Raw genomic sequence first — 272,383 nt, 5'->3', positions numbered from 1 at the left:
GCTTTCATAACCAACACAATAAGAGACAGTGTTGAAGTAGAGTAATACCGCGGCAGACAGGCTAGTGAAGAGTATCATTAAGTGGTTTGGACGTGGTAGGCGCACTAGTTAATGAACATATAACTTAATCGTTTACCACGAGGCTTCATAAAATACATTGGCAAAAATGATGTCTAGTAGTAGTGTTGCATGTATTGCCTCTAAATATCATGTATGGGATCTGCTTTCGATGGACCGATTTTTGTCTCTGTCTTTTCAGGTAATGTTAGGAAGTGTTGGCTGAAGTGATTTCATATCATGCTTTTCACTGATACTGTGCTCTGAGACTTCGGTATCATTTGACTTGCCGCGTATATTTTCTTCATGCCTAGTAACAATCCAAATTGACATTGCCTTCTTTTTGGAAAAAAAATTTGTGGTAAGATCTTACTGCTGAAGTCATCGGTCCCTAAGTTTATACACCGCTTAATCTAACTTACAAGAATATAATAATTCCAATCCTAAAGAAAGCAGGAGTTGACAAATGTGAAAATTACCGAATTATCAGTTTAATAAGCCACGGCTGCAAAATACTAACGTGAATTCTTTACAGACGAATAGAAATACTGGTAGAAGCCGACCTCGGAGAAGATCAATTTGGATTCCGTAGAAATGTTGGAACACGTGAGGCGATATTGACCCTACGACTTATCTTAGAAAATAGATTAAGGATAGGAAAACCGACGTTCCTAGCACTTGTAGACTTAGAGAAAGCTTTTGATAATGTTGACTGGAATACTCTCTTTCAAATTCTGAAGGTGGCAGGGGTAAAATACAGGGAGTGAAAGGCTATTTACAATTTGTACAGAAACCAGTTGGCAGTTACAAGAGTCGAGAAGCATGAAAGGGAAGCAGTGGTTGGGAAGGGAGTGAGACAGGGTTCTAGTCTCTCCCCGATGCTATTCAATCTGTATATAGAGCAAGCAGTAAAGAAACAAAAGAAAAATTCGGAGTAGGAATTAAAAACCATGGAGAAGAAATAAAAATTTTGAGGTTCGCCGATGACATTGTAATTCTGTCAGAGACAGCAAAGGACCTGGAAGAGCAGTTGAGCGGAATGGACAGTGTCTTGAAAGAAGGATATAAGATGAACATCAACAAAAGCAAAATGAGGATAATGGAATGTAGTCGAATTAAATCGGGCGATGCTGCGGGAATTAGATTAGGAAATGAGTTTTGCTATTTGGGGAGCAAAGTAACTGATGACTGTCGAAGTAGAGAGGATATAAAATGCAGACTGGCAATGGCAAGGAAAGCGTTTCTGAAGAAGAGAAATTTGTTAACATCGAGTATAGATTTAAGTGTCAGGAATACAGAAATACAAGTCTTTTCTGAAAGTATTTGTATGGAGTCTAGCCATGTATGGAAGTGAAACGTGGACGATAAATAGTTTAGATAAAAAGAGAATAGAAGCTTTCGAAATGTGGGGCTACAGAAGAACGCTGAAGATTAGATGGGTAGATCACATAACTAGTGAGGAGGTACTGAATAGAATTGGGGATCAGAGAAATTTGTGGCACAACTTGACCAGAAGAAGGGATCGGTTGATAGGACATGTTCTGAGGCATCAAGGGATCACCAATTTAGTATTGGAGGGCAGCGTGGAGGGTAAAAATCGTAGAGGAAGACCAAGAGATGAATACACGAAACAGATTCAGAAGGATGTAGGTTGCAGTACGTACTGGGAGATGAAGAAGCTTACACAGGATAGAGGAGCATGGACAGTTGCATCAAACCAGTCTCTGGACTGAAGACCACAACAACAACAATCTAACTTAAAGTAACTTACGCTAAGGACAACACACATACACATGCCCGAGGGAGGACTCGAACCTTCCGGCATAAGAAGTCAGCCTCATTCTGCCAACGGCCTTGTCAAAGAGGGCGTAGGAGCGGATAGTGGTTCAGGGCACTCTCTTGTCCTAGGGGTGGGAAATTGCCCCTAAAGGCGGAAGAATCAGCAATGATCAACGACATGAGGATGCAGAAGGAAACGGAAACCACTGCATTGAAGACACGTAACGTGTATCCACAGGACATGTGGCCTGTAATTGAAGAAGTGTCATGATGATCTCTCCACTGGCAAAAGGTTCCGGAATAGTCCCCCATTCGGATCTCCGGGAGGGGACTGCCAAGGGGGAGGTTACGATGAGAAAAAGATTGAATAATCAACGAAAGGATAACGTTCTACGAGTCGGGGCGTGGAATGTCAGAAGCTTGAACGTGGTAGGGAAACGAGAAAATCTGAAAAGGGAAATGCAAAGGCTCAATCTAGATATAGTAGGGGTCAGTGAAGTGAAGTGGAAGGAAGACAAGGATTTCTGGTCAGATGAGTATCGGGTAATATCAACAGCAGCAGAAAATGGTCTAACAGGTGTAGGATTCGTTATGAATAGGAAGGTAGGGCAGAGGGCGTGTTACTGTGAACAGTTCAATGACCGGGTTGTTCTAATCAGAATCGACAGCAGACCAACACCGACAACGATAGTTCAGGTATACATGCCGACGTCGCAAGCTGAAGATGAGCAGATAGAGAAAGTGTATGAGGATATTGAAAGGGTAATGCAGTATGTAAAGGGGGACGAAAATCTAATAGTCATGGGCGACTGGAATGCAGTTGTAGGGAAAGGAGTAGAAGAAAAGGTTACAGGAGAATATGGGCTTGGGACGAGGAATGAAAGAGGAGAAAGATTAATTGAGTTCTGTAACGAGTTTCAGCTAGTAACAGCGAATACTCTGTTCAAGAATCACAAGAGGAGGAGGTATACTTGGAAAAGTCCGGGAGATACGGGAAGATTTCAATTAGATTACATCATGGTCAGACAGAGATTCCGAAATCAGATACTGGATCGTAAGGCGTACCCAGGAGCAGATATAGACTCAGATCACAATATATTAGTGATGAAGAGTAGGCTGAAGTTCAAGGCATTAGTCAGGAAGAATCAATACGCAAAGAAGTGGGATACGGAAGTATTAAGGAATGACGAGATACGTTTGAAGTTCTCTAACGCTATATATACAGCAATAAGGAATAGCGCAGTAGGCAGTACAGTTGAAGAGGAATGTACATCTCTAAAAAGGGCCATCACAGATGTTGGGAAGGAAAACATAGGTACAAAGAAGGTAGCTGCGAAGAAACCATGGGTAACAGAAGAAATACTTCAGTTGATTGATGAAAGGAGAAAGTACAAACATGTTCCGGGAAAATCAGGAATACAGAAATACAAGTCGCTGAGGAATGAAATAAATAGGAAGTGCAGGGGAGCTAAGACGAAATGGCTGCAGGAAAAATGTGAAGACATCGAAAAAGATATGATTGTCGGAAGGACAGACTCAGCATACAGGAAAATCAAAACAACCTTTGGTGACATTAAAAGCAACGGTGGTAACATTAAGAGTGCAACGGGAATTCCACTGTTAAATGCAGAGGAGAGAGCAGATAGGTGGAAAGAATACATTGAAAGCCTCTATGAGGGTGAAGATTTGTCTGATGTGATAGAAGAAAAAACAGGAGTCGATTTAGAAGAGATAGGAGATCCCGTATTAGAATCGGAATTTAAAAGAGCTTTGGAGGACTTACGGTCAAATAAGGCAGAAGGGATAGATAACATTCCATCAGAATTTCTAAAATCATTGGGGGAAGTGGCGACAAAACGACTATTCACGTTGGTGTGTAGAATATATGAGTCCGGCGACATACCATCTGACTTTCGGAAAAGCATCATCCACACAATTCCGAAGACGGCAAGAGCTGACAAGAGCGAGAATTATCGCACAATCAGCTTAACAGCTCATGCATCGAAGCTGCTTACAAGAATAATATACAGAAGAATGGGAAAGAAAATTGAGAATGCGCTAGATGACGATCAGTTTGGCTTTAGGAAAAGTAAAGGGACGAGAGATGCAATTCTGACGTTACAGCTAATAATGGAAGCAAGGCTAGAGGAAAATCAAGACACTTTCATAGGATTTGTCGACCTGGAAAAAGCGTTCGACAATATAAAATGGTGCAAGCTGTTCGAGATTCTGAAAAAAGTAAGGGTAAGCTATAGGGAGAGACGGGTCATGTACAATATGTACAACATCCAAGAGGAAATAATAAGAGTGGACGATCAAGAACGAAGTGCTCGTATTAAGAGGGGTGCAAGACAAGGCTGTAGCCTTTCGCCGCTACTCTTCAATCTGTACATCGAGGAAGCAATGATGGAAATAAAAGAAAGGTTCAGGAGTGGAATAAAAATATAAGGTGAAAGGATATCAATGATACGATTCGCTGATGACATTGCTATCCTGAGTGAAAGTGAAGAAGAATTAAATGATCTGCTGAACGGAATGAACAGTCTAATGAGTACACAGTATGGTTTGAGAGTAAATCGGAGAAAGACGAAGGTAATGAGAAGTAGTAGAAATGAGAACAGCGAGAAACTTAACATCAGGATTGATGGTCACGAAGTCAATGAAGTTAAGGAATTCTGCTACCTAGGTAGTAAAATAACCAATGACGGACGGAGCAAGGAGGACATCAAAAGCAGACTCGGTATGGCAAAAAAGGCATTTCTGGCCAAGGGAAGTCTACTAATATCAAATACCGGCCTTAATTTGAGGAAGAAATTTCTGAGGATGTACGTCTGGAGTACAGCATTGTATGGTAGTGAAACATGGACTGTGGGAAAACCGGAACAGAAGAGAATCGAAGCATTTGAGATGTGGTGCTATAGACGAATGTTGAAAATTAGGTGGACTGATAAGGTAAGGAATGAGGAGGTTCTACGCAGAATCGGAGAGGAAAGAAATATGTGGAAAACACTGATAAGGTGAAGGGACAGGATGATAGGACATCTGCTAAGACATGAGGGAATGACTTCCATGGTACTAGAGGGAGCTGTAGAGGGCAAAAACTGTAGAGGAAGACAGAGATTGGAATACGTCAAGCAAATAATTGAGGACGTAGGTTGCAAGTGCTACTCTGAGTTGAAGAGGTTAGCGCAGGAAAGGAATTCGTGGCGGGCCGCATCAAATCAGCCAGTAGACTGATGACTAAAAAAAAAAAAAATTATGTTCGAGTATAATGACTTTTCTGGAGACTAGAAATCTACTCTATAGGAATCAGCATGGGTTTCGAAAAAGACGATCGTGTGAAACCCAGCTCGCGCTATTCGTTCACGCCACTCGGCCATTGACACGGATTCCCAGGTAGATGCTGCGTTTCTCGACTCCCACAAGGCGTTCGATAGAGTTCCCCACAGTCGTTTAATGAACAAAGTAAGTGCATGTGGACTATCAGACCAATTGTGTGATTGGATTGAAGAGTTCCTGGATAACAGAACGCAGCATGTCATTCTCAATGGAGAGAATTCTTCCAAAGTGAGAGTGATGTCGAGTGTGCCGCAGGGGAGTGTCGTAGGACCGTTGCTATTCACAATATACGTAAATGACCTTGTGCATAACATCGGAAGTTCACTGAGGCTTTTTGCGGATGATTCTGTGGTATATCGAGAGGTTGTAACAATGGAAAATTGTACTGAAATGCTGGAGGAATTGCAGCGAATTGACGCATGGTGCAGGGAATGACAATTGAATCTAAATGTAGACAAGTGTAATGTGCTGCGAATACATAGAAAGAAAGTTCCCTTATCATTTAGCTACAATATAGCAGGTCTGCAGCTGGAAGCAGTTAATTCCATAAATCATCTGGGAGTAGGCATTAGGAGTGATTTAAAATGGAATGATCATATAAAGTTGATCGTCGGTAAAGCAGATGCCAGACTGAGATTCATTGGAAGAATCCTAAGGAAATGCAATCCGAAAACGAAGGAAGTAGGTTACAGTACACTTGTTTGCCCACTGCTTGAATATTGCTTACCAGTGTGGAATCCGTACCAGATAGGGCTAATAGAAGAGATAGAGAAGATCCAGCGGAGAGCAGCACGGTTCGTTACAGGATCATTTAGTAATCGCGAAAGCGTTACGGAGATAACAGATAAACTCCAGTGGAATACTCTGCAGGAGAGATGCTCAGTAGCTCGTTACGCGCTTTTTTTGAAGTTTCGAGAACATACCTTCACCAAAGTCTCAAGCAGTATATTGCTCCCTCCTACGTATATCTCGCGAAAAGACCATGAGGATAAAATCGGAGAGATTATTGCCCACACAGAGGCATACCTACAATCTTTCTTTCCACGAACTATACCAGACTGGAATAGAAAGGAGAACCGATAGACGTACTCAAAGAACCCTCCGCCACACACCTTCAGGTGGCTTGCGGAGTATGGATGTAGATGTAGATGTAGACGGTTGAGTCCTTACATGCCGTCATCCACGAGAATGGCTGCATTAAATACGAACAGTGGTGCAGGTGCAGGCCGGTGAGGGCAGAATTTTGCTATGGGCTACATTGAATTGGGCTTCTATGGGACCTATGGCAGTACTCGAAGACGCTATGACAGCAGTGAACTACGTGGACATTTTTGCATCCCTTGGTGGTTGAAGTGTCCTCCGAAGGCGATGACATCTTTCAGCAGTATAACTCTCCGCTACACAAGGCAATAATCATGGTGCAGTGATTTGAGGAACATGATAGTGAACTCAAATTGATGTCTGAGCCAGTAATGACCCTGATCTGTACCCACTGGAACACACATCGGGCGCCAGCTGCGTGCCCACAAACAATCGATCTGTAATTTACGGGAATTTAGTGACCTGTGAGTAGCCGTCTGGTCCCACATAGTTCTGGATACCTATCAAGGACTCCTAGAATCCATGACAAGCAGATTCGCTGCTGTACTGTGTTTTGAAAGTGGACCAACACGCTGTTAAACAGGTGGTTATAATGTTTTGGCTCATCGGTGTAATTTTTGTAACTCAAATGAAGTAGCATGTTTGCTCATTCACTATATCGTAGCCTAATTTATTACTGCCTACGTACTTTACAACATCTTTATCGTATCACGTAGTAATAGGCTTATCTCAAAAAGAAAGTGATGACTTTATGAATGCAGTAATATTTTTCAGCGATAGTTTCGTTTTTATCATGTTATACCCACCATTAATTTTGTTTTTGCTTTTGTGGTTCAAATGGCTCTGAGCACTATGGGACTTAACATATGAGATCATCAGTTCCCCTAGAACTTAGAACTACTTAAACCTAAGTAACCTAGGGACATCACACACATCCATGCCCCAGGCAGGATTCTAACCTGCGACCGTAGCGGTCGCGCGGTTCCAGACTGAAGCACCTAGAACCGCTCGGCCACAACGGCCGGCTTTGCTTTTGTGCTATTGACTAAGCGCTTCTCACAGCTTTGAGCCATCTTATGTATGCTCTGCCCAAAGAATGTGACTTCCCATGACGATAATCGTCCCTCCAGTACTCTTCAGCCTCCTTAAAACAGTACCGAGAAACTCCTTCAGCCCCAGGAAGAGATGAAAGTCACTTGGTACCAAGTCAGTGTTTCGTTTCTTTTTGGCTATGTGTGGCCAAGTACCGTTATCTTGACCTCTCTACCTTCATTCAACTTTCCTACCCACTTCGAGGCCATTACATCATTCATTACACAACGTTCGTAGACCTCACACACTTGGGGATTACTTTCTTCTCGTTTCACGTCGCTTGCATTCAGGAATCGAATATCAGAAAGAGTCTCAGAGCTTGCAGTTGTTAGTATAATTTGATTGGTCAAGTTTATTGATCATATAAAATCATAGTAACAACGTGAAACTTTCACTGAATGAAGAAAGCGACTTGCAACGCGCAGTGTTACTGCAACGGAACAGATTCGTTATTTAATATTTGTGGATGTATCCCATTTTCTCGCCAAGCACTTTTCACGCTCTTGAAATCCTAGATTAATTTTTTTTGTTCCACTGTTCTAAAGTTGAGTATACAATGAAAGTGCCTCTTTTTTGGAAGTCAAGCTAGCCATTTTCATTTGTGTCTTCTCTTGCATTTACTTTTCATCTTGATTCATGTGTGATGATAGTTAAAAAAACTTTTAGCATTCCAGTTTCCTTATTGTCATTCGCAGTTTCAAGTCCTCTGTTAGTAATAGCTGCATGTACGTTCTGTATTGTGATTAATACCGGGCTCAGCATCCAAAATGTTTTATCTTCTATTGCAACCACGCACTAAATGAAAAAAAAAGCGAATCACTGAGAGACGTTTACAATATCCTTTTTTTGCTAAATGTAGACTTTGCTGTTGTATTACAAGTGAGAATGTTGTCCCAGGTGCAGTGATACCAACGTTGTGTCTGCTTCCGGGAAAGAGAGAGATGAAGATAAAATATACGCAGGGTGTGATGGGTATAAGTGCAGATCATTCTACTGGTGGCTTAGGACGGTGTATTGAACAACGTTACATCCGTGTTTACATTAGTAGTTTAATATTTATAGCTGTAGCAAATCGTATGTTTCTTCTGGGTTGGGTAGTACCTCCAAGTACATGTGGCACGAGCAAGTTATGAATGCAGATTTTCCCTAGGTAGCAAAAAAATGGTTCAAATGGCTCTGAGCACTATGGACTTAACTACTGAGGTCATCAGTCCCCTAGAACTTAGAACTACTTAAACCTAACTAACCTAAGGACATCACGCACATCAGTGCCCGAGGCAGGATTCTAACCTGCGACCGTAGCGGTCACTCGGTTCCAGACTGTAGCGCCTAGAACCGCTCGGCCTCTCCGGCCGGCCCCCTAGGTAGCAGATCAGGTGTTTAAGTGTGGACACGTTTACACAAAACGGTTAGTTTATACTGACAGGCATAATCCACTTAGTGGTGCTATTATGAGACGTGAATGAAACATCACGTAGTAAATTATATGACGTGTTTATGGGAAGATTGTTATACACAGAGAAGAAACAAGTAATACACTAAAGTGGCATACTAAAGTACCGCATATGAAAATATCTGCACTTATATGCATTACACCATGTATATAGGTACACTCCGGTATCGTTATAACTGGAGAACTGTCATGCATTACAGTACTAAGTCACGACATTAGTGGCTGTCAAACTGTAGTGAATATGTCTGCCTATACACTCGCGCGTAATGTACCAAGCATTGCAGAACTTCATGAAACAAATGTCACGCACAGCAGCTCTGCAAGAAAGGGGAAAACAATGTCAATAGACCACAAAAGGAATCATTACAAGAGAATATTTTCCAATGGGTCACCAAAGACGAGCAGTCAGATGACCGATATCACCTAATTTCACAGCGATGTTCAACTAACACGGAAAATTGAAGTTTTGCTGCTGAAATGTGACAAACCCTTTTGGTCCCTCCACTCTCGTTGGAAGGCCCATCAGGTCCTTTCCCATTCGTTTTTTTGTTTTGTTTTCTTCTTTTAGTTGCGCAAAATGCAAATAGGTCGTAATTCACATGTTGTCACGTTATTTCTGTTATGGAATACGAGGCACGAGTCGGTGATTGAGGTCACAGGACCTGCATGTCTGGCGAATTTCGTCGGTGAGGGGACGGGTTTCTTTTCTTAATGTTACGTTTCGCCCGCTGTAAGTGGCGGCTGCATTCGGCAGAGTTAGGGTGGCCAGGGGTCACATAACGTGGCGAGTCCGGGACCCTCCCGGAAGAAAGCAAGGACGATACCTGAAAGCGGCGAAGGTCCTCACAGTTACATTCGTTTTTTTAAGTTACCGCTCTCTGCGTTGCTAGAAGTCGTGTTTTGTTGCAACATGGCAGACTGCAGGCCTGCAGTGCCCACACTGCTTGGTATGTTAGAATACGCTGAAATTGCCCTATTGCTCTACGGGACGCCCGCCGGAGAGACAGCGCAAGTAGATTTACATAGTCTGTCATTGCACGCCAAGCTTTAGTTATCCCGCGCGACTACATGACGAGGCCTGTGATTGGTGGGCGGTCTGTGACGTCTGCCTACGTTTAACGTCGCTTTTTGGTTTTAACGGGACGCTTTGAGATTGGCGCAGGGCATTTTTCTGTTTTTGTAGTGGGAGCATAGGGTGTCTCTGTCAGGGCCAGTATTTTTGTTTTGCCAGGATTGGTAATTTTAGAGAGCAACGGGGTTCGGTGTCCGTGTAGTGGTGTCCACGGAGTGATCTGCACAGACTTGTGCTCGTCCGGACATCCGGGCGAAAATTAACTTTTCACTCTGCCTCGAATTAATCGTGCTCCACTCCGGAGTGGAGCAGAAGGGAGGACGCTGGGCTGTTGACTCTTGCAGCTTCGGCAGCGCACCATACACCTGTGTGCTTCACGTCATACGACTGCGGTTTTGGTAAAATGGCGCAGCACCGGCAGGTAGGGAATGTTGAGCTACATTACCATCACTTACTACCTTGTTGTCATCTGCAGTATCCGCAGTCAGCGCCTCTCTGTTTGCATGCAAAACCACGGCTTTTCTATGTGTAGTAAATCGCTGTTTCGGTTAGGCATGTTCTGTGTTAGTATGAACGGCCCTCCACTCACAGTAGAGTCGACAGCACGTTTGCTGTAGTCAAACTAGGAACACAGGCATCTATTGTTAGCAAACAAACAGCAAATCTTCTTCATCTTAGTGATTTTTGTACAACTTGCCGCTCTAATTTCTGTGTCGAGATCCAAGTTTTAATTTTATCCTTACCCATATAAATCTATAGCTTAGCACGAAGTCCTCCTGGTTCGTGGTCGTAACTTCCTTTAATAGCTCACGCTTTTAGGAGGGCTTACCACATAATTTCTGTAGCAACTGTATTTGTGAAAATTTAGCCACCTCATTAGTACACGTATGAGAGCCAAAGTTAATTAGCGTTCAATAACCCTTGCGCCACGGTATCAGTGTGCATCCTCTTGATGGTGGTGGATGTTAAAATTCTTCCCTTTTTGATACTGACGAATATAAATCAGTTAGCCCTAAATAGGACCCACTGCAGGCATTTTACCACTACTATCGATTCAGAATAACCAACGAGCCATGTGTCCATGTACTGAACGTAATCAACTGTGGACCACATGTTAGTGGAATTCAGCAGCTTGGACAGGCAGAGAAACATACTACTGGTAAGTTTAATAATCGAGTTTCAAAATGTTTGAATTTCAGTCACCGCTACCAAACAAATCTCTGTACTAGTTTAAGGCAGTAACCAATGTAAGAAAAATTATGTAATATTTAAATATCTTTTTGTCATAATTAAGTAAACCTACAGACGTAATATTACTCTGTAGTGCAGGCCGGGGTGGCCGAGCTGTTCTAGGCGCTACAGTCTGGAACCGCGCAACCGCTACGGTCGCAGGTTCGAATCCTGCCTCGGGCATGGATGTGTGTGATGTCCTTAGGTTAGTTAGGTTTAAGTAGTTCTAAGTTCTAGGTGACTGATGACCTCAGAAGTTAAGTTCCATAGTGCTCAGAGCCATTTGAACCATTACTCTGTATAATGGAACATGTTAATAAAATGGTACTAATTTCGATGACTGTTAACTTTCCTACGCGCTGGTTGATGTTACTGTATGTTCTGTTTTATCTTCCACAAAACATGTTTCGCTGTAGGTTTAGTTTCTACTTTTAAAGGAACACAAGACGCCTTGTTACCAATATCATTGGTTAGAAGATTAGAAATAAATTTCTTAATTATGGAGGAGGTGCATCAGTTAAACTCTGCTGTGGACTATAGTTTGTGAATAACATAGTGCGTGATCGTTTTTCCAATATGTGCTCAATATAAAGTGGTTCCATGTAAAGAAAACACTAACCGTGTGACCGCAGATGCTCCGTTTATCCATGAAACTATGTCCCCCTATTATTGCTTGACAATTCTTAGGATAAACTCCTTCCATGTTTCCAAACCTTCAGTGTTCACAGTCTCGGGGAAATAGCTGCCTCATAGCACGTTTAAAATGTTCACACCATGTATCCCGTGGTATTCCTGAGCTGTCGACGACGCATCGTCTTTACTGATGTGCCTGTTCTCGCTTCTACTCTTATTGGTGCTATAGCTATGTTATTTAGCAAGTTTTGTGTATCTGACGAATCAATTTGGAGCTGGGTTGTTGTAAATGGAGCATGTTCTCAGTATGTCGACGAGACTGGTGTGTAATTATTATATTTGTCGGAGAGCTGAGAATCTGAGGACGCAGCAAGCTACAGTCGAAACTGGTCGTGAAAGAAACTATTTCACATCAAGCGATCTTCGCCTCTAATATTATAAATTACAACATCAGATCACTCCTACAACATGTGTAAAATATTTATCTATGCTGTTGGCCCACGTTGTATCTATGAAAATTCGCGAAAATCTGTGTCACAAATTTTTCTGACATTCATTTCTGTATGGACCAAAAGTACAAAGCATAATACCTCGCCGCTGAGTGCCTTAAGCACCACCATAAAGCATAATATTATTGCTCAGCACTCCTCAGTTGTTATCTAGGGTTTCCAAGCTAATTGTCTATATCATGTATGTAGTAGTAATAGTACTTCGTAATCGGAGGTATATAGACAGTTTCATCGAAACCTGAGGCCACTGAATTTGCTTAGTGAAAATGGTGATACTCGGATCAAGATGTGTTACTATAGGTCGTTATTGTGTGTGGTGCTTTGATATCTGTTTTCTGTGTTAAGATTCTAGTTTCTTATTAATTGCAAACTTTACAACTGTCACAACACACTATTGTCAATAGTCATACACGGGAAATATTGTGGATTAACGTTAGCAATAAATATAAAACTAAAAATTACTTCATTTTCATGACGTAAAGTTGGTACATTATTTTTTATAGAAAATATAGGGTGGTGAGACTTGGTTAAAAAACAAGTCAGACCTATGGGCCTGATGGTTTGGCTACAAATTCGATACTCACTAAAATCCATTTTTCTCAGAACTTTGTTCTGTGCCTTGGGCCATGATGGTTCTCAGTGTTTTAATTTATTTATCATCAAAAGAACGGCTCGATTTTACAAGGCTATGTGTTGGGTACTTTTTAAAATTACGTGTGTGATTCAAATTCTCATTTATGTGTTTTCTTCTTTCTTTTTTGGCTTCTTTCCTCCGCAGTTTCACATATACAAGTCGTATAGGATAATTGCCACTGTCCTCTCATCATTTTACGTAAAAACGAGAAAAATGATGAGAGGACAGTGGACAGAAGTATAAATGTGTTAAGTACATTGAAACTGCTGTGTGAAAATGCAAATATTCAACACACACACAAATTTAGCATTGGAGGGCAGCTTGGAGGGTAAAAATCGTAGAGGGAGACCAAGAGATCAATACACTAAGCAGATTCAGAAGGATGTAGGTTGCAGTAGCTACTGGGAGATGAAGAAGCTTGCACAGGATAGAGTAGCATGGAGAGCTGCATCAAACCAGTCTCAGGACTGAAGACCACAACAACAACAACACGTGGAAGACGAAGAAGAATGGAATAAATAACAAAAGAAGACTGACCACTGAAAATGCTTTAAAATAAAGAGAAACGCGTCTGTTCTTATTAAGACTTTTATTGCATTTGCTAAAGACGACGAGTAACTTATATAACTTCTAATCTATCTGTCACAATTGGTCAATGTCCACTCCACAGCATACACGACCGAAGTCCGCATGATCGGCTGCTGCTACGCAGTGTCGCAGTTCGTTCACAGTTGTTGATGGGGGGAAGAACATGACTGAGTCTTTCAGGAACCCTTACAAAGAATAGCATACTTTGAGATGAGGCGACACTGAAGGTGAATGTTATAATGCGAAATCTGTAGGCCCCTTACGGCTGACACATCGTTGAAGCAGCTCGCTGCTGAGAAATGCTCTTACATGTATGTGCGTATGCCTTGGTGCTCTGTCCCCTCGGAAAATGAAACTGTGGAAAAAGCCAAAGCGCCAACACATCCAGACACGTGTTTCATGCAGCCGAGTGAGCGAACTAGCTGCAACAGCGACAGTCCTACCGACAACAACTTCGACTGGCAGCTCACAACTGGTGCCGAGTTAAACTTTTAGTTGTTATGCGTAAGTTAAAATCTTCACCCAGTTTCTTTGGATTGGATTAGATTGGTTTGTTTGGGAGGGGAGGAGACCAGACAGCGAGGTCATCGGTCTCATCGGATTAGGGAGGGACGGGGAAGGAAATAGCCGTGCCCTTTCAAAGGAACCATCACGGCATTTGCCTGTTGCGATTTAGGGAAATCACGGAAAACCTAAATCAGGATGGCCGGACGCGGGATTGAACCGTCCTCCTCCCGAATGCGAGTCCAGTGTCCAGTTTCTTTCAGACATGTGTAATTTATAGTCTTGTGAAATTGGGTGAATCTTTTTGAAATACTTAGCTTTATGTCTCAACTTAAGTTAATAGGTTTTTCATTTCATGTTAACTTCTTAATGATTTTGCAACAGTAATCCGGCGTTTATCTCAACGTATGAAAGAGATTCTTAGAAACGACGAAAAAGATTATTAACACCGGGATAACTGGAATTGACTGTCACTAGTAAATCGTAACATGAAGGATGTGGCCACTGATGCGTTACATTACTAATCCGCACAAGTCACAGGTCTCTTCTAAAACATACTTAAAATTTTTTTGTGTGTCATCAGCCTTCAGACTGGTTTGATGCGGCCCGCCACGAATTCCTATCCCGTGTAAACCTCTTCATTTTAGAGCAAGACTTACACCTTACATCCTCAATTATCTGTTGGATGTATACAAATTTATGTCTTCCCCTATGGTTTTTACCCTCTACAGCTTCCTCTAGTACCATGGAGGTTATAACCTGATGTCCTAACGCATGTCCCATAGTCCTGTCCGTTCTTCTTGTCAGAGTTTTCCATATATTTCTTTCCTCGCTGATTTCATGGAGTACCTCCTCATTCCTTACCTTATCAGTCCACTTAATGTTTTACATTCCTCTGTAGCACCACATCTCAATTGTTGCTTTTCTTTTCTGTTCAGATTTTCCAACAGTCCATGTTTCACTGCCGTGCAATGCTGTGATGCATACATACATATGCATAAATTTCTTTCTCATATTAAATCCTGTGTTCGATTCCAGTACACTTGTCATGGCCAGGAATTCCCTCTTTTCTTGTGCTAGTATACTTCCCCCCCCCCCCCCCCCCCCCCCCCATGAACCATGGCTCTTGCCGTTGGTGGGGAGGCTTGAATGCCTCAACGATACAGATAGCCGTACCGTAGGTGCAACCACAACGGAGGGCTGTCTGTTGAGAGGCCAGACAAACGTGTGGTTCCTGAAGAGGGGCAGCAGCCTTTTCAGTAGTTGCAGGGGCAACAGTCTGGATGATTGACTGATCTGGCCCGGTAACACTAACCAAAACGGCCTTGCTGTTTTGGTACTGCGAACGGCTGAAAGCAAGGGGAAACTACAGCCGTAATTTTTCCCGAGCGCATGCAGCTTTACTGTATGGTTAAATGATGATGGCGTCCTCTTGGATAAGATATTCCGGAGGTAAAATAGTCCCCCATTTGGATCTCCGGGCGGGGACTACTCAAGAGGACATCGTTATCAGGAGAAAGAAAACTGGCATTCTACGGATCAGAGCGTGGAATGTCAGATCCCTTAATCTGGCAGGTAGGTTAGAAAATTTAAAAAGGGAAATGGATAGGTTTAAGTTAAATGGCTCTGAGCACTATGGGACTTAACATCTTAGGTCATCAGTCCCCTAGAACTTAGAACTACTTAAACCTAACTAACCTAAGGACATCACACACATCCATGCCCGACGCAGAATTCGAACCTGCGACCGTAGCAGTCCCAAGGATCCAGACTGCAGCGCCTAGAACCGCACGGCCACCGCGGCCGGCAGGTTTAAGTTAGATATAGTGGGTATTAGTGAAGTTCGGTGGCAGGAGGAACAAGACTTTTGGTCAGGTGAATACAGGATTATAAATACAAAATCAAATAGGGGTAATGCAGGAGTAGGTTTAATAATGAATAAAAAAAATAGGACTGCGGGTAGGCTACTACAAACAGCATAGTGAACGCATTATTGTGGCCAAGATAGACACGAAGCCCACACCTACTACAGTAGTACAAGTTTATATGCCAACTAGCTCTGCAGATGACGAAGAAATTGATGAAATGTATGTTGAGATAAAAGAAATTAATTCAGGTAGTTAAGGGAGTCGAAAATTTAGTAGTCATGGGTGACTAGAATTCGAGAGTAGGAAAAGGGAGAGAAGGAAACATAGTAGGTGAATATGGACTGGGGCTAAGAAATGAAAGAGGAAGCGGCCTGGTAGAATTTTGCACAGAGCATAACTTAATCATAGCTAACACTTGGTTCAAGAATCATGAAAGAAGGTTGTATACATGGAAGAACCCTGGAGATACTAAAAGGTTTCAGAAGGATTATATAATGGTAAGACAGAGATTTAGGAACCAGGTTTTAAATTGTAAGACATTTCCAGGGGCAGATGTGGACTCTGACCACAATCTATTGGTTATGAACTGTAGATTAAAACTGAAGAAACTGCAAAAAGGTGGGAATTTAATGAGATGGGACCTGGACAAACTGAAAGAAACAGAGGTTGTACAGGGTTTCAGGGAGAGCATTAGGGAACAATTGCCAGGAATGGGGGAAAGAAATACAGTAGAAGAAGAATGGGTAGCTCTGAGGGATGAAATAGTGAAGGCAGCAGAGTATCAAGTAGGTAAAAAGACGAGGGCTAGTAGAAATCCTTGGGTAACAGAAGAGATACTGAATTTAATTGATGAAAGGAGAAAATACAAAAATGCAGCAAGTGAAGCAGGCAAAAAGGAATACAAACCTCTCAAAAATGAGATCGACAGGAAGTGCAAAATGACTAAGAGGGATGGCTAGAGGACAAATGTAAGGATGTAGAGGCTTATCTCATGAGGGGTAAGATAGATACTGCCTACAGGAAAATTAAAGAGACTTTTGGAGAAAAGAGATCCACTTGCATGAATATCAAGAGCTCAGATCGAAACCCAGTTCTAAGCAAAGAAGGGAAAGCAGGAAGGTGGAAGGAGTATATAGAGGGTCTATACAGGGACGATGTTCTTGAGGACAATATTATGGAATTGGAAGAGGAGGTAGATGAAGATGAAATAGGAGATATGACACTGCGTGAAGAGTTTGACAGAGCACTGAAAGACCTAAGTCGAAACAAGGCCCCAGGAGTAGACAACATTCCATTAGAACTACTGACAGCCTTGGGAGAGCCAGTCCTGACAAAACTCTACCATCTGGAGAGCAAGATGTATGAAACAGGCGAAATTCCCTCAGACTTCAAGAAGAATATAATAATTCCAATCCCAAAGAAAGCAGGTGTTGACAAATGTGAAAATTACCGAACTATCAGTTTAATAAGTCACAGCTGCAAAATACTAACGCGAATTCTTTACAGACGAATGGAAAAACTGGTAGAAGCCGACCTCGGGGAGGATCAGTTTGGATCCCATAGAAATGTTGGAACACGTGATCCAATACTGACCCTACTACTTATCTTAGAAAAAAGATTAAGGAAAGGCAAACCTACGTTTCTAGTATTTCTAGGCTTAGAGAAAGCTTTTGACAATGTTGACTGGAATACTCTCTTTCAAATTCTGAAGGTGGCAGGGGTAAAATATAGGGAGCGAAAGGCTATTTACAATTTGTACAGAAAGCAGATGGCAGTTATAAGAGTCGAGGGACATGAAAGGGAAGCAGTGGTTGGGAAGGGAGTGAGACAGGGTTGTAGCCTCTCCCCGATGCTATTCAATCTGTATATTGAGCAAGCAGTAAAGGAACCGAAAGAAAAATTCGGAGTAGGTATTAAATTCCATGGAGATGAAATAAAAACTTTGAGGTTTGCCATTGACATTTTAATTCTGTCAGAGACAGCAATGGACTTGGAAGAGCAGTTGAACGGAATGGACAGTGTCTGGAAAGGAGGGTATAAGATGAACATCAACAAAAGCAAAACGAGGATAATGGAATGTAGTCGAATTAACTTAGGTGATGCTGAGGGAATTAGATTAGGAAATGAGACACTTAAAGTAGTAAAGGAGTTTTGCTATTTGGGGAGCAAAATAACTGATGATGGTCGAAGTGGAGAGGATATAAAATGTAGACTGGCAATGGCAAGGAAAGCGTTTCTGAAGAAGAGAAATTTGTTAACATCGAGTATAGATTTAAGTGTCAGGAAGTCGTTTCTGAAAGTATTTGTATGGAGTGTAGTCATGTATGCAAGTGAAACATGGACGATAAATAGTTTAGACAAGAAGAGAATAGAAGCTTTCGAAATGTGGTGCTACAGAAGAATGCTGAAGATTAGATGGGTATATCATATAACTAATGAGGACGTATTGAATAGAATTGGGGAGAAGAGGAGTTTGTGGCACAACGTGACTAGAAGAAGGGATCGGTTGGTAGGACGTGTTCTGAGGCATCAAGAGATCACCAATTTAGTACTGGAGGACAGCGTAGAGGGTAAAAATCGTAGAGGGAGACCAAGAGATGAATACACTAAACAGATTCAGAAGGATGTAGGTTGCAGTAGGTACTGGGAGATGAAGAGGCTTGCACAGGATAGAGTAGCATGGAGAGCTGCATCAAACCAGTCTCAGGACTGAAGACGACAACAACATTAGTCTGCTTTTTATGTGCTCCTTGCTTCGCCCACCAGGGGCTATTTTGCTTCCAAGGTAGCAGAATTCCTTAACTTCGTCTACTTCGTGATCACCAATTTGGATGTCAAGTTTCTCGCTGTTCTCATATCTTCCATGTGTCCATCTTTCTTCGATTTACTCTCAAACCATGTTCTGTATACATTAGATTCTTCATTGCATTCAAAACACGCTGTAATTATTCTTCATTTTCATTACGTATAGCAGTGTAATTAGCGAATCTTATCATTGATATCCTCTGACCTTGAATTCTAATGCCACTCTTGAACCTTTCTTTTAATTTTCGTCATTTATTCTTCGATGTGTAGTGAAACACTGCACCCTGTCTTACACCATTTTCAATCCGAGTACTTCATTCTAGGCCTTCCAGTATTATTGTTCCCTCTTGGTTCTTGTACATAGTGAATATTAGCCGCCTTTACCTCCAGCTTACAACTGTTTTTCTCAGGATTTCGAACATCTTGCACCATTTTACATTGTCGAACGCTTTTTCTACGTCGACGAATCCTATGTGCGTCTGTTGGTTTTTCTCAATCCTTACTTTTGGTATCGAGCGCAATGTCGGAACTGCCACCCTGATGGCTTTGTCTTTCCGAAAACCAAAATGATCTGCATCTGAGAGATTTTCAACATAAAACATCGGTTTCGAACGTGCTAAACGTATTACTAATCAGTATAGTATCTCTGTTCTGCGAGGGCTGCCCAGAAAGTAATGTAGCGTATCTTTTATCTTCAACAGTTATTTATTGAAAATAATGAGACGTATACACACGAAAGAATAGTATTTTATCCACCCATCCTATTTTTACACATACTTTCCATCCCGTTCTATGGCATTCCTCCAGTGCGAAACAAGGATAGGTATGCCCTGTCGGTACCAATCATCGTCCTGGTGGCGGAACCAGTGCTTCGTTGTGTGAACCACCTCCTCATCTTCCTCAAAATATCTTCCACAAATGACATCCTTTAATGGCGAATGACAACATCAGCTCTCTGCAACATGTCAGGTGTGACAGCCGTGGATCGTCTCACAGACCGCTGCAAACCCCGGCCAATAAATGATATACAATCATTTCATTTCATCGTGCCCAGCGACTAATTGTACTTCAGTAGACAGATGATGCTCCATAGACTTTGCACTTTCCCCACGGTTCCCCTCTCTGGAGTGAGAAATTCAATGACGGCATGTTGCTTGTACCGTACATCACCTACGGTCGCGATTTTGAAGCTGTCCTGCAGCTACGCAATGTGTTGGAAGTGCCGGAAACTTGGCGCACTCAGTCAGAAGACTTCAAATAATACATACGTAACGTTTCGCATTCATAGCTATGTTTCCGGCTGAGAAAAAAAAAAAAAAAGGTGCATTACTTTCTGGGCATCCCTCGAAGATCTGTAGGTCTAGACCTGATCTTTGAAGTTTTAATATACATTCTCTGAGAAATATTAACAGTGATATAGTAAAAATCAGTAAGTTGCATTCTAAAGAAAAGAAAAGAGAGGAAAAAAATATGTCAACTTAATTTTACTGAATTTTTTGAATAACTGTTTATTCGTGGTAGTAGTTTGGTAGCACCGAGAGTGCGCCGATTGCGATTGTTGGGAACGGAAATTACACATTGGAAAATGTAGGAAACGTACGTGATTTCACGAAGGGCATCTACTTCTACTTAACATTCAGAATCTTATCAGTACAAGCAGTTCATTTGCAATGTTCTCGTAATATGGAACACTGACACCATCTGTGATTTGCTGGAATCTATTTTGATGGTGATAATGATTTATCATATATAATTTATAGCTAGTACAACGGTTACATTAAAAAATAAGATATTTTCGTGCTAGGATAAGAAAAAAGCCATTAGAATATGTTAGTGGCAAGATACAAATGTTTTACGAACGAATGTTTCGACTTTGTTTTTGCGTATATGAGGATCACTACGTAAATTACTAGCCTTTTCCGAGACATTGAGCCGGAAACACGCGTTGAATTACTTTCCTCAGAGATACGCCACGCAATGAGGGGGGGGGGGGGGGGGGCGGGGGATGAACGGTTTCACGGTAAACGCCGAATGGCCTAGACCGCGATAGCTGGCGGTACGCATTGAGGCGGGAACTAGGCGCTATCTGAGACCGCTGACCCACTCGCTGTTGCTCTCTTGGATCGCTCGCCGCGATGCACGCATCCGGGTCAGCTGATGTTTTGGTTTCCCCAGAGCCCCGGCGCCAACATAGGCCCACCGGTGTGTGATTAAGGCCGCTCGGAGAAACCGGCGAGCTTTCGTCGAGGGGACATCACAGTGATGGTCAGGACCGATTATGCGTAATTAATACCGAGGAGTGGAAAATGTAGGGCGCCGGTGAGCGCTCCGAGCTACGTGCCAGTTCGCAGAAGTGCAGCCGATCGTTCATAGATTCGGCTTAGCTTTCCCAGTACACCTTTGCAACCGTCGTGCCGTCCCACCACCACGCACGTCTTTCATCTCAGCAGCGTGTGGATACTCATCTGGCTCAGAATGCGATCTCTGTGTCGTAATGTATTGCTGGTTGGGTATCCGCCTGACGAATGCATCTATTCCATCCCCGTCCAGCACTTCCCGATTGTGGCGTTCCACCACTTTTTCGGGACACCCCGTACCTATCGACACTATTCGAGATCAGTTAGCGCTGTACCGCACCACAGACATAGAAATGTAATCGTAATGACATCGGTAGAAGCATTCCTTTAGATTTTCACCGATTGAGGTGGCGAACTAGTTTCGTCACCCGTTTCCCAATCGAGGAAACGGCGATTCAAGCCCGTGTACGGCTAATCAGATTTAAGTTTTACTTGTTTTTTTTTTTCTAAATCGTGGAAATCAAATGGTGGGTGCTTCCCTTGAAAGGGACGCGTCCGATTCGCTTCCCCGCCCTCGACCACACCGAGCTCGTCCTGATACAATGGTATCGTCATGGACGGGACGCTAAACCCTGTTTGCTGCGAGCTGTGAAGACAAATTGTACGGTGAACACAGAAAAAATTCTTTTAATCGGTAATAACGCGTTTCTGCCTTGTGTCACGTCTAAGTATGTGTAAGTGCACTGTGTCTGAAGACTCCCGTTCCGCTGCCATTATGAAACGACAGTTGTACTGACAAGCGCCAGCCGGAGTGGCCGAGCTGTTCTAGGCGCTACAGTCTGGAACCGCGCGACCGCTACGGTCGCAGGTTCGAATCCTGCCTCGGGCATGGATGTGTGTGATGTCCTTAGGTTAGTTAGGTTTAAGTAGTTCTAAGTTCTAGGGGACTGATGACCTCAGAAGTTAAGTACCATAGTGCTCAGAGCCATTTGAACCATTTGAACTGACAAGCCCTGCACTGTCTAGAATAAGCCATGAACCATGCCACGTGTGAAAATATCCGGTGCTGCATAGAAAATTATGCAACAGTACTGCAGAAATGATGTACATTCTGCGTCTGCAGTGGCTCCTATCACAGTACTACACTCCTGGAAATTGAAATAACAACACCGTGAATTCATTGTCCCAGGAAGGGGAAACTTTATTGACACATTCCTGAGGTCAGATACATCACATGATCACACTGACAGAACCACAGGCACATAGACACAGGCAACAGAGCATGCACAATGTCGGCACTAGTACAGTGTATATCCACCTTTCGCAGCAATGCAGGCTGCTATTCTCCCATGGAGACGATCGTAGAGATGCTGGATGTAGTCCTGTGGAACGGCTTGCCATGCCATTTCCACCTGGCGCCTCAGTTGGACCAGCGTTCGTGCTGGACGTGCAGACCGCGTGAGACGACGCTTCATCCAGTCCCAAACATGCTCAATGGGGGACAGATCCGGAGATCTTGCTGGCCAGGGTAGTTGACTTACACCTTCTAGAGCACGTTGGGTGGCACGGGATACATGCGGACGTGCATTGTCCTGTTGGAACAGCAAGTTCCCTTGCCGGTCTAGGAATGGTAGAACGATGGGTTCGATGACGGTTTGGATGTACCGTGCACTATTCAGTGTCCCCTCGACGATCACCAGTGGTGTACGGCCAGTGTAGGAGATCACTCCCCACACCATGATGCCGGGTGTTGGCCCTGTGTGCCTCGGTCGTATGCAGTCCTGATTGTGGCGCTCACCTGCACGGCGCCAAACACGCATACGACCATCATTGGCACCAAGGCAGAAGCGACTCTCATCGCTGAAGACGACACGTCTCCATTCGTCCCTCCATTCACGCCTGTCGCTACACCACTGGAGGCGGGCTGCACGATGTTGGGGCGTGAGCGGAAGACGGCCTAACGGTGTGCGGGACCGTAGCCCAGCTTCATGGAGACGGTTGCGAATGGTCCTCGCCGATACCCCAGGAGCAACAGTGTCCCTAATTTGCTGGGAAGTGGCGGTGCGGTCCCCTACGGCACTGCGTAGGATCCTACGGTCTTGGCGTGCATCCGTGCGTCGCTGCGGTCCGGTCCCAGGTCGACGGGCACGTGCACCTTCCGCCGACCACTGGCGACAACATCGATGTACTGTGGAGACCTCACGCCCCACGTGTTGAGCAATTCGGCGGTACGTCCACCCGGCCTCCCGCATGCCCACTATACGCCCTCGCTCAAAGTCCGTCAACTGCACATACGGTTCACGTCCACGCTGTCGCGGCATGCTACCAGTGTTAAAGACTGCGATGGAGCTCCGTATGCCACGGCAAACTGGCTGACACTGACGGCGGCGGTGCACAAATGCCGCGCAGCTAGCGCCATTCGACGGCCAACACCGCGGTTTCTGGTGTGTCCGCTGTGCCGTGCGTGTGATCTTTGCTTGTACAGCCCTCTCGCAGTGTCCGGAGCAAGTATGGTGGGTCTGACACACCGGTGTCAATGTGTTATTTTTTCCATTTCCAGGAGTGTAGTTTCTGAGATGTAGACGAGGTGAGGAAGTTTCCGTTCGCAGGCCGTACACTCTAGAACCAGTGTGACAATCAGGCAAAATCGCCGTGAGCATTCAGGCAATCGTCTTACCGACGCACCAGGTTCAAGACATCCGTTTGTGTCCGCTGCGTGAAGAATTCCGTAACTACCTGTTGCGTGTCCTCGTCCGGCAGGAACTGTCGATCACTCAAAACACTTTTTGCTGCACCTAACGTGTGATGATTGTATACGGAGAGTGTTCTCACCTGAGTTGCGTAACTTCTGCGTTACGACATTCGCAATAAGGGGAAGTGCGTTATCATGAAGCAGTAGCACCATCCTACTCATACAATTGTACGCCATTCTCCCGAATGCGAGTTAGGTGCGCCACCTCGCTCGGTCCACTAAACGCGAACAAAGCTAATGCACTTTCGTGGCCGTGCTACCTGACAGAGAGAATTGTAACTCTAGTCACTTGGATAATCACCGACAGTGTGTACGTGTACGGAGCTACATTGATATCCGGCCGCATCTTCTGGCTCCCCCACTATTTTTGCCATGCAGTGTGTACGGATGGCGTCCGCCGGAAGACCTCAGTTTCTGCCCCTTCAGTCCATCAGCGGAGTTCACGCTTACGGCTGACCCACTTTCTGGTCGTTTTAGCGGTAAGATTCAATACTAAAGAGTGCGTTTTATATAACACTGTTCTTCTCTTTTTCATTGGTTATAGAATTCTGTTAAAAGCATAAATCGTTTCACTAGAAAAATAAGTTGAGACCTTTCAATATCTTGATAGATAAAACAGTTACCAATGTTAGCAATACAGTAAAATACTTCATCTTTCGTGTACTGATACTTACAGAAAACAGCGAGTCTTTCACGTAATGTTTGGACCTACCTATTTCATTAATCATTAAAAGTCGATAAAACAGAAATAATATCTTTTTATAACACCGGATCTGCGACGGAGCGTATACTGCTATGGAATTCACTCAGTGATCAAAATTGTGTGTACGGCGGACAGTAACCCGTTCCTCAATGTTTGCTCTTCGCGGGCAAAGCTCTTTTCAACTTAGCACACAATTTGAACGTGTCAGTAAGTCACTTCGTCATTCATCAGGTGCCAACTTCGCACATTTATTATTTCATAAATGAGCGGTAAATATGCAGGGTTCCGGCAGCAATATTATATATAATCTTGATACTGTGTGCGCACAGAATTCTTGAACTGTAGGTAAAGGGTGACATCGGATGTAGTAGTTTTTTAATGTTCTGTTGTATGTCGCGCCAGGAACTGGCTCAAATGGCTCTCAGCACTATGGGACTTAACATCTGAGGTCATCAGTCCCCTAGAACTAACCTAAGGACATCACACACATCCATGCCCGCGGCAGGATTCGAACCTGCGACCGTAGCGGTCGCGCGGTTCCATTCTGAAACGCCTAGAACCGCTCGGCCACACAGGCCGGCGTGGCAGGAACTATGCGAACGTCACCTTTGCCTAGTAGGCCATAAAAAAGGAAGAACGGTTGACGGTACGAACCGTGTCACATACACGTTTCACAGTCCAATAGTAAGAAAATGAGGTCGAAAATATATTATGCAGTTATTTATTAAAGATCGTACGTGAGAGTGGAATTGTCCGCAAAGGACAAACTAGCGGAATTTCAAAGGTTGTGCTACGAAACACTGTTAAATTACATTAAATGTATTCGCAGCTGTATAATGGAACGACAGCAATGAAAATTTGTGCTCGACTGGGACTCGAATCCGCGTTTCCCGTTTATCGCGAGCTATTGCCTTACCAACGGGCTACCCAAGCACGACTCACGGCCACATCCAAACTTTCATATCTGGACAACCATGTGTCTACAACTTGTACATCCATTATGTATTTTCCCGTACAGGGGGGACATTTTACGTGAAAGTCACTTGCTCGGTGTCGGCGGATAAACACGATATTACAGTGTCTGTGTTACTTCAGATCCCGATTCAAAGTTTCAGCGGACATGAATGCAAGTCTGAAGGAACTTTGCATCTTAATTCGGAATACCACAGGCACTGCAATATCGTCGCTGTTAAATTTGTTGTACAGATATTACGGTTCGTGCAACTGGTGAAAACTGAAAAAGATGAGACTCAGGGAGTTTGAAATGTAATGTCAGTCAGTGGCATTACGAGAGAAATAATTGGACAGATGAAATGGAATCAAGAGATTTTAGTTAGGCTACGCAAAAAGAAGAGATAGGTTGAATGAAAATGATGAGGCATCAAGCAACGTTTCTCGATCACGGAAACAACAAACTGGGAACATTACATAATTCTACAAATAAATGTGGCAACGCTGAGGATGTTCTGTTACGTAGATACGAGAATACAGTCACAGGACAGAATGGAAATGAGGACGACTGAAAGCTGGACTTGTTGATGTTTTTGGTCGACCAGACCTTTTGCTTATGCACATCCTGAGCAGTGCCGGCTGCTTCAGATTTATGCGAAACCGATAAATTACTGTACATCTTGGTGGCTAAGTCCCGTACACATTACGCCACTGCCGTTGCATCTCCATTATGTTTTCGTACTTTTAGTGCCACTATAATACGGCCTTGCGTTTCTGAAACGACAGTCTTACTTCATTCATAGCTCCATTGTCATCTGCTGGAAAACGTGCGCCAAGATGCACTTCGTTACCGCGCAACATGGCAACGATATGTCATTTTGTTCCAAAGATATTAACTACCAAAGAGTCTACATTTTTCTGGTCCCTTCGAATCGAATCCGAACCGCTTCGTGGCGACTTAAGTGGTCGTGAGTACGATTGAGCAGATGGGAGGGAGAAGAGGGGCATGAAGTTCTTAAGCATCATAATAACCGTGTATTGTTCATCATCAGACAATTGTGGCATCATTATGGAGCGATGAGACGGAGCATTGTCTTTCTGAAAATTCAGGTCGTCCGTCGGCTGCTCTAGGACAACAAACGGATGCTTATGGTCGTAGAGTTGATTCGTTGGTCATTCGAAGGCGAGATATGATGATAGACTTATCAAGGCCTAAATTCATCGCATGTAAATATCATTTTGGCACGTGAGTGCCTCCCACATCACCCTGGACTGTGAACTGTTTTGACAAGCAAGTTTCATTGTTCATTTGTGGTTTTCGACGTACCCGTATCTCGCCATAGGCGTGTACTAACGTGCCATGTCAGTTGAGTCTGGCGTCGCTGGTTTTTGCCGATCGAGGTACTCACAGTTCATCCTTGGCATAGTGCTACGTGGGAAGCTCAACTTTGGCATCCATGATCTGATCATGATCATATGCACTGAGGTGTTATAGAAACTTTTCACTTAATACACTTACCAAGTAGCGAGTGTGTGTCTGTGCATTAATAAACGTCTCTGACTGGGGCGACTGCAGTGGAGTAAATGTAGGATTACACAGTGTATGCAGACGAAATGGAATGAACTTGGTCGCTGGAGAGGAGTCTCAGGACAGTAAGGGTGTAGATCAAATACTGCAACAAAAGATTTTTTTATACGTCAAGTGTGGACTAAGCTGTTCAAATGGTTCAAATGGCTCTGAGCACTATGGGACTCAACTGCTGAGGTCATTAGTCCCCTAGAACTTAGAACTAGTTAAACCTAACTAACCTAAGGACATCACAAACATCCATGCCCGAGGCAGGATTCGAACCTGCGACCGTAGCGGTCTTGCGGTTCCAGACTGCAGCGCCTTTAACCGCACGGCCACTTCGGCCGGCGACTAGGCTGTAACATAAGAGAAGTGAAAAGCTTTCTTGACGTGAATGAGATTATCTCTTCCGGAAACGATCTCATATCCTGACGAAAGGTACGTAACTTGACTGTGCGTTGCTGTACGACGAGCGAATGAATGTCTTTCCTCTCGGGTGCTAATTGCGTGGGGACATTGAGGTCCTGCATGGCGCTGAGCATGTCTCTCCTGACCTGTATGGCTCTCTTGAACCAACAGGTCGAATATTCGCATGACAGTCGTCGGATTCTGACCCGTGCGAGCGTTGGTGTCATAGAACGATAAACACAAATCTTGTTGGGCCACGATTGGCTACGATTTTTTAATGTGGTAAATATCAATAAGTAACATATAATGCCAGCGCATAATAAATGTAAGTCTTGTTATAATATTAAATTGTCAGAGACAATTTCGCGAAAAGTCATCAGCAGTAACCTGTACTATTACAATATCATTCGCTGGTATTCAGGTTAGCATGGAACCACCACTAGACGCTTGTATACTATGAATTCCGATTCGTAACGTTGAGTTTTAAACATTTAAACGTGGAATCTTATTCTTAGGATGAAACGAAATTGTCGATTAACTCTTAAGTTGCTTTCAAAACATAAGGAAATTATTCAGACAGACAAACCAGTGCCATTCATCTTCAGATTTAAATTCGCAGCAGTGTTATCACTCGTAGCAGTCAAAACCTACTCAACTATTTTCATTTTAAATATGATAAACTATTTATTTGCGTCAACATACTCGGCGTGAAACGTAGGCTAACTATTGTTTATTTTGATAATTAACTAATACAGACAATGATATAACGATGATGCAGTACGCTTGTGGTACCAAACGCCATCGTAAAAAGAACATGGAGAATGTCGTTTCAGTCGATCTTCGTATGGTTTCTGATAACCTCGACGTTTAGCGCCCATAACCCACAAACACAAAGACAAGTAAAAAATGAAAATTATGAGGCTTTAAATCATTGTTAAAAACAATTCTGAAAGTTCACATCGCATTCGAAGTGACGTCGTGTTCTATGATGCTATGTAATACTCAATGAAATGTTTCAGTAAATGAGGTTTGCAAGCTTTCCACGAAGCTAGATATTAATGAACCGGGAGGAAGTCCTACAACTGAAAAGACTAGTACTTTTCCGTGTCTTGCGGATTAGTAAATAGCTTTTGTTGAGTACTCCTTTAATTAGAAGGAGGTTTAACTGCATTGCATTGTGACCTGCAAGGGTTCTACAGTCGTTACATGACGTAGAAAAGAGAAAGATAGTTACTGGCTTGCTGTAGAAAAGGTAGCTGAAATGGTAAGTGATGCAATGGTTTTGAAGCGTTGACACGCTGGCTGTTTGTTTTATTTCTTTATCATAAGTGAAAAAAAGGAATTAAATGACATGAGATAGTAATTTCTCTGCTCTTTATAAATACGTGAATAGCAAAAACTATCAAAAACACATAACTGATTTAAAGTACAGACATTCAGTCACTTTATTTGCTATACATAAAAAATATTGCATTTACTTTTCCGTGTCTTGCGGATTAGTAAATAGCTTTTGTTGAGTAGAAGGAGGTTTAACTGCAATACATTGTAACCTCCAAGGGTTCTACAGTCGTTACATGACGTAGAAAAGAGAAAGATAGTTACTAGCTTGCTGTAGAAAAGGTAGCTGAAATGGTAAGTGATGCAATGGTTTTGAAGCGTTGACAAGCTGGCTGTTTGTTTTATTTCTTTATCATAAGTGAAAAAAAAAGGAATTAAGTGATGTGACAGTGATTTCTCTGCTCTTTATATATACGTGAATAGCAAAAACTATCAAAAACTCATAGCTGATTTAAAGTACAGACATTCAGTCACTTTATTTGCTATACATAAAAAATATTGCATTTACATAAAATAATGTCCCATACAGTTTACAGTGTGCAGTTCAGTAACTTAAGCACCTAAGCAATAATAAATAAAATAACTGTGCGTAGTCTTACATTTATACGATTGCATGACTCGAATCATATACGTTCAAGTGGCTATTTGATAGTTCAGAGTTACAGGAAAGTATTATTGACATATGTAAAATCATTCGAACAGGGCTACAGCAACTCTATTCACAATTAGGGATATGATGACCATTTATTTGACTGGTTTATGTAACGCAATGATAAAGTCTGATACGTGTTGGTTTGTAGGATTCAGTAAATGCAAATAAAATCATTTAAAATGAAAGACACTTCGTTTCAACTACTTCAGTTGTCACAGCAGATTGGAGAACATGGGACGTATGCAGAATTGGTGTAATATGTAGTAAGGAATTCTGACAGGTTAAAACTGTGCAGCGAGAAACAAACACTGAACATTGTCCTTCACAATAGAGCGTGCAGATCTCAGAATCTCCCTCATTCTTCCTCCTCCCTCTGTCTTCCTGAGTCTTTACAGGTAGCTCAACTGGCAAGAAAATTGCCTGCGATAGGCGAGGATCAGAATTCGACTCCCTAAATGGCCCACAGTTTTAATTAGAGAGCTCTCTCTTTCTGTCTGTTATTTTACGGTGATCATTCGACTGACTGATGATCGAAGATAATGAATGGGTCTCTTTGTCATTGTGTATGCGCTGCGACAAGCCTAGAAAAGGAAACTAGTTCACTGTTTTGGGCTTTCGGAAGAACATTGCTCATAACAGCTATCACAGAGTACGTCATAGTATTAACAAAGTTTTCGTCACTTATTACACCAAAACACAGCGAACAGTCTCTTCGGATCTGTGCCGAGAGAAGGGGTGTGTTGTACTGTTCGCGTTCTGTGCTTGCAGGTGGTGTCAGCAACGAAGCAGACGATGCGAGCACCATCGAACTGACTGTCGAGGTGGGGGTTCCCCTGGCGCTGCTCAGGCGATGCTGAGTCCGGGCTCCGGGGGTTGGCCCGGCGCGGGCAGCGCCTCCACAAAGTGCTTGCCGGCCGCGGGCTCCTGGGGCGCGGGGGCGGGTGCGGGTGCGGCATCGGCGTCGGCGGCCTTGGAGGCGCCCCCTCCCGGCTGGCAGACGGGGTGGCTGCCGTCGCCGTGCGCCAGCGCCAGGCTGACCACAGAGCTGGCAGAGGCCGCCTTGAGGTCGGTGACCCAGCCGCGGCGCGCCAGCCACTCGATGATGCGGGTGGACAGGTCGTAGCGCTGGCCCAGCTCGGCGGCGCGGTAGTCGTACGGGAACGAGTGGTGGTAGTTGTGCCAGCCCTCTCCGAACGACAGGAAGGACACGAAATCGCTCTCCACAGGCTCGATGCGGCTGGAAACAAGAAAAGGATTACAGAATGAGATTTTCACTCTGCAGCGGAGTGTGCGCTGATATGAAACTTCCTACAGATTTACTCTGTGTGCCGGGCCGAGACTCGAACTCGGGACCTTTGCCTTTCGCGGGAAAGTCCTATACCATCTGAGCTACCCAAACACGACTCACGTCCCGTCCTCACGGCTTTACTTCCGCCAGTACGTTGTCTCCTACTTTCCAAACTTCACAGAAGCTCTCCTGCGAGCCTTGCACAACCATATCCTTTCTTCCAGGAGTGCTAGTTCTGCAAGGTTCGTAGGAGAGCTTCTGTGAAGTTTGGAAAGTAGTAGACGAAGTTCTGACGGAAGTAAAGCTGTGAGAACGGGGCGTGAGTCGTGCTTGGGTAGCTCAGATGGTGGAGCACTTGCCCGCGAAAGGCAAAGGTCCCGAGTTCGAGTCTCGGTCGGGCACACAGTTTTAATCTGCCAGGAAGTTTCAAGAAAAGCATTAGTTTCCTCGAAGGTGGTGCATTATTTGAATTATCGGAAGATAGGCTAACGTTTCCAATACTCTAAAAAAATAGCATTTCTGAGAGTTGTCCTAAATGTTAACATGATGACAGGCTTACGTTGCCACTTAACTAGTTTTCTATGTATACAAATACACGCGTCAACAAAAGTTTTTAATCACCACCTTACTTCGAAATTCATGGCTCAGAAAACAAAGATTGACTCTGAGCCATACGTACGTATTGCAGTTCGTCCAAATACACACCCTCCCCAAATAAATAAAAGCATTTGTGTAACACAGAATTGTCTGTTTCCCATGGGTGATTTTTTACAGCATTCCTAGCAATCTCAACATAAGGTGGAACTGCCCCTCACTTGGATGTAGGCTTCAATCAGTGGTGGCATAGCATCGATAAGACGTCCACATCTGCAGCTTAGCGGTAGCGTTACTGCCTACTATGCAGTGGGGCGGGGTTGGTTTCCTGGCACGGGACTGGGTGTTATGTGTTCTTCATCATCATTCACTCGCAAGTCGCCGATGTGGAGTCAACTAAAGAGGACTTGCAATACGGCGGCAGAACTCCCCCACATGGGACCTCCCGGCCAACAATGCCATACGATCATTTCATTTTCATCGATAAGACCATCCAGACATTCCTGGTTCAAATTGTCCTACTCTTCAATGGCGGTTCTCTGTAAGTCACGTAGACTACGTCGTTGTTAGCGTCCAAAAATAGCTCGTTTCAGTCGATCCCACACATGTTCGATTGGGTCCATATCGGAGGGGCAGGCAGGCCGGTGACGTTCGCGAGAACAGCAAGATATGCACTCATCGTTCATCAAGGTGACATTTTCACCAAAATGTTGGCGATATTTTCACACCATTGGTTACAGAATCTCGTCTTTGTAACATAAAGAGCAGTGACATGGTTCTCAACAGCCACGAGGGATGTGCGATACATCACGTAGTTCCACCGTAAAACACCTCTCCACTACCATCACACGTATGGGACACGGTGTTGGAGGCGTTGGATGTTTCAGGGTTGTCTCCAGACACGTTATCTACGAAACAAAGCCGAATTTCGTTCGTAAACAACACCCAACGCCAATCCTTGCGCGTCAGTTCTGTTCATCTGTATCGGTGTCCATGTTTTGTGTACGACGTAGTGTTCACGATGGTTGTCAGGAATGGAGATTCGCGTCATACTGTCGTCTCCTAGAGTCGTCTCCTGAAACTCTTATGCGACACATGACGTCCTTTAGCCTCTTCCAACGCTGAATCCAGTTCTGGAGCACTCATCCCACTGTCCTTTGACCCAAAAGTTGTAGGTATCGATCATCTTGTGCACATATCGAATATAAACAGCCTGCGCAGTGTAAGTCCTTAACAACATCTGTCAGAAACGATTAAATTTCCACTACACGTTACTTTGTCTCCAGTGCACACTTCGGGAATCATCCCTGGTTGACAAGTCTTCTGCGCTTAACTTGATGACAGAGACTCGATTACTGATCGCGACTGCATTTCGTCGTATGATGGATATTCACTCCACTGTTCCACAGGCTTCTGTAATGGGCCCTTACTGGTACTTTACTTTCAACTGAAATTCTGCAATCCATTCGTGTGTGGTTTCCTGCCTGTATGTATTGCTCATGGTAACTGTGTGGATGGTTACAGACAACTTCAGGGGTGACCTTCCAATCGGTCCAGGAGCAGTCACAGTAGCAACACACCTGTGCGGCATATCGAGGTGATGCATAACTAGGCGCTTCAGTCTGGAACCGCGCGATTGCTACAGTCGCAGGTTCGAATCCTGCCTCGGGCATGGGTGTGTGTGATGTCCTTAGGTTAGTTAGGTTTAAGTAGACCTAAGTTCTAGGGGACTGATGACCTCAGATGTTAAGTCCCATTGTGCTCAGAGCCATTTGAACAAACACAGACTTTCTAGTAATAAGGGCGTACATATTTTGCTGTATTGACAGTACTAGTAATACTTTAATATATCGAGATATGAGTACAACAATATTTACGTCTTGGACGGATTGTTACTGATTAATATTAGAATCGTTGTTTACTATGTTTCTGCGTCTTATGAAGAGAGCCGGCAGAGGTAGCCGAGCGGTTCTAGGCGCTTCAGTCTGGAACCGGGCGATCGCTACGGTCGCAGGTTCGAATCCTGCCTCGGGCATGGATGTGAGTGATGTCCTTAGGTTAGTGAGGTTTAAGTAGTTTTAAGTTCTAGGGGACTGATGATCTCAGACGTTAAGTCCCATAGTGCTCAGAGTCATTTTTTGATGCATAACTTTTGTTGACATGTACAGTTCTTTATGACTTTCTAGTGACGACATCGCAGCGTCTTCCATGGCAGTGCCGCTTGCCTAGAGACCAGCATCCAGCCCAACAAAACCTCGTTGTGGACGAAAAGTTCGGGTCTGTTTCCATCCGACAGTTATTTCATGGCTCAAGTTAGTCAATGAGTGCTACCGACAGCCGGCCGCTGTGGCTGTGCGGTTCTAGGCGCTTCAGTCTGGAACCGCGCTGCCGCTACAGTGGCAGGTTCGAATCCTGCCTCGGGCATGGATCTCTGTGGTGTCCTTAGGTTAGGTTTAAGTCGATCTAAGTCTAGGGGACTGATGACCTCAGATGTTAAGTACCATAGTGCTTAGTCATTTGAACTATTTGCTGCTGACAGTGGATTTCAAACTGATCCCATATTCCTAGACTTGCAGAAGGCTTTGTCACCGTTTCTCACTAGCGGCTTCAGACTAGTTGACGGAATGTAATTTAGTGAAACACAAGCTATATCTGGAATTCTCCAAGGAGGTATTATTGTCCCTCTGCTGGTCTTAAACTGCATAAATGATTTAGCAGACAATGTGAACAACCCTTTTAGACAGTTTGCAAATCATGCTGTCCTTTACAGCCTAGTAAAGTAATAGGAGGTCAAAAAGAATTACAAAATAATTTGGAAAAGTGTTCTGCTTGATGTGAATAGTGGCAATTAACACAAAAGTATAAAAATAGTGAGGTCCTCTGCATGAGTACTACCACAAATCACACAAATTTAAGGTTGTTGGTGCAACTAAATACCTAGGGATTACAACTGCGAACAATAAACTGGAACAATTAGAAAGAAAATTTACTGTGGAAGGCGAAATAAAAATTATTTTCTACTAGAGGATCCTTAGAAGATGCAACAAATCTACGAAAGATACGGTGTACACCATGCTTTTCCGTCGTCTTCAGGAGTACCGCTGCTTTATGTAAGATCTTTACCTGATAGGGTTGACAGTGGACACAGAAAAAAGTAAAAACAAAAAGGCATCTTTTTTGCATTATTATGAAATAGGGAGAGGGTTTCATGGTTGTGAACGCCATCTGCGATGGAAATAGTTAAACAAAGGCATTTTTCGTTGCAGTTGGATCTCTTCACAATTTGAATCACGCAATTTTTCCTCTGAATTCCAAAATATTTTGACTCCCATATCTATAGGGAGAAATGACCGCCGTAATACAAGAAGGGAAATCACAGCTCGCACAAAAAGAATTAGAGGTTCATTTCTCCAGCGGGCTATCCGAGAGTAAAACGGTCGAGGAAGATTCTGAAAGTATGTCCTATAAATCCTCTGCCAAACAATTACGTGTCAATTGCCAAGTACTCCTTTAGATGTAGGTGCAGTTACTTCGAGGAATGTTGATGTATTAAAAACTGAAAAACGCAGTATTAATGTTCCGCAACAATACTGATTTTATGAATAACAACATTATTAACAGTCAGTTATGAGCAACGTACAAAAATACGGCCCCTACTCTCAGTTTGTCTCGTTTGATGGTATGTACTCGTATTGTTGAGCGGAGGTATTGGAATACATGACAGCTGTGAAAAACGGAATTGGGTCAGGAATCTAGGACGTTGTAACGAATTCAAGTTGGTGTTCTATGGATACTGAAGGAGAATATATCCTCAAAGTGGAAAGAAGTTTTCGGCTGAAGGTGTGAAGTAATATTCATGGCCATCTACATTATTCATTGGACAATACTGCTTGCGACGGTGATGTCCTATGACGAAGCGACAAATCATAGCCGAAATTTTTTGGAATGGGCTAATATTCTTCTCACCAAGGTAAGTGTTGAAGTAATTAATAAGCTAGACTCTCTTGTGGTACAACGTCGGTTAAATATCCGTCCCTAAGTTTGTGTTCGGATTTTTCCATAGATTCTCTAAACCACTTATTTGAAAACTATTGCAGAAATATTTCGGAGCATTTCTTGATTGATACAATTATTCTTTTTTACTTTCCCAAACGGCATTCGTGGTTTTCTGTCATACAATGAAAGCTATATATATTTTCAGATCTACAAACAAAAACAAAAGCAAACTTAGTAAGATTAACGACCAAGCAATAATACTCTAAAGCAAAAAATTAAATCTGTCATGCTCCAAAGATAAAATTCGTGCTTGTCTTTTGTTAAAATTTTCATGAAATAAAATAAAAAGTGAACAATAAGTACGGCCACATTTTCTGCAAGATGAAATAAAAGGAAAGATCGAAGCAATGGGTATGTCAATATATAAGTTAAGAGAACACGTCTACGTCGTGTGCTAGGAGGCACTTGCTATTTGCATAGCAACTTTTTGCATGATATTTTTAATCTTTGTCTTTTATGATGTTAATATTGGGACACAAATTTCAGTAAGTTGAACCATCCAGAAACCAAGATGGTACTTCAGAAAGCCAAACCGTGTCTTTTATTCTAAAGTAACTGTGTCCTACGTATGATGGATCAAACCCTGTGGGAAAAAAAAACATTCTTAAGCATTGTGAGTAGACCCTCAAGACGTGATATGTGAGACTACAGGACTCGGTATACATTCTTGAACTGAGACATAGAAGCCACTGATTACTTAGCCCAAACAACGCTGTTATTAATTGGTGGAACACTGGAAGAGGACTTCGTGGACTGTAAATTCACCCGCGTATGGAACTTAGCTGGGTGTGTCTGGAAGTTCTGCATGTCTGGTGAAGACTTTTTACCTAAGAATATTGTGGAAGCAATTTTATAGAGATGGTGTGACGGTTTGGTGTTCTTTCTCCTGATTCTGACTTTGGTCTATTAGTTTCTGTTGATGGAAAGATAAATTAAGTTGTTTATAAAAACGTTTTAGATAATTCCTTGTTTCTCGCAACACGGAAACTCTTTTATTTTTTTTTTATCTGAAAGAAAATGTGTCTACAAGAAAATTAATTACACCACAGTGCAAGAAAATCTACGCATGTGAGAGTTTAATCTGCTAACCTAAATCCCATCAAACATGTTTCTGATGAACTTAGGAGACTGTTATGTATTTAAAAAATTCCTCTCAGAAACCTGACAACGCCTGTTCATCATGCTGCAGTAGAAATGGGAAAAGATCCGGTCGTATGCAGACGAGAACGAATCGTCCATGCCTTTTCACCTTCTCATCTTCTCTTTTATTTGTCTGAGAAAATTGTAGACATCTATTCCTCTTCTCGCTGATGTAAATTATAACACACCTGTTCATCTTACACAACGAGTTAACAAAGTCTAAAAATTTAAAATTACGAAAAAAAATGATAGTATACAACAGTGCACATACTCTTTTCTTCTATTCTGCACTCTAAATTTAGTTAAAGATGGAGTACGAATTAATGACGTGGCAAATGGAGCATCTACGTGACATTATTTTATCGACGTTTTGAAGGCGAGTGCGAAAGTGAAATGTAGACTGCCAACTGCCTCCAAGCTATGCGTTGTGATAAAGTGTTATTTAGATACCAACATACAGAACTGATTACATGTGATTAACGCAATTTAACAAGGATTACAACCGTTACATATCAAGGCAATTTCAGTCTGAATTACTGCAAAAAAGGTAGCTAACTCAGAAGATTGTTGCTGCTGTCACTGCTGGAGGTTGAGGTAATACACCAGACACTGCATGGGTCCATTAACGGCAGGCGCTTTGTAAAGTAATCGCACATGTAATTGGTTTCTCGTAGAAGGGGCAAAAAGACTGGGAACGCTTGCATTCAAGCACAGGCGCGATCTATCATTACTGTCGATGTCTTACGTATCGCAATACAGCAAATAGCTGAAACTACATTTAACTGCATTACAAATTACAGTCTCCTTTTATAAGGAGTAACAGCGGACAATGAAAATTCGAACTTATGATTAAGGGGTAAAATTGTCCTCAACACAACTGTTGGTTTTTACACTACAGTGTTTTATGGGGCATGAACCTAATTGAAGTGGTGTACCATTGCCTTCCACCGACTGTGGAACTGATCAGTAGTTTAATACGAACTCCGAACTACGGTGTAACTTGAAATTTTTCGCTATGTTGAGAAACTTTGGTTTGCACGCAGCTGTATTACTCAGTTTTGTTACACAACCAGTTTCATTCGTTAACAGGCCATGCATAAAGCGGAAAACTAAAATAAGGCACAATGAGTTACCAAAAAAACTATCCTAAATACAGTAATCAACCTATACAGCCAATTGAGAACTTGCACTGTGAAGCCATCAGATGTGTGATAACTGATAACCACTGTAAACCCTCAGGGTACAAGCGAACATCTCCTTTTAACTCTAACAAATGGCAGAAGCACATACAGCGTCCAGTAGTACAGTGGTGAAGCACCGGACAATACTGATATAACACGTGATCCTCGGTACTAAGTATATCGTCAAGCAGCGCTTGAAACCGCTTATAAATTTTGCAGCAAGGGGCACACTCGCCCTATAATACCTAAATATTTTTGACTCATTAAAAAACACAAAGGAAAAAGCTGAAAATGCAAAGACAAATTATTTTGAATGTCTTCATATTATCCACCGTCGGCTTTGTGTTTTTATCATTCAGTCAACAATATTAAGGCACCATAAGTCGAGTGTTCCGTACGTTGTAAAAGTTACGAGTGTTCTCTGGCGCTATATAGATTCCCTACCTATTTATCTCTTTGGTGAGGTATTCAGTATGAGGACCAAGTGTTACATCAGTATCGTCAAGTGCTTCACTCTTGAAGAACTGGACGCTATATATGCTTTTGTGATGACTCATTGTGATTTATTTTGGTTTTCTACTGTCTGCAGACACCTGAAGATAATCTGTTAGTGACTGAAAGTGGTTGAGTAATATAACTGAGTGATACAGCTTCGTACAACCATGATTTTTCGACAGTTTATAGAATCTGTAAATCATAAGCTCCTCAACGTAATTGTTCACTTTAATTAATGAGAAATTAAGAAGGCAATGAAAGTAAATCTACTGACAGTTCAGCAAGCTGGTACAAACGGAAGACCAGAGTTGGAAATGTTTATGGTTAAAAAACTGTCACTATAGTTTGTATGTGCATCTCACGTGCTCTTCTCATTCATTGTTTCACTGTGTTTCCTCTCACAACATTCCAGTGGAAATCTTGACGTTTTCACAAACTCCATCTTGTATTAATATCTTTATGTGAATATTTTGATTTATTTCACTCTGTTTTTTGTGACTTCTTTACTCTTTCGCGCATGTTGTAGTTTTATTTCTCGTTTTTTGTATTGTGATTAACCCTACCTGCACTTATTTATCCATACTCTCCTACCCCTTTCGTTCAGTTACATCTCTCTTCTTCTTAAAATTTCCCACCTGTTCTCATGTCTTTGCGTATTACGTGTATCGGTTTCTGTTTCTCAGTGTTTCTGTTCATCCTGGTTTCTATAAGTGACGTTGCTTTTGTCCTTGCTGTCGTGTCTTCTCCTTCCTCTTTTCCTATTGCTTATCTCCCTAACAGAGTCGTCTTAGTTGTCTCTATTTCCATTACTCTATAAACAATTTGTCCTTCTGCCATTGCGTCTTGGGTTTCGCTTTTATTTTCTGTAGTGTCCTTCTCCCATACAAACACTACTAATTTCTCTACGTTACCATTTGCTTTACTTTACCTCCCATTACGAAACCTATACCCCATTAATATTTTTTCCTACTGTAAGTGTGCCTTCACCACAACGATGCTACTGCTAAGAAAAAGCCTGTTCCTTCTGTCCTGACTTTCGCTTAGCCCTGCTCTAATAGTCCCAATACCGAGAAATAACAGGACAAATGACGAAAAACTGTCGCTTACTTGGAACTTGTCGGGGAAAGCATTGTGAAACTTCATCACCAGGCACACTGTTTTGCTGCCTGAGATGACACAGATCTTTTAACGTTTGTTCGGAAGACACCGTTTTTTACCTTCGTTGGATTTATCTTCCGTCAATCCAATAATACACTTTAATTTTAAATTACAGCATTCTTATATTATTTACTCTACTACAGGATACGAACATTTCGATTAATTAATGTCTCTTAAAATACTGATTTTTGCCTACTACAGCACGGTTTGGTGGCACGGCGAATTTTTAAAATTCAGAGATTCGGAACATGAACGCCTCTTGATCTAACTAGCTCGTAGAATGACTTCTATTTCGGGCCACGGTACTGGGGTTAAACAGGTAAGTCATTTATTACTTGTCTTCTCATAAGAGCTCTGGTGAGCTGGGCGTACATGGTGAAAAGGCATAATTATTGTGATTAGATTATACCTAATATAAAACTACGTTGAAGCCAACCGTGGTTTGGTGACTACTTTACCGGTAACTTAGATAAAAACAACTTATACACTCCTGGAAATTGAAATAAGAACACCGTGAATTCATTGTCCCAGGAAGGGGAAACTTTATTGACACATTCCTGGGGTCAGATACATCACATGATCACACTGACAGAACCACAGGCACATAGACACAGGCAACAGAGCATGCACAATGTCGGCACTAGTACAGTGTATATCCACCTTTCGCAGCAATGCAGGCTGCTATTTTCCCATGGAGACGATCGTAGAGATGCTGGATGTAGTCCTGTGGAACGGCTTGCCATGCCATTTCCACCTGGCGCCTCAGTTGGACCAGCGTTCGTGCTGAACGTGCAGACCGCGTGAGACGACGCTTCATCCAGTCCCAAACATGCTCAATGGGGGACAGATCCGGAGATCTTGCTGGCCAGGGTAGTTGACTTACACCTTCTAGAGCACGTTGGGTGGCACGGGATACATGCGGACGTGTATTGTCCTGTTGGAACAGCAAGTTCCCTTGCCGGTCTAGGAATGGTAGAACGATGGGTTCGATGACGGTTTGGATGTACCGTGCACTATTCAGTGTCCCCTCGACGATCACCAGTGGTGTACGGCCAGTGTAGGAGATCGCTCCCCACACCATGATGCCGGGTGTTGGCCCTGTGTGCCTCGGTCGTATGCAGTCCTGATTGTGGCGCTCACCTGCACGGCGCCAAACACGCATACGACCATCATTGGCACCAAGGCAGAAGCGACTCTCATCGCTGAAGACGACACGTCTCCATTCGTCCCTCCATTCACGCCTGTCGCGACACCACTGGAGGCGGGCTGCACGATGTTGGGGCGTGAGCGGAAGACGGCCTAACGGTGTGCGGGACCGTAGCCCAGCTTCATGGAGACGGTTGCGAATGGTCCTCGCCGATACCCCAGGAGCAACAGTGTCCCTAATTTGCTGGGAAGTGGCGGTGCGGTCCCCTACGGCACTGCGTAGGATCCTACGGTCTTGGCGTGCATCCGTGCGTTGCTGCGGTCCGGTCCCAGGTCGACGGGCACGTGCACCTTCCGCCGACCACTGGCGATAACATCGATGTACTGTGGAGACCTCACGCCCCACGTGTTGAGCAATTCGGCGGTACGTCCACCCGGCCTCCCGCATGCCCACTATACGCCCTCGCTCAAAGTCCGTCAACTGCACATACGGTTCACGTCCACACTGTCGCTGCATGCTACCAGTGTTAAAGACTGCGATGGAGCTCCGTATGCCACGGCAAACTGGCTGACACTGACGGCGGCGGTGCACAAATGCTGCGCAGCTAGCGCCATTCGACGGCCAACACCGCGGTTCCTGGTGTGTCCGCTGTGCCGTGCGTGTGATCATTGCTTGTACAGCCCTCTCGCAGTGTCCGGAGCAAGTATGGTGGGCCTGACACACCGGTGTCAATGTGTTCTTTTTTCCATTTCCAGGAGTGTATAATGTGAAAGTAGTATTCCAAGGTCACGTTATACTAACGTGTACACTGTAAGCTTTCGCTCCAAGTTCGTGACCCAGTAATGACGGTTGCACGCAATGTTGTTGAATCGAAACGAAATTTTACGAATTATCACATTAGTTTGTCTGAGTTTCCGTAGATCAATCAAGAAGAGCAAGATGACGACTTGTTCTTTGTGTAATAAATTTTTACCCTCCGAGATGCATGTGGGTCGGATCAGAAAAAGAGATTTTTTAGAAGAAGCAGAGAAGGAGTGGGAGAAAGGTACAGAGAAGGAAGAGGACAAGTAGTATCAAGAAAAGGAATAAGAGAGAAAAGAGGAACACATGGCTTGAAATGGAAAGGTAATAAAACAAACAGTAGGGAACGCCTAATGGGATGTAATAGACTCATGATGAAAACTCGGGGCAGTACATTAACAGAAGTATGAAGCTGGATGAAATGGAAATGGAAAGGATGAAATGCTTGACTTAACAGTGACAGCACGTTCACTATAAATGGAATGTATGTGCATACTGTACAAAGTTAAGAGAGAAAACTGAATACGGAGACAGCAATGAAAAACTTACTGTTATTGTGAGCATCACGGCAAATAACATAACATTTCTGCTCAATCAGCTACGATCTAATATCCTAAGCAGGTTGAGCGTTATTTTCTGTCAGAGAACATTTGCACCAGTCTGTTATTCTATGAGCATATTATTTCATTCGCACTACTGGCCAGTTTCGAGAGCACGCTCATTTTAAAGTGTACAAATGGATATGGCTGCATCCTCCTAAGTATTTGACAAAAATCACATGTTATACGTATATGTAAATAGCTTGGTGGCCAATGGAAACAACTGTGTATGCGATGTTTCTGCATACTTATTTCAAGGTTGTGTCCGCTGACAACCATGGTCTGTACATTTGTACATGGCACGTGATTCTCTTTATATATTTAAGAGGGTGACGTGCTCATATCCATGTGTGCGCTAGCAAACGAGCAAACGCTAATGTGGGTAGTAGCTCTTAATAAAGTTCTCATTTAAACCAAGAGCTTGGTGCAAATTAAGTTGATATTTGAATTTATCGAGGCTTTGATACCAACTCAGAAGTTATCTTCTTCAATAGGATAGTTTACGTTGTAGATAAAGAAATAAAATTTGGAAACAAAATTTCGTTTGCGTAGAATTATCTTCTAGTAGGGAAAGAAAATATTATAATAGTTAATGATAGTAGAAAGCACTTTATTTAACCCAAAAATATCGTCTTGCACGCGTAGTCGTGTATTAGAAACAACATTAGACAACAACAAAAAGTCTAGCATTGAACTTCAGATACTACAAATGAATTTAGCAATAGGTTACTTGTAAAATAGAAATCAGGGTTGCTGAGATTTTTAAAAATCAACCACAAGATTTACGTATAGAATACCTGTGAAATTTATAAGGCATGGCCTTAAAACGACCCTTTTTATAAATTAATAAAACCATATACATTATTTCTTTCATACAAAGAAAAATCGTGCTCTTCCAGGCAGTAATTAGAGAAAAACAAAATGAAATTTATTGTTCACCGTAGAATGTAGCACTTCATTCTCATTTATGGCCTGTTAGTTCACTTTCGATTTTATTGCTATTCTTTCAGTATTCTAATATAGAGAAATAGACCACACTCGGTCACCAACATGAAACCAAAGACTACAATAGGCAATCTTCTAAAACCTGACTTTGGGGTACCACCTTCTAATACTAATCTACCTTTAAAAATTGTAATAACGATAAAGCAAGAAGTCTACATGTTAAATTGAAAATACAACTAGTCATTAACATTATGTTGGTTTCGATGCCTCAGTTTTACAGTAGGAACTGTCGTATGGAGGAGTTACCATCTGTGGACTGGCTAACAAGGTTAGGTATCAAGAGTTTAGGCTCTATCCTGAAACTTTCAGTAATAACAGAACACTCCAGTGATAATCGTATGTGAAAACAGACAAGAAACAAGGCAAGAAACCTGCTGCAAGAAACCTGCTGCACAAAGCTGTTTATCTTCTCCATCACTTTTCAAAAAGTCTGAATTATTGTAATGGTGCCGTGCGATGCGTGTAGTTTATTTCACTACATCACATTGATTGCATTATACAGTCTACCAATAAACTCACATTCGTTGTAAACGTCTAGATATGAACACAGTGCGATGCTACTCGATTCCGACGTTTAAGCAGAGAACACACTAACATACAGAAGAAGGAACAATTGTCTCGATACCGCGTTCAATCTTTCCTAAGTTTCATATTCGACAAGACTAATATGTTGCTAGGGGACCCATCACGGAGTTATACTGTGAAGAGATACACATAGCACTCATTACACATGTCTCGCTAATGCTAGAGGTCATACATTACCACAGAAACATTGTCTACGCAGAGGAAAACGCGGGAAGATTCCCTTTAAAACACAGAGCAACGTTTCAGGCATCACTTTCTAAATAAGGAAAATGAGGCACGAGTTCTTACAGTTTATTTAATAGTATGGCTATGACCCCCGTCGAGCATGCCGTTCGCCGGGTGCGAGTTTTTCAATGTGACGCCACTTCGGCGACCTGCAGTCGATGAGGATGATAGGATGATGATGAGGACAACACAACACCCATTGCCTAGGCGGAGAAAATTCCCCGACCCAGCCGGGAATCGAACCCGGGCCCATAGGTGTGACAATCCGCCACGCTGATCATTCAGCTACCGGGGGCGGACGTTCTTGCAGTATGGATTGAGAGACACCTGACAAAATTCTATTTAGTCTGCAATTAAATGTATGGGGCATCACGTCACCATTCATCCAATGAAGTAAATTGGCAAGTTCTTGTTCTCTGGAGTGAAAGTTCAGAGATAATTTGTAAAATGTATCTAATAATTTCCGTAATGAGTCAGTACACGTGCCTAATCTTTGGCTGGCGATTTAGGAAGCATGAACCATATGGCTTTCTCCGAGGTGCACGATCAAATCTCCTCACTGCAAAATGAGGCGTGGGAGAGAACAAAAGCTGTCAAGTGGAGATTTTAATGTGACCGTCAGAGATGTGGGTACCGCATATTACGCCAGTGCCACACCCGCGTCACTTACGTAAGTAGGGGCCAGGGATGTCAGCGACCGGTAGAAAGTGCGCCCCGCCACACTCCTGATAGCGGGCGTCACTGGGTCGGGGGAAACCGCAGGGTGGTTACCCAAGCCATCAGCCTTATTAACAGGAGCGCTGCGGCGGTCCCGCCGTCTTCCAGTAATTTTAGGACGCGTCACTGTCAGAAAGGCCAACGCCGCGAGCGTCTCCCCAGGCAGCTGACAGTGGGGGGAGCTGCAGTGTAGTGAGAAAGCCAAGTTACGTGGAAATGAGCTGCACTGGTTTGTGCTCGCTTTAAAGCAGCGTAAAGCTTCTGAGAGAGAGACGAGAGCGCAAGACGTGGCGCTCTATGTAGTGAATCATGTTAGTAGTCACCAGTATTTTCGGGTGAATCACAAAATGACGCATATTCAATGAGAAAGACGGTGTTCACAAAATATCGAGGCAAATGTCAAATATATTCTTCGCCTCTGGGATAATTGTACGAGGTGTGGCTATGAAATAGTGGAACAGAGTATGTACACATGCGCAAAAGATAAACGACCAATAGCTGTGAAGCGTGAAGCATTCTACTCGAAAGTGGTATCTCTGGTGTCTGTAGACATATCAGTGCGACCGTGGCCTTCGTTTGTGTAAGAGCTGTTATTTTGTTTTACCTGAAAAATAATAAATATAGTAACAGAGAAACGAATTGTAGTGAAGGAACTTAGAAAAACTGCTACTGAAACCTATCTTTTACTAAAAGAAGTATACAGTGAAGATTGTTTATCACATACCTAATTTTTTGAGTGCTTCAAGCGTTCCAAGATGTCCGAGAAGACGTTGAATATAACTCACGCTCGAGACGCCCTTCAGCATAAAAAGCCGATGAAAATATCAAAAAAGTACTAACATGATTCGATCTGAACGTCGGTTGAGTATTCGATCGATCGCTGTAATGGTAGAAAGTGACAAAGAATGCGTAAGGAAAATTTTACATAACCAGTTTAAGACGACAATAGTGTGTGCGAAACTGGTGCCAAAATTTCTCGCAATCGAACAAAAAGAAAAAAAAATGTTCAAATGTGTGTGAATTCCCAAGCGACCAAACTGCTTAGGTCATCGGTCCCTAGACTTACACACTACTTAAACTAACTTATGCTAAGAACAAGACACATACACTCATACCCGAGGGAGGACTCGAACCTCCGGCGGGAGGAGCCGCGGAGACCGTGACAGGACGCCTTAAACCGCGCGGCCACTCCGCGTGGCAACAAAAAGAAGCTTACAAAGATGTTTGTGCGGACACGATGACTATCATCAAAAATGATCCTGATTTCATGGAAAGAATCGTAACACGTAACGAATATTGGTTTTTCACTTATAATCCAGAAACTTCAGCGCCGTTCCATGAGCAAATCAAGATTCAAAGCCATGATGATTATTTTTCTTCGATATTTATGCAATTGTGCATCTTCACTGGATTCCTGAAGGTCAAAGTATTAATCAACCTTACTACCTTGCAGTTCTTGCTCAACTACGTATGGCCGGCCGCAGTGGCCGAGTGGTTCTAGGTGTTTCAGTCCGGAACCTCGCAGGTTCGAATCCTGCCTCGGACACGGATGTGTGTGATGTCCTTAGGTTAGTTAGATTTAAGTAGTTCTAAGTTCTAGGCGACTGATGACCTCAGATGTTAAATCCCATAGCGCTCAGAGCCATTTGAACTACGTATGAAAATAAGATAAGCCCGACAAGAATTATGGATGAACAAGTCAATGGATTCTGGATCAAGACAACGCACCGACTCACACCACATTGTCCGTTAAGGAGTTTCTAGCAAAGTACAGCAACCTAGTGTTGGAGCACGTACAATAGTCGCTTGACCTAGCACCATGAGCCGCGCGGTCTAAGGCTCCTTGTCACGGTCCGCGTGGCTTCCCCCGCCGGAGGTTCGAGTCCTCCCTCGGGCATGAGTGTGTGTGATGTCCTTAACGTAAGTTAGTTTAAGTTAGATTAAGTAGTGCGTAAGCTTAGGGAACGATGACCTCAGCAGTTTGGTCTCATAAGACCATACCACAAATTTCCAAATTTCCTAGCACCACGTGACTTTATCTATTCCCCAAGGTCAAATCAGCATTAAAAGTAAAAAAAAAAGAATTCAGTCTGTTGAAGCACTGGAAGAAAAAGCGTCATGCGTCATCAAGGAGCTCATAGAGAAAGACTTCCAGCACCTTTTCCACCAATGAGAAAAGAATAGAGGAGGGGAGTATCTTGATGGTGACAGTAAATACGTAAGTTCTTGAAACAAAATGTTTCACAGCAATAGTCACGTTATTTTATGACCATATCTCGTAGCTAAAGTGCAGTGAAGTTTTGTCTCTGGATCCAGAGGTATGTCGTTAGAATCCAGATGACCGATGGAATTTTAATCAGGAGTATATAAGGTGCTTGGAGCGCTTCCTGTTGTGCAGTAATTTCGTCATTATTATCACCGTATTCTGCGTTTTCTCCTTCTTATTGGTGTTATTACTGTTATTTCAGTGCTTATGCTGCGGCGAAGTGTTCCCCATTAGCGTGATTTTCTTTGGTATTATGATATCTTCTTTTCTTACTTCTTGGTATTTTATACCCAGGCGTGCTTTTTTATTCATAACTGATTCCTGTCTAACAAAGTATATCCAAGCGTATCTACTAAAATTTTCATTTCTACAAACTGAAATCTTGTCTTTTTCCCGTTCTGATTTTTCTTCGCACTATGGAATCAGGGTACAGCGTAATGATTAATTCGTCAAATCGGGATGTCAAGTTTGAGGATTCGTCCGAATCTGTTTGCCATAATTAGATTTCATACCACTTCTCGCATTCACTTCCAAATTCTTCGTAATGTTATACATAGACGAGCACTCGTTGGGGTTACCCACATATGTTGATATTTCACATACAGAACTAAAACAGTGGCAAACTACATTTCTATGGGTCTTAATATGCTTGCTGTTATCACCCAACTCCCTCTGTTCGTCCACGAGATCTAGACAGCGGTAGTTACCAGCGCTCAGGTTCATGCCACGTTCCTTGACTTCCAGAAGGCGTTGGATACAATACCCCGCTGCCGCCTGAAGGACAAAATAACTGTGTACAGAATATCAGACCAGCTGAGTTAACTGTGCTGAAGTGTTTCTAGCAAACAGAAAAGAGCATGGTATTCTCTTCAGATGTAAAAGTGACTTCGGGCGTATCGCTAGCGACTGTTATTGGACCATTCCTTTTCACAATATATGTCAATGACCTAATGGATAATGTTAGAATTTCTGTGTGGGTTTTCAAAGACATGCTGCTGTATAGAAATAAGTCGCGATGCTAGAAAACTGTAGAGAAATGTACAAAGACCTGCGGAGGATCGATGCCTTTTGAAGGGACCGGCAACTGACCCTCATTATAAACAAAGGCAACGTATTTCCCATAAATAGGCAGAAAGACCCGTTCCTGTATGATTACAAGATTGCAGAACAATCATTGGTATCAGTTACATCCATAATCCATTTAGAAATACGTGTACGGAGTGGCTCAAAGTGGAACTACTACACTAATGGTCATTAAAATTGCTACACCAAGAGGAAATGCAGATGATAAACGGGTATTCATTGGACAAATATATTATACTAGAACTGACATGTGATTACATTTTCACGCAGTTTGCGTACATAGATCGTGTGAAATCAGTATCTAGAACAACCATCTCTGGCCGTAATAATGGCGTGTGCAGGTACAGCTGCCCATACCACAGTTCATCAAGAGTAGTGACTGGCGTATTGTGACGAGCCAGTTGCTCGGCCACCATTGACCAGACGTTTTCAATTGGTGAGAGATCTAGTGAATGTGCTGGCCAGGGCAGTAGTCGAACATTTTCTGCATCCAGAAAGGCCTGTACAGGACCTGCAAGATGCGGTCGTGCATTATCCTGCTGAAATGTAGGGTTTCGCATTGATCAAATGAAGGGTAGAGCCGCGGGTCGTAAAACATTTGAAATGTAACGTCCACTGTTCAAAGTGCCCTCAATGCGAACAAGAGGTGACCGAGACGTGTAACCAATAACACCCCATACCATCACGCCGGGTGATACGCCAGTATGGCGATGACGAATACACGCTTCCAATGTGCGTTCACCGTGATGTCGCCAAACACGTATGCAAACATCATGATTCTGTAAACAGAACCTAGATTCATCGGAAAAAATGACGTTTTGCCATTCGTGCACCCAGGTTCGTTGTTGAGTACACCATCGCAGGCGCTCCTGTCTGTGATGCAGTGTCAAGGGTAAAGTCGGAAACGTGATGGTACGCATTTCCCCTCTTACACGAGGCATCACAACAACGTTTCACCAGGCAACGCCGGTCACGTGCTGTTTGTGTATGAGAAATCGGTTGGAAACTTTCCTCATGTCAGCACGTTGTAGGTGTCACCACCGGTGCCAACCTTGCGTGAATGCTCTGAAAAGGTAATCAAAATCAAATGGCTCTGAGCACTATGGGACTTAACTTCTGAGGTCATCAGTCCCGTAGAACTTAGAACTACTTAGACGTAACTAACCTAAGGACATCAAACACATACATGCCCGAGGCAGGATTCGGACCTGCGGGCGTAGCGGTCGCGCGCTTGCAGACTGTAGCGACTAGAACCGCCCGGCCACTCTGGCCGGCAAAAGCTAATCATTTGCATATCACAGCACCTTCTTCCTGTTGGTTAAATTTCGCGTCTGTAGCACGCCATCTTCGGGGTGTGGCAATTTTAATGGCCTGTAGTGTATAATTTCGAATGCTGCGATTTCCTGTGAACATAAAACCTTGCAGAATAATTTATTCGCGCATTTTACGACGTCACAAAAACATGTAAAAATGATTATACAGGAACCGAACAAGGAATTTTTGCAAAAAAAGAGCATTGCAAATGGAGTCTACAAAATTGGTGAATTACGGAAAGAACCCGATTACAAGATTGCTGCTCAAGTGTAAAGTTATTTCAATGAATTTTGGATGAATATTCAATCAAAAGGAAGCGGCGTTAGTTTTTGGGCGACAAACTCAGTAAAATGAATGATGGTGACAGTCAGGAAACTTCTAGTTCTGAATACTGCTGCAGAGAATAACAGGAAATACAATATGGCAAGTAATGTTTCTTAATGATTACGTTAAAAGTACCCGAGAGAGTACTACGTAACAAATGAAGTTGGGAGGCTGGAATTCTGGAAGGTGAAAGTGCTTTCTAATTGTGGCACGTGTTTCGTAATGTTTCAAGAGCAGCTAAGCCGTAGTAAGAGAAACACATTATTCGAATAATTAAGGTAGGATTCTGAACGAATTCCTTTCGTCAGAAGGAAGGAAGCAAGATCATGGTTTAATGTCCCGTCGACGATAAGATCTGTAGCAATGGGTTACAAGCTCGGATTGTGATCAATGAGGAAGAAATTCGACTGAGTCCTTTCAAAGCAACTCTCCTGAAATTAGCCTTAAGCGATTTAGGAAAATCACTGAAAACTTAAATCCGGTTGTCCGGAAGTGGTAATGAACTGCCGGCCTCTCGAATGCGAGTCTAGTGTGTTACCACCCCACCAACTTGCTCGATGAAATTTTTCTTTAAAAGTAAGTTGTTTACTGTTATCGAACTCTGAGAAAAACTTAAAAAACAGCTCGGCTGTTCCGACAACATTAGCCTCATAAGCAGTTATAACGGCACTGTTCGATAATTCTGTGTTTCGTTTGTAGATCGTAGCTGAAGTTAAAAGTTAATATGACTCCTACCGTTGATCCTTAGAATGAGAAAGATATAGATTCGTCGGGTTTCGGAATCCCCTTCAAGAGTGGCTGCGAAAATGAATTCTGCTGTAGGAGGTGCCCAGTGGCTTAAAATAATGGTTCAAATGGCTCTGAACACTATGGGACTTAACTGCTGAGGTCATCAGTCCCCTAGAACTTAGAACTACTTAAACCTAACTAACCTAAGGAAATCACATACATCCATGCCCGAGGCAGGCAATGTAACATTTTCCCCTAGTTAGTTTTCTAGGGTTAATATAGTAACTACAAGAAAGTTAATCGAGGTATTTATTTGGAGAATTTGAAGCTGTGGCTCTGAAAAGTGGACTGTGGGCAAACATCGAAAGAAAAAAAGTAGAAGCTATAGAGATGTAGATATGGAGTAAAATCACAAAAACTTCCTGGACTGAGGGGAAGTCCAACGAAAAAATGTTAGAGACTTACTAATTTGGTACGGAGAAGAGAAACATAATCCGACATAAGCGCTTCATGTAAAACATATTAGAGGGAAAAATGCCGGGAAAATAATCAACAGACAGTCCCAGAACAGCCGTATTACAAAGTGTTAGGACTGAAACGAACTAAACCAACTACAACTTGATATCTTGCGAACCATGGATGAAGTGTATCAGACGGATGCCATATTCCTTGACTTCCGGAAAGCGTTTGACTCGGTGCCCCACTGCAGACTCCTAACTAAGGTACGAGCTTATGGGATTGGTTCCCAAGTATGTGAGTGGCTCGAAGACTTCTTAAGTAATAGAACCCAGTACGTTGTCCTCGATGGTGAATGTTAATCGGAGGTGAGGGTATCATCTGGAGTGCCGCAGGGAAGTGTGGTAGGTCCGCTGTTGTTTTCTATCTACATAAATGATCTTTTGGATAGGGTGGACAGCAGGTGTCGTCGTTGAGTGACTGTAAGAGGATACAAGATGACTTGGACAGAATTTGTGATTGGTGTAATGAATGGCAGCTAACTCTAAATGTAGATAAATGTAAGTTAATGCAGATGAATAGGAAAAAGAATCCTGTAATGTCTGAATACTCCATTAGTAGTATAGCACTTGACATAGTCACGTCGATTAAATATTTGGGCGTAACATTGCAGAGCGATATGAAGTGGGACAAGCATGTAATGGCAGTTGTGGGGAAGGCGGATAGTTGTCTTCGGTTCATTGGTAGAATTTTGGGAAGATGTGGTTCATCTGTAAAGGAGACCGCTTATAAAACACTAATACGACCTATTCTTGAGTGCTGCTCGAGCGTTTGGGATCCCTATCAAGTCGGATTGAGGGAGGACATAGAAGCAATTCAGAGGTGGGCTGCTAGAATTGTTACTGGGATGTTTGACCATCACGCGAGTGTTATGGAAATGCTTCAGGAACTCGGGTGGGAGTCTCTAGAGGAAAGGAGGCGTTCTTTTCGTGAATCGCTACTGAGGAAATTTAGAGAACCAGCATTTGAGGCTGACTGCAGTACAATTTTACTGCTGCCAACTTATATCTCGCGGAAAGACCACAAAGATAAGAGAGATTAGGGCTCGTACAGAGGTATATTGGTAGTCATTTTTCCCTCGTTCTGTTTGGGAGTGGAACAGGGAGAGAAGATGCTAGTCGTGGTACGAGGTACCCTCCGACACGCACCGTATGGTGGATTGCGGAGTATGTATGTAGATGTAGACAACTACATTGTAATGATTTTGAGAGACGATAAGGGCTGCTATATCAGGAAGACGTTGCCTATAGATAGTGTCTGATGTTTAAATTTTGTGTCCAATTTACTTAAATTACTGTGCACGTGGGCATACTACATAGGCCTAGTACTAAACACATTCTACAGAATAACATGTTCGTCCGCTCCTTGCATCATATGTTAATCGTTTCTAGCATGATGGTTGAATAGCAAATCTACGGAGGGAAACCCATTGTTGTTATGACGTTGTGCATTATTGTTTACACATACTGATTAAGAAACAACTGCGCTTTCCAGCAATATTGGTTGTTATTTTTTCCAGTGTCACGCAAAAGCAGAATGAACAGGTGTGATAAGTGGCAGCACTTACGCAACACTGATGTTTACCTTCGCTTTATCACGCAAGAGGTCCTCCGTTTGTCACTCTGGGGTGTAATTGCCTCCTTGCCCCACAGAGATAATTGATTATGGCCGCATCGTAGCGTACCGCAGCCCATTTGAACGGAACTTGCCGTAACTGTAGTTCACCTCGGCGATAACGGCGGTGAGGCAGAAGTGGGGCCATCAAACATCGCAACGCCGGTCACCAGCACTCGGTCGCCCCGTAACAGGTGCCAATGCGTGGAAAGTGTCCACTGGTGAAGCGGCAAAAACGTGGGCTTTCTCCACGCGGGCCTCGGCTATGTCCGAAGTAGTCAATATGCCCCGCGGAGATTGACGTAGTGACATTTGGAGGGCTCCAAGCGTTACGCGGTATTACGTTAGTCGCGTGCGTGGGAGAAAGCGCTGGGTGGCTGCGCAACTTCAGAACAATCGCGATGCTACTCTTCCGCAAAGCGAGGTCCCCTCCCCCAGTACATCATGTCGTCAGGCTAGGCGCCAGCACAAAGCAAGTAGGACGCCTCATAAGCTGTCCTCTTTGTGAGGCAGATCCGGTGCGTACATTCATCTCTCACTGTAGTGGATGGCAGCCTATCAGTTCAGGTCGGCGTGGAGGAAGCCTTCCGGGCTATTTGATGATATATCTCCTTACTCTCACTCTTAATGTCATGGCCGCACTGCATTCATTCACTGACGAAAGTGTGTCCCTAGCTGTGTTACAACTTGGCGTTCGAAATATAGGGCTAAAAGTCAACATAATAACAAATAGTATGGCACATACGACTCATGGTGATAAGAATAAATATCGGAACATATTGATCCATAATAAAAACTTCATAACACTTGTATTTTTATGTTATTAGTAGCTTAGCACCTCGCTGCTTCACTCGTGAAGACTATATGTTCGTCGGTCGGGGTGGCCGAGCGGTTCTAGGCGCTACAGTCTCGAACCGCGCGACCGCTACGGTCGCAGGTTCGAATCCTGCCTCGGGAATGGGTGTGTGTGATGTCCTTAGGTTAGTGAGGTTTAAGTGGTTGTAAGTTATAGGGGACTGATGACTTCAGTAGTTAAGTCCCTTAGTGCTCTGAGCCATTTGAACTATATGGTCTGCACAATTTTTGTTTTTATTTAATCGAATTTTTACGTTTTTCAGAAATTGTAACCCCTTCTAAACCTTTCACGCTAATAAATGCCATAGAAGCATGGTCTTTTCGAAAGTACTTTTAACCAAAAAGCAATTCTGCTATCTAGAGGCCAAGATTTTTGTTAACAAAGTCTTTTGCGTTCTTGTGGTGATATTTCCATAGAAACTTTCATCCCCTATCTCATATCTCTTTACATGTAAACGAGGAGTCAGATACCAGTTTTCATAGATCAAAAAAAATTTTACCGTAATTAAATATTTTCTTGAAACTTTCTTCCCCTATTTCACCCCATTAGGGTTTGAATTCGCCAAAACGGTGTAAAAAGTACTTTTTTTATTTCCAACTGAGAAGCCAAATACAAATTTTTATAGATAAGCTTCGAAATTTAATTTCATAATGAAATAATTACATAAAACTTTTTATTCCCGTTTCATTTCCTTAAGGGGTTTGAATTTCTAAAAATACCCTAAAACATACTTTTTTTTATTCCTAACCGAAAAGTCAAATATCAGTTTTGATATTTGTAGCTTTAAAAATCCTTTAGTAGCTCTTCAATAATTTATTTAAAAAAATCACCCACTGTTTAACCCTGTTAGTTATTGAATTTCCAAAAATGCTGAAACATGTATTTTTTGTTTCTGGTTGAGAAATCACACAGCAATTTTCGTACTACTAGCTTCAAAATTGCCTTAATAGTGACATATCTTCAGAAAATACTTTCCTCACTATTTCACCGCTTTAGGAGTGGAACTTCAGACAATTCCTTCTTCAACGATGCCTACAGTATAAGATCGACATCTTCTGCAAATTTAAAATTTCTTACCTCGGCGGTTTGTGCTGGGCGATCGTGAGTCAGCGAATCAATGAAACAGTGAAACACGTACTTTTCAAAGTTTTAGTTTCAAAATGCTTGCATAACGAAATATTTCCGTAGAAGTTTTCATCCTCTATTTCATCCCAATAGTGGTTGAATTTCCAAAAACGCTGAAACACGTGTTTCTTTAATTATGACCGAAGAATCAAATATCAAGTTTTGTAGGTCAAGCTGGAAAACTGTCGTAATAGCGGCATATTTTCAAAAAAAGCTTTTATCCACTATCCCTTACGGGTGGAATTTCGAAAATCCCTTCTTAAACGACCCCTTCACTCCAAGATCAACACTCTCCCCAGAATACATGTTTCTATCCTTATCAGTTTGGGCTGGGCAATGATGAGTCCATCGGTGAGGATATTACCTTGTGTATTAATTGTTGACATGAGTTCCAACAATCAAAATGCAGATCTGTCTGCAATGTAAATGCCTTTTTGGGACTCTTTATTTGACGAGCTGCTACGTGAGATATTCAAGTGTGTATAGTTATTTACTGCAGTTAGTTTGATACGTAATTTAGTTTATTAGTATTTGTCTATCACGCTTTTTCTTTCATTTGAAACACCTCATCTACTGATGACTCACTAATAACCCGAAACAATTAGTGTGACCTGAGGCAAAATCATACTATCTGATCAAAAGTATCCGGACATTATTAGACGTTGATATGGCTATTATGAGAGCTTGAACTCTGCTGGAGACATTTCCAATAAGGCGTCAGTCTGTGGGGCAATGGCAGCCTATTGTTCCTCAGGAGTCGAACCCAGAAAAAGTAGTGATGGTGTACACCGGGGTCTGGAGAGAAGTTAGAGTTCTAAACCATCTGAAATGTGTTGCACCCGATCCAAATGGAGACTCAGAGTTGACTAACCCATTTCATACGATATTGCAGTGGCTGTGTTATTCTGATTACGACGCAAAATTCCTTTGGACATGCATGCATGTCTAATGGAAAAGGAACTGTGAAGACCACAGCCGTTACGAAACGCATAAAATGAATTCGCAATTGCGATTGAGGACTACCATCTGCTGTAGAATGGAATGACAACAATGAAAATTTGTGCCGGACCTGGACTCGAACCCGGGTTCCCCGTTTATCGCGAGCGGTCGCCTTACCATTCTTTTTTTTTTTTTTTGTCGTTATTGATCGTTGTGTTTGGTCGCTGCGAACGTCGCAAGACATCCTGTTCAAGTTCGGTGGTTGATCCTTCCACTCAGTTTTTTATTACAGAGGCCAACCGGCTCTCTGACCGAACACGCTGAGCTACCGTGTCGGCACCCCATTTGGCCATCCGTCTAGGACTCACGGCCAGACCCAAAATCCATGTCGTCCACTATGCGTCTACGACCTGAACTCGTACATCCATTATGTATATTCCCGTACAGGTCAGACGTTGTTCTTATCGGCAGATAAATACGATATTGCAGTTCCTGTGTTATTTTGATTACGGTGGAAAGTTCTTTTGGACATACATGCATGCCGTATTTATCTGCCGATAGCGGGCAAGCAACTTTCAAGTTCAACTTCTGATTTTACGGGAATATACGTAATGGATGTACGAGTTCAGGTCGTAGACGAATGGTTGACAACATATGGAAGTTTGGGCCTGGCCGTGAGTCGTGTGCGGATTGCCAAATGGTAAGGCGACCACTCGAGATAAGCGGAAAATCCGGGTTTGAGTCCCGGTCCGGCAAAAAATTTTCATTGTCTTCACTCGATTCTAGAGATGATAGTGGTCTTTATTCGCAATTCAGGAATCATTTGATGTAATTCATTTTAGAAATGTGATTGCCTCACAGATGACGCCTTATGACAGGGTGGATTGTCACGCTGAAACAGTCATCGTCTCCGACTTGTTCCCTTACTATAGCCATTGTACGATGCTGTAAAATGCGTTCCTATCCTTCCGCATTTAGAGTTTTCTTAAGCGCAATAAGGGGACCATACACTAAGCAAACACCCCGACACCACTTCACTGTCGGCACTGCTCGTAATGGCAGTTAACGTTCTCGTAGCTTTCGCCAAACACAAAGCCTTTCATCCGATTGCCACTGGGTATAGCATGGTTTACGACTCCAAATACGCCATTTCCTGCCATAGTCTGTCCGGTGGCGTTGCTTTTGTGCACCGCTTTGAGCGTCGCTTCCACTGATTTTTTGTGCGATTTCTTATAGCCACACTACTTAACGCTCGACTGCCTCTGCCCGTCCTACACGAGGTCTGTGCATTCTTGGTTTATCCGTGGTTGTTCAAAAATGGCTCTGAGCACTATGCGACTCAACTGCTGAGGGCATTAGTCACCTAGAACTTAGAACTAATTAAACCTAACTAACCTAAGGACAGCACACAACACCCAGCCATCACGAGGCAGAGAAAATCCCTGACCCCGCCGGGAATCGAACCCGGGAACCCGGGCGTGGGAAGCGAGAACGCTACCGCACGACCACGAGATGCGGGCCGTGGTTGTTCCTTCGCGTTTTCACTTCACAGTCATCACATCAACAAGAGACTTGGGCAGCTTTTGAAAGGTTTTCAGTTCCCTGATTGATTTGTTACTCAAGCGCCACACAGTGACTACTCCAAGTTAGAAGTCACTGAGCTCTCCCGCCCGACCCATTTCTCTGTTACTGCTTCTTTACTGACAACACAATAGTCTTCACCTCCTTTTATACCAGTGGGTTCGTCTCTCGTGACACCTAGTGGTCAACTTCGCTTTGCATGGGGGCAGCTTAGACTATAGAGTCACGGAACACTTTGGTATACGCCGATGGCAAGGTACGAGTGCGTCGGAAACCACAGCAGTTGCTAACAGAACATTGTTCAGGCACGTTGTTGACATATAGGCGTTGGGGCGCTAGAGGAACTAGGATCTGCTTGTTCTCTGTGTGACGGTTCACCAACCAATCACGTTAGATATGTGTCAGCATGGGCAAGAACGTGCTTGTATGACTCCCAAATCGAGTGACCGCAGCTGTACTGAGCACATATTCTGAGATGTCATGCAGCAGGCTTTTCCCACCCTGGATCCATCTCCAACCAGTCTCCGTGACTTTTGTTTGAACAATCGTGAACAGTGACGGTTGCCGAAAGCTTTCGTTGTCACGGGTCAATACGTCGCTGCTATCGTCACGACGAAAAGTGGTGCTATACGCTACTGTGGAAAGCTCTCGATCCATCTCCAACCAGCCTCCGTGACTTTTGTTTTAACAATCGGGAATAGTGACGGTTGCCGAAAGCTTTCGTTGTCACGGGTCAATACGTCGCTGCTATCGTCACGACGAAAAGTGGTGCTATACGCTACTGTGGAAAGCTCTCGATTGCGTTTATATCAGTGTTGGACATCTTTGTTTCAGCAGTGCTGCGAATCGCTCTCCAATAATTCTGGAATTCCGATTTATTAGAAGCATTTACAAACATTTATTTGGCAGTAGGTTAATAAATATAGCATATCACCATGTAGAAGCACGGAAACAGTTTTAGGTGTCTTCGCCAGAGGGAAGTCTTATGGATCATAGTACATCGTATGCTCAAAGACCTCATGGTAGACAACTACTCTATAGAGTAATTATCTGCTGTCGAAGAAAGACGGTTTCTTTGGCTATTAGGAGGTATTAAATGCACAAAAAAATATTAGCATCCGGGTAAACTTTTAAGGATTCACAGGAGCCATAAATTTGGAGGAAAAAGAAACAGGACTAAGTGAAGCATAAGGAACTTGTGACTGCAAAAGGGAAAGTCATGGAGAATAATAGCGATGGAAGTAAAGAATGACAAATCCCGGGCGTTTGAAAGTTGGTGGAAGTGTTACTCAAGCACTTCGTGAATTTCTAAAATGTGCTGTTACCATGGGTTTCAAAGGGAGCTCTGTTATGTAATACAATAGAGAAAAGTGGACGAAGGTAAAACGGTTACTTGATAACTGCGCAGAACCGTATCGACGCGAAGGAATGACTCCGCACATTTACTGACTTTTGTCGGCGTGACGGGCGGCAGCGCTTTCTCGTTGAGAATCACTTGCTGCTCCTTCGCTACAGTTCTCTTCCTGCTCATTTCTTTTCTAGTCAGTTTAGAACGACCTGCTGAGCGCCAAAAAACTGTCCTAAATGTGGTTCTTTCTTTTGACCCTACCATTCTGAAATTCAGTGCTCTCAGTTTCTCATCAAAAAAAGAAATAATGCAAGGGGATAACATTTAGCTGAATAAGGCTATATGTTTATCAACAACATAAAAAACAGCGTTGACAACAAGAAAGGCATTTGACCTCTCACTGCACTACATTTATCTGGAAACGCACCCGTTGTTTTTGCTCTATATAAAGTGCACAGCGTGTAACCACCCGAACGTAGCATTCTGTGTTTTTACGGACGCGAAAGGATACTTTTTGTGGTTTTCAACGAGTATTTAGACAGCAATTTACTGTTTCTTTTACTGAGGTGCTAATGACGTAATAACAATTTCGTAACAGAGGATGCTGTCATCGAGAAAGAAGGAACAACAAAAGGCCAGATATATTAGAAGATATAATCGCCAAAATGTAAATGACTCACATTTTGGCGATGACGAGGGGCGTTTGAAAAGTCCGTACAAAAATAAAAACTACTTACGTGTTAGGGGTAAACCTTCTTTATTTTTCGACGTAGTTTTCTTTTAGACTTATACACTTTGTCCAACGCTGTTCTAATTTGTTGATCCCTTCCGAATAATAGGAATTTTCCAAGTCTGCAAAATAGCTATTAGTTGCTGCAATCACGTCCTCCTTTGAGTAAAATCTTTGTCCCGCCAGCCATTTCTCCAAATTGGGGAACAAATAGTAGTTTGAGGGAGCCAAGTCTGGAGAATAGGGGGGATGTGAAACGAGTTGGAATCCTATTTCCATTAATTTTGCGACCACAACTGCTGAGGTAGTGCTGGTGCATTGTCGTGATGGAAAAGGACTCTTTTGCGGTCTAATCGCTGGCGTTTTTCTTGCAGCTCGGTTTTCAAACGGTCCAATAATGATGAATAATATTCACCTGTAATAGATTAACCCTTTTCCCGATAGTCTATGAGGATTATCCTTTGCGAATCCCAAAAGACAGTCGCCAGAACCTTTCCAGCCGAAGAAATGGTCTTCACCAATTTTGGTGGAAATTCTCCCTTGGTAACCCATTGTTTAGATTGTTCTTTGGTCTCAGGAGTATAGTAATGTATCCATGTTTCATTCACAGTGACGAAACGACGCTTAAAGTCCTGCGGATTCTTCCTGAACAGCTGCAAACCATCCTTGCAACACTTCACACGATTCCGTTTTTGGTCAAGCGTGAGCAATCGCGGAACCCATCTTGCGGATAGCTTTCTCATGTCCAAATGTTTATGCAAAATCTTATGTACCCGTTCAATCGAGATGCTCACAGCACTAGCACTTTAACTCTTCTGTCATCCATCACCATGTCATGGATTTTATAAATGATTTCTGGAATCGTAACCTCCACAGGGCGTCCATCGCTCAGCATCACTTGTGCCCGTATGACCATTCCGAAAATTTTAAAACCACTTTTTAACCGTTCTAATCGAAGGTGCAGAGTCACCGTAATGTTTATCAAGCTTCTCTTTAGTATCCTGAGGCGTTTTGGCTTTTATAAAGTAATGTTTAACCACCACACGAAATTATTTTTCGTCCATTTTTTGACAATCACTCGACTTCCTTGATTCACACGAATGCCAAACACAAAGAAATAGACCAATGTGGCTGAAACTTGGTGTGAGATCTTTCCAAAGATGCTACTAACTAAACATGACCTCGATACGCGCCGGTGGTGCCATCTCTCGGACTTTGCACGCACTTTTCAAACTTCTCTCGTACGTTGCAGCCAAAATATATAGGAATGTGTCTCCAATTGGTTCTTGTGCATGCATGTCGACATCTGAGTTTAGAATACTGATGTTGCTCAAGCTCAGGACAAGACTGCATAGGCTTTTTTAAAGCAATCACAACAGTTATATCCATGACGTTGTGTGCACAATTTAAGGACGAGTCAACTTTCGCATAAAATGTCACTGGGAAGTGATATGGCTTGATGAGATTTTGGTCATACGTAGATAGAACTAATATAGTATAGTACAAAAGGTAACGGAAAGAAATGTGTGATGAAACAAACAGAAATGACTCTTTTATTCAAAGACAATAATTACACTGAAGTCACCGCGATTTATGATGATTGACAACTACTGGCTGGTCCGGTGCTCGTGGACGTGGTGCGTCTAACGCATCCCACACGTGTTCGACGGGATACAAGTCAGGAGTACGGGCGGGCGAGTCCATTCGCCGAATATCCTCTCGTTGCAAAAGCTCCTCCACCTTCACAGTTCGATGCTGTCGCGCATTGCCATCCATAAAAATGACATCAGCGTCGAATTCACCTCTTAAAAGATGCACATGGGGAAGTCGTACGGTGTCACTACGACATTGACCGGTGAGTGTACCGTGTTCAAAGATGTGGACGTCAGTACTTCCAAGAAAAATTATGCCTCCCCACACCATAATACCTGGCCCATCAAAACGATCATGTTCGACAGTGTTTCTGAAATGTTCACACCATTCGCCATATAATGCTACTTCCAACATTGGGAAGACATTCTGCAGCACATCCACAAGCACCAACGACTATTCAGCATTTGTCAACAGCACTTATGGAGGAATGGAACGCCCTATCACAAGAACTGGTTACCAATCTTGTGGCCAGCGGGGCGGCACGTTACGGAGCATGCATTCCGTCTGTGGTAACCACACGCATCCTTAACCCTCTGAGAACCAGTGTTTGCAGCCTGAAACCACCATTTATTAATTTTTTTTTGTACCAATGCCTTTAGCTTTAGCATGAAACGACAGGTGCTGGATACATCTGTTGGTACACTGGGGAACTTCTACGAATAAAGAATATTGTAACAGTCACAGCGTTCAAAGCAATAGTCGGTGCAAAGATTGTGCTGCGTGATTTAGGGAGCTTGTGAAATGCGGTTTCTTTTTTACAGTGGCCATATTAAGGAGATCACTGACGGTGAAAGTAAATATACAGGGTGGTCGGAAATTCCCGTTACAGACTTCTAGGACTTGTAGAGGGGAGTGAGTACATCGTATTTTGAATAGGAACCCATGTCCGGAAACGTCGTCCAACGACACTACGGAGCGTCAAAGTTACAGGCGCGGGCGTCTGTAAATGTACGTATAAACGGGGTGATTCCGTGATGATGTAACAGACTTTCTAGGATGATGGAGAACGATAAATGTATTAATCTGAAGTAAGGATCTCTGTACCGGAAACGAAGGAGTCGAAACTTGTAAACGAAAACCGTTCTGATACCTCTGACAGTTGAGTACATGTACCGGTACTTGTGTTGCGAAGAGTGTAGGGTTGATAACTTTCAGTGGTGATAGTGTGGACAAAAACGAGAAAAAATGTCCAATAAACGTGGGCTCTAAAGTGCGCACCTTAACAGTTATGAACACTTGCTCAGAAGAGGAGATGTTTTACATCAGCGAAGATGAACGGATGGTCATAGCTCTTCAGGTATGCAATTTATAGCCCACGTTTATTTGACATTTTTTCTCGTTTTTGTCCACACTACCACCTCTGAAAGTTACCAGCCCTACACTCTTCGCAACACAAGAACCGGTACATGTATTCAACTGTCAGAGGTATCAGAACGGTTTTCGTTTATAACTTTCGACTCGTTCGTTTCCGGTACAGGGACCCTTACTTCAAATTAAAACATTTATCATTCTCCATCATCCTAGAAAGTCTGTAACGTCATCACGGAATCATCCCGTGTATACGTACATTTACAGACGCCCGTGCATATAACTTTGACGCTCTGTAGTCTCATTGGATGACGTTTCCGGACATGGGTTCTTATTCAAAATACGATGTACTCACTCCCCTCTACAAGTCCTCGACGTCTGTAACGGGAATTTCCGACCACCCTGTATGTATAGCTATTGTAACGTAAATTTGAGTTTGCAGTACTGCTCCTGTGAATAGCTTCGAAATGGAACCACTGGAGCAGTACTTTGTTTTGATACAAGATTTATTAAATTTTAGGTCCATTTTGGCTTGTTATATGGGATAATAATTTGTTTGAGGCATCATGATTTCACGGATGTTTCGTGACGCAGTATTGTGTCTAGGAAAAATGCGAATTCGCTTTCAAATTTTTCACGTGAAATAACTGGTGGTAGGAAACAGTATGTCCTAGTAATTCCAAAGTCAAACAATCTCCTTAAAACAGCTGATTCTTTACTTTCTGCCAGTTTCTTCTTGTAGCCGTTGCTTACTGTGATAATAAATGTTAAGTTTATGAAACATTCTGAAATTATATTCCAAAATGAAACCACCTCCTTAAAACAATTGAGTGTTTAATTTTTGCTGATTTCGTCCTGTATTTTTTGGTTACTAGGATGATAACGGTTAATTTTCTCAAAAATTTTAAAATTATATGTTCTTCATTTTGTTGGGACTCAGACGCTTGAGAAACGTGTTCCGCCATTTGTAATGTCCTGGGGGCCGGCATGAATCGCAGTGACTTCATTGTGATTATGACCTTTAAATAAAAATTTCATTTCTTAAATAATTTATTTCAATATAGAAAACTATTTATGGCTAGAAAGAGCAATTTTCATTACACAGGTGAAGTATGATGACTAGTTTCGGTTACATTCTACAACAACCTTCAAATCGTTCAAATAGAAAAAAATGAGTTGAATAAGCAATGAAAAATATCATCATTAGCTACAGTCATGCGATGACATATTCGTATTATGGTCCAACAAGACTAGGACAGTATGAAGTTCATAGCTTCATTAAGAGAGAGACAGGCTGTAAACAACAATCTCACAAGTCGCACGTAATAAAGCAGGAAAAGAGCAGTTGTATTTGATGCATTTTTTACTAATGTAGCTGGCCTTTTTCCTTCCTAATTACCTGCATCTTGTAAGACTGTAGTTTACAACCTCGCCCTCGAAGATGCTTTGAACAACATAATCTCCTATTCTTATTGGCCCATAACACGTATGCGTGTCATTGAACGACTGTAGCTAATGCTGAAGGTTTTCAATGCATTTTCAAGTCTTTTCACAATTTGAACATTCTGAAAATGGTTCTAGAAAGCAACCGAAACTAGTCATTATAGTTTAATTGTACAATGGAAAGTGCGATCCAGCTATTAAACGTTTTCTGACATTAAGTTTTTTTATTCAGTGAATTACCTTAAGACGGCTTTCTCGCTCCTCACAATGTCAGGCTTCATTTCTGTTCGTCTCATTGGTTATATCTTTCCGCATTACACTGCAGAAGATCTTTTTATGTATGGTCCAAGATTCATCGAGCTATGCTGCTTTGCAGCGACACATCATGTGAAACTTGCTCTCATCCTTAAGTTTTACTCATCAGTGGACATTCATTAGCTTTTGATGGCGACACATGCCTCCCATCGTGCCGCTTATTAATGAACAAAAATAAAAGCTCATCACTTAGATTAATACAAGAAATTAAAATATTATGAAAATACGAACACGAGCAGTAGACTACAGTGAACAAGCTAAGTTAAAAAAAAATATTTCAGTAAAAATAACAACTTTCTTTTATCTGCAGAAATAGTTCAATACGCATGACCTTGCACTATATATGATTTGTAGAAGTAGTCATGTAGATTTTTATATACAGTAATTATTTTGAGACCTGGGAAGGAGACGCATGAAATTTGTGTAAGACAATTACACAAGGGAAAAGGAAAACAGAAATAACACAACGGTGTATTACTACTGCTTTGTGTCAGTGTATAACTTACTTTGCGTACTGCTATGGTGCCAGAACATCTTGAATCTGACGAGCTTAATGTCTGACAAACAACCGTAGTATTTCCCATTTGGCACGTGCAATTACTCACGGCAGTAAAAGAAAGAATACGGCACGTTCTCTTTGTAGCACGTTACGTTGTGGAGCTAGTTAGACCAGTCCGCAAGGTAGTTCGCTGCGTGCAGACTCACTTGTTATACGGCCTGGTGCCGTAGAGGTGTGCCCAGCTGTTGACGAGCCACGTGATGTTGAGGGTTAGGATGGCTCTGGTGAAGTAGCACAGCATCAGTGAAATCCACGGCTGCTCGTTCCACGCGTAGATCGGCACGGCCACAGGCAGCATGATGGAGAATATCGCGTACAGCGTCTTATAGTACCTGCAACACGATCACGTCGTATAAATCAGAAACAACTGTGAGTACATAACGCTTGAGGGGTTCGTCACAGTATCGACAACCCATTTCGTAACCTACGCCTCATCAGACGAAATGGACTTCAAATGGTTCCACACAAATGTGAATAAAATTAGCAGGACAATTTATGCATCAAATAACATGCTTTAAATGACTAGTGAGTCTGTTATGGTCTTCAGTGCTACGACTGATTTTCTGCAGCTCTGTACACTTGACTAACCTGTGCCAACCTCTACACTTCTGAATAACTACTACAGCCAACATCCATTTAAGCCTGCTTGTAATATTCATTCCTTGGTCTCCATCTACAATTTTACCCCTAGCCCCCTCACTCCTCTCATCCACATTTTTCCTCTATTACGAAATTAACGATTTCTTTACATCTGAGAATGTGCTCTATCAACAGATCCTTTGTTTTAGTCAAGTTATGCCACAAATTTCTTTTCTCCCCAGTTATATTGAGCATCTTCTCGTTAGTTACACTATCTACCTATCTAATTTTAAGCATTTTTCTGTAGCACCACATTTCAAAAGCTTCAACTTTCACTTTCTGAATTGCTTATCGCCTACGTTCCACTTCCGTACAGGGCTACACTTCACACAAACGCCTTTGGACAAGACATCGATGTAACAAAATTCCTCTTTTTTAGAAACGATTTTCTTGCTGCTGCCATTATTTATATATATACTCTTTACGTCTTGCTGTCCACACAAAAAATACATCGGGTACTTTTAGTGTCTCACTTCCTGATCTAATTATGTCAGCATCACCTGATCTAATTCGATTACATACCATTACTCTTGTTTTACATTTATTGATAGTAATTTTATAACCATTTTCAAGACACTATCGATTCCATCCAGTTGCTCTTTCAAGCTTTTTGTTATCTCTGATAGAATTACGTCATCGGAAAAGTGCATTATTTTATTTATTGTCCGTGAACTTTAATTCCCATTCCAAATTTCTGTATGTACAGATTGAAGAACATCAGAGAGTGTCTACAGCGCTATCACACTTCCTTCTCAACTACTGGTTCTCTTTCATATCCTTCGACACTTATAACTAGGTGATCTATTAAATGTACAACCAGTCATTACGGAAAATATATTTTTCACCGCAAAAACAAGAACAATGCTGAATCCTAAAAGTAGATTTGTAGTGGGTTAACCTAATTTGGATACTCACCAAGGCTCCAAACACGTTCGATAACACAGCATAAGTTATAAATACACTTGAATAACGTCCAGAGTTAGCAGATAGATTTTATGAAACTGCCGCCAGCTTTATGTTCCCGATCCTATTCCTTTAAGACATTTGGACAATAGTTTTAATCTTTCGAATGCAGGATTACGAATCACAACTTCGAATACAGAAAATTGCTAAGATTGCAGGAAAGAATGATTTATATAGTGCATAGTTTATTATTAGCAGGCTCGAATCCTGCCTCCGGCATGGGTGTGTGTGATGTCCTTAGGTTAGTTAGGTTTAAGTAGTTCTAAGTTCTAGGGGACTGATGACCTCAGAAGTTAAATCCCATAGTGCTCAGAGCCATTTGAATCATATTATTAACAAAGTAAGAGAAATGATAGCGACGAATTAAAGGAAATAAACGTCAGTACCAGGCAGATCTTGAAATCACTTTTCAATAGTATTCGGAGCTACTTTAGTTAACTGCAAGGAACTCGGCCTATAATCCAAGAGACAACTGGGGATAACTCTTGATACTACGAAAACTTTTGAAGAGCAAACATGTTAATACAGTTTCTTTAAAAGCTCTGACACAATAATATGAACGGTGATGACATATTAGATGAATGAAGTACGATAAAGAAATAGAAGGGCTCCTAGTTTGCTTTCAAGTCGTGAACGAATTAAAAGATAAAGCATTCCTAATTGAACAGTAAAAATGTCAGAATATTTTATAAGGTTCATTATATCGACAATTGTATGTACCTTTTACTGTTTTATGACAGAGTTTAAGATAAAAAATAACCGATATCTTGGTCAGATGCATCGCAGTACAAAATGGAAATATACTATAACTCCCAAGGGATTGCCGGCCGGGTTGGCCGAGCGGTTCTAGGCGCTACAGTCTGGAACCGCGCAACCGTTACGGTCGCAGGTTCGAATCCTGCCTCGGGCATGGATGTGTGTGACGTGCTTAGCTTAGTTAGGTTTAAGTAGTTCTAAGTTCTAGGGGACTGATGACCTTAGAAGTTAAGTCCCATAGTGCTCAGAGCCATTTGAACAAGCCAAGGGATTCTGAAATTTCACAAAAATGATTACTTGCAATTAATCACGCGGTACGTGTCACAGTTTTTCGAGACGGTTTTTTGGAAGATTTTTTCACTAGAGCTTGTGAATAGACGTCACTACGCTCTTGATAAATGAATAATATTGAAATATTTCTGTTGCGTGCACTATACTGATGGCCACAGCAATGTACACACATGCTCATAAATTAAGGATAATGCTGATACATGATGAAACAACGCTCTGGTGGGCTGTTTGCGGGATTAAATCACCTCGGGGTATGACCATGCCCTGAATTTGACCTGCGGTCGTCGCACGGTGGCGGTGGCAGCAGTCCACATACGCAGAGGTGTGTTGGTGCATGTCAGAGTAAGGTGCAGCGAGTTAAGTTTGCAGACGTTTTCAGACGTGCTAATGGTGACTGTGTGTTGGAAATGGCTCAAACAACACATATTGATGACGTTATGAGGGGCAGAATACTAGGGCGACTGGAGGCTGGTCAAACACAGCATGTAGTAGCACGGGCCCTCCATATGCCACAAAGTGTATCCTCTAGATTAAGGCAACGATTTCAGCAGACAGAAAACGTGTCCAGGTGCTACAGTACCGAACGTCCACAGTGTACAACACCACAAGGAGACCGATATCTCACCATCAGTGGCCACAGACGGCCACGGAGTACTGCAAGTAGACTTGCTCGGGACGTTACCACAGCCACTTAACAGCTGTCTCCAGACACACAGTCTACAGACGACTGAACAGACATGGTTTATTCGCGCGGAGACCTGCAAGGTGCATTCCACTGACCCCTGGTCACCGGAGAGCCCACAAAGACTGGTGTCAAGAACACAGTACATGGTCATTGGAACAGTGGTCCCAGGTTATGTTCATGGACGAGTCCAGGTATAGTCTGAACAGTGATTCTCACCGGATTTTCATCTGGCGTGAACCAGGAACCAGATACCATCCCCTTAATGTTCTTGAAAGGGACTTGTATGGGGGTCGTGGTTTGTTGGTGTGGGCTGGGATTATGATTGGTGCAAGCACACTCCTACATGTCTTTGACAGAGGAACTGTAACACGTCAGGTGTATCGGGACGTTATTTTGCACCCTTTTCAGGGGTGCAGTGCGTCCTACCTTCCTCATGATGGACGATAACGCACGGCCCCACCGAGCACGTCTGGGATGTTCTCGGTCGACGTATCGCTGCACGTCTTCAACCCCCTAGGACACTTCAGAAGCTCCGACAGGCACTGGTGCAACAATGGGAGGCTATACCTCAACAGCTGCTCGACCACCTGATCCAGAGTATGCCAACCTGTTGTGCGGCGTGTGTACGTGTGCATGGTGATGTCAGGGTACATGCGCAGGAAACATTGGCGTTTTGTAGCACATGTGTTTCGGGACGGTTTTCTCAACTTATCACCAATACCGTGGACTTACAAATCTGTGTCGTGTGTGTTCCCTATGTGCCTATGCTATTAGCGCCAGTTTTGTGTAGTGCCACGTTGTGTGGCACCATATTCTGCAATTATCCTTAATTTATGAGCATGAGTGTACGTGGCAGACAGAGGAAAATTAGAAATAGCGTAATATATTTGAGAAATGTTGGTATTTTACTATGTTAATGATTTCGAATATGTGAGGAAGCGCGTCTAAAAAGGGAGTAGACATTCCTCTACCTTAAAAGCATAGCAACGTTATTCCGGACACCAGTTACGTACACAGAACATAAGGCTTTACTGACTAACGTTCCAGTCACCAAGCTCCTACCGGCGTCGCGCTGTCCACTAATGAACCTATTTTAAAGTACTTCCGTGCCGCTGAAGGCGCCACCGAAAGCTGGAGATGTCTCAGGGCCATAAACACGGCGGGACAAGCCGGGGCGGTACGCTTTCGCTGTCACAGACGCTTAGCACACAACTCGAGCGGCGGAACCAGTACGGCTGCGGTAATATTCAGTTAGGTCAGCGGCATTCCAGGTTTCCAGCTTGACGTCAGACGCGCCGCTTGGCGTAAGCTCAATGAGTCCTGCTCCGTGACGTAAAAACCGCTTTTATTACAGTACGCTCCGCATCTACAACGTCTGTTGTGACTCTTAAAGACACTTCCAATTTTTTTCTGAGATATCCATTAATCAGTACATTGAACGGCAATGCTTATTACTAATTTGCACGTCCTTTGCTATACATGACAGTGAGGATATAACATGTGACATACATTGAATATTATACAACATATTCAGAAAATATTTTTCCCCCACTTTGCAGTCTATTCAGCCCTCTTAGTAGTCCTTCTAATGATTGTCAACAGTAATTCAGAAGAATGCTAATTGTATGTTTTTTTCTTGTTTCTTAGGATAACCGATGGTATAGTGTCGTAACTTTTAGCTCCGCGATTGCCAGAGAAGGTTGTGGGCGGGGAGCAGAGGAAGGAAACTTAGCACTAACAACAATGCAGCAACAGCCCGTGAGGGGGTTGAGGGGGGGGGGGCGAAGAATTTAGAAATCCCTGCCGGCCTTCCGCAGTGCAGGCACCTTAACCTGTCCTTCACGTTTCCGTGAAACCAGATATCCTGTAAGCAAATAAATACGTCTTAAATGCTGTTTGTAATCGAAACAGAAATCGTCTTATGTACTGATATGTTTAAAAAAATCCTCATTGCAACAGTTACGTATACTTATTACAAGAAAAATGAACCGCACGAATTAGAGGAAAGTACAAAAGACAGTAACACAATAGACAACAGTGGCTACCTCACAAAGTACTGTCAGTTTGGTAAAGTTGGCTGCATGCCAAAAATAAATTACAATCAGCAGAAGTTAACATGCTGTACATGGCCGTGAAATAAGTCAATACCTGACGACAGTATTTCAGGATTGATAGTGTTCTGTAAGTAAGACTGTATCAGAAACAGAGCATTCCAGCCATATTAATTGTCGTTTTCAGTGGTTTCCCTAAATTGGCCAGACGAATGCTAGAATGGCTCCTTAAACAGAGCAGAAATATTTCCTCTAACGTCCTTCTCTAATGAAGCTATGTACATACAGATAACGACAAAGATTAATACTGACTTTTTATTTTCAACAATCAATAGTACTATTTAATGGCATACGAGGAACAGATGACGAACACCAGACGTAAGTTTTCCCTTAGCCGTTAATACAATAGTCAGATGACCATTCTCAGGTACCTTACAAAATGACCGCTCACAAACCAAATATATCTTTCGCACGCGGACTCAGATTTTTTCTGGTGGATTCTGGTATCGTTAGTTCTATTAGTAGAGTTCCAATCGCTGATCGAGGAGATCCAGCTTCGAACAGCGTGGAGCGGTGTTCCAGTTGGACGCCAAAGGACGTCACTCACTTGGCTTCATAAGGCATGCTGGAAAAATATTCGGACCTACTCAGACGGGAATGAAGACTCTGACGATGTCTTATTAACCACGACTGTAATCTTTAGGAAGCAAGCATTCCTGTCGATCTTGCACGAAAGATTCAGTCCGTGTTAACGACAGGCAAGATACACTTCATTTTAATCACATGAGACTCAACTATAATTCTGTTTCTCCGTCGAATCACTTAAGGAACAAAGGAGCAATAAAATCCACTGGCTGTTTTTCCTTTTACCCTTGTGCATTCTGGTGCTCCATATAAGCGAATTAATGCAGCTGCCCATCAGAAGGAATTTTCCGTGTCTTGTATGCTGCTTGGTACGACTTCTTGGTTGCGCTGGAAAGACTGTGATGCTCATTTTCGTCCATGCTTGTGACACAAAAACCGGTCTGAAAGTAAAATAATCAATGATGATGGTTGGTCTGCACTTAGATCATTCAGGTAGTTATTGTTTCATAACCGCTTATTTTGACTTTCCTTTCGGAAGTGGCAGCTTCCTGTGACTGGCAACACTGAACAACTAACTGAGATAAGGATTCATATTGTGGCATATTGTTTGCAGTAAATAAACTATTGTTGGATTGGATTTCTTTTCGTATTTCAAAGTTCAAAACAAAACAAAGGAGGCACGATACCAAGACAAAGACAAAGGCAGTACGTTTCGAAATACAATCGTCTCCAACAGTTATAAAATGATGACAAACAAAAAAAAACAATAAAAAAGACACGAAAGCTAATTGAAATAGCCACACTTTGCAGGAAAACAATCATTGCTTCAGTTTGTTTGCTCTTATAGCTACAGTTCTTAGTCTCCTATAAAACGAAGATGTCTGCAGTGCTACAGACTAACAACTGTAGCTGTAAGAGCGATGGAAGGTGGAGGTGGTTAACAGTTTGTCATTCTGTCGTAGGTAAATAACAACAACAATTTTTTGTAAACATCATTTTGGAATAAGTGAAGTTCAAATAGGGGGCCGAGTTCTACGTATTTATTGTTGTATATTCAAAGGAATAGATAAGAAATCCTAGCTGAGGTTCACCGTAGGTAATATCGTCGCGCAAAAAGCTTCGTGCATCTCAGGCGACCAGCTGCATGCTTTCTTCCAGCCACTCGTCACAGGAAAGAGTGTTTGTAGTGATGCAGTAGACACATCAACATGACAAAGGCCAAAACAAAGGAGAACCCCTCTCTCTCTAGTCATGAATTAGCAGAAGAAACTACTACGAATTCTGTCCCAAGAGTCATATACACTCCTGGAAATTGAAATAAGAACACCGTGAATTCATTGTCCCAGGAAGGGGAAACTTTATTGACACATTCCTGGGGTGAGATACATCACATGATCACACTGACAGAACCACAGGCACATAGACACAGGCAACAGAGCATGCACAACGTCAGCACTAGTACAGTGTATATCCACCTTTCGCAGCAATGCAGGCTGCTATTCTCCCATCGAGACGATCGTACAGATGCTGGATGTAGTCCTGTGGAACGGCTTGCCATGCCATTTCCACCTGGCGCCTCAGTTTGACCAGCGTTCGTGCTGGACGTGCAGACCGCGTGAGACGACGCTTCATCCAGTCCCAAACATGCTCAATGGGGGACAGATCCGGAGATCTTGCTGGCCAGGGTAGTTGACGTACACCTTCTAGAGCACGTTGGGTGGCACGGGATACATGCGGACGTGCATTGTCCTGTTGGAACAGCAAGTTCCTTGCCGGTCTAGGAATGGTAGAACGATGGGTTCGATGACGGTTTGGATGTACCGTGCACTATTCAGTGTCCCCTCGACGATCACCAGTGGTGTACGGCCAGTGTAGGAGATCGCTCCCCACACCATGAGGCCGAGTGTTGGCCCTGTGTGCCTCGGTCGTATGCAGTCCTGATTGTGGCGCTCACCTGCACGGCGCCAAACACGCATACGACCATCATTGGCACCAAGGCAGAAGCGACTCTCATCGCTGAAGACGACACGTCTCCATTCGTCCCTCCATTCACGCCTGTCGCGACACCACTGGAGGCGGGCTGCACGATGTTGGGGCGTGAGCGGAAGACGGCCTAACGGTGTGCGGGACCGTAGCACAGCTTCATGGAGACGGTTGCGAATGGTCCTCGCCGATACCCCAGGAGCAACAGTGTCCCTAATTTGCTGGGAAGTGGCGGTGCGGTCCCATACGGCACTGCGTAGGATCCTACGGTCTTGGCGTGCATCCGTGCGTCGATGAGGTCCGGTCCCAGGTCGACGGGCACGTGCACCTTCCGCCGACCACTGGCGACAACATCGATGTACTGTGGAGACCTCACGCCCCACGTGTTGAGCAATTCGGCGGTACGTCCACCCGGCCTCCCGCATGCCCACTATACGCCCTCGCTCAAAGTCCGTCAACTGCACATACGGTTCACGTCCACGCTGTCGCTGCATGCTACCAGTGTTAAAGACTGCGATGGAGCTCCGTATGCCACGGCAAACTGGCTGACACTGACGGCGGCGGTGCACAAATTCTGCGCAGCTAGCGCCATTCGACGGCCAACACCGCGGTTCCTGGTGTGTCCGCTGTGCCGTGCGTGTGATCATTGCTTGTACAGCCCTCTCGCAGTGTCCGGAGCAAGTATGGTGGGTCTGACACACCGGTGTCAATGTGTTCTTTTTTCCATTTCCAGGAGTGTAGTACAGATTGAGGAAGACTTCATGAAGTACAGTATCCGAAACTTATATAACACTTTTCACGAAAATCATAGCAAGTGCAATCACCCAAGCCTGTTCTTCAAGGGCCCCGATAGAAAAGTTGCCAATAATAATAACTACCATACTACAGCGAATTATTTCGAATTCTTCCTTCAGGAACTGGCCTCCATCATGATTCATTTACCCCTGAAGAGAAAAAAATTAGACTATCACACACTGACGTAAGAAAATCAAGGCACCAGGGAATGATCGATACTTGTAACCACGCAGGGAACTAGCGTATCGATAAAATAGGATAATCCGCAGAATTTTGGAAAATTATAACCTTCCACGTGGCCTGTCATTCGCACTTACAAGACAGCGTAACGCAGCAAATGACTGATATTAGCTTTTGTAATACAGAGAACAGTTATGTACTAACCGCACTTTTGAAAATAGGAAACATTCCACGTTTTGGCCCTAAATGCCCCCATTGGGCCCGTCCGAGCACCGTGTCACTCTCCATCAATCACGCCACTGAATGCGTCACGGAGATGCATGTGCTCAGAAAACCGGTCTCCCGGTCGTTGTCGGGTTTCTTTACCTCGGAACCGCAGCTACACGCCACGTGTGCGTGCGACAGGCATAACAGCGCACCAGTTCAGTCGAAAGAAATAGAAACACCTTTTCTATCCCCTTACGCTGCCTGTAAGTAGTTATAAGAAATACAAGTTGAGCATTTTAAGGTAGGACTATCCTGTCAGCTCTTCAAAGGGTGCGCCAGCAGGTGTTGGTTGCACGATTTGGTTTCCGCAATGTAAGACAGATTGCGCTAATGCTTGGGTACCATCCTAGACAGGTGTTCGTAATTCGTAAGAGATGTCACCATTAACAAGTGCGCAATAGTTGTTGACAAGACTATACTGACGTTTGTAAAGTAAGTGTGTTTGCAACGTACTCGTCGTTACGCGACTTCGAGTACTTTTCCTAAATACATTTTGTCCTCCTCGAGGCATGCTGTTGGATTTTTCTTATGTAGTCAGTATTCTTTTCTACATGAAGGTTTAACTCTCTTGGAAATGAAATGTGAAATGATGTATGGCATTGTTGGCTGGGAGGCCCCTTCGGGGAAGTTCGGCCGCCGTATTGCAAGTCCTTTTTATGTGACGCCACATCAGCGACTGGCGAGTCAATGATGATGGACACACAACACCCAGTCCCCTGCCAGGAATCGAACCCGAGCCCCTGTGTGGTAGGCGGTAACGCTACCGCTATGCTGCGGAGGCGGACGTTTAATTCTCTTACCAACAATGAACGGCAAAAATGAAAATAGATCAGGAGACTAGGGAGAAAGTAGCGAATTTGGACTGCAATGCCACTAGAGGAAATACAGTACAGCGGATGTGAATAAGTAGACAATTTCCAGAATCGCGTATCGATGGCCATTTGCTCTTTTCTGTGAACATCTCCATATTGCTGGCTAAATTAGATGTAATGAGATTCAAAATCCCTGATAATAATAACAAAAGATGATTTTTTCAAAATCTTTCTCTTGGTATAGCGGGAGAACATCTGACGCAAACATAAGCCTCGATCGCTTCCCAACGACACTGACTGCTTTTTGAATGGGACAGGAGTGAAGGAGCGTAGATCTGGCAAACGGAAAGATCTATAATTAGTTACATATGTGCCAGGAATAAAGTAACAGAACAAAAATATGTGTGTGCAATGCCGCAAGAACGTTTGCAAGAAAGATAACACCATGGAGCACAAAATGTGCCCAAATGAATGTGAACAGTAGATGGAAGCCGATTACTTAATTAATCATTCATCTCACGTGATTTGTAAACGTTGTACCTTTAATCAAAAGCAGTCAACTGTCTATATGGGACTTCACTCTATATAGGATACAAAATTTCTCAATGAGAATGATAAATGACCTAATCCACTAATTGTGACCTAAAAGTCGCAAGGTATCTCGACCCATGAAAATTTGAAGTGCGTCCACCAAAATGTTAAGATGTCATACTGCGACTTGCAGTGGAGTGTACGCTGTGACGTCCCATAGTGCTCAGAGCCATTTGTACGCTGTGACGAATATCTCCGACAAGTTCGACACTAAGTTTTAAGTGACACAATACCGTACTTACATTATTTCATCAAAATCACGAGATATACGAGGGTGAGTCAAATGAAAACCTTAGATATTATGTAAATAATATTTATTGTGCAGGAGTGGTACAAAGCTGTATCACTTTCCAACATAATCTCCCCCACGCTCAATGCAAGTCATCCAGCGCTTACAAAGTGCATAAATTCCTTTAGAAAAAAATTCTTTTGGTAGTCCGCGCAACCACTCATGCACCGCGTAGCGTACCTCTTAATCAGAACGGAACTTCTTTCCTCCCATTGAGTCTTTGAGTGGTCCAAACATATGAAAATCACTTGGGGCAAGGTCTGGTGAGTATGGTGGATGAGGAAGACACTCAAAATGCAGGTCTGTGATTTTTGCAACTGTTGTACTGGCTGTGTGGGGTCTTGCATTGTTATGTTGCAAAAGGACACCTGCTGACAGCAATCAACGTCGCTTTGATTTGATTGCGGGCCGCAGATGATTTTTTAGGAGATCTGTGTATGGTGCACTGGTGACAGTGCTCCCTCTAGGCATGTAATGCTCCAAAATGACGCCTTTTTCGTCCGAAAAGAGAGTCAGCATAACCTTCCCATCTGATGTTTCTGTTCGAAACTTCTTTGGTTTTTGTGATGAGGAATGGCGCCATTCCTTTCTCACTCTCTTCGTTTCCAGTTGGTGGAAGTGAATCCAAGTTTTGTTCCCAGTAACGATTCTTGCAAGAAAGCTATCACCTTCTCGTTCAAAGCACCGAAGAAGTTCTTCACAAGCATCAACACGTCGTTGTCTCATTTCAGGAGTCAGCTGCCGTGGCACCCATCTTGCAGACATTTTTTGAAACTGGAACACATCATGCACAATGTGCTGTGCTGACCCATGACTAATTTGTAAACATGCTGCAATGTCATTCAGTGTCACTCGGCGGTTTTGCTTCACTACGGCTTCAACTGTTCAATGTTCTGTGGAGTCAACTCGTTGTGCCTGATCTGAACGAGGAGCATCTTCTACTGAAGTCACACCATATGCGAACTTCCTACTCCATTCGTAGACTTGCTGTAGTGACAAACATGCATCGCCGTACTGAACCTTGATTTTTCGATGAATTTCAATAGGTTTCACACCTTCACTACGCAAAAACCGAACAACAGAACACTGTTCTTCCCTGGTGCAAATCGCAAGTGTGGCGGCCATCTTTATACTGATACTGGGACGATATGTGTGCATGTGCACTATGTTGCCACCTACAGGCCATTCTGCGCGCTGTTTGTAGCACGCTTACCAACTTACAGGATAACGGCGCCAAATTTTAAATTTGTTATTACAAATTTAAGGTTTTCATTTGACTCACCCTCGTAAGATCTCTGTACAATAATAATAAAAGATTGTGCAATAACACACCATAAAATACAGTAAGTCTTGCTGGAACTGTTCCAGACCATAATAATAAACGCTTTGGCTGTAAAGTGCTACTACGAGATTAGAAGTTTGGCACAGCAGAGGATGCCGTGGCGGGCGGTATCAAACCACTCAGACTTCCTCAGTAAAAGTGTCACTTACTTCTTTTGGAACATAACGAAGGCGTCCTGCTCGAGGTCCGTCAGGTCGATGGTCTTGCCGAGCCGGATGACGTCAGGGTGCTTGCGCACCATGAGCCAGCCGATGTGCGAGAAGAAGAAGCCCCTGGTGGCGTTGTGCGGGTCGGCGTCCGTGTCGCTGTACTTATGGTGCTGCCGGTGGTCGCGCACCCAGATGTACAGACAGTTCTGCAAACGCACACACGCGCCCTCAGTCTCCGGCTCTGCAGGCCACAAAAGCACTTGCTACATCTAGTAAGCTAAACCTAAACTAAACTCAGCCCGAACAAGGCATGAAGGCCCAACGGAGCCGACCGGTCGCCGTGTCATCCTCAGTCCACAGGCGTCACTGGATACGGATATGGAGGGGCAAGTGGTCAGCACACCGCTCTCCCGGCAGTATTTCAGTTTACAAGACCGGAACAGCTGCATCTCAGTCAAGTAGCTACTTAGCGTGCCTTACAAGGGCTGAGTGCACCCTGCTTACCAACAGCGCTCCGCAGACCGGATGGTCACTCGTCCAAGTGATACCCCAGCGCAGCGCTCAACTTCGGTGATCTGACGGGAACCGGTGTTACCACTGCTGCAAGGCCCTTGGCGTACATTTAATAAGCAACTTCTGCAATTCTTCTACGTCAGCAAAATTTCTTTGCCGTTCCGAATTTCGCCATGTAGTTATCCTCTCTGTAGCCCCAATTTCAAGTGAACCACTCCTGAATACAAGGGCAAATATCACAGCAGTCCTCCTTGAACGTTTTTTTTTCAATATGCTTCGCCTGAAGCACTAGCTCATTACCCAGCGTCGCCTGATTGTTTATTTCCATGACACCCCTTTCTCACTCATGTCTTGGCAGTAATGTTGAAACATTGGGCGCACTATCACCAACCAGACAAAGATACAGAAGGCGTTTGGATATGACATTACTATGTCATTTTCATTTGTTTCTCAAGTAATCACCTTCCAAATACTGCCCGCACTCCCACACAAGAGTCTTAGCCAAGTCCTACCCCAGTGTTTCTACAAATTGTAACTGACTAATGGTGGAAATTGTTTCATCCCTAACATCGTGCATTAACAGTGTGTTTGAAAGTATTTGTGATGAAAGTCCAGGGGTGAGAGGCCTCGTCATGGGGAACATCTTCTGTTAGAGAGAAAATGTTCACCGACGCTTTCCAGTAACGCTAGGCGTCCTTTAGTATTCAAAAGGACTGTTGTTGTTGTGGTCTTCAGTAATGAGACGGTTTGATGCAACTCTCCCTACAGCCTACATCCTTCAGAATCTGCTTAGTGTATTCATCTCTTGGCCTCCCTCTACGATTTTTACCCTCCACGCTGCCCTCCAATCCTAAATTGGTGATCCCTCGATGTCTCAGAACATGCCCTACCAACCGATCCCTTCTTCTAGTCAAGTTGAGCCACATGCTCCTCTTCTCCCCAATTCTATTCAATACCTCCTCATTAGTTATGTGATCTTCTCATCTAATCTTCAGCATTCCTCTGTAGCACCAGATTTCAAAAGCTTCTATTCTCTTCTTGTCTAAACTATTTATCGTCCACGTTTCATTTCCATACATGGCTACACTCCATACAAATACTTTCAGAAACGACTTCCTGACACTTAAATCTATACTCGATGTTAAAAAACTTTTCTTCTTCAGAAACGCTTTTCTTGCCATTGCCAGTCTACATTTTATATCCTCTCTACTTCGACCATCATTAGTTATTTTGCTACACAAATAGCAAAACTCCTTTACTACTTTAAGTGTCTCATTCCCTACTCTAATTCCCTCAGCATCACCCGATTTAATTCGCCTACATTCCATTATCCTCGTTTTGCTTTTGTTGATGTTCATCTTATACCCTCCTTTCAAGACACTGTCCATTCCGTTCAACTGCTCTTCCAAGTCCTTTGCTGTCTCTGACAGAATTACAATGTCATCGGCGAACCTCCAAGTTTTTATTTCTTCTCCATGGATTTTAATACCTACTCCAAACTTTTCTTTTGTTTCCTTTATTGCTTGCTCAATATACGGATTGAATAGCATCGGGGATAGGCTACAACCATGTCTCACTCCCTTCCCAACCACTGCTTCCCTTTCATGCCCCTCGACTCTTATAACTGCCATCTGGTTTCTGTACAAATTGTAAATAGCCTTTCGCTCGCTGTATTTTACCCCTGCCACCTTCAGAATTTGAAAGAGAGTATTCCAATCAACATTGTCAAAAGCTTACTCTAAGTCTACAAATGCTAGAAACGTAGGTTTGCCTTTACTTAATCTTTCTTCTAAGATAAGTCGTAGGGTCAGTATTCCTCACGTGTTCCAACGTTTCTACGGATCCAAACTCATCTTCCCCGAGGTCGGCTTCTATCAGTTTTTCCATTCGTCTGTAAAGAATTCGCGTTAGTATTTTGCAGCCGTGACTTATTACACTGATAATTCGGTAATTTTCACATCTGTCAACACCTGCTTTCTTTGGGATTGGAATCATTATATTCTTCTTGAAGTCTGAGGGAATTTCGCCTGTCTCATACATCTTGCTGGCTAGATGGTAGAGTTTTGTTAGGCCTGGCTATCCCAAGGCTTCTAATGGAATGTTGTCTACTCCGGGGGCCTTGTTTCGACTCAGGTCTTTCAGCGCTCTATGAAACTCTTCATGCAGTATCGTATCTCCCATTTCATCATCATCTACATCCTCTTCCATTTCCATAATTTTGTCCTCAAGTACATCGCCCTTGTATAGACCCTCTATATACCCCTTCCACCTTTCTGCTTTCCCTTCTTTGCTTAGAACTGGGTCTTCATCTGAGCTCTTCTTATTCATACAAGTGGTTCTCCTTTCTCCAAAGGTTTCTTTAATTTTCCTTTAGGCAGTATCTATCTTACCCCTAGTGAGATAAGCCTCTACATCCTTACATTTGTCCTCTAGCCATCCATGCTTAGTCATTTTGCACTTCCTGTCGATCTCATTTTTGAGACATTTGTATTCCTTTTTGTCTGCTTTATTTACTGCATTTTTATATTTTCTCCTTTCATCAATTAAATTCAATATTTCTTCTGTTACCCGAGGGTTTCTACCAGCCCTCGTCTTTTTATCTACTCGATCCTCTGCTGCCTTCACTACTTCATCCCTCAAAGCTACCCATTCTTCTTCTACTGTATTTCTTTCCCCCATTCTTGTCAATTGTTCCTTTATGCTCTCCCTGAAACTCTCTACAACCTCTGGTTCTTTCAGTTTATCCAGGTCCCATCTCCTTAAATTCCCATCTTTTTGCAGTTTCTTCAGTTTTAATCTACAGTTCATAACCAATGGATTGTGGTCAGAGTCCACATCTGCCTCTGGAAATGTCTTACAATTTAAAACCTGGTTCCTAAATCTCGGTCTTACCATTACATAATGTATCTGATACCTTTTAGTATCTCCAGGGTTCTACCATGTAGACAACCTTCTTTCAAGATTCTTGAACCAAGTGTTAGCTATGATTCAGTTATGCTCTGTGCACAATTCTACCAGGCGGCTTCCTCTTTCATTTCTTAGCCCCAGTCCATATTCACCTACTATGTTTCCTTCTCTCCTTTTTCCTACTCTCGAGTTCCAGTCACCCATGACTACTAAATTTTCGACTCCCTTCACTACCTGAATAATTTCTTTTATCTCAACATACATTTCATCAATTTCTTCATCTGCAGAGCTAGTTGGCATATAAACTTGTACTACTGTAGTAGGCGTGGGCTTCGTATCTATCTTGGCCACAATAATGCGTTCACTATGCTGTTTGTAGTAGCTTACCCGTACTCCTATTTTTTATTCATTATTAAACCTAGTCCTGCATTACCCCTATTTGATTTTGTATTTATAACCCTGTATTCACCTGACCAAAAGTCTTGTTCCTCCTGCCACCGAACTTCACTAATTCCCACTATATCTAACCTATCCATTTCCCTTTTTAAATTTTCTAACCTACCTGCCAGATTAAGGGATCTGACATTCCACGCTCCGATCCGTAGAACGCCAGTTTTCTTTCTCCTTATAATGACGTCCTCTTGAGTAGTCCGCGCCCGGAGATCCGAATGGGGGACTATTTTACCTCCGGAATATTTTACCCAAGAGGGCGCCATCATCATTTAATCATACAGTAAAGCTTCATGCCCTCGGGAAAAATTACGGCTGTATTTTCCCCTTGCTTTAAGCCGTTCGCAGTACCAGAACAGCAAGGCCATTTTGGTTAGTGTTACAAGGCCAGATCTGTCAATCATCCAGACTGTGGCCCCTGCAACTACTGAAAAGGCTGCTGCCCCTCTTCAGGGACCACTCGTTTGTCTGGCCTCTCAACAGATACCCCTCCGTTGTGGTTGCACCTACGGTACGGCTATCTGTATCGTTGAGGCACGCAAGCCTCCCCACCAACGGCAAGGTCCCTGATTCATGATGGGGTGAGGGGGGGGGGGGGGCAAAAGGACTAGGAAGACGAAATTTCACCGAACTAGCAGGGTTTACTAACCAGGTATTGAGCTACTAAGATCACCAGTAAACTGATAGTGAGACACAGTGATTTTCAAGAAGGAAATAGTAAGAAAAATTGGTTCTATATGAAGAAAGAAAGTTTAGAAACAAATCAGGAGCTTGGATTTTGCTCGGCCTACCGCACCAACTGCATGACAGGCAACACAAACTGCATACGAACGCTGCAGAATGTCTACACCGTACTGCCTCTCAGTAAATGGTCAGCAAACACTTTGTCTCTAACAAAAGTTGTCAGCCATGAGGCGATCTATCGCCGTTCGATTTTGTTAAATTTGAAACACCCTTTATACACGAGGTCTGAAAATAAAGTAGTGGCAACGCAGTATTTAATAAGCTATCACATGCAGCTCCATTACATTTCGTCAGTGTAGTTAACTGCGAAATCTGTTGCCTTTGGTCAGATGTCGGAAAGTCGTTGGGAACCATTGGCAAGATGTACACTGTTGATTGACAGCGACAAAGCGCCCTACTGCGAGGAGTTCACATGCAACGTCAGGCTTCGGAGGGGTTTCTTCGCGGAGTCAGATCCAAGTCACAAGAACTCATTTGCGGTGTGTACTGAAGGTGTTGCTAGATTTCCCAGTGCCCCGCTGCAATAAGAGTTTGACATTGCTTGCGACATGACAACACGACAGGGCGGTCGTCTCGCAACAAACGTGGACGTTTGTGCCGCATATTTCGCTCCAGATGTCGGCGGTAGTAGTCACTGTTGCTGATCTGTCCCTCAGGCACAACATGTGTATCAATAACACCATCTGAGTCGTATGCCACAATCAGCATAAGCTTCACCCGACTGGGTTTCTAATGAAATTTCTACAGACGTCGCTGACCTGGGTGATGTCATTAATTCGACTGACACAGGGCTCGCAAGTTCGTTCCCAAGTCTCATCAAGGAGTGACAGCACGTTGCAGACATGCGTCGATTTGTTTCGGCATCTCTCAAGATGGATGCCAGTCAGTGTATACCAGTACCGTTTCCGTATGTCGGTGAATCGATGTGGAACCCAAAGAGACGTAATTTTTCCTTATGTTAAGACATTTCGCCAGTGAGTGCCACACCGTTTGATCACTTAGCCCAACCTCTACTAGCCGGCTGGAGTGGCCGAGCGGTTCTAGGCGCTACAGTCTGGAACCGCGCGACCGCTACGGTCGCAGGTTCGAATCCTGCCTCGGGAATGGATGTGTGTGATGTCCTTAGGTTAGTTAGGTTTAAGTAGTTCTAAGTTCTAGGGGGCTGATGACCTCAGCAGTTAAGTCCCATAGTGCTCAGAGCCATTTGAACCAACCTCTACTGTTAATAACTGGCCAGTCCATCGATGTTCTAAGGAAACGAGACCACTCATGTTGACAGCCTGGCTTGAGGAATGAACAGCCGGCCCCTGCGGTGCAAAGCTGTAGTCTCATCCCGACCCGCACGGAACGCCGTGGTCCATCGTGCAATTATCCTATGCTGCAATGCATTCTTGCCACTGGTTCCAAGAAAGTCTAGAGAACATTCTGACACTTCAACGCAAAACAGCAACAACATTCCCAACTGGATGCCCCCCAAGCAACATGTCGACTACAGCGCCACCTGATCGCTCCCAAATCCTATTTGCGCATGCTCGATCTCCTGCAGGAGGATAGGGATAACGCACCCCTAGCAGTGGGGGTGCGGGTTGCATCTGTGTACCTGAGTGGTGATAGGCTGATTGTTAACATCATACTTCACTCACGGAGGGTCTCGTGCAGATTAGCGTTGAGGTTCAAAAATGGTTCAAGTGGCTCTGAGCACTATGGGACTTATAGATGGGTAGTTGCACCAATTCTTCAGTTTACCAGTCTGTCTAGATGGAAGAGGACGTCAACTTGGTACATTCAACAAGAGTGTAAACAGAAAGCATCCACCACACGTGTAAACATCTTACCCTCATTATGTAATCTCAGAATAACAGTGAGTTCAGAAAAAACTCAATAGCCACCGTACATGGTGACATTATGAGATTCGCTCTGTACCATGTGTTACACACAGTTAGGATTCTTTGCGGAACATCTGAACGTCATTGGACAGGGGAGTGACAAAGAGAAACTAACGATGTAAGATGCGTAAGTTACAAGCATCCGTTTGATGTCAGTGGGTTGGTGAGACGATTCTGGAATTTACTTTTATAATCCAAAGGGAACACACAATTTGTGTGTCGATTTGATGCTCTTGCGGCGGGTATAGAAGTACTGTCGTTAATGTTATTTAAGGATTTTTCGCATTGCTATCTCTGTGGGACATGGAAGCTACAAGATTCACTCTTTCAGTACTAATATATTCTTGTACGCAAGGCAGTGATGTATTCCGAAGCTTCGTGCCACTTCCCTACAGCAGATGAGAAATTGCATCGTTTATAGGAAATCGAATCTTATTATCTGTGGGCTAATTTTACTTCAGATTCGGTCTGTACCATGTGTTACACACAGTCAGGATTCTTTGCGGAACATCAGAACATGTAATTGCCTTTCTGTCCCTGATTTTTAAGTCTTGAGGGCTTACACTTGCAACAGATTTCCAGTAATTTCTATACGTTTCTGTCATTTCTGAAAAGACACTGATTGTAGTAATGACAGACAACGAACCAAGTATAAATTCCGATTTACAAGCGAAGGCATGTCCTTCGGATTTATCGCGTGAGACTTCGAATATATGCCTTATCGCCGCGCGGAGTGGCCACGCGGTTTTAGGCGCCATGTCACGGATTGCGCGGCCTCTCCCGCCGGAGGTTCGGGTCCTCCCTCGGGCATGGGTGTGTGTGTGTTGTTCTTAGCATAAGTTAGATTAAGTAGTTTGTAAGTCTGGGGACCGATGATCTCAGCAGTTTGGTCCCTTTTGTCTAACCAGTCCTCGAAACCATCTCTTATATTCAAACTCGGTTTTTAATTTTTTATTACATCATAATCAGAGAACGAAGTTTACAATTCACTGTTTTCAAGTCATCTTAACTTCCTGCCTCGGAAAATAAAGGAAACGATTAATCGTAAAGTTCGTACAAAGAGCTTCAAATTTCTGTTTCAGAATATGACTTGAATATCTTGCCCCTGAACTATCACATAGCAACAATCATGTATGGCTGTGTTGTGAATTTCCCTTCGACTATTATATTGCATTTTGTGGCACAATAGATTATCATTCATACATTTAAACTGGAGTTCACTTTTAATTAAAATGTTAAACAATACAGAATCAATTTATTCTGGCGAGTGATCTTAATATCTTTAAAAATTTTCTGAGAACCTTTTACTAGATGTCATAAGGAATATTATAAGGTGGTAAGAAGCATTAGTTGTAGCGGACAAATGGGGACTTATATTTTAATGTCGCAAGTTCTGGGAAAGTATAATGCAGCCACATAAGGAACTTCACACAGTAGCCAGTGACCAATTTTTAAATACTTCTCCAGTGTCTAGAAGCACTGCTTCGGATCAAAGAAGGAAATCGAAAGAGTTTAAAAACTGTTGGCTAGATTTTTAAACGACAAATTTTTAAACGGGTGTAGTCAGTTCCAGAGATGATCACTCAGCTTTAATGGGAATCGCTGGTGAAATACGAACTTCTCGCAAGACACTCGTACATGTATAAAATACCTACCATAACAAAGGGTAGGCAAAATAAAACAGTCCTAGAATATATTTCACGCACATATACTCCCAAGGCAAATGATATAAGTTGGATTTCATGCCTTAAGGTATATAAATTATTTTCAGGAACAGTTTCATTTTGTCGACCCTGTACAAATACTCTAAATTTTTTACTTCCATTGCATTTCCTCTGGAATGAACGTAATGAAAGGTAAAAGGAGGTTAAGGTGATTGCAAGGACATGTAGACAATCAATTTATGCACTTCATTAGCGAGTAGAAAAGGAGGAAGATAGGGGCAAGTAATAGTGCGTGCAGAACATAGTGATACGGAGTAGATTTAGATATGTGACTGTATTAAGTTCATAATCATCATTTATCCAGATGAGTTACCAAATACCAAAAAATTGCGATATGATTTTGATTGTCAACAGAATAATCTCTCATTCTTTCACTTTCATTTTGATTCACTTCCCACTTTCATGTCTTGATGGGGAATTACTAAGAAAATTACAGAAATTAGCCTTGCAATGGAAACTTATTGAACAGCATATTGAGATAATTAAAACTGTCATCAACCTGAAGGCTGGTTTAAACAGTACATTACTTTAAAGGTAGGATTTTTTAGAAATATTATTTCCTGGCGGATATCACCAAGTATATACATTAATGGAAAAAAGAATCACAACATCAAGTAGGAGTTCTACGACATGAACAAAAGTTGGTAGCCGTCTTTCTACGCCTGAAATATGATGTTTACTCAGATTTCACACCAGACGCCTAAGATTGGCGCTAGTAGCTCCTCTATCAGGGTGCAAATCAGATTTGCTTTAAATACAAGATGTAACGATCATGCGTTAACTACCTTTGAGATTGGACTTGGTACAATGGAAAAGTCGTGTGGCTAGGGCCTCCCGTCGGGTAGACCGTTCGCCTGGTGCAGGTCTTTCGATTTGACGCCACTTCGGCGACCTGCGTGTCGATGGGGATGAAATGATGATGATTACGACAACACAACACCCAGTCCCTGAGCGGAGAAAATTTCCGATCCAGCCGGGAATCGAACCCGGGCCCTTAGGATTGACAGTCTGTCACGCTGACCACTCAGCTACCGGGGCGGACATTGGTGAGATGATATTACTCCAGAATGCCTGTAAGACGACAAAGATGCTATTGTCAACACATCACTGAGTCTGTACGACGCCATATAATAGGGCTACGGGAAGCTGGATTTTCCTTCTGCGATACTGCAGAACGACTTGGCAAGGGTGTAGCCACTGTACGTGATTGCTGGCAGCGCTGGTCACGAGAACGTGTATAATACGATTGCAAGAAGGCCGGGCCCCAGATGGCCACGTAGCACTATGTGTAGCACGTAGCACGTAGCACGTCGTGTTCGGGTTATGGCATGTCGCATCGTAGTGCACCTGCAGTAGCAATCTGAGTAGCAGTTCGCACCACAGTGGCACAACGAATTGTTACAAATGGTTACTTCAAGGACAGCTCCGAACCAGACGCCCTGACACCAGACCACAATCGCCTGCTACTTCAGTGGTGTCAAGCGAGAGTTCGTCTGATTGCAAAATGAAGGTCTTTTATCTTTTCTGGTGAAAGCTGGTTCTGTCTCGGTGCCAGTGATGGTCGTGTGTTGGTTAGAAGGAGGCCCGTCTGCACGCTAGAAGCGATGGACTTACCCTTGGACCTATAATTTGGTGTGCGATTTCGTATGACAACAGGAGCAATCTCGTGGTTATCTCCTGCACCCTGTACGTCAATCTGGTAAGTCGACCTGTTATACTGCCATTCATGAACAGCATTCCAGGGAGTGTTTTCCAACAGAATAACGCTCGCCCACATACCGCTGTTGTAACCCAACATGCTCTACAGAGTATCGACATGTTGCCTTGGCCTGCTCGATCACCAAATCTGTCTCCAATCGAGTACATATGGGACACCATACACAAACAGCGTTAACAGTCCCTATATTGACCGACCAAGTGCAACAGGTATGGAACTCCACCCCACAAATTGACATCCGGCACCTGTGCAGCACAATGCATGCCTTTTGCATGCTTGCATCAACACTCTTGCGGTTATACCCGTTATTAAGGTACCAACATTTCACACTTGCAATGGCTTATCTCGCGCTTACATTAATCTGTGATCTTGCATTGTTAATCACTTAAATATGGTACCCAGACAAACGTATTCCCGCAATTTTATTACTCTACATTAATTATTTTTTGGTTTTACTATTATTTCCGTTGGTGTATTTTAAGAAATGTATAACATGAACGCCGACTCGTACTTTATTCACCAACTGTTTCAATTAAATTCAAACAGTGCAGACCCAGAACGTAACGACTGTCTGAGAATCAGGCGCTGATAGATTCGAAATAAAAAAAATATTTTTATATGTTGATTGGAATTGATCAGCCCTTGCTTTTCACTCAGTCATCGTATATTGAATCTATACGATTTGAATTCAATTATGTCTCTTGTGTTTTTGTAATATTTCTGACATATAGTGTTGGATTTGTAATAGCATTTTGAGTATCCTGTGCATGGTCTTGGACTGAAACCGGTTGGTGAACAAAACGTAATACGAGTCAGCAGTCGTGTTATTCATTTCTGAAAAAAAGGAATTTTTGTTGTTGTTGGTAGTATGCTTTGCCTTCCGCCGACCTTCGCACTGACTTATCCAGTCAGTTACAGGAATACATACTGCTTAATATGGTTCGAACCACGGTATGTTTCGTATTTCTCGCGTTAACAAATATTGCTGGAGATGAAATAAATGGTAAATTTCAGGACGTGGACTTGCCAGGGATCGAAGTTGAGACCTTTGTAGTCATAGGTCATAGGCTGGCAATTTACTATTTTTTTTTTCTTTTTGCTTTTTTCGCTGCCCTCTTTTTTCCTAGTACTCAGCGATTGAGCCTATGACAGTGAACATACACACTGAAGATCCAAAGAAACTAGGACACCTGCCTAAAATCGAGTAAGGCCCGCGCGAGGACGCAGAAGTGCGGCAACACTACGTGGCATGGACTCGACTATTGTCCGAAGTAGTGCTGGAGGGAATGGACACCATGAATCCTGCAGACCTGTCCACAAATCCGTAACAGTACGAGGGAGTGGAGATCACTTTTGAACAACACGGTGAAAGGCATCCTAGATACGCTCCATAATGTTCACGTCTAGGGAGTTTGGTGGCAGCGGAACTGTTTAAACTCAGAAGAGTGTTCCTGGAGCCACTCTGTAGCAATTTTGGACATGTGGGACATTGCATTGTCCTGCTGGAATTGCCCAAGTCCGTCGGAGTGCACAATGGACATGAATGGGTGCAGGTGCTCATACAGGGTTCTTAAGTACGTGTCACCTGTCAGAGTCATATTTAGACGTAATAGGGATCCCATATCACTCCAACTGCACACGCTCCACGCCATTACGGAGCTTCCACCAGCTTGAACAGTCCCCAGCTGGCACGCAGGTTCCATGGACTCATGAGGTTGTCTCCATACCCATACATGTTTATGCGCTCGATACAACTTGAAACGAGACTCATTCCGAGGAGGCAACATGTATCCAGTCATTAACAGTCCAATGTCGGTGTTGACGGGCCCAGGTGAGACGTAAAGCTTCGTGTCGCGCGGTTATCAAGGGTACACGAGTGGGCGTTCGGCTCCGAAACCCTATGTCGATGTCGTTGATTGGTTCGGACGCTGACACTTGTTGATGGCCCAGCATTGAAATGAGGAGCAGTTTGCGAGAGGGTTGCGCTTTTGTGATGTTGAACGATTCTCTTTAGTCGTCGTTGGTCCCGTTCTTGCAGGATCAATTTCCGGCGGCAGCGATGTTTTACCGGATTCCTGATACTCACGGAACACTCGTAAAATGGTCGTACGGGAAAATTCCCACTCCATCGCTACCTCGGAGATGCTGTGTCCCATCGCCCGTGCGCCGCCTATAACACCACGTTCAAACTCACTTAAATCTTGATAACCCGCCACTGTAGCAGCAGTAACCAATCTAACAACTGAGCCAGACACTTGTTGTCTTATATAGGCGCTGCCGACCACAGTGACGTATTCTGCCTGTCTACATATCTCTGTATTTGAATACACATGCCTATTCAGTGTCTTTGGTGCTTCAGTATAAGACACCAGTGACATCTGAGGAGAACAGAGGCACTCACACCTTTGTATAGAGTACATTCTAGAGCCACTAAAGGTCGAATCGCTTCTGCTCCATTTACCGGCTAGTTAACAGTTATAAACAAGGCCGCGCCGCGGGTGTCCTGCGGTCAGTAGGAGAGAGTTCCGTACACCTGGTCAGTCCGTGATCTCCGCGGACGAAAGCGCGGCGCGCTGCCAGCTGTGTTGCTCGCACGCCTCCGCTGCTAAGTGGTCTGCGCTGCTCTTGGAAACAGAGCCTCCGGCGAGGACACAGTTCCCGCATACCGTAGAAAGCGGCTTCGTTGCCGTTCGAAGACCCAGTGTCACGGTCAGCGTTAATCCAGCGTTGTCTCCCTGCTTAGACCGCGCATGTGCATCAGTGTTTCTCGAGACAGTGTGAGAATTCACTTTCACCACGTTGCTTCCTGTGCTTCTTCTCTTGTGTTAACGTCTTGAGATTTACCTTTTCTTCCAATAGAGGATATTACCTTGGTAAACGTAGGAATTCGTCACCATCTAGTAACGTAAACGATGTTATGGTTGCATAATTAACTTAATGAATGTCTTTTCCGTAACATACCAGGTGATCAAAAAGTCAATATAAATTTGAAAACTGAATAAATCATGGAATAATGTAGATAGAGAGGTACAAATTGACACACATGCTTGGAATGACATGGGGTTTCATTAGAACCAAAAAAATACAAAAGTTCAAAAAATATCCGACAGATGGCGCTTCATCTGATCAGAATTGCAATAATTAGCATAACAAAGTAAGACAAAGCAAAGATGATGCTCTTTACAGGGAATGCTCAATATGTCCACCATCATTCCTCAACAATAGCTGTAGTCGAGGAATAATATTGTGAATAGCACTGTAAAGCATGTCCGGAGTTATGGTGAGGCATTGGCGTCGGATGTTGTCTTTCAGCATCCCTAGAGATGTCGGTCGATCACAATACACTCGCGACTTCAGGTAATCCCAAAGCCAATAATCGCACGGACTAAGGTATGGGGACCTGGCAGGCCAAGCATGACGAAAATGGAGGCTGAGCACACGATCATCACCAAACGACGCGCGCAAGAGATCTTTCACGCGTCTAGCAATACGGGGTGGAGCGCCATCCTGCAAAAACATCGTACGTTCCAGCAGGTGTTTATCAGCCAGGCTGGGGATGATGCGATTCCGTAAAAAACCGGCGTACCTCTCACCCGTCACGATAGCAGTTTTGCTGTCTAGCGCCATCAGTCGGACATTTTGTGAACTTTTTTTTGTTCTAATAAAACCCCATGTCATTCCAAGCATGTGTGTCAATTTATACCTCTCTATCTACATTATTCCGTGGTTTATTAAGTTTTCAAATTTACACTGAATTTTTGATCACCTGGTATATCTGACTCTTTGGTTCTTGGGCATGTTTCGAGTCCGAGCGATGATCTTATGACAGTATATAATCATCGTTCTGAAAGCGTGTAGCACATTATCTTTTTGAATTCTAACAAAGATAAGAGAGAGACAATTCTGACGTTGCGGTTGATAATGGAATCAAGACAAAACAAAAATCAAGACGCGTTCATAGGATTTGTCGACCTGGAAAAAACGTTCGACAGTATAAAATAGTGCAAGATGTTCGAAATTAAGGGTAAGCTATAGGGAGAGAAGGGTAATATACAATACGTACAAGAGCCAAGAGGGAATAATAGGAGCAAACGACCAAGAACGAAGTGCTCGCATTAAAAAGGGTGTAAGACAGGTATGTAGTCTTTCGTCCCTACTGTTCAATCTGTACATCGAAGAAGCAATGATAGAAATAAAAGAAAGGTTCAGGAGTGGAATTAAAATTAATTCAAGGTGAAAGGTATCAATGATACGATTCGCTGATGACATTGCTATCCTGAGTGAAAGTGAAGAAGAATTACATGGTCTGCTGGATGGAATGAACAATCTAATGAGCACAGAATATGGACTGAGTGTAAATCGAAGAAAGAGTAATGAGAAGGGGCATAAATGAGAACAGCGAGAAACTTAACACCAGGATTGATGGTCACGAAATAGATGAAGTTCAGGACTTCTGCTACCTAGGCAGTAGGTAGATATTAAGAGCAGTCTAGCAATGGCAAGAAGGGCATTCCTGCCCAAGAGAAGTCTATTAGTATCAAACATAGGCCTTAATTTGAGGAAGAAATTTCTCAGAATCTACGTCTGGAGTACATCATTGTATGGTAGTGAAACATGGAATGTGGGAAAATCGGAACAGATGAGAATCGAAGCATTTGTGATGTTGAAAATTACATGGACACATAAGGTAAGGAATGACGAAGTTTTGTGCAGAATCGGAGAGGAAGCGAACATTTGGAAAACACTGACAAGGCGAAGGGACAGGATCATAGGATGTCTGTTAAGACATCAGAGAATGACTCCCATCGTACTAGAGGGAGCTATAGAGGGCAAAAACTATACAGAAAAAACAGAGATTGGAATACGTCCAGCAAATAATTGAGGACGTAGGTTGGAAACGCTACCCCGAGATGAAGAGGTTGGAACAGGAGAGGAACTCGTGGCGGACCGCATGAAACCAGTCAGAAGCCTGATGACCCCCCCCCCCCCAAAAAAAGTATTATTTTAATATTATGGATTACGTTTCTGATGTGGCGCTAGACTTGGACATAGTGGGTCAGCTTCGTAGTGGTGGGGAGAACATGCCACCAGTATACCAGTGCTTGGTATGACAAACGAGGGAGAGGTGATGGTGTCAAAATACCTGATCACCAGATTCGTGGTTAACATTTCAAACCTCTCTGCAGGGAGGGTATGTGCCTCTGCTGGATGGGGAAGGTAAAGTCGGCAGTTCTATTTGAACTATTCAAGTCAATGAAGTTATGAGCTGGCACAGGACTTCATCTCTTTCTTCCATTTATCCATTGGAACACAAACACATCACGGTAGTTTACGAACTCTCACCACAGTCAGCCAAACGAGACACATGGTCAGAGGAATGCAGTGAGAAAACACCTTCGCTAGAACCTTGCAATGGACGACACTATGGTTGCTAAATCTGCCCCCAATCCTTACTACCTGAGTACCGAATTACCCTTCGCCTACCTTAATGCATGTCAACGTTCATAAGGTGGTATATTTGGAAAAACTTCTAGATAGCGATTGTGAATATATTTTCGCCGCTAGGTTTGTATTTGTACCTGCGTTAGTTGTTTTGTATGTATATTTTATGATGGTAAGATGATATTCAATTTCCTTACACCATTTTGCAGGAAACAATACATATAACGCACTAAGACAAGTCGTTGTGAGAAGAAAAACCACCTACTTCATCGATTTCATGCACGATGAACAAACTTGGTCTTTCTTATTGTTTGAAATCATGAAAAATTCATTATACTTCCAGAAATGTGTGTAAACATCTCCAGCGAAAATAGCGAATAACTATAAAACATACGTGACTGATCAATAGAAAGCCAATATTTTACATTTATAGATGGTACATATCCGAAAATTAATACGGAATCTGATTTTCGTGAGGAAATCGAGACGAAACACATGACACCTGAAATCCTAAAGGGCGCCCGAAGACAGGGCAAAAGCATCTCACCTGACAGTGCCGTTCAAAGGATTCCCTCAGAACCATTGTGGCCGCAGTAGCCACCTCACATTATTGTTTGCCTCAATGGTCTGAGATTACGTACATAATAGATAACGACTTCATAGCTTCACAACCCTGTGAGATACAGTGTTTCTGGAGATGATAGGGCTCAACTAAGTTGTTACTAATTAATAACAGGCAAAATGACCATGGAATATCATTAACAGAATGGTCATATTATTACTGTTTCTAAATCTCAGTTCCTTACAGAAAGATATTAAGTGTTTTCATTTAAAGAACTCGTAGTAAGTAATTAAGTGATTTTGTAAACGATATCTGTTACCAAACTAGTCACAGTCTAACACTGAAAACTGATGTGCATATAAAAGCAATAATGATGTTCCTTAATTATATTCGCGCAACTGCACACATAAATAGTTTATTTTTTATCGATTATTATTGCTATATTTAAGAACACTCTTTGTAATCAATAAATATAATTAATGTAAATTACATGCTAAGCAAGACAGAGTATACCACTACATAAAACAAATCCAAAAATAGGGTTAAAATCCCGTCTCTATATAATTAATTTCACAAAATGTATGAAACTTTTAGAATTATTGAATAAAGTTCGTTTTTCCCCGTTACCTACAGTGCTGATTTAATCGGTATCAGGTCTTATATTTGTACGAGAGATATGCAATTTCTTAAAGAAAAAATAATTCAGAAATGCAGTGCCGATATGAGGGCGGGGGAGGGGGGGCATCCTTTAAGCTTACATGGGCTATTTTGGTTTCAGTTTCAAGCTTAAAGGAACACAGTGTGCCGTACGCATTGAAACGTTAACCAGTTTAGTTGTTGGTGTGGGTTTAGTTGTCTGTGTATTACGCGTTGAACTTGATAGACGGGTTTAAAACTATAACCATTTCACACATGCAGCAGTAAATACCAATCTTTTCAACGCCATGCCCATATTCAGTTACCTTTCAACGCCATGCCCATATTCAGTTACCCAATGGGAACGTTTATTACCCCACGATTCTCACGTGTCGTGTGATACACCGTTTTCAGAGGTACTCCCGCGGAAGGTCAGCCTTTGACCTGTCATGGCGATAAAATGGTCCATAGTTAATATGAAAATCGGAAAATAATGCTTCGAAAAATATTGTAGGTCGTGCGGCTTCATAATGAAGCTGGAAGAGACATGGAATTTAATTCATAGGTCAAAACGTCCGCCGGTGTGATGATGAAGCTCACGTCGTCAGTGAGGCAGAAAATTTCAGTTTCTTTTAGTGAAAAATGTGTTTCCTCTCTCTACAGGACAGTGAACAGCCAGTCTGCTTTATTTTACCTTAAATCAGTCAGTATACCAGATTCAGTAACGGCTGACAGGCATTCTTGGTAATCTAAAGAGTCACTTGTCCATGAAATCTAAATTTTTGATATTTCTTTTATTACTAAAAATTTTGTTATATATTACTTTTGATTACTGAAAATAAAAATAAAAGAACGGCACCACCCTGCAGGAAATACAGTTGTAATTATTGATTTTTCACAGTTCTGTTGCTTATGGTCTCTACAACCAAGTAGTATTATTTGATTAAAGCAGCTACGCCTGCGTTACAGGCAGGATCCTTCGTTTCGCTCCAATCTACAGTGCTATTCCAATATTGTTCAGTTGGAAATCCTCTACAGCGCTGTTCGTTTTTAGTGGGAATACCACCGACCTTGGTACAAATTGTCTTTCATCGCTTCAGTCCGCATACATCTATTAATTAGGTTTGTTATGACCAAATGACATCCAACCTGAATTCCTTTTTTCGGAAGCAGGTGACGCAGTGGAGTCGTATTAGCAAGAACGGCGGTTTCAGGAAGGAATATTAAGGTTTAATGTCCCGTCGATTTCAAGGTCAATAGAGATGGCAGTTTTTATGCCCTTTCCCAAAATTACTCAAGTCAAATTCCGAGATCGTTTTCCTGAAAGGACATGACAGATTTCCTTCCCCAATCTCCACAAGTCGAAGGTTGTTCTCCGTTTCTAATCACCTAATCGCGCATGGCAGGTTACATACTTCACTTCTTTCTACGAATTCCTTTTGGCATTCTTCGTTTTCCTTCTGCAAGTCAGCTCAATAAGGTGATGAGTGGTCAGGACTCCTGCTTTACTCTCTTGGATGGAGCCTTTAGGTGGTATTTTCCATTGCTCCCTGAGACACGTGTCGTCAAGTGTGTGTGTGTGTGTGTGTGTGTGTGTGTGTGTGTGTTCCAGTCCTCCCTCGGGCATGGGTGTATGTGTTTCTCCTTAGGATAATATGAAAGTATAAGAGACATTCAAAAAGAAAATAGCCAGAGGCTGTAAAATGGAACCGTTACAATTCCGACACTCAGTCCGACCTCGGGGGAAACGGCTACCACTGTAACTCACCGGTCTTCAATAATGAGGGCATCCACCTGCTGAACAATGGTACTGGTAATGCAATGGGGCGTTGTAGATCGTGAGTCATTCGCCAGCGACATACATCCATCCCTGAGTCGCTTGGGCCTCGCCCTGACCCTTCCAACGGACAGCAATGCTCTCCGTACACTTGGGTCATTCTTCGATGAATTTACGTTCTCTGCACACCCTTTGACCTTCTTTGAAGCCTCTGTTTCTCTGTTTCCAGCACTAATGAAAGCTGTGGACGATCGGAGCGTGCACGTGCTTGCAGTGTCGGCAAATAAGTGCGCTCCAGAGGTCTTTCTAATGGCCAGTTACAATCACTTCATCGGTTTTCATTTTACAGCATCCGGCTCGTTTCTTCTTGAATATCCGCTATTGTCTGTCAACAAAATGTAATAAACAGCGCAGCTACTTCGAAGTTCTTAGCTATGCAAGTGGATTAAAACATACACCGTGTAAACCATATTGCGGTATGCTAAAACGTTTAGGTTCACGTACTTTTATCATAAGAATGGTAGCTAATTTGGAGGGCACATAAATCAGTAAGTTAACATATTTTGCGTATTTTCATTCACTGACGTTCTACGGGGTATTATTCTGAGGTAACTTCTCGTTTAGGCAGGAAGTACTCGTTTCAAAACAAAAGTAAATAGAACTAGTTGTTGAGTCCATAAGCGCACATCTTGCACGAATGTGTTTAAAAAATTGTAATACAATATTAACTACGACCGTGCAGCATATTTATTTTCTCACGAAATTTGTTGTCAACACTGTAGTGCTGTTTGAAAGTAATAAAGGTATTCACCAAATCAACGCTACGACGGGACCTCCGAATAGTAAGTTACACATTATTATGGCAGGTCAAATGTTATTGACTGCAGCACTACCCTTGAAAGTGACAGAGCTACAAGATACTAGTTTTCGACACAGTCCCCAGGTCTCTGAAAACAACTCTACGATCGTTAAGTACCACGACGACACAGAACTTCGTCTCGGTCACGCAGCAATTCGCTAACCGCAGCTTGGACGTCATCATAGTAGGATAATCTCGTTCCCGCAGCTAGCCGAAAAGATGGAAATGGCATGGTGCATGATCACCCTCGTCTGTGCGGTCTTGTTCAAATTGTTGGCCCCGTTTCACTACGACAGGACACGACGTTACATTTGGTCCTTGTACCGTCAGAATTGCACTGCGGATCTGTATGCAATTCAGGCATTTTGCACCCAAAAATTGCACTGTCATGCATAGTTCGAGTTTGGAATACATTTCCAGTTGCCGACCCATTTCAGTTCGAAAATACGCGACTCTCTCTGCACAAAGGGAAGACGTGTGTAACTTAATTCAAGTCCCTACATGGAACAAAAAATGGCCTGCACTCCCTTGTAGTGAATCTAACTTTGGCACAAAAGCTGTGAGATACTCAGCAGTAAAACTTTTTCATAATCTGCCCATTTAAATAAAATTTCTGACAGACAGCATAAATGTTTCTAATGTAGACTGAAGTTTAACAATTCCTTCTATACGACAAAGAAATCTGTGAATATTACAAATAATTGTTCCATTACTACATAATAAATTGAGAATTTGAAGCTCTCTCTCTCTCTCTCTCTCTCTCTCTCTAACTTTTGTTCGGCATACCCATTCCATACTAAACTAATGTGACATGGAATAGCGATATCCACATATACAGATGGCGGAAGTGTCGCGTATACAAGATATAAAAGGGAAGTGCATTGGCGGAGCTGTTATTTTTGTGCTCAGGTGATTCATGTCAAAAAGTTTCCGAAGTGATTATGGTGGTACGACTGGTATTAACAGACTTTGATCGCGGAGTGTTAATTGGCACTAGACACGGCAGATTCCGTTTCGGAAATCGTTAGGGAATGCAATATTCTGAGATCCACAGAGCCAAGATTTGCCGAGAATACCAAATTTCACACATTACCTCTCACCACGGATAACACAGTGCTACACGATCTTCACTTAACGACCGAGAGCAGCGGCGTTTGCGTACAGTTGTCAGTGCTAACAGACAAGCAACGTTGTGTGAAGTAACCACAGAAATGAATATGGGGCGAGAGTGCCCTTGCTAACAGCACGATATCGTCTGCAGCGCCAATCATGGGCTCGTAACCTTGTTGGTTGGACCATAGACGACTGGGAAACCGTGGGCTGGTCAGATGAGTTACGATTTCAGTCGGTAAGCGCTGATGATAGGGTTCGATTGTGGCGCAGACCCTACAAAGCTATGGACCCAAGTTGTCAATAAGTAACTGTGCAAGCTCGTGGTGGATCCATAATGGTGTGGGCTGTTTTTGAGTGGAATGGACTAGGTCCTCTGGTCCAACTAAACCAAACATTGACTGGAAATGTTTATGATCGGCTACTAGGAGATCATTTGGAGCCATTCATGGACTTCATGTTCCCAGGCACTGGAAACACTTTCGGAGTTGTGGACGGTTATAGAGACAGCATGGGTCAGTATTTCTGCAGTATTGCTGAGTCGATGTCACGTGGGGTTGCTGTCCTACGTCGAGCAAAAGGAGGTCTGACACCATATTAGTGGGTATCTCATGACTTTTGTCACCTCAGTGTATTACGTTTGTCGTGAATATGATGTACGGAACACTGAACTAACTAAGAAACTAATGAACTGCTGAGAAGTTTGGTGTATAATCATAGACATGGTCACACGAAGGATTGTAAACTGTACAGTCGTACCTGTCCTCCTTCTTGAAGTAACTGGTAACATCAGTAGCGTGAAATTTTATGTCATTCAACAGTCTTAAAATTGGTATGTGCGATGTTAGGTTGTGGGCACTTTTTTAATGTTCGTGGTGCCTGATTGGACGTTGTAGCAAGTTTAGTGTCTGGAATGGGTCGTCGAAGAGTGCAGCAGTATCGGGGCAGTACTGCAGTCGCTGCTCGCTGCAGGACGGGCCTGTTGCTCTATGCTCCGTTCATCATAAGGATAAACCTTATGCAACATCACACTATGTATTCTTCCGCGTTTTCTGCAACTTCGTTGGATTTAGTTTCAAGTGAAGCAGAAGCCAAGCTGTCTGGAGTAGAGTCAAGTACGATAATGAGGATACGTTTTACGCCATGCGTTACGTGTACATCGACTTGGGGGAAATACAGGTCAACAGCATTTAACTTGGAAAGCACTGACCACCCACCTACTCCAACTAACCTGCAGTGGTGTGAACAGTTGTAGTAAAGACGCAAAAAGAGCCTTGCAGAAAACAATATAGCCTCGAATGTCATTTAATTTTTGAACAGAAGGAAATAATGGTAAAACTCAGACCATACGCTTCTTACGCGATCTTAGCTAGCATAGTACTGCAATTAAAGAGAAGAGTGATGAAAATTCCTGACTTTAACAAGGGTAATTTTTCTGCACGAGCTATGTGCGGCGTAAAAGCGCGTTGCTGGGATATCACCACTTAAATATTGAAGCCACTGAAGGTATTACAGTCAGTCGTCTGGCAACCTCTGAAATTCTAACATATCGAATTCCGAGGAATACGGTACATTTCAGTGCTGCTATCTTGATAATGAGGCGATCAGCAAATACAATTTCAATCCACTAAGAAGTCCACATTTTGTCCTCCTCTTTTATGACGTGCTGTTCTGCGTTTTGCCATTGTACGGCAGTGACGTGTCAGAAAGATTCGTAATTTAGTTTCTGTAAATTTGGAAACCTAAGTTCTTGTTATTTCTCACAACATAACTTTGCTCCTGATTAATTCTATTGCGTTTAGATTGCAGTGTTAAGGTGACAACTGTAAAAATGCATCATTTGTACAGTGTACTCGACGCCGTGAAAATTATTGTTTTCCGTGTTCCTACATCGCTTATAGCTCTGGCTCATGTGAGACCACATCTCTCCTATATAACAGTGGCATATTCAGACAAAGAGTATTAGATTTTTCATTTTTCTTGATAAAATTTAAATATGTAATGTTTTCCTGACTTCAAAATATTTAATAATCTTTTACAGTGCATCGATATTTAAGAATGTGTATTTGCAATGAAAACCAGAATTTGGCGTGAGATATGTAATTAGAGACTAGAAGACGTTTATTTTTCTTAAAAATAAATGATGGTAGATGTTGTGTACATAGTTCCGCGTAGTCAGCGCGTACACAACTTTCCCACTAGAGCGCGCCCCACTAAGCACAACAGCGCAGGCGCAGCGCTCGTCCGTCTCCGCACTACGAGATGGCGCTGCCTAAGAGACGGGCCAAATTCCGCTTCCGCCGATCCGCGTATTAATATGTAACGCAGCCAATGAGATTGCTGCTAATGTAGAACCTTTTCTCCTCGTGGATCACACTCCCGCAGTGATACCTGAACGCACGAGGTATTATAACCAGTGTACAGACCTCCGATTAGTCAGTCTGCATTAGTCTGCATTTATCTGCACCTGTCTGTACCATTCTGCATTTGTCTGTACCAGTCTATAGTCAAGTTTCAGTCTGCGCCTAATAAGATTATCATATTCCTGTACATATCCATAAAGAGAAATGTATAGACACTTTGTCACGTATCAGAGATTTATGTGAGAATAAGATTAATGTACCAATACCAACGGAACTTCAGATGGTCAATTGTAAATAGCATCCAGAACCAAGTTAAGTAATTTTTATGCTTGTTACTATTTTAATAAACGTGTGTGAAAATTAATCAAGTTCTGTTTAAAGTTGGTCACTGTCAATCTGCTACTCTAAGCGTGCAAGTGGCATTTCTATCGTCTGACCTAACGGCAGAAGATAAACACGCCACGATAAGACCACGAGACATATTGCTCACACTCGCCTACTTCGTTAGAGCGACAAGTCAAATAATCTGATGGTGTGTGTACCGAAGGTCTTACAGTACGCACACCACAGTAGAGTATGAGTTAATTCTTACATATTTGATAAATTTTATATTTAAATGATTTAGGTATTCAAACCAAACAGAAAGTAATTGTATACCACAACGAGTTTGGCACCGCAGCCCGCCAGCCCGCTCGATTATCAATCTACGACGCTACTGATTACGCCAAGAATATAATTAATTTCTTATATTTATTACATAGTATCTCTCAAAAAACGTCAGACCTGATTTTTCTCTGTCATGTTGTGAAAAACATTAAGAACACGTTGTTTCTAATCATTAACGGTGATCCCCACGTTTGTTTCAGTACGAAACAGGAAGCAGAATTATCCATTTTCGCGGTGCATCTGAAGTGAGACAATCGGAGCACAAGTAGCGCTTAGAGTGACTGTGACTGTACAAGATTTTTGAAATAAAAATTACGTGGCTAAAGAATGATCAAGAAAAACTTTGATTGCTGTTAATACATCAGAATGTCTAAAAGCTTCATTTACAGTGACATAGTAATAACATATTTAATAAATAAGTCGGCGCTGCTTCCAAGAGCGGAACAACACCAGAGTACGAGAGCTGTGGTTGCTGACGCATCACCGCTTTTGTGTTTATTCTTATGATGAACAGACTAAAGTGCGAAGTCGTGCGGCGTACTGATGGAGTATCAGGCTGCAGGCGGCAGGCAGCGGACTTACCTGCCCAGCGATGGTGTGTAGGGTGACGAGCGCCAGACGCACTCCCCACGTGGCGCGGAAGCTGCGGTGCGTGTACAGCCGGTGGGCGCCTATAGTTACACCGAGGCCCGACACCACGCCCACCAGGATAGCTGCAACACCACACACGCCCTCACTGTTAGCTCGTCTGTCAGCTCCAGTGTGCAATCACAGCGCTACAAACCCGACATGCATCAAGAGTAACGGGGGAAAAGTGTCAGAGAGGCAGTGCATCCTTATACACTGAAGAGCCAAAGAAACAGGTACACTTGCCTAATATCGTGTAGAGCCCCCGAGAGCACGCAGAAGTGCCGCAACACGACGTGGCATGGAGTCGACTAATGTCTGAAGTAATGCTGGAGGGAACTGACACCATGAATCCTGCAGGTCTGTCCATAAATCCGTAAGAGTACGAGGGGGTGGAATGTCTTCTGAACAGCACGTTGCAAAGCATCCCACATATGCTCTATAATGTTCGTGTCTGGGGAGTTTGGTGGCCAGTGGAAGTATTTCAACTCAGAAGAGTGTTCCTGGAGCCACTCTGTAGTAATTCTGCACGTGTGGGGTGTCGCTTTGTCTTGCTGGAACTGCCAAAGTCCGTCGGAATGCACAATGGACATGAATAGATACAGGTGATCAAAAATGGTTCAAATGGCTCTGAGCACTATGGGACTTAACATCTGTGGTCATCAGTCCCCTAGAACTTAGAACTACTTAAACCTAACTAACCTAAGGACATCACACACACCCATGCCCGAGGCAGGATTCGAACCTGCGACCGTAGCGGTCACGCGGTTCCAGACTGAAGCGCCTAGAACCGCACGGCCACACCGACAGGTGATCAGACAGGATGCTTACTTAATGGTCACCTGTCAGAGTCGTATCTAGTCGTATATGGAGTCACTCCAACTGCACACGCCTCACACCATTACAGAGACTCCACCAGCTTGACAAGTCCGCTGCTGACATGCAGAGTCCATCGATTCATGAGGTTTTCTCCACACCTGTATACGTCCATCCATTCGATACAGTTTGAAACGAGACTCGTCTGAGCAGGCAACATGTTTCCAGTCATTAATAGCCCAATGTTGGTATGGACAGGCCCAGGAGAGGTGCAAAGCTTTGTATCATGCAGTCATCAAGGGTACATGAGTGGGCCTTGGCTCTGAAAGCCCATATCGAAGATGTTTCGTTAAACGGCTCGCACGCTGAGACTTGTTGATGGCCCTGCATTTAAATCTGTGGCAATTTGCTGAAGTGTTGCATTTCTGTCACGTTGAACGATTCTCTCTCTTCATCGTTGGTCCAGTTCTTGGCGGATCTTTTTACGGCCGCAGTGATGTCGGAGATTTGATGTTTTACCAGATTTCTGATAGTCACGGTACACTCGTGAAATGGTCGTGCGGGAAAATCCCCACTTCAGCGCTCTCTGGGAGATGCTGTTCCCATCGCCCGTGCGCCCCCTATAACACCACGTTCAAACTCACTTAAATCTTGATAACTTGCCATTCTTGCAGCAGTAGCCGATCCCACAACTACACAAGATACTTTTTATCTTATATAGGCGTTCCCGCCCGCACTACGGTATTCTATCTGTTTACATATCTCTGTATTTGAATACGCATGCCTAAGCCTGTTTTTGGAGCTTCAATGTATCTCTCTATCAAAATACATTTGTAGTATGGAGCACGCAGTTTATACGAAACGTTATTTACAGCATGGTACTTGTTGCCATATCTGTGGAATCTATTCTGGTTTTATACCATATAACACGAAATCTCTTAACACACTGGCGTTGAGAGGTACCTGTCCTATGATAGGTTATGAAAGAACCAGTGGAAATTTGCTGCATGTTATTGGTATGTACCAATGTCCAACTGGTAAAGGGAAGCCTGCTTATGGTTTGCTGAATTCTTATAATTTCAGATTGCACCTGTACGTGGAACATCGCAGACAGATTTTCATATTGAATTGGTATGCGCCTGTAGATAGGCAACCTAATGAACAGATTTGCAAGGCGTGCTGCTGTCTCACATTTCCAGAGATTTCGTGTCAATGATCTGCACGCATGTGCTGTCGTTCACCGCATCATAAAAGGTGTCCAAGTTGAACACCTGTGATGTTAGTTACAAACTTGGAGAGATGCTCTCTCCACTGATATGTGTCTACTTTCTGTGTCTTGTAGTTTCTGCGCTGCTGTTTTCTGAAATCCTGGAGGTACTTATGAATAACCCCATATCTTTCAACCCTCCCTACGTAGGAAAACGAAGCCGAGGGAATTTTTTTTTTTTTTTTTTTTGCATACTGTCACTTCAGACTATTACATTCGCTATAAGAAAAAAATGAATGTCTAGTTGGTTAAAATTAATTTTTTTAACGTTCTTAGAGAGCTATTACCGCTAGAGTGGCTGATTGCGAAAGCTCATGGGTTTACCAGCAAGCATTTTAAAGTCCTGTTTGTCATCGTTCTTATAATAAAACAAAAATGATTTGGGAGGGAGAGGGACAAACGCCACCAGGCTTGGTAGTTACCAATAATTACAAAGAGCTGACGTCCGCTTTTAGTATCATTACTACAGTCGGTAACTGTGCATGAAGCGTTAAACTGTGATGAGACTCTCAAGAATTAGAAAAAACACAGCACGTGAGATTTAAAATTAATTTAGAAAGTTCGGTAATTAATGGGTGTGCGAATTTGCATTTTAGTTTTATGTTCGATGTGTCGTCGGCCAGCAGCTGATAATTTTTCCCTTATTCTTGTGTGTCGCTACGTATAGATTACGACCTTGCTAATTTCCGTTAACACAAAGTCTTTGTACGAACCTGAACTCTTTCACATGCAGAGATATATTTGTTAGGTAAAGTAGATTGTTAACAGGCGCCAACAAGCAGCAACTTATTGTTCCAGAGTGCGCCTTCCAAAACTGCTGCTAAAAATTACACTACTGGCCATTAAAATTGCTACACCAAGAAGAAATGGAGATGATAAACGGGTATTCTTGGACAAATATATAATACTAGAACTGACATGTGATAACATTTTCACGCAATTTGGGTGCATAGATCCAGAGAAATCAGTACACAGAACAACCACCTCTGGCTGTAATAACGGCTTGATACGCCTGGGCATTGAGTCAAACAGAGCTTGGATAGCGTGTACAGATACAGCTGCCTATGCAGCTTCAACACGATACCACAGTTCATCAAGAGTAGTGACTGGTGTATTGTGACGAGCCAGTTGCTCGGCCACCATTGACCAGACGTTTTCAATTGGTGAGAGATCTGTAGAATGTGCTGGCCAGGGCAGAAGTCGAACATTTTCTGTATCCAGAAAAGCCCGTACAGGACCTGCTACATGCGGTCGTGCATTATCCTGCTGAAATGTAGGGTTTCGCAGGGATCGAATGAAGGGTAGAGCCACGGGTCGTAACACATCTGAAATGTAACGTCCACTGTTCAAAGTTCCGTCAATGCGAACAAGAGGTGACGGAGACGTGTAATCAATGGCACCCCATACCATCACGCCGGGTGATACGCCAGTATGGCGATTACGAATACACGCTTCCAAAGTGCGTTCATCGCGATGTCGCCAAACACGTATGCGACCATTATGATGATGTAAACAGAACCTGGACTCATTCGAAAAAATGACGTTTAGCCATTCGTGCACCCAGGTTCATCGTTGAGTACACCATTGCAGGCGCTCCTGTCTGTGATGCAGCGTCAAGGGTAACCGCAGCCATGGTCTCCGAACTGATAGTCCATGCTGCTGCAAACGTCGTCGAACTGTTCGTGCAGATGGTTGTTGTCTTGCAAACGTCCCTATCTGTTGACTCAGGGATCGAGACGTGGCTGCACGATCCGTTACAGCCATGCGGATAAGATGCCTGTCATCTCGACTGCTAGTGATACGAAGCCGTTGGGATCCAGCACAGCGTCCCGTATTACCCTCCTGAACCCAGCGATTCCATATTCTGCTAACAGTCATTGGATGTCGACCAATGGGAGCAGCAATGTCGCGATACGATAAACCGCAATCGCGATAAGTTACAATCCGACCTTTATCAAAGTCGAAAACGTGATTGTACGCATTTCTCCCCCTTACACGAGGCATCACAACAACGTTTCACCAGGCAACGCCGGTAAACTGTTGTCTGTGTATAAGAAATCGGTTGGAAACTTTCCTCATGTCAGCACTTTATAGGTGTCGCCACCGGCGCCAAACTTGTGTGAATGCTCTGAAAAGCTAATCATCTGCATATCACAGCTTGTTCTTCCTGTCGGTTGTATTTTGCGTCTGTAGCACGTCATCTTCGTGGTGTAGCAACTTTAATGGCTAGTAATGTATATTCTTGGTTGGCTACAAAAAGTAATGCCACTTCGGTCTGTCAACTTTTTCCTGGAAAGAAGAGGTGTTAAACAGTACCCAAACCGAACAGTATGCTTTTTTCCTTGGATGACTTTGGAGAAGTCAAGATACGCTCCTGCAATAGGTACAGGGTTCAGAAAAAATATGGAACACCGCGAGATATACATGCTTGAACATAAATTCAGATGCCAGCCTAGCCTGCGGGTTGCGCTATTGCAACTGACGACGAACAGTACCTGCGCAATGTCCTCGCACGTCGCAAGTGTCAATCGTAGTCAGAATAGTGTTTTGTGAAGGTGTGAATGCACTGTCTCAGAGCTAAGTGACTTCGAAGATGGGCAGTTTGTTGAAGCTCTATGGTGAGTGCTTTGGTAACAAAGATAGCTGAAGTGTTTGGTGATTCATGAAACAGCGTATCGTAGATTTATACCTCGTGCATGCAAAGCGGAATCATCCACTACAACACCGACGAAAGAGTGTGTTGAGTGGTCGTTACAGACGGTAACTGAAGAGGATTGTGACGAAATACAAGACGATAGCCCTGTCAGTACCAAAACAGCAATAAGCTGGAAATCGCAAGGCGAGCTGGAATTCCAGAACCACTCGTCAGTGATGCAAATACTGGTAACAGGAAAACGTGGTGCCGAATCCAACAGAAGAAAGTCATTCCATCGGATGAGTGTTGTTGCAAGCTGCTTCCAGCTTCTCTCAGAAGTGAAACACGGTGGGGGTTCGGTAATAATTTGGGCAGCCACATCGTGGTATTCCACGTGCCACAAGGGTACTCTGCGAAGTCGTATTGCTGCCATAGATTAGTTGACCATTTTGGATGATCGGGTCCATCCCATGGTACAATGTTTCTCTCCCCGTGGTGACGCTGTGTGCCTAGACGCCGGGCCGGCCGAAGTGGCCGTGCGGTTAAAGGCGCTGCAGTCTGGAACCGCAAGACCGCTACGGTCGCAGGTTCGAATCCTGCCTCGGGCATGGATGTTTGTGCTGTCCTTAGGTTAGTTAGCTTTAACTAGTTCTAAGTTCTAGGGGACTAATGACCTCAGCAGTTGAGTCCCATAGTGCTCAGAGCCATTTGAACCAACCTAGACGCCGGGGCATCTGTTCAGACATCTGTTCAGACGTCTTCTAGGACTGGTTCTGTGAGCACGAGAATTAATTGTCACATCTGTCCTGGTCACATCTGCCCTGGCCGCCTCAATGTTATTAAGCCTTTCTGGGCTATGTTAAAGAAGGGTGCGTGATCGTTATTCATCTTCATCATTGTTGCTATAACTTGCCACTATTTTGCATGAATAATAGTATCACATTCGCTTGAAAACAATACAGCACTAGCATTAATCTATTGTATTAATCCATTCTGGGATGACTGTAAGCTGTTTTGAAAGTTAATGGTGTTACTACGCCGTACTAGGCATAGTAATGTCTTTGCTGTTTCTATACATACACTACTTGACATTAAAATTACTACACCACGAAGATGACGTGCTACAGATGCGAAATTAAACCGACAGGAGGAAGATGCTGTGATACGCAAATGGTTAGCTATTCAGATCATTCACACAAGGTTGGCGCCGGTGGCGACATCTACAACGTGCTGACATGAGGAAAGTTTCCAACCGAGTTGGCATACACAAACAGCAGTTGACCGTCGTTGCCTGGTGAAACGTTGTTGTGATGCCACGTGTGAGGAGGAGAAATGCGTACCACCACGTTTCCGACTTTGATAAAGGTCGGATTGCAGCTTATCGCGATTCCGGTTTATCGTATCGCGACATTGCTGCTCGCGTTGGTCGAGATCCAATGACTGTTAGCAGAATATGGAATCGGTGATTTCAGGAGGGTAATGCGGAACGCCGTGCTGGATCCTAACGTCCTCGTATCACTAGCAGTCGAGATGACAGGCATCTTATCCGCATGGCTCTAACGAATCGTGCAGCCTCGTCTCGATCCCTGAGTCAACAGATGGGGACGTTTGCAAGACAACAACCATCTGCACGGACAGTTCGACGACGTTTGCAGCAGCATGGGCTATCAGCTCGGAGACTATGGCTGCGGTTACCCTTGACGCTGCATCACAGACAGGAGCGCCTGCGATGGTGTACTCAACGACGAACCTGGGTGCACGAATGGCTAAACGTCATTTTTTCGGATGAATCCAGGTTCTGTTTACAGCATCATGATGGTAGCATCCGTGTTTGGCGACATCGCGGTGAACGCACATTGGAAGCGTGTATTCGTCATCGCCATACTGGCATATCACCCGGCGTAATGGTATGGAGTGCCATTGGTTACACGTCGCGGTCACCTCTTGTTCGCATTGATGGCACTTTGAACAGTGGACGTTACATTTCAGATGTGTTACGACCCGTGGCTCTACCCTTCATTCGATCCCTGCGAAACCCTACATTTCAGCAGGATAATGCACGACCGCATGTTGCAGGTCCTGTACGGGTTTTTCTGGATACAGAAAATGTTCGACTGCTGCTCTGGCCAGCACATTCTCCAGATCTCTCACAAATTGAAAACGTCTGGTCAATGGTGGCCGAGCAACTGGCTCGTTGCAATACGCCAGTCACTACTCTTGATGAACTGTGGTATCGTGTTGAAGCTGCATGTGCAGCGGTACCCCTACACGCCATCCAAGCTCTGTTTGACTCAATGCCCAGGCGTATCAATGCCGTTATTACGGCCAGAGGTGGTTGTTCTGTGTACTGATTTCTCAGGATCTATGCACCCAAACTGCGTGAAAATGTTATCACATGTCAGTTCTAGTATAATATATTTGTCCAATGAATACCCGTTTATCATCTGCATTTCTTCTTGGTGTAGCAATTTTAATGGCCAGTTGAGTATTTTATTTTCCAGTTTCGCCTTGGATTATCCCAGTCGCGAACAAATGATTTATACAAATCTGTAGCATTGGAACGACAAGACTCCTATCGCCACCGCGTACGGAACAGTTATTGGTGTCACGCCACTTTTGCTGTCTTGAGATCTTGCACTCCCCGTCGATTTGTCAGTCGTTTGCTGGTTGGGCAAGACGATCAATATAAACACATTACGTCTCGTCCATATTGTGGGTACCCGCCATAGGGACACGCTATGTGATACGTCGCACAGATACTGAGATTACACGCACTTCCGTGTCCGGGGCGAACCGTGATTACACTGCTTGATCAAAAGTATCCGGACGTCCCTAAGCAATGCGGAATTAACCACTAGATGAAAAGGAGGCGGATAGCGTTGTTTTACCAATAGAAAAGCAGCAACAATGGAATGAGTCCGTCAGCAGGGCTCAGTGGACTAATAATTGGACGTCACCTGAATAGCAGATCCATCAGGCATGTTTCAGCCGTTATAAGGCTGCTAAAGTTGACTGTTGTGATAGTGAGGTGGAAACGTGAAGCAGCGATCACAGCGACACCAAGACCAGATAAACGCCTTGTACTGACGGACAGGGACTATTGACAACCTCGAATCTAATTCCACCCAAGGCAGTTTCGACAGTATGTTGAATGCTTTCCTGTGTGCTGGTTCCGTTGATCATTTCTTTTTCAATTTCGTCTCATTTTTCCTGCAGTCAGTTCACCTTGGCTCCTTTGCACTTCCTGTGTATTCCATTCCTAAGCGACTTACTTGGTTGTGTTTCCGTGTTTTGTCGGTCGATTGAAGTATTTCTTGTGTCAGTGAAGGTTTCATCACAGTTACCTTCCTTGTATCTATGTTTATCTGTCCAACTTCTGTGATTTCTCTTTTCATATACGTCTATTCCTCTTCAACTGAACTTCCTACAGAGGTGAAGGTTTTTTTTTTTTTAAATTACCGCTACCAGTCACAAAATTTGTTAACTAATGTATTATTTATTTATCGTGCGACGTGTTTCGAGGGTATACCTCATCATTAGGCTATATGGGATTCCAAAAACAATTTCGCAATGCAGATATTAAAAAGTCTTATCATAAATGCTGTGGTTGTCCTGTTGAAGAAAAGAAAACCTAGTAAGAGCCGATGTCACTTTCTAAACTGGACTGATGTTTGCATGAAAATGTTTTGCAACAGTCACTCACTTTGTTCATATGGCGTGGCAGTCTCGTTGTGATGAGCTGAGGTGTTTCCATTTCTGTGACTCTCTAGTCAAAATGGCTTCCAATTCTTCCTACAGAGGTATTCATTTCCGTAGTATCTACAGCCTTACAGAATTTCAAACGCATCTCATCTTCCGTCATTGCTTCAGTTTCTCACTTCTTTCCAAATTTATTTTTCTAGACGACTCTTTTAAGCATCAGTCTAGCCTTCATTATTACTAAATTGTGCTCTGAATCTGTATCTGCTCCTGGGTACACCTTACAATGTAATGCCCAATTTTGGAACCTCTGCCTCGGCATCTTGCTGGAATATTTCCGTGTCTCAGGGCGTTTGTCGGGTATAAATCCTCCTCTTGTGATTTTTTAACAGCGTATTCGCTATTACTGACTGAAAGGTTCTGCAGAACTCAATTAGTCTTAAGCTTCTCTCATTCCTACTATTCTCCAGTAACTCTATCTTCTATTGCTTCCCCCTACTACAGCGTTTCAACCTCCGTGATTGTTAGATTATCATCTCCCTTCACACACTGAAATATCTGTTCAGTACCGTCATATACTTTCTCTACCTCATCATCATCATCATCATCATCATCATTATCATCATCTATACCTGAACCACAGTAGTTGGCGTAGGTCTGCCGTCGATTCTGACAACAACCTTGTCGCTATAAAGTTCACAGTGACTCACTCGCTGCCCTACCTTCCCATTCAGTCCTTCTATTCATCTGACCAGAAATCCTTATCTTCTTTCCATTTTACTTCATTGAACCCAACACTGTCTAAATTGATCCTTTGTATTTTCCTTTTCAGATATTTTGGCTTCTCTACCACTTTCAAATGTCTTACATTCCACTCCCCGGCTCGTAGGACGTTACCCATTCTTTGGTAATTCAATATTTTTCTCGTGGTCAGCACCTCCTTCACAGTACCCCGCCAAAGATCCGAATAAGAGACTAATCCTGAATCTTTTGCCAATGGAGAGATCAATCTGGCAATTTATCAATTACACGCCACATATCCTGTGAATACGCATAATGCGCCTTTAATTCAGTGGTTTCCGTTGACTTCCGCATCCTCAAGTTATACGTCATTCCGGATTCTTCCACCTTCTAAGGGCAGTTTCCCACCCCCGGAGTCAAGAGAGTGCTCTGAACCTCTGTCCATTCCTCCGCCCTCTTTGACATAGACGCTGGCAGAACTAGGATGTCTTCTTACGCCGAAAGTCTACAGCTGCCATTGCTGATAATTTTGATTCAAGATTTAAGCACTCACTGGCTTCGAACACGAGACCCTGCACTTTTGACTACTAGTCAAAGACACAACCCTTCTTTTTTTCCCTTCATTTTGTTCGTCCTTGTTCTCGTATTTGGTCTGGGCGGACGTCACATGAAACCCCTTCAGCTTCATCGTTGAATACTTCACTCAGTTCGTTGACCGATCACGCTGAGCTATAGTGCTGGCACTCCTAGACCACGCATGGACCTTTATTGGCTCATTAAAGCGTACTTTATGCGGTCACCAATTTAGAAACGACCGAAGATACTATAATTGAACAGTATCAGATTTGGCGTTACGGTCTGTTGGTTTCTCAGTCCAGAATCAAGCGGCTGCTACGGTCGCAGGTTCGAATCCTGCCTCGGGCATGGATGAGTGTGATGTTCTTAGGTTAGTTAGGTTTACGTAGATCGAAGTCTAGGGGACTGATGATCTCAGATGTTAAGTCCCATAGTGCTCAGAGCCATTTGAACCATTTTGTTGGCTTTTGTCTCGCGATCTTCAGTGGAAGCTTGTTTATCGATTTTCCTGATTTCGCTAGAACAAGTGGTTGGCCTTGTCAGAATACCACCCTCCATTGCCGGTGGCATCACTCTCAATGGGGGATGAACTTATGACAATACTGTCCACTTGTTGTGGCGAAACGTCAGGAAAATCTTTAACCAAAACATCGGCCTAAGATTTAGACAGGATCCGTTCGGTTATGGTATCTTCGATCAATTACTCGGAGAGATCAATATAGTTCTGATGAATGGTAGATAGACTGATTGAAAAAATTTGAAGGAAGCGTTCGTGAAGGAAGCGTTCACAAGAGGTTTCATTTTGCAACTACGCATCCAGCCACTTCTTATGTATTATTCGTCTGTTCGCACATTCAACCAATTATGTGACCAAAGAAATAAAAAAGATTTAGAGCGAATTGTTGCCATTCATCTTTCTCATGATTAGTCAGAACTGTTGAATCACAGTGATGACATTCTTTATTGGAAGATGCTGTAACGGAAACTTATGGGAGTAATAGAACTTCTTAAATTTCCGAGAGATGGCGTTCCAAGATAAGTCGAGAAATATCGTTTCCACATATATTCGCATAATGAGCGAAACGGCAAACCAGAGAGTCGTTCTGAAAGTACGGACGGCCATTCCTTTCCTGCACGGTACTCAAATGGAAGCGGGATGTGTGAAAGTGGTACTGGAATACTATGTACAGTTCACATTGTATAGTGCACTGGCGTGCCGAATGCAAAATAGACAGATGAAAATGCAGATGTCGTAAGAAACCTTTGCTTTTCGTGCCCCATTAACGGCGAGCATCAGTTTAGATAAGAGGAAGACTGGAAAGGATGTCGACCATGTGTTTTTCAAATGAATCATACCAGCATTTGCTCCAAGCCATTTAGGGATACTGCCGGAAACGTAAATCCGGATGGCCAGATGGAGATTTGAACCAGGCGCTCCCGAATGTGAATCCGTTAACTTAACGACTGCGTCACCTCGCTAGGCGGAAATAAAAGTAAAAATGTTCATTTCTAGTACGATTGATGGAGGTAGTTTGCATCACGAGGATTTGTCTGGAAAGAGAAACAGAAATTATGATATTCAGCCTATGATCATTACGTCAGTCATAGCGACAACATTCTTTGGTAATCCACGCCGTTTAAATCCTTAAGTATCTCCTTGGTAGATAAGTATTTTCTGTTCCCATCAATAGATTGTAGTCGATAGAGATTTTGACAACAAAACGTGATTTATTGTCAGCTGGAGAACTTAAGCAGTAGCAATGAGAGATACGGTATAAAAATATTATACCATATGTAGTATGTCTGTAGCGACCAGAAAAGGGTTTAAACTAAGAAAAGGAAAGCTACTATGTACCCACTTCAAATCCCTAATTTTTTTTCAGCCTTTATAATCAGTAGCATTAGCTTATCGGTCTTAGTGTAAGACGCAACTCAGCCTGGAGAATCAGGAGAAAACCTATTCCTCACGATGTAGCACAATTCCAACACACGCCATCCTCCAGCTGTACGTGTTGACACAGGACGACTGAGAAACAGAAACCACGCTATTACGCTTTTCACGTCGTGAAGAAGTGGAAGTGTCTGCCAATTTGTTGCCTACGCTTCATTCGCAGGCCTAGCTATTCGGAATAGCTTCGTTAATTAATGCTCAGCCATGCCTAGTGACGGAGTTGCCTCACGACTTCCTCATTGCAAAAAGATTAGCCAAACCAACAGCTGATCCACGATTTTAGACCCGTCGTGTATACTGTCTATAACAGTTTTGCTAATGACAGCAAATAAGTTAAAATGAACAAGAATAATATACATAAGACTGGAAAAGAAAACTGATGATCTGTTAGACAACGATCAGTTTGGCTTTAGGAAAAGTGAAAGCACCAGAGATGCCGTCCTTAAGTTATGCTTAATAATGGTAACAAGACTGAAGAAAAATCAAGACACATTGACGGTATTTGTTGATCTGGAAAAAGCGTTCCACTACGTGAAGTCGTCCAAGATGTTCGAAATCCTGAGAAAAATACATGTAAGCTATAGGGAAAGATGGGTAATATACATTATGTACAACGACCAAATGGCAACAATAAGACAGGTAGGCAAAGAATGAAGTATTTTCAATGAAAAAAACTTTTGGTGTGGTCTCAGTTAAGAGTGAAACATTTTCCAAATTGAACTCAGGACAATTGTAATTAATAGAACTGTATTTAATATCATACTAAAATAGTGGTCACGGTATCAGGATAAATATTTTCTTGTTCATTCTCTCAACAAACCCATTATAAGTAGATAATACTGTTTTAATACTAAAATTTTTCATTTATATTAAGATAGGGGTGGGACCGATGACCATAGCAGTCTGGTCCCTTTAATCCCCCAAACCAACCAACCTAAGATAGGGGTCTTATAAACGTCTCTCCTGCATTTCTGCGGATCTAAGCACTCAAGCATCCAATGCTTAATAATAGTGCCGAAACGACTGTCAACAGTAATCTGCGCAGTCATTCATTCTCGGAAAAGGAGAACTGTTACGAACTGTTTTCCGCTATTGCCTGTGGGTCCTTTCACCGTTAGTTAATTTTCTCGACTGTTTTCTGTGAGTTCTGAAGAAGATAATTAAGCAGCTCGGATTTGCTTTCTCTTGATTGTAGTGACACCAGGAAGAACTGCACTTCGTATACTCTCGGTTTTACGGTCACAGTAAATGCCTATTACTCAGCCCATTGGCTGTGTTAAAACACAGTATTTTCGTATTTCTTGTTCATCAGTCCAGTAATTTTACGTTAATGAGTTTCGATGCTGTCTCTATTTTTGTAACAATGCTAATTAATTCTCTACGAGATAATGAAAACAGTAAAGAGGAAAGTAATGTATATGAAATAAATTGGAAGATTAATTACTGTAAAATAAAAATGAAATAAAAACAAGGAGACTTGAGTGATAGTACGTACAAGTTTTACGTTTATAGGAACATAAACTACTCGCAATAATAACAATATCTTGTGAAAACACTGGGCGACTGACGCGGAAGTAAAGTAGATTGTTGGTGCAAAAGTGCTACACAGAACTGCCACACTTAAAACAGCTACGATTCTCTTACATCACCTGTACGTAACAAACGACTGCACCATTGATAACTGGAAAGCAGATGAGTCTGTGAAAGTAGAAAGAAGTAACTGCAGTAGGCTAGACGGAGGATCGGTATTGCGTCACTATTTACTGGATGAACTGCGTTGGGGAAACTGTGGGAGGCTAGAGGCGGGTTAGATTCGGAAGTTAGTAAGCCGTGACGACATTTCTGGCGTTGGGCTCACCTCCCTACACTGGGAAAGAGCATTTACCTGGATAATTTAGCTATCATAATTTGTATGCTTTTACGTCTTAAAGTGAATAACAAAAATTTTTGTTTATTTGGCCATTTAGTTATCATCTATACATCATTAGCGCCGGCCGCGGTGGTCTCGCGGTTCTAGGCGCGCAGTCCGGAACCGTGCGACTGCTACGGTCGCAGGTTCGAATCCTGCCTCGGGCATGGATATGTGTGATGTCCTTAGGTTAGTTAGGTTTAAGTAGTTCTAAGTTCTAGGGGACTGATGACCACAGCAGTTGAGTCCCATAGTGCTCAGAGCCATTTTATACATCATTAGCTTGAAAAGGAATACGATGAGTTTTTATCTATGGTAAATACATCGACACCAATGCTCTCCTTGTAACCACCACTGATAATCAGAAGGGAACTGAAGCGAATCTCGCAGGCAGGACACCCTCTGATCAATGGCATAATAAATATATTTTTCCTGGAAATAGGAGAAAGCCAATGATTACGAAACCTCTTGAATGGTGGACCTTGTATGAAAATAAAATATTTTTAGAAATCCTAGCTGCAATAAACTTCCGAGAAAAAATACACTATTCTTTGATAATATCGTACAACATAAAGATTCTCCAAATGCTATTTTCCTGGATTCGATAAAGAGTTGTAAGGATGGATCCAAGGCCATCGACAGCGAAATGTAGGATGTGCAATATACAACACTGCAGAAAATTATCAAGCCCTATATTCTCTACCTAAAGAGACAACACTCTGTTACGCGGCTGACATCGCAGTTAGGGAAGCTGTAGCACACAGCATGTCCTCCACGTGAAGCAGTGTGTTGATATTGACCTGTTCCCTTCATGCACTACAGAGTTTTTAGAAACCAAAAAGGAACAAAAGTGTGTCGCCTATAGTTATAGACATTATTTTAAAAAAGTCGTTACAAATAAGCAAGTAGGAATAGGAACCGATTTATTGTGGATTCTAGGCTACAGTAGCATCTTTGATAATGAAATAGTAGACAACTTAGCGAAGCGAGCAATGAACTTAAGAGATATCCCAAATGACAGACTTCCTTATCAATAAATGCTGAGCTTATTCAACGTAAAAGCGGGGAACGACTAACAGGCAGAATCAGATTCCCCCAAGGTACCAAAAGCTGTCTAATATGCCCAGCTGCCGGCTAAAATAGCATTATATCCTTGGTTTACTGACTGTAGTGGGAACAGAAACAGCTGTAAAACTACCGTACATGCAACAGTAAACTATCAAAGTAAGAATAGACTACAGCAGCTTTCCTAGCACCCTTGGTCAGTTAAGATCGTAATCGCGTTACCCGTTCATTAGGTGTGTTACGTTCGTATCGGGCGTTATCTCATTTCGATTCTTTGTCTGCGTATGCCCAAAAGCCAGAAACGGTCAGCCGACTAGAAAATGAGTGACAATATATAAACAGAATAGTAATCTACGGAATATTTTTGTTCTACATACAGTAGCTATCCTGCTGTCTGTTATTTAAGAATAAACAGTATTTATAACAAAACTGAAATCGTCAATGTTTAATTCAGGTTTTATCCGAAAATTGTCGATTTGTACTGTGAAATAGAGAGATGTTGACGTAAAAAGAAACGACGGACTGAACATACAGAGTTAGAAAACCCGACGTGAAACCTCACGATAAAACCTGTCGATATATAGCTACGCGGGTCTATAGCACTCCTCTTCAGGTGCACATGATGTAATCTGCAACAAGGACCTAGAGAAATACATTTGAAGTTCATATGATGATCTTAGTTGCTCGGACGCAGTTTTGACCGCGAACTACTCGTTTCCCATTATCTTAATTAAAGACCTTGGTACTCGTCGTGTTGCTGGCTGTTGGCAGCAACCATGCAAGAAGAAAAGGTTTTCTGAGATCTTACGAGAATCTGAAAAGTGGTTAACATTGAGGCATACGAGAAATATGTTAACCTAGTCGCAGCTTAAGTAGTATCTGTATAATGGTTTGCTGGTTACACTTCGCTGGTCCGCAGCTCGTGGTCGTGCGGTACCGTTCTCGCTTTCCGCTCTCGGGTTCCCGGGTTCGATCCCCGGCGGTGTCAGGCATTTTCTCTCCCTCGTGATGACTGGCTGTTGTGTGATGTCTTTACGCTAGTTAGGTTTAAGTAGTTCTAAGTTCTAGGGACTGATGACCATAGCTGTTAAGTCCCATAGTGCTCAGAGCCATTTGAACATTTTTGAACACGTCGGTAAACAAATCAATTATTTTCTCATTTCGCACAAACTGTATGGTTGAATCCTTCTACGCACTGTGTCCCACTTCCATTTTATACTTGTCCCCAAGACATGGAAAAAGTGTGAAACGGCTGTAAACAATTTGTATAGTATGCGGTCTGTTTCAGCCAAATACGATTATCTGCCCCCTGCAATGTTAACATCACGAAACATAAGGAGATACATGTATCTGTTCTCTTTATATAAGAGAGCTGGCTTCGACGACCAGTTTTAGACTGAATCATATCATTTTGGGTGTTAGGTTGCGTCACCGTGAAACACTAAGACAAAGGATTTTAATAAAATATGGTCTCGATGTTTCAATTATTTCCCCTCAAGTAATGAAGTAAGTTTCATTTCAAAAGTTGAAAGTTCTCGGGGTAGTTGGTAGCATTTGTCAAACTCAATCTACACACTTTACCAAATGCGATAGCATTGTCATCCGATGACCGTAGTGGTGAATTTGATACTGTAGAACTATCTCCAAAATGTCTGGCAGGCAAATTGGAAGTATTAAATTTAATTCAGAACGAAGAAACAGTTGTCCTGTTTAGTGACGGATCAGTGAGGAAGATTTCGCGCTTAGACAGCGACGCCGTAAGGCAGAGCGCTTCCCATTATGTAAGCGAGAAAGCGAGAAGTGAGCAGTAATAAACAGGGAAGAAATGGAAACCAACGCTATTGTCTGCTTTGGCGCCTAATCAACATTATGACATCTCCACACGCATTAAGATTTAAAGTTGCTAAACAGCTTCGCTGTTTTCCAGCGGTGTGAATTAAGAAGTAATCTGCTGCACTGCAAATCGTTATGAACTTTCCTCAGCTGAGAAACGTGTTCTCTCAGAAACGCAAGATACGCTAACGCACTGTCCTTAAAGGAAGTGTTCCAAAGAAATTCAAGAAATGTTTTCATTAGAACTACTGCAGCCCAAGAACAACATAGAAGATTAAGTTATTATGAAATAATTTAATAAGCATACCCATACCATTGTACTGGTACTACTTTTTCTCTGAATAAATAGACATTTGTCGTTAGTTTCCTTTTCAGCGAACAAATTATGTTGTTGACTGCTTATTTACATCCGAAAATCTGATAAAATACAGAGCCGTAATTTCATCAATGAAAATCATAGGGAATATTTAGTGTAAATATTTCTCTATCTATGTTAGGTATACGTTACGTGATCAAATTGGAAGTGGCGTCCCTTAATCACGTGCAGTTTTGTCAAAGGAAAATGTGCAGCAGCAGTAGCGCAGATGTCTCGAAGAATTTATGAACATTTCCTGTGAGACCAACAGAACTACGGAACTTGCAAACAGCGGAGTCAGCAGTTCTTACATTGGCTTCAGTGCTTCACGCAACACTTGATTTAAAAGAACTAGAAAAACAAGTAAGCAAAGAGAAGAGAAATTGCTTTCCGATATTAAGCTACAAACAATGCTTTAATCAAAACTCAAACGAGCAAAGTAAAGTTGAAGTACACTTTTCTAAGTGGAGTTTCTTATAGCACCAAAATCGAAGAAAATGAGATAAAAACGGAATAAAATTAAACAAAAATAGCGATTTTGTTGCCAGTTAGGTGCATCACCAAACCAAGAAATGGTTAAAACAAATATGGGAGAAGCGATATTTGATGTCAATATTACTTCTTTGTGAAATTCTCAGTATGGCTTCAAATGGTTCAAATGGCTCTGAGCACTATGGGACTTAACTGCTGTGGTCATCAGTCCCCTACAACTTAGAACTACTTAAACCTAACTAACCTAAGGACATCACACACATCCATGCCCGAGGCAGGATTCGAACCTGCGACCACAGCGGTCACGCCGTTCCAGACTGTAGCGCCTAGCCACTCCGGCCGGCCTGTCAGTATGAAAAACTCGTGAAGAATGAATAACATTATTGAGCTAAAGCTGTTGACTGAGTTGGCGTATAAATTGCCTGTGTTACTTGTTGCGTATAAGAATTCAAGTATGGAGCAGCAACATTGTAAAAAACCAATCAATGTTTGGTGGATGGTTACTGGGATGTGTAAGAATCTGCACATGTCGTGACATCGAGTCAGACTTTGCACGTTCTTTGAAGAAAGCCATTTAAATAGCTTCTCGCCTCGTCCAGAGCTCAAATGGACTACTATCTGGAAAAAGAAACGAGTGACTCGCCGGCTGATGATTTGCGGGACATGTTCAATGGGGGACGACAGATGATCGAGCAAAACAAATTATCCCTTATGGCAAATCTAAAACTTGGATAACCAGACGAAGATTCCAATCTCTGTCCTTCCACTTACGAAGAGTATCAGAATTTAAAGTACTGTGGATGACGAGGTCAGCAAGATCTGGAATTGAGAGGAAATGGGAAAGGAAATCAGCCTTGTCCTCCCAAAGAAACTATCGTAGCGCCGTCTTACCCACATACGAGTCCAATGTGTTAACCACAGGTGTAGACGTAACGCCAGGAGTGCCCGACGGAAATTTATTGGGAGACTTGCTGTCCATGCTGTATAGTAATTATATTACGTTAAACTTTTTCAGGTGATGCAGTTATTTATAATCAAACGATACCTGAAAAAAAGCTGCACAAATACAGGGCTATTATAAATGATTGAAGCGATTTCATAAATTCACTGTAGCTCCATTCATTGACATATGGTCACGACACACTACAGATACGTAGAAAAACTCATAAAGTTTTGTTCGGCTGAAGCCGCACTTCAGGTTTCTGCCGCCAGAGCGCTCGAGATCGACAGGAGCCGAGAAAGCGTACGTCGTGCTTGAAATGCACTCACATCAGTCAGTCATAACAGTGCAACGACACTTCAGGACGAAGTTCAACAAAGATCCACCAACTGCTAACTCCATTCGGCGATGGTATGCGCAGTTTAAAGCTCCTGGATGCCTCTGTAAGGGGAAATCAACGGGTCGGCCTGCAGTGAGCGAAGAAACGGTTGAACGCGTGCGGTCAAGATTCACGCGTAGCCCGCGGAAGTCGACGAATAAAGCAAGCAGGGAGCTAAACGTACCACAGCCGACGGTTTGGAAAATCTTACGGAAAAGGCTAAAGCAGAAGCCTTACCGTTTACAATTGTTACAAGCCCTGACACCCGATGACAAAGTCAAACGCTTTGAATTTTCGGCGCGGTTGCAACAGCTCATGGAAGAAGATGCGTTCAGTGCGAAACTTGTTTTCAGTGATAAAGCAACATTTTTTGTTAAAGGTGAAGTGAACAGACACAATGTGCGAATCTGGGCGGTAGAGAATCCTCACGCATTCGTGCAGCAAATTCGCAATTCACCAAAAGTTAATGTGTTTTCTGCAATCTCACGGTTTAAAGTTTACGGCCCCTTTTTCTTCTGCGAAAAAAACGTTACAGGACACGCGTATCTGGACATGCTGGAAAATTGGCTCATGCCACAACTGGAGACCGACAGCGCCGACTTCATCTTTCAACAGGATGGTGCTCCACCGCACTTCCATCATGATGTTCGGCATTTCTTAAACAGGAGATGGATCGTGGTGGAGATCATGATCAGCAATTCATGTCATGGCCTCCACGCTCTCCCGACTTAACCCCATGCGATTTCTTTCTGTGGGGTTATGTGAAATATTCAGTGTTTAAACCTCATCTACCAAGAAACGTGCCAGAACTGCTAGCTCGCATCAACAATGCTTTCGAACTCAATGATGGGGACATGCTGCGCCGAGAGTGGGAGGAACTTGATTATCGGCTTGATGTCTGCCGAATCACTAAAGGGGCACATACCGAACATTTGTGAATGCCTAAAAAAACTTTGTGAGTTTTTGTATGTGTGTGCAAAGCATTGTGAAAATATCTCAAATAGAATGTTATTGTAGAGCTGTGAAATCGCTTCAATCATTTGTAATAACCCTGTATCCAGTTGAATCTTGATAGGATTTAGAAGCGGCGTAAAGATAGAAAACTTATATTAAACACCTATAAATGTAAATTATGAGCTCCAAAAAACACGGAAATGACCAAAATGTTAAAGAGTCACAAGTCACAAGTGGAAGCAGTAATGTCATAAAATACATAGGTGGAAGACATTGTGGGGATATGAAATGGAATGATCACATAGGCTCAGTCATAGGTAAAGCGGGCGACTGGCATTGACTTACTGGTAGAATATTAGCAAATTGCATTCAGTCAGCGGAGGATGTTGATTAAAAACACTCGTGCAATGAACCATAGAATACTGCTGTTGTGTGAGGGCCATACGAAGTACAAAGGACGAATGTTCACACGTTTGACTGACACACGCAAGAGTATTTTGTAAGTGCTGAGAAACCAGAAATAGTAGGCTCTTAAAGATGTTCGATTACATCTCTAAGGATGTTGATTAAAAATACTCGTGCGATGAATCCTAGAATACTGCTGCTGTGTGAGGGCCACACGAAGTACAAAGGACGAATGTTCACACGTTTGACTGGCACATGCAAGAGTGTTTTGGAAGTGCTGAGAAACCTGAAATAGAAGGCTCTTAAAGATGTTAATTACATCTCTAAAGCTTACTCACAAAATTTCAAGAGCTGATGTTAAAAGAGGAGTTTAGGAATGTACGACAGACCCCGACATATGGCTTTCCGCAGAGCGCACAGACACATGTCAGCAATCACGCTTCCCTTTAATTTACTTTTCTGGAACGGGCAGAAACCCTAGTCTGTGGTAAAACAGGAAGCACCATTCGCTATATATTTCGCACTGATATGAGGAGTACGAATTTAGACGTGGATGTAAAAATCTCGTAATAGTCTACATCTTGTTACGACGGTATGAACACAAAAAAAATGACTAGGTGAGATTAGGACTAGCACACGGAGGGTTCCGTACAAACTTAATTATGCACATGGGAAGTTCATCCATTCCGGGAATCAAGAATGTAGGCTATTATTGCCTATTATGTACATTGATACTGGCAACATATCGGCCCCAGTGATTCCAGAATTTTCGAGGATATTTTTTACAGTAGTATAAAAGTCGAATAAAGGAATGAGGCGACCATTATTTTAGTAATCGGTGGTGCCCGATTCAGGACGATTGGGCCGCAATTGCAATTCCGAGACGAGTCATATGAGCAATGAAGTCATTCTTTGCATGATGTCTGACTTTACCATTGCGACGCAGTCAGCTTCAATGCAGAACTACTGTTTTAATTTCAAGTTTGACGTCGAACAACGAATGACAAGTGTCTTTTACGTGTGGTATAATTACAAATTAACAATTTTAGGATCTTTTACTTTAATTACACTGTGAAACATCAGTTCTTGTCAAATTTCATCATTGTACATCAACGGGAAGTACCCTATAGGGTTTTGTGTGTGAGTCTACGAGTATCAAAAAAATGTGACGTAAATGGCCGTGTCTTTTGACTGCGTTGATTTAAAAGAATCAATTTTTTACGCTGCCAAGGGATAGTAAGCCTTAGTATATGATATAAATTTCAACGTTATACGTCTACCCTTCCAATGAGAAAGGGGTCTTAACAGACTTACGAACGAACAGAGAGTCAGATGAGAAATGAAATTTTTTCCTGTTATATAATTACAGATTTACAGTTTTGGGATTTTTTCCTGTGGCTATACTGTGGAACCTTCTTTTTTTAAACATTTCGTGATCCGACGCCTACGGAAGAACCCTATAGGCTTTGATAAGAGAGTTTGCGAGTATTAAAGTTGTGACATAAATAGTCGTGTCATTTGATAGCATTGACTTAGAAGCTTCAATTTTTTACACCGGCACGGAATTTTTTTTCCACGGAGCCCTGATAAAGGTTTCTTTTTTGCCGACCGAGGTACCGAATCCCCCACCCCAAAAAAAAAGAAATGAGATGATGGTGGCCTATAAATGAAATACAATGCACTCATTTAGTTTGTCGAAAATGGTGGTAGCAATACGGGATCGTTCTTCGCCTACTGTATGAACAGTCGTCAACCAAACTACAGCTTCGTTCCACGCTTGGAAATACAAACAGCAATCCTTGAATTTGGTTGATTGTTTGTGGTACTGGATTTCTGTCCACACGTTTCAAAGTGTAGGGCGCCCCCCGGCGGGACGCAGGAGCTGTAGCAAGTGCCGTCTTCCATCCGTAGCGTTTCACTCTCTACGTACAGCGCGAAGCGGGAGGTCACGCTGAACGGTGCTGAAGTCAACAAAACATGAGAGTTCCGTTACACGGAACGAGGCCGAGTAAGCTTTCACTGAAAACAATGTTTCGTCCCAAGCGGAGGTGTCGCACTTGGGATTTCCATGTTCGCTCCTTACGCCGGGGACTGGGGATGAGACGGACGTACAATACTTCTGTGCTTTGGAAAAACTTTGTGAGAGGCCCGAAACAGTTACTGACACACGGTGTAGACACATTCTTCCGTTTTTGAGCGTCGACTAGATCGCCAGTTCACAGATAAATTCAAGTACTTTCCTGTCACTGAGAATAAGCACGTACGAGTGTCATTTCGGTTGGTTCAAGAGTTCTGCAACAAATGAACGTCATCTCTCTAATTACCATCGTCTGCTTTCTTTTTCACTTTTAACTTGTGTGTAGCTTTCATGTACATGAAATATTTTTCTCCATAATTTATACATAAAAATCTCGGCTTCATCTCTGACTCCGATATTTAGTTGTGGCTCTCTGAGCACTATGGGACTTAACATCTATGGTCATCAGTCCCCTATATTTAGTTGTCTCGGCGTGGAACAACGCGTTATAGAGCCAACTAGAGGGAAAACTAAGAAATATACATAGCCGCGTTCTGCGAGCGGGAGCACTACTAGACATACAAAAAATTTCTATTTTTCGCTCCATTAAAGTAATATGAAAAGTGCTGGAAGTACAATAAATGCTTCTAGACAGTGAGATCAACGAATTAATTATAAATGAGTCATTCTTGGTTATTGTATGTTGAACACATTTGCAACATTGTAATATGAAAATATAATATTCTAAGCTATCTAAGAAACAAAGTCTTTTATTAATTTTTTGCAATAAATAACATTTGATTTGCAGTTGTAATTCATTAACACTATGGCCTCCAGCTACAGGGTGTAATTAATTTCTCTTGAACAGACTTTGAAGGCAGATTCTTTACACCAAAACAAGAAAAAAGTCTAGTAAACATGAGCTCATAAATTCATACTTTAAGAGCAATGAGCACTTGTTCAGAAGAAGAGCTGTTTTTCACAGCAGCGTAGATGAACAAGTGATCATAGTTCTTAAGATATGCATTTTAGAGCTCATTTTTACTTTTTTTATTGTATGGGACCTGGATTCAAACTCTATAAGGGAAATTTAGTTACATATTGTATAGTGCATTGTACACATGTTAAGCCAAAATTTTACTATTACTGGATTGTGATGACAAATGCGAGCAGTACAAAACTGGATTCGATCTTTACGTCCGTTGTACGGACAATCATCAAACCCACTACGATCGTCGGGAGGGAACCATCCTGCTGATGGGTAAGATACAATTGTCTTTCCTTTGAAATATCATTGAAGACAACATTTAAAGAAGAACAGGGATTTCCGAAAGCTATGAAGAATCAAATGTAACAATGTCGTATCTGCTGTCGATATAGTTACGCCCAAAGTACTTAAGCGGCAAGTGTTTATACGCAAGGCTCTCAGGAAGGAAGATTTCAGATTGGCCTGCGAATCAGCAGCGAGATAATACCATTCTATTTTTAATGCTGCTAACGTCATGACGTCATTGTAATATTACTAAGTTATATGCCTGCAAATCTTGCTGATAGTGTCAGCTATAAATGTGGTACGAAACCACAAGCGTTGCTGCATATATTTAAAGGTGTAGTACAGACAGAAATAAATAATCTAATTGAATGTGATTGCCCCACAGAGGCTGATAATGTTAGGGAACTATTTATGTTATCGATATTCCAGGTTTGGCTTGCAGACCTATTGTTTCATTATTAGATCGAATCCTTCAGCCTAGTTGCAATACTATCGTTTCTGGACTGGAATGTCCCAGGATGAATGCTGACGTTCAGCTGCTTCTTAGATTAAAATAGTGTTTGAACCGTCCGGCCTCCCAGATGAAGGTTCGAAGTGGTTTCGCTAAATCGATCAGACCAATGCAGTAATGGTTTCTTCAAATATAAAAAACGGTTCAAATGGCTCTGAGCACTGTGGGACTTAACTTATGAGGTCATCAGTCCCCTAGAACTTAGAACTACTTAAGCCTAACTAACCTGCGGACATCACACACATCCATGCCCAAGGCAGGATTCGAACCTGCGACCGTAGCGGTCGCGCGGTTCCAGACTGTAGCGCCTAGAACCGCTCGGCCACACAGGCCGGCTCTTCGAATATAACATGACCGATTTTCTTCACCTTTCTCGCTCTTTCAGAGCTTGTGTTCCGTCTCTACTGACCTCGCTACAAGGACGCTACATCCTTCCTTCTATCTGCGGACAGCCTGTCGTTTGTGCTTTCCAAGCACGCGAGGTCACAGCTTCCTGCCTTGAAGCCAACGAACTAGCACCTCTGGGAGAAAGCTTAGGATGGTGAATGACCTACATGATGCCCAGATAGACTTGAACATCCGAAACGATGTTTGAATTCTCTTGAGATGCTTGAAGAATAGCATGTGTAGGGGGAACTGTGACCTATCCGACAAATGTGCTCGAATGGTCGTGTTGGTCGATCGTAACTCCTGGAAGCAACGTTTCGGATACGAGTAGCGGTCTGTCGATCGGGCAATATAATCAGACGTCGCGCTAGCGAGAATGATTTTAAGCAACGTTCCTTTCAGCATCTTTCCTACGAGTTACTGCGCACGTATAGCTTCAAACACATCTGACGCACGGCGTGCGGCGCTCTTTCCGTAATGGGTCCCACCTCCCGGCCCCACCGCAGGCTGCAAAAAAGAAACATGTGGCCACTCTCCTTTTGTTTCACACGCTCGTCTCGTCTGCCGCTGACCCCATTCTCGTCAGCAAACTATCTTTCCGGCGAACGTTCGCGCCTTTTGAATATAGGCACAAAGAAGAATCTGAATCGAGTTTCAATTTATTGGTTGTGGGTCATTGTGAAAGTTTTAGAGAGATGACTGTGATAAATCGTGCTAAAGATGACGCGGTATCAGAGTACGAATGAGGACAGCAGCAACATCAATCGATCGTATAAAGATGACAGAAAATTATTGCTGGTATCTTACAACTTTCTCTTTAGTTGTGAGGGTAATACCACGGGCAATACAATTACTTCAGCGTAATGTATGTTGACTCTCACATTTGGAGCCTACTGTCTGTTTTAGGTCTTCACTGACGAGCTTTGAGTGACTTTACATCACAAAAAGAAGACCGAATATTCGTAGAAGGCTGTTCAGTCTCTATCAATGTACCACGCTAATTATTACTGTTTATGTTTAAAGTTGTGGATTCAGCATCGACAACAAATAGTTAGAACTCACCAACAAGGGACAATAGAAGGAACTCCCGACGTATTTCCGAGGATCGAAACGAAACATCCATACGCCGGTGACTTTGTCACTAGGAGCAGATAACAGCGCTCCTCGTACGTAATCTATGCAGCAATTTCTTCATATACACACACATTGTCATTCACACATGAATTTTTCCGTATAGGATAAGGTGCCTTGTTTTGGCATGGAGGCCTAATTCCACGTAGGTGAATATCTGCTCCATGGACAGTACTGCCGATGCGAAAACCAGCTGAAATCATTGTGCCTCCACCATTTTAGTGTCCTCCTAAGTGCCAAGCGCATCAATGGCGTTTCGAACTAGCAGTTGACTTTTTTGTTAATATCTTACATTTTAATGTAATATTTTGTCCACACAACTAAGCGTCGCAGCTGCACGGTAAGTAGTTTGATATTTTATTCTTGATTTGCTTGTTAGTGTTTAGAGTTTCCTTATGCCTATGCACCAGTAAAGCCATATTGTGAAATTAACTGCTGCAAATTTGTTGGGTTATAACTCATTCAAATGCATTGAAGATGGCTATTTACTGGTGAAATCTGGATATGCAAGATTAATAAAAAATCAATTGGATTGCGATTGATTGCTGCGTTACTACCCTTCCTTATAATAATATACTGTCGCTGTGCACGACGGCTCCTTATGGAATCAAAATTGGCCATAAGATTTATTTCTATGCTTCACATCTCAGCTGAGCGTAGATGTAGTAGCCGACACATGACGTCATAAAGTAGAATGATGTAGGAACGACAGATGGTAATGTGCGCACACCTTTCATGAGAAACTCCACCAACTGAATAATCTCGTAAGCGATTCGGCTGCTGTGATATAAGATGGAGGTTTTAGTCTCTAGTAGCCCGTCAAAACCGTCATTCATTAATTATTAATAAAGTATAATCTAGATTTAGTTGTAGTTAGAAGGGGAAAACCTCTCAACGATATAGAAATTCCATTTTAATAGCAATTTCGAAGAATATTTGAGTAATGAATTAGAGCCAAATCACTTCGTATATCATCGCCTTAGCACTTCGTGCGAGCCCAGCGAAGCGACTCGTGTTACTCACTTCGGGTCTTTGTACAGGGACCAAACAGGGCAGTCGATCGTATTTAAGTCCGCATACAAAACAGCGGCTCTGCGAGCAAAGTAGAGAATCACTTATTGAGCTTAGGACGAGTGATTTTATTTGTGAATTTCTACATGTTTATTACTGTATAAGGTTTACATTTGTGAAATATGTGGGCGATTAGTTACCTAAGTATGACTATTGTAGCCGTACGTTTGTTGCCACACAATTTCCGTGATCGGTTTTCTGCTTTCCTCGACGAATGTGAAATTAAAAACGGATGGCAACCAAACGAATTTCTATGTTTCTTTTTTAGCGGGATTACGTGTAGTTACAAAACAGTCTCACAGCAAGGGCAGCGGGCTCCTACTTTACGTGCAACCTCTGTCCAGGCATGTCAGAACTTTCTTGTTTTGCTTTGATGTCACAAGACACAACTAGGCCCCTTACGCATCCTGTTACTCCGGTGTAACTGGAGACACTTGCATGCAATCTATAGTAATACAGGGAAGGGAACAACAAGTGCACTCGCTCTCGTGACCGACTTACGTCATCATACTTCTTAAGTAGTGTGGTATTGTATTCTATGTTAACCGGGGACCTAGTCACGACGGAGAGGCTCCGTCCCCGCCGCAGCCGCAGTGGTACACAACCCTACGACGACTACCGCAGTCCACTTCACCCCTCCGCCGCCCCACACCGAACCCAGGGTTATTGTGCGGTTCGGCCCGCGGTGGATCCCCCAGGGAACTTCTCACACCAGACGAGTGTAGCCCCTATGTTTGCCTGGTAGAGTAATGGTGGTGTACGCGTACGTGGAGAACTTGTTTGCGCAGCAATCGCCGACATAGTGTAACTGAGGCGGAATAAGGGGAACCAGCCCGGATTCGCCGAGGCAGATGGAAACCTGCCTAAAAACCATCCACAGACTGGCCGGTTCACCGGACCTCGACACAAATCCGCCGGGCTGATTCATGCCGGGGACCAGGCGCTCCTTCCCGCCCGGAAAGCCAGCCAACCGAGCGGGCTCTGATGTAGTACAACACAGTACGTTGTACTCGACGGCAAGTGTGCATCATAGTCAAGGGTATCGACAGAAGTGCCCGAGTGAAATGTGATAGAACTGCTATTATTCTCCGCATAAATAAATAATCTGATGGACGAGCTGTGCAGCAACCTGTATCTGTTTGTCGATGATTCTGTGTTGTACGAGAAAGTGTGTAGGAACAGCGATCCCGTAATTTTCGATTATAGCATTAGTAGAATGCTGTTTGTCACAGTCACGTCTTTGCAAAGCGATCTGAAATGGAACGAGCATGTAAGGACTGTAATAGGGAAGGCGAATGGTCACTTTCGGTTTAGTGGCAGAATTCTGGGAAGTTGTTGTTCATCTGTAAAAGAGACCATGTATATAAAACTTGTGCTATCCGTTCCTGAGAACTGCTCGAGTTTTAGGGATCTCCACCAGGTCGGATTGAGGGAAACCATCAACGCAATTCAGAGGCGGACTGCTAGGTCTGTTACCGATACGATCGAGCAACATGTAAGTATTACAGAGATGCTTCGGGAACTCAAATGAGAATACTTGCAGGGCAAGCGACATTCTTTCTGAGGAATACTATTTAGGAAATTTAGAGAACAGGTTTTTGAAGCTGACAGCAGAATGATTCTACTGCCGACAACGTACGCTTCGTGTAATAACCATAAAGAAAAAACTAAGATAAATTAGGGCTCGTACGGAGGTATACAGACAGTCTTTTTTTGCCGCTCTACACTGATGAGGCAAAAGTCATAGGTTAGCTATATGCACATGTACACATGGCTTAGTACTGCGTACGTAAGGTGTAACAGGTCAGGGCATTGGCTAAGCTGTCATTTGTACTCAGATGATTCATGTGAAAAGGTCAGCGATCTGATGATTGCCGCACGACGGGTATAGCGGACAATGAACGCGGAATGGTAGTTGGAGCTAGACGCATGGGACATTTCATTTTGGAAATTGTTAGGGAATTCAGTATTTCGAGATCCACAATGTCAAGAGTGTGCCGAGAATACCAAATTTCAGGCATTATCTCTCAAGACGGACAACGCAGTCGCCAACGGCCTTCCTTTAACGACCGAGAGCAGCGGCGTTTGACTAGAGTTGCAGTGTAGTGCAGTGAAATTTGGCAATAATAAGCTCTGGCAGCAGGCGACCGAGCGAGTGCCTTTGCTAACAGCACATCGTGTGCAGTGCCTCTCCTGGGCTCGTAACTATATCGGTTGGACCCTACACGACTGGAAAACCTTGACCTGGTCAGCTGAGTCCCGCTTTCAGTTGGTAAGAGGCTGATGGTAAGGTTCGGGTGTGGTGTAGAACTTACGAACCCGTAGACCGAAGTTGTCAACAAAGCACTTTGCATACTGGAGGTGGCTTTACTATGCTGTGGGCTGTGTTTACACTGAGTGGACTGCGTCCTCTGGTCGAACTAAACGAATCATTATCTGGAAATGGTTATGTTGCAAGCATTCATGAATTTCATTTTGCCGAGCAGCAATGTGCCATGTCACCGGCTCACAACTGTTCGCCCTTGAATTCAAATGGTTCAAATGGCTCTGAGCACTATGGGACTTAACATCTATGGTCATCAGTCCTCTAGAACTTAGAACTAATTAAACCTAACTGACCTAAGGACATCACACAACACCCAGCCATCACGAGGCGGAGAAAATGCCTGACGCCGCCGGGAATCGAACCCGGGAACCCGGCCGTGGGAAGCGAGAGCACTTGGATTGAAGAATATTATGGACAGTTCGAGCGAATCTACATCTACATCCATACTTCGCAAGCCACCTGACGGTGTGTGGCGGAGGGTACTTTGAATACGTCCGCAGCTCGTGGTCGTGCGGTAGCGTTCTCGCTTCCCGCGCTCGGGTTCCCGGGCTCGATTCCCGGCGGGGTCAGGGATTTTCTCTGCCTCGTGATGACTGGGTGTTGTGTGCTGTCCTTAGGTTAGTTAGGTTTAAGCAGTTCTAAGTTCTACGGGACTGATGACCATAGACGTTAAGTCCCATAGTGCTCAGAGCCATCTGAACCATTTGAATTTTGAGTACCTCTATCGGTTCTCCCTTCTATTCCAGTCTCGTATTGTTCGTGGAAAGAAAGATTGTCGGTATGCCTCTGTGTGGGCTCTAATCTCTCTGATTTTATCCTCGTGGTCTCTTCTCGAGATGTACGTAGGAGGGAGCAATATACTGCTTGACTCCTCCGTGAAGGTAACTCCCACTGGAGTTTATCATCTCCGTAACGCTTTCGCGATTACTAAATGATCCTGTAACGAAGCGCGCTGCTCTCCGTTGGATCTTCTCTAACTCATCTATCAACCGGTGAGCAGTATACAAGCAGTGGGCGAACAAGTGTACAGTAACCCACTTCCTTTGTTTTCGGATTGCATTTCCTTAGGATTCTTCCAATGAATCTCAGTCTGGCATCTGGTTTACCGACGATTAATTTTATATCGTTTGCCCATCCAGATAGTGCAATATTTATGGGACATAATCGAGAGGTCTGTTAGTGCATAAAATTCTGCACTGGCAGCACTTTCATAATTATGAACGGCTACAGAGGCAGCATGGCACAGTATTTGTGCAGAGGGCCTTTAACGGCTTGTTGAGAACATGCCGCTCGAGAGCCTGCGCTACTCCGGGCAAAAGGAAGTTCGACATGATATTACGAAGTATCGCATGACTTTCATGAACAGGGTGAACAATACGATAGCTAATACGCTACGAGTTACAATTTCGCAATTTCGAAACAAATAGCTCTTGTAGCCACAAAACTGCCGTTAAAATGATGAGGTTTTTTTAGCGAGCTTGTTATGTCTGGCGTAGACTCACCCCACAGCCAGGAGAGGACGCGGCCGTAGGCGACGCCTATCCAGAGGCCGTAGGCGGCGGTGATGTGCAGCGCGAGGAAACCGAGGGCGTTGAACCAGACGATGCGCAGCCGCGGCGTGTGCTGCAGCTGCTGCTGTTGCTGCTGGTGACCCTGCTGCTGCTCCAGAGCGGAGCGCAGCGTCGTACCCGCCGACCTCGGCGCCTGGGCGGTCAGTGGCGACGGCTTGGCGTCCAGCGGCCGAGGCGGCGACCGGCGCCGCAGCGTCACGCACTGCGTTTGCGAGATGGTCACCATGGCGACCTACCAGGGCAACAAACAGATGCTGTCTTCAGATCGCACCAGCAGCAGAAGCGGCAGGAGTATGCTGATAGAGTACATCTCTAAGGTAGACGTGACAACTCATGCTTCACACGCTTTTCCAATATGCTCAAAATTAAGTTTTAAAGGGAAGAATCACGCTGCACTCTGAGGCAATTCGACGAAGTGGTTTGGGACTGATGAATGCCTGGAGAACGTTACGTGCGTTACGCGTAAAGCACAGATGATGATGATGTTTGGTTTGTGGGGGGCGCTCAACTGCGCGGTTATCAGCGCCCGTACAAAGTCCCAGTCTTTACACAGTCCAGTCTCTCCACGTTCACGAATGTTGATGAAATGATGAGGACAACACAAACACCCAGATCCCGGACAGAGAAAATCCCAAACCAGGCCGGGAATCGAATACGGGCCCCGTCATCCAGAGGCAGCAACGCTAGCCATTAGACCACGAGCTGTGGGCATTAAAGTACAGAGCGGACGATGTTTTGGTACAGACGTATTTTTCGTGACTACGGTGTGATCGCTCACTTCAGGAAACGGTAAATGTGGAAGGATATAAACACATTTTACGGCGCTGTATACTGTCTACAGTAGAGGGACAGTTCAGAGACGATGATTGTATCAGCATGACAATGCAGCCTCTCATAAATCAATATCTGTGAGGCAATGGTTTTGTGGACAACAACGTTCCTGAAATAAACTAACCCATGCAGAGTTCTGATGTAAGCGCAATGGAGCACCTTTGGGGTGATCCAGAACTCGACTTCGCTCCAGACCTCAGCATCCAATATCTTTACCTTCCTTGGTTTCTATTCTTGGGGAGGAATAGGCTGCCATACCACCACGGACATTCAGATATCTTACTGAAAGTATCCCCACCATCATGAAGATGAAGGATGATCGTCACACAGCTGCGGTATGTGAAATAGGCGAATAACCTCGGCGAACTTTGACGATAGCTGCTGAACATGACGATGCTGTCTCACCTCATAACACAGCCACTGGGGGACAAGGAAGGAGCCTCCCAGAAGATTGTACATGTACAGTCGGGCCTCTCCTGAGCAACGGTAAATACCGGCAGATCCTTCCACACGCTGAGCTACGTCTATAACGACGTGTATTCGGAATCTAAAATGAAGGAAAGGCTCTTTTTAGAGCCATGTTTGACAGTCATATCTCTCAGCATTGAGGGTATATCAAGTGAAAAAGAACTTATAAACAACACATGTAAACTTCATTCCTTCAACGTCCTTTGTCTCCAGGAGATACATACAGGGTCATCACAAGGCCGTCCAAATATTCCTGGGATGACCGTTGGAGAAGGAGTGCCCCCACGCTCAATATGGAAGTGCCCTACTTATTCGGCCTGGAATCAAAGTATCCAACATACAAGTTAACACCGTTAACAACACGGAAATCATTCCTGTTATTATCGGAAGCATTACGGTGTCATCAATATATCAACCACCAGGGGAAAGGTTTGCTTTCAGCGACATGTCTGTCACCCACAGCTAATTATGGGAGACTTTAACAGTCACAGTAGAGTGTGGGGGTACCAAGCCACAAATTAGGACGGTGAATTACTGGAAAGGTGGGCAGAAGAACACAAGCTGAATCTCATCCATCATCACAAAGGGCCTGCGTCATTCAACAGTGCAAGATGGAAGAGAGGGCATTACCCAAACTTCATATTTGTTTCCAAACCCTTGTCTGGTTCATGCAATACATTCTTTCTCGACCCTATCCCAAAGACCCAACACAGACCAATCATGTTAAAATTTAGACCAGTAATAGTGCCACAAAAAGTACCCATTAAAAGACGTTTTAACTTCAAAGGGTCCAACTGGAAAATTTTTTCGGACACCTTAGATATGGAAATCGTAAATTTATCATCAAACACTGAAAAATATCGAAAGTTCGTCCAAGGTGTTAAAAGATCAGCAAGACTCAGCATACCCAGAAGCTGCATAACACTCTTCATTACTGGAATTTCCAATGACATTAAACAAATAAATAACGAATACCTGGAGCAGTACAACCAGGCCCCTGGCACTGAAGAAACTATAAAACTTGGGGATCAGCTGATTGAAACTAGAAGCAAAGACCGGCAAGAGTCCTGGAAGCATACGTTGGACAGTCTTGATATGAAGCATAGTAACAGAATAGCTTGGAACCTCATAAAACGATTGTCCAGCAACCCAGCAGCTCCTAAGGATAAGGTTTCCTTGACAGCTAATCAAATCGCACATCAGCTCCTTTTGGATGGTAAACCAACCAGGAACAACAAGATTGCCACCTCACATAAGAGGCCACAAGTGGCTGAAATACCACCTGAGCCACATTTAACTTCAACAGAATTGGAAGATGCTATTAGTTCCTTGAAACCCAGGAAGACCTCGGGTCCCGATGACGTCATTAATGAATTTACACAGAATATACGGCCCATAGCTAAGGAATGGCTCTTACAACTCTGTAATTTCTGCTGGTCTAAGAATACTGTACCTAAGCTATGGTCGAAGGCCAAGGTAGTAGCTATCCCAAAGCCAGATAAATCAAGAGATGATGCCAAGAACTATCGTCCAATACCACTGCTGTCTTGCGCTTTCAAACTATATGAACGTCTTATCCTGAATAAAATAGGACCACAACTACAAAGCCAGATCATTCTACAACAAGCACAATTCAGACCCGGTAAGTTTTGCACTGGCCAGGTCCTCTGCCTAACACAATACAGAGAGGACGGCTGTGAGAAGAGAGAAAAAAAACTGGTGTTGTGTTTTTCGACTTATCAGCTGCATACGACACGATAAACCACAAAATCCTCCTGGTAAAAATTTTCATAATGACGGGAAACTACCATCCTATTGAAGTTGTGAGATCACCGATGCACAACAGAAGATACAATGTGAAATTTCAAGAGCAAAGAAGTCGCTGGAGGAACCAGAAGAATGGGCTCCACAATGTAGTGTTTTGTACCCTTTACTTTTCAGTCTGTATACAAATGACCAACCAGCTGGATCAACGACAAGAAGTTTTATCTATGCTGATGATGTAGCCATTGCCTGCCAATCCAGATCAATCAAACAGATTTAGAGAAGTCCAACAGATGCCTTAGAAGTATTCACTGAATATTACAACGGGATCCAGCTCTCACCGAATCCAGCAAAGACGCAGACTTGTTTATTTCGCCTCAACAATAAGGAAGCAGACAGGGAATTACAATTGGAATGGAACTCAGTTAAACGTAAACACTGCCAAAACCCAGTTTGTCTTGGAGTCACGTTAGACCGAACACTGTCTTACAAGAAACATGTAGAAAAAACTAGAGCGAAAGTCAACATACGGAATGGTATAATCAGCAAACTTACCAACAGACACTGGGGAGCAAATCCTGAAATTCTTCGTGCATCATCCCTGGCATCGTGCTTTGCTCCAGCTGAATATGCATGCCCCGTATGGAGAAGATCGGCACGTGCCCAGAAGCTAAATGCAGCACTGAATTACTCATGTCGATTAAGTACGGGATGTCTGAAGCCTACAAACCGTGATCTCCTTTATATGTGTTCTGGAATAGCCCCCTCACTGATCAAACGGCAAACGTTGGCAACGTCCGAACGAAGCAGACAGTGCGAAGATAGAAGGAATCCTCTGTACGCACATCAGCCAGCGGTGGCAAGACTTAAATCTAGGAAAGATTTCATAAAAGCTGAACGTCCACTAAACGAAAGACAATCTATAACCAGAGAATCAACGTGGAAACAGAAATTGGATAAAGGCAGCCTGAAAAGTTGGTACATTAAAGAAAAAGTTCCTGTTGGATGACAATTGGATTGGAGAATTTGGAAGAGCCTAAATGTACTTAGGTGTAAAATGGGCAGATCAAGTGGGGATACGCCGAAGAAGAGCCCTGCCAATGTGGAGGAAAACAAACGATGACACACTTGTTGACCTGTCCATCCTTGCTGGCCCCATGAACTTTCCAAGACCGTGGTTGGCCAACGACGCTTTAGTGAAGCGTGCCGGACACTGGAGAGATACGAGCCTTACTGTAGACAGTAATGACGACTTATGATATGTGAAGATCATGGATGTATGTATGAATGTATAACTATTATTTTCTTGTATTTGTAACCTAGTATATATAGCCTATTAATTAATTACAGATGTAGCTCAGACACGATTAAATAAGTAAACAGCCACCTGAGTGCCTCTTGACAGCCACACTTATCCACCACCAGGTGGGTGCCACGCACTTGCACCCCCTTGCATACCGGCTGCAGAATTGCAGTATGCATATGCACGGTGCGGTACACCTAGGGAAAAAAGTGCTTGCAGGATAACGTGGCCATTAGTTGTGCAAATGGCAGGTTAAGTGTGGGTAGAGCGGTAGTGGTGGGGGTTGTGCGTAGGCTGTCAGCTCACTGTGAGTGCTGGAGCGCAAGTGCCGTTCTAAACTGAAGCCTACACGTATATTTTTCGTAAGGATTAAGTGGAGCCTCTCTAGGATCACACTTGCATAGTGACCATCCAAAAAGATCTACTGTCACCTCTGCTTTGGTTACTACCTAAAAAGAATACTGCTGAAAATGCCATAAAAGCAGTGACTTATTTTTCCCTAATATGTTTACCATTTGTAACTTTCAAAGAAGAGCCGAATGGAGCTTTTTGAATAAAACCTGTATTGCTATTATCGCCTTCTTAAAATTTGCTTCTTTTGCCAAAACACAGCGGAATTTGCACAATATCACCTCGCTAACGTATTGTGCAGACGCAAATGTTGTAGAATTCTGAAACTGTCGTTTATTAAGTTCACTAAACGAGGAACTTTGGACAGTTAAGGTCAATAGCTTACGACAAACCGCATCCTTGGTGCAAAAATAAACGTTATAGCCTTCACTTATGTCGTTCAAAAATTCACAGCATTTCTCGTTTCACCAGCTATCGATGTCCTTTAAAAATTACATTCTTTCGTCGAGAAACATCGGTAGTTTGTGGAATAACATGGTACATAATGAAGTTTCACATAATAACCATACGGTAAAACACTCCCCGCTTTGTGCGCTATCATTTATCAAAATCTCGTTTAGATTTCTCAAACAGTTAACAAGATACGGGAAATCTTGTGGATATTTCATTCTAGTTTTATCGCTGATCCCTGCGATCACAAATGAGTCCGCTACATAAGATCAGTTTTCTTGAGACTGGTGACATATAGAGGCCTCTACCCAAGTCTAAAGAAAAATGCAATATATTAACAAAATTTTATATCCAGCGACATATTTTGTTATATGCACCAAACGCAAAATTATAGCGACCCCTATTTTTCATCGCAAACATCCAGTGTTATGGAGAGTCTCACTTAGATGCAAATATCACAATAACTATGACCATTAACGAAATGAAGGGCCTGTCATCATGAAGCTGACACATTAAGCTATAAATAATGCAAAAAAACGATTTTTTACCGAATAGTTTCTTTAAAACCGTTTGAACAAGACTGCAGGGCGTGCTCTTCGATTCTGTCAGCGCAACGCATTGCTACCGGCTGAAAGCGAGCAGACAATATCTGTCTCCCTTTCCAAACAGACGAATGAACTTTCCCATCGCTTCAGACGAAAATTAGTCACTGCATATAGGCCACCGTATCCTGCTTGGACTCTACAACACCTCATGCATCCTACCTCTTTCCGAACAGTGCCATTAGCATTGTTGAGACTAGAGGGTCATTTTAGTTCATTTATTTGATTTATTCATGAGATGAGTGAACAACAGCACAACGCACAACGTCGGGGCAGGATTAACCAAAAAGAAGTTGATGAAAGAAATAGTTCCTCTGTGTTTGTGTTTTAAGACCATATTTAGAATCCTCGTTTCTTTCATTCGTTCGAGACATTTCTTCCACTGTTGTTGGTGTTCTCGTATTTTGTCTTTTACTATAAAAATATTAAGTCCTTTCTTATGTTTTCATCAGAAATCCTGTCCAGCGTAGTGCAACCTTTGACTGCTCATAAAAATTTCATTTCAGAAACCGCCTGAACTTAGCTAGAATCTTTTCTCTTCATTTCCCAGGTTTCCCTCCCATACAGTAAAACAGATACAGCCATCAAATTATAGAATTTCATTTTCGCGATTCTTCATATATTTTTTACTGATCTTCTTACAGCACTACACACACTCTGATATCTCTTTAACGTAACATTCACATTCTTATCTTTGTTAAAGATGACATATCCCCCTAGGTAAGTGTTGAACTTGTTCCAAAATATCGTCAGTTACAATTGTGTTTTGTACTATTTCCCATGGAATGCCGTTGCCTCAGTTTTATGAAGTACTGTCTTAAAATTATAATCCTTTCTAATAAGGTTTAAAAGATGAATTTCTTTTTGCAGTTTGTCTTCTGAATTTGTCATTAAGACAATGTTATCAACATATAATAAATAGTATCTCAATATACAGGGTGGGGCACGATAAGTCACCCGATTGAATTTTGATCCTACAGGCATACTATTGGGGCAATAGCTTTCAAATTGTGCGCTCAACTTCGTGGAGTTCATGGAAATTATACCAGATGTCGTTGCGAGTTCATCGCTCCCGTTGTGCGTCCGCCATTTCAGTTTGCCGCGCTGGCGGACTAAGGACGGGTGACCGTCGAACTAAAGACGAAGATTGTTTTACTGTTCGGGGCGACGAACAGCGTTGCATTGACACATTTCGACACACGGTCGGCTCCCAGCTCACAAACAATACGCAGATTACATAAAAAATTTGAAGGTACTGTATCTGTTTTGGAGTGTCAGCGGCCACAAGCACGTACAGTACGTATGCCACAAAACATTGTAGCAGTTAAAGTGGCTTTGATTCGTAGTCCGAGTAAATCAACAAGAAGAGCCAGTGCCTAGTTGGGAATTTCACGCCGATCTGTACAAAGAATTATTCAACCCGACCTTCGATTGTATCCATAGAAGATGAACGTGGCTTATTAGCTTACTGCGAGAGATAGGGAGCGGAGAGTGCAATTTGCAAGGTGGGCAATCGAGCAAGACCAAGAGGCAGTGTTACGCAACACACAGTTTTCTGACGAAGCTTATTTTTGCGTCAACGTTGTTGTGAAGAAACAGAACGTTCGATGCTGCGCACGCGAACCTCCGCGAATAAGCCGCACGAAAGACACCAATGAGGAGAAAGTGTGCATGTGGGTCGTGATGTCAAGCCATGGAATCATCGATCTGTTCTTCTTCGATGCTAAAGTAACCGGTGAACGCTATTTTACACACGCTGCGAAACCAGTTCTTTCCTCAACTCACGGCTTTGTGTCTTCCACTGCAGACACAGTGGTTCATGCAGGATGGAACATGCCCCCATACTGCCAACGTTGTGTTTGATTTCCTATACGAAAGACTTGGCCTTAGCATATTGTCAAACAGATTTCCAGAATGTTATGCAGGAGGAGGAATGTGGCCGACCCACAGCCCGGACATTAACCTGTGTGGCTTCTTCCTTTGGGGGGTTCCTTAAAGAGAATGTTTACCACAGAAAACCCGAAAATGCAGTGCAACTACATAGAAATATAATATTGGGTATTCTATGAACCAACATTCAGAACTGCAGAACTAACATACTGAAACAGTATTCTACATAATGAGATTTTCACTCTGCAGCGGACTGTGCGCTGATATGAAACTTCCTGGCAGATTAAAACTGTATGCCAGACCGAGTCTCGGTCTAGCACACAGTTTTAATCTGCCAGGAAGTTTCAGTATGCTACATACCTCCTTTCTCCAGCTAATCTGTAATTAAATAGGCAGCTTCCATTAGCAAATTATCTTTGAGGATCTGATCTCATTATGTGTTTTGTGAGAGCAAAAGCTTATTTCTCGGCAAAATAACAAGAAAATTTGCAGTCTTCTTGCGGCAAAGACGCAGGATTCAGCAATTGGAGCTCACCTCTAGCCAGCACTTTATCTAAAGAAGTTTATCAGCATGGGAAATAGGAAGCACTAGTAGTCCAGATATGTGCTGTATTTAATTTAAAAACACGACATGTTTTTGAAAGAGATGATTCCATTTTTATAGCATTGCATAATATTTAAAGAAATTGATAATGAGGTTGTGTCTTTTCAAAATATATTGTGTTTTTAAATTAAATACAGCACATAACTGGACAACTAGTGCGTCATGTTTTCCAAACAGATAACCTAATACAGATGTGTCCGCAGCTCATGGTCTCGTGGTAGCTTTTCTCGCTTCCCGAGCACAGGGCCCCGGGTTCGATTCCCAGCGGGGTCAGGGATTTTCACCTGCCTTGAGATGACTGGGTGTTGTTGTGTCGTCTTCATGATCATTATTCATTCCCATTACGGTCGGAGAAAGGCAACGGCAAATCACCTCCACTAGGACCTTGCCTAGTACGGCGCTGCGCGTCTCCCGCACCGTTCCCCTACGCTCTGCCAAGGAGTACGGGACTTCATTATCATCAACACAGATGTACTATTGTTTCACAACGGATATCCTTTAGTACTCAACCATCACTGTTGCATTTATACTCGCCAGCAAAAAAGCAATGTACCCGACAACGTATTCTAGGCATGTGCTGATTAATGTTAAATAAGTTGACTAAATCCAGGAGAGCTTCATTGTCTGACGAAGATGTGGCACCACGATACTAACTACTCTCACTTCTAATAGTGTCGAGTCATATTCATGATATGCTAATGCCACGTATCCAACATGCTATGAGTCACATAGCTCACTTGTCACGTCACCTGTGTTCGCAGCTTGGAAATACCTTGCACCACTTGCCCCGCACTCGATGAGCGAGCGCCGCCTGCTGGCGCGTAAGTCGACAGCCGGCCGCATGATTCTGCACGCGCGTGGATAGCAAGTGATGGAGGTCGAGTACTGCTCACATGGTTGTTGCCACCCAGGTACAGGGCTCTAAGGATTATACCCTATCTTAATGTCCGATAACACACGCAGGTGATAAAAGTCATGAGATACGTCCTAATTTCGTATCGGACCTCCTTTTGCCTAGTGCAATGAAGCAGCACGACGTGGCAAGGACTCAAGAAGTCGTTGGAGATCCCTTGCAGAATATAGAGCCATGCTGTGTCTATAGCTGCCCATAATAGTGAAAATGTTGCAGGCGCAGGATTTTGCAATGAACTCACGTCTCGATTTAGTCCCATAAATATTCGATAGGATTTATCTCGAGCGATCATGATCGCCAAATCATTCGCTCGAATTGTTCAGGATGTTCTTCAAACTAACTGCAAACAACTGTGGCCCAGTGACATATCTGGGAACATGAAATCGATGACAGGCCGCAAATGAACTAGATGAACATAACCATTCCAGTTCGCAGCTCGTGGTCTCGCGGTCGCGGTTTCGCTTTCCGAGCACGGAGTTCCGGCTTCGATTCCTGGCGAGGACAGGGATTTCCACCTGCCTCGAGATGACTGGGTGTTTGTGTTGTCCTCGTCATTTCATCATCATTCATGAAAGTGGTGAGTTTGGGCTGAGCGAAGGTTGGGAATTTGTATGGGCGCTGGTAACTGCGCAGTTGAGCGCCCCACAAACCAGACCTAATCATCATAACCATCGTAGTCAATGATCTGTTCAGCTGAACCAAACAATCCAGTCCATTCCATGTAAACAGAGCCCACATTATTATAGAGCCATCAGCAGCTTGCTCAGTGCCTTGACATCTTGGTCCATGGCTCCATAGGGTGTGCGCCAAATTCGAACCCAACCATCAGCTCTTACGAACAGAGATCGGGATTCGTCTTACCAGGCATGCGTTTCCCAGTAGTCTAGGGTCCAACCGATATGGTCAAGAGCCCAGGGAAGGCATTGCAGGTGATGTGCTGTTACCAAAAGCACACTCGGTGGTCGTCTGCTGCCACAGCCCATTAACGCCAAATTTGCCGCGCTGTCCTAACGGATACGTTTGCCGTAAGTCCCACGTTGATTTCTGCGGTTATTTCACACATTGTTGCTTGTCTGTTAACACTGAGAACTGTACACAAACGCCGCTCCTCTCGGTGGTGAAGTGAAGGCCTTCAGCCACCGCGTTGCCCGTGATTAGAGGTAGTGCCTGAAATTTGGCATTTTCGTCACGCTCTATAGACACTGTGAATCTCACACTATTGAATTCCCTAACGATCTCCGAAATGTTATGTCCCATGTGTCTAGCTCCAACTACCATTCTGCGTTCAAAGTTAATTCCCATCGTGTGGCCATAACCACGTCGGAAATCCTTTCACATGAATCATCTGAGTGCAAATGACAGCTCCGACAATGCACAGCCCTTTTATGCCTCGTATGCGCGATACTGCCGATATCTGATATATACCTATCGCTAGCCCTGACTTTTGTTTACTCAGTGTATGTACGCTACTGGCCATTAAAATTGCAATACCACGAAGGTGACGTGCTACCGACGCTAAATGTAACCGACATGATGAAGACGCTGTGATAAGCAAATGATTAGCTTTTCAGAGCATTCACACAAGGTTGGCGCCGGTGTCGACACCTACAACGTGCTGACATGAGGAAAGTTTCCAACCGATTTCTCATGCACAAACAGCAGTTTTCCGGCGTTGCCTGGTGAAACGTTATTGTGATGCCTCGTGTAAGGAGGAGAAATGCGTACCATCACGTTTCCGACTTTGATAAAGGTCGGATTGTAGCCTATCACAATTGCGGTTTATCGTATCGCGACATTGCTGCTCCTGTTGGTCGACATCCAATGACTGTTAGCAGTATATGGAATCGGTGAGTTCAGGAGGGGAATACGGAACGCCGTGATGGATCCCACGGCCTCGTATCAGTAGCGGTCGAGATGACAGGCATCTTATCCGCATGGCTGGAACGGTTCGTGCAGCCACGTCTCGATCCCTGAGTCAACAGATAGGGGCGTTTGCAAGACAACAATCATCTGCACGAACATTTCGACGACGTTTGCAGCATCATGCACTATCAGCTCAGATACCATGGCTGAGGTTACCCTTGACGCTGCATCACAGTCAGGAGCGCCTGCGATGGTGTACTCAACGACGAACCTGGGTGCACGAAGGGCAAAACGTCATTTTTTATGATGAATCCAGGTTCTGTTTACGGCATCATGATGGTCGCATCCGTGTTTGGCGACATCACGGTGAACGCACATTGGAAGCGTGTATTCGTAATCGCCATACTGGCGTATCACTCGGCGTGATCGTATGGGGCGCCATTGGTTACACGTCTCGGTCACCTCTTGTTCGCATTGACGGTACTTTGAACAGTGGAAGTTACATTTCACATATGTTACGACCCGTGGCTCTACCCTTCATTCGATCCCTGCGAAACCCGACATTTCAGCAGGATAATGCACGACCGCATGTTGCAGGTCCTGTACGTGTCTTTCTGGATACAGAAAATGTTCGACTGCTGCCCTGGCCAGCACGTTCACTAATTGAAAACGTCTGGTCAATGGTGGCCGAGCAACTGGCTCGTGACAATATGCCAGTCACTACTCTTGATGAACTGTGGTATCGTGTTGAAGCTGTATGGGCAGCTGTACCTGTACACGCCATCCAAGCTGTGTTTGACTCAATGCCCAGGCGTATCAAGGCCGTTATTACGGCTAGAGGTGGTTGTTGTGGGTACTGATTTCTCAGGATCTAAGCATCCAAATTGCGTGAAAATGTAATCACATGTCAGTTTTAGTATAATATATTTGTCCGATGAATACCCGTTTATCATGTGCATTTCTTCTCGGTGTAGCAATTTTAATGGCCAGTAGTGTATATGTTGATTAGTGTACGTGTAAAGAACAGTTAATACTGACTCTGAAAGAGTTGGGACTCGAAGCCAAGGTGCGTGTGCGGGGGCATTGCGTTTTACGAGTGCCCCACCTCCGCCAGACGACGGGAAGTGTGCCGGCAGCGCCTGCTGCAGACAAAAGAGGCTGTGCGCTTTCGACCCGCAGCCCGAGGCGCCCCTGCGCTAACAGGATCGCGGCCGCGCGGAGCTGCAAGTGTGTCGGCCTGCCCCACCCCACTCGGCTGCGCCTGGCGCATTGTGTCTTCGGGAGAGTGACTGCGGCCCTGGCCGTGCGCTCACCACTGACCTCAACGCGAAAGTTCCGCGCCTAGTTAACGGCCGCCCATCCGTGCAGCGGAGGTACACGGTTGAGGCCTAGATAAGGGAGAAAACAGAGAGCGAGAGAGAGAGGGAGAAAGAGAGAGAGAGACAGAGAGAGAGAGAGAGGCTGCGTTTCATTCTGCGAATTATTCACGCTCGCTGCTTGTGCAGGGTGGTGCAAGAAAAACCGGCCCCGACTACGGACAACCCACCTGTTGTGCACGAATTATTGCCCGCCACGAGCGGGTACAACATGTAGATAAACATATAATAATTAGATAATAAAGAAATAACAAATAAGCTAATGCAAAGGTCGTTATATATAGAATTGATCTTGTCTTTTACATTACATTGCGTTACGCGCTGCACTTTTGCGCGCAACTTAAAGTGTTAATATACGCTTTGCGCAGGTCTGCCGCATCTACATCTACCGGGGGATCAAAAAGTCAGTATAAATTTGAAAACTGAATAAATCACGGAATAATGTAGATAGAGAGGTACAAACTGACACACATGCTTGGAGTGACATGGGGTTTTATTACAACCAAAAAAAAATATAAACGTTCAAAAAAGTCCAAGAGATGGCGCTTCATCTGATGAGAATAGCGATGATTAGCACAACAAAGTAAGACAAAGGAAAGATGATGTTCTTTACAGGAAACGCTCAATATGTCCACCATCACTCCTCAACAATAACTGTAGTCGAGGAATAATGTTGGGAACAGCACTGTAAAGCATGTCCGGAGTTATGGTGAGGCATTGGCGTCGGATGTTGTCTTTCAGCATCCGTAGAGACGTCGGTCGATCACGATACACTTGCGACTTCAGGTAACCCCAAAGCCAATAATCGCACGGACTGAGGTCTGGGGACCTGGGAGGCCAAGCATGACGAAAGTCGCTGCTGAGCACACGATCATCACCAAACGACGCGCGCAAGAGATCTTTCACGCGTATAGCAATACTTTGTTGTTTTTTTTTTGTTCTAATAAAACCCCAAGTCATTCCAAGCATGTGTGTCAATTTTTACCTCTCTATCTACATTATTCCGTGGTTTATTAAGTTTTCAAATTTATACTGACTTTTTGAGCACCCGGTACATGCAATTCACAATTAGCTGCCTGGCAGATGGTTCATCGATCCATCTTCAAGCTATTTTTCTACCTTTCCACTCTAGGCCAGTAAGCGGGAAAAACAAACCCTTCAGTCCTTCCGTGGGTGCTGTGATTTATCTTATTTTTCTTTTTTATAATTATCATTTCTCTCTATGTCTATGGGTACCAAAACAAAATATTTTTCACACTTTGAGGATAAAGTTGGCGTCTGAAATTTCAGGAGAAGTCCTGCCGCAGCGAAAAACGCTTTTGTTTTAATCAATGCCATCCTAATTCGTGTACCATTATCCGTAGCAGTGTTTCCCTTATTTCTCGATAGTACAAAACGAGCTGCCCTTCTTTTAACGTTTTCGATGTCGTCCGTCAATCCTTACTGATAGGGATCCCAAAACGCACAGGAATACTCCAGAATTGGGCGAACGAACGTACTGTAACCAGTCTCTTTAGCAGACCTGTTACATTTTTTGTTTTGCCAATAAGTCGCCGTCTTTGGTTTCCTTTCCATACAATATTGTATATGTGATCGTACCAATTTAAGTTATTCGCAATGGTAATCCCCAAACATTTAGTTGATCTTCCAGCTTTTAGATTTGTGTGATTAACCTTGTAACCGAAATTTAGTTAATTCCTTCTATTACTTACGTTAATGACTTCACACTTCTAGTTATTTAGACACAATTGCCACTTTTTTCACATGAAGATATCTTGTCTAATCATTTTGCAATTCATTATGACCATCTGATGACTTTAATGACAGTAAATGACTGCATCATCTGCTGCTCAGATTGTCTCCTAATTCGTTTATGTAGGTGAGCAACAACACAGGGCCAGCTGTGGGGAACGTCAGATATTGCTTCTGTTTTAATCGATGAATTTCAGTCAGTTATTAAGAACTGTGACCTCTGTGACAGGAAATCACGAATCTAGTCACAGAACAGACGATATTCGATAGACGCGCAGTTTAATTAGAAGTCGCTTGTGAGAAACGGCGTCAAAAGCATTCTGGAAAACTAAGAATATGGAATCAACTTGACGTCCCTTGTCGATGCCGACAGCACTCGTTACGTCGTGAGAATAAACAGCTAGTTGTGTTTCAAAAAACGATGCTTTCTGAACCCGTCTTGGCTATTTGTCAATAAACCGTTTTCTTTTAGGTTCAAATGGCTCTGAGCACTATGGGACTTAACATCGGAGGTCATCAGTCCCCTAGAACTTAGAACTACTTAAACCTAACTAACCTAAGGACATCACACACATCCATGCCCGTGGCAGGATTCGAACCTGCGACCGTAGCGGTCGCGCGGTTCCAGACTGAAGCGCCTAGAACTGCTCGGCTACACCGGCCGGCATTTCTTTTAGGTGATTCATAATGATCGAGCGCAGTACATGTTCCAAAATCCTATTGTAAATCTACTCAAGAATTCTCAGAATTTCATTACTGATATCGTCCTTCAAGTCTTCTAACGTTGTTTGGTTAATTACGTATACTTTGTCCTTCAGACTGCTACACAGATAATAGCCACAAATGGTTACGTCCAGCAAAAGCGTAGGCCACAGTCCTTTGTTGACAGTCCTTTCTTTTGTGAATCTTTCATGAATTCTTGAGATTCTGAAGGGTGACGGGTCACCTCATGCCGTTGAAAGACAGCATACGTACTTTCACTGAGGAGTCGACTGAGCATAAAATTCCACAAATATGCGCATAGACACAGATGTGTTTACTGTTGTCTCAAAAAACTGGGACTCACATTCCGATTTGCTAACAAATGGTTCAAATGGCTCTGAGCACTATGGGACTTAACATCTGTGGACATCAGTCCTCTAGAACTTAGAACTACTTAAACCTAACTAACCTAAGGACATCACACACATCCATGCCTGAAGCAGGATTCGAACCTGCGACCGTAGTAGTCGCGCTGCTCCGGACTGAGCGCCTAGTTTTTTCGCCGTGAAAATTTTCCTTACTAATCGTATAGGGATTGTTTGTTGACCAGTATGTGGTGTTCTGCCATTTCACATGTCCTGCCGAATGGAACCACGCTTCATCACTCGTGAAATACAGCAGCGGACGCTACGTTCCACCATCACACGTTTTGCCTCATCTTCCTCCTTGTACAGTAATTCACACATTTTGCCTTATCATTCTCCTTCCGTTCTTGGAAATATATCATTTCGTGCACCTTCATCATCGTAATGAAAACACGTTGACAAGACCTACCCGAAACGTTCATTGCTGCAACGATTATCATGTTGACTTATCTGGACTCTGGCTTATTCGTGCTCAAATATCCGTGGTCACAGCAGATATGCGAAGGAACGGTACTCGATTCTTCTTTGGGTTTGCAACTGGCCCTGTAGAATGGCACTTTGTCGTCAAATCCTGTATACTGCTGTTTTCTGGTATGGAAACAGCAGGAAACGTCTTTGCAAAAACGTCTCGCGGTTCTTTCTTGCGATTCTTTCTTCAAGAGGATGGATCTTGCTGAGATATTTACTTCACATGTCTTAGCCGAGTCGCAATGGTTTTCTTACTGACAATATAAAACGTAGTCGCAACAACTTCAAAATGGTTCAAATGGCTCTGAGCACTATGGGACTTAACATCTGTGGTCATCAGTCCCCTAGAACTTAGAACTACTTAAACCTAACTAACCTAAGGACATCACACATCCATGCTCGAGGCAGGATTCGAACCTGCGACCGTAGCGGTCTCGCGGTTCCAGATTGAAGCGCCTAGAACCGCATGGCCACACGGGCCGGCGCAACAACTTCGAATCAGTATATTATATGACTGTTGGTGGGCGACAATGAGCAGTCTAGTATTCAGGGGCGGTTTTTCTTGAGCCATCCTGTACCATCTTTTGAAAGCATTTATATATGTTGGAAAAGCTTTTGCTGTGTTGACTGGAATACATTTTACAGTTATCAGGATAAAGTACAGTGCAATTCAAAATAAAAATAGCTATTACAAACGGCTATAAGTACAGCGTGACAATTATTGATAGGTTGACAATTATTGAACTATATGAAATAAAAATGTCATAACTTCTGAACGGTCTGCTTTAGGACGTTCAAAATGCAGAGTTGGTAGCGGGCATGATGAGAATTAGTATGCACATGTATGTTTTGGTTTAGCGACGAAGCCCACTTTCATTATGATGGATTCGTCAGGAAGCAAAATTGGCGCATTTCGAGGATTGAGAATCTGCATTTCCGATCGAGAAATGTCTTCACCCTCATGGGCGACTGTGTGACGCGCAAGTCCAGTCACAGAATAATCGGTGCGATATTCCTTGATGGCACGGTTAGCACCGAATGGTACGTGAAGATTTTGGAAGATGATTTCATCTCCATTATCAAACGTGAGACTGATTTCGACAATATGTGGTCCACGCAAGACAGAGCTCGACCCCATCGAAGCGGGAGAGTGTTTGATATCTTGGAGGAGCACTTTGGGGGCCACATTCTGGATCTAGGGTACCCAGGGGACACTAGCGTAGGCCTCGATTGGTCGCCATATTCTGCGGGTATGAACACATGAGACTCCTTTTAGTGGAGCTATATTAAACACGAGCTGTACAGCAATAACCCAAAACCACTGCTGAGCACAAAATAGCCATTCAGGAGGTCATCGACATCACCGATGTTCCGACTCTTCGGCGGGTCATGCAGAATTTCGTTACTCGTCTGCGCCACATCATCGCCAATGATGGTAGGCATATCGAACATGTCATAACCTAAATCCGAATATCTGTAGTGACGCTTACATGTTGAATAAAGTGTGTGCACGCTGTAGCTTGTAACCAATTATGTTTTTTTTAATATAATTCAATAATTATCACCCTGTATGTAATGCATAGCAATACATCAATACGAATTACTGAGGATGACTCCCCTTTGGTTAATAGGACTACATCTAAGGTATAATTCATTTTACACTATACGGTTTCAAGCATATGTGCTGTCACCTATGCGAGCATATTAGAAACACGAATTTTGTATTCTGGAATCGTTTTCCGCAAAATTTGGGATGTGGTAGTTTGGGAAAAAAGTCTCGAAAAATGGGCTCTTAAGCACATACTTTAAGAGTTTTGAATACTTATTCATCTTCGCTACTGTCACACGTCTTCTATTACAAACTCTTTGCTGTTACGACGGCGTACTGAATGAATTAAACAAATATGGAAACATTCCTCTGGATACAGAATGGAGTAAACATTCGAATAACGGCTTAATTTACGCATGATGGTACACCAGTCCATCTTATCCGCAATATCTGAGAACATCTTACATGGATATTTTATAAGAATACATTGGTAGGGGAGGTCCAGAACGTCCTACAGCTCGGTGTTAATCGCTTGGATGTTTGGCTGTGGTGACTATAAATCCTTAGTGAATGTAAATCCCATTAACTATACACAAACACTACAAAAATGGTTCAAATGGCTCAGAGCACTATGGGACTTAACATCTGAGGTCATCAGTCCCCTAGAACTTAGAACTACTTAAACCTAACTAACCTAAAGACATCACACACATCCATGCCCGAGGCAGGATTCGAACCTGCGACCGTAGCGGTCGCGCGGTTCCCGACTGAAGCGCCTAGAACCGCTCGGCCACACCGGCCGGCACAAACACTACAGGAACGCGTCATCAATGCCTGCCAGCGAATCTGTGACCAACCCGGAGTTTTTCGGAGAGTGCGAAATTCCATAAGGCGTCATAGAGAAGCGTCCAGTACCATTAATGGACATCATCAGTGAGCGCCATCTTTAACGATGGCTCACAAGTGTAAAACGTGCGTAATAGCAAGCAGATTACATTAGAAGGTCTACTGTTTCACAGTAACAGAAGACTGTACTCTCGTGTGTTTATTCATTTGTTTATTGCATTCGGTAGGGCTTGCAGTAGAAGAGATGTGTTTCAGGAACAGCGAAGGTGAACAGGTGCTCATACCTCTTCAGGTACTTTAGGGCCCACGTGTTTCAGGAACAGCGAAGGTGAACAAGTGCTCATACCTCTTCAGGTAGGTATTTTAGGGCCCATGTTTTCTGGACGGTCTTTTTCTTCCGAACTACCACCTCTCAAAAATGAAATACGTTGTTTAAATATGAAATTGGTGAAATGGTGATAGCATGCAAATTGCACTAATACCGAAAAATCTCTTAAGAGTAAGCTTTTTTTAAAAAAAAAATACTTGTGTCTTCTCCTACAGTTTCATTTGAGATAATTGTGCAACTATTTGAAATTCAAGATATTAATCTCTTTTCATGACACGGAAGAGTGCGTTTAAACTGCTCAAAAAAACATTTGCACCGCCCTCATGATACACATACTTCATATTTTCTTAGTCGGTATCGTCTTACTGAACACTCCTTTGTCCACCATAAACAGCTGGTCACGACTACCTGAGTAATGGGGTATCGATGCCTGTCTCTGTTACGCAGTCTTACGGGCTCAGTGACAAGATTGGTCTGTCATATTTCGGGCCGGAATTGTGTACAGATCAACGTCTATCATCTTTACTGACTGTAATTTGAGGGCTGTTCAGTATCGTGACAGTATCCTTCAACTTACGCTAATAATCAACATTATGGTGATTGGTACGTCTCCCAAAACAATAATGCACGAGCACACCCTAACTATCTCGTAGCACCTTATTTCACGAGATAAGATTCATGCGAATGGAACAGGTTGGTAGCTGCAGGCTTGTGGCAGGCTTGTGGCCAGTTGAAACTTGTAGCGTGACCCCGCAAGAAAAGCCCACGCACAATGGGTGGACCTAAGGAGGCTTGAATAGCAACTTCTCTACCATTTTCTGGACAGTAGGGCAAGGAGCATCCGTTCTTTTATTACGCATGAGTTTAATGAACATGGTGTTGCATGTTACCCAGCAATATGTTTCAATTTCACAAATGAATAAAGAGTGTGCAGTTTTAAAAAAGGCTAACTTTATTGTTGGTTACATTTTTGCTTTCATTTCACAGCACTCCTATTTTAAGTTTCGTAACGGTTCATTTCCAGCTCCATTCGATTGTAAACCCACACACGTTTGCAGATATGCAAATATAACATTCAGACAAGTTTAGCAAATCGAGTTAACTAGAAGCTCTAAACAGTACAGATAAATTTACAATTATTTACCAAATGAGGGCTTAGTGATCTATCAGAAATACGCTATTTGAGAAAATACTTGCTGCTAGTTTTAAGACAGAGTTTTCTGCATAAAACATCGTCTTCTCGGATTAACAATTCATCTATTTGTTCTTTGTGGATTTAAATTGCTTTAAATTTCCTCTGAGAAGGTAAACAAAGTGTCGCATTGAGAGTAGTTATTCCAAACTTAGACAGATGCTGGAAAGCCGCAGGAGAAGAGTTTGACTCCAGCTTCACTATTCAATCGATTTTACAAAAGACCGCAAATATTTGTCACGGGACAACTGAATGATAAAATTAGAGGGAGCGCAAAAACTTGGCGTTTAGTTATGAACTGAACTCAGAAAGCAGATATTTCCTTTTTGGCAAATCTACAGTAAGTTGAGATGCGGTGCAGACGAACAGTCTCAGTTTACTGGAATAGTGTGAAAAAGTAATTCCTAGCTCTAAGCGCCAAGAACCCCGAAATCCGAATGATCTACCACAGTTGTCGAATTCATAGACCATGCGTAGTATGACATATGTTGTTCTAGCACGGTGATTATAAATACGAACGTCAACAATTTTCACTGAAGAACACTCTCGCTTAATGTTACTTTTCCACAAAACCAGCACTAGACGTAAACGGTGTAATAAATGAATAAACCGATTTGCCTGGATGTAGTGTAGAAGACATGTTTCTGTTCTTTAGCGACACAACATGGGGAACAAGCAATAAAATCTATGATCAAGGCTATAATAGACCTAAAGAGACTCTTAATTTTAATTACGTTTACAGAACGACATAAATATATTGAGTCATACTTCTGCTAGACAAATATGGAATGTATTCAGCCTCTCTACACCAAACCAACACACGAGAAAAAGAAATTACTTGCTTCGTAAGACGTGCATTTTTCTGTATGAGGCAACTGCACGTGTTAGCACTTTTGTTGATGTGCTATTTGCCTTATATTTTTCTTGCCTACATCTTTTTCCAACAAATTTCGGAAGTATTGCAACCAAGCGTAGTTTCAGTTCAACTCTGAGAGAATCAATATGAAACTGTTACGTGGTTCTCAGCCTAATTTTGATAGATTTGCCAAATTTTCTATCCTTTAGTATTCAGATTTACCAAATTGTACCCTTTGATTGTACCCTTTGAGTCATCGATCTCTGCTTAACGCTACGAATTTCATTTTCGACTGAATCTAATTTCTTATTTTACTGGCCTCAGTCTAATTCTAACAGGTATTTTAAATATAAAACACATTAGATTTTTCGTGTTCGTGTTCGTTGTTGGATTTCTGAGAGGACTATGTCTATTCCTGTGTAGGTGTACCACACTCTACCCTCAAATTGCAATGCGCTTCCTGTTTTCAGGACCAATATAAGAAGATTAGTTGGGTTTTATAAATAAAGGACAATTCGGGTTGAACCACGACGTCGAAGTCACATCTACATTTGCATCTACATCAGTTCTGGAAATAACTGTGAAATTCATGACAGGCTACTTCCCGTTCTACTAGTTACCAGGGCTTCTTCCCGTTCCGTTCACGTATGGAGCGAGAGATGACTGGTGGTTTAAACACCTCTATACGCCTTGCAATTATTTTAGTCCTGGCAGTCCCTATGAAACGGTACGTATGAGTTGTGTTATATTCCTAGATTAATCATTTAAAGCTGGTTCTTCTAAATTCACAAGATTTATTGAGATAATTTGAGTCTACCTTCAAGTGTCTGCCAATTAATTTCTACACCAATACTGTTACACTGTGGCAAGAGAGAAACATTCGTACTGCCCTTCACTGTATACGTTCAAAATCCTCTGATATTTTTGTCTGATACGAGTTCAAAATACTTGAGTAATATTCGTACACTGATCACATTTTCCTAGTATTATACCCATGAACCGACGTCTGACATTTACTGTACCTATGACGTAGACTAAGCGATCATTGTATTCCGTATCCCAACATGAATAGGATACTAATTTTGTTTTTGTTTAGTGCAGTGCAGAATTTCAAATTTATTAACATTTACAGCAAGTTGCCAATCTTTTCATAGTCTGAAGTATTACTAAAGCTTGACTGAATACTGAAATGTTATCAAGATCCAACTGAATATTTGAGCATCTTTTTCCAAATAGTACTTCATTATAGACAGCTACATCAACTGTGGAAAATCTAAGATTACTATTGATGTCTGCTTGGTCGTTAACACACAACACGAACGGCAGGGGCCGCACCACAGTTTCACGAGTCTAACGGGAAATTAATACTGTATCTGTCGATGACTGTCCATCCAAGATAACATCCTGCGTCCTCCCTGCCAAGAAGTCCTCAGTCCCGTCACATATTTCTATTGATACCGCACACATTGGTACTCTCGGTACTGAGGATTGGAGCGTCTGACTGGTTCTATGCAAAATCAGTAATCAGGTCTAAGGCTTCCATCTAGTCACTCATTGACAGGTCTGGTGTGACAGTAGAAGATAGCAAAAGGAAGGCCGAAGTTTTAAATTCCATGTTTAAGAAGTCGTTCACGCAAGTGAATCGTACAAACGACCCATATGGCAATAAGCATACCTGGAGTAGACAAACAAGTGAAAGAGTTGAAAAAAAATTAGTGAACAGGTCCGGATGGAATCTCAGTTCGGTTTTACAGAGAGTACTCTATGTCATTGGCCCATTACTTAGTTTGTATTTATCGCGAATTTCTCGGCCAGCTCGAATTGCCAAGCGACTGGAAAAAAAGTGCAGATGACTCTTCTATATAAGAAGGGCCAAAGAACGGACTCGCAGAATTACAGACCAATATCCTTAATTTCGGTTTGCCGCAGAATTCTAGAGCATACTCTGAGTTCGAATATAATAAATTTCCTAGAGACCGAAAAGTTCTTATCCACGAACCAGCACAGCTTTAGAAAGCATCGCTCGTGCCCTTTTATCACATGATGTACTGCAAATTATGGATGAAGGGCAATAGGAAGATTCCACATTTCTAGATCTCCTAAAAGCATTCAACCCGACACCCCAACTACAGACTGTTAACGAAGGAAAGTGCATACGCAATAAATTCCCAGATATGTGACTGTCTTGAAGACTTCTTAAATAATAGAAACCAGTGTGTTGTCGTCGACGGCGCGTGCTCATCGGAGACAGGGATAACATCAGGAGTGTCACAGGGAAGTGTGATAGGATGGCTGCAGTTTTCTACACACATACGAGGTGTGGCTAGAAACAAACCGGACTAGTACTGGTGAAACAATAAAACGAATGCAATAACGCTGAAAGTCGCGTGGCCTGTCACGTGACTCTCGCTCCGCCTACTGCTCGAGTTTCATCTGCCTCCTACACTCAGTCTGCCCGTGGCGTCTGTTTTAAGTAGTTGACGTTTTGTCTGTGCGTCGGAAAATGTTGAGTGTACAGAAAGAACAGCGTGTTAACATCAAATTTTGTTTCAAACTAGGAAAATCTGCAAGTGAAACGTTTGTAATGTTACAACAAGTGTACGGCGACGATTGTTTATCGCGAACACAAGTGTTTGAGTGGTTTAAACGATTTAAAGATGGCCGCGAAGACACCAGTGATGACACTCGCACTGGCAGACCATTGTCAGCAAAAACTGATGCAAACATTGAAAAAATCGGTAAACTTGTTCGACAAGATCGCCGTTTTAACAATCAGAGCAGTGTCTGAGTTAACAGGAGTTGACAAGGAAAGTGTTAGGCAGATTCTTCATGAAAGTTTCAACATGAACAAAGTGTGTTCAAAAATGGTTCCAAAGTGTCTCACAATTGAACAGAAGGAACGCCGAAGAATGATTTGTTCTGACATCCTGGAAAACATTGAAAGTGATCCCACCTTCTTACAAAATGTTATTACTTGCGATGAATCGTGGTTTTTCACTTACGATCCCGAAACTAAACGCTAATCGATGCATTGGAAAACTCCTGGTTCTCCACGAAAAAAAAAAATCATAAATGTCAAAATCGAAATTCAAGGCAATGATGATTGTTTTTTTTGACATCAAAGAGATTGTGCACATTGATTGGGTACCAGAGGGACAAACAGTGAATCAGCATTACTACATTAGCGTTCTGGCTACCCTACGTGAGCGAGTACGGAGAAAACGGAACGATTTGTGGAGAAAAAAGTCATGGATCCTTCACCAAGACAATGCCCCAGCTCACAGTGCGTTGTCAGTGAAGACGTTTTTGGCAAAACACAACATTCCCATCTTAGATCGTCCACCCTACTCACCTGGTTTGGCCCCCTGTGACTTTTTTCTTTTCCCTAAAGTCAAGTCAGCTTTGAAAGGAACTAGATTTGAGACTGTTGAAGCAGTAAAAGAAAAAGCGACGGAAGTAATGTATGGACTTACCGAAAATGATCTGCAGCATTGCTATGAACAGTGGAAAATTCGTATGGAGCGGTGTAGAGACCGAGGAGGAGAGTACATTGAAGGAGATAACATGAAATTGTAAATAATTGTAAATAAATGTTTTTTCCAGCATCAGTCCGGTTTTTTGCTAGCCGCACCTCGTAAATGATCTGGCGGACAGGGTAGGCAGCAATCTGCTGTTGTTCGCTTACGATGCTGTGGTGCTCTGGAAGGTGTCGAAGATAAGTGACTGTAGCTTGACATAAGATGACATAGACATAATTTCTGGTTGGTCTGGTGAATAGCAGCCAGTTCTCAATGTAGAAAAATGTAAGTTAATGCAGATGATTGGGTAAAACAAACCCGTAATGTTCGGATACGGCGTTAGTAGTGTCCTGCAACATTAGTAGCGTCCTGCTTGACTCAGTCAGATCATTTAGATATCTGGGCGTAACGTTGCGAAGCGATTTGAAATGGAAAGAGCATGCGAGGATTGTGGTAGGGAAGGCGAATGGTTGACTTCTGTTTATTTGGAGAATTTTAGGAAAGAGTGGTTCATCTGCAACAGAGACTGCATGTAGGAAGCTGGCGCGACCTATTCTTGAGTGCTGCTCGCGTGTTTGGCAGCCGCACCAGATCGGATTGAAGGAAGACATCGAAGCAATTCATAGGCAAGCTGCTGGATTTGTTACCTGTAGATTCGATCAGCATGCAAGTGTTACGGATATGCTTCGGGAGCTCAAGCGGGTATCTCTGGAGGGAAGAAGGTATTCATTTCAAAGAACACTACTGAGAAAGTTCATAGAACCGGCATTTGAAGCCGACTGCAGAACGATCCTACTGCCACCAACATACATTTTGCATACGGACCACGGAAATGAGATTCGAGAAATTAGGGCTCATAAGGAGGTATTTAGACAATAGTCTTTCACTCGCTGTGCTTGCGAATGGAACAGGAAAGGCAATGAGAAGTTGTGGTTCAGAAAACACTTCGCCACGCATTGTACGGTGGCTTGTGGAGTGTATATATAAAAGTAGATACAGAAAATAAGTAAATGAAAGGAACCATGGAAATGGAATGGAAATCTGTTGTAACCCCTGTCAGTGCAGCTGAAAACGGAAATATATTTCCACTTTCGAGATTTGTTCAAATCAAAAGGCTCCAAGCACTATGGGACTTAACATATGAGATCTTCAGTCCCCTAGACTTGGAACTACTTAAACCTAACTAACCTAAGAACATCACAGACATCCATGCCCGAAGCAGGATTCTAACCTGCCACCGTAGCAGCCGCGTGGTTCAGGGCTGAAGCGCCTACAACCTCGAGAAACTATTTTTAAGGTCAAAGGACAGTCTCATCAGGCATGTCAAACAGTAATGAAAACGTCTCCTTCCTTAAACTTCATTGAGGCTGATTAGTACGGAAGCAGTGACAAGACACTTTACTCGTATTCTGGAGGGCGTAGGATCGGATCTCCGTCCGGCCATCCAGTTTTCTGTATTTACGGAAACCGCTTAAAGTAAATACTGGGATGGTTCCTTTTGGAAGGGGACGGCAGATTTTCTTCCCCATTTTTTCCCAGTTGGGGCTTGGACTCCCTCTCTGATGACCTAGTCATCGACGGAATGCTACATCCAAATCTTCTTTCCTTCTTTTTACGAAATGGTTAGAAATTCTAGTTTCTGGTCCAAAAATGTGTGAAAAACTCGAAAATAAATAGTTTACTGTAATTCCTTTTATCTAATTTTATGCTGAGTTTTTGTAAACTATAGGCTACAAAAAGTCTTTATCGGTTTTGATAGGAATACACCATTCTTTAAAATTAAGTACACCGAATCGTTGATGGACAAACTGAAAGAATGATGCTTGAAACATTACAGTAGCTGGTAAGAAGAGCACGAGTTTATAATCGTGGGATAGTTTATCTACTTGTAAATAAGACGACGCCGTTGTAGCGCACGAGAGGTTACTGCTTCGTACCTTAATCGTTAGAACTTCGTCATATACATCGCTGGGATGTTGGCCAGCATCGTAGCAGTTACATTTCTAACTAGATATCAGTCTTGTCCAAAAATCACGGGAACTATCAAGTTTCCGCTTCACATCAGGTGAAGACTTGCTGTGATGTGACATTATCTACAAGGACATACAAATCCACCTGATGATTTCTTACAGTATATCCTACTTAAGGAGGCATGTTGCACCTTCTTTCTGGTAGGTAAGGTTCACATACAGTGGGACAAAATTCCACCCTCTGCGATTGTAAGGTGCGTTTTGCAATATATTTTCAGGTAGCTGTGCCTCAATTCATGTCAATTGATATACAAGTACTGATATAACTTGGTACTGACACCGAGAAAACGCTTTTAACTTCTATCGTGTAGTTACGATTTGTCATGTCTCTGAAAAGTGGTCACATTATACACAAGGATGATCCGTTTCTGATTGAAACTTCTGTTTAATAAAGTGGCAATACAGCTGTGTGCGAACCACGATTTTCCAAAAAATTCTAGAAACTGTAAATAATCGCCTTCTCAAAATAATGTGTATCATTCTATTTTATGATGTATGCACATGGCGTATTTCCGTATAACTTTATAAGAGTTCTCTAAGGAGTAACGCCGCTCTTCTTCATTGCCACTTCTTGTCGATTTCCTTTAGGTGAGTACTGCAACGCATCTGTAGAAATTTTTCGGATGAGTAAATGAACGAAAATTGTTGTTCATGCGTGAAGTGCGTTGTTGAAAGCGATTCCGTAAATGTGATAACAGTGTTAAAATACAGTTTGATTTGATTTTTGAATATCAGTGGAATTAGTTGTAACTGTTTTATCTCTGAGCAACGTTTTATAGATTTAAAGTTTATATTTGGATTAATATGGTATGGAACATGCAAAAACTTAGGAGCACCACACCTTTAGACGAAAATTTAGTTTATGTCGCTTGGGCTTATGAGCACTTTCTAGGTGTTCGTCACGTTGCTTCGAAACTTTCACGTAAGTTTCGTTTCTATCAGAGAAACAGTGTTATAACCTTTACAATTTTTCTGGAAGTAATTAAACCCTCTGTACTGTCAAAAAAATCTGTTGTAGTTCTCTTCAAATAAGTATTCAGTTAGAAAGACAACCAAACATATTATACATATTTGCATAAATTTTCCCACTTCTGTGTGAAGAAGAACTTCACTTGGTTCTAGGAGTTGAGGGAAACCAAATCATCTCTCATGTTAAAAGATGCAGCTGATCCTAAGAATAAAAAGAGTAGAATAAAATACGCATAAATAACCGTAAAGATACAACTAGCTGCATAAAGCGGATAGCAGAGGAGAGAACAGTTAAAATTCCAGTGCGATCTTCCAAGTTTAGGTTTCGCGTGATTTCCCAGTTCCTCTACAACTACATACACACAATGCAAGCAACCGTATGGTGTATGGTGGAGGGTACCTGCTATAACTACTAGCTATTTACTTTTCTGTTCTACTCGCAAATACAGCGAGCGAGAAACGGATCTCCTTGTGCAAGCCCTAATTTCTCTTATCTTCATCGTTCTTACGCGAAATGTATGTTGGCGTCAGTAGAATCGATCTGCAACCAACCCCCATTGCCTGCCCTCACATTATGTGAATGTCGAGATGGTTCCAACACTATTAGTGTCCAATATAGCCAGAGCTCCATTTCTCACAATGCTGAAACCACCGAAGCTCTACAGTACTTCTAACCTTCTTTCGATGACATTCTAAGGAATAAGCTGTGTCATGTTTCAGTAGTTGTGTTTCTCCCCCTTCATTATCAATTTCCCGGGTTCGATTCCCGGCGGGGTCAGGGATTTTCTCTGCCTCGTGATGGCTGGGTGTTGTGTGATGTCCTTAGGTTAGTTAGGTTTAAGTAGTTCTAAGTTCTAGGGGACTGATGACCATAGATGTTAAGTCCCATAGTGCTCAGAGCCATTTGAACCATTATCAATTTGACCAACTATGGACCACGGGAATAACTCGTTTCCTAATTTTTGTTTCTTTCCCCTCTCAGAATTTTTAATTCTTTCAAATAGGTGCTTCAAAATGGCTCTGAGCACTATGTGGCCTAACATCTGAGGTCATCAGTCTCCTAGAACTCATAACTACTTAAACCTAACTAACCTAAGGACATGACACACATCCATACCCGAGGCAGGATTCGAACCTGCGGCCGTATCAGCCACGCGGTTCCGGACTGCAACCCCCTAGAACCACTCGGCCACCGCGGCCGGCTCAAATAGGTGCTTCCCTTCCTTTTCTCTGACCTAGTATTCATCTATGCACTTTGTTTACCCTTGAACCGCTTGGAGTTATGGACATTAATTCGAGACATCTTAATTCCAAATTTACCGTCGATCATTTGCAACTATGCCAAAACCGTTTGCTTGTGGTCAATTATAAACTGAGGTTGTAGTTTTTTTTTTTTATATATTTTCATAGAAGAAGGTTAAAGACGATCGGTGATCGCCATTCCACTGTCTAATTTTTGTGCTAATCTCCAATAGCTGTTGAGGTTACTGGTAGGAAATTATTCACGTCCTCATTCTTCTTACGTCAATAACAAGCTGCATTATACATACAAGGAAATAAAGTACGTTAAACAGTGTCAAATAATTTACTTGCAATTATAACAGCGAATTTCACCTTACGTGCGAATAAACAGATATATCACTGTGATGTGTGGACACATCTTTGTTGTTCACAAGCTGCAATATACTACAGTCTCTTATGTGGCGGCCGGTCGCTGTTGTCGAGCGGTTCTAGGCGCTTCAGTCCGGAACCGCGCTGTTGCTGCTGTCGCAGGTTCGAATCCTGCCTCGGGCATGGATGTGTGTGATGTCCTTAGGTTAGTAAGGTTTAGGTAGTTCTAAGTCTAGGGGACTGATGATGTCAGATGTTATGTCCCATAGTGCTTAGAGCCATTCGAACCATCTTATATGGCCTTCTCGCTGTGAAAGGATCATCTGTTATTCCTGCACTGTAAAGTTAGAAGTTCTTATGATAGTTTCCACGTTTTATGCTCCACCTGTTGAGAAACGCAACTCATTGTAGTACCGGAGCTATCTTTTGCTATATACAATAACGACATCCTTTCAGCAGTCCGCAGTGACGGGCGCAAGGTAATCAGTGAAGCTGAGTCTAAGGCCGTCACCGCCATTTGTGGACGTGACGAGCGAGATGCATGCCGGAACAATTACCGCTGGTTCGGAAGCTGTCACTGCGTCATAGAAAGTGGCCCGTGCAGGAAAGTGTATCACGCCGAACCTAACCCGCTGGTCTAATTGGCTTTTCAGCAGTGGGTCAGTTGACGCGTTTCTCTCAGCATCGACGGTCGTGCTTCAGTGAAGGGCGTCTTTGGTGTGGACGCCTGCAGACCGTCTGACCTGCTCTCAATGACTCCGTGGAACTTCTTCAAGGATAGCCGAGATGCGAGATGTGGATTCCAAATAAATGCCGCCGTGTTTTCTGGAGAAATGGGAATTATTAGCGACGAGACTACAAGGCCCATACAGTCACTGGAGCTGATATCTACAGCACATCCGTAGAGGAAGAAAAAAAGAAAAGCAAGAAAAATTAAGATGTACCGTCCCGTCAACGACGTGGTCTTTAGTGATGATGCTCAAGCAGTCTGGGGAAGAACATGGAAGTATATTGGACGCGTCGTTTTCAAAGGAAAGGTACCCGGTATTTGTCCTTTTTACTCTAGGGGGAATGGAGGGTACGACTCCACCCAAAAATTTAATTTTACTTCTAGTCAACCGATTTTTACCGAGTTTTACAATCATACCAGTCACGTGGAGATGTAGCAATATCCAAGCTTTGAAGTCTAGAATTTAACTGAAGTTTTGAATTTTTAAGATGGTTTCAATGGTAGTTTTGAAAACCAACATGCGTACGCAGACCCAATTTTCACAGTGCAGATTTTTTAAGTACATTCACAAGACATTGTTCGATAGTTCTATGCATTCAGTTCATGAGAAGTTTTATCAATTTACTCTCAGTATTTTTTCGACTCAAAAATTTTCTGTAATCATCGATAGATAAAAGTAATAATAAAATAGAAAAACGACAGTTTCGGTAATAATAATGCAAGCACTTCAAGACCACTTCCTACAAAAATTTCGGTTAGATTGTTTAATATCAACCATAAAAAAGTCGGCACTGAATTTAGATGAAAACGGGAAAACAGATTTTAAATTTTTATTAAAGAAATGAATGCTAGCACAACACACATCCATTGAAATTAACCAGTACCAAACGTTTTTCCTGTAAGACTTCTTCTTGAATTGCAAAACTAGGGTAGCCTGTTTGTAGAATTTTTCCTTCTCCAGGCAACGTCTTTTGGACTGCTTGATCTGTCGTTTATCTCTAGATCAGCAGACCTCCTTCTGAAATTGTGATGAAGGACTACTGGGACTCTTGCTTTCTTCAGTCTTCGAACATCACATACCCCATATTTATCTGGGAAACAGCTTCTGCAAAGCCCAAAACTTATTTTTTTCAGTTTATCGCAGTCGCTCGTGCAGTCCGTATTTCAAGTATTTCTTAGACGTATTTGTAACTCGAATGCAGCTAGAATCCTCTTGCGATGTATGAGTGAACACTCCAAAGATGTGAAATATCCATAAAAATTTTTTTTCAAGAAAGTTGAAGTTTTAGGGTGGAGTTTCCCCTTAAGTGGTTTACAGAAACCATGCATAACCCAAATTTGGATAGGAACTACCGTCGCCCGAAATGTTAGTCCAGTGGCTTACAAACTCGGCCTGTAACCGTATGGGAAGGCTATGTTGAGTGGAAACGGTATATCGAATCTTCTCCCTGACGCCCGGAGTTAGACTACCTTTGATGTTTTTTAACCATCTTACAAAAATACTGATATTTTTCTGCCTACAAACCTGCAGCCGATTTTACCCGTCATAACAGCCGAACAAAACGTATGTCCCATCTCAAACTGCAGTAATGTCTACGACTGAGAAAAAGAGGTAGATAAAATTATATTACAGTAATGTAACCGTTTTACCGCTCCCGTAGCCTCCTCTGTTATTAAATTCAGATAGTTTGCCTCAACTGTAAAGTCTGTTGTGACCATGTTAAGAGGGGGTTTATGTTTCGAGTTACGCTTCCGAAATGTCTTGGAATATTAAAGGTGCTGTAACAACTTTTTTATTCTGTACTTGCATTATGCGATCGTGAGTTTGATGTTTGTGAGCGAAATGACAAAGAAATACAGTTGAACATTTAAGATCAGTGCTTTAAAATGATTTATACTAGTGTGATTACTGTATAGCTGGTTAGGAGAATGATTTTTTTTTTTCAAAAATCGGCATACATTCGCTTCTTTATTGTGCAACATCTGACACTGTGAACAGTGAGAAGTGCTTGCATGTGGTTAACAAACCTATTGAACGGAATCACCAACTGAGGAACATATCCAGCCCGTCAAAGACGGACTACTTAATCGTGTAAAATTCTCAATTTCGGTGCTTCAAAACTAAATGGAGCGAAACTTACCTGGCTGAAATGCAAAACCCTTTAGTCAATCGAAAGGGTGGGCTATATAATAACGGTAAACAGCAATCCCTACTTCGATTCACTGACCGTAGAAGATTCTTTACATACCGCTTTTAAGATTTGTCTATTGTTGATGCATGGCTGTGTTCTCTACTTACTACACAGAATTATTATAAGGTATTCAACATTTGAGAAAAACATTTTACGTACAACTATATAAAGGTGTTTTTGCAGTAATGAATATCCTAACCCGCGTGCCGACAGACATTAATTATGATGTGTACGTGAACTTACGAATCAACTAACTTATTTTCTAGAAATATACTTGAATTTACGACACATTTTGGCCTCATTAAGAAAACCTGTTTCCGAATATCGCACAATTATAGTAAAAATGTAATTCCGGATTAAGGCTAATTCGAAGACTGGAATGTATATATGGGAAAAAGGCCACAGCTTAAAGTCGTGTTCACACGGAACTGTAGTTCGTTTGCAATATAAGCGTATGGGGCGGTAGGCGCAGCATTTTTTTTTTTTTTTTTAATATCATAGTATTAAGGCGTTTAGCAAAGACGCTTAACTGTGATACTAAATCGGATTGTTAAATTGGATTTCGCAACAAATAGTTATAAGTTATGTATAACGGACAGTAAAATGGAGAAGTATGCAAAAAAGTAAACTGTTGATCATTTCACAAGTATTCGCCATAACCGTTAATACATTTTTTTTTCGTATATCCATAATTGAAATGGACGATTTGGGACGTCAGCTAGTATAATATATGTTAAAAAAATGACGAAAATCTTTCAGCTGTATTAAGATGTTGGTTTTATTGGCGACTAGTTTCGATGTTGTTACAACATCATCTTCAGGTCCATACTTGTTGACAGCAACCGTATGTGTCTAAAAAAATGTGTATGCCTGGCATGGAATACGCCTGTCTCACCACTGACTACTAGTGTTAGACACATACGGTTGCTGTCAACAAGTATGGCCCTGAAGATGGTGTTGTAACAACATCAAAACTAGTCGCCAATAAAACCAACACCTTAATACAGCTGGAGGAATTTGGTCATTTTTTAACATATAGTTAATACATTTATCCCACTGTGAGACAAGACGGTGAGTGTCATCATGGAGAAATGTTTGGGGTTGCCTACGGAACCGTGATTGTACGCAGATGTGCATCTCTTCGTCCGAAGCAAATTGAAGGCCACGGACGTCTTTCTCCAGGGCTCCAAAAATATGGAAATTCCATGGGGATAGATCGTGACTGTATGGAGGAAGTGCAAGGGCCTCTGCAACCTGAAGGCCCGCCCACGATGCAGAAGCTTCGCTGAGAAGCGGTTATACTTCCTCCATACAGTCACGATCTCTGCCCGTGCGATATGCATGTATTTTTTTGGAGCCCTGAAGGAAATTCGTAACGGTACATTTGCTTCGGACAAACAGGTGTATGCCTGGGCACTGTCATGGTTCCACAAGCAACCACAACCATTTTCCGTGAAGACATTGACCGTCTTTGTCTCACAGTGGGATAAATGAATTATCAGTTAAAACGGTCACTTTTGTAATAATAGATATGTGGCTTATTTTTTTCCATCTACTTCGTCTTCATTTGACTGCCCCTTATAATAATACTCATGAGACGGTACACAATTAAGTCTTGTTCGGAAGCACAAAATAACAAGAAATTAGGCAGTCAAATTTTGTAGACTACGGTATCACTAAGCTTTTAATGATCATTCGTCAGACTGAGTTTCGAGAAGCATTGCTAGGAGCTGAGAGTTATGTCACATTCGATTAAAACGTTTCCGCGAATTTAACACAGTTCCAATGGCATCATCGAACCTACTTTCACAACAGCGCGTTACTCAATAACTGTTCTTCGTAACTGTTCTTACTCTGTGGAATCCGGCACCGCAGAACTGTTCCTGGAGAATACATTTGTTACGACATATTTCGTGGAGAACGACTCCAGTTTCCTAAGAAGACATTCTGGGGGTACACTTGGAGACTCATTCTGATGTTTTTAAGAGTAAAATATGGAAAACAAATGGATGCAGATAGCGAACGTGGGTGCTCAGACGTCAGAGTCTTTGACTAAAGTGAGACTTGTGATGTACAAGACTACAGTGAGCACAGCGTGTTAGAACTTTGCACTGAACGAAATCAGAGTTTAATGTTCTCATCCATTGTTGGATACCACGAAGATTGAAAATACCTGCCACGGAGTATCGAGTACTTTTCAGCAGCAGTTACCGTATGAGAGAAGCTCTACCGTCACTGTGATACATCCGGAACGCTGTTTTCCAACAAGACAAAGCGCGACCTCGTACACCTTGGCTCTTCTTCCAACCACAGTAGGTATTAGTGTCTTTCCCTCTGGCTGAAGAGGCGCTATACGATCATCAAGGATAAGCTGTTTGCTGCAGAAGGTAAGCACCGTAACTATGTTCTTTTGTGTGAAATTCTACAGCGTCTATCTGTTCCTTGTGATGATTTGAGGTATTTGTGATTACGTGCTACTTGAGAAACGTTACTAGTGTGAAGCTTCGATAGTGAACTTCTCCACTTTCAGTTAATTGCGGCATGAATTTAGTTTACACGTGCCGTGAAATTCAGTTCGTGTTTCCTTCACGGAAAGGCGATCCTTACAAATACAGAATGCGCTATCCATTAATGTGAGCCTGCAAGCACAGATTTCTGTAAGCTATGTTTGGAAGATAAGTAAATAGAGAGAGGAAGAAGTGGAATAAAGTATATACCTTCTTCTTGCTTTCTATTCTCTACTCCAAGTGAAGATCGGACTGTTTGAGATCCAGCACCATCACAGAATTAGAGTCTTAGTTTTTTCAGTTAAATGTCCCAGATCTGTTCGTTTCTACGACCGCCAGCGCTAAGGAGTAACAATACTTACACACATCACCTGCAGGATTTGTGTGATGCTGAGACAGTACCAAATTTCGTATCAACGAATTCACTTTGAGCAAAACCTCACAGCAATATTAATAAACAACATATAAAAATGGCGGAAATACCTAGATTTTTGAAGTCGTGTGTAGTGCACTTTTTAAAATTTGTTTTGACGTTTGGAGAAGAAGTGATTGTATTTAAAACTCAAATGTTTTACAGCCATAACAGTATGTAGCGGATTAACCGAGCGGTCTAAGGCGCTGCAGTCATGGACTTTGCGGCTAGTGTGTGTATGTGTGTTTGTCCTTAGGATAAAAATGGCTCTGAGCACTATGGGACTTAATATCTGAGGTCATCAGTCCCCTAGAACTTAGAACTACTTAAACCTAAGGACGTCACACACATCCATGCCCGAAGCAGGATTCGAACCTGCGACCGTAGCGGTCGCGAGGCTCCAGACAGAAGCGCCTAGAACCGCTCGGCCACTCCGGCCGGCTGTCCTTAGGATGATTTAAGTTAAGTAGTGTGTAAGCTTTGGGACTGATGACCATATCAGTTAAGTCCCATAAGATAAAAAAAAAAGTATGTAGCGAGGTAGTACACCTGAGCCGTTGTCTGTGATGTAGCTGAAGCCCGAAAACATACGAAAGTAGGTCACAGAAGTGTTTGGTACTTAACGACCATCGAAGCTGAAACCGTTGGATACAGACAACTGCCTCATTTCTGGCGGGTGGCAGTGGCCTTGGTTACTTGTATTGTACTGATAACTGTAAAAATTTAAACGAGACTGTTTGCGTGGAAGTGAGCGGGTCAGCGGCGTCATACACGTGTGACTGAGATTTATGAACCACGGCATATCATGGTGTTCATCGGAAGAAGTTTACAATTCCTTCAGAGAAATGGTTCATTAGGCTCACCAATACGCATTCGTAACTACATCTTCAACACTAAACTACCGTTATTCATTGCATATTAATTTAAAAACGCTTTTGAGACTTTGTAGTCTCGTGTACGTCCATAGAATTTGAAGACCAGCACAAAAGTAACAAGGAATATTCACAATGAGTATTTATAGTTTACGAATAGAAACGAATATGAGGCAGGAATGCTGCTCCTTTGCAGATGTTATCTATTAGTTTAGTTCTGAAGTTCCCCTAACGCAGATTGTCTCTGTCGAGAAACAGAAATGAAAGTATATGAACTTGGTCACAATTACTGTCCATTCATTCCCTTGATTGTGATGAATAACCAAAAATGCCTCAGAAGAGATGTATAAGATAAATTAAATTCTGAAAAATTTATTGACAGAAATTCTCATACTCGAAAACGGAAATTCAACTATTTGACTTAAACCAGCATTAAGATATGTGACGTGAATTCTTCTATCGTAAGTGTATTATAACACTATTATCATTATTAGCATTGTCGTTTTTAAGGCTTTAACACCCCCATTGTTATCTTCAGTAATACTCGATATGCTATAATGCGTCCTTTTGTTGTTCAGACAAAGAACATAAAAAGAATATTTATAGAAACATAAAAAATGTGGGCATTTCAGGTAGGGGGTCTTCTCTGTAATCTGCGACGCGTTGTAACAACAGAAGTTGTTAGATCAGTTTGGTAAATTTTTTTGTGTTTTCTAGCTATTAAATTGAAATATCAAATAAAATGCATAAAAATGTTTTTGTAACTATTTTTTAGATATGACACAGCACTACAGACATTAAAAATGCATCTCTAATACTACTTCAGGCTTAGTATGCCTCAAGTGTCTCCATATTTCGTCTTCGAATGGAGGTAACTTAAAAAAATGTAAACTGTCCTGATTGGTACTTTAATATTCGTTTACCTTTGAGTGTATAAATACCCTCACAAGGTAAAGTTTTGCACACGTCGGCAACTGTAGACCTTGCTTCATTGGATTACATGTCAAAACCTCATCGGTATTGATGCAAATATGCTGCATACGAGTACATACGAGGAGACGACATGTGTATAGACTCGGCAGCCTGTTTGAGTGAATTCGCCATGTCACAAACCGTGCAGGATGTAGGCTTCGTGCCTCTGCGCTGTCCGACCGCTATTTCACGAAACCGTTCAAGACCAACACAGTTGTCTGGGACATCCGAGGGTGGAGAAACAGCGAATGTTTACGTGGAGCTTACAAATACGTCAGGGACGCACCACTTTCCCTGGGGCTCCTGTAGTGCACAAACACTACGGAGGAAACGTGAACACGTGTATGCAGCGAGAACCAAGCCACATTCTCTCCTTGTATTTAGGTTGTGACGCGCAGCGATCTCCAGACATACGCAATACAAATTACTGATATCTGGAAAGAGCAGAGTTGTACTTCTGCTAACGCAGGAAAAGTCTTCAGTGTGTGCGGTGTTTCAGGCAACGTATTCACGAATAATTCTTTGTTACAGATTTATGAAACGTGAACGAGGTTTTCAGAAAACAACAGATGTACGGCACTCGAAAAAAAAAATCTTCCTTGTTGGTGCACTAACCACAGACGAAACTCCAAATATCGCGGTAAAGAAAGTAAATTAAATGTGGATGGTAATTCTACAGGTTGTTCAACAAACACAGACTTTCTAGTAATAAGGGCGTACATATTTTGCTGTATTGATAGTACTAGTAATACTTTAATCTATCGAGATATGAGTACAACAATATTTACGTCTTTGACGGATTGTTACTCATTAATATTAGAATCATTGTTTACTATGTTTCTGCGTCTTATGAAGAGAGCCGGCAGGGGTGGCCGAGCGGTTCTAGGCGCTTCAGTCTGGAACCGGGCGACCGCTACGGTCGCAGGTTCGAATCCTGTCTCGGGCATGGATGTGAGTGATGTCCTTAGGTTAGTTAGGTTTAAGTAGTTCTAAGTTCCAGGGGACTGATGACCTCAGATGTTAAGTCCCATAGTGCTCAGAGCCATTTGAACCATCTTATGAAGTGAAAAATTTTACATTTCTGAACAAATAAGGTAAGCTACCAATCTCTGCACTACTTTTAAATCCTATCAAGGTACGACTTAATATTTGTGCAGCTGTTTTCAGACATTACCTCATCACAGACAGCATCATCTGCGAAAAAGCTGAAGTTGCTATTTATATTGTCTGCCACGTCGTTAATATACACCGATGAGCCAAAACATTATTGCCACCTGCTTAATAGCGTGTTGTTCCACTTGTCAAACACCGTACAACAGAGACTCTGCTTACCATGAATTCTACAAGGCGTTGACGGATTCCAGAAGTGTATGGCACGAGATGTCTAGGTACAGGTTAAGCAATTTTCGCAAAGTACGGGTTGGTGGTTTACGGCACACTGCTGGCGCCTGATATGTGTTCCTGTGGGTACAGATGCGGCACATTTGCTGGCCAAGACATCAATGTGAGTTCACTATAATGCCCTTGAAATCACTGTTGCACGATCCTGACTTTACAACACGGACAATTATCCTGCTGGAAGATGTCAACGCCTTAGGGCGGGGGGGACTTCAAGCATGAAGCGATGTTGGTGGCCCATAATAATGTTCACGCAGTTCACTACTGTGATGTAGATTACCACCACCGATCACATGAAAGCCGAACTCAATAAATCCCATAGCATAATTCTGCATTCATTGGCATGCATCTGTGACGCGGTGCGTGTTTAACACAGCCATTCGAAAGACCCAACCATTGACCTGATGTAACTAAAAATGCGATTCATTCGAAAGACGACACGTTTCTATTGATAGACAGTGAAAACGCATTGATGCTGTGTCCACTGCAATCATAACTGACGACGTAGTTGGGTTAACACAGGAACAAGTAGGGGTCATGTGTTATTTGGAGCTCCATGTTCTACAATAGCCTTTGAAAAGTGTGCTCTGAAACACTGGTGCTTGCACCAAAATTGTATTGTGTCGTCAGATCTGCCACAGATCGCTGCCTATTCTGGATTACGCAGTGGGGGGTCCTCCAACAACTGCGTTTTGCGGTGAGACGTAGTCGCTCACTAGCACACGGCCTTTCCGTTATTTCAGCATCCGTCAACCACTTTCCATAAACGCTCACGACAGTAGTACACTAACAGACGACCAGCTTCGCCGCTTCAGACATTCGCGTTTCCAGCCGAAACGCTACAACAATGTGCACTTTGTGAAAACCGCTTATATCAGTGGATTTCCGCATTTGCGGCCCGTATCTGCCTACATTCTTTCCTTAGTGCGTCACGTATATGCAACACCACCGGGAGGCATTCAACCTTGTGGTGGTCTGCGGTCACAATGTTTTGGCTCATCAGTGTACAAAATAAACAACAAGGGTCACAGTACACTTCCTCGGGGCACACCTGATGTTACTTCCACATTTGGCAATGGCTCTCCATCCAAGCTAAGACGCTGTGTCCTCGATAGCGAGAAACGCTCAATTCAGTAACAAATTTTGCCTGATACCCTATCCGTTGGTACCTTCGATAATAATTGTGGGTTGAGATGCTGAATCAAATGCTTTTTGAAAGTAAAAACAAAAAATTCTGCAACTACCTAACCGTTTTGTTTTACGGTTTTCAGAATGTTGTATAACAAACAAACTACCTGATTGCAAAAATTTACATGTTTTGTGTCACTACTCGTTTACTATGGAATCTTCTTAAAATACTGAATCGTTTCATTTAAAGAGATATATTTCTTAATACTTACTGTAGACATAAAGGTTGTAGGTACTACTTTTACAGAAAAATGCTCATTCTGTAGATACCATGGCTTGATGTAAACCTTATTTTATTCCACGGATAGTTTATCAAATATTCCGCGCCCAAACTACACGAGACGTCATTTGTATATGAAACTACCCTCCACTTCTTTTATTAATGTTACGGGGCGAGATGAAGACTGATTGAAGACGCAGATATTCGCAAGTTGTTGGATTGAAACTTTGATCTGTATGAAATATGAGACTGTAACATTACAACCTTCTAGATATTGTACACTGTACTAGGCAGGGAGACCGTAGATCGAATGCCAGTCGCGCCTGCTAATTTGGAAATGTTAGGGCCCCAGTTCAAACAGGGTGCTGACTGCAACCATATCGCTTTGTACAAAGAAGGTATCTTCTCGTATACCATTATCAGATGAAGATCTACCAGCGCTGATGATTTTGTTACACAGAAAACATTAAGTTCCAGGAGACAGCCATGACTGCTCGTTAGAAAAGGGACCATCCTTCCCCAATGTCACTACTGATCTCGGTATCAACAGAACGTTGAACTCCTTCATTGTTGCACTTCTTAACGCTTTCACACAGCCAGTAATGTGGAGGTCTCTATCATGGTTTACTACCTTCGCTGTCACCGACCATTTGTCAAACACACCTAGGTGCAAAAGAAACCATTACTGGCGGTGTGAAAGCGTTAGGAAGTGCAAGAATGAAGGAGTTCAACGTTCTGTTGATATCGAGATCAATAGTGACATTGGGAAACGATGGTCCCTTTTCTAACGAGCAGTCATGGCTCTCTACTAGGCCGGCCGAGGTGGCCGAGCGGCTCTAGGCGCTACAGTCTGGAACCGCGCGACCGCTACGGTCGCAGGTTCGAATTCTGCCTCTGGCATGGATGTGTCTGATGTCCTTAGGTTAGTTAGGTTTAAGTAGATCTAAGTTCTAGGGGACTGATGACCACAGCAGTTAAGTCCCATAGTGCTCAGAGCCATTTGAACCTCTGTACTAGAACGGCCACATAGCGTAGACGCGCGGTCTAGGCGTCTTGTCACGGTTCGTGCGGCTCCCCCCGTCGGAGGTTCGAATCCTCCCTCGGGCGTGGGTGTGTTCGTTGTCCTTAGCGTAAGTTGCTTTAAGTTAGATTAAGTAGTGTGTAAGCCTAGGGACCGATGATGCTTCAAATGGTTCCAATGGCTCTGAGCTCGATGGGACTTAACATCTGAGGTCATCAGTCCCATAGACTTAGAACTACTTCAACCTAACTAACCTAAGGACATCACACACATCCATGCCCGAGGCAGGATTCGAACCTGCGACCCTAGCAGCAGCGCGGTTCCGGAATGAAGCGCCTAGAACCGCTCGGCCACAAAGGCCGGCAGGGACCGATGACCTCAGCAGTTTAGTCCCATAAGACCTTACCACAAATTTCCAAATTTTTCTCCTGGAAAGGTTTAGAAAGTTAAAGGACATTAAAACACAGGGACTCGACGGGGTCTGAGTTCTACTTCTCTCGAACACGAATCCCGTACCTTAACATCAGTCAATTGCTCCTGCACTTCACGTACTCATGCTGCAAACAGTTCAAGGAAAGTTCTGCGATGTTGTTATGAACCAACAAGTTGATTTCTCATTTATTTAAAACGTAAGCTACAACCCGTTTAGAGAACACAAGCTACTCCAAATTAGCTGGACTATATGTGATATTTCACTTGTCTTTGATTACATTTGTGTCTCATTAACAGCTGTGCCTTGAGGGTGGTGTTTAGAGACTCTGGAATCGATCATTAAGAATTCAGCTGTTCAAAGGAAGTAAATTTTACGAAGAAAAGGGAAGTAAGTAATAATATAGATGTGTTCCTATCATCTTCCAATAGATCTTCTCTTTACTTAACTAGGAATTTTTAGTGAAATAACTGTACTCGAAGCAGTTACGGTTATATCTTAACTGCCCAGTAACACTTTCAGTCAGTTTACTTTGGTCAAGGTCTAATCTTTACAATTTTGTTCGTATTCCGCAGCAAGCAGTTGTGTTGCGCGAGTCATTTTATACGTATTTTCCTTTTTTGTTTGCTTTTATTTTTGTGTCATGTGTAATTATTAGCGACTAACAATGAATTACGAGCTTTTATAAAATCTGAAAGATATACAACCAGACGCCAGTTACAGGAGTCGAAGGGCATGAAAGGAATACTGTGGTTGAGAAAGGAGTGAGACAGGCCTGTAGCCTATCTCCTATGTTAATCCTATATGTATATTGAGCAAGCAATAAAGAAAACGAAGAAAAATTTGAAGTAGGAATTAAAGTCCAGGGAGAAGAAATAAAAACTTCGTTTGCTGGTGACATTGTAATTCTGTCAGCAAAGGATGTGGAAGAGCAGCTGAATGGATGGACAGTTTCTTGAAAGGAGGATATAAGATGACCATTAACAGAAGCAAAACGAGGATATTGGAACGTAGTCGTATATATTCAGTTGAGGCTGCGGGAATTGGATTAGGAAACGAGACACTAAATGTAGTAGGTGAGTTTTGATATTTGGGCAGCACAGTAACCACCTACAAAATAGCTCGTGTTCATAGAATCCAACTTTCCGTACGTTGTTAACTCGAAAAAGGAGCCGCGACTCTTCGATTTCAAATACCTTATCTATGTTACGACGGGAAAAGGTATCTTGTTTCAGATATCCAGTACCAGATTAATACTTTACATTCTGCTGTATGAACATTATGTATGTGAAGCGTCATAGAAAACTGAAATTCTCTGTCTTACTTCATCTAATGTCTACTTTTGCAAGTAAATAGTAAGAAAACAGTTTGGTAGAATTCACTTATTGCGATGCAGTCGGGCTCCCAGTTTGATGAAATGTATAGCCTGGTGTATCACATTTTTGTTAACAATATAACACAGTTATTTTTATAAGAAAAAAGTGGGCCACCTGTCAATTCCCATGAATGATCCTACTTTGCACCCTTACTAGTCATTCCTTTAAGAAATGAAATTAAATGAATTTTTTTCTGTTACATTAAATGAAAACAAGTATATATGTATATTCTGATGGAATACACGCAGCTGTTTATGCGTCACCTGGTGTGCTCGCGCTGCTGCTAACTAAATTCAACTGTATCGACGTCCACTCATGTCCCGTAATAAGTGGTTCAAGTAATATGGAAAAAAACACAGTTGGAAACGATAGTGGTTTTCTAGCCTCAGCGTTGATATTGCAACCTTTATCGGTCTTCTTTCGTTGAGAGTAACTTATAGTTTAGAAATTCGAACTGTTCTTGTCTCTTGAGGAATCTATGTCATTGCCGATAGCTAGTAACACCTAAACAGTTTGTAACATTGTGAATTGCTCTTTCACTCACTTTACTCACAACAGCACAGAGAAAAGAAAAATAGTTAGTCAATTGTGAACTGTCTGAAGAATATTGGGAAGAATGATTTATTTATAAATCTAAACATATCTTCTTAATATGGCTACAGTGGCACGGAGGTAGTGCTGCTGTCCGGGAACTGGAAGGATGATAAGGATTTAACGTTCTGTGTAGACTGATATCATTAGCTCAAGTGAGCACGGTCGACCATATCAAAGAACCAGTCTGACATTCATCGCAAGTGATGTAAGAAAACAAAAGAAATCAAGAATGCCAGGGGAACGTTAGAACTCAGTTCAGTATCTCAAATCGTAGTGCCATCTTTCCTGATCAGCCGTGCGACCTTGAGTCACAAGAGCGAGGATAATTTATTTTATTTCGACGAAAGAATACTGTCTGAAAAGTAAATACTGCTAATCTCAGTAAAATAGTTGGTGGCAGTAATTTGTTCTGAAAGTACTATATCAAAGAATTTATTGCCAAAATTACTAAAACTGGCGGATTACGGCGTTATTGCCAAAATCTAGGGTCCTGTCATACAACGTAGGGCACTATTGGAATGAAGGCCTGTCTGATTTTTTTTCCCTCAAGATACATCAGTTGTCATCTGGTGGAACTTAGTGAACTAATCAAGGTCGGCCATCAACACGTATGATCTCCTCCAAAGATATGAGAGACGACACATGAAGAGTGCACACCTTAACATTCCACCAGGGCAGTCATCCGAAGTGCATCCGCAATCCTTTAATTGCTGATTTTTCGCTTTAATGATCACACACAATGATATTTAACGGAAATTCAGTAATCTGAGATAGCCGAATGGTTCTAAGCGCTTCAGTCCGGAACCACGCTGCTGCTACGGTCGCAGGTTCGAATCCTGCCTCGGGCATGGATGGGTGTTATAATCCTTAGGTTGGTTAGGTTTACGTAGTTCTAAGTCTAGGGGACTGATGAAATCAGATGTTAAGTCCCATAGTGCTTAGAGCCATTTTAAGTAATCTGAGAGGAAATTAGCTGCACACTATTTATGTTTATTCCATGAATTCTGTGTCAGCTAGGGGCTGAACATTATGTCCTCCATATGTATGCGCTTTCGAAGACGAGCTTTTTGACGACACGCACTTAAAAGGCCTTCATTTGATGGCTGTTGGAAATAGGGCGGTTAGGAAATACATTGTCCGCCCAGTGCAGTCTACAAAATCCTATGTATCAATCAAATCCTGTAAGTCCCAAGAGCGCTTAAACCCCATTGTCATTAGAATCTCTCCTTTAGTTCAAAACATTATGTCTGAATGTTCGACTTCCTAACAGACACACGGATTAAGCATGCTGTAAATGATCAACACGGGATGCAATCAGGAAAGAGTAGAGATAGAGTTTCAATCCTAAAGAGTGAAAGGTAATGGACTATATTGATTGCCGGTGACTGTGAATCAAATATACCTATGGTGTCCCAGGAGGAGAGGTCAAAAATCAGCGTTGCGCAGGAGCCATCACTGGAAGCAAACGAGTTTAGTTAAAATGGGCTCAAAAAATCATACCTTATGAGCTATGAGCAATTCTTGATCTTCGGTAGTGTGAAACAAATCTCAACTACGGCAACCTCTTGTGAGAGATGGTAGTATCACCCTAAACAAGAAAAAAAAGTTCCTGTGTAAACATGGGCTCCAGAGTTCATTCCTTAAGAACTACACTTGTTCATCTTCGCTGCTGTGCAACACGTCTCTTCTACTGAACAAGTACTCGTAGCTCTTAAGGTATGAATTTTGGAGCCCATGTTTCCTAGATAATTTTCTCTTCGAACTGCGAAAAAAAAAAGAAACCAAAGATCTTTCAGTAAGATTTGTTTCACAGCACCAGAGATGAAGAAGTGCTCATAGCTCTCAAGTCCATGTTTACTAGGCGTTTTTATTTCGAATGATTGCTCCCATCATATTCTTCAGTATTGACCACTCCTGCTTGGACACCGTGAATGTTGATAACCATAGGCAACCAGTCATTATCACGAGACTGGTTTCGGCCGTAAAAATAAAATATTTATCATCCAGTATGCATACCACAGCGTTTAATAGAAAGCGAAAATCATGAATCGCTTTATAATGATTATAGGCCTCACTGAAATACGCGTGAACACTTCATTGGCTGTTTGTGCCTAGATCCAATCGTACGGATGTCACACACTTGAGAAGTGTGTCTGTCAGGTTTTGTACTACACAAAGAACTGATCTGTGCATACACCGCACGAAAATGTATGTCGGTTAGGCACAAAATGATGCGACACACGCTATGAATCACATAAAGTCCCGGAAACACTGTGTACAGTCTTCGGCGTCGTTGTCGAATCGAGAGCTATTGTACTCAAGCGGGCTGGTACTCACCGCGGAAGAGCTTGCGATAGGCGACGCTCCGGAGTGGGGCGCCAGAGGCTGTCTGGAAGGTTGTGAGCGGCGCTGCGCTGGAGTGGAAGCGTCGCGGCGTAGCCGGAGCGATAAGGTGCGAGTGAGCGAGGCGCCCGGCGCGACTTCTCCAGATATATAGTCGCTGCGACCGCGGCCACCGGGGGGGGAGAGAGAGCGACGAGAGGCGACCCCTCCCCCGCCACGCCGCTGGTCCGCCGACGCTGTCCCCGTGGACTGCCGCCGTCAGCACGTGGTCGCCCCTTCCAACTCATCTATGGAATACACCATAATCAACAGGAGGTGCTGACCAGAATGAAGGCGTACGGCAATAGGAGTAAACAGGGGTCGGCTAATGAACCGTTTGCCAGGTAACTGCGAAAGTTTGGTGACGTACCGCCATTGACTTCAGAATCAAATTTTGTCGTGTTGGTTTTGTGGTCTTCAGTCCAAAGAGTGGTCTGATGCAGCTCTCCGTGCTACTGTATCCTGAGCAAGCCGTTTCATCTTCGAATAACTTTTGCAACTTACATCCTTCTGAATCTGCTTACTGTATTCATCTCCTTGTCTCCCTCTACAATTTTACTCCCTCCACACTACCCTCCAGTGCTAAGTTATTGATACTTTGATGATCCAGAATATGTCCAAAATACTGATCCGTTCTTCTAGTCACGTTGTGCCAGAAATTTCTTTTCTCTCCAGTTCATTAGTTGCACGATCTACCTATCTAACTTTGAACATTTTTGTGTAGCACTACATTTCAGATGTTTGTATTCTCTCCTTGTTTAAACTCTTTGTCGTCCAAGTTTCGCTTCCATACATGAGTACTCTCCATACAAACAGCTTCAGAAAAAACTTCGTGACAGTTAATTTTGTATTCGATCTTAACAAATTTCTCTACTTCAGAAATGCTTTTCTTGCCATTGCCAGTCTACATTTTATATCCTGCCTACTTTGTCCATCATCAGTTATTTTTCTGCACAAGTAGCAAAACTCATCTATTACTTTTATTGTACCGATTTCTGATGTAATTCCCTCAGCATCCTCAGATTTAATTCGACCACACTCCGTTATCCCCGTTTTGCTTTTGCTCACGTTCGTCTTACATTTCCTTTCAAGACACTCTTCATTCCGTCCAATTGCTGTTCCAAGTCTTTTACTATCTCTGACAGAATTACAGTGTCATCAGAAACCCTTAAAGTAATCATTTCTTTCCCTTGAATTTTAAATCCTACTCCAAATTTTTCTCTTGTTTCCTTTACGACTTGCACAATGCACAGATTGAATAACATCGAGGATAGGCTACAACCCTGTCTCATTCGCTTCTCAACAACTGCATTCGTTTCATGCTCCTCGACGCTTCTCACTGCCGTCCCTATTCTGCGCAAGTTTCAAATAGCCTTTTGTTCCCTGTATTTCAGCCCTCCTACCATCAGAATTTCAAAGAGATTATTCCAGTCAAAATTGTCGAAAGCTTTCTCTAAGTCTACAAATGGTATTAACGCTGGTTTGCCTTTCCTTATGGTATGTTCTTAGATGCGTTGTAGGGTCAATATTCCTCACGTGTTCTTACATTTTCCGGAATCCAAACTGATCTTACACGAGATCAGCTTCTATCAGATTTTCCATTTTTCTGTAAAGAATACTTGTTACTATTTTGGAACAATGACTTTTTAAACTGGTAGATCGGTAATATTCAAACCTGTCACCACTTTCTTTCTTTGTAATTGGAATTATTACATTCTTTTTGCTGTCTGAGAGCATTTCTCAGACATGTTGCTCACCAGATAAAACAGCTTTGTCGTAGTTGGCTTTTCCAAGGCTTTTAGTAATTCTGATGGAATGCCGTTTACTCCCGCGGCCTTGTTTCAAGTTAGGTCTTTCAGTTCTCTGTTAAATTCTTCTTTCATTATCATAACTCTCACCTCATGTTCATCTACGTCTTCTTCCATTTCTATGATACTGCATTCAAGTTTATCTCCCTTATATAGTTCGTCTACATACTCCTATCTTTAAGCTTTCCGTTCTTCGCTTGGGACATTTTCCATCTGAGCTCTTGATACTCATAGTGCCTCTTCACTTTTCTTCAAAGGCCCCTTTAATTTTCATGTAGACGTTATCTATCTTTCCGCTAGTAAAATATACTTCTAAATTCTTACCCTTGTCCTTGCATTTTTCACTTCCGGCCAAACTCATTTAGACATTTCTATTCCCTGCATTTTTATATTTTCTCCTTTCAACAGTTAAATTCAGTACATGTGTTATCCAAGGATGGTACTAGGCCTTGTGTTTGTGCCTATTTGTTCCTCTGCTGCCTTCAGTTTCTCATACCTCAAAGCTACCCATTTGTCTCTGTTGTATCCATTTCCCCTGTTGTAGCCAGTCGTAGCTCCCTCTGAAACTGTATCTTGTCGTAATCCGATGGAACGGTTTGGGTTTGACAGATACCTGGAGAACGCCACCTGCCATTATGTCTACTGCTATCAGTGAAGTATGGGGGAGGCGGGGTTATGGTATGGGGACGTTTTTCGTGGTCAGAATGTGGTCTCTTTATTGTGCTTAAGAAATCGCTAAATACGCAAGAATATGAAAACATTTTACTGTATTGTTACAGCGTACAGCAGAGGAACAGTTCGGACACGATGTTTGTTTGCATCAGCATAACAATCTTCCCTGTCAAAGTAGAATCTGTGACGCAGTGGTCTGTGGACAATGACATTCCTGAAATCGACTGAGCTGCCCAGAGTTCCCACCTGAACCCTATGGAACATGTTTGGTATGAGTTAGAACGTCAGCTTCCCTCCGGATCCCAGCGTCCAACATCACTACTTTCCATTGGTATCGGCTCTTGAGGAAGAGTGGGATATTGTTCCTTCAAAGCTATTCATAAACCTGACTGAAAGTGTTCCCAGGAGATCACAAGCCCTCATAAAGACGATACACCTTGTATCAATGTCTACTAATCGGTATCCGGATAAGGTTGCTCAGAAAGTGTACACTTTTCGATTAAATCCCCATCTAACTTGTCACGCAAACCGGCATGCTGTCATGAATCACCACATCGGTAACCTTTCTCAGTGAATGTGTGGCGAGGGATATTTGGTGGTCGTCTTACTTTGTCAGACGTTCTTCTGAGGAGAACTGGATGGATGTGGCTACCTTCGGGTTCTGCAACGGAATCTTCCGAGATTGCTTGAGGACATATAGGAGAATTTGGTACATGCATGATGGGACGCAGGCTGATTTTGTTGCTGATGTAAAACAGCAGCATTATGGCCTAAGATCGATAGGTCTAACATCCCTACCTTGACCTCCAAAATGTCCTGGCCTCCATTCTCTGGATTTTTCTGTATGGAGTTGTCTCACAGTATTTAGCACTGCCGTTAATACTATTGGAGGAGTAGAGCATCGAATCGTACAGCATGGTCACGCTTTTTCACGATTCGTAGATGCTGAAAGAATTCGTGACTCGCTGCGGACACATGTGAATTCAAATGCGGGAACACCTACTCTGGCAGGTTCAGGTGCCTTTGTAACGTGCTCAAATAGTTTTGCGTTTGTTATTAAAGAAGACCACAGCTGAAAATTCAGCCCAAGAAGGCGGGGGTTTAGGGAAAAAATCTGCAATAACTATGACAACATTTCATACTAATTTCAGTATCCGCTTTTAGATCCTTTTTTACTGTAACTTTTGAATTTCTGTTATTGTTTACTTTCATTAGTGCCCGTTTCCGTTATTACTTATGTCACGTCCTGTATTCATGGTCTTTAAAATTTGTTTCATATTCGTAACAGAAGAAATACTGATCAAAGCTGGAAGAAAGAGTCGTGTAAACATTTGCTCTTTGGCAGCCATCTGACTCTTGACACTACAACAGTTCTTTAGTGTAGTTGCCACTAATTCTTACTCATCCTGCAGCCCTCCTTCTCAACAAATTAGCGGTTCGTATGAACACACCACAACTTTGGTCACATGCATGGGGCACGGGCTCATGTGACGTGTGCACGTTGTCGATGTGTATGGCGTACACTGTTGCCCTTAAATTCCTCCAATAGCAGGAAATATAAGGCACCGCGGTCACTGAATTTTATATGACTGTATGTCGACATTGTCTCCATAGGATATAGACTTAAATAAAAATCTTTGATCTTATATCGTCCAAGCAGGAGTGGGAATTAGAAACTGTGAGTGTTTTTGATATGAAAGCCGAATTTAAAAAATTGTCTCTGTCAGGCTTTACACCCCCATCTTGAGGTGGATCAGTGGATGATACGAAAAATTGTTCTGGGTGTATCCAGTTTCCCGTCCTATACTTCAATTGCCTGTAAATTAGCAGTGTGGCACTTGCTATCGTAATGTGGCGGGGAAGTCGTACTTTATAAACAATAAAACTACTTTCAATATCTTTCAAGATGATGTCTCTCTTTCTCTCTTTTATAATAATAAAGTATGTTTGCATGAGAAAGTACTAAAGATGTAAACACATACTCGCACACTGTCTATACTTTTAATTTGAAGTGTAATCTGGTAATGCTCTTTGAGCTACAAGGCACTGTTTTGTGTTTGTGTACTATTCCGTATGCATATAGAAGACCTACGGTGTGGTTTCTGCGGAAAAAGTATTGCAAGTATCGTTAACTATTGATAATATATGCTTTCATTGTCATTATTATCATAAGTGACATAAAATTAATGTGTAGCGAAACGAAGTGTAAGGTGATCAACCTGCAATCCACTGAGTGAAATTCTCATGTAGTCCACTAGCGCTCCTCAGTACTGGGGTATCATGAAAGAAAATAAATGCGACTGCACTGGTAACTGTTTTAAACTGTCTTTTACAAAAAATAAGGCGCATTCTCGCTACACCAGCCTTCTGTCGCGTAACTGTCACGTGAGGCTGTTTCGGGAGACAGCTGTTTCTTGACTCAATAATTTGTAATTACGTGGTATCTCTGCTAAACTTTGATGAGAGGACTTCCGAAGATTTCATTCGCTTTGTTTAACAAGACATTCAGGGGATTCATTTGTGATTATAATGTTGCTGTCATCATCAGAAGAAATTTCTTCCATGTTTGTAATATTGCCTGGACAGTCACTGATGTTTATCAAGAACAGTAATGGCTCAGAGAGCTCCTATATTAGTATACTAGCTGACAAACCCGGCGTCGACCGAGTATTCACTTTGAGAACTTACTATTAGAAACGAAAAAAGTGGATGGTGTCCGTAGAGTAATATCGAATTTATGAAAAAGCCGTTCAAAGCAATACGTACAACAGAGAAATGTATAAATACAATAACAAAATTAAGAAACATAACACGAAAATTAAAGAGACCTTTGGAGATAAGAGAACCACTTGTATGAACATCAAGAGCTCAGATGGAAACCCAGTTCTAAGCAAAGAAGGGAAAGCAGAAAGGTGGAAGGAGTATATAGAGGGTCTATACAAGGGCGATGTACTTGAGGACAATATTATGGAAATGGAAGAGGATGTAGATGAAGATGAAGTGGGAGATACGATACTGCGTGCAGAATTTGACAGAGCACTGAAAGACCTGAGTCGAAACAAGGCCCCCGGAGTAGACAACATTCCATTAGAACTACTGACGGCCTTGGGAGAGCAATTCCTGACAAAACTCTACCATCTGGTGAGCAAGATGTATGAAACAGGCGATATACCCTCAGACTTCAAGAAGAATATAATAATTCCAATCCCAAAGAAAGCAGGTGTTGACAGATGTGAAAATTACCGAACAATCAGTTTAATAAGCCACAGCTGCGAAATACTAACACGAATTCTTTACAGACGAATGGAAAAACTAGTAGAAGCCGACCTCGGGGAAGATCAGTTTGGATTCCGTAGAAATACTGGAAAACGTGAAGCAATACTGACCTTACGACTTATCTTAGAAGAAAGATTAAGGAAAGGCAAACCTACGTTTCTAGCATTTGCAGCCTTAGAGAAAGCTTTTGACAGTGTCGACTGGAATACTCTCTTCCAAATTCTGAAGGTGACAGGGGTAAAATATTGGGAGCGAAAGGCTATTTACAATTTGTACAGAAACCAGATGGCAGTTATAAGAGTCGAGGGACATGAAAGGGAAGCAGTGGTTAGGAAGGGAGTAAGACAGGGCTGTAGACTCTCCCCGATGTTATTAAATCTGTATATTGAGCAAGCAGTAAAGGAAACAAAAGAAAAATTCGGAGTAGGTATTAAAATCCATGGAGAAGAAATAAAAACTTTGAGGTTCGTCGATGTAATTCTGTCAGAGACAGCAAAGGACTTGGAAGAGCAGTTGAATGGAATGGACAGTGTCTTGAAAGGAGGATATAAGATGAACATCAACAAAAGCAAAACGAGGATAATGGAATGTAGTCGAATTAAGTCGGGTGATGCTGAGGGATTAGATTAGGAAATGAGATACTTAAAGTAGTAAAGGAGTTTTGCTATTTGGGGGGTAAAATAACTGATGATGGTCGAAGTAGAGAGGATATAAAATGTAAACTGGCTATGGGAAGGAAAGCGTTTCTGAAGAAGAGAAATTTGTTAACATCGAGTATAGATTTAAGTGTCAGGAAGTCATTTCTGAAAGTATTTGTATGGAGTGTAGCCATGTATGGAAGTGAAACATGGACGATAAATAGTTTGGACAAGAAGATAATAGAAGCTTTCGAAATGTGGTGCTACAGAAGAATGCTGAAGATTAGATGGGTAGATCACATAACTAATGAGGAGGTACTGAATAGAATTGGGGAGAAGAGGAGTTTGTGGCACAACTTGACCAGAAGAAGGAACCGGTTGGTAGGACATGTTCTGAGGGATCACCAATTTAGTATTGGAGGGCAGCGTGGAGGGTAAACATCGTAGAGGGAGACCAAGAGATGAATACAGTAAGCAGATTCAGAAGGATGTAGGTTGCAGTAGGGAGATGAAGAAGCTTGCACAGGATAGAGTAGCATGGAGAGCTGCATCAAACCAGTCTCAGGACTGAAGACCACAACAACAACAACATGAAAAATACAAATTCTTTCTAATGTTTGTTTCTGTACGCTGGATGCAGCTGCTTCGCGAGTCTATGTGTTTTTGCACACGTCTCTACGGCAACGCCTGTTCACAGCTCTATAAACGGCTATTGTTTCCGCTTATAACCGTTTGCGTTTCGCACTTGAAAGCTGTCAAAAGCGCTGCTAGATATCAGAGATTTTCTTTGGTTCAAATGGCTCTGAGCACTATGGGACTTAACTTCTGAGGTCATCAGTACCCTAGAACTTAGAACTACTAAAACCTAAGTAACCTAAGGACATCACACACATCCATGCCCGAGGCAGGATTCGAACCTGCGACCGTAGCGGTCACGCGGTTCCAGACTGAAGCGACTAGAACCGCACGGCCATAACAGCCGGCAGATTTTCTTTAGCTGACTGTACTGTAGGAGTGTCTAAATAGTAAAAAATAAATGTATTGAAACTTCATCCATAATGCGGCAGTTTTTCACGCCTCTCAGTGTTTATGACGTCATATCTCCTGCTCTAAATATCACACAGTGACATAATTTTGTAGGTAAATTCAGTGTCAGTGAATATTGTCTGCAAAATGTATTGCAAACAGAGTTAGTGGCAAAGACGTAATAATTTTAAACGTCATACATGATGCAGCAGTTTTTCACGCATCTATTTATGAGGTTGTATCTCCTGAACTATGATAATTAGGTGCTTCTTAGCCACACAGCAATTGTTGCCTGACAGTAAGGGATAATTATGTGTACCGCGTTTGAATGAAATCGGCGCAGTGATTTAGGAGAAGATGCGGAACATATACACATAAACACACACAAACATCCAATTCCATATGAATGGATGTCATATCTGTCAAATGTTTCACAAAATATGAAAGTCATTTTCGACCTGTCCTATCTCTGCTACCTGTACCCTGTCTTCCAGGTATGAACAGAACCAGCCAGTTACTACTCTTCTTACTCATAATCATTAAAACATCTTCATTTGCATTTCCCAGTCAGCAGTGTCAAAAGGCTTAAACGGAGGTAAAATACAAGTGCCTGTGGCGCTGTCATTACTACCTAGTGCATCAAAACTATTTTTGCTATGATTGACTCTGCACTTTTATTAGCACTGAATATTAATAGTTGTTGAGGTAACTCGTTAAGGTGACTTTCAGAAATGATGCTGTTGTTGTTGGGAATGATGAAACGATGACAGCAGAGAGAACGCTTGTAGCTTCCTGCATTACCTATTCTACCCGGTTTAGGCAGATTGATAAGTTACCTGAGTTGAAATGCTTAGATATTATGTTAGTTAAACGAATTTGTATAAGCGTTTTTTCGGTGCGTGGATTAACACTTAATATGTACCTGCTACTTTTATTGCCTACTAACGGCATCTTCATGTCTCTTATGTTTTTCAGGATTCGTGGTCAGAATCTGCTGCGTAGTTTCTACTTCTGAGGCTTCTCTACAGTTACCTCTGCTCCAAGTCTTTATCAACTGCCAGTCCCCAACCATTTTCCCCTCCTTCTCTCGTTCTTCATCGTCACTAATTGTTTCTTTGCTTCATCCGCATGAGCCTAAAGAGGCAGTCTTAATTCAAATAGTCTTATGCTTATTCTTTGTTACAAATGTTTCTATTACAGATTATACAGTTCTAGAAATAGTCTTTTTGCCTTTCATAATGTCTTTCACACATACGGTATATTAAGGTGAAACCAGTTGCAACAATTTTCACTACAAATCGCGATACCAATATCAACTATTCTATGATAACACCCACACTTTGCACTCCTGGTCAAATTCCAGTAACAACAAATAAAAATATTCGAGAACGTGTTCGTTGAAATTTCCTGAGAAGGTCCTGCTGCAACGAAAAATGCCTTTATTTCAATGATTGCCACCCCAATTAACATACCACATGTGTGGCACGCTCTCCTGTTTTGCCAGGTGTGCTGAATGCAAACAAACAGTTCTGTTGTCATTTTTCCTTTACGAGTTTAGAGAAAATGTGGTAGTTGAGAGCTATTTGTCTCTTTGTGTTACTAAGATTTTCTAGTATTTTTTGAAATTTGTGCAACATCGTACGGATTTAGTTGGTATTGTGTATTATATACACAACTTAGGACCATCAGAAGTTGTCCTTGCAGTTGTTATTGTTGTTTAAATGCTCCACGCTATCTAACAGCAGCTGCAACTTTTTCCTCGATTTTGTACGACAGCCAAAGTTTCTGTATGCTGTAGTGACGCTAGGTACAGCAGCTCTAGATACCACTAATACGCTGTTAACTGTTGCCACGAAGGCACCATCTAATTGGGTATCGCAATGGTACGATCTCCATGTTGCACACGTCCCATATGTCTTATATCCACTGAATTGAGGCTGACAGCAGCGGGTCTTTTTCCTCAAACATGTTGTGCCGTGTTAGGTAGCGTGGAATATCAGTTTCCTAAAGAAGATTTGTCACCTCAGCAAGTTCACACATGCGTGTTTATTTTAAATTAATTTGAAATGCATTTGCGTCAACTAATGGGCGTTCTATAGACAACTAATTTGATACATATGTGACTGTCGTGCAGATGCAATTTTTTAGGCACCAGCAAAGTTTTCGTGAAGAAACAGAATTCCTGTTATGGTGCGCTACCTGGTATTTTCGGGCCTTATTCTGCGTATGGCCTTCGCCAGTAGAGGAGGCGGAATGTCCAGCGTAGCCGGCGCACGCCGATTCCGAGGAATGGAAAGCTCGGACCCCAGCGACCGGGATCCTGCACAACACGGGCGTTCGCAAAAATCTTTTATTTTCCGTTGCGGCACTGGAGACTATCGTTAAGGTATGTGTTGGTGCTACTAATTCCACTGGGATTTGTCGGTGTGTCATTGTCTTTGGTGCTCTGTTAGCACTCTTACTACATAGAATGTCTCTGTCGGTGGATTATTTATATTTTGTCTCACACATAATCAAATATCTCTTTTGCTATATAACCTAAGTTCAAGTACCGATAGCACATTGTACGATACAGCAGTCTCTAGTTCATCAATTTAATCCAAACATATATTAGTTGCGACTCCCCCTGTCGGAGATTCGAGTCCTCCTTCGGGCATGGGTGTGTGTGTTGTCCATAGTGTAAGATTAAGTAGTGTGTAGGCTTAGGGACCGATGACCTCTCCAGCTTGGCCCCATAAGACCTTACCACAAATTTCCAAAACGTATTAGCTACAGACACATGTATATGCAGGACTCCTCATAATTTTGTTTAAATATTGTGGGAATATGATCAGTACGGTTGCGAGTCGTAGCATTCTGCAATTCATATGACGCAGTCGTATCCTCGCATGACTACTGCGCACCCGTGACCCTGGAATCCAAGCTACTCAAAAACGTATCTAGGTACAACCGTTCAAGTCCTCTCTTAGTTTAGACGCGACATCTGCTAATATTGGTGAAGTTGTATCCACGAACGACTACTGCGCACCAGTGGCTCTGGAATTCAAGTTACTCAGCAACGGATCTAGCTACAGCCATTCAAGTCCTCTCTTAGTTTAGAGGTGACATATGCTAATATTGGCGTAAGTAGCCACTAAAAGCTAACAGAACAGTGTCCACCGGACAAATTTCCAAAGTAACGAGAGGGGTCTCAGTTGGTGTCGTTCTACAGGATCCACTCAGGAGTAAGATGATAAGTATCTGCGTACGTCTCAGGCTATACGTGCAACTCTAGAAACAGAGTCGATCTGCCCATACCATGCTGAAAATATACTCTAAGAGGCAAAAAAAAGAAAAAAAAAGAAAAATAAATTGATAGATGTGTAGACAAACAAACGATTACTATTTGAGAATAATTGGACAAATTATTCAAGAGTAAGGGCTTCACTAATTGAGCTAGCCAATTACGCGTCCGTCTGTCTCTGGCCTTACGCAAGCAGTTATTCGGACTGGAATTGATTGACATAGTTGCTGGATCCAGAATGCGATTTTCACTCTGCAGTGGAGTGTGCGCTGATATGAAACTTCCTGGCAGATTAAAACTGTGTGCCGGACCGAGACTCGAACTCGGACCTTTGCCTTTCGCGGGAAATTGCTCTACCATCTGAGCTACCCAAGCACGACTCACGACCCGTCCTCACAGCTTCAATTCTGCCAGTACCTCGTCTCCTACCTTCCAAACTTCACAGAAACTGTTCTGTGCGCTGATATGAAACTTCCTGGTAGATTAAATCTGTTGCCCGACCGAGACTCGAACTCGGAACCTTTGCCTTTCGCGGGAAAGTGCTCTACCAACTTGGCAGAGCTCTTTCCCGCGAAAGGCAAAGGTCCAGAGTTCGAGTCGCGGTCCAGCACACAGTTTTAATCTGCCAGGTAGTTTCATATCAGCGCAAACTTCGCTGCAGAGTGAAAATCTCATTCTGGAAACATTCCCTAGGCTGTGGCTATCCATGTCTCCGCAATGTCCTTTCTTCCAGAAGTGCTAGTTCTGCAAGGTTCGTAGAAGAGGTTCTGTGAAGCCTGGAAGGTAGGAGACGAGGTACTGGTAGAACTGAAGCTGTAATGACGGGTCGTGAGACGTGCTTGGGTAGTTCAGTTGGTGGAGCACTTGCCGGCGAAAGGCAAATAGTCAAAATCCCGAGCTGGTTGGAAGGCCCTATCGGTAATGCTCCAAACTTTCTCAATTGAGGAGAGATCCGGAGAAATTGCTGGCCAAGGTAGGATTCGACAAGCACGAAGACAAGCAATAAACACTCTCGCCGTAAGCGGGTGGGCGTTATCTTGCTGAAACGTAAACCCAGAACGGCTTACCATGACGGCTAACAAAACGGGGCGTAGAATATCGTCAACGTACCTCTGTGCTGTACGGGTGCCGCGGTTGACAGCCAAAAGGGACCTGATGAGAAATGAAACGGCATCCCAGACAAACACTCGTGGTTGTCGGGCAGCATGATGGGCGACAGTCAGGTTGGTACCCCACCGCTGACCGAGGCGTGTACAGACATGTCTTCGCTGCGCGTCGGGGCTAAGTTCGAAGCACAACTCATCACTGAAGAGGATTATTCTTCGGTCAATAAGATTTCTAACCGTAGACGTCTGGAGACGCCCCGGATTGCGGTCTGAGCTATTATTTCTTTTCATAGCAAGACTCCTTAGAGCACAGCCTAACGCTGACGGTATTCTACACTCCATTGTGTTTCCCTTAATGCAAGCTATTCTAGCCTTACATTTCGGCAAGATAATGCGCGCCGGCACATGGCTAGAGTTTGTACTTCTTGTGTTCGTATCTGCCAAATCGTACCTTGGCCAGCAAGATCGCCAGATCTCTCCTCGACTGAGAACGTATACAGCATTATGGGCAGGCCCCTTCAACTACTCAGGTTTTTAACTATTTACGCGCTAATTGGACAGTATTTGGTACGATATCCCTCAGGAGAACATCCAACAACTCTATCAATCAATCCCAAGCCGAGGAACTGCTTGCATAAGAACCAGAGGTGGACCACTGTGTCATTGGCTTGCTCAATTTGCGAAGATCTTCCTCTTGAATAAATCATCCGATTTTACTAAAACTGTAATTATTTGTTTACCTGTACATGTACCGGTTACCGTCCTATTCGGATAATTCTTCCGTGGTGATCCTTTCTTTACTATTCTTTACGGATCAATTGATATATTTCCTTCCGAGTTACAGTGTTGTTTAACGGATCTACAGTTATCATGACGATTTAAACAACGACACAGCAACTACACAGTCTTTGCTTACGTAGATTACGGGCGCGGGAGGTTGAATCTTTGTAAGAATGAGAAAATTTGAGAGATAGTTAACTTGGTCGAATGGCCGCGACGCCTTGTTGTGCGGCTAGCAACACGTAATACCTGGTTGTGTCCATTCGACTGAATGTTTATCTGTGAAAAACAAAAGCGGACCATAAACTGACTCTCCACAAAGTTTGGTCGAGGGAGACTAGGACTGCGATCCCAGCCCATGCTCGATATTTGCTGTTGTGTACACGAAGAAATAGTTAGATCAAAAAATTTCCCTCGTTTCAGCAACTGGAAGGTTAATATCACAGGAAACAGTGCGCTTTGAAGTGGGAGCGGGGGGAGAGGGGTGGGGGGGGGGGGGTGGAAGGGGGGGGGGGAGAATGATGGGAATCGAGGCGAGTAGCCACCTGTGCATTAATCGCTGCTGTATTGCCAATCGGCAGGGTATCTTTCTCTTTGGTGGTTGGTCCCAGTGTAATATCTAAACCTTCATAGGATTTGAATAGGAACCTAATCGTACTGATACCCACCAAATAGTCTTGAAACTGAAGGATTCCTATGAGTGAGTTCCCGAGTGTGTGTGTTTGTGTGTGTGCTGTGGGTACTTGCAGGTGTACATAAATCGTCGTTTGACTATTCAGGCATACACTTGCTTTCTCTCTGATTATTGTAAATTCACCAGCAAAGAAATTAGCATTTCGAATGAGTGAGTGATGGGTTCCAGCACTTGACATGAGTGCCATGGGTCATATATGAGTTACTTTTCGGAGTGTTTCTGCTGGCGTTCAGTACGCCCAGGTACCTGCTGTTGCTAGAGTATCTGTTCAAGAATAATAGCGTTGACTCCCTATGCCTTACATATACCAGAATTATGCTGTATGTGCTGTTTTGTGTACTCAGTAATCACCCCCAATATTAACGCCAGTGGTCTATACCTAACTGATGTACCCACTTTCACTTTTCAGGCACCTTGTAGCTTTATATATTCTGCCAGCTGAGTACACGGCGCTGCCCACGTGTGCATTTATTCCAGCCTCCTACTGGTCCATCCCCTTCACCCTCTAACAGTCCATCTCTCCTTCCGCTCCCATCTCCTCCTCCAACTCCCTTTCCACCCGTCTTGTCCTTCCCCTCTCTCTCTGTCCAACGCCTCCTCTTCCCTTTTTGTCCATTTCCCTCCTCCCTGTTCATCTCCTCCTCCCACTATCTGTGTCCATCTTCTACCTTTCTGTCTGCCCATTTCCTCCTACCCCCTTCTCTCTCCACATTGTCACATGTACCTGAATTGGAGCTTCCACAGCATTTCTTTCGGGATAGTATGCAGTAAATGTGTCAAGTTTATACTCCACACACACTGGTGCACGTAATTCACCTGCAACTCTAGTGAAATGCGCCCAAGAGTTTCGTTTTTACGCATCTCAATATCTACGACGTCATATCACCTGAACTGTGTGTCGCACAATGATATAATTTTGCAGTTACATTCAATGGTACATGTCAAAATATCTGAATACAATCAGTAGTAAAGAAGATAAATTAAAACGTCGTACTTTAACAGGCAGTTTTACAGTGTTAACAACTAAAATGTAGTAACCAATGAACTTTTTTCCTTTCATCATTTTGTGGCGTTCTTCAGCGAGGAAAAGTTCCGTTAAGGTTTGAAATTGCGTGTAAAGTTTGTTATAAGTCACGAAGTGCTCTCATTCTCAAATACTCCGGGTATTCGCGCGTCATGAGCATACTCCTTTTTCACTCCCTCTTGTTTACTACCCCCGCCTCCCTTCCTTTGGTACGTAAGTGGTTCTTATCCTCACAGCGATTATTTCCAGACAGTAAGCGATATGGGTATTTTTGGCTTAAATCAGTCTACCTGTTTAGGAAGCGATATGGAACATACATTTTTATAATATGTACACTGATGGAAAGAAATCGCAACACCACGAAGGAGAAGTGCGAATAAACGAAATTCGTATGAGTGTTTCTATATCTGAAAGATGATGTATGTTCACATTTCGCACCAGTCACGTAAGAGTGACACTAGTAACGTCACTATGAGGATGAAAATCAGGTTTGCTTTAAATACACTTTGTAACGGTCGCGGGTGTTAGTTACGTTTACGATTGGATATGGTGAGTTGATGTCAGTCAAGAATGCCTAAAATGTGACATAGATGCCATTATCAGCAACTCTCTGAGTTTGAAAGAGGTCGTGTAATAGGGCTACGAGATGATGGATGTTCCTTCTGCGATGCTCCAGAAGGCTTGACAGGAATGTAGCCAGTTTAGATTATTACTGGCGGCGGTGATCACAGAATGTACAGTTGCAGAAAGATCGGGTTTTGGGCGGTCACGTTCCACGACCTGGAGGGAAGACCATCGTCTTCGGCGTATGGCTCTGGCGCATCGTAGTGCATCTGCAGCAGCAATCTGAGTAGTAGTTTGCACCACAATGACGCGACGAACTGTTACAAATCGGTTATTTCCAGTATAGCTACGAGCCAGACGCCCTGCACCGTGCAGTCCACCGGCCCTAAACCACGGCCATTTGCGACTTAAGAGGTCTCAAGCGAGAGCTCATTGGAGGACAGGGTTGAGGTCTGTTGTGTTTTCTGATGAAACCACGGCCATTTGAGAAGCGAGAGCTCATTGGAGCACAGGGTGGTGGTGAGTTGTGTTTTCTGATGCAAGCTGGTTCTGCCTCGGTCCCAGTGATGGTCGTGTGTTGGTTAGAAGGCGGCCAATTTAGGGTCTACAACCAGCCTCTCCGCGTGCTAGACACATTGGACCTACTCCTTGAGTCAGGGTCTGGGGTTAATTTCCCATCACAGCAGGAGAATTCTCGTGGTCATACCACGCACCCTGACTGCAAATATGTCCGTGAGTCTGGTGATTCGACCTGTTGCGCTGCCATTCATGAACAGCACACCAGGGGGTGTTTTCCAACAGGATAACGCTTGCCCACTTACCGCTGTTGTAAAAGAGTGTCGACATGTTGCCTTGGCGTATTCGATCACCACAGCTGTCTCCAATCGAGCACATGTGGGGCATTATCGGACGACGACTCCAGCGTCATCCACAACCAGCATTAACCGTCCCTATATTGACCGACCAGATGCAATAGGCATTGAATCCTATCCCACAAATTGAGTTCCAGCACAATGCGTGCACGGTTGCGCACTTGCATTTAACATATTGGCGGTCAGACCGGTTATTAATGTACCAACATTTCACCTTCGCAATGGCTTGTCTCACGCTTACATTAACCTGTAATCTTGCAATGTTAATCACTTAAATACGTTTGTTTGTTGTTTGATGCATCTCTCCATTCTACTCTATCCTGTGCAAGCTTCTTCATCTCCCAGTACTTACTGCAACCTACATCCTTCTGAATCTGCTTAGTGTATTCATCTCTTGGTCTCCCTCTACGATTTTTACCCTCCACGCTGCCCTCCAATGCTAAATTTGTGATCCCTTGATGCCTCAGAACATGTCCTACCAACCGGTCCCTTCTTCTTGTCAAGTTGTGCCACAAACTCCTCTTCTCCCCAATTCTATTCAGTACCTCCTCATTAGTTATGTGATCTACCCATCTCATCTTCAGCATTCTTCTGTAGCACCACATTTCGAAAGCTTCTATTCTCGTCTTGTCCAAACTATTCATCGTCCATGTTTCACTTCCATACAAGGCTACACTCCATACAAATACTTTCAGAAACGACTTCCTGACACTTAAATCTATACTCGATGTTGACAAATTTCTCTTCTTCAGAAACGCTTTCCTTGCCATTGCCAGTCTACATTTTATATCCTCTCTACTTCGACCATCATCAGTTATTTCGCTCCCCAAATATCAAAACTCCTTTACTACTTTAAGTGTCTCCTTTCCTAATCTAATTCCCTCAGCATCACCCGACTTAATTCTACTAGATACGTTACCTACACAAGTGTATTCCCGAAATTTCGTTACTGTACATTAGTTATATTTTAGTGTTGCTATTTTTTCTGTATGTGTACTCACATTTTTATAACATGTATTTTATTTTCGTAACGTGCGACATGTTGCACTTTAAGCAATTATTATTTTTTATTCGCTCACAGTTTTGGATGCAAGTGGACTTACAGTGACTCGGCACAAAAACAGGACAACATCTTAGAATAATTTTATTGATATCTTGTAGGGAGGAATCTCCCTGTCCGGAATCATTCGTTGAACCACTGCATTGCATTACCTGAGCAATGGTTCACGCTAATTATACAGGGTGGTTGGAAAATGTCTGAAACGCTTGTAAGGATGTTGCAGGGCAGGTTGTACTGAGACACAAATGTTAAGAAAGAAATTCGATACTTTGCGCCCTTTCCGAGTTATTTAGCATTGAAATTAGAAAATCGGGGCGTCACCCGCTCACATTCATGCGGCCGGCCAGGGGCGGTGCTGCCCAACGAGTGCTTCGTTTGGTTAGCTGGAACTTGAATTTGCGCGCGCGTCTACTTGATTGGCTAACTTCAGTCCTAATTAAGCGGGAAACGGTGCAACGTATCGAATTTTTTTCTTGACGTTTATGTCTCAGTACAACATCCCCTACAGCATCCCTACAAGCGTTTCAGGTATTTTCTAACCACCCTATATATTTCTGTGCAGAATGCTGCAGTTAAACAATGATTTCTCATCAAATGTGAGTAGCTCTATTATCGTAGCAGTATTATCATGGTACTCCGTGGAAATATTTTCCATACTGTGAGTTTTCAGTGTTGGTAAGTGTTCCCTGTCGCATTAGCTGATTTTCCTGCCCAAAGATTTTGCCTCGGTTTATAAAAACAGGTGTTGCGTGCATATTTGGTCAGGTAACTTATTTCTGGTGCTTCGATAGCGCAACAGCGCTGTAACTCAGGGCGCCATAATGGTTGTGCTGTGCAACTTCGCCTTGTACAGGTATTCGTATGGTGGATTAGCTTCGCAACGCCACAATAATGACCACATTAAGTTCTCTGCCCTGTGACGTGTACGAGCAGAGGTGTACGTCTGTGGTAGTGGCTTCAGCTCAACGTAAGAGTAACAGGCAGGTACTTCAGATGGTGCGGTTACTCGCTCGTCGTTCTTCTCCGGTACTGAACACGTGAGACTGGTGTCCATCTGTCACAGTAGCAGAGACCAGTTGACCGTGGCGCAGCGGCTTTACCGGAATCGAGGCACTAGTCGTGCACCCTTGACATAGTGGCCACAGCTGCGCGGCTTCGGAGAAGCCGCGTGTTGGGGCGACCCAGTGATCTGACCGCACACGGCTCTGACGACATCGTGCCCCAACTTTTCCATTCGTCGAGGTCCTAGGAGCGTTATTATGCTACCTGCTAGCCACGTCTTTTACGACGATCCATCAGAGTATTACGAAAAGAGTGTCACTCCTTAAATGTTTAGTCAATGCGTCGTCGTAACACATCTGTCGCGCTTTATAAGAAAGCTAAATGTACGAAATGTACAGCTGTCGTCCCAAAAAACGTATGTGCTCCACATATTTACCGTAATTGTTCACAGAAGAGGAAATTCTGAATGGCTAACGCTTTGCTGTAAAATGAACGCATATTATCATTTGAATTAGTGAATTGTAATTGGCGGTGGTATACTGAAGGATAGTACACATGCCACGCAATGAAAGTCTTGCACCCTGAAAGTTTTTCTGGATATTAAACTACACTCGAACACAATTATCCGAATGGGACGGAAGTCTGTTCGAAAATGGTTCAAATGGCTCTGAGCACTATGGGACTTAACATCTGTGGTCATCAGTCCCCTAGAAATTAGAACTACTTAAACCTAACTAACCTAAGGACATCACACACATCCATGCCCGATGCAGGATTCGAACCTGCGACCGTAGCGGTCACGCGGTTCCAGACTGAAGCGCCTAGAACCGCACGGCCACACCAGCCGGCACGGAAGTCTGTGGATGTACAGATAAACAAATGATTATTATTTTAGAAAAAGGGATGATTTACTCGCGAGAAAGTACTTCGCAAATTAAGCGACAGCTGGAATTTTTCCGTGTCCAAAAGTCTTTTCCAAGTATACCACCTCCTAAGTCGAAACAAGGCCCCGGGAGTAGACAACATTCCATTAGAACTACTGAAAGCCTCGGGAGAGCCAGTCCTGACAAAATTCTACCATCTGGTGAGCAAAATGTATGAGACAGGTGAAATACCCTCAGACTTTAAGAAGAATATAATAATTCCAATCCCAAAGAAAGGGGTGTTAAGAGATACAAAAATTAGCGAACTATCAGTTTGATAAGTCACGGCTGCAAAATACTAACGCGAATTCTTTACAGACGAATGGAAAAAGTGGTAGAAGCCGACCTCGGGGAAGATCAGTTTGGATTCCGTAGAAATATTGGAACACGTGAGGCAATACTGACCTTACGACTTATCTTAGAAGAAAGATTAAGGAAAGGCAAACCTATGTATCTAGCATTTGTAGACTTGGAGAAAGCTTTTGACAATGTTGACTGGAATACTCTCTTTCAAATTCTGAAGGTGGCAGGGGTAAAATACAGGGAGCGAAAGGCTATTTACAATCTGTACAGAAACCAGATGGCAGTTATAAGAGTCGAGGGACATGAAAGGGAAGCAGTGGTTGGGAAGGGAGTGAGACAGGGCTGTAGCCTCTCCCCGATGTTATTTAATCTGTATATTGAGCAAGCAATAAAGGAAACAAAAGAAAAATTCGGAGTGGGTATTAACATCCACGGAGAAGAAACAAAAACTTTAAGGTTCGCCGATGACGTTGTAATTCTGTCAGAGACAGCAAAGGACTTGGAAGAGCAGTTGAACGGAATGGACAGTGTCTTGAAAGGAGGATATAAGATGAACATCAACAAAAGCAAAACGAGGATAATGGAATGTAGTCGAATTAAGTCGGGTTATGCTGAGGGTATTAGACTAGAAAATGAGACACTTGAAGTAGTAAAGGAGTTTTGTTATTTGGGGAGCAAAATAATTGATGATGGTCGAAGTAGAGAGGATATAAAATGTAGACTGGCAATGGCAAGGAAATCGTTTCTGAAGAAGAGAAATTTGTTAACATCGAGTATTGATTTAAGTATCAGGAAGTCGTTTCTGAAAGTATTTGTATGGAGTGTAGCCATGTATGGAAGTGAAACATGGACGATAAATAGTTTGGACAAGAAGAGAATAGAAGCTTTCGAAATGTGGTGCTACAGAAGAATGCTGAAGATTAGATGGGTAGATCACATAACTAATGAGGAGGTATTGAATAGAATTGGGGAGAAGAGGAGTTTGTGGCACAACTTGACACGAAGAAGGGACCGGTTGGTAGGACATGTTCTGAGGCATCAATGGATCACAAATTTTACATTGGAGGGCAGTGTGGAGGGTAAAAATCGTAGAGGGCGACCAAGAGATGAATACACTAAGCAGATTCAGAAGGATGTAGGTTGCAGTAAGTACTGGGAGATGAAGAAGCTTGCACAGATAGAGCAGCATGGAGAGCTGCATCAAACAAGTCTCAGGACTGAAGACCACAACAACAAAATATTTTTTATTCCAGTCTTTGATCACAATATGAATTCTTTAGACGATGACCGGTTTCAGTCCGTAATGACCATCCTCAGATCTATAATATGCAAATATATACACCTAGTGAGCGGTGTGTCTTTCAACATAATACAGCAATACGTATCACAATATACTACCATACAACTAGGGAGATGTACAGAAAATACGCTAAAACGTACCTTTTTTACACCATGTCCTAAAGTGATAAGGCCATAATGGCATCGTCAAAACATATAAATATAATCAGCATAGCATCGTCATATAGATCTAAAATATGGTGTAGAATAGGCCGCATCGTCCACACAATCATTATTGCAACTGGCTACTGAAGTACAGTAGCTACCAGAAATCTGTTTGCTTACATCATCCCTAGATATCGCTACTGTCGGCTTAGATGTAGTCATCATTTACGCAAAAAACATAATCTGATAAAAACATATTATGTGAAATACATGCAGCAAATTTTAAAATTGATAACTATCATAGAAACAAAATTGTGATACATAGAGGAATAAAAATATCCATATAAAATTATTAAAAGGAAATATATGAATAGAATAGGACCGATGACAGCTGAAAAAAGGACAGATCAATGATCAGCGCCGTTTGTTGGGTCGGCCGCCAGGATGTTATTTAGGCGTGCACCGATCTTAAGAACTTAACCACTAGAGGGCTTTACAAACAAAGTCATATATCTCCCACAGGAAAGGTACGTTTTTCCGTATTTTCTGTACATCTCCCTGGTTGTCTGATAGTATATTGTGATACGTGTTGCTGTATTATTTTGAAAGACACGCTGCTCACTAGGTGTATATATTTGTATACTATAGATCTGAGGATGGTCATTACGGACTGAAACCGGTCATCGTCTAAAGAATTCATATTGTGATCAAAGACTGGACTAATAAACATTTGACAGTATTGGATCACTGTTTGTATACGCGACCATGTAGCAGTTGGTGAAATTGTAATTGTCGTTTGTATACTGACGGATAGAACACATGCCACGTAATGAAAGTCTTACACCATGAAATTATCGTTAGATATTAAACTACACTCTGAGACAATTATCCGAATGGGACGGAACTCTGTGGCTGTACACATAAAGTAATGATTATTATTTCAGAAGAAAGGATGATATACTGTATTAGCGAGAAACTACTTCGCAAATTAAGCGTCAGATGGAATTTTTCCGTGTCCCAAGGTTTTTCCGAGTATGATTTTTGAGCAGTATAGTCTTCCTCTTTCTATCTCCCGTAAACCTGGACCAACGGGTGTCGGTCCACCTCTGGCTCTTATGCAAGCAGCTCTACGGACTGGCATTGATTGATTGAGTTGTTGGATGTCCTCCTACGGGCTATCATGCCGAATTCTGTCCAAGTGGCGTGTTAGATCATCAATATCCCGAGCTGGTTGGAAAGCCCTGCCAATACTGCTCCAATCGTCTTCAATTGGGGAGAGATTAGGAGACCTTTCTGGCCATTGTAGGGTTTGGCAAGCACGGAGAGAAGCAGTAGGAATTCTCGTCCTATGTGGGCTGTATACTGGTATTTAAGTAGTGACACCGTATGGAGGTGCGTATGATTTGGATGATTTCGAGGCTGTGCGGCTGGTCCCGGCGGAGCTTCGAGTCCTCCCTCGGGCATGGGTGTGTGTGTTTGTCCTTAGGATAATTTAGGATAAGTAGTGTGTAAGCTTAGGAACTGATGACCTTAGCACTTTAAGTCCCATACGATTTCACAAACATTTGATTTCGAGGTGTATGGCTGTTGGCTACTTTCACCAGAAGCAATTCACTCGTCTAAATTCTTACCTCCACAGTCTCTCGATACGATTACCAGTGCAACAGTCTAAACTGATTGACATATTAACTCTCCTTTGAAGAGAGAGATATTTACCTCTTCTTTCTGGATGAAGGACATCCAGCGTCCAGCTTTGTGATAGTGAATGCAGTATAGTACAGTCATGAATAATGTCACTATGGAACTGTCAAAGCCGGCCGTGGTGGCCGTGGGGTTCTAGGCGCTGCAGTCCGGAACCGCGGGACTGCTACGGTCGCAGGTTCGAATCCTGCCTCGGGCATGGATGTGTGTGATGTCCTTAGGTTAGTTAGTTTTAAGTACTTTTAAGTTCTAGAGGACTGATAACCTCAGATGTTAAGTCCCATAGTGCTCAGAGCCATTTGAACTGTCAAACTGCTATCACGTCGTAACTAACATTTAATTTCAACATCTTGACAACAACATTTCCGATCTTATTAAAGCAGTGACAGTTACAAAACAGTCCACTAACGATGCAATATGAACGTCACGTCAATCTAGACGTACTTGAAAATGGACATAAAGCCGAAACAGTCTGTCATAAATATAAATAAAGATTGCTCATTATAAGCAGCTATTTAGTATATCTACTGTAACAATCATGTCGTTATCAGACATATATTACGACGCTGGCCCTAAAGAAGAAAAATTATTACGTAATCTTTGTTTTCGTGAATAATTTGCAAAACATGTTACCTGTCAGGACTAAAAAAACAATATACATATATGCAGTCTGATGACATGCATGAACTACTACCATCATCTCACTTAAGCGTTGTAATTCCAGATTGCTAACGAAAGGAACAGAGATATTTACTCTCACGTTTCGAACACAAGCAAGGGTAACTACGCTTAGCCACGCCTATCTCAAATCTACTACGAGGTGGTAAACGAATCTATTGGGTATTATGATAAGGAATGGAAAAAAGCATTACCATTTCTTGCTGAAATCCATCATTTACACATGCCACAATAATTGAGTAAACTCTCTGCGAATGCTTCTTTGGGTTTTGCGACTAATTATTGTCTCGGTGTTTGCAGCACTATAGATAAAATTCCATCATCATTGTGTCATACAAGTTTATTAATGTCATTTGTTTGAAAGTATGTGTAATGACTGCACATCAGTGTACTTATACTTTTCACTGCGGGATACAGCTCCTGTGTACTATAATAGGTACGTATGTAAATACTTTTCTACGAAAGTTGTGTAACAAGAAATGTTCGTGGATGGACATTAAGATGAACCATGATCATGTGTGATTGTGTCTTGAACACTCGTATTCGGCGTTCATCCTTCAATGTACGATCCCACCACTTTTTTTATCCTTTGGTAGTACAGGACCTCAACTTAATTTCACAACATTTTATGTACTATAACTTCTTTATAATCACACTATCACATTCTTTCACATATTTATATACAAATAATCACTCATATTGCGATTGACCCGTTTCTTTTGGTACCAGCTACCCAAATTCTCTTTCTTCTCATTACTGAAATGTGTCCTTGCACCTTTCACGCTTATCACATATATATTTTCATTCAGTACGAAAATAGTTTTAGTTCATTATTTTATGACTTATTCTCAGAATTCAACCCTTTCTTGTGAGAGCGCAAATAATAACAGCACGTCTATCTCTTCGACTTACCTTTTTCGACTCTTCCTTATTCATACAATGAGTCCACATAAAACTAATAGCTATCTTCCTAGATGAGTAACAGTGCCATTATCCCCCTCTTGTAGCTTTCCCAGAGCGTGAGCATATCCCTAGAATTATTTATTCTTTCATGGCACACACAGATTTCCTATACTATATTGCTAAGTTTAATTTGTATATAGCCATAATGTAGATTTTTGTGTATCTATTGCAAACAGAAACCTGTTGTGTAGATATCTTCCTGTAGTTAGTTCATTTTATTTCCTTCCATGTAAAATTTCCTTGTCTTAGTTCTCCTTTCTTATACTAGTTTTATTCTTAAAGTGCAGATCTCGGTATTTATTTGAGTAATCAATTTATATTCATAATCTTTCCCGTATATTCTACTTGGTGTACTGATACTAACGGTAGCTGAGCGCCTGGCATGTTAAGCAGCCTGTTGGACTCGTTCTGCCTTCACACGTGTGCCTAGGTCACTGTCTGCGATGGAAATTTCTACTGCATTTGCGCGTTGCCTCTCCTCGTAATGCTACATCATTTATTTCTCCCCACGACATTTATTAATTTGTGGTTGGAAAGTGTATGTATTTGAATAGCGAATCCACATCATAGCGATTAAATTCATCTTATTACTTACTTCAAACCATCGTTTTGTCAGTGAGCAAAATCTTAAATAACTAATGACTTACCTTATTTCTATTTACATACATATAAATAACAAGGCAGAAACTTATCCTAAAACTAAGTGAACATCTTCCATAGTGAAGTACTTTTTACTGTACTTAATCACAATAACCTTATAAGTTGGCTTAACCTTTTGTCAAACCTATTCAGCTTACAGATTCCTTGGATTCTTGTGTGGGTAAAGGCCCTTGTCCTTTCCATTTTAGGTTAAGACACTAAGCCCAGGTGAGCTTTGAGTTGTTCTCTGTTCTGAGGTGGGGAAAATGTCTGATTGCATCTAGTTTCTATGGATCTGACAAAATATCTTGTGGTGATACGATGTGTCCTTGGAATTAGACTTTTTCCTTCCAAAATTCTGACTTCTTTAAATTTTCTCTAACACCGTATTCTGAGAAATGGTATAGAACTTGTTCCAAAAGTCGCAAATGCTCTTCCCAGGCAGGCATTGCTATTAGCTAGTCATCTACGTAGATAGTGAGTTTATTAAGTAGTTTTGGACCTAAAGCTCTGTCTAACGCAGAAATGTAAACACCTGCGCCCACATTTAAGCCGAAAGGCAAGACACAAAATTCATAGCTTCTACCCCCACATACAAAGACTGTGTACTTCTTACTGCCTTCATGGAGAGCTATCTGCCAATACGATTCTTTTAAATCGATTAAGGTAAGGTATTTGACTTTATGGAACTTTAGTAACTGTTCTTCTAAGTCGGTGGAACGTGTGCTAACAGGAGCAATGATCTTGTTTGTATTCTGGGCGTCGAGTACAAGCCTGAAGCTCGCATCAGGTTTGGACACACCTAAAATAGGACTACAGTACGGCGTATATGAGTGTTCTATGACACCCCAATCTATCATCCTCTCAACTTCCTTCCTTACTGCCCCCTCCTTCTTGGACCAGTGTATGGGATATCATTAAAAACAGAACGTTTCATGTGCATATACGTCCATTTTATATATGTAACACTTTATTACATGGGCGCCTATCATATACAAGCACCTGATGAAGTATTGTTTCTGGTAGCTTCTCTTTATGGTCTTCCAACAAACAAAGTGACTCGTTTGCCTTTGCTTGTACTTACGCTAGATCCATACTTCTTTCATGTTGCTGTTCGTCTTTTGGTGCACCGCAGAACAAAATATCTGAATAAGGTAACTATACTCTAATGTCAGTATTTGGCAGTGGTTTGATTCTTATTGTACTGGTTCTAATTAAATCTACTGATAACTTTTTTTCGTTAATTGTAAAGAAACACTTTTCGCTGTCCTCTACCTTGTTCTGTCGGAAGGTATCCGTACCAATGAGATAATTAACTACAAGTTTTTCCACCACCAAAAAAATGCAGTGCAAAGAAAATATTTCGATAGTAATGGGTATCAGTGCTTGAAGTTTCAGCATTTTAGATTTTCTCCCTACTGCAGACAGGATTTGTCAGTTCTGCACAGGGAAGATTGGTACGTGTTTTCACTTTTGTAACTCGTTAAATAAACTTTGCGAGATTACGTTCGTTGATGCATCTGTATTCAGTATAGTGAGCATACCTAAATCAGCTGTCATGGCATTTATTAAGGCCTATACAGACTCTCTTCTGTTCTCTTCCAAATTGTCCACATTTTCCTGACGTAAGTCCTCTTTGTCATATCTCAGGAAATAATAAGGAATTAATTACAGACCTCTATCCCTTTCTTCGGTCTGTGAACGAGAGCCTGTAGTGACCTGTTTTGGTTTTACTGATTGGGTGGGAGGGAAGCGGGGGAGGGGGGGGGGGGTGTAATCTCTTCATTCTGAGTAACCTCCACTATAAGCATCCATCCACCGGGGCTATATTTTGGATCTGTTGTTCGAAAACCCTCTATTCAGTATATTCTGGTTCGTTGTAATTAGGGTTGTTATTTCCTTTAAAACCTCGTTTGTGTCCTTGGTTTCCACGGTTACCATAATTACCTCTTGAGTGGTTATTATTACTAATGTGGTACGGGTGTCCACCGTGTTGGTTGCTTCCGCCGTTACTATCTTGCGGATCACTATTTGCAGAAGTTCACTTTGTACATTATTTCCTTGGGGTTGCGACTGTCCCTCTTTATAAATCAGGTAATAGACTCCAGAACGGATAAAAAGTACATCATTCTCGGATATTGTGATCAATTTTTTGTTGATATGAACTGGAAGCGATTTTTGAATATTTACATCTACATAAGAGGATGGACTTGTCCAATACCTTCTTTTGTTCAGGTGTTTTTCAAAATACTTTCGTAGTCCCCCATGTTTACTATTGAATGGTGCTGGGTTAAATGCCTCTCGCCTTAGTCTCTCTTGGAGTGAATGAAGCATCGCCTTGGGTGTACTCTACAACGAATGTGATCTTCTGTGCCCAGATCCAGTTGCGTGGTAACACGTTACGGAAGTCTCTGATGAATAGCGCGGGGTACATTCATTACCCTCTACAGTAAAAATCGTAAACCGCCTATGTCGGTGTAACCTTTCGTCAGCTAGAAGAGTAGACAGGCAAGAGGTACTGTCTGCTGCAGCCGTTGGATTGTTCGGCTTCTAACAACCCTACCACAACCAAGGTCAAAAATTAATTATGATTGTAGTGTTGCTCACGCTGCTAAATGTTACATTTTCGGGCAACAACAAAGTTATATTATGTGGCAGGTGTCATAAGAGCACAGCTAAAAGCCATTTCTTGAAATAATGGATAAACTAGGCACTCATCTTTTCGTGTTTCCCACGCTGGTCTCGTTGTGAACTCATGGCTCAATCGTCGAAAATCTAGGTAGGTGGTGATGATTACAAGTTCGGATGCAAAGAGGCCTAGGTGTTATTCTGCGATATTCAAAAGTTTTATAGATGTGTTCCATAAACCATTCTTGAAGATTAAACTTTTGAAAGTTAGCACAATGGTGATGTAAAAAAGTAATCAGCACTCCGAATTTAAGTTACACTTCAATTTTATTACTTTTGTTGCAATATCACGTAACTCACAAAACATCACTTCACAATATAAAACATACTTGAAAATATCTTCCTCACTGTTAAAGTTCACATTTTATAAACTGATTACAATTTGCGTCTTTTCAACATGACGACCAAGACTTGACTCTCTAATAACCGCTTACGCGCCCAAAAATCAGAGTTACAAGTACGTCAAAGATCATAGTGACAAAAGAAAGAATTCACATAAGAATAATATCATTGCAATATAAACATATCGATGTATCAAAGCACCTCTACATTAATGAAATCATATCTGAATGTTCTCACAGAAATATGTTAACTATTTTATAGAAACACAGTAGAATATTGCTGGTATCAAGAGTTTGAGGTGAGGTGCCGTAATGGTTACGTAATTCAAGTACCATTACAGGCTGCATACGGGTATACTCAGTGTATACTGGTGCAGCTGGTATTGACACTGGCAGTGCCTATTGCATTTGATACTCCTCCTTCCTCACAGCCGGAAAGGCTATTGGTAAAGGGGGGATAAGTGGATAAGTGTTGCAGCTCTCTATTTTGCCTAACTGCACCTGATTGCTAGCAATTAGTAGCTCATTTGTGATATCAGAACCACTAGTAAAACTGTTCTGCAATTTTTCTTCCGTTGCCTTTAAACCTGATTCAGTTCTGGCAATTAGTTCGTTTTCCTTCTCCTTGACTACCTCTTCGGCAGCTTCTATATAGGTCACGTGCCCTTACACAATGCGCCAGCGTCGTTACCTTATCCAATAATCCTGATTAGACCCTCTCCATTAATTTCTTTATGTCCCTTTCAATTCTATCTTATGTTTTCTTTACGAACTTACTGCTCAGTTTTACATTATTCAATTCTACAGACAGTTTCTGTACTTCCTCAGGCAAATGTGTAATATACTATAGTAGCTTGGATTTTCTTTACACTATTATTATTTTCTGATTGAGTCGCCTGCATTTTAATCTGTGTGTCGCTCACGTTTTACTGCTTACCTGTCATTTACTCATGTGTCTTGTTGACAACCGATACTTCTTTACCTTATCTGGCTTATCTGTTTCCGGAAACAACTCCGCTTTTAGTTCATTTCCCTTTTCGAACAACTTACATGTTAAATCATTTGACAGATGAGTGAGCAACTTTTTACTTCGTTCATCAAATGTCTGGGTTTGTTCCTTTGAAAGTTCTTCAAATTTTTGTTTCACATGATTCTTAAAATCATGAAACGTTTGTGTTGGCTGTTTCTAAGACTTTGCGACTTTTGTGTAAAAATATTAATTTTTCGTGTTAGATCATTAACTTTTGTGTTTATTCATTAAATTTTTTTGTTTGTTCAGTCCTAAAATCATTACGAGTTTTCATCATCCATTGCGTAGGTTGTGTCACTGTTGGGGTATCATTCTGAACACCTACTGAGTCGTATCTGATTAAAGTCGGGTCCGTTACGCCCAATACGGAAATTTACCTCTACTACAATCTGCTCTACCACGCCTTTCACTAGCCTCATATGAGAAAATGCTTCCCAATCATTTTAGCGAATTTATTTCGCCTACCATTAGTAAAATGTCATTAATTACAACATTGGTATCCTCTACCACAGATGAGCTTAAGTAATACTCACGGTTGTCGTCTGACTGACCGATATGTTCAGGCTCACTATCATCTGTCGTCGCGTTAGTTGCGGCGACATTTTGGGCTTGTAGTTTAATTACTGAATTGTCAACAATGGTTTTATCTGGGTATCCATTTCTGTCCTCGTCATTTACAGTGCCAAATTTGGAAATGAATATCCCCTTAATAATTACTCTGAGACAATTTTGTGAATTATCCTCTGAAGTGATGCGAACTTATACTGTAACTCACTGTTGTGCTTCGCTCAAAATTACCAGCCAAAAACTTATTTTTAATAAATACGTTACTTTACTAGAATTTAAAGTGCCCCAGTTTCTAGGCTGGGCGGAGAGAACTACTACCACTATTAGATACAAGTGAGCCGCTACAAGCCCATCTATGCAAGCTATAAGTTAGAATTTTCCAAGCGTCTCAATGGGTTTCACAATTTTTTTCTGGTAGTTTCCGTACAAACTTTAATCTTCATCCATGCAGATCCCTCTTTCCTGATATTTCCTCTGTTTCCCTTGGCAATATTATGCATTTCATGTATCGAAGAAAACAAAAGATAATAAATACAATGGAGAATTTTTACAACATGCTTTATCTATTTTAATTACTTCAGTAATTATATCCGACACCATCCTGTCACAGTCGCCAGTTATCAAGACAGATACAGTGTCCATTTCCATCATAAAGAATGCAGTATTATATAATCACAAATAATGTCGCCGTATGATCCAAGGTTTGCACGCTTACAGTGTATCCAGGTGTCATTTTCAGGCTAAAGCAATTTACAAATGAAAGAAACTGCCCCTCTCTCCAGAAGATATATTCCAAAAACTTTTATAGAAATATATATTGTTGTCTGACGTACATGGAATACGTCCACTCAGAATCACAGGAAGGGACAGAACGATGAAGGATGAAAAATTTGATCTCTACTTAAGGAAACATTAGAATACAGATAGATGTTCATCTTTCTTTTCATACATATCTCTTTTTGGAGCGGGTATGTTTATGTTGTTCTTTGCCCCACGCAGTGTTTCGATACATATTAGATGATATATACTTTATGGCTGAACCCAAATAAGATCTATCGCAGAGGGCATTAACTTTCCGAAATGTAAGCCCAGGATGGGATGGCTTACCTCGAAGGGCAACAAAACAGAGCGTATAATATCGTCGACGTACCGCAGTATTGTAAGGGTACCGCGAATGACAACCAAAGTGTCCCGTTATGAAGAGAAACGGCACCCCAAACCATCTCTCTTGGTTGTCGGGTCGTATGGAGGGTGACAGTCAAGTTGGTATCCCATTGCTGCCCGGGACGTCTTCAAACATATCTTCGGCCTGGAATTTCATTGACTGAAGTAGAATTGTCTTCAGTGATGAGTGTCGCTTCGAACATGTCTTGGGACTCTCCGGTCAGAGATGGGATACCAACCTGACAGAACACCTTTCGATGTCATCCGCCGCATCCTTGCAGAACAGCGGTACGTCGACGATATTCTACACCCAGTTTTGTTGCCCTTTATGGCAAGCCATCCTGGGCTTACATTTCAGTAAGATAACGCCACCCATTCTCTGCTAGAGATTGTACTTTTTGTCTTCGTTCTTGCCAACCCCCACCTTGGCCTGTAATCGCACCGGATCTTTCCCCAATTGAGAACGTTGGAACATTACGGCCAGGATCCTCCAATCAGCTCAGGATTTTGACGAGCTAACACGCCAGTTGTTTAGAATTTGGTACGGTATCCCTCATCAGGACATCGAACAACATTGTCAATCAGTGCCAAGCCTAATAGCTGCTTGCATAAGTGCCAGAGGTGTATCGATGCGTTATTGACTTGCTCAATTTGTGAAGCTCTTGAATAAATCATCCACTTTCTTGGAATTTGCTAATCTGTATATATACATCACATCTACCAATTTCCGTCCGCATTCGGATAATGCCTTTGTAGTGCGCCGTTTTTTTGTCTTATAGTGTATTTGGGTACTTGTATATATCACCCAATTTGGAAATTTGTTGACAAAATCAGCAACCAATCGCCCAAAAGAAATATTCTTTACTCATTTCAGGAACCTAGTGTCCTTCTTTAGAGATTAGAATCATCGCATTTATCTGCAGAAGACGGGAACTAGATGCCTGAAACCGATAAAAAATAAAATACCTTTTATGCGACTGGTTAGTGACTTTTTCACCAAATATACTTACTGTTGCTGAAAATGGATAAAGTACTAACTTGGAAATACTAAAAACAACGACAAAAAAAATCGATAAACGAATTTTGTTTTCCATTTATCTTCTGTGAAGTCGTAGTACAACTGCATCACAAATCAGTACAGGGTAAGAAGCACAAGTTGTTCAGATGCGTAATTTATTTAAAACATGTTTTGGGACAACAAGATTCCATTATCAAGTTCCTAAATTTAGTAAACCATTAGGCACACTCAAAAATAATAATACATGTTTGCTATTTGCTTACTATTTTTGACTGTATCTAATGACACAATAGTTTTAAAAACTTGATAATTGGATTATCTCATCTCGCAATATGCTGTGTTAAATAAGTTACATATTTGGAGAAATGCTGCATCTAACTCTGTACTGGTTTTCTGTATACTTGCGTCCACAGCCTAGTGGTACTCTAAAAGTGACAACATTGTTCACCTGAAATGTTGTTAAATATGTTTAGTTACGATCGTGATTTCGGCAGATATGAATTTCTCCAGTAGTACTGTAGCAACATAAATTGCTAGATAACCAATCAGTTTAAGGAATACGTTCTGTTGATTATCTTTGTGAAAGAAAAATTAATTAATAGAAATTATACCGCCACAAAAATCACTACGAAGTATGTGAACGCATATTGTTTCGTTGCAAGAGGACACTGCCTTCATGTAAAGCGTATCTACATAATTAAAGGTAGCGTCTTTGCCTAGCAATCAAGACGTCCTGGATCCTGGGCACGATATCAGCCGCTGTTTGAATTTTGAATAAAACTCACAATCAATGGCGGCTCAAGATCTGGTTATACTCGTTCTGCTTACGGCTTTGTTAAACAGGAAGAAGGTCCTGGCAGAACTCGGGGGCACAGTCTTGCACTCTGAGTAGGGAACTGCTCCTAAAAGGTGGAAGAATCAGCAATGATCAAAGGCATGAGGATGTAGAAGGCATTGGAAGTCACTACATTAAAGAAACAGAAGATGTATCCACAGGACATATTGGCTGTAAACGTGAAAGTATGAAGATATCTTCATTGGCAACAATTTCCAGATTAGCACCTCACTCGCATACAAGAGGAGACTGCCAAGAGGGGAGTGATTAAGAAATAGAGATTGAATACCTAACGAAAGGGTAGTATTCTGAGTTGGAGAGTGAAATGTCAGAAGTCCGATGTGGTAGGGGAGCTAGAGAACCCGAAATGACGAATGCAGGTATAACAGGGGTCAATGAAGTAAAACGGATATAAGATAAGGATTTCTGGATAAACATATTGTAATATCAGCAGTAGCAGAAAATGGTGTTAAGTGAGTAGGATTCGTCTTGTATGGGAAGGTGTGGCAGAGTGAGTTATTGTGAAGAGTTCAGTGATAGAATAATTCTATCAGAATTAACAGCAAATCAGCGCGATCAGCAATAGTTGAGTCGACTTCTTAAGCAAAATATAAGATACAGAGATAGTATATAAATACATTGAAGGAGGTAAGTCAGTTTGTAAAGGGAGATGAAAATCACGTTAGATATGGAAAATCACGTTGGATAGGGATGCTGTAGTATGGGAAAGAATAAAAAACAGTGCTACGTGAAACAGAAAGAGGAAGACTACATTGTTCAAATATCACAAGAATATAGTCCAGAAGAATCAATACGGAAACAAATGGGAAGAATGATGGCTGAATTTCAAGTTCTCTAAGGCTGTAGGTACTACAATAAAGACACCACACTAGGCAATTCAGATGAAGAGGAATAGACGTCTCCAAAAAGAGCAACCACAGAAGTTGGACAAACATATAAAGGTACAAGGAAGATAGGAGAGAAGAAACCTTAGGTAACTGAAGTAAACAAATAATCTTGCAGTTTTTATTTCTGTCGAAATTCGTATTTATGTGTTCAGATTTCCGTTTCGAACGTTTGAAACGGTCGTCTTCAGAGCAATGTGCTGACCAGGACTACCAAGTGAAGATAGTGACAACACACGGTTCTCCTGTGTAGAACATTCGTCTGAAGACGAACAAGACGGTCGAAATCGGCAATCTCAAAACATAAGTATGATAGTGTCGAAAGTAGTATACAGGGTGTTACAAAAAGGTACGGCCAAACTTTCAGGAAACATTCCTCACACACAAATAAAGAAAAGATGTTATGTGGACATGTGTCCGGAAACGCTTAATTTCCATGTTAGAGCTCATTTTAGTTTCGTCAGTATGTACTGTACTTCCTCGATTCACCGCCATGATTTCATACTCTACCTGTGCTGCTAGAACATGTGCCTTTACAAGTACGACACAACATGTGGTTCATGCACGATGGAGCTCCTGCACATTTCAGTCGAAGTGTTCGTACGCTTGTCAACAACAGATTCGGTGACCGATGGATTGGTAGAGGCGGACCAATTCCATGGCCTCCACGCTCTCCTGACCTCAACCCTCTTGACTTTCATTTATGGGGGCATTTGAAAGCTCTTGTCTACGCAGCCCCGGTACCAAATGTAGAGACTCTTCGTGCTCGTATTGTGGACGGCTGTGATACAATACGCCATTCTCCAGGGCTGCATCAGCGCATCAGGGATTCCATGCGACGGAGGGTGGATGCATGTATCCTCGCTAACGGAGGACATTTTGAACATTTCCTGTAACAAAGTGTTTGAAGTCACGCTGGTACGTTCTGTTGCTGTGTGTTTCCATTCCATGATTAATGTGATTTGAAGAGAAGTAATAAAATGAGCTCTAACATGGAAAGTAAGCGTTTCCGGACACATGTACACATAACATTTTCTTTCTTTGTGTGTGAGGAATGTTTCCTGAAAGTTTGGCCGTACCTTTTTGTAACACCCTGTATATACAGGGTGTATCATAATTAATGGCGTAAACGCATGCAGTTGAAAGTACACGTTAGGTACTAGAAGCACAAAAGTCTCAGTAAACATGGGGTCGAAAATGCATACCTTAAGAGCTACGAGCAATTTTTCATCTTCGGTACTGTAAGGCAAATCTCTTCTACTGCAATTTCTTTACTTTCCACATTTTGGGAGTAGTAGTACGGACCAAAACAAGAAAAAAATGTCCAGTAAACATGTGCTCTAAAATGCATTGCTATTCTAACATCCTGCATCGGTTTTACGTTACGACCAGTGTCAGCCATAACTTATTGTTTTGCGAATGGGTTTGAGCTTCGTACCCGGACGAGGATATCTACCCAACTTTTAATATCTCATCTTGTATAATGCTTGCGTAACACTGTCAGTTAAAAGTTTGTTTTTAAGATGTAGTAACTTAACTACTCTTATGCGTAGAGACATAAAAAGGTAATTGAATACGATGTTCATGAAACAGTGCAAGGGGCAAGAAGGTAATAGCCTACTGGTACACTTTCCCCTCAGTTTCACAAAGAAGGACAACTACCTAACCTTTTTTAACATTCGAAGATGAAGTTCGACGTTAAGTTACTACATCTGAATAACAAGCTTTTAACTGACAGTGGTTGCGCAAACATTATACAAGATGAGATATTAAAAGTTGGATAGATATCCTCGTCACAGGTACGAAGCTCAAACCCATTTCACATTCTCTTGATGGAATTTTTATAACGTTAATTTGTGAGTCTATCTGTATTTCAGACTTATTTGTAAAAATACTGTAGACTAAATTTAGCCCTGGTCTGAATAATTTTCTGGAGATTTATTTCGGTTTCATCTCTTAGAATTCGTTCCACTTTTTCATGAGTCTACAAAGGACTGTGTTATGCATAGTATACTAGACTCAGATGACAAAAGCCATGGGCTACCTCCTAATATCATGTGGGACCTCATTTTTCCCGGAGTAGTGCAGCAACCTGACGTGGCATGGACTCCCCAAGTCGTTGGAAGTCCCTGCTGTCTCTATAGCCGTCGGTAATTGCGAAAATGTTGCCGGTGCAGGATTTTGTGCACTAGCTGACCTCTCGATTATGTCCCATAAATGTTCGATAGGATTCATGTCGGGCAATCTGGGCGGCCAGATCATTCGCTAGGATTGTCCACAATGTTCTTCAAACCAAGAGCGAAAAATTGTGGACCAGAGACGTGGCGCTTTGTCATAAATAAAAATTTCATCGCTGTTTGGGAACATGAAGTCAATGAATGCTAGAAATGGTCAATGATCAGTTCTGTTAGACCAGAAGACACAGTCCATTCCATGTAAAAACAGACTATTGTGGAGCCACCACTAGCTTGCACAGTGCCTTGTTGAATGCTTGGCTCCATGACTATCAGTTCTTACCAACTGAAATCGAGACTCACTGACAAGTCGTCTGGTGTCCAGCGGATATGGTAACGTGCCCAGGTGAGGCGCTGCAGGCTATGTCCTGTTGTTAGCAAAGACCTTCGCTTCAGTCGTCTGCTGCCATAGCCCATTAACACCAGATTTTGCCACACTCTCCTAACGGAAATGTGTGTCGTACGTCCTTCATTCCTTTCTGCGATTATTTCACGCAGTGTTGCTTGTCTGTTAGCACTGACAACTCTACGCAAAAGCCGCTGCTCTCGGTCGTTAAGTGAAGGCCGTCGATCACTGCGTTGTCAGTGGTGGGATGTAATGCCTGAAATTTTCCATTATCGGAACACTCTTGACACTGTGGATCGCGGCATATTGAATTCCCTAGCGATTTACGAACTGTAATGTCTCGTGCTTCTAGCTCCAATTACCATTCCACATTCAAAATTGTTAATTCCTGTCGTACGGGGATAATCACATCGGAAACCTTTTCACATGAATCACCTGATTACAAATGACAGCCCCTTGCGGGGCCGCCCGCATTGCCACCCACGCGTTTTGCTGAAAAATATTTATCATTTAAAATTCAGCATACCTTTTCCCTCACAACTAATGAAACATGACGGTAATGATCTGGCACATAAATTGAATCAATGCTTAACTGAACTACCGTTCTTTGAAAAAAAATCACTCTTTGTCATTAAAAAGAGGATAATGGGAGAGATTCTTCAATAAAAGCAGACGAACATAAACGCCCTTAATGCAAGTGATTCCCTTATGCAAGCGTTGTCTGTTTGTCCTAGATCTGACTATCCTACTTTGCACACGCTGTACAAAATACGAGGGTCACTCCAAAAGAAATGCACACTATTTTTTTTAAATCCATCTTTTATTCTACATGTTTGAAAGTTTTTCAGCGTGCAGATACATCGTTTAGGAACAATATTTTCATTTAATCCCTCTCAACTGTCTTACGCCATCTTGGAACCGGTGCCTGTATACCCGCATGGTAAAATTCTGGACCAACCTGTTGGAGCCACTGTTTGACAGCGTGCACAAGGGAGTTATCATCTTCAAACCTTGTTCCCCGAAGAGAGTCTTTCAGTTTCCCAAAGAGATGACAATCACATGGAGCCAGGTCAGGATTGTAAGGCGGGTGTTTCAGTGCTGTCCATCCGAGTTTTGTGATCGCTTCCATGGTTTCTTGACTGACATGTGGCCGTGCATTGTCGTGCAACACCAAAACATCCTGCTTTTGCCGATGTGGTCGAACACGATTCAGTCGAGCTTGAAGTTTCTTCAGTGTCGTCACATATGCATCAGAATTTATGGTGGTTCCACTTGGCATGATGTCCAAAAGCAAGAGTCCTTCAGAATCGAAAAACACCGTAGCCATAACTTTTCCAGCAGAATGAGTGAATTTGCATGATGCCACTCCATTGATTACCTCTTCGTCTCTGGTGAAAAATGATGGAGCCATGTTTCATCACCTCTCACAATGCTTCCAAGAAATTCATCTCCACTATTCTCGCACTGTTCCAAAAGTTCGCTACATAACGTTTTTCTTGTTTCTTTGTGAGCCACTGTCAACAGCCTGGGAACTCACCTGCCACAAACCTTTTTTAACGTCAACACTTTCAGTATTCTGCAAACACTTCCTTCCCCTATCCCAAAGTAGCGTGACAATTCGTTCACTGTGATGCGTCTGTCAGCAGTCACCAAATCGTTAACTCTCTGCACATTGTTTGGAGTGTGTGCAGTACGAGGCCTGCCGCTGCGAGGACAATCCTCAATATTGCCATGCCCGCTTTCATCACGTAACCTGCTTACCCACCGACTAACTGTACTGCGATCGACAGCAGGATCTCCATACGCCTTTTTCAACCTCTTGTGGATGTTTCCCACTGTCTCGTTTTCACAGCACAGGAATTCTATGACAGCACGTTGCTTCTGACGAACGTCAAGTGTAGCAGCCATCTCGAAGACATGCTGTGACGGCGCCACTCACGAGAACAGCTTGAACTAAGTTTGAAAACAAGCGGGAAGAATGTATCTACACACTGTAAGACTTTCACGCATACAGAATGAAAACTGTATTTTTACAAAAATAGGGTGCATTTCTTTTGGAATGACCCTCGTATTTGCTTGTCTACCTGCATCTATTGCTACAGTAGAAAGAAGTTTTTCAACATTGCGGCGTACAAAGACATGGCTGAGGCCGAGAGTGGAGGAGGATCGACTTAGTGGCTTAGCTCTGTTGAACACTCACCCTGACATTTATTGTCCTATTGACGATGTGATTAACCAATTTGCCAGGCAGAATAGGCTAATAGAACTCATCATTTAAGGAAGAGAACCACAATTAACTTTTTTATATCATAGGATGGCATTGTCTTGTATATGTGTATAATCAGTTTAAATAAAACTTTCTTAAACCTTGCATTTGACTTGATTATTTTTTATTACGGTAAAAGTAAAGGTAGCTCAAGGTATCTTTAGCGTCCCCTCGTTGAGGTTTTTCTGTATCCGCTACTGAACTCATCCGAATAAGAAGAGGAGAGTAAAATGCGAGAAAATTTTGTTGATGTATTATTTTTCCGGATCTTGATCATTCAGAAGTCGGGATGAGTCTGAGTGACCACCCCAGGAAACAAATATATATAACTGAGGGCAAAACTAGGTAATGCTGATACATTATAACTACTACAGCGAATGGTCTGTTTTGTCGATGCATATACCGGATGTGCTGGCAATCAGGTGCGGAATCGTTGTTGGAAAGCAGATGACTTTGGTGACTGCGGACCGTATTTGTATCAAACTGGTGAAATAAATAATTTTGCATTACATGGAATAGCGTAGATCGGACTTCGTGAAGTAAATTTAGATTGTATATGTTCGATTTTTCCTGAGGTGTGCAAATCTTATTTTGGCACGTGTTTGCCGTGCAGATAAACAAGTCATCAAACTAACATCCTTGTAACTTCAGTTACACTGAAAAATGGAAATCTGATTATCATTAGTGACAAGGGTTAGCAATAGTCTTTTAAAATGGAACGAAAACAGAAATATAGATTACAATTATCATCATTCAACTCCTTCAATGTTAGTACAAGGCTGATTAAATGCTAAGTTGCTGCGAGCAAAAAGGCCAAGCAAGTAGAAGTGATAGCAAAAGAATGTAACTTTCATCAGCATTGCTGTACAAATATATAGCAATATGTGTGTTTGACATTGAAACAGTTACTTACATGTCCACCCATAATGAATGAACCTGGCGAGAAGATGGAGCCTTCCTATATTGCTGTATTTACCGTTTTTCAACAGTTTTTAATTCGTTGTGGAGAAAAAAGCTAACGTTCACGTTATATTGTGATACCTAACACATAATGGTTACGCGTATCCTATGGCTTATAGGGTTTTGAGCGTGTCTTTACGGGCGCGGAAGGATGACTGCTCGATTTTGTTCTCTCTTTACTCAAGTTGATAGGCTTGCTACTACGGATCAACCAGGCATGACGTAAGATAAAAACTATGTGTAGAGATATGGGAGCCTTTTTGTTCAACTCTCAGTCACGCTATGAAAGGTTTGATTTCAACTATTTTATCTGACATACTTGTTTTAATAATCTTTAGATTCTGGAGTATAAACAAAAGATACGAAAGGGTCAATGGATGAATGCAACAACAGTATTAGGAACCACAAAAAAATCGAACAGTCACAACAGTTTAAGACATTAAAACAGTCCATTGCATTGACAAATATTACTGAATGCGTGAGTTGTATGGACCAGCACAAATACAAGCATATATGATAGCAAACAGTCTGACTGAGAAATAATAGAAAGCACAATTAAAGTATTATCATGTATAAAGGAAAAGAAAAGATGTTGGATATTCTCAGAAAAAATAGATATGAGTTATAATGAAAGTCAGATAATAAATTTACATGGCAATACTATGAAAAGTACAGTATGGCTTCAGTAGTGAGAGACTGTGATCATTTTTGTATGAGTTGCGTTTGCATGAGTATGTGTGTGTGTGTGTGTGTGTGTGTGTGTGTGTGTGTGTGTTTGTTTTCCCTTACCGACGAAGACCTGATTGGCCGATAGCTCACTTTCTGAAGGTCTTTTTGTTGCGCCTATCTACAACTCAGCATATCCGCTATATGGTGAGTAGCATCTCTCCCGTTCATAATATTGTTATATTCCATCGTGGATCTACCATTGTTTGAAACTCGTATAATATGTACTTTTAATTTGAATTTATTGGCCTTTAGCTTACACTTTACAACCAGCTCATGCTTATATAAAATATATAGGTGCTGAGCACTATGCGACTTAACGTCTGAGGTCATCAGTCGCCTAGAACTTGGAACTACTTAAACCTAACTAACCTAAGGACATCACACACATCCACGACCGAGGCGGGATTCGAACCTGCCACCGGAGCTGTCGCTCGGCTCCAGACTGTAGGGCCTAGAAATTGAAGAATATTTATTTCGTTGAACATACACACACAGACACACACACATTTGGTGGATAGAACGTACTTAAAGACAGACTAGTACACTACAATCAGCAGCGACCGATTCACAGACGGCGTAACCGAAATCGCTTTATAGATTATAACTTATTTCGAGGTATTATTTAGGCTTCTTGTTGATAGACTTAGCCGTTTTCGGCTTGTGCACCTACTAAATTGATCTATTAACTATGAAGGCGGGGAACCACTGACTAGTCATATTCGTTTGTCAATAGCACAACGTGGGGCTTCCAACGACATTAATAGTGCTCTTGAGCTCCTGAACACTGACGAATGCAATTTGGACGAATCCATTGATGAGAGCAACTTAACCGACATCCTAGAGACGCCTGTAATTCTGTGAAACCGCAACATGGTGTCGACAATCTGCCACTCCACAAGGACTATAAACTTCCACGTGTCTCAGCTAATTATCCAGAAAAGGATACACAACAAGCAGCTTCATCTACAGAGCCTAATGGCAGCCAGTCTGCAGTGACAGACAATGTGAGTTACAGAAGCAGAGCACCAGCAGCAACCCTGAGCCTGTAAATAAGCGCCAATGAACATAAATGAGTTGCATGACAGTCGTCCTTTTCAAGTGTTTGTGGAGAGCATAGATAGAAACATTAGTAGACTATATCCGATGGCACAAAGAAAAAGCTCAAATAGGGCAACAATAATACAGAAAACAATATATTGAATATTTCGTCATCTGGGTGGAATAGAGCTAAAATACAGACTGAAAGTGCTGCAACTGCAAACTTTGAACAGTAGCGACGTAATCTCTGTAAACACATTAGACGCTTACATATCCATGTCCTTCACTATGACGACACTTCTTTCCCAGAGGAGGAGATACTATTAGTAATTGTATGTGACGTCAGGAGATATAAGAAGATGAAGCGAGGGGTGCAGACACGAGGCCCCAACCAGAACGTGTAGTAACGACATGACGCTATGTTAAAACGCACGGGGTACAGAGCCTAGTAGAGTCTATTATTTTCCCAGTGCTACAACTGTTTCAGTTATGGACATGATAGCGAGCAATGCAAAAGTCAAACAAGATGCAGTCATCGTACTACTGCAGACAGTATTAACATATGTTCAAAAGCAGTATTTTTTTGTATGTGCTACTTCAAAGGAGTTCACAAGTCCGTCGTTAAAGTATGCCATGTATACTTAACACAAAAGAAATTAAGGATAGATTGACTTAGAGTAAGCTCAGTTATCAAGAAGCACACGCATCACGCAGTAGGCAAATACGATTGCAGTATATCCGATGAACGTAACCTGAGGTGACCAAAGTCATGGGATAGCTTTGATATCATGTCGGACCTTCTTTTGCCCTCCGTAGTGTAGAAACTCGGTGTTGCCTGGAAGTCCCATGCAATCTATAGCCGTCCATAACTGCGAAAGTGTTTCCGGTGCAGTGTTTTGAGCAGCGAACTGACATCTCGTTTATATGCCATAAATGTTCGATGGTATTCGAGTCGGGCTGTCTGGCTGGCTAAATCATTCTTTCGAACTGTCCAGAATTTTCTTTAAATCAATCACGAACAATTGTGGCCCAGTGACATGACATCGTTTTTTTGGGAATAAGGAAGTCCATGCATTTCTACAAATGGTTCCAAGTAGCCGAACATAACCATTCCCAGTCAATGATCAGTTCAGTTTGACCAGAGGACCCAGGCTATTCCATGAAATACAGTCCACATCATTATGGAGCCTCCACCAGTTTCCACAGTGCCTTGTTGACAACTTGGGTCTGGGGCTTCATGGGGTCTGCACCACACGCAAAAGCTAACATCGGCTCTTACTAACGGAAATCGGGACTCATCCGATCAGGCCACGGTTTTCCAGTCATCTAGGGTCCAACCGATATGGTCACAAGCCCAAGAAGGGCGCTACAGGCGATGCCGTGCTGTTAGAAAAAGGCACTTGCGTCTGTCGTCTGCTACCATAGATGATTAACGCCAAATGTTCCCACGTTCCTCTACGTCCGTCACACGTCCCACATTGGTTACTGCGATTCTTTCAGGCAGTGTTGTTTGTCTGTTAGCACTGATAACTCGACGCAAACGTCGCTGCTCTCGGTCAATAACTGCTTTGTCTGTGGTGACATGTAATACCCGAAATTTGGAGCACTGGCACTGCAGATCTCGAAATATAGAACTCCCTGTCGATTTCGGAAATGGAATGGAATATCCCATGCGTCTGCCATTTCGCGTTCAAACACTGTTAATTCCCGTCGTGCGGCCGTAATCACGTCGATTGTCTTTTCACTTGAATCAGCTGACCACAAATGACAATTCCGCCAATGCAATGCCCTTTTATACCTCGTGTACGCAGCCCCAGGTCCTCGATATTTCCGAATCGCGGCAAAAACTTGATAGTGGTACCCCCCTCCCCCCCCCCCTCTCTCTCTCTCTCTCTCGAGCGTTTGAGACAAGACGTCAAGAATTTTGCTGGCAAGGTATGCGTCCGTCTGGTACCACCTGTCGGCCATCTTCTCTGCGTATTGCCTTCGCGTGCTCCTATGCTTACGGCTCCTAATCTGTTGTGACCGACTGTTGTGGTCCACTCTTAGTTGTATTCTCGATTCTTTTCTACTACACATCTTTTGCTTTCCCTGATATTCATCTTATATTCCGTTTTCAAGTAACTATCCATTCTGTTCATCTTCTGTTCCAAGTTCTTTGCTGCCTCTAACAGAATTATGAGGTCTTCGGGAATCCTTAAGGTTTTTATTGCTTCTCCTTGAACTTCAAGTCCCTCTCCAAATTTCGTTTTGTAGCGCACATCTTTTTAAAGGGGTCTATATATAAAACATATATGTTCGAGGAAATTTAAGACATGTGCCAAAGTCCCACACTTCTTCACACAGCATTCTTCTGTCGCCCTTCACTATATTTCGCTCTGTGGGATTCAAACGTGTATATTCTTTAATTGAAGCCATCAAACCTATATTCAAACGGTGCCTCTCCTGCTCCCAGCCGACCGGTATGACTCCCTTTGCAACCAGGAGAATAAGAACTCTTCACATAAAACCAGTAAAGATAAAATACAAGCAAGACGGTATAAATTTCTTCAATCGTTAAGTCTCAGCACATTTTTTTCTTTGTAGTCTTGCTGTAGCTTTACACGGCGTCCTTTCCTTTCTGCGAAAGAATCTGATATCTCATCAAAGTTTGTCAGACGTTCTGGTAGAAGGAAAATCAAAATGTTGTTGTCTAATACTGACAGAGCTGTTAATACGAATAGTCCCAGGACAGGTATGGTTTCTCTATTGATTACGTTTATTTTGTCACTGTCTGCTAGACAAAAGGAAGTAGACTTTTCTAATATTGCAGCAATTGTACCACGTGCGAAATAAGCGAGACTGCTTTGACACAATTGGTCAATTTCATCTATCTTAACTACATAAATAACACGACAAAATGTAATTCACCAAGCACAAATGTACAAATAACTATTAGGCCTTCTACAAGCAAAAAGTTTCATGTTATGAAATAGTTTCACATTTCATTCATACGCTCCAGTTTCTCAGGCAGTACGAAATTTTTATATAAATTTGGAATCGTGATATTCCATTTAATTTCTGTGCTTTCCCCGTTTCATTTCCTTCCTTGTTCTAACAAGCAATCTTGTCATCACTAATTCTGTAACTATCCTTGCCATTTCAAAACACCGAGTGAGGTGAATGAGTGGTAAGCACACTGGATGCTAGGCGCTTTGCGAAACAAGGTTTTTTTTCTTCAAGAATATGAATTTGGCGACCCCTGAAATTGCCGCCCGGAGCAGATATCCCGCTTCGCCCTGCCCCCTCCCCCCTTGCCCCTCTGCTCTAGATTTGGATTGTGTGTACGCGATACTACTACCATCTGTGTATACACTTTCACCACCTCACTGTACAGGAGTCCACAGTACTTCGTCTGGTCCGCCGCCTCACTACGTTAAGCTACCGCGGCCCTCGTCAAACGCCCGGCAGCCCACGTTTACACAGCCAGTGGCAACGCAGCACGCAAGTGGTCATACCAACACCACCACCACCACACCAGCGGAGGGCAACGTCACGGCCGCGAACGCCACATATATAGAACGTACAAACCCTCAGCATGCACCTCGTTAAGCAATAAGTAATTTCACACTTGCTTGATGGGCTAGTCAATGCTCACTAACACCAATACAAAGAAATCAATATCTTACCCAACCTCAACCGATCTCTAAAAGTCAACAAATTAATTACACTAAAGTGTGGGAGCATTACCAGACCAGTCAAATGGAATGAGAAGTGTAATGAGATGGAGACAACAGTTTTTTTTTTAGTTCTTTCAATTTCGATACTGGTTAACACCCACTGCTTGAAATGGGAGTAGAAGAAGGATAAGGATTAGCAGTAAGCAAAAGAATGATGAAACTATTAAGGAGGAGCAGCTGGGAAGTGAAGAAATAATTCTGTTACGTTGGAAGCAATAATCTCGACTGACAAAGCACAGGAAAATCTTCGCTAAAATTGCTTTACTATTATCGAACACAGGACTTAATTTCAGGAAGAAAATTCAGAGATTCTGCGATATGTATGGAGCACAGTATGTATGGAAATGAATGATGTACTGTGAGAAATCCAGGAAAGAAGAGTATCGAAGCGTGTGAGGTGTAGTACTACATAAGCTCCATGGAAGTTAAGCGGTCTAATAAGAAATGAGGCGAGTAGCAGAGTATGCGAAAAACATTGACTACTCGTGTTAAGCCATCAAAGGTGAACTCCCATCGCACTAGCTGCAGTCGAAGAGGCTGTAAGCGCTATTGCGAGGTGAAAACTTAAGCACAGGAAAGAGACGGTACAGTATGGCATGCCGCTGTTTAAGTTCTGCTCTGGAAGCGCAATACGATGCGTCACTTCTGTGTCTAATTTAGTTGGCTACAGTCACAACCGTACGTTCAGCTAACAAACGGGAAATGAGTGTTTAAGTGACTGAGACGTCGTAACGTGCACCAGATTATCAGCCTTGAGCACCGTGAGCTGTAATTACGACACGGCTTCACTCCTGGAACCGTGGCAGCGGCCTCGCCCGAAGACCTGCGCTGGAAACCATCAACATCATATAAGGACGACGAATCAGCTAGGAACAGGTCACCCAGACCAGCATTCTACTAGTAACAGCTTTGGTAAACATGAATTACTTTTTTCCTTACTCTGTTAAAAGTACCGTATTTATGACATGAATACAGGTTTCAGTGGCCACATTCTTGTATAACAAAAATGGGAGTCACTGCAGGTGGCTTACGCCATATTTAAAACCAAACTATCTCGTAATTACATCTATCGTTATACTGCTCCATTATAAAGGCTGTCTCAAAAAGTTCGGTACGATTTTCGTGTGTTACAGTTTCCAAACTCATTAAGATGTTCACACCGTGTTTGAGTTACTTGACGCACTATCTCAACAAGTTTCTATATCTTTCAGACAATTACAACATGTGCGCCTAAGGTGGCACGTACAACATTCGTCCGTATTCAAGATCTATCCACACACGGCGCAACGTATCCGGGTTAGCTGTGGCAACGGCAGCAACGATTCGGTTCTTTAAACCATTGACGTGGATGATATGCATTTAGTAAACTATATCCCTATATAAAGAAGTCCATCAGTGTAATACCAGACGACCCAGGAGGGAATTGGACCACACCTCCGAAACCAGCGATCTGGAAACACCTCGTCGAGAACTTCTCGCACAGAGCCCATGACGGTGCACCAGCTTGTTTAAAAATGATTATGTTAGAATTAACTGTTTTTTTTCTGAGAATGATAAAGGTCCCACAATGCTGTTAATCATCAAACGGCTAAAGTGGTGAAATGGCTCTGAGCACTATGGGACTTAACATCTGAGGTCATCAGTCCCCTAGACGTAGAACGACTTAAACCTAACTAACCTAGGGACAGCACACACATCCATGCCCGAGGAAGGATTCGAACCTGTGATCGTAGCAGCAGCGCGGTTCCGGACTCAAGTGCCTAGAACCACTCGGCCACAGCTGCCGTTCATCAAACGGCACCACACATTCACTTTTGGGCTGTCAAGTGCCTCTTTCCTCACAGAATGTAGATTGTTTGTGCCCCGATGCGTACATAGCTTGTTTACTTTACCACACACGTGGAATGTTGCTTCGTCAAAATGCTAGGTTGTTTAGAAAATTTCCTACTCCTCTAAACAGTGAAGAAAGTCCACAGCGAACTGCATAAACTGTGGCTTGTCTTCTGGTGTCAATTCGTGTAACATCTGCATTCAATATGGATACATCTGCAAACTTTTCCGAAAGACCAAGGCATTTGCGACTCCTGCGTCACTCTCCGATCAGACTGCTACGGTGAACGTTGAAAAGCTAACCGCATCCGTTCTGTGACGGCGTCGCTTGCTCGAAGTCGTCCAGTACGAAGCTTCACATCAACATTTCCTGTTCTTGTACCACCGGCTTATCGACGCCCGCAGTGGTGGTTGCTTCCTATACAGAGTTTGGAAGGGCGCTGATAACCTCGTCGTTGAGCGCCCGTAAGCTTCCAACACACACATGCGCCGTGTCTGGAAGTTCCTCTCAACCTGCGTGTCCGATTTCGTCTGAATAAACCATGCCACACAGTCAGCCTTTTCTTTAATCATGCCATTCTGCTTCACTCACGACAGCCTGGAACACGTACAAATAAAGCTTTGTGAGTTTGATTGTTACATAAGGCAAACATGGTGTGAATACCTTAATTAATTTGGTTGCTGTAATAGCGTACCTTTTGGGACATCCTGTATATTGGAACAAAGTTACTTCTGCAAGCAAGAACAGTTTGAAGCTCAGAATTGGAAAATACGCAATAGTTATTTTGTAAGTGTGTAACATACACAGTATATGTGACTACCTTACACAAAGGTTCGTCCGCAACCGCTTAAACACGATGACGTCACCTTCGTGCTGTACGGCAACCTGTACCATGACTCCTCTGCCCAGGCGAAAAATGTCCGTGGTTCGATAGCCCATTGGAGCAGGTTCCCTGTACATATACCACTCCCTGTTTCTTAAATCGCGCGGTGAATCTGGCTCGAATGGCTGCTCGTCAGATATTGTCATCAACCATATATCTGACGTATGATTTACTGCTCACCAGGATTTAAAGTTACAAGGGGATTACGTCAGGGGCGCAGCCTATCACCGACTTTTTATAAAACGTATACAGAGAAAGTGTTGGAAAATTGGAAGAAAAAATTAAGAAAAAGGGAATGCCAAAATGACAGAACTATATATCACTACAGTTTGCAGATAAACAGCTAATTTTGGCGCAAGATGAAGAAGACACTGAACACATCACCAGGAAATTATCAGAGAAGTATGAAAAATTGGGTCTTGAGGCTAACGTGAATAAAACAACATGGTAATAGCAGATACAAACCAAGATTTGACACTGCAAGAATGGATGGAAACGATTACACATACTGAATAGAACAAGAATAAATACTTGAACTATATATCACTACAGTTTGCAGATAAACAGCTAATTTTGGCGCAAGATGAAGAAGACACTGAACACATCACCAGGAAATTATCAGAGAAGTATGAAAAATTGGGTCTTGAGGCTAACGTGAATAAAACAACATGGTAATAGCAGATACAAACCAAGATTTGACACTGCAAGAATGGATGGAAACGATTACACATACTGAATAGAACAAGAATAAATACTTGAAAGTTCACTATTGGAACATTAAATTGTTTATTATGAGATCAAGGTATTAGAAAGGAAACAACAGAAAGCATCTTCAAATCAATTATTAGAAGCACGTGGATGAGAAACATAGAGAGTTAAATCCCAAGTATTGAAATTATTAAAGGCAAGTGAGATGGACTTTTGGAGACTATTTGTAGAGATATTGAGGGGGTTTATGAGAAACATACTCATCAAGAAGAAAATGTATGTCACAAAATCAGTTACTGATTCTGAATAAGGAAAACAACTCACGTGTTGCCGGCATACGAAAAGGATGTTAGTGGACAGCTTACCACGACGAATCATAGAATGGAAACCACCAGGAAGGACGAAAGGAAGGAGAGCACCGCCCACTTGGGTACAAGGAATCCATACAGAAATTAAAAGAAAAATTTAGGAAAATTTGTAGATAGATAGGCACAAGAAGAAGAAGAAATATTGAAGAAATGTTATGCATAAACAGACACAAATGGACAATTAAAATTAAATTTTTGTGTAATATTGTTTTTCCGGAAAATTCCAATACATTGTGAAACTGAGAATCGTAGTAATGATTTGCAACTCTGAGATCCGTCTATCCATTGTTGCAGTCTGCTGTAATCGACGCATAGTCCCACCTTCAACATATTGTCACCCTTGGCAGTTCGGTGGCAGAAAATTTCACCGATTTGGGGCACTTACAATACACCCTAGAGCGCTGAAACGTGAATAGATAGTTGTGTACATGACCTCGCAGATACGTGTTTCATGCGTCGGTCACACACATTGTTGCTAGGATGAAACTCGCAGGTATTGCACCTTGCACAGCCTTTGAACAACCGTCTCGCCAACGGCTGTGAGGCTTCACGTCAACCAAGTCACGTGACAGGCCCAAGTCTTAGACGTGGCTGCAAGAGCGACCTCTCTCCAACACAGCAACCGTCTCTACTAGGCTCTTTTCCTATGTTAAAAATACGGTTCGGGTTATTGTTATTCTGAATGATTATAACATTCAAATGCCATCCTCGTTCAATATTCTCACAAAATATCTTATACTTGCGTAATTAAAGCTTAAGAATCATTAAATTTCAAACTCTGGTCACGCTCTGTTATTGGCTGACGCTCTGGTGATGTCACAATCAAGAGTAAGACGGAGCTATATGTGTGTTATAGAAGTGTTAGTCGCAGTTACTAGCATTTTTACGTACTTTTATACGAACAAATTAGTTATTTAGTGTTGGAAAATACTTTTGCGACTTTTAGCTAACAATGGAAAGGAATTTTGTGAAGACTGGCTGTGGAAACCTTCTGAAAGTGAATGATTATTATCTCTTTGTTGTTCAAAAGCAACACAGATTTTTATGTTCCGGAAATCAGAAATGTGAAAACTGCGATTCATGGTGACTGGGACGAAAGTACAGCGACACAGAAATAGACGCAAAACCTTCTTAAAACTGAGGGAATCTGGATATGGATTATTTATTCGGGCCATTCTGAAAAGGTTTCCCAGGGCAGCTTGTGAAAATCTGTACAGTAAAACACAATGGAAACTTTTTCGTTCACAAGATCATTCTGACTGTTAATTGCTGTGGTTGTGGCCAAACCTGTCTACTTCCTGTAGAATCTCTGGAAAGTTCTGAAGCGAATGCCACGAAGTGGTTCCTCCATCTTCGCAATCAAAACAAAGTCACAAGGACTTAAGTCCGGGGAGTATGGTGGATGGTACAGTACTTCCCAGTCCCATCAAGCGAACAGAGCAGCTACAGCTAGCGCTGTATGCGCCCGCGCATTGTCGTGCAAAATGATGGGTGGGTTGCGCAGAAAGTGTCGCCGCTTCTTTCGGAAAGCTGGTCGCAGATGATGCTCTAAAATCGAACAGTAATACTGTACATTGACGGTCTGCCGTGAAGGAACCCAATGCGTTAGGATAACACCATCACAGTCGTATACGAGAATCACCATAACTTTAGACCTCTCCATTCGCACCATCAACAGAACAGGCTGTGCTAACGGTACACTAAGCCTTCCACATCGCTGGCAACTGGTTCTACACAACGCTGATGACTTCTTTGAAGGACAGAAAGAGGTTCAAACATGTAACTCTTTTGTATCGGTTGTGAATAAACAGCTGCCACTATTTAAGTTCCAACCCTCGTATTACTGCTCTCCAGGTACAGGGCTATTACAAATGATTGAAGCGATTTCATAAATTCACTGTAGCTCCATTCATTGACATATGGTCACGACACACTACAGATACGTAGAAAAACTCATAAATTTTTGTTCGACTGAAGCCGCACTTCAGGTTTCTGCCGCCAGAGCTCTCGAGAGCGCATGAGACAAAATGGCGACAGGAGCAGAGAAAGCGTATGTCGTGCTTGAAATGCACTCACATCAGTCAGTCATAACAGTACAACGACACTTCAGGACGAAGTTCAACAAAGATCCACCAACTGCTAACTCCATTCGGCGATGGTATGCGCAGTTTAATGCTTCTGCATGCCTCTGTAAGGGGAAATCAACTGGTCGGCCTACAGTGAGCGAAGAAACGGTTGAACGCGTGCGGGCAAGTTTCACGCGTAGCCCGCGGAAGTCAACGAATAAAGCAAGCAGGGAGCTAAACGTGCCACAGCCGACGGTTTGCAAAATCTTACGGAAAAGGCTAAAGCAGAAGCCTTACCGTTTACAATTGCTACAAGCCCTGACACCCGATGTCAAAGTCAAACGCTTTGAATTTTCGGCGCGGTTGCGACAGCTCATGGGAGAGGATGCGTTCAGTGCGAAACTTGTTTTCAGTGATGAAACAACATTTTTTATTAATGGTGAAGTGAACAGACACAACGTGCGAATCTGGGCGGTAGAGAACCCTCACGCATTCGTGCAGCAAATTCGCAATTCACCAAAAGTTAACGTGTTTTGTGCAATCTCACGGTTTAAAGTTTACGGCCCCTTTTTCTTCTGCGAAAAAAACGTTACAGGACACGCGTATCTGGACATGCTGGAAAATTGGCTCGTGCCACAACTGGAGACCGACAGCGCCGACTTCATCTTTCAACAGGATGGTGCTCCACCGCACTTCCATCATGATGTTCGGCATTTCTTAAACAGGAGATTGGAAAACCATGGATCGGTCGTGGTGGAGATCATGATCAGCAATTCATGTCATGGCCTCCACGCTCTCCCGACTTAACCCCATGCGATTTCTTTCTGTGGGGTTATGTGAAAGATTCGGTGTTTAAACCTCCTCTACCAAGAAACGTGCCAGAACTGCGAGCTCGCATCGAACTCATTGATGGGGACATGCTGCGCCGAGTATGGGAGGAACTTGATTACCGGCTCGATGTCTGCCGAATCACTAAAGGGGCACATATCGAACATTTGTGAATGCGTAAAAAAACTTTTTGATTTTTGTATGTGTGTGCAAAGCATTGTGAAAATATCTCAAATAATAAAGTTATTGTAGAGCTGTGAAATCGCTTCAATCATTTGTAATAACCCTGTACATCATGTCTCAATTTTATGATTTTCAGACAGCATAATAACACTCTTGATTCAAATGGCTCTGAGCACTATGCGACTTAACTTCTGAGGTCGTCAGTCGTCTAGAACTTAGAACTAATTAAACCTAACTAACCTAAGGACATGACACACATACATGAACGAGGCAGGATTCGAACTTGCGACCGTAGCGGTCGCTTGGTTCCAGACTGAAGCGCCTAGAACCGCACGGCCATTCCGGCCGGCAATAACACTCTTGATGAACTTCAGAGCATCATCATGTTTGCCTTCAACAGCTTTACATATTGCAGTTTTCTGTTTCTCCAAGTAATTAATTTAAACCACTAGAAAATTGCAACAGAACCGTTATGTACTTGTTGTTCTCCTTCACATTCAACTGCTGCTGAATTACTACTATTTAATGACCAACTTTAATTTTATCGTATTGCCCTGATCTCATTACATTTCCTCGAAGGCTCCTCTCTTTGTCAGAATCATACAGCTTTACAACAGACTCAAAGGAGACAGTTTGAAGTGTCAAATTACTGTCTTCAGCGACTTGTCTGGGAAGAATAATGTGATCGGATACTGTTAAATGGTTTCTAGATTTTTCAGAATAAAGCAATACCAGGCATGAAATACAGTTTCTTAACACCATTCTTGTTATTCAACTAAAACTGATCAGGCGAAAAACGAAACTAATAAATGAAAACAGATGTTGAAATACAGTATGATATAGAACGTAATAAAATTTCATCTGACTAGGACTTTCCGTCGGGTAGACCATTCACCGGGTGCAAGTCTTTCGATTTGACGCCACTTTGGCGACTTGCGCGTCGATGGGAATCAATGATGATGATTAGGACAACAGAACACCCATTCCCTGGGAGGAGAAAATCTCCGACCCAGCAGGGAATCGAACCCGGGCCCTTACGATTGACATTCTGTCGCGCTGACCACTTTTTTTTCTTTTTATAAAAAACATTCATTAAAGCAACAATGTTACACACACCAAATGCATACTAAGTACATATACTAACATTGTACACAAGTTATACATGAAACGATTTTAACAAAAACAGTTTGATCATAGCAATTATGCTGATGTTAAAGAAATACAACATAAGATTGTGTTACTGACTAAATTACCAGAAAGAATTAAGTTAAACACCAAGAAAAGTATTTTTAAAGACATTCAAATTTCAAACATGAAGAAATAAAATCTGCACCTTGAATTACATGTGCTCCAATCTTTACAGAACCATAAATAGCTCTTTATGGACATCAGAAATTTTGTGGGATAATTTTTAATATATTAATGTACACAAGGAAATCGTCTCTGTGAGAGGCAGGCTAAGAGTAGAAACTGATCTTTAACCTTCTCAGCTTATTCAAACTAGCTATGAGCATTTCACACAAATGTATGTAAGTCACCAAATACAGAATATGGAAGATTTGTGCCCATCGCACATAAAAACAATTTAATAATCATGTTAAACAATTTCTGAAATTCTTGAGAATGGCGGAAAGGAGATATTATAAAGTTGACTAGCTTTCCAACTACACTTTCTGGATCTTAATTGAGTGTTACGTATCTGAAGTGATCAGACCTATATAATAAGTCTTTCGCTGCAAAACTGACTTACACATCACAGTGCAAAAATGAACAGGGCAATGTGCCAGCCATTGAATATGACATTATATCAGATAGAATCTTTTGGTTTTAACCAATCGATAAGGACATTTCCATAAAAACTGTCAATTTCCAGATTTCTAATATAAACCAATAATGCAGCTTTAATGTTTTTTGTTTTGACACTACTAGACAAACAATCTGACCGTCACGTAAGTTCTGTACATTAGCTTATAATATTTCAAAAACTACTCTCTGAAGTAGAAAAAGCACACACCAAAAATACACAGTAAAATTTTAAATAATATCCTTAAGGTAACACCATAACTGTCAACACAGTCTTCTTTTTTATATTAACAAATGCCCATTCTTTCAAATATAATTTTACTGTCTTGTACCATGACGTTTTTATATTAGACGTGAGCGCATTAGAACTAATGTTTTTCCAAATCTCAGTCCACTCAATGTTTGGAAACTGTCTTTCTACTTTGTTCCTTCCTTCCTTTTGTTCCTTCCTTCGCTTTTCTTTCGTCCCCGCATTATGGCTCTTGATGTTGCGCCGTGACTGCCTGAGTTCGACACTTACATAACTAACTCAACATAGAAAATCCTCACATGCTGTAAACGACTGATGATATTCTGCACGTCAATCGGGGGAGGCAGGCTTCGAGGTTTAATGATCTCTAAAAGTTGGCTGGTTATGATTTCTCTTATTAAATTAACTTGCCTTTTGATGAAAAGTGCAGAGGCTTTATCCGTTATATCAGTTAATCCTAGTCCACCACTTCTAGGATCTAAAGTGGCTACTTTAGGAAGTACTCTGAACACTTCACCTCTTCACAAAAAGTTGGTGATTTTGGATATTATTTTCCTCGCTATCATTCTCGGTATTGGAAACAGCTGGGCAATGTAATAATATTCAGCAAGGATGCATGGGTAGTTATATTTTGTTCTTTGAACTTTGTTTTCTGCTTTACCTCGGAGGATGTCTCGCGCAGTAGGTGACGAAACGTCAGGGGAGAGTTTTGTACATCGACCACGGCCTGTCAGCCCGGAAGTTTTAAGTGACGAAAATTTGTATTAATTTAATGACTCACAGCTCTCTTAAAAACTTGATAAATGTAGGACAATGTCTACGTCAAATGAAAAGAATTCGACAGTATCTGATTACTAGATTCGTAACAAACATTTTGAGCACGTCACACCGTGTAAGTGTGTAAGAGTAATCAAAATCAGGTAGGAAGTGGGAAGAAGACATAAAATCAGAATTAATGGTTAACGGAAGACAGATTTGTTGGAAGGGTTCTCGGAAAGTGCAGTGCATCTGTAAAGGGTATGCTAGTGTGAATAATTGTGGAGTATTATTGCGTACTTGGACTCCTTGCCAAATAGGCATGAAAGAGCCATAGAACGAATTTAGGGACCCGCTGCTACGGTCGTCACAGATAAAGTGCATATGAGCGTGTGGAAAAGATAATCAGAGTAGATATATGTGAATAATTGGAAGAATGGTGTGTAGTTATCGCAAAAGACTATTGGGTAAATGTAGGGAACACGTATCCTCCTCAGTCCTTACGTGGGATATATGCTACACCCAGCTGTACCTGACTGTAGCGTATACTTAACACCATGTTCGTCCTGTGCGTCACTCGTTTTTGATTCTACAAATTACCTGTAGTTGACAGCATGTGCTTTAACGAAAGTTTTTATCATAGCGTCAGCATGTCTTCGAAAAATGAAGGTAATTTGTGTTTACTTTGCGTAAGTTTGAACCAGAATTTGTTTATAAAATACTGTAATATTTTATTATATATACACTATCAAATATGCTATTCGCAGCGGACGTTCCTGTCTGAAGTGGCCGGTTTCGTTACATATACGACATGTAGTTTCCTGACCTGTACAAACAGTTTGTGGCTTATACCCACAAACAGTTATGTGAGACGAAATATTCGTCTTAACGTCCATCTCTACACAGTGGACCCCGATGAAACACTGCAGTTTAAAGCCAGGTGACCATCTTTAATTTGCAATTGATTTAACGTCCTCGTAGTTTCAAAGAGCTTCCTTAATCTTATCACTTTCAATTTCAGTGGTAAGATTCAAGGCACGAACTGTTCTGTAATGAATGTCCGCTCTATAGATGGAAACGTTACTTTTGTACCCATTTCTATGCACCAAGTCTACTTCGTAGCCCCACTTTCGTAACACTTTATCAACAGTCGCAGCATTGATTAACTTGACAAAAAAACAGTATTTTTCCTTATCCAGTGGCCAGGTATGGGCGGTTTCAGAACTAAGACCAATTATCTGTGTAATCCAGTCATCTATTTCCAGGGATGTCGGCTGAACAGGATGCGATTCCTTGTCAAAAGTAAATACCAGAGTATTCTTCTTGAGGTTTGTAGCCATGGTTAATCCAGCGACGCAGTTTCGATTAAACAACCGAAATTCCAATTAGCAGCAGCAAGACCAGAAAGAGCGATCACATCACAAGGAATATGAACGAACACGGAGATTAACGGACGGACAGCACTCGGCGGAGCACAAGTACAGCGATGTAAACTCAGCTACCGGGGGCGGACATAGAAGGTAATGCTCTTACATAAGTGTATTACGAATGAAGTAAACTTAAGAAGACAGTAGTGTTAAGCGAAAAAGAAAATACCGGATTTACTCTGAAAGGGGATTGATCTTGCGAACACTGCACTAGAAGCTCAGCACGCTACCTACTTCAAGCGACAATGTGTTCAGATTGATTCCTTATTTCAAAATGCTCCTCACAGAAAGAAACACACTTTGTGACCACTATCTTATTTGGATCTCTGCGAGCGTGTAGTAACAACATTTTATGCATCTTATAATTCTTTGGAACACTGAAAAATAATTTTTCAGGAGTTTTTGTAGATATATTTGTACATTGTGGTACTACACACCAATTGTAACCCATTTTCCGAAACGTAAATTCCAAAACAAGGTATCACTGTGATTGAGCTTTACGACAGTAGATGCACCGTGCTAGCCAGTGATGTCGCAGGCATCACATGACTCATATGGAACGTTTTGGCGGGCTTTCAGGTTATTTGAATTACATTTAAGTTTTTTCCTTTTTTTTTAAAAAAAAAGGACGGAAAATCATGAAGAAAAGAAGCACTCTATGACTATAAAATGACATAATTCACCATTCAAGACGGTTTCCATAAAATAAGCAAATACCGTACTCGGTTGCACCCTGGAGAATTCTTCTGATACAAAATTAAAGCAGAACATTTCTCATGTCTCCCGTACTCCAAGATCATTGAAAACTCATTTAGATTCTATAAGACCTTCCACATATCTTGCAAAGATTTGCAGTCGCTTGTCAATCAAATCTCTCAATTTCAAAATTGTTTCTGAAACAGCATATTGTAAATGTGTTTTCAAGTACTGCAAAGTTTCGGCTACTTCCACCAGCAAATCTTCAATTAACATGAAAGTTACGTATGAATGAGAAGAAAAAAGTAAAAATTCACGCACCAAAACTTAGAACTCGTAAAACAACAGAACTAAACTGCTACGATGGAGAGGGGTGGATTTTGTCACGTCCCACCGGCAGTATGGGAGACAACATATCCTACGAAACAGTACTAAATGCTTTCAGTTGAAAACTACCTAGTACAGACAGAAAGGAATCTCATTCATAATGAAACTATTAATCTAATGGCAACAAATATATTTGACGTCTTTGGATGTGTCCACATCATTTAACATTAATCTGCTGTGGTAAAAACATTTAACAAAATGCAAAGTGTAATTAAAACGACTGGAGTGACTCAGTTATTCCGTAAATTAGATAAAGTAGCAGTAGTGTCGTATCTCGCACAGGGGCTTGAAATATTTAGCTTCGGGTAGGAGCATGCAGGGGAGCAGTTATTTATTAAGTTTAAAACAATAGTTCATCAAGCACTGGATAGATTCTGACTTAGTAGAACAGTTTGTGATAGGACGCACTCTCCATAGTATAGTCACTGTAAAGAAATTTCTAAAGGAACAGCGACTGTTGCATAATAGGTGTAAATTAAAAATTAGGGTTATAGGTATATGCTGAATGCAACACGTTTGAATATCAAAAGGTCAACATGTGAAGCCTTCAACGACTGCCTTAGCAGACTATTATCAACTGACACAGAACCCAAAGTATTCATATGTACGGGCTAGGACGTTTACCTCCGCTTCTTTCCATTCTGTGTCCATTGGTAACACAGATACGAGACCGTGATGCACCACCTATACGTTCAGAAAGACTGATATTAGAACTTATTTCCTTTCTTTACCAAATGTAAAATAAATAAATGTTAAAAGAAGTTCTGACAACAATGTTCCACAAGATGCAGATAACTATTGATAATCAGTTGGATGAAGCCAAAAGCACCAATTTAGTGTCATATCACTCTGTACGACAACGAACTGAAATTAAGCATAGCAAAGCAAAAGCAAAATCCCTGTTCTGTTTTCTTTTGTTTCTTTGCAAACTAAAATCCAGGAGTACTGCTCCAGTTTGATTTTCGCAGCACTGCAAGGATAACTGATGTGGATAGCAGTGATGGTGCTGCTGAGAAATATCTGAACTTACCAAAATCGAGCAACACTCGACGGTACGATGGAATCCACATCAGATTCTATATCGAATATCCGGGTAAATTAGCCGCTCTTTAAACACTACCGGAAAAATGCTCCTACTGGAGCACAAAAAAGGTGAATATGCTCCTGTTTAAAAGACTCTGATTGAAAAGTGGGGTACAAAGCTGTCACATTCTGCTTCCTCGACACCTTTCCAAATTTTGCCAACAATTTTGGAGTGCGAACATATTCGAGGTCTTTCTAACCTGCAACTCATCTCTCACTCCCACAAACTGCCCTAACTGTTACTCTTTCATACCCATTAGTCCACCGCTGTATGTCGCTTATACCCAACCATTCCCATTTGTCCATTCTCACTCAATCATTCAGCCATTATCTCTTTGTGTCTCTCCGTCGCTCTCCTGCCTCACAGTCCGTCTCCTTCGTTCTGTCCTATTGTCACTGTCTCCCTCTTGCTCTCTCTTACTGCTACAATTTCATTCATTCCTTCCCTCTACTGCTGTCTCTTCTCGCTGTCATTATCTCTCTTTTTCTCGTTATCGTTGTCATAGACTCTCACATTATCACAAGCTCTCACCCACTTCCACTTTCTCCTTGTCTTTATTGCTCTCCCATTGGCAATGTCTCCTTTTTTCCTAGCTCTGTTCTGTCCCGTCAACTACTTTCCACTGCCACTGTGTCTCTCTCTTTCCCTCACACTACCATCCTACATCTACACCTACAGATACATGGCTACTCTGCAAATCATACTTAAGTGCGTGGTAGAGGTTTATCAAACCACCTTCATAAAAGTTCTCTATTATTCCAGTCCCGAACTACGTGCGGAAAAATAACGAACAACTGTATCTTTCCGTGCGAGTTCCGATTTCCATTACTTTATTAGGATCTTTCTCCCTCTGTAAGTCGGCTTGAACAAAACATTTTCGGATTCAGTGATTGAAATTTCGTGAGAAGATCCCTCCACGATGAGAAACGTCTTTGTTTTAATGACGTCCACCCCAAATCCTGCATCATGTCCTCGACTCTCTCTCCCATATTTCTCGATAACGCAAAACGTGCTGCCCTCCTTTGAACTTTCTCGATGTAATCCGTTAATCCTATCCGGTAAGGATCCCAGACCGCGCAGCAATACTCCAAAAGACGACGAACAAGTGTAGTGTACGAAGTACCTTTCGTAGATATGTTCCATCAACAAGGTAAATGATAACAGCCAAACAGTTCCAGGATAAACATTTATTGAAATCCTTGACCACGGTTTCAGTACATCTAAATATTCCTTCATCAGAAGCAAAAATACACTAAAATAACATCCTGCAGAGGAGATACATAAAACAATCGTGCCAAAGGCGTCGTCAGTAGTTAACTACTGGTTGTGTTCAATAACTGTGCTTTAGCGCCCTGTCACGACAGCATTGCCATTGCTACCGCGTAAAGAAAGCACTGATTCTGTCTTGCCGCTAGTGTATTTTATATACGACCGGAATATCTTTGGATTTTTTTCCCAGGTTTCGAGACAAAGGTTCGTTGTGGAAACACTTAAAGCATCTCGCGTTGAAGTATGCACTAAATTTCGTGCTTCAGTAAAATATTGCCAATCTTTGGGATTTAGCGTTCGTTTAAATGTGGCGTGCTGTTTTCGTTGTTTTTGCAACAGTGTTCTGACCGGTTTAACTAGCCATGGGGGATCAGCTCCGTCGTTTGTTAATTTATTTGGTACAAATCTCTTCATTGATGTCGATACTACTTCTCTGAATTCGAGCCACATCTGGTCTACACTTACATTATTAATTTTGAAGGAGCGAAGATTGTCTCTCATGAAGGCGTCTTGCGAATTTTAATCTGCTTTTTGGAATAGATATATTTTTAATTTATTTTTGGTGGATTTGGGAGTTACGGATTCAGTCTCGCTACGACGAACTCTGTGTTCACTAATTCCTGTAACCGTATTGATGCTCATTATTATCTCAGACTTATTTGTTCCTAAGAGGTCACAATTCGAGTGTGCTCATGAATTAACTGCACGGAATAATTTTCAGAGAATGCATTTAAAACCACTTTGGATGATGTTTTAGGCATACCTCCGTAATTAAACATGTATTTTCGGCACCATATCGAGGGTAAATTGAAGTCAACAGCAATTGTAATTGTATGAATCAGGTAGATTCAAGTTTTCTTTGAACCTTTCAGCAATTGTATCATCTGAGTTGGGAGGTCAGTAAAAGAATCCAGTTAATATTTTATTCCCGTTGTCAAGAGAGACCTCTACCCATACTAAGTTATAGGAACATCAACTTCAGTTTCGGTACAAGATAAACTACTTTTAACAGCAACAAAGGCGCCACCGCCAACTGTACTTAGACTATCTTTTCTGAACACCTTCAGGTCTTTCGCAAAAATAACTTACATCTAGCTTTACCCAGCTTTCAGTGTCTGTAACGATTTAAGCTTCATTGTTTTCTGTTAGCGCTTGGAGCTCTGATTTCTTTCCCAACACAGCTACGAAAATTTACAACTGTCATACTGATGGTTCCTAGATCAACGTTCTTCCTGTGTTTGATCTGCATCCTTCGAGAGTGAAGCCCTTTTTTGTATTTCCCCGAATCCCTTAACCTCAAAAACCGCCCAGTCAACCCCACACAGCTCCTGCTGCCCTTGTCGCCGCCTTCTACTTGTAATGGACTGCTGACCTATTTACTAGAACCCGAAACCCTACCACCAATATGGCGCAAGTCGGGGAATCTGCAGCCTACACGTTCACAGAACCGTCTGAGATTCTGATTCAGACCCAGAACATCAGGTAGCACATGCTGTCACATGCATACCGATTAATATGTTGTAGATCCCTCGGACTAAATACTGTACTCAGTAGTTGGAAGAATCCACAGGTCACATCAGTCTACAAGAAGGGTAAATGAGATGATCCGAAAAAATCGTCCAATTTCTCTCACATCAGTCTATCGTAGAATCTTGAAACACATTCTCATCTGTAAAGTAGTGAGATATCTCGTTCAAAACGATCTCTTCCATCCCAGTCAGCATGTATTCTCAAAACATCAGTCGTGCGAAACGCATCTCGAATTTACATACCGTACCTCTTACCAAGTAAATTACAAGTGTTAAACGAAATTTGTGACTGGAATCAGTGTTCCTCGGTAAGGAGGACGGAATTTATTATCTTGGATGCGGAATCGTCGACAGACTGGTACCAGGAAAGTGTGCTGTTCCTTTGTTGTTCGTGTTGTGTATTGACATGGTAGACAATATCAATAGCAAAAAAATGGCTCTGAGCACTATGGGACTCAACTGCTGAGGTCATTAGTCCCCTAGAACTTAGAACTAGTTAAACCTAACTAACCTAAGGACATCACAAACATCCATGCCCGAGGCAGGATTCGAACCTGCGACCGTAGCGGTCCTGCAGTTCCAGACTGCAGCGCCTTTAACCGCACGGCCACTTCGGCCGGCCAATATCAATAGCAGCCTCAGATTTTTTGCAGATGGTACAGTTATCCATAATGAGGTACTGTCTGAAAAATCTACCAGAAAACATTGCCAGACCTTCACAAGGTTCAAATCGTGCAAAGATTTGCCCCCTACTTTAAATGTGAAGAAATATAAAATTGTGCACTTCACAAAACGTAAATGCGTGGTATCCTGACTACAATGTCAGTGACTGTTAACTGGAATCACTCATGGAATACTTGGATTTAGAAATCGTAGGAATATGGAGTGAGTGATAACATACGCCAGGGGTTCACAGCAAACACACTCTGCGAGCAGACGGGACGGTGAGCGCAGGTCCGTAAACCCACCATCGTTTTACTTGTAGTAAAAGAGGAACCTGATTCCGAGGGAAAAGCTTGGGAAAAATCTAGACTGTCTTTACATTCCGTGCCGCTTTGCAGTTCTAGTACTTCAAGATACAGATAAGCGTGAATTGGGCAATGAAAGATTTATTTATTTTCACATTAATTTACACCATAGATCCTCATTATTTCCCAACATGATTGTCACCGTCTGTAGACAGCTCCACTAATAAATCCCATGGCAAACCTACATTTCCTACATTCTTCAACGCTGCTAAGAATATCAAATGCCGGCTGGGGTGGCCGAGCGGTTCTAGGCACTACAGTCTGGAACCGCACGACCGCTACGTTCGCAGGTTCGAATCCTGCCTCGGGCATGGATGTGTGTGCTGTTCTTAGGTTAGTTAGGTTTAAGTAGTTCTAAGTTCTAGGGGACTGATGACCTCAGAAGTTAAGTCCCATAGGGCTCAGAGCCAATCTCAAATACAGATATGTGCCTGCGATGTATACACTTTCATAAAGCACTGAAAAAGTGCAAACAACTCTATACACAGATTTTGCAAGCTGGCTCTGAAAGCCGTTTGCCATAACTTCTGTGGAATGCATGTTTTTCATCTTTGATAACGATCCCATGCGAAATTGGTCTACCTGAAGTGGACATAAACCTTCAGCTGCAACTTCCGATTATTCTTTTAACAAATCACCATCTGTAAAAGGGCGGAAGGACTTGCTAGAAGTAGAGAAAGTTTGCAATTCATCTGAACGGCACACACACTTCATTTTCCTTCCTCATCTTCTTCCTCATCAGAAAGCGTCCTTTAAAGTTTTTAAGCGTCTTTGTACACGCATAGGTCAATCAAATAATCGTTTCCGCATATTTTGACGTGATTAGAGGTCTAATGTTTCTTTTTAAATAGAACTTCCAGAAAGTAGTTTAGTGTCTTATGATAGATTAAACATTTTACGAGTTCATCTTTTTATGCAAAAGGTAAGATTGCTCGCACTGTGGTTTGGAATGGGAGAAGAGACTGTCGGTGTTACACATCGCGACTCGCCATTGCCGCTAAAAGATTGCGCTGTTATCAATACTGAGTCCCCCTCCACCCCCCCCCCCCCCCCTCCAATTCTACACCCTTCCGCACCCATCATGCCGCAACTGACCTGCTCGCGAGCAACAAGAGCATGAGAAGGCGCGAATGCTCACCTTCAAAACCAATGAGTTGTTATGCGCTGACATAGGCTCAGTCGTATGTGAACCGGATGGGAGACTAAAGTTCATTGGTAGGATACTGGAAAAGTGCAATAAATTCAGAAAAGAGATCACTTGTAAAAGTTATTGATCCTAGAATACTGCTCTAGTGTGTGGGACGCGTACTAAAGAGGACTAACTGGGCTGTGAATTGTATACAAAGAAGAGCAGCACGATCGTTCCTCCAGTGCTCCAAGCGGAAATGGAACCTGATGGAAACATAATACATTGTAGATTGCAAAGTGCCCTCTGCCATGTACTTTACAGTGGTTTCATATGCAGAAGTAAATTCGATTACAGCGAAGAAGGTATGAGATCTAAGATACACCTCTGGAAGAAAGAAGAGTGTCGAGTACGTTCTTCTATGGGAGAGATCGATCGCAAATTTAAGCCAGTAGTTGCAAAGTGTGCAAATTTTCTGACTGGCGCAAATCATTTTTTGAATTGTTGAAGCAAGTGTTTAACGTGCTTAGTCTCAGGTCAGTAACATCTCAAACCTATCTGGCCAAAGTTTCTAAAAACCCCAGCTGGTTGTGAAATCATTAATTTCAGGCTCCCAGGAGTGATCAATATGGATGTACACTAAAAGAATCGATAGGCACCAGTTCCAGTGATGAAAAGGGTCAGGAATACATGTGCCAGTATCAAATCAGCAGTGATCAGATTTTTCTGTCGAAAATTTCTAAACCATAATTTATAGGCGTCCTATAGCGCTCTCATTTATCCTATTAGCTGTCCTATACCTTTAAAGAACTTCAAGACGGAAAAATAATTTTCAGGCTTTACTTGTGATAGATTATCTGTAAGTTTTAATTACAGCAGAGATTAACCGCTTAATTACTCCATTTGTGAAACATACGTTGAAGTTTGGCTTTTACCTTGAATAGAAATTACACATTGACTGAATAGAACTACTGAAGACTGCATTGATGAATAATCGCATGAATCTACTGAATTACTTGCATAAAAGTGTTATAATCCGTTTCCAAGTCGACGGGTCCGTAAAATTCTACGTGAGATATTGGCGTTGGCGATTACGCAAGAAAAGTAAAGTTCCGCTGAAAGTAAATTACAGCAAAACAGATAATGACGCTGCGAAGACAGCTGTGACGGCGGATTCAGGCGCTGGAGTGAAAGTTGATGGCTCTGGCCGTAGCATTAACACTAGCACCGAAAGTGCAGGAGCTGCGGCAGTTGTCATTAAAGAGCAAAGGACAAGGTTGCCATATTTCGCAGCTGCCGTTCCATCGAAATCGTGAAGGATGTGGAGTGTGAAACATGGGTTAAGGAAGAGGAATAATTAAGTGACCTTTACTTTTTACTAGAGAAAATATTTTTGTAGTGGAAATAAACTAAGAGTGATATATCAGAATTATAAAGCAACGAGTTACAGTCTGATTTATTTTCGCTAAATGTTCTTTCATGTGTCGCCGATGACAGAAAATATTGTGGCAGTTATAGAGTTGAAGAGTTCGAGGTGGTCTTTCTTTACTCGTTATTTACAGCTGCACTCCTATTTGAGACACAGGAGGCTTGAGAAAATTTCATGATTTCGTGTTTTGCAAGTTCTACTACTAGGGGCCACTTACTTTGGTGTAGGTGAAATAAACGTTGAACGACATGCTGTAGATTTGTGATTATGAAACTGAATTAGAAAATACAAAACAATAAAGTAGTAAAATAATGTATTGTAACAAACGAATTTGGCCGCTGTTGCTAATGTATACCAGCGCAGTTGTGATGGACCAGGGCACAGCGTGTTTCAATATTGGTGGAACAAATTTTCCTCATAAATATTGAGCTAGTGAGGGGTGGAATCTGATCATCAGGCGTTGCGTCAGTGCCCAGGGCTATGTCTTAAGCGTCATCGAGGTGATCTCCGAAGTTAGGGCGTGTGTCGTTGTTGATAATAATCCTTCTGTCCATCACTTTGAACATTAATCTAGGGGATTTCATTGGTGGTATCGGGTTCTACCTCCACTACTTTCCATTTTATGTCTGTTCATAACACAAACACGACACTGTGATGCATTATCTGTATCGTTAGGTCTGTTACAAGAATTTCTTTCCTTTCTTTACCAAATGTCAAGTAAATAAAGGTAAAAAGTCTCCACTGTCTTACACAGGATACAGCTGACACTTGATAACCAGTTGGATGAAGCCAACAGCAAACAACCTGCATTTAGACTTTGCCTGTGACGAGAGTGTGGGATAACTGCTATTCTTCAGATCTTCTTTCAATTTGACTGCCGAATGACCAACTAATAAATTTGTACTGTAGTGAATACTGGGGTTTAAGTTGTGGAATGTAGTGGTTTAAATGGCTCTAACACTATGGGATTTAACATCTGAGGTCATCAGTCCCCTAGACTTAGAACTACTTAAACCTAACTAACTTAAGGACATCACACACATCCATGCCCGACGCAGGATTCGAACCTGCGGCCGTAGCAGCAGCGCGGTTCCGGACTGAAGCGCCTAGAACCGCTTGGCCAAATCGGCCGGCGGAATGTAATGTGTTCCTATCATGTCAAGTACGTGTTAATAAGGAAATATAACATTTTTGGGCTAAATTTTCTTCAGATAACTTGTATTATTGGAGCGTCGTATATGTAAATGTAGCTTTGCGCTCCTATCCTACAGTACTGCGAGTAATGTATCGTTTGGAGACACAGAGTTTCTAAGGAGAATATTTTCACGTTATAGGACACTACTGGCATATTACACAACACTATGCAGCGCTTACTTAACTCCATTCACAAGAACTATCCTCCCGAAATTCATCACATACAGCAATGAAATAAATCGATTTCGTAAACATAAAATTTCAAACTGACTTTTCACTTTTCTCTCTTTTTTTTCTTTTGAGACTTCAGTCTACTGGATGACTTGATGCCGCCCACTAAGAATTCCTCGTACGTCCACCTAATTTACAACATCCTTCAGCAGCACTACATCTCATGCATTTTCTCTTCTTTTCGTTTTTGCAGTCCACCATTCATTTTTCATACAATGCTGTGCTTCGAACAAATACCGTCAGAAATTCATTTCTTCCTCGGATTAAGGCTTATGTTTCACACTAACAGACTTCTCTTGGGCATGAATGTTTTATTAGCCTATTCTAAACCGCTTTTTAAGAAGCATCGATTTCGTCCAGTATGTGTTATTTTGCTTCTAGTTTAGAGGATTTCGTTCATTTTATTTACATTGTGGTCAACAATGTTGATGTTAACTTTATCGCTAGTCTCATTTCTCCTAAGCCTTATTATTTTCGTCTTTGTTCAGTTTATCCTCAATCCATATTCTGTACTGGTTAGACTGTTTGCTTCATTCAACAGCTCCGGTAATGCTCCTTGTTTTTCAATGAGAATATCAATGTTATCGACGAATCTTATCATTAATATCCTTTCATCCTGAATTTTAATCACCACTCTTGAACCTTTCATTTTAGTCGTTGCTTCTTCGATGAGTAGACTGAACAGTAGTGGCTAAAAACTGCATCCCCGCCTTACACCTTCTTAATCCGAGCACTTCTTTGTCTTCCATTCTCAATTATCCCTCTTGGTTGATGTACGTATTCTGCATTACCCGTTTTTCTATAGAACCTTACCAGAACTTCGAACATCTTGCACAATTTTACACAGTCGAACGCTTTTTCTAGGTTGATAAACCCTGTTTATGTATCTTTATTTTTGTTAAGTCTTGCTTTCATTGTACTAGTAGACTTCCTGTCGTCATGAATTTCTTCACTGACTGCGGTGATCTGCTTCTGAAGTCCTCCTTGCTCTTCTAAGGATGGAAAATAATATGAACACAGTGTTAAGTAATGGGGTGGGAGACGAAGCAGAATTTCGACTTAATTAAACGACACACATCTTTGTACCTAGCTGACAAGCAATACACATGTGTTTGAGAACTGTTTTGCGTCAGTAGCTGATGATGGTGTGTTCTGGATTTACAACATCTTTTCATTACTGTTCTTCTGTCCTTTGAATAAGTTCACAGTGGCATATATTTCGAAATCGTTTCTGTCACAGCAGTTTTAAGGCTGTACAGCGATAATCTGGGAGGCTCAGTGTTCATTTATAATCGCAAGTGTGTTGAGAACCATAGTACACCTAGTAAACTGAAAGCATATGTACTCTGCACATGTCGAGTTAACCATCGACATTCTATCTCAATCGATCTATCAGTAAAGCTTTATTAAAATCCCTGCAATAGTTACTGATTGGCTTGAGCGAACAGACAGCACGGCGGAAAGGACTTAAATTTATATGAACTGGCGGAAAAAAGTCAGAACACCAAGAAGGAGTTCTGTCACATAAAGGAAATATGGCACGCGTATTTCCATATGTGAAAGATGATGTCTATTTAAATTTTGGACCAGTCGCAAAAGGTTGGCGCTTGTAGCACTACAGTGATGATGCAAATCAAACTTGCTTTAGATACACGAGGTAACGGTCATGAGCGTAAGTTATTTTTAAGGCTGGACTTGGTGAGCTGCCTTTAAAGCAACAAAGACGCCATTATCAACACCTCACTCAGATTCCCCGAGGTCGAGTAACTGGGCTACGAGAAACTGGATGTTCCATCTACGATACTGCAGAAAGACTTAGCAGGATGTAGCACACTGCACACTTGGTGGCAACGGTAGTCACGGGAATGTGCTCCGGGCTCCGAGAGGGAACACCATCGTGTTGGGTGTACGGCTCTTGTTCATAGCACTGTATCTGCAGCAGGAATCTGATTAGCCGTTGGCACTACAGTGACACAACGAAAGACAGCTTCGAGCCAGACGCCAGACGCACTGTAGCGTGCATTCCATTGACCCCACATTCCACTGACCCCAAACCACAGCCATTTGTGACTTCAGTGGTCACTGACCCCAAATCACGGTCATTTGTGACTTCAGTGGTGTCCAGTGAGAGCTCATTGGAGGCGGGTGAGGGCTGATTTCTTTTCTGATAAAAGCTGGTGCTGCCTCGGTACCAGTGGTGGCCTTGTATTGGTTAGATGGAGAACAGTTGAGGGTCTGCAACCAACCTATCTGGGTGCTAGATACATTGGCGCTACTACATGTGGACGTATGGTCAGGGATGTGACAGCAAGAGCACTCTCGTAGTCATCGCACACACACCCTGACTGCAGTTTTGTTCGTCACTCTGGTGATGCGATCTGATGTGTTGCCATTCATGAACAGTATTCTAGGGGCTGTTTTCCAACAGAATAACGCTCGCCCGTATACCGCTAATGTAACCCCACATGCTGTACAGAGTGTCGACATGTTGCACTTACCTGCTATATCACCAGATCTTTCTTCAGTCGAGCACGTATGGGCCATCACATGGCGAAAGCTCCAATCTCATTTACAAACACCATTAACCATCCTTATATTGACCAACCAAGTGCAGCAGTCATGGAACTCTATCCCACAAACTGACATCCGCCACCTATAGAACAAAATGCATGCACGTTTGCATGCTTGCATTCAAAATTCCGGCGGTACACTGGTTATTACTGTACCAGCATTTCACATTTGTAGTGGATTATTTCGAGCTTACATTAACCTCTGATCTTCCAGTGTTAATCACTTACATAATCACCTAGACAAATGTTTTCCTGAAATTTCGTTTATTCTAGGTTTATTATTTTTTGGTCTTGCGACATCTTTCCGTGAGTGTACACTGATGAGCAATAAAAGTTATGATAACATGCTCAATAGCTTGTTTGTCCGCCTTCGGAACTAATTACATCACCGATTCTGCGTATCAGGGATCCAACAGTTTGTTGGTAGGTTTGTGGAGGTATGTGGATTAGTTGACTACGCACAGACCATGCAATTCGCGTAAGAAACGGGCTGCTGATTTGCGCATGCGGGGATGGCGCCGTATAGCCACAGGGATGAGTTCCATACGATTTACACGAGGCGAATTTGGTAGCCAAGACATCAACGTGAGTTCGCTATAATGCTCCTCAAACCGCTGTAGCACGGTTCTGGCTCTGAGACACGGAAAATTATGTTGCTGAGAGATGGCATCGCCGTCGGGGAAGACATCAAGCAGGAAGGGTTGTGGGTAGGTCGCAGCTGTCAGCGTGTCTTCGATTACTACCACAGGCCCAATCCAAGCGCAAGAGAATATCGCGCGTGGCTAATAATGTTCCCATCCGCCTGCATCAGTGGCGCGCTGCACGTTTAGAACCACCGTTCACCTCGACGACGTCATTTGTGGAGACGAGCAGCGACCTAGTGCAGCAAAAACGTGATTCACCCGAAGAGCCGACAAGTTTCTATTAATCGACAGTCGAATCCCAATGGTCCCATGCCCACTCAATCGTAATTGACGATGTCATTGGGTCAACATGTGAAGAAGTAGGGGTCGTCTGCTGTGGAGCTCCATGTTCAACATCGTACGATGAACGGTGTGCTCTGAGACGCTTTTGCGTGCACCAGCATTGTGCTCTTCCTCCAGAGATGCCACATATCACCATTTGTCCTCTTTACAGAGCAGACAAACCTGCGAATCCCACGTTCTGTGAAGAGTCGTGGACGTCCAACCATTTACCGTCTAGTGGGAGTTTCACAGTTCTTGTACCTCTTTCCGTAAATGCTCACGATAGTAGCATGTGAATATTCGACCAGCTTCGCCGCTTTCGAGACTCGTAATAACAATCTGCCCATTGTCAAAATCGCTTATCTCATTGGATTTCCCCATTTGCAATCCATTTATTGGGTAGGGTGATTCCCCGTCCGTGTCTGCGCCGCTTACGTTCTTTTGTTACCGAGTCACGTGTCCGCAACGCCACCACGCGGCATCCAACGTCGCAGTGGGCAGTAGTTCAAATGGTTCAAATGGCTATAAGCACTATGCGACTTAACATCTGAGGACATCACACACATCCATGCCCGAGGCAGGATTCGAACCTGCGACCGTAGCAGCCGCGTGGTTCCGGACTGAAGCGCCTAGAGCCGCTCGGTCACAGCGGCCTGCTGGGCAGTAGTTATAATGTTTTGGCTTATCAGTGTATATTTGTAGACAGGGTACAGGCACAAAATATGCTCCAGTGAAGTAGACCGCTTGTATTAATATTGTCAATCCTCATTCAGCACCTAATATCGTCTCAAAATCAGACGTCTCCATCAAACATCTTGTTGCACTCTGGTCCCAGTGTGGTGGTACTCTCTGGTGCCTCAGGTCACGCCTGACTTCCTCTTGACTATTCGCAGATGTTCAGCGCCTCTCTCCCTTCCGTTTGCTGTGTTCTCGACTCCTCTTATCGTTATTGGGTATGGTTTTGGAAATTTCAGTCTTTATTGACGATGGCTGCAACGAAGTCAGTGGTGATTCATCATTGGAGAACACGGCGCCTATCCTGTTCCTTGACTGAAGACTGCGGTGCTTGTTGATCTTTTCACAGAAAAGCAGCTGTCGGGCTTTGTATTATCTTCCAAAAAATTGGTAGGAAATTTGGCCATTACTCTATTTTTCGTCATAGAGAAGAAGGCCCAAAAGAGTGCCGTTCTGTTATTCGAGTGAGTATTATTGTTCTCACGGCGAAAATTTAAATAAGAACACAGAATTTCATTCGTTATCTATTTGGATTTTAAAATTAACTGAGATAAATTTTTAAATTAGAGGAAACTAAGAAAAGATTATATTAATTTAATTACTGAGGAACATTTCTACAATTGTACAGCGCAAAGGTGTTTAAAGTTCAACAGATACATCTCGCCCCTCCTCCCCGCTCCAATGTCGCGTAATGTCTTATTACCCCGATCTCCCTCGAAACAATCAGAACAGTTTGGTGCATCCCAATATTTAATATAAAAAAACGGAAAACCACATAAAATTCATATTCTTTGAACTAGAGTTGGTGAGATATAATTGTACTCGGCTAACGAGAGTTGAAAAAGGAGGCACTACATAAAAGAGGGTAGAGGCAATTTGTTACCCAATGTTTCTACGTATTACCTTTCTTGTACTTATGTTTACCTGTCTGATCTCCGTGATTGCTCATTTTAGAGATGTCTGTTTCTCTTCAGGTGAACTACCTGCGGGTGATATTCATTAACGCAGTATCTGTGGCCTTAGAGAACTTCAAACGCATCACATCGTTATTCAGTACTTCAGTACACCACTTCTCCTGGGCTAGTCACTTAAACTTCAGCCTATTCTCCTTTGTTTTATTCGTTACTAAACTGCGATCCGAGTCTATTTTTGCTTTGGAGTACGCATTACTTTCTTTCCTTTTTTCTTTTGAGTCATCAGTCTTCTGACTGCTTTGATAATGCCCGCCACGAATCTCTCTACTGTGAAAACATTTTCAACTAGGAGTGGCAATCGCAACCTAAGTCGTTAAATAGTTGCTTGATGTATTCCAGTTTTCCTATACAGTTTTTGCCCTCTACAGCTCCCGCTACTACCATGGATGTCATTCCCTGATGTCTTAACAGATGTTCAGTCATCCCGTCCCATCTTCGTGGCTGTGTTTTCCATATGTTCCTTTCCTCGCCTATTATGCCGAGAACCTACTCATTCCTTACCTTGTCAGTCCAGTACGCCTCACAATCCAATATCTGATTTCGGAATCCCTGCCTCATCATGATGTAACCTAACTGGAATCTTCCCGTATCTCTCGGTCTTTACCAAATACACCTCATCCTCTTGTGATTCTTAAACATAATATTCACTATTACTAACTGAAATTTATTGGAGAACTCAATTATTCTCCACTTTCATTCCTACTTCCAAGTCCATATTCTTTGGTGGCTCTTTCTTATATTCCTTTCCCTACTACCACGTCCCGGTTCCCCAGGATATTGGATCATTATCTCCCTTTATATACTTTCTTTATCTCTTCATCTTCTGCTCATGACGTCAGCATATATAAATAAACTATTGTTGTTGGCGTTGGTAAGCTGTCTTTCTGATGAGAACAAGCCTATGACAAACTGTTCACAGCAACTCAATCTCTGCAGTACCTTCCTTCCCAAGACAAATCCTGCTCCCGCATATCATTTTCTGCTGCTGCTGATACTATATTTACGAACTTAAATTTGAATACCCACATAGAAAATTCTGTGGAGAAGGCTAAACAAAGACTGCGTTCAGAAGATGCAAGAGGCCTATTAAAGAGACTGCCTACACTACACTTGTCCGTCCTCTGAATACTGCTGCACTGCACGGCATCCTTACCATGTGGCTTTAACGGAGGACTTTGAAAAATATCAAAGTAGGGTAGCTCGTTTTGTATTATCGTGAAATGGGAAATGGAGTGTCATGGACATGATACCGGGGTTGGGGTGGTAGTAATTAAAACAAAGGCGTTTATTGTTGCGGCGACATCATTTCACGATATTTCAATCATCAACTTTCTGCTTCTAGCGCGAAAATATTTTCTGATACCCTGCCAAATAGTGAGAAACGACAATCATGATAAAATAAGAGAAATCGGGTGTTCCATTTTTACACGTGCTATTCGAGAGAGGAACGGTCGAGAAATAGTGTGAAAGTGGTTCTACGTACCCACTGCCAAATATGTAAGTGTGAATAGTATTACAGATGTAGATGTGGATGCGTAATTAGCAAAGAATGTCATGAGATGACTTGTTTCTCAGCCAAGGTTATCTGGATTGCACAAAAGTTATGCTGTAATACTTTTTAAAAACATTAACCACTCATCCGTGTTTACATTGAAGCTAGCTAAAGAAATGGGGGGTGGGGCCGAGCAGGAACAGTTAAGCAGTGTGTTTGTTCTTGATGTTATTTCTGCACCGTCTGTAACTGCTGCTGTTGACTCACTTGCGAGTATGGAATTCGTTACCGCTGAGACAGGTCTTCAGCTCCAAAAGAGGTTTAGTAGTTCAGCAGCTATAGACACTGCCTTCGTCCGAAGGACCTCTTGGTTCCTATACAGTGTTTCACAAATGACGTCTGGTGTAACGAAAAGGACAAGTGTCTTAATGCTACAATGGCTGGAGGTCAACTCAAGGTATGAAATGAGATTATCAAAAGAAAGTGGTAAGTGGTCTAAAGTGGTTGGCAGATGGTCCATGCTGGGAATACGTTTTAGCATCAGGAAATCAGGAACCGAGGCGCAGTTGGATGCTGAACTGAGGCAGATAAGTACACAGGGCGGCTGCAGGGACGGGCGTTTCCCAGCAAGTGGCAGCACTCCAGCGGGTGATACCCGACTAGCTGAGCCGCTCTGGTGAGCTGATCAACAACGCATTACACATTGGCACATTGCTAGATGCAGAGGACACAAACAGTGCCTATAGGTTAATTGATGCTGCCCTTGCTCTAAGGGCAGTCATGCATTCATACTTACGGAATTTCGAAGAACGCCATAAATTGGGAAAGAAGATAGTGATGAATAATAAGAGTATTTTTTAGTAAGTACCGTTTTGAAATAAAAATTAAACAACTACACATTTCTCAGCAATTTTATTTTTACTAGAAAGCCTGTACTTTGAACTAATTATCTACAGAATTTCCACTAATACTCAGGCACTTATCGTATAGCACAATCAGCTTTGAATACCATCATCTTAGAAGTCAGTACAGAAATGCGTGAGAGCTTTTAAAGAAGGACGACGAATGTGCGTGATGAGGAACGAAGTGGCGCCTTTTAAAACAAAAATTCTGTTTTGTTTTATATCGCACATCTTTGTGAAACATGTAAGAGGCTGAAGAGCGGAGTCATTGGCAACAAGCCCGTTCCTCTCACGGGCAACTGAAGCAACGATAAAGAAGATATACTGCAGAACTGGAGATACAGTCTTCGCCAATTCGTAGATCATACGGTGTCCAGTGCGACAGCGGGATTTTCTTGCTGCATATATATCAGGTTGACTCAGGCGCGTACGGAGATAGCGTTTACCGCAACGGTCTTGCGATATGCAACGTGTTTTGCCAATATGAGAAATTCCATGTTGTTGTTGTTGTGGTCTTCAGTCCTGAGACTGGTTTGATGCAGCTCTCCATGCTACTCTATCCTGTGCAAGCTTCTTCATCTCCCAGGACCTACTGCAACCCACATCCTTCTGAATCTGCCTAGTGTATTCATCTCTTGGTCTCCCTCTACGATTTTTACCCTCCACGCTGCCCTCTAATACTAAATTGGTGATCCCTTGATGCCTCAGAACGTGTCCTACCAACCGATCCCTTCTTCTGGTCAAGTTGTGCCACAAACTTCTCTTCTCCCCAAACCTATTCAATACTTCCTCATTAGTTATGTGTTCTACCATCTAATCTTCAGCATTCTTCTGTAGCACCACAATTAGAAAGCTTCTATTCTCTTCTTGTCCAAACTATTTATCGTCCATGTTTCACTTCCATACATGGCTACACTCCATACAAATACTTTCAGAAATGACTTCCTGACACTTAAATCTATACTCGATGTTAACAAATTTCTCTTCTTCAGAAACGCTTTCCTTGCCATTGCCAGTCTACATTTTATATCCTCTCTACTTCGACCATCATCAGTTATTTTGCTCCCCAAATAGCAAAACTCCTTTACTACTTTAAGTGTCTCATTTCCTTATCTAATTCCCTCAGCATCACCCGACTTAATTCGACTACATTCCTTTATTCTAGTTTTGCTTTTGTTGATGTTCATCTTATATCCTCCTTTCAAGACACTGTCCATTCCATTCGATACCGACACGAATTCTCGCGTAGCCCAAATGGCGTATGGTTTTTCTGTTGGAAAACTGTCCTCAACTATAAATTTCACCCGGCAGGCTGTCAGTACAGTAGTAGACTTGTGCTTTATGAACAGCAGTAGCTACGTAATGCTCTACCGCGCGTTTTCAGACTGATGATCGCTTTACCTCGGGTGTGAGCTGTCTTGTGGTGTGCGTTGAACCACAGGATTCCGTAGGCATTGTTTCTACCAACTGCCAGGAAGGGTAATGCCATCTTTCCACTCCTCCCTTGTACCCAATCTGAATATCGGTGAATCATTAAATTTAAATGCTGAAGAAACTACGGTAGTGTTTCTGCTGCAGGGCACCACAAATAGCCAAATGATAAAGCCACTGCTCGCGAGAAGCGGAAGTCCTTGTTCGAGGACCGGTCCGACACAAATTTTCGTTGTCGTCATTTCTTTCTACAAGTGATGGTAGTCCATATTAGCAACTACGAATGCATTTAATGTGTTTCATAACAGGCTATAATCGCCGCAGTGTCTGTTCCTTTGGACATGCCTGCATGTCTACAATATCGTGAAGGGAGGACGGTTTTAAGGCGACAAACTGTAGCATAAAAAATAACAGTTGTGTATCAACCGTAGTAAAGGATGTAACATTGCCTCTGAAATTACCAGTATGCCAAAGACAGAAGAAAATAGTATCAGTTCTGACTTTAACCTTAAGTTACGCCGAAGACTCATATCGAAGAGCATACTACACTGTACGATCGCAATAGCTAAAAATCGTGTTCCACGCTGTGAAGTGCAATTCATTGTTTGGCAAATCATTCTAATATGTCACGATTGTTTCTTTAGTACGCCGCAAAATTAGGGTCACATTTTTCCTACTGCTATTTTGAAAGCGTTTTCATTTTTTTGGTCACCTACTTCATTCCACTCCGATGTCGGAATACTTCACCGATGCAGGTGATGCAGAAGTTAAAGCTTGCACTCTGAACACGAGGGTCTCAAATCCCCGTCCAACTACTCTGCATCAGGTTTCCCATATTTTGATTCTCGTAGTGAAGCGGAACGGACGATATGATACCTTCTCACACTGCGTTTACTATGTCCGATCCAAAGGAAATTAAGCTAGCAGCTCTTCTCTGTTACGCTCTGTGCAACGAAATGATTAACTCCCCCGCGTCCTTCATAAAATGGTCCGATACGTTAACTCCTTTCCTAATTCGCGTCTGATTCTTCCCGCTAACGCTGTTACGCTGCAATACCGTATTTCATTACACAAAAAAAGGACTGTACTTGCTTTCTTCCGGAGTTGCACAACTCATTTGAACAATACCAAGGAAGCGGTGTGTGCGTGCTCTGAATTGCTTTATGGTTCGCTTGCGAGCATGGAGCAGGCTGCTGAAGAACAATACATCTACCGGGTAGCATCTTTGGATTCGCTGCGTGTACAACAGCTAAGTGTCTCCTCTCACGAATTGCGAAACTCATACTTGGTTTAACGAAAGAAAATTTCTAGTCAGCAAGTTTAATAATATGGCTAGCATTTTGCAATAGAATCGGGTTCGCCTTAGAAATATGTCGACCGTTCATCGAATATACACTGATGTAAAAAAATCACAACATCGAGGAGGAACTGTGCAACATAAACGAAAGTTGGTAGGATTGTTTCTACATCTGATAGATTATGTCTATTCCAATTTCGCGCCAGTCACGTAGGTGTGGCGCTAGCAGCGCCACTACGAGGATGCTAATCAGGTTTGCCCTGGCATAACAATCGTGAGCTTTAGGGTACCATTGAGACTGGATGGGGTGAGATGGTGGTAGTAATGCCATTAAGCCGGCCGGGGTGGCCGAGCCATTCTAGGCGCTACAGTCTGTAACCACGCGACCGCTACGGTCGCAGGTTCGACTCCTGCCTCGGGCATGGGTGTGTGTGATGGCCTTAGTTTAGTTAGGTTTAACTAGTTCTGAGTTCTAGGGGACTGATGACCTCAGAAGTTAAGTCCCATAGTGCTCAGAGCCATTTGGACTAATGCCATTAAGGCGACAAAGACGCCAGTATCAACAGCTCATTGAGTTTGAACGAGGTGGTGTAACAGCTTACGACATACTGAGTGTTCCTTCTGTGATACTGCAGGAAGTCTTGGCAGGAACGGGGCCTCTATACATGGTTGCTGGCAGCGGTGGTCACGAGAACGTATGGTTGCAAGAAGACGGACCTCCGGACGACCATGTGGCACTGCCGACTGGGAAAACCATCGTGTTCGCCGTATGTCACTGCCGCATCGAAAAAAATTTGTGTGAAATCTTATGGGACTTAACTGCTAAAGCTTACACACTACTTAACCTAAATTATCCTAAGGACAAACACACACACCCATGCCCGATGGAGGACTCGAACCCCCGCCGGGACCAGCCGCACAGTCCATGACTGGCGCATCGTATTGCATCTACATCAGTAATTTGATTAGCAGTTGACACCACAATGACCCAACGAATTGTTACAAATCGGTTACTTCAAGAACAGCTCCGAGCCAGAGACTCTGTAGCATGCATTCTACTGACTCCAAACCACCGCCATTTGCGACTTCAGTGGTGTCAAGCGAATGCTCATTGGAGGGGAGGATGGAAGTATTTAGTTGTTTCTGATGAAAGCTGGTTCTACGCCGGTCCCAGCGATGGCCGCGTGTTGATTACGAGGAGGCCAGTTAAGGGCCTGCAGCCAACCTGTCTGCGTGCTAGACACGCCGGACCTACACCTGGAGTTATGATTTGGGGTGGCATTTCGTATGACATCAGGAACACTCTAGTGGTTATCCCACGCTTCCTAATTGCAAATTCGTATCTCAATCTCGTGATTCGACCTGTTGTGCTGCTATTCCCGAACAACCTTCCTGGGGCTGTTTTCCAAGAATATAATGCTCGCCCACATATCGCTGTACCGCTGTTATAACCCAACATCCTCCACAGAGTGTGAGGTTATCCCACGTTTCCTGATTGCAAATTCGTATCTCAATCTCGTGATTCGACCTGTTGTGCTGCTATTCCCGAACAACCTTCCTGGGGCTGTTTTCCAAGAATATAACGCTCGCCCACATATCGCTGTACCGCTGTTATAACCCAACATCCTCCACAGGGTGTGAACATATCGTGCTGGTCTGCTCGATTACCACATCGTTTCTAATCGAGCACATATACGACAGTATCGTATGACAACTTCATCCTCATCGACGTACAGCATTAATCATCCTTGTATCGACCGATCAAGTGGAACTCCATCCCACAAACCGACATCTGTCACTTGTAAGACACAATGGATGCACGTTTGCAAGCTTAGATTCATCATTTTGGCAGTTACTCCGGTTATTAATGTACCAGCGTTTCACACTTGCAATGACTTACCTCGCGCTAGGATTAACCTGTGATCTTGGAATGTTACTCACTCAAATGTGTTATCTAGACACCAAATTTCTCTACATTAATTATTTTTTGGTGTTGCGATTTTTTTTTCATCACTGTGTGTTACATAGCTAACATTCTAAATGGTGTAACCATAACGAGCTTCTACTTTATTAGGTACATGACTTTTTTCCGTTAGTGTACTTTTAAATTATTAGCTATGGAAGTGTGCATGTGCAAATGGTTTAAGTACGCGGAGATCTGGGAATGATAAGCGAGTGCTCGCACTCTCAGAAAACATATTTTACAGATTTATTAAAAACAAACGATTTACAAACGGCACATGCTGGTGACCTAATCACATTTACTTATTCACTTCAGCACTTATAAATGTATTAAACTTTCTACAGCCCGCATCTCGTGGTCGTGCGGTAGCGTTCTCGCTTCCCACGCCCGGGTTCCCGGGTTCGATTCCCGGCGGGGTCAGGGATTTTCCCTGCCTCGTGATGGCTGGGTGTTGTGTGCTGTCCTTAGGTTAGTTAGGTTTAAGTAGTTCTAAGTTCTACGGGACTTATGACCATAGCAGTTGAGTCCCATAGTGCTCAGAGCCATTTGAACCATTTTTTGAAACTTTCTACAATACATCAAATTCTATAAATATAAAAAGGTTTAAAGGCGCCACTGGAAGGATCTGATGGTGTGACTCCCAAACAAATACTTAAAACAGCCATTAACTAAGTTTCAGCTTATTATCAAAATTTATTTAAAAGCGCATGTATTACAGCACGCAAGTAAACGTCAACTTATTTAAAAGCTCCAATAATTGGATCAGAATTTGCTATTAACAAATTAGTTTACAGGCCCCAATAAGCAGAATAAACACTTAGTACTGGCAGAATAGCAGTTGCAGGGGCGCAATAGCAACTCATAATTTATACCAAAACTGCCGGCCAGAAACCGAAGACAGACATCAAGGCCGTCATCCTGAAAACCTTGTTAAGAAGGTGGTCGTCCCGACAGATTTAAAGGTACAATAAGACAATTTTTACAGCTCTAAAACCAAGAAAAATAGCAATATTATCACCTTGCCGCCATACCATAACATCTCAAAACAATTACATGAAATTTAAGATAAAATGCGAGTCTTTCACCTCTACACATTTTGACAGCATAAATACGTTTCTCAAAATCAGTGTGTGGTGTCACCGCCAGACACCACACTTGCTAGGTGGTAGCCTTTAAATCGGCCGCGGTCCGTTAGTATACGTCGGACCCGCGTGTCGCCACTATCAGTGATTGCAGACTGAGCGCCGTCACACGGCAGGTCTAGAGAGATTTCCTAGCACTCGCCCCAGTTGTACAGCCGACTTTGCTAGCGATGGTTCACTGACAAATTACGCTCTCATTTGCCGAGACGATAGCTAGCATAGCCTTCAGCTACGTCATTTGCTACGACCTAGCAAGGCGCCATTATCATTTGCTATTTATCTTGTGATGCGTGTACCGTCAGACCGATGTTCACCAATTATGGATTAAAGTTAAGTATTCCAGAAGCTACGTACCTTTTTTTGCTAGTCTCAATTCCTTGTTATTTTCCAGACCTCACGCCAGCCTGCGTGAGCTTAAACGCGTGCCTTTCGGCTACCTGTCATAGTGGATTGGCTGTCTTGCCAGTCCACAACACAGTGTTATGCTACTTGTCTGACAAGGGAACCTCCCCATCGCGCCCCCCTCAGATTGAGTTATAAGTTGGCACAGTGGATAGGCCTTGAAAAACTGAACACAGATCAATCGAGAAAACAGGAAGAAGTTGTGTGGAACTATGAAAAAATGTGCAAAATATACAAACTGAGTAGTCCACGTGCAAGATAAGTAACATCAAGGCCAGCTAAAGCTCAGGAGCGCCGTGGTCCCGTGGATAGCGTGAGCAGCTGCGGAAGGAGGGGTCCTCGGTTAAAGTCTACCTACCAGTGAAAATTTTAACTTTTTATTTTCAGTTTATGTGTCAGACTCTTATGTTTTCATCACTTTTTTGGGAGTGATTATCACATCCACAAGAAAACCTAAATCGGGCAAGGTAGAAGAATCTTTTTACCCATTCGCCAAGTGTACAAGTTAGGTGGGTCGACAATATATTCCTGTCATGTGACGCACATGCCGTCACCAGTGTCGTATAGAATATATCAGACGTATTTTCCTGTGGAGGAATCGGTTGACCTATGACCTTGCGATCAAATGTTTTCGGTTCCCTTTGGAGAGGCACTTCCTTTCGTCTACTAATCGCACGGTTTTGCGGTGCGGTCACAAAACACAGACACTAAACTTATTACAGTGAACAGAGACGTCAATGAACGAACGGACAGATCGTAACTTTGCGAAAATAAAGAAAGTAAAATTATCAGTCGACGGAAGACTTGAACCAAGGACCTCTCGGTCCGCAACTACTCACGCTAACCACGGGACCACGGCGCTCCTTGACTATCACTGTCCTTGATGTTGCCTATCTTAGCATGGACTACTCAGTTTGTATATTTTACTAATTTTTTTCATAGTTCCACACAACTTCTTCCTGCTTTCTCGATTGATCTGTGTTCTGTTTTTCAAGGCCTATCCACTGTGCCAACTTATAACTAAATCTGAGGGGGGTGCGATGGGGAGGTTCCCTTGTGAGTACAAGCCCCCTTTTGCCGAGATGCACAAATCTAGCATCAGCGCAGGGAGCTCAACACAAAAGCCATTTATATCAAGATACCTCCCAAGTTGTGCAATAGTTACAGATAAATTTAAATCACAGAAAAAGCTACAGCTGAAACTCCGTTTGGAATTTAAATAAAAGAACGCAGATGATGGGAGAGCTGAGTTTCCAAGAGAAATAGCAAGATTGGTGTACATAAGTACAAAGTTCACTCGTGATGTGGCCAATACGCAGAGGTGACAGCTGTTACGGGATAACGATATGAACATACACAGATCGCGGTAATATCACGTACACAATATATAAAAGGACATTATAATGGCGGAGCTGTCATTTGTTCTAAGGTAAAGCATGCGAAAAGGTTCCCGACGTAATTATGGCCTCAAGACGGGAATTAACAAACTTTGAACGCGAAATGATAGATGGAGTTAAACGCACGGGGCATTCCTTGTCGGTAATCGTTAGGGAATTCAATGTTCCGAGATACAGAGTGTCAAGAATGTACCGAGAATACCAGATTAAAAGCGTTACCTCTCGTCAGGGACTACGCTGTGACCGACAGTTATTACTTAGCGACCGAGAACAGCGGCGTTTGCGTAGACTTGTCAGTGCTAACAGACAAGAAACGCTGTGTGAAATAACCGCTGAAGTCAATGTGGGAAGAACGACGAACTTATCCGTTAGAACAGTGCAGTGAAATTTGGTGTTAATGAGATATTACGACAGACGACCGACGCGAGTGCCTTCGCTGACAGCATGTTACAACCCGCGGCTCCTCATATTGGCTCCCTAGACAACTGTAATATCGTGGTCTTGATTTCAGCTGATAAGAGCTGATGGTACGGTTCGAGTACGGCGCACATCCCAGGAAGCCATGTAACCAAGTTATCAACAGCACACTGCAGACTCGTGGTGGTACATAATGGTGTGAAATAGATTGGGTTGTCTGTATAACTGAACCGATCATTGACTCAAAATTGGTTATAATCGGTACTCGGAGACTATTTTCAGCCATTCATAGACTTCATGTTCCCAAACAACGATGACATTTTTAGGAATGACAGTGTGCAATGTAACTGGGCCACAACTGTTCGCAATTGATTTGAAGTACATTCCGGACAATTCGAGTGAATGATTTTCCCCCCAGATCACCCAAAATGAATTAAATCGAACATTTATGGGATATAATTAAGAGATCAGTACGTGCACAAAATCCAACACCGTCATCACTTCTACAATTATGGACGGCTATAGAGCCAGCTCAGCTCAGTATTTCTGCGGAAAACTTGCAACGACTTTTTGAGTCCATTCTACGTCGTGTTACTGAACTCCGCCGGGCAAAGGAGGTCCGCACAAATATAAGAAGGTGTTCCAAGACACCAGTGTAGGTTGTACAACAGATCGGAGGTCACCGTTAGCATCCGTTATATGATGAAGACTACCACAAATAGAAACGCCATGAAGCAACCGACGGCTTTATATATCGAAGGAAAAAATCGCAGCTGCAAGGAGTTGTGAAACATAAACAAAAGTCGATAGGCGTGTTTTTACACCTGAAAGATGATGTCTAATCAAATGTGGTGCCAGTCGCATGAGAGTGGCTCTGGTACAGCCACATGAGGACGCAAATCAGGTCTGCTTTAAATCCGATCGTCATCGTTACATATCTTTGAAACAGGTCGTGGTGAGTTGATCTTAGTCAAGAACGCCTGTAAGGAGACAAAGACGCTATTATCAACATCTCACTGAGTGTGAACGGGGTCGTGTAACAAGCCTACGAGAAGGTGGATTTTCTTCTGCGATATTACTCAAACACTTGGAAGAAATGTAGCCACTGTATACGATTGCTTGCTGCGGTCGTCACGAGAATGTTGTTTTTTGTGCAACGAGAAATAAAATACTAAGAACTAGCGTCCTAATGTAACAGCGTTAGCGGGAAGAATCAGATGCGAATTAGGAAAGGAGTTAACGTAACAGACCACTTTATGAAGGACGCAGGGGAATCATTTCGTTACACAGAGCGTTACAGAGAAGAGCCGCTAGCTTAATTGCCTTTGGATGAGACATAGTAAACGCACTGTGAGAAGGTATCATATCGTCCATTCCGCTTCACTACGAGACTCAAAATATGGGAAACCTGATGCAGAATAGTTGTACGGGGATTTGAGACCCTCGTGATCAGAGTGGAAGCTTTAACTTCTGCATCACCTGCATCGGCGAATTACTGCGACATCGGAGTGGAATGAAGTAGGTGATCAAAAAAGTGAAAACGCTTTCAAAATAGCAACAGGAAAAATGTCATCCTAGTTTTGCGGCGTACTAAAGAAACAATTGTGAGAGATTAGAATGATTTGCCAAACAATGAAACACGATTTTTAGCTATCGCGATCGTACAGTGCAGTATGCACTTCGGTATGAGTCTTCGTCGTAACTTAAGGTTAAAGTCAGAACTGATACTATTTTCTTCTGTCTTCGGCATACCGGTAATTTCAGAGGCAATGTTACATCCTTTATTACGCTTGATACAGGACTGTTACTTTTCCTGCTACAGTTTGTCGCCTTAAAACCGTCCTCCCTTCACGATATTGCAGACATGCAGACATGTACAAAGGTTCGGACACTGCGGCGACTATAGCCGGTTATGAAATACATTAAAAGCATTCTCATTGCTAATAAGGACTACGATTTCCTGTAGAAAGAAATGACGACAACGAAAATTTGTGTCGGACCGGTCCTCGAACAAGGACTTCCGCTTCTCATGAGCGGTCGCTTTACCATTTGGTTATCCGTGATCGACTAGCGGCCAGATCCAAACTACATGCATGTCCAAAGGAACAGGCAAAGTGGCGACTACAGCTGTTATGGAATACGAGCATGCATGTCCAACGAAAAATAGCATGGTAATTCGGAATAACACAGGTACTGCAATACCGTATTTATCTGCCGACACTGGGCAGTAAAATATCTCTCCTGTACGGGTATATACATAATGCACGTACGAATACAGGTTACAGACATATGGTCGCCAATCGTGCACGCGTAGCCAAATGGTAAGGCGATCACTCGTGATAAGCGGGGAATCCGGATTCGAGTCCCTGCCCAGCACAAATTTTCATTTATCCTCATTCCTTTCTATAGTTGATAGACGCCCATAGTCGAACTGAAAGTGCATTTAATGTACTTCCTGCTTCCGGTGATACGTCGATGACACGTTTCTGTTGTGGTATCCTGCAGCAGAAACACTACCGTAGTTTCTTCAGCATTTAAATTCACTGACTCGCCGATATTTAGATTGGGTACAAGGGAGGAATGGAAAGATGACATTACCCTTCCTGACAGTTTTGGTAGAAATAGTGCCTATGGAATCCTGGGGTTTAGCGCACACCACAAGACAGCACACACCCGAGTTAAAGCGATCACCACTCTGCAAACGCGCAGTAGCGTATTACATGTAGCTGTTCATAAAGCACGCGTCTATTACTGTGCTGACAGCCTGCCGGGTGAACTTTATAGTTGAGGGCAGTTTTCCAACAGAAAAACCATACACCATTTCGGCTACTCGAGAATTCATGACGGTATGTAATTTCGCATATTGGCAAGATACGTTGCAAAACGCAAGGCCGTTGCGGTGAACGCTAACTCCGTACGCGCCTGAGTCAACCAGATAAATACGCAGCAGCAAAACCCCTCTGTCGGACTGGACACCGTATGATTTACGAAATGACGAAGATCGTATCTCCAGTTCTGCAGTTTACCTTCTTTATCGTTCCTTCAGTTGCCCGTGAGAGGAACGGACTGGTTGCCAATGACACCGCTCTTCAGCCTGTTACATGTTTCACAAAGATGCACGGCCGATCGGCGTGTGGCCGAGCGGTTCTGGGCGCTTCAATCTGGAACCACGCGACCGCTACGGTCATGCCTCGGGCATGGATGTGTGTGTGTGTGTGTGTGTGTGTGTGTGTGTGTGTGTGTGTGTGTGTGTGTGTGTGTGATGTCCTTAGCTTAGTTAGGTTTTAGTAGTTCTAAGTTCTAGGGGACTGATGACCTCAGATGTTAAGTCCCATAGTGCTCAGAGCCATGTGAACCAATTTGAACAAAGATGTAAGATATAAAGCAAAACAGAATTTTTGTTTTAAAAGGCGACAATCTGACGAATGTTAATAAGGATATGCTATAGATGATAGTTCAAAATATAAAAACAGATGTCAAGATGTCACTGCTGTTGTGGTGCAATGGTGGTGTTGATAGTGCAAGACAAATAATTTATGTTCGCTGTGATTAAAAGGCGTTTACAGCAACTAGACCATGAAGAACTGCAAGAGACACATAATATAGAACGGGTGGTCAAATAGAACGAGAGAGAAACCATAGGATTGGTTATTAGAGTACATGTCGGGACATACTATTATTTCAGTGACATTGATTGAGAAACGAAAGTAACGAGGAATAGCAGATATGAGAACAGCGAGACATTTAACATCAGCATTGATTGTCACGAAGTAGATGATGTTAAGGAATTCTACGACCTTAGGCAGCAAAATGACCAATGACTGACGAAGCAAAGAGGACATCAAAAGCAGATTAGCACTTTCAAAAAGGGCATTCCTGGCCAAGAGAAGCCCACTAGGACTCAATTTGAGGGAGAAATTTCTGAGAAGGTACATTTGAAGCACAGCATTTTATGACAGTGAAACATAGACTGTGGGAAAACCGGAACAGAAGAGAATCGAGGTATTTGAGATGTGGTGCTGCAGACAAACGTTGAAAATTAGTTGGACTAATAAGGTAAGGAATGAGATAGAATAGAAGTGGAAAGGAGTATGTGGAAAACATTGACAGGGAGAAGGGTCATGATGATACGACATCTGTTCAGAAATCAGGGAATGACTTGCATGGTACTATAGGGAGCTGTATTGGGCAAAAACTGTAGCAAATAATTGAGGATGTGGGTTGCAAGTACTATCTTGAGATGAAGAGGTTTACTCAGGAGTAGCGGTCTTCCTATGGAAGACATGTCGGGCTGTGATGCATCTGCGAAGGAGTGCTTCCACATGGACACCTTTCTTGTGTCTAGAGGCCCTTACTAGGAGTCGAAATGTGGCCCTTCGCGTGCGCGTTGGGTCAGCAGTGTTGCTGGTGGGTTCACTGTTGCCTCAGTCGAACCAAAGTTGGTAGCTACGTCAGCCTTCCACTGAGATTATCGTCCAATATTTTTTGTTGTCCTCGCTGCGAGCTAGTGAAAGCAAGTGAAGAGTTTCAGGCAGTACTTACACGTCGTTGTAATGCCAGGTCTCTACTGACAATGTTAGCGTCCGTGCTAATACCTCGTTTATCAAGCCGTCCCAGAAAAGCAAAACTGCCCCCTTTCGCATCCTACGCCAATTCATCCAGTGTCCATATCTCCTTCTCTTCCTGCAGCACCATCTAACCCAACGTACGAGGGGCTTTCAATAAGTAATGGAGTACAGTTCCGTGGAATTCGTTGTGGGATAACGTGCAATACACCTGCTTTAGCTCCTACAGTTTCACAAAATTCAGACAGGTGGCTTCACCATACGTCGCCTACAAAATGGCGTCTGTAGCTGAACAGCGTTCCAGCCAGAGGGCTGTCATTCAGTTTCTTTTGGAGGAAAGCCAGAGCATCATAGATATTCATAGGCGCTTGCAGAACATAAGCGTAGACCTGGCAGTGAACAAAACCATGCTGAGTCGTTGGGACAGGGGTCTGTCATCACTGCAACAAGATCGTGTAGCCCTATCCGATCTCCTGGATGCCGGCTGGCAACACACAGCTGTAACTCCTGCAGCGCTGAAACGTGCAGACACTCTCATTCGAGGTGATCGACGGTTCACAATGAGACTCCTCGCTGCTCAACTGGATGTCTCTGTTGGTAGTACTGACACCCTTGTCCACCAGTTGGGGTACTCAAAGGTGTATGACCGCTGGATTCCTCGCCGCCTAACAGAAGACATAAAGAGCAACGAAGGACCATCTGTGCGGCTTTGCTTGCGCGTTACGTGCCTGATCGTGGCAATGTTCGTCAAACACCGTCACAGACGATGACACAGGGGAGCACCACTCGAAACCGGAAAAAAACAGCAATCCATGGAGTGGCGCCACACGACCTCTCCTCATTAGACTGTTCATTCCATTCAGCAGCTCACGTATTTCTTATTCACTTTCACTAATGATAGCAATGTCATCAGCGAATGATATCATTGATAACCTTTCACAGTGAATTTTAATTCCGCTCCTGAACCTATCTTATGTGTTCATCATTGTTTCTTCAGTATACAGATTGAACAATAGGGCCGAAGGACTACATCCCTGTCTTATACCCTTTTTAATCCGAGCATTTCGTTCTTGGCCTTCAAGTCTTATTGTTCGTACTGGTTCTTGTACCTGTTGTATATTACCAGTCTTTTGCTATAGTTTCACGCTATTTTTCTCAGAATTCCGAACATCCTGGACTATTTGACATTGTCGATCGCTGTTTCCAAGCCGAAAAAATCCTATGAATAGGTCTTTTTTTTTAATACAAACCACAATGCACAATGGCAGAATTGCCTCTCTGGTGCCTTGACCTTTCCTAAAGCCAAAATGATCCTCATCGTCAATTCTCTTTTCCATTCTTCTGTGTATTATTCTCATCAGCGAATTGGATGCACGAGTTATTAAGCTGCCTGTGCGACAAATCTCGCACTTGTTGGCTCTTGCAAATTTCGGAATTGTGTGGATGATGTTTTTCCGAAAGTCACATGTTTTATCTCCAGAATCGTACATTCTACATACCAACGTGAGTAGGTGTTTTGTTGCCACTTCCCCCGAATTATTTTATAAATTCTGATGCAGTAGTATCCACCCCCTCTGCCCTTATTTGCTCGTAAGTCTTCCAGAGCTCTCAAAAATTATAATGCGGATCCTATTTCTTCTACATCGACTCCTGTTTCTTCTTCTATCACATCAGAGAGATCTTCTCTCTGATAGAGGCCTTCAACGTACTCTTTCCACCCATCCGCTCTCTCATCTGCATTTAACAGTGGAATTCCCGTTACATTCTTAATGTTACCACCCTTGCTCTCAAATACACCGAAGGTTATTTTGACTTTCCTACATGCTGAGTCAGTTTTTCGACAGTCATTTCTTTTTCGATTTCTTCACATGTATCATGCAGACATTTCGTCTTAACTTCCCTGCACTTCCTAATTGAATTCCTCAGCGACTTGTATTTCTGTATTCCTGAATATCGCTTGACATTTTTGTACTTACCCCTTTCATCGATCAACTTAAGTATTTCCTCTATTACCCATGGTTTCTTCGCAGTTACCTTCTTTGTACACATGTTTTCCTTTCCAACTTCCGTCATTGCTCTTTTTAGAGATGTCTATTCCTGTTCAACCGTTCTGCCTACTGAGCTATCCTTGGAGAACTTCAAGCGTACCTCGTCATTCCTTAGTACTTTCATATCAGACTTCTTTGCGTATTGTTTCTTCCTGGCTAATCTCTTAAACTTCGGCCTAATCTTCATCTCTACTACATTGTGATCTGAGTCTATATCTGCTCCTGGGTAGGCCTTACTATCCAGTAATTGATTTCGGAATCTCTGTCTGACCATGATGTAATCTAACTGAAATCTTCCCGTATCACCCGGTCTTTTCCAAGTATACCTCCTCCTCTTGTGATTCTTGAACATGAAATTTATTACAGAACTCTATTAGTTTTTCTCCTCTCTCATTCCCAGACCAAGCCCATATTCTCCTGTGAGCTCTTCTTCTACTCCTTCCCATGCATCTGCATTCCAGTCCCCCATGACTATAGATTTTCATCCCCCTTTACGCACTGTATTACCTTTTCAATATCCTCTCATACTTTCTCTATCTCTTCATCTTCAGCTTGCGACGCCAGCATGTATACCTGAACTACCCTTGTCGGTGTTGGTTTGTTGTCGATTCTGATAAGAACAACCCTATCACTGAACTGGAATGAGATTTTCACTCTGCAGCGGAGTGTGCGCTGATATGAAACTTCCTGGCAGATTAAAACTGTGTGCCCGACCGAGACTCGAACTCGGGACCTTTGCCTTTCGCGGGCAACCGCTCTACCATCTGAGCTACCGAAGCACGACTCACGACCGGTACCCACAACTTTACTTCTGCCAGTACCTCGTCTCCTACCTTCCAAACTTTACAGAAGCTCTCCTGCGAACCTGGCAGAACTAGCACTCCTGAAAGAAAGGATATTGCGGAGACATGGCTTAGCCACAGCCTGGGGGATGTTTCCAGAATGAGATTTTCACTCTGCAGCGGAGTGTGCGCTGATATGAAACTTCCTGGCAGATTAAAACTGTGTGCCCGACCGAGACTCGAACTCGGGACCTTTGCCTTTCGCGGGCAAGCGCTCTACCATCTGAGCTACCGAAGCACGACTCACGACCGGTACCCACAACTTTACTTCTGCCAGTACCTCGTCTCCTACCTTCCAAACTTTACAGAAGCTCTCCTGCGAGGAGAGCTTCTGTAAAGTTTGGAAGGTAGGAGACGAGGTACTGGCAGAAGTAAAGTTGTGGGTACCGGTCGTGAGTCGTGCTTCGGTAGCTCAGATGGTAGAGCGCTTGCCCGCGAAAGGCAAAGGTCCCGAGTTCGAGTCTCGGTCGGGCACACAGTTTTAATCTGCCAGGAAGTTTGCTATCACTGAACTGTTCACTGTAACACACTCTCTGCCCCATCTTCCTATTCGTAACGAATCCTACTCCCGTAACAACATTTTCTGCTGTTGTTGATGTTACCCTACACTTATCTTATGACTTCGTTTTACTGACCCCCCTACTATATCTATATTGAGCCTTTGCATTTCCCTTTTCAGATTTTCTAGTTTCCCTACCACGTTGAAACTTCTGACATTCCACGCTCCGACTCGTAGAACATTATACTTCCATTGGTTACTGAATATTTTCTTCATGGTCACCTCCCCCTTGGCAGTCCCCTCCCAGAGACCCAATGGGGGGATTATTCTGGAATCTTTTGCCAATGGAAAGATCATCGTGCCGCTTTCAACTACAGACCACATGCCCTGTGGATACGCGTTTTGTGTCTTTAATTCAGTGGTTTCAGTTTCCTTCTGCATCCTCATGCCGTTGATCATTGCTGATTGTTTCGCGTTTAGGGCAAGGGCAAGAGAGTGCTATGAACCTCTATCTGCTCCTCCACCCTCTTTGACAAGGCCGTTGGCAGAATGAGGATGACTTCTCGTGCCGGAAGACTTCGACTGCCAGTTCTGATTATTAATCGAAGTTTAAACGGTGGTGGGTTTCGAATCGGGGCCCGAGAACGTTTTGATTCCTAATCAAAGACGCTACCTCTAGACCACGAGGAAGCAAACACCTGCTGATGACGAGCAACTGCCTCTAAGAACTTTTATAGCATTTACGTAAAGTGATCTGGTGGCAGACACGAGAGCCGTACATTCAAAAGTTTCACCTAGAAGACCTGAAGTGTCAAAATGTTTGTACTGTATAGTTACCAGTGTATCTTGACTTAATTCAATCTGATACGAAGGGATACCAGCGTGTAATGTGACTAAATTATTCAGCGTAGAGATTGCAAAATTATGTAAAATAGTCATTTAATTATTAGGTAGCAATTTGTAACAGATCGTTTGACTAAAATGAAGTGAAGCGGCTTTTAACTACATGACAGGCGCAAATACTAAGATATTTTACTGAACTGCTCAACCAGGCAATAATAGCTTGAAACTCTAATTTTAATAAACGCTTTAGTGAGTAGTGAAAAACACAATAGCTTGCTGTGTTGCCACACAAATCTTCCTCTTTTACTTTCGCCTTTTCTCCGAATTGTTACAATCGGATTTGACATGGTTAGTTTCAGGGGGTGGCCGGATGCCCTTTCTGCCGCCAGCCCTTACCCCCCCCCCCCCCCCCCCCCCCCGGGATGGAATCAGTGGACCCCAGCTGCCTGCGTCGAATGCAATTCATGAAATAATGCGAACGTGTTTCCAATGTCTGCGAGTCGTGTAACTGAGGCGGGATATGGGGACCTGCCCGGTATTCACCTATAGGAATGTGGGAAACCGCTTAAAAACCACATTCAGACTGGCCGGGACACCGGCCCTCGTCGATAATACGCCGGACGGATTCGATCCGGGGCCGGCGCGCTTACCTGAGTCCAGGAAGCAGCACATTAGCACTCTTGGCTAATTGCCACACAGATCTAAGTACAATATTTTATTTAAACTACTCCGTAATTTACTGTTATTATGTGCGACGATTCTAGTCTTTTGTGTGTCTAACTATGCGTCTGTTTCTGTCCACGATAATGAAGGTGTAGCTGCTCTTCCGTTTCACCAATGTTTCCCTTTATTATCTGCATTATAGAACATTCGTTTATTGCCTATTTGTGACTTGTATACATATTTTCGTCAATCATCTTAAGATGTTAATTGGTATTATTACTGTTTTGGTTCTTTACCAAAATACCGATAGCTAAGGATATAAATTCTACAGTGCAAAGGAGAATCCAACAGTTCTAGAACCTATCTCTACTGCTCAATCCCATTAACATCAACATATTTACACCCTAAAACATTCGGTGTAATGAGTACTTTTGTGACCTAATACCCTGTATACGACGAAACATATATAGGCAGTCGAAACAAATTCACTACACTGCAGCGTGTGGGCTAGAGCCCTACTCGTTTTCTCTACGCAGTAGAGAACTTACAAGCACGCGACACACTTCCCGAGTAATTAGACCCTATGTTTACGACTTCTATCAGTATTGATCACGATAAATTACGACTTTAAGTAAACTATTGCCAATCGGTACACTATTGAAAAAAATTGGCTCTGGAATACCAAAATATCAACATACACGTATTACCAGCGTGACAAATGGCCCCTATATAGCTTTTTTGCCGCGTTTAAAATATTTTCAATGTTTTAGTTGCTTTAGATTTCAGTAAAAACTAGAGCATTTCACGAATTCCATTGTCATTAACATCTTCAGCAACCAGTAGTGACAACTATTGCATTTGCCGGCCGGAGTGGCCGTGCAGTTATAGGCGCTACAGTCTGGAACCGCGTGACCGCTACGGTCGCAGGTTCGAATCCTGCCTCGGGCATGGATGTGTGTGAGGTCCTTAGGTTAGTTAGGTTTAAGTAGTTCTAAGTTCTAGGGGACTGATGACCACAGTAGTTAAGCCCCATAGTGCTCAGAGCCATTAGAACCATTTGAACTATTGCATTTCTCTGTCGTAACGAATACTGAGTTTGTCAGTAGCTGATACACGTCATCGTGAGTTTTCAGTCAAATCTGACGCCACACGAAGTCTGAGTATACTTCATACACGGATGTCGTCACAATTATTTAATTTCTGAAATTATTTACGATTCTCACAATAACCTACGCAGTTTATTTGTGTATTAGTACCACACACAGCTGAAGCTGAGGTTCGGTAGAGGAAGTGCACTGTAAGACATAAAGAAGAGAGCGGAGGAGCGGACAAAGGTTCGGCGCATTCTCGTGCCCTTGGGGTGGGAAAATGTCCCTAAAGGCGGAAGAATCAGCAATCATCAACGGCATGAGGATGCAGAAGGCAATGGAAAACACCTCATTAGAAAACATGTGGCCTGTAATTGAAAAGTGTCATGATGATCTCTCTATTGACAAATGACTCCGAATTAGTCCCCCATTCGGATCTCCACGACGGATCTGCCGACGGGGAGGTGACGATTGAATAACCAACGAAAGGATAACGTTCTACGAGTAGAGACGTGGAATGTCAGAAGTTTGAACGTGGTAGGGAAGCTAGAAAATCTGAAAAGGGAAATGCCAAGGCTCAGTCTACATATGTGGGGCGCAGGTTCGAGTCCTCCCTCGGGCATGGGTGTGTGTGTTTGTCCTTAGGATGATTTAGGTTAAATAGTATGTAAGCTTAGGGACTGATGACCTTAGTAGCTAAGTCCCATAAGATTAAAAAGAAAATGAAATTCCGTTACGTAGGTAACAAAATAACCCATGACGGATGGATCAAGGAGGACATAAAAAGCAGTCAAGCACTGGCAGAAACAGGATTCCTGGCCAAAAGAACTCTGTTGGTATCAAACATAGACCTTAATTCGACGAAGAAATTTCTGAGAATGTATATTTGAAGCACAACATTGTGTGGTAGTGAAACATGGACTGTGGGAAAACCGGAGGAGACTCTAAGCATTTGAGATGTGGTACTGCATAGGAAAATTAAGTGGACTGATAAGTTGAGGAATGAGGAGTTTCTCCACAGAATCGCCAAGGAAAGTTATGTATGGGTAATATTGACAAGAAGTAAGGAGAGGGTGGTAGCATGCGTGTTAACGCTTCCTGGAATAACTTCCATGGTACTAGAGAGAGCCGTAGAGGGTGGAAATTGTACAGGAAGACAGAAATTGGAATACAACCAGCAAATAATTAGGTCGTAGGTTGCAAGTGTTACTCTGATATAAAAAGTTTGGCACAGGAGAGAAATTCGTGGCGGGCTGCGTCAAACCAGTCAAAAGGCTTTTTTAAATAATGTCATGAAGCTAATTTAAAAGTATTAATTTCTTGGTTGACTCCCAGAACAAAATTTGCTCTGCTGTCTATTGACAGTGAACGTGTTGCGCCTCGACCTACCACACTCATTCTGACAACAAAAGCACATCGTCAACTCGCTAGCTTGTGTGTACGTTTCGCGCGTTATTCCTGGAAAATATACTCGTAGATATGTTTTGTCAACGTTTCACGACATGGTGTGAACCTTGCCCTCTGCAAATACAAAAACAAAAAAAAAAAAAAAAGAATATGTGCTTTTCTTCTATGCCCTGAACGTTAGTGCTTGTCGGAGGAAATATTTAAAAAGTTAAATTTGGTTCTCATTGTCGAACATCGAATTCTAGTGCAGAATATGCTTCTGCATGTTGATTTCTTCTCATTTTCAATGGCGTATTAGGCAACGAATTATCATGAAAAGTGTGGTTATATCTTCTTTCCAAACTCACTTCTCCTGAGTAAGTATTGTGTGGACTGTTAGTATCAGAATGTGTTCACAGTTATTTCTAGACCGTCTTGCATCACGGATTTTAATTTCATTTACTGAACGTTTAGTGTCCGAACGTATTTACCATAAGGTTAATGCGACTCTTCTATATTTTACTTGAAGAACTGTTGTTGAAATGCACTTTTTACCGTATTCCAAGCTTTACACAGCGATAAAAGGTTTCTACACATTATAGCTTTCTAATCTTCTTCATCACGAGCTATCATATATTTTTTTCCGCAGTACATCTAATCTCCTTGGTGCAGTGGCCCTTTTGTTACTGATTAATAAGTCTCGTGTAATCCTCCGTTTGAGTTTTACTGTATTATTTTATCTGTTAATGCAAGCAGTGAGTTGTTTGTCACATGTAACTGATCATTCAACAGGATTTTCTTTTCTACTTTTGTTTTTTGTATGTGATGATTTTCTTGTAGGATTAGGAGATTTTTTTGTTGTTGTTTCTAATTATTTTCACGTCTCTAGAGGTTGGTTTGTGATTGTGTCCTCTTAGGTGTTCTGGAAATGGGGAGTGGTTTGCCCCATATTTCCAGGTTCTCTTGTGTTCTTTGTATCTGGCATCAAACATTATGCCTTGTTTGCGTATCTGCTATCACAACTGTTACTCTGTAATTCAAACGTACCTGCCTTCTGGTATATATCTATATCTTTTGTCAGTGTTAGGGTGTATTTTTGGATAGAATTCTCTTTTGTGATGCTCTGTTACGAATATTTAATAATGTTTTATTTTAGTGCGTTGCAGGTTTTCGCGACTGAAGCGTAACGACAATGGTGTGTGGAATGCTTTATTCGGACCATATCGTTTACAGGTTCAAATGAACTTCCAAATACGGCCTAAGAAGCACCCATCCTTGTGGACGTTGATACGCCAGTGGTACAGGAATTTTATGCAGACAGGAAGCGATGATGTAAAGCAGCGTAATGGATGACATGTTACAAGTGAAGCCGACACAGAAAGGATACAATTGGCTTTCCAACGTTCCCCGCAGATGTTTGCTCGGAGGCGTCGCAGGAGCTGCAAATCCTTTGGCGCCAGGTCATTCGGAAAAGTTTACAGATGTAGCTGTACTAATTCCAACTGTTGCACGCATTGAAATCAGGCGACAAGCCACAACATATGCAATTCGCTGTGGACCGTTTTGAGGAGGATGGAATTTTCTAAACAGTCTAGCATTTACTGAAACGTTAAATGTCACATGTGTGATAAGATAAACACACACAATGTTCACGTCTGAGGCACTACCAATTCGCGAATTGTGACGGCAGAGGAAAGTGACAGTCCGAAAATGAATTGTTTAGTGGTTGATTGCAATGTGGACTATTCTTTTCTCATAAAATAACAACTAATTCTAATAATTACCTTGATACATTGCAGCTGTTTGCTTTAACAGAACTGGCTCACCGCCAAGACAGATTTCCAACAAGATGGTGCACAATCACATTCGACACAGACTATGAGAGATGTTCTGCACGAAGACAGTACGTGGAGGACGCTAACATATTCCTTATAAAGCATAAGACTGCTTGTAATTTTGGTTCTTGAGAGTTATTAGACGCTTTGTATTTCAAATTCTATGAAACCTAGCAAAATGTTTGTCCAGTGGCACCATATAAGTAAATTGGTAGGATGCGATGTAAAATTGGGTAATTACCATGATAGACCGTAAAACTTGCAAAAAATTGGTAGGATAGGCCATAAAAATGGCAAATCTGGTACGATAGCCAGAAAAATGGCAAATTGGTTGACACTGGAGCAGTAGTCTAACAGAACCTAACACACACAGGAAACATCACGAAGCAACCAATTATGTAACTCGATCTTTATCAATAGCGTCAACACAGCTCTCAACAACTCAATAAATGTACTCAGTTTTTATAGCAGGGAAACACAAATTCTACTTCGTGTGAGTTATATTCGACGGATGTTGTCTTGTAGTATTGAATTTATCTGCTGACATGTAGTTCCAAGAGTGGTCTCAAGACTGTTTTATAGCATGCAAACCTGTTAGCCATATGTATGAGTGATAATGACGTAACAGTTCCTGCTGCGTGGCTGCACTGAAGTTGAACTGTTGAGTTGTATAGTTTAAGTGACTGTTTATAGCATTCAGCCTGTTAGTCAATGTGTATGGGTGATACCAATGGAAACTGTGCAGCAGGGTAACAGACATTACAACTAAGAGTGGACACACCTTGTGTTAACGTGCACCAATTGCTGCCTTCGATCAGAGAGTGTGCCTCTCATTACGTGAATTTTAGGTGTCAGCTTCTGAATCATAAAACTATTCTGTATCATCAGAAGATGGCAGTATGTTTTAAGTAGCAAATCACAAAAAGTACCCTCATTTGCAGATAGTAAAAAAAATGAAACTGTAACATATTATCTCATGGCGTCTGGATTTAATTTTGTAACCTGAATTTATTGTTTACAGGAGCTGAAGGGAAAAATTAAATAAACAGGTACCTTAAGAGCAATTTTTATTCTCTAAATACCATCCCATCATTACTCAACATAAGTCATCGTCAAACATTGACTTTCAGGAATATCGAAACATTTCTTCATATTTTTGGGTGATGGACATTAATGGGGTTGAATTTTAACTATATTGACAGAATACACATGCAGTCTACATCTACATCTACATACATACTCCGCAATCCACCATACGGTGCGTGGCGGAGGGTACCTCGTACCACAACTAGCATCTTCTCTCCCTGTTCCACTCCCAAACAGAACGAGGGAAAAACTAATCTCTCTTATCTTATCTTTGTGGTCTTTCCGCGAAATATAAGTTGGCGGCAGTAAAATTGTACTGCAGTCAGTCTCAAATGCTGGTTCTCTAAATTTCCTCGTAGCGATTCACGAAAAAAACGCCTCCTTTCCTCCAGAATCTCCCACCCGAGTTCCTGAAGCATTTCCGTAACACTCGCATGATGATCAAACCTACCAGTAACAAATCCAGCAGCCCGCCTCTGAATTGCTTCTATGTCCTCCCTCAATCTGACCTGATAGGGATCCCAAACGCTCGAGCAGTATTCAAGAATAGGTCGTATTAGTGTTTTATAAGCGGTCTCCTTTTCGGATGAATCACATCTTCCCAAAATTCTACCGAAGACGACTATCCGCCTTCCCCACAACTGCCATTACATGCTTGTCCCACTTCATATCGCTCTGCAATGTTACCCCCAAATATTTAATTGACGTAGCTGTGTCAAGCGCTACACTACTAATGGAGTATTCAAATATTACGGGATTCTTTTTCCTATTCATCTGCATTAATTTACATTTATCTATATTTAGAGTTAGCTGCCATTCTT

The 272,383-nt window shown here is 42.5% G+C and overlaps 1 protein-coding gene across 1 annotated transcript; it reads right to left on the bottom strand.

The window, feature by feature from the left end:
* Nucleotides 1–30,178: 30,178 nt before the first annotated feature.
* On the bottom strand, nt 30,179–175,713 carry LOC124796076 (acyl-CoA Delta-9 desaturase-like). The gene is made up of 7 exons (XM_047260162.1): nt 175,605–175,713; nt 130,626–130,926; nt 100,346–100,476; nt 76,408–76,613; nt 64,176–64,361; nt 30,305–30,572; nt 30,179–30,259 (listed from the first exon to the last, which is right to left on the bottom strand). The coding sequence occupies exons 2-7, from the start codon at nt 130,918–130,920 to the stop codon at nt 30,179–30,181; spliced, it is 1,167 nt and encodes a 388-aa protein (XP_047116118.1). The 5' UTR covers nt 130,921–130,926; nt 175,605–175,713.
* Between the last annotated feature and the right edge of the window lie 96,670 nt (nt 175,714–272,383).

The sequence above is a fragment of the Schistocerca piceifrons genome, chromosome 4 (assembly GCF_021461385.2).
Source record: "Schistocerca piceifrons isolate TAMUIC-IGC-003096 chromosome 4, iqSchPice1.1, whole genome shotgun sequence".
Classification (NCBI taxonomy): Eukaryota; Metazoa; Arthropoda; class Insecta; order Orthoptera; family Acrididae; genus Schistocerca; species Schistocerca piceifrons.
The sequence above is the reverse complement of the archived record's forward strand: the minus strand, read 5'-3'. Positions and strand labels throughout refer to the sequence as shown.

Excerpts from the sequence above, each read along its gene's own strand:
- LOC124796076 (XM_047260162.1), bottom strand. The coding sequence starts at position 130,920 with ATGGTGACCATCTCGCAAACGCAGTGCGTGACGCTGCGGCGCCGGTCG. Across the intron at positions 64,362-76,407 it reads TTCGTTATGTTCCAAAAGAA|GTACTATAAGACGCTGTACG; the intron begins GTAAGTGACACT and ends ATCGTGTTGCAG. Across the intron at positions 30,260-30,304 it reads CGGGAGGGGGCGCCTCCAAG|GAGCCCGCGGCCGGCAAGCA; the intron begins GCCGCCGACGCC and ends CCCGCGCCCCAG.